This window comes from Trichosurus vulpecula, chromosome 7 (genome assembly GCF_011100635.1).
Source record: "Trichosurus vulpecula isolate mTriVul1 chromosome 7, mTriVul1.pri, whole genome shotgun sequence".
Classification (NCBI taxonomy): Eukaryota; Metazoa; Chordata; class Mammalia; order Diprotodontia; family Phalangeridae; genus Trichosurus; species Trichosurus vulpecula.
Window position 1 is genome coordinate 46,517,453 of NC_050579.1, and position 286,825 is coordinate 46,804,277.

Genomic DNA, 286,825 nt, shown 5'->3' on the forward strand with positions numbered 1-286,825 from the left:
TTCCCAAAATCTACTTTCAATAATAGATATGTGGAAAGTGTCCCTAGTTCCCATTGTGGAAGCATATAAAACCCTTTTTAGTTCAACTGAAATATTAAGAAATAATATTTTCTCCAAGCTTAAAACCTTTTCTAGAATTTTCCAGGCATAACAAAAGCTAAAGGCCTTGCTCTTAAAAACATGAAGGTTGAAGATCAGATTTATTTCTTGTCTTGTTCAGATCCTTGCCTTCTACATCCCCCCAAACAGTGGGCAAGTAAGAGAAGTGACCTCTTCTGTTATTCAGAAAGGATTGTGATAATCACGGGAGGGGGACATTTCTGTCCCTGTGGGAAGATAAAGAAGAAGGAATTCAGTTGTGGCTATTGTTCTGGAATGCTAATCACAAATTGCATTTATAATTATTATCATTTTTTTCTTGTTCACAATTCTTAGCTCAAATTTTCTTGAGGTAGAGTGATAGAGAAATATCTGAGAGCATGAGGATACTATACTAGTTTGAATTTATCTCTTTCTAGGCTAGAAATGTTTGGATTTAGAATAATGTTAAACTTAAAAAAATTGTTTCTGGCAGATGTTTCTAAAATGCAGGTTACAGTATTTACTTTTTTCCTTCAATACTATGAAGGTAATAATGAATATTAAGTGCAAGATAGTCTTTATTTTATCCCACAAGACAGAACTGGGGGAAAAATAGGATTCAAAGTATTATGTAAATAATTGATACAATTCTCCCTCTCCAGGGATCCTAGGGACTCTAGGGATCCACTGCTCTCCAAACTTTCCTGATCATGCACCCCATATATTATTGATCATGCTCCTAATATGTGTATGTTTATTTATAATTTATCTACTTACACTACTGTACCAATAATTGTGTACTTTATAAAACTTACACAAAAACACAAATTAAAAAAGGATGAGAGGTGAAATATTTGATCCTAGACTCTATAGGGAGCCACTAGAGTTTACTGAATAGGGGAGTGACATGGTTAAGACTATCACATTAAGAAAATAATTTTGGCAGTTGTGTGGAGGATGGATTGGAGAGGTAAGTGACGAGGCAGGGAGAATAATGAGGGGGCCACGGTAATAGTCTAAGCCAAAGCTGATTCAGGGCTGAACGAGGATGGCAAATGTCAGAGGAGTAGTGAGAAATGGATGGCTCCTGTGATTCTCAATTATCCCACCCAGAATGAAAATTAGAGAGGCAGGCCTCTTACTTACTGCCTTCAATTCTGGAGCCTACACTTTAGGTGGGTACCTGGGGTTTTCCTAGTGTCAGTGCTCTGGTAGTGGTTAGGTTACAACTGTCTTGGGGACCCAGCTTAGAAGAGGGGAGGTTAGAAACCTGCAAAGAAGGAGGGAGCAGAGTTGGGGTAATGCCAGGGGATACACATAGGTGAGGTGGTGCTGGAGGCAAGCCCTATGAATGGCTATTGCTGGAAGAATGGGATGCAATTTCATTCTCTGATTGGCTGATCACACATCCCTTGGGGTCAGGCTGCAGCTCTTCTTCAGGCCAGAGCCTGCACTTGAGAGACCACTGATCCAGCCCTGGAGGGTATGAACTATAAGGGATGTATCACTGACCAATATGACAGCAGGAATATGAATGGTAGCCTACTCTCTCTGAGCTAACTGTGGGCCTTGTTTCCAAAACAATTACATGAACCCTCTACCTATTACCACCCAAAACTTATCCATTTCTCCCCCTTCTACAATGCATGCTCCCAGTTTCCCCCCTCCGTTGCAAGAATACCAACTGCTCAGAGCAGTTATAACCCAATCCAGCGGCATCCTTAGCTCAGCAGGTGACATTGGAAAATTCCCCTCTCCACTCCTTTTTCATTTTAGGTGGAACAGAATGAGTCACACTGGATAAACAGGCTTGGATGAGCTGTGATCGAAAATCTTATTACTGTATCTCTCTTCCACTTTACTCCCATCATACCCTCCTGGAAATTTCCTTTTTACCACTGAGAATGCTACTGTCCTTCTGATGAGGTCAGAGAATCATATGTTTTTAGGGGTCCTGCTCAAATGAATTTGACTCGAGCCCTCTTACAGCCAAAGACCAAGTTTATCACAGATTCGCCATATTGGGTTGTCTTAAGAAATCTCACCATTAATCTGAGATAGACTGAATCTGAGCACCTTCATGGAGGCAAGATGAAATTTATATACAGAAAGATTGTGGGAGGGATCTAGGGTGGTCCTGGGGTGATGGGAGGAGGGGTTTAAAGAGGGTCTTAAAGAGAAGCTTGATGGGATTAGAGGTCAGACTCCAAGAACCAAGAGAATGGGATTAAGGGTGGGAAGTAGGTAAAGGCTACCTGGAGATAACAGACAATGGAGGGCTAGGCTAGTTTAAGGGTAACAGATTTGGGTATAGACATTTTGATAAGATCAAAGGTGGGATATAGCTGGACAATGGAGGGCTAGGCTAGGTTAAGAGTAACCTAGAGATCTGGGCCTATCAATAATGAAAGGCTCATGACCTCAGGCAAATGCCTCATCAAATGGAAAGATTCAAGGAGCTCAAGAGGTCTCCCAGAACCTGTACCCCACATTGTTACTCCCCTTCATGTATTCTATGGTCTCTAGCCCATCAGTTCTCAAAGTGTGGTTCTTGGGAGCATCTCTTGAGGTGCTTTTAGGGAATCTGAAAGGTCAAAACTTAAAAAAAAATAATACTAGGATGTTTTAATTAATAACATGGTAAGCATTGATAGAAAAGCTCTTTGTAGGATTCACAATACTTGTCGAAAGAAATGATTGTTAAATAAACAATTACTGGGGGGATCCAGGGTTTTTTCCTTTCTAGTTCCCCATTCTCTACTCAGTCAAGCCAGCATTTGAAGGACATTTATGATGATGAGATTGGATTAACTTTCTCCTCAATCTTGTTCTGACCCCAGGAAAGTGGTGAAGCCCACTGTGTTCAATTCAGGCTTGAGATGGGGATAGATCCTTTGTCTAGACTGCCTGAGGCTGGGAGTGGTCTGGGAGCCTCTGGGAGCAAGAATGATTAGAGTCCTCATTAGAATGGGTCCAGCTGTCATTATAATATTCAATCTTATTGTTTATCAATCAGTCTTGATTGCCACCTTCAGGAACACCCACTCTTTCAAGGGTATATAATCCTTGAGTGGGTTGCCTGAGGGGTCTTTAGCATTTGAGAGTGCCATTGACCCATTATTAATTATCTGCTTGCAATAATTAATAAAATCATTAATTACTCAGAAACTTTGTCTCTTGAACTTTGTATATGTCACACTTTTTAAGACTATAAAGGGGTCATGAAACCAAAAAGTTTGAGAATTGCTGGTCTAGCCAAATTGGCTTTCTCGATGTTCCTTGTAGTCCTATTAAAAACACAACAAAAATATCCAAATATGAATGGGAATTAAGTTACAATGCTGTCTATTTAGGAAAATCATGTAAAAAGGAGAAATGGATTTATAGCAATTTGTAATAACTAGGTGATGCAATGCATAGAGCTGTGGTCAGTCAATAACAATTTAATAAGCACCTACTATGTGCCAGGCACTGAACTTGAGGAGTTCACAGTCTAGTAGGGGAGACAACAAACAAAGATGTGCAAAGAAACTATATCCAAGTGTTTGAACAATTCGGCTAGCAGCTGCTGTGAGGGTGAAAGACCAACACAAGCCCAACAACAAGAATGCTGCCAGCACAGATTCTTTTGATCTGCCTTACTAAGGAAAGCAACATTAAGGGGTTAACAATCTTATTTCAATCCAACATACAAATATCATTCACTTAGTTCAGGGGAAAAAGTCAGCACCCTGAACTTCAGAGCAAATACAAACAAATTACAAACATACATTATAAACAGACCAAATATAATTTATAGTTACCAAGAAACCATCAACATCTGGGTTGAGGAGCCATGAGGCTCTTAAAGCAGCTGCCCAGAGTCCCAGCCAACACTTCTCCAGGAGTGAGAGCCTCAAGCAAAACAGCTCTGTTCCCTCTTTTTATACACTCTTTAAATGGCATCAAAAGTCATCTGAGCTACCAGAACTCAGGCTCCTACTGTTGGCTCTGGTCTTAGCAACTCCCCTTAGGACCCTGAGGTCTTCACACCCACATAGGCTTAGCACCTAGTAGATAGGGGTTTGGGCCTGGGGCTTTGCACCTAGTAAGGCTCAATCAAAGACACTTGATTAATTTAGCATTCTAAAACAGTAAAAAAAAAAGTGCCAACTTAATTAATATTACAACAAGGTAAATAAGAAATAACTCACAGAGGGAAGGCTGTAGGTTGAAGAGATATTGGAAAAGACTTTCTAGAGATGAGATTTTAGTGGTGCTTAAAGGGAACCAGAGGTCTGTAGGCTATGGGCCAGGAGTCAAGAAGGGCCAAATTAAAATTTTGCCTCACACTTATTATCTGTATGATTTTTGGGCAAGTCACTTAACTTCTGTCTGACTCAGTTTCCTCAACTGTAAAATAAAGATAGCAAAAACACCTATTTCATAGGGTTGTCCTAGGATCAAATGAGATTATATTTGTAAAGTTCCTTGATGGGGTACAGGATCTGGGAGCCCCCTTGAATTCTCCTTGAATCTTCCCACAAGATGAGGCATTTGCCTGAGGCCATAAGCCTTTCAGTATTCCTAGGTCCAAATCTCTAGGCTAGTTTTAACCTAGTGTAGCCCTCCACTGTCTGGCCAGTTTCCACCCTTGATCCCATCAAAGTGTCTATGCCTAAATCTGTTACCCTTAAACTAGCCTAGCCCTACATTGTCTGTTATCTCCAGGTAGCCTTTAGCTACTTCCCACCTTTAATCCCATTCTCTTGGTTCTTGGAGTCTGACCTCTAGTTACCCCAATCCAATCAAGCTCTTCCTTAGAGTCCTCCTCAAGACCCTCCCTAAGCCCCTCCTCCCATTACCCCAGGACCTCCCTAGATCCTTCCCATAATCTTTCTGTATATAAGTTTCATCTTGCCTCCATGAAGGTGCTCAGATTCAATCTACCTCCATCTATCTTGAAAACAAGTGTCACAAATGGTGAGATTTCTTAAGACAACCCAATATGGCGAATCTGTAATTAACTTGGTCTTTCTTTGGCTGTGAGAAGGCTTGAGTCAAATTCAATTGAGCAGGACCCAGTGTGTTGGTATTTTGGGGTCTTGAGCACCCCTAAAAACATGGCTCCCTGACCTCATCACCTATATAAATACTATATCCTAATATATATATAAATACTATATAAATACTATCATCATCACCACCATCATTACCACAATTTTCTGCTGAGGCTCTGAATTCAGACAATTCCCTTTTTCCTTGTATAGATGGTAAATAATTATACAGAGAAACAGTGTTTGCTGAAAAACTGTTTTATGTTCATTGACTTTTAGGACCTATTAGTTGACTTATATTGGGTATCCTCCAATAAAAACAGCATTTTTAAGGCAATATTCACCTGCTTAATTAGCTATCTTGATCAAATTAACTGATTAATGAATTACTAAGAAACAACTATGACTTAGAAATCTGTCTCACCCCTTAGGGACATAAATAGGTATTTTTCTTTAATAGGGTAAAGGAACTAGAAGTAAAGGTGCCTCAGAGGCCATTTGATTGTTTAACTCCCCCAGGAAATGAGGCCCAAGAAGGCTAGGGCTGTAAGTGTCTGGAGGTAGGATTTGAACCTAGGTCCTCTGACTCCAGACTTAGTGTATTCAATGATTATTCTCAAGAACAAAAAGTTTCCTTGTACCTTTAATAAAATAGAAACCCCAAACATAATTTATTCATCTTTATTTCTTCTTTCATTTCTATTTTTGATAATTCTATTTTAAACAAGTCTAAATATTCTATTTTAATAATCTTTTAAATAATGCACATATTAGTACAATAGCACACATATATAATTTATGACTAAACACACAGATGTAAGGTGTGCAGCCTCAACATGTTTTTTTTTTTTTCTTGTGGGAGTACCTAATTAAAATACATTTGGAAACCACTGCTCTAGACTGATAGCACCACCCTGTGGTTTAGATTCACCTCAGAGAAGAGGAAAAAAACATTAAACTCACTCCCAACATTCCATTCAGTCCTATAGTCACCTTTGGGACCTAAAAAGGCCTCTAATCTTATGGTACCACAGAGAGGCCTTGGATTCCCTATGGAAGGAAGTGAGTTTAGGGCTGTTGGGAGAGACACACCCTGCCCTTCTGCCTGTACACTGCACCCCCCACCCCCCACCCCACCAGCATTATTTACAATTCAGAGTGACAGTAGGCCTCTTGTTCTCAGTACCATGGAATTGGAACCTAGATGGCTTTTCTAACTTCAGGGCTACCTGCACAATCCTCCTTTCCCCAGGAAGCAATACAATTGAGTGGAAAGATCTTCTGGAGTCACATGATCTGAGTTCAAATGTCATTTCTGAAGTGACTATGGGCAAACCACTTAAAATCTCTGGACCTTGGTTCTTTCATCTGTAAAATAAGGGGCGTTGGACTAGACGGCTTCGAAGGTCTTACAACTTTAGATGTATGATAATCCTAAACTTAAGAACTCTTCCCTGATCCCTGAGCTTTCCAGGAATCATACAGTACCTGGGCAGAATTCCCAAACTCTGAGTTTGTGCTACTCCCTCATTTTTTCATGGCTGAATCCAGGAATTCTTGTCATTCCACCACTACTGTTGCTACCATTTCTTGGGTCCTTTCTACCCAGCCTCTGCTGAGCAGCCGGCATCTTAGTGAGTGGGTTAGTCAACGTAGGGTGGGAAAGGGAAGGTGTGGGGGTGTTCACATCAATGTCAAGGCATCCCCTCTGAAGGACCAGCAATTGGAATATCTAACATCTTCAGAAAAGAGACAGCAACAGGCAGGTCGGCTCCCTTTTAGAGGCCAAGCACAGAGCCTGGCCACAAATTTTGGCATAAAGAATTCTCCACTTTTATCTATTTCCCCATCTAAGCTTTGGACTACATAGGACTTTATTTCATCTAATCCCTTCATTTTACAGGTAAGAAAGTAGAAATTGAGAAAGGTAGTAAATAATAGAACCAGTACTCAAACTCAGCTTGGATAATTTCAAATCCAGTAATCTATTATACCATGGTGGGTCCTTGAGGGTTCTTTCTGCTTTTTTTTCTGCCACTACAAAATAAAGAAAAACCAAAGAAGAAAACCTCAGGGTCTTTGTCATATAGGCTTTGACTTAATCTTTTCATGATGTACTAATTACCATGGTGGTGTGCAAAGGGGTATACCCCAATGTGTCTACAGCCCTCTTGATGTGGTAGGATTGGGTTGCTCAGGAACTATATTGTTCCAGGGCAGGTGGCCTTACTTTGGGGACCCTATATCCCTTTATATCCTTTTGCTGCTTCATCTAAGCTCTAATGTTAGGAGGAAGAAGACAGCCCTAGTGACAAGGCTGATCTGCAGGCTTCGGCCCCTCTACTTCCATTTTTGTAGACTCTATCAAGGACACTGCCCTACTTGCTACACTGACATTCCTACTTGACAGAACCCAGTTCCTGTTGGCATTAGGTTAATTGTCTGCACTCCTCCTTCCTGCCCTCAGAGAGTTTTCTGCTCTTGCCTGGAGACTGCCTTTTGCTACAGCGTGTTCAGAGAAAAATCAACCAGTTGTTTGATTCACCTGACCACTCTGTTTTCTGTGCTGTAGCCCATAGTAGGACACCCTGGGGGTCCTGACTGACCTCAGAAAAGAAAGAATGAAAAAAATTAATATTTCAAAGTTTAAAGGATTCACCTGTGATCACTATCTTTGAGCTTCCATGTTGGCCCTTCATAGAAAAGTGCTGGGATTAAGAGAACATCCTTGGGGAGATTTCTTTTTGAGTCTGTAAAATAAAGAAAAGGATGTTTTGTATTCTAGGGTAATGCCAAAAGCTTGATTATAAGGAGTCAGTCCTTTGTAAAGTTGGAATTTGAAAAACAAATATTCTCCATTTTATCTACTGCCTCCATCTAAGCTTTGGATTTAGATGAGACTTTTAAACATTCTCTCCTAATCCGTTCATTTTATAGGTGAGAAAGTGGAGATCCAGAAAGGTAATAGATAATAATAGAACCAGTATTCAAACCCAGCTTTAATACTTTCAAATTTAGTTGTTAATTCTTAGCTAATTAAGAAAAACTTCATTGTTTTAATTTCTTTAATTTGATGATTAAAATAATGCTGTTCATGATTAGGATTGCAGTAAATGTTCACTTTAAATGTGTTGAGTCTGCCTAAATTAGTTATTCAAATCCCGGTGTACTGGGGCATTGAAGCTTAAAAAAAAAAAAGAGACATTTCAAGGACAAGTGAGTACGATAATTTGTGGATACTTTCAGGAGCATAAGCCATTTGCCTATGAAAGAAATGAGCTAAGCTTTCTCTGGCTGGCTCAGTAAAAGGGAGGCTCAGTTCTTTTTCATCCTCCAGAGATAGTAAAGGGAAACAAATGTAGATTAAACTGAAGGTAAGAATAAAAATATTCTGGTTGGCCTTCTTATCTCCCCCCACTCCCCAACCCTTGGTTGGGAAGTATCAAGGGTTCTGCTGACACCATGCAAAGTCCATGGTCATACTAGTGAAACTTGGAAGATGGAAGTATTTCTGAGATCAAAGGAAGGTTAAAGAACGATTCTAAGCTCCTTATTTTACAGAGCAGTAGATAGGTTAAGCGAAATAAATTGATTAGGCAGAGGTCATTCAGCTAGTTAGCAGCAGAACATTTGTCTTTTGAATAATCGCCAGGCCAGTGTATTTTCTACTAAACTAAGCTATCTCCTATCTTGTGGGACAAGGAGGAAAACTGATTTTTTTTGTTGTTTAAACTTTAAACACTTTAAACCTTAAAGCATGACATTCCCAGTCACAAACACCAGAGACTCTCTGGTTGAGAGGCTCTCTGCATCTCACTGAGGGCAGGTTCTTGGGCTCAGGAGGCTCCCTTTTCTCATTTCTTCTCTATTTCCAGAGTTCTCTAGAGTCCCTTTAGATGCCTAGCCAGGGAGCCCCAAGTTTTGTCCCAGCAACAAGGAACTTAACTGCAGAGGCACATCCACACAGTCATTGGTCCCCAAGCTTGTCGTCTAGTGCTGGAGGGAGGGGTAGCGCGTCCCATTCAGTTCCACTTGGAGACTTTTAAGCAATTCTAAGCTCAGCTTCCCCGAACGCCAAAGCCTGAGAGACAACTCTTTTCTCACTACCTTTCTCTCTTTTTGTGCCTCAGAAAACGAAGCTGTGGTGGAATAAAACAGTCAAACGAAAAAGAGAGAAACTTTGAGGAAAATAAAAAACAGCGTCTTCTCAGAACCCTTTCCCATCTGCGCCTGATATTTCTCTTAAGGGTTAGAACCGGGGATTGAATGATCTCTATCGTATCACCACAGCGTCCGAAGGACCCTGTGTCTCCATGAAACACGGTGGAGAAAGGCTGCTGGAAGCTAATTGCTTTCTATTTATTATAGGAAGGGTAAAAAGCAGATTAAACACAATGAGGAAATTAGATTGTTTTCGGAAAGGGAAAGCGTTCAAGAGGAGACTTCTTTCCCGCCAGTTCCCAGAATGCGTCGGGTATCTCAGGGATAGGATAGGGAATGGTCCTGTGATTTCAGTGGCATAGAGAAGTCCCTCTACCAATTAGGAGGGCATCTTCCAATGCAGGTCGGCACCCTCACTGCAACTAATCCTAGAGAATAGCCTAGAGCAATAAGGATAAATGACATGGCCAGGATCAAATAGCTAGGTAATTGCAAGAGGCAGGTCTTAAAACCGGCTCGTCCAGCTTCCTCAGACAGTTCTGAATCCCTTTCGCCACGCAGTCTCGCGAGGATAGTTAGGCAGGCAGGGACAGAGCACAGACCTTTATTAAAAATAAGTCCATTAGGGAAGCGGGAGGCAATGTGGCGTAGAGCCAGTCAGAGGCAAAAAGACCCGACTTCAAATCACTTCACTCCCTTGGGCAAATCCCTTAATGATAGTACTGGGGGAAACTGAGAACGGTACTTGTGGATGTACTCGCCTGGGTTGGAATTTCAGCAACTAGAAATCACCTATGCTAACAAAACTAATCTGTTCTCTCTCCCAGTCTATAATGGGAGCAGAACGCCGATTATTTACCAACTTCATTTTGTCTATCGCATAGGCGGTCAATATGGATTGACAGAAGAGCTTCTGTACCGGTTTCCTAAAATGGATTTCAAAGCCAAATTTCCTACCCTTAGGTTAACGGCAGAAAATAACAGAAAAGCTGTTTACATTTTGTCTTAAACTCGAGTGAATAGCATCTTTTTTGATCGAGTGGGTGGCTCTGAAAAGAGCCTTTGTTTCATGGGAAGTCGGTGACTCCTGGAACAGCCGCTTACTTGGAGCTGGTATATTTGGTGACAGCCTTGGTGCCCTCCGACACGGCGTGCTTGGCCAGCTCCCCGGGCAGCAGCAGGCGCACGGCCGTCTGGATCTCCCGGGAGGTGATAGTCGAGCGCTTGTTATAGTGCGCCAAGCGGGAAGCCTCGCTGGCGATGCGCTCGAAGATGTCGTTGACGAAGGAGTTCATGATGCCCATGGCCTTGGAGGAGATGCCGGTGTCAGGGTGGACCTGCTTCAGCACCTTGTAGACGTAGACGGAGTAGCTCTCCTTGCGGCTGCGCTTGCGCTTCTTGCCGTCTTTCTTCTGGGCCTTAGTTACGGCTTTCTTGGAGCCTTTTTTAGGAGCAGGAGCTGATTTTCCTGGTTCAGGCATGGTTATCGAAAGCACAAAGCCACTAGAATCGCGACTGAAGTACAAAGACACAGAATGGCGACAGGCCCTTTACTTATAGATCCGGCATGCAAATAAAGGCTCTGGGATACCCACTAATGATTGGTAGATGATTTTTCGTCATTTCCTGGTAGCCTACGATGCAAATGATGAGATGAAAATTCTATTTTCCTATTGGTTGTTCTAATCAAACGGCCTTCCTAACCAATAAAACGACTCCTTTTCTGCCTGCCGGTAGGTCTTATAAATTACTTCAAATTGATGCTAAAAGCTTTTCTGTCTTTCTTTCTCTAAGAGAGGGGCTCGTTCTTTTTATCGCCATGTCTGGCCGCGGAAAGCAGGGAGGCAAGGCTCGCGCCAAGGCTAAATCCCGTTCGTCCCGGGCCGGGCTGCAGTTCCCAGTGGGCCGTGTGCACCGTTTGCTCCGCAAGGGTAACTACGCCGAGCGGGTCGGCGCCGGAGCCCCGGTTTACATGGCGGCGGTCCTGGAGTATTTAACTGCTGAAATTTTGGAGCTGGCGGGAAACGCAGCTCGGGACAACAAGAAAACCCGTATCATCCCCCGCCATTTGCAACTAGCTGTGCGCAACGACGAGGAGCTCAACAAACTCCTCGGGGGAGTCACCATTGCTCAAGGCGGTGTCCTGCCAAACATCCAGGCCGTCTTGCTGCCCAAGAAAACCGAGAGCCATAAGCCTGGCAAAAGCAAATAAACGTTAAGGGGGACCAGACTTGTCCCTCCACCCCCCCCAAAACGGCTCTTTTAAGAGCCACCCTCATCTATCAGATTAAGGGGCTATTATCACTGAAAAACAAAAAACCCGGGGTTATTGTACTAACGGAGCCTTTTATCAGCAAAAAAAAAAAATTGTCAATGTCAAATAGTATCTCAGCTCTTCCTTGATGAAATGGATGGCTCTAAAAAGAGCCTTTTTTGTCTTTGGCAAGAGTTTTTATTCATTGCTGGAGCAAATTATTTGCCCTTGGGTTTGTGGCTTTCAGTTTTCTTAGGTAGCAGGACTGCCTGTATGTTGGGTAGAACGCCACCCTGGGCAATAGTCACTCTGCCCAGAAGCTTGTTGAGTTCTTCGTCGTTGCGGATGGCGAGCTGCAAATGGCGGGGAATGATGCGCGTTTTTTTATTGTCTCTAGCGGCATTGCCTGCCAGCTCCAAGATTTCTGCTGTGAGGTACTCGAGCACAGCTGCCAGATAGACTGGCGCTCCGGCGCCAACCCGTTCGGCATAATTGCCCTTGCGGAGCAGGCGATGGACACGGCCCACTGGGAACTGCAGTCCAGCCCGAGAAGACCGAGTCTTAGCCTTAGCACGAGCTTTACCTCCTTGTTTGCCTCGGCCAGACATGATGGAAAGCAAATTAGGAAAACAGAAAAAGAAACCTAAGCTTGGAGAAAATAACTCCGCGAGATAAATAAGGTATCTTTTGTAGATTTCTGTAGGGGCGGGGTTAGAAAAAATCAACTTTCATTGGCTTGGAATGGGCTCCGGAAGAAACCAATAGAAAAAGTAGCTGTAACGCAATTACATTACATTGACCAATAGGAATAAAGAGCACGTTGAACCCTAATTTGCATGCTACCGTTATAAAAGAATGCAGGTTCGCCCTTTGCTTTACTCTTTTCCTTTCGTTAGGCATCTGTACTCGTCTCACTTAGACCGGGAAAGCTTTTTTTCATCATGCCAGAGCCAGCTAAGTCTACTCCTGCCCCTAAGAAGGGCTCTAAGAAAGCCGTGACCAAGGCCCAGAAGAAAGACGGCAAGAAGCGCAAGCGCAGCCGCAAGGAGAGCTACTCCATCTACGTCTACAAGGTGCTGAAGCAGGTCCACCCTGACACCGGCATCTCCTCCAAGGCCATGGGCATCATGAACTCCTTCGTCAACGACATCTTCGAGCGCATTGCCGGCGAGGCTTCCCGCCTGGCGCACTACAACAAGCGCTCCACCATCACCTCCCGGGAGATCCAGACGGCCGTGCGCCTGCTGCTGCCCGGGGAGCTGGCCAAGCACGCCGTGTCCGAAGGCACCAAGGCTGTTACCAAATACACCAGCTCCAAGTGAGCATGTATTTAGAAAGGGGCAGACTTCCCCTCACCCAAAAGGCTCTTTTCAGAGCCACCCACCTAATTCTGAAAAGAGCTGTAACTTGTCGGAAGGCCGTGCTAGCACCCTTCTCTTAGTTTCTGGGAGATGTCATTTAATAGAGCAACGTTCTAGCACGCGAGCAGTGCTGGCTGGTTAAGACTTAGCAGCTTTGTAGCTGCAGTCCTTGCAAGTTAGGAGTATTTTGTTAACCTACTAATTTCTAATGTCAAGTTAAATCTTAATTTGCATAGCCACTTTTGTCAGCATTTGGTTGCTGTTTAATAAATACATGGTCCTTGCTAGGTACTTGCCTTTAGGTTGAGCTCTGGAGCATTGATATCGGAAGTCTATAAGTATTTCAAGAATAGGAACGGCATGTAAGGTCTAAAAAAAATTAAGACCTACACCGGCTAGGAGTCAACTGTGGCCCTAGGTCTTTTTTGGGGGGGGTGTGGGGGAGACAAGGTCTTATGACTTTTCTGCTTTACAGGCCTTTTGCAGCAAAACCTCCCGCCTACTTCACTGGACTCCTTTGCAATTGGGTAGCATTAAAATTCGAAAGTCCCTCGCTGTTTTCACATTGGCTAACGGGTGCTGTTATTCTCCCTTCACTGGAGGACTTCCGAGCCTCATCAGCTGCTCTTTCATGCCACTACAATACTCTATTTTCTAAGGGCTGTGCCCTTGTATTTAATTACGATGTGTAACAAGCTATTTCTTCCCCTACTCCATTTCCATCTTTCCGTCAACGTTATGGGTTGATGAAGATTTTTTTAAACTTAATTTCTAAATACCTAACATTATGTTATGAACAGGTACATTTTATTTAGCATTCAACTGTACCAGAGCTTCCTTGTAAAATAACCAATTAATATCGGTCTTCTATGCTAATAAGCGTCTACTATGTGCCACACACTGTGCTAAATAAAATAAACATGGATCAGAGGCCTATTGAAGGTATTTTACTCTTCCCCTCCCCCACCAAAGGATAAACCAATTTCCCCTTTCAAACGAACTTCAGTCAAGTTCTAAAGAATGGCCAGGGGAAGACAATCCTTCCCTGGAGCCCTTTTCCTCTACTTCCATCTCTCCCACTTTCTCCAACTGGGCTGAGCTAAGAAAAATAAATCCTTAGAGAATATTAGTCAACCACAACAGGCACATAAACCATTTTTGCCAACATTAGTCTGAAGGCAAAGTTAAGTTTAATGTGGCACTAGAAGAGAGCTAAAATAAAGGTGAAAAGACTAGCTGGTCTGGGCGAACCCAGGTCCAGGACTGTATAATAAACAGAAGCAACTAAAATATCAATCAGACTGTATATGCCTGGAAGAAGTTGCCTATTCCAAGAACTCAATAAAAGAAAATAATTACTGACAGGGATGGGATGTCAGAGTTGTAGACAAAAGGAGGTTAAGTAATTTGCCCAAATTGGCATAGGCCTACTGAAAAAGGCAGGATTTGAATATAGGACCTGTGACTGCCAAGCCTATGCTTTCCCTGATGTTAACGTGCTACTTGTTCATAGGTAGGCAGAGAGTAGGAAATCTCTAGAGTTCTAGTGACAGAACTGTGGTTCCTGTGGGAGAACTAATCTAAAATTCAGTAAACCCTTCCCACTCCACCCCACCATCTTGATGAGTTGGATACCTGCCTTATTTTTTTTTTTTAGGGCTATTCTAATTAACATTTAGGGTTAGAAATATCCTGAGCCTCAGTGGTGTTTTCTTTTATCTAGGTTATCTTCCATAAAAGATAAGAACAATTAGATTTGTTTGGGATCACTTCACTGGGCCTATTTCTGGTAGACTTTCCCTGAAATAGCCCTGTGTAGTGAATCCTACATTCCAGGGCTCTGGGTGCTGTAGTTACTATGTTTCTCTCTTCTTAGAAGTCTCTTTAATTCTTAGAAAGGACCACCAGAAACCTCAGTGGTCTTGGCACCTGAGAAACTCATCTAAGCCAACCCTTTTATTTTATAAATGAGGAACTAGAATTTCAGGTGAAATGATTTAAAGAAGGGCTTGTTGTCTTCCAAATGATCATCCTCTAGACTCATCATCTTCACACTTTTTGGATTCCATATCACTATGAGAAAAATGTTTTTAAGTATGGCCCCACTGTGGGTACATTTGTTTGTAAATCATATGATGTACTACTGTACTAATAATTACAAGCATTATAAACTGATATAAAAAATAGACATTAGAAAGGTATGAGGTAAAGATGAAATGATATTTGATCCTAAAATCATTAGAGAGTGCTGGAGTCTATTGAGTAGAAAAGTGATACGTTTCTATTGTATCATTAAGAAAATCATTTTGGGACCTGTGGGGAAAATGGATTGGAGAGGGACAAGACTTAAGACAGGGGGTACAATTAGTGGCAGTTGCAATATTGTTTGGTTGTTTAGTCTTTTCTTCAGTCGTGTTAGACTCTTTGTGACCAAATGGTGTTTTCTTGGCAAAGATACTGGAGTGCTTTGCTGTTTCTTTCTCCAACTTATTTGAAAGATGAGGAAACTGAGGCAAACAGGGTTAAATGACTTACCCAGGGTTACACAGCTAATAAATGTCTGAGGCCAGATTTGAACTCAGGAAATAGAGTCTTCCTGACTCTAGGTCCATCACTCTATGTGTTGTGCCACCTAATTGCCCTAGGGGTGATCAGTGCCTGAAATGTTCTAGTGACTGAGTAGGAGAGGGTGGTTGAATGCAGGAGTTATTGTGGAAGGAGAAATAGCATGATTTGGCAATTGGATGGATAGTAGGGTGAGGGGGAACAAGGAGTCAAAGATGACATCTAGATTGTGAATATGGGTAACCAAGAGAATGGTGGTGTCCTTGACAGTAATAGAAAAGGTTAGAAGAGAGGGTCAGGGGGAAGAGAATGTAATGAGATCTATAATCAAACTCCTAACCAACTATGCCTGTTCATCCTGGGCCACTCAGTCTTGCTTAAAACCAAAAGAGGGGAGGTGGGCCTCTTAGTCACTGCTCTGAAGGGCAAAACCCACCTTCTGTGGGGAGCTTGCTATAATCATAGATCATCTGGAGAAAAGGGGATTGGTATGAGGAGAGGTAGAGAGAGAGAGAGAGAGACAGAGAGAGAGAGACAGACAGAGAGAGACAGAGACAGAGAGAGAGATTTTCCTAATGGGGGTGGCTGCTGCTGTGGCTACCCTGGCAGTGGTTAGGTTATAATTGCCCTGGGGGGTTGAATTTGGGCTTATAACAGGGTAGTAAGAAGTGTTGGGGGATAAGGGTTGGTATGTTTGTGTTGGAGAGACAAGCCTAGTAGTACTTGGGTAGGGAGGTTATAACCTTGCCCTACTCAGGGAACCAAAGCAGCTTACCCCCTGCCTGCTATAAGCACAATATGAGATGAGTAAGCGTCAATGGAAAAGTAACTAGCACAAGCTGAGCAGGCATGTGTAGGTTGGGATTGCATTACCTTTTATCCAAATCCTGCCCCTTTTGTGAACTTCTACTGAGGGCATTGCCATCTCTTCAGTCACCTGGTATTTTCTTTGACTCATCACTCTCTCTTACCACATTCATCCAATTAATTGCCAAGTCTTGTAATTTCCATCCCCCCAAATCTCTTGCATCCATACCCTGCTTCCTAGTCAGACGCCACTAATCTAGTCCAGGCCTTCACTAATTCTCTCTTAGAGTATTTCAGTACTTTACTAATTAGTCTCCTTGCCTCTAGCCTCTCTCCAATCATCTTCCACAGACCTACCAAAATAATTTCCTCAAATCACAGGTCTAATCACACTTAAGCAGTAAACTCTAGTCGCTCCTAGTGACTGTAGGATAAAATATTATTTGATCTTTGTCTCATACTTTTTATATTTTTGTGTAAGCTTCATAAGATACTTAATTATTAGACCATGCATGTAATTTGTAAATAAGTAAACAAATAATGAAAGTGTGACCAAAAGTTTTTTCCCTTAGAGACATGCAATCAAAAAAAGTTTGGAGACCACTGCCCTAGACAAATTCTATCCGTTTTCCTTAGGAAATGACTTAGGTGTTAAAATGATCTATGTAAAGGAGTCTGCTTGGCAAGTGAAGTGAAAGTGAAAAATTAAAATAAATAGGAAGTAAGTTAAATTACATCCAGGATATAGGATTCTTAAAAAGAAAATTTGGTTCTGGAGGCCTCTGGATTTTAGGATCAATCTGAAAAATAGATCCCTTAAGATGGTAGGAGGTAAGGGAATTGTTACCTATGGAGTATTGCTCTTTGGAATTACTTCATCATATGTACAGAAAAAGGATAGTGCTATGAGGAGGTGAAAGCCTGCCCAGCAGTAGTCTCTCTCTATTCTCAGAGAATAACAGGTCAAGGAATTCCCTTTAAGGGACTCTAGTAATTGGGTTAATCACTCACTAGGAAATCAGCTCAAATCCTGGAATAATGGAAGCTGAGCAGGCAGGCTGTCAACAGCTTGATTAAGAAGAGCCTTTGATAAGATGGAAAATAAAGTGGATGTTTTCTTTTGAATTTGAGTTGAACAATGGGCTAGTTATAAGAAATCTGGGGGAGTTGTTTAAGGGTTCATAACTTTACCAAGATTGGACCATCAATTTTGGTTTTTATAATATGGAAACAAGATGTTAACAGAAAAGGAAAATGGTAATAGGATAAATGAATGGGAAAAAAAAAGCTTAAGGTTTATTATTGTGTCAAGCCTCAAGCTAAGTAAAGTGTGAAATTAAAAGGGAAGAGTTTGAGTTGACACTTGGGAGTTAAGTACACAGTCATTTACTAAGGACATTTACTAAGTGTCAAGTGCTGTGCTAAGGGTAAAGGTTGAGGGAGGTGTTTGAATGAATTCCTGGAAGTTTAGTCAACAAAGATTTATTAAGCACCCACTACGTGCTAGGTATCATGCTAAGCACTGGGGATACTAGGAAAAGCAAAAAATAGTCCCTCTTCTCAAAGACCTCGAAGTCTAAAGGGAAAGGCAACATGCAAAAAATTATGTTCAAATAAAATAAAGTGAAGGTAATCAACAATGCGAAAGTACTAGCATTAGGGATAATTAAGAAAGGCTTATTGAAAAAGATGGGATTTTATATATATAGCAGCTCTTTTGGGGGTGGCTAAGAATTAAGAATGCCCATCAACTGGGGAATGGCTGAACAAGTTGTGGTATATGATTGTGATGGAATACTATTGTGCTATAAGAAATGACAAGCCAGTAGATTTCAGAAAAACCTGGAAGGATTTAACATGAACTGATGCAAAGTGAAGTGAGCCAGGATAATGCTGTACATGGTAACAGCAATATTGTGTGATGAAAAATTGTGAATGACTTGGCTACTCTCAGCAATACAATGATCCAAGATAATTCTAAAGGACCAACGATGGAGCATGCTGTTTGCCTCCAGAGAAAGAACTGATACTGTCTGAATACAGACTGAAGCATACTATTTTTTCACTTTCATTCTTTTTTTTTTTTTGCTTGAGTCTTCCTGTACAAAATGACTAATACGAAAATGTTTTACATAGTTGCACATGTATAACCTGTAATCAGATTGGGGAGGGGGGAGGTAGAAAAAGACGGAAGGATAGAATTTGAAACACAAAACCTAAAAAAAAGAACAAATGTTAAATATTGTTTTAGCACATAATTGGGGGAAAATAAAATATTTTAAATTTTTTTAAAGATAGGATTTTTAATTTGAAGGAAGCCAGGAAAGCCAGTAGGCAAAGGGAGTGAATTCCAGCCATGGGATCACAGCCAGTGAAAAGGCATAGAGTACAGAGATGGAGTTTAATGTGAGAGGAGGAGCAGCAAGGAGGCTTGTATACATGGAAAAGAGTGAAGTATAAAAAGACACCTGGTTATGAAAGGCTTTAAAAGCTAGAAGATGTTATATTTGATTTTGGAGGTATGGCATAGTAAGGGTCTAGGGGCTGGAGTCAAGAGGACCTGAATTCAAATATAGTCTCAGACACTTGCTAGGTGGGTGATTCTGGACAAGTCACTTCACCTCTGTCTGTGTATAATAACATGAGTATAATAACAGCTCCTACCTTCCAAGGGTTGTTGTGAGGATCAAGTGAGATATTTATAAAAAATGCTTGGCATAGTTCCTGCCATTATATAAATGCTTCCTCTCTTCCCATTGCAATAGGGAGGGGCCAAGGTCAGAACTTTGATTTAGGAAGATCACTTTGACAGCTGGGTGGAAGATGACACGGTGGCCATCCATGTCAGAGAAGAGAAGGAGGCATATGGGGAAATACTGGATATAGGGGTAAGAGAGAGTGAGGCGACAAGGGTGACAAGGGCCTTGTAAGTCTAGGTGACTGAGGAGATGGTACTGAGGTGATGGTGAGGCCTACAGAGAAGTTAGGAAGAGAAGAGTACTTTGGGAGAGGAAGATGATGTGTTCAGATTTAGACATGTTTAAGTGAAGATATCTAAGGGATGTCTGGTTAGACACATGGAATAGGCAGTGGGAGATAATCCTGGATTATGTGAGACAGGACATGGAGAGGTGTTGGGACTGGATAAGGAGATACAAAAATCAGCAGCTTGGACACATTGATTCAATGGAAGAGCAGAAAATGTATATTGGACTATTCAGGAGATAGCAAGGATTGACCTTTAGGATGTATATTTGAAAATCAGGTAGGAGTGTCATAAGGTGATAGGTTCTGCAAAGAATAATTACCTCGGTCAAAAGGGAATATAACATTCTACATAGGAGATAGAATATCTGATTGAGAAGAAAAGTGGATCATTGCTACCACTCAAGTCTGTATGGAGTGTACTGGTGTGTGTGTGTGTGTGTGTGTGTGTGTGTGTGTGTGTGTGTGTGTGTGTTTAGGTCATGACAGAGAGGGGAAAGGTGACGTTGAATTAGACCTCTAAAATTTCTTAAATTTTTTGACCTTAAATTCTTTGACCTTTTTGATCATCTCAGATCAAATGGTTTAAAAACAAAACAGCTTGTACCCCGGTTTAAAAACAAAATAATTTACAACACTCCATCACCTACAGAATGAAGTCTAACTACATATTTTCAAGGTCAGCCTCCATGTGGTGGAACTAACTAGTCTAGTTTTGTCTCCTGTTCCATAGCCCTTCTGCCCAATTGGTTTCCTCATTAACTCTGGAATATTAGTTATACTTTCCGGCCTCCATGGTTTTGTTTTGTTTTGTTTCAATCACCAAACATTTATGAATTACTAACAATGAGCTAGACACTGTACTAAACAGTGAGGATGTGAAGACAAAATGAAATAGTACTGGACTTCAAGATTACATCGCTCTAGCCTGAAATGCCTTGACACCAGTTTTACTGAATCCAAATCCTATTTTTCCGTTAAGGCCTATTACAAATGCTAGTTTATTTATTCAATAAACATTTTTTGAGTTCTTAATATGAAGTGATATTATGTAGTGGAGGCTATAAAGGTATATGGCTGGGCATGTTAAAGGTCAATGTTCAAAACAATGTGATAGTTGTTAAGGGAGATATAGTGACACATAAGACAGTCCCTGTCCTCAGTGCCTTTACATTGAAGGAGGTAACAGTCAATGTGTTTATTGATAATTGCAGTGTTCCACAGGTGAGTGGTACAATCAATCAATCAATGAATATTTAGTAAGAGCCTATTATGGGGGCAGCTAGGTGGCACAGTGACTGGAGCACCGGCCCTGGAGTCAGGAGGTCCTGAGTTCAAATCCGGCCTCAGACACTTAACACACCAGTTGTGTGACCTTGGGCAAGTCTCTTAACTCCAATTGCCCTGCCTTCCCCCCTCCAAAAAAAAAAAAAAGAGCCCATTATGTTCCAGGCACTGTGCCAAGTACTGAGGATACAAAAAGGCAAAAGCCAGGGCCTGCCATTAAGGAGCTTACAGTCTAATGGAGAAGATAACATGCAAATATATATACACACAGGGTAACTAGGAGATAATTAGCTGAGGGAAGGCATTGGAATTAGAAGGAACTGGGGAAGGCTGCCTGTAGAAGGTAGGATTTTAATTGGGATAAAGGAAGCCAGTTAGAGTGAAGGAGGGAGAGCATTCCATGCAAGGGGGCCAAGGAAAATTGCTGGAGGCGAGAGATGGAATATCTTATTCATGGAACAATTGGGAGGCCAGTATCGCTGGATCGAAGAGTACAAAGTGTCATAGGATTTCAAGAGTAGGATACTACTTCCTTGAAACTATGGAGGAGACATTGTGGTGCTCTGGAAAGAAAGCTGCATCCATAAGGGACCAGACTTCCAATACTCACACAGTCACTGTGTGACTGTGGATAAGTCAAATTACTTCCTCTGTACATCATTTTCCTCATTTGTTAAATGAAAGAACTGGATCAGATGACTTCTAAGGTCCTATTCCACTCCAAATCAGGTCATGCCTCTAAATTTAGGACATGATGATCTTACAAGGTGACATGTGCCTTGAGCCTTGAAGAATGGGTACAATCTCAATGACAGCGTTATAGGAAAGGAAGCTTCCAGGCATAATGAACAACTTGAACAAAAGCTCATCTCAGAGGAAGAGAGAGTAGGATTTGAGGAAAAGCACGTATGGAGAGGAGTAGTGGAGAGAAAGGCTAGAAAGGGAGATTGCAGCAAGATTGTAGAAGGCCTCGAATACTATTCTGAGGAGTTTGCATTGTCAAGGAATTGCTTTAGCTTTAGGGCAGAGGCAGCTGAAGAGAGAAAGAGAGAAAGTAGTTTGCCCTGTGACACACCTTCCATGATCATCAAATCCCATAATGGTTGTTCTCCCACCTAAATTGAGAAGTTGTTACTAATAAATCCAATAATTTAGCATTTATTTGCTATCTGATATTGACAAATAGTAGAACGGGTGCTAGACTAAGAGTCAGCAAAGTTGTCAATCTTATCTCCCAACGCTTACTGTGTGGCTGTGGGCAAATCACCTAACTTCTCCAAATCTCTATTTCCTCATCTGTAAAATGGACATCAAAAGTGTTGCAATATGTTACTTCACAGGGCTACTGTGAAGATGTAATGGTAGATAACCCATGTAAAGCTCTTTGAAAACTTTGAAGTCCTATATAAATGTGTGCAACATGGCAGGTGGGTGGCAAAGCAGATAGACCCCTAGGCTGAAATCAGGAAGACTCCTCTTCCTGAATTCAAATCTGGACTCAGGCACTTAGTAGCTGTATGACCCTGGGCAAGTCACTTAACTCTGTTTGCCTCAGTTTCCTTATTTGTAAAATGAGCTGGATCAGGAAATGGCAAACCACTCCAATATTTTTGCCAAGAAAACCCCACAAGAGGTCACAGAGTCAGACATGACAGAAACAACTCAACAACAACAATCAATGTGTGCTAGTATGCTCATTTTGATTTGTGCATACAGTATATTTTTATTTAGATAGTAAGCTGTTGGAGTGCACCTCTTTGTAGCTTTCAAAGTGACTCTCACAGTGGTTAGGGAGGCAATATGCTATAGAGTAGAAAGAACTTTGGAATTTAAATCATAGTATCATTTAAATCATAGCCAGCATGTAAGTCATTTAGTCTCTAGATGCCTCAACCCCAAATTACTGAATCACAGAATTTAAGAAGTAGGTCCAGTTATTATGTAAACAAGAATAATTTCTATCCTTTGCTTGAAGACATAGCGCTGGTATGTTGGGTAGCGGTATGGGGAGGGGACATTCATTACTTTCTGAGGCAGTCGTTCAACTTTCGGGCAATTCTAAGCTTTAGGAGATTTAGAGAAACCTCCTAAACAATCTAGGTGCTGTAGTAGATAATATCTTGGACCTGAATCACCTAGCTGCCCCCATGGATTCTTGACATCTACATAAAAGGTCACTTCATTTTTAAAAAATAAAAGAGAAAATGTGGAGGTACGTTGCATCATCATGGCTGGGAGTGGAGAAGTCCTTGACAAGACAAGGTAGAGAGAAGATTGTAAAAGACAAAATAGAAGATTTGAATTACATAAAAATTAAAAGGCTAGCATCCAAACAAAATCAAGTCAGCTAGGACAAGAAGGAAAACGGTTAAATGGGGGGAAAAATCTGCTCCATATATCCTGAACAAGAGTCTGATATCCAGGATACAAAGGGAATTGGCACAAATCTATAAGATCAGAAGTAGATAAGTAATCAGTGGAAATGAAGAAAAAGAATAGGAAATATAGCTCTAGGTCCCAAATAAAAGAGACATGAGAGGTTAGGCAACTCTATCACTTTGAGTTACATGAGAAGTCTCAAAGAGGATGAAGACAGTCACCGTCAGAGGAGAGATGGACAGTTACATATGTTGGTGGACTGATGCATTGGCCAACTTGGGAGAACATATGGGCCAAAATATGCATAGTTGCATTTTGTGGCAGGAAATAAAAGGGGAAATAAATTGGGTGTGCAGCTATAAATGCAATGGAATATAATTTTTTAATGCAAGAAATGATGGCTATGGGAAATTGTGAGCAGCCCTGGGGGACTTGAAGGAACTATTGCAGAAGGGGTATAATAAACAAGATGACAGTTTATGTACATAATAAAAGCAATAGTGCCAAACCCAGAACAAGACTAAAAGGTCAAAAAGCTGAGGAATTGTATTAATGATCTTTCTGGTCTGAAGAAAGGATAACAAGCCTTCATTCCTACCCCAGTCCAGTCAGTGGAGACAAGGCAACTACAGATGTAGAATGTGGCATATGTTGTCTATCTTTTTAGTATCCATTTGTATTGCTTAATCTTCGTATTTGTTCTAAGGGAAGGTTCAGCAGCAGGTTGGAGGGGAGGGGAGGGGAGGGGAGTGTCCAAGGGGAAAAGACTGGTGTCAAATCAATAAAATATTAATTACTGCTACCCAAAGATGTAATGGGCTTCTCTCTGAAATGTTTTTTCTTCCTCTTTCCTACAACTTTACCCCAGGAATCCATCTGGGAACACCAGAATTTGTTTCAGTTCCTAGTTGTTTTTTTTTTCCACTAGAAAAAAAAAACGAAAGGAAAGAGAGTCCCCATTACCATGCAAACAAACGGGGAATGGGGGAAGAAGGATTTATTTAGTACCTACCGAGTGCCAGGGCACTTTATACAAACAATCCTCACCAAAAAACCTTAAGGGGGGTGTTATAATGACCTTATTTTACAGTGACCTTTATGTGACATGCCCAGGGTCACAAAGCCAGGGAGTATCTGAGGCTTGATGTGAACTCACAGGGCTGGGCCGAAGCTCTAGCCACTGTACCACCTAGCTGCCTGTGAATGGTCTAAGCAAACACTGACTATAGAAGAGACTTTGTTGAAACTGAGTCCCTCTCCCTGTCCCCCAACCCCCAACTCTTATCTCTCAGAAGGCAAAGGAAGTGTAATCAGATCCATTTGTCATCAGTCAGGGCAATGAGTCTTTCTTTTCCAGTGGGCCGTGGCCTTTGCCAGGGCTTGTGCAGCCAGTCTTCCCTGCAAGGGGGAAAGCACTGGGCTCCCTAGAGAGGTGACCAGCCTGAACTCCCAGGGCAAACATCTCCATGTGGCTCACAGCCTTGCTGCTGCTGCTGTTGCTGCTGCAGATCCTCCTCCAGCTTCCAGGTGGTCCTCTTCACCTCAGCTGCAGGTTCCCCAGAAGGCTGTGGGAATTCACAGGCCTCTTTCCAGGCCACCAAGTCCTGGGCCTGTGTGGAGAGAGGCCTTGTGTTGTGGGGGCAGTCTCTCTCCTCTAGTTCTGCAGGCTATGGAGCTGGTGTCTTCTCAAGAGTAGAGATGAAAAGTGAATCTTTTGCCATCAGTTCACTGACAAGAAGGGGCAAGGATAGATTTAGAGCTGGAGGAGACCTGAGAGGTCATGAAGTGCAAGCTCTTCATTTTAGAGGGGAGAAAAAGAGGTCAAGAGACTTGACCAAGGTCACATAGCAAGTAAGTGGCTGCAGTGGGAGGGCTTCCCAGAACCTGGTGGTTCCCAGGCCAGCCCTGGAACCAGTACACTGGGATCCCTCTTGGTAACCTGGTCAGGGAGAGACAAAGGAGTCATTAGTGGGGCAATGGGGATTCAGGACTAGGTGATCCCATACCTTACTAAGGTTTTACCCAGAGAGAAAGGGTGGTGGGGGGGGAATCTTCCTGGGGGAACGAGGGGGCTGGGCAGGCCCGTCCCCCTTTCCCACTCCACCATGGATCCTGAAGTCTTTGCATGTAGGCAATACGCTTTCCCTTTCTGTCTGACGTGCGATCGCGCACGCGCGCGCGCGCACGCGCACACGCACACACACGCACACACACACGCGCGCGCGCGCGCGCACACACACACACACACACACACACACACACACACATAATCAATCATCAGAATGATTGTTTCATAAAGACACAAGATTCAAAGCTCTAAAAGGATTTAGCTTGCCCTGGTTTAGGAAACACCGGTTACTATAAGGTCACAGAAGTTTGCAGTATGTTCCTGGAAAAGCCAATGTGAGGTTGGATGTGACATTGCTTATTCCTGTCCCTGCCTGGCTGCTGACACTCTGCAACCTCTGGATGGTACCTGTGAAAAGGAGTTTGGTGCCACACTTGTTACAAAGAGAAGCTTGGAAGAGTGTCATTGCAACAGTTGCCAGTTTGTGGCTCCAGTCTTTAGAAGCCCTCCAACGGGTCCCAGCCCTCTTTAATACACAAGGCCCCAGGAGATGAAGTTCTTTCGACCTCCAGTCTGGCCTTTCTAACCTTTGCCTGTGGGGGGTCAGCAGTCTAGCGGCTGTATCTGGGGGGAAGGGGGAGGAGCTGGAGTGTAGCAAGGTGGAAAGTGAGAAAACCTGGAAGATAATTCAGCCAGTTTGCCCAATCATTTCTCAAATCTATTTTGAGGAATACAACAGTGAGTGAGGTTACTTCTCCACAAAGTGTTGTGACGGGAAGGATGAAGAGTAAGCCGCAGCAGGCAGGATTCAGGGTGCTGGAGTCGTGGTGGAAGGTCTGGGAGACCGGGCTGATACAACTGTTGCTCTTATGGAGAAAGAAGGGTCTCTAGGACAAGTCCTGCTTTCCACGTTCCCAACCTCTATTTTTGACCCTCCCTGGAGTCCCCAAGTTTCTCTCAGCACCTAGTACTACTTAGAGGAAATAGGAGGCCTGGAGGAGGGAGGGACTGGGGTGGCTTGGGAAAGAGAAGAAATCCCTTCTCCTGAAGAGGTTTAAGTAAAAATGATGATTGTTAGGGGAACCAGACACTTCCAGGGGTGCTTGAGACCCCCAAAATACCTCCAGGCTGGGTCCTGCCGAAAGAATTCGACTCAAGCCTTCTCAGCCAAGGGAAAAGACAAAGTTTATTAGGGATTCACCATAATGGGTTGTCTTAAGAAATCCCACCCTTTGTGACGCCTGTTTTCACAAGCGGGCCAGACTCAGTCTAAGCTGAGCCAGATTGAACCTGAGCACCTTCATGGAGGCAAGATGGAGATTATATACACAAAGATTGTAGGAGGAATTGAGGGGTGGTCTGGGGTGACTAGAGGAGGGGTTTAGGGAGGGTCTTGAGGAGGAGTCTAAGGAGGGTGAGATGAGGTCAGAGTCCAAGAACCAAGAGAATGGAATTAAGGATGGGAAGTGGCTGAAGGCATGGATACTGATGGTATCAAGGGTGGGAAGTAGTTGGACAATAAAGGGCAAGGCTAAGTAGAGATTTGGGCCTAACGATAAAGTAAGGCTTATGGCCTTAGGGAAAGGCCAGATCTAGTTGGAAGATTCAAGGACAGTTCAAGGGGGCTCCCAGAGACTGTATTCCAGATTCAAGGGGGTTCCCAGACGCTGTGCCCTCATCACTTCCAGCAGGTCTCTCTGTCTCTCTCTTTCTCTCTCTCCCTCACACAAACGCACACAATGGGCTCATCCATTCCTGTCCTCACCCTTATTTTTTTCCAGCTTTCGAATTTTTAATGCATGAAAACAAAGGTGCGCGTTTTTTGGCCTCTGTTAAAAAAATCACTCAGACTAGAGGTATTTGTTTTAGTGAAGGAAGCAGGCATAGGTTGCAGCTGTTGCTGGTATCCAGGAATAGGAGCTTGAGGGACATCTATTGTGGTTCTTTCCATTCAGCCATGAGTTAGGTTGGGGGACAAAAGGGGGCTCTACCATTTCCTCTGTCACGAAGCTTTGAAAATAAAAGGGTTGTCTGGAACCTACTCTGTGTGGTGCTTGTGAATGGAGATCCAGGGCTGTAGACCAATGGGGCTCTTCAGAACTGCTTAAAACAAGCACGTCAGGGTGAACATTTAATATTCTTCCCGACTTTTCGGTTGCTGATAGGAGGCTTCACACCTCCCGCTTTCATTTATCCAAGTGCTTTCAAGTAATGTTACTGGCACTAGGCAACTCGAAACAAGAAGCTAAATAGTCCGAGCAATCCAATCTTTCCTGGCCGCCCCCTCCCCCCGCGGTAATGTGTCTGGTGCCCCTCTTTACTCTATGAGCCCGACGACCAACATGAACAGATGAAAATGGAGAGTCAATGACTCACGTTTTCACAGTCCCCGCAAATGGTGCACGTAAGTTGTGACCCTGGCAACCAGATCCCCGCCCATGTGACGCACCCTTGAAATTCCCTCGGAACTGGGGCTCCAATTCCATGGGGAGGGGAGGGTCACAGGGGAAGGACTTGAAAGCACTCTTCACTGTTCCAGGCACCTCTGTTTAAGGATGCCCTCATCTGAAGAATGGAGGTCTCCTTCCGTTTCTCTGGGCAGCTCTGAGTACCCCTAACTGCTCTCCCAAACCCTGGCGCCTTTTGGTGGAAGGGTGTGGGAGACCAGACTTTGTGGTCCTGCTCAAGTCTTAGGCGCCCTCCCCCTTCCCCATGAAATGGTTACCAAAAGGGAAGGAGGAAGGAGGAAGGAGGAAGAGTGGCTGGGCCACTTTAGAAGTTACAGCTTTGGCGGGAGCGACCACGAAGGCGCCCCCCCGCCCCCCCCCCCCCCCCCCCACCGCTCGCCGCCTTGCTTCCCCTTGCACCGCCATAGTGCTGTCCAGACCGATGCCCTCCAAGAAGGCTCGTCTCCTCCCATCTTCCGCAAAGCCTGACAAGAGTCAACCCTAAAAGCTTAAAGTTGGGAGGAAATTCGCAGGTCATCTAATTCATACTTAAGGGGCCACTTTTTTTCACCGCCTCTGTAAACGAGAGGTCCTCCTCCCCCGACGTGTGCTGAAATCCTTGGGCTGATGGGGACTTTACTGTTCCTACTCAGCAGTTTCTATGTAAGTCGAGCTTAGTAACAACTGCGCCGCCCCGCCCCGCCCCCCCCCCCCCCCCGCACCCCTCCGCCCCGGGAGCGCCAGAGAGCATTCTGCTCCGAGGCCGGAGGAAGCCTAGGCTACTTTCACGAAAATCGGTCGTGGCGTGGCAGCTGCGTTCAGTTATTAATGAATTAAAAAAATTTCCACAGTCACCGAAACGCGGACGCTGCGAGTCCAGAAAAGGAGTTTCCAAATCCTTCCTGGCTGCCATAAATTGACAAGGAGCTTGTCTTGGCTTGGTTGGTGTGGTTGAGTTCAGAGGAAGGGACCGACCGTCTCCTTCGACAAGCAAGCAAGCAAGCAACAAAAAAAAGGCCCTCAGTTTGTGGGCAGAGTCTTGTCCGTGTCGGGCTGGAATCCCTGGGGGTGGTTGTCTGGGTCGCGTTTCCCTCTGCAGGCTTCTCTCTCCCTGGCACCCCTCCTCTCCGTCTCCCCTCCCCCCGGGTGGCCCCGCCCTTCGCGATTCTCCATTTTCTGCTTTTTGCACGCCTACCCAAGCAGAGGCCGAGAAGAGAGCGGAGCCATTTTGGTTCCTTACGGGCGAGGAGGGCTGGGGCGGCGCACCAATCACAGGGCAGCCCTTACCTATATATAAGTGGGTCAGCTCGGAGCTCGCTTATTCGCGAGTCCGCGGCGTCCTCTAGTGACTTCTCTCTGTCGCTGCTGTACCGTTCCTTCGCTGCCATGTCCGAGACGGCACCCGCCGCTCCCGCCGCTCCAGCCCCTGCGGAGAAGACCCCGGCCAAGAAGAAGGGCAAGAGGGCTTCGGCCGCCGGCGGTGCGCGGCGCAAGGCCGCGGGTCCGCCCGTGTCGGAGCTGATCACGAAAGCCGTGAGCGCCTCCAAGGAGCGAAATGGCGTGTCCCTGGCAGCCCTGAAGAAGGCGCTGGCGGCCGCGGGCTACGACGTGGACAAGAACAACAGCCGCATCAAGCTGGGGCTCAAGAGCCTGGTGAGCAAGGGCACCCTGGTGCAGACTAAGGGCACTGGCGCCTCGGGCTCCTTCAAGCTGAACAAGAAGGCCCCGACGGCCGACACGAAGGCTAAGGCCAAGAAGCCGGCCTCGGCCAAGACCAAGAAGGCCGCCGGCGCTTCCAAGAAGCCCAAGAAGGCGACGGGGGCCGCGGGCGCCAAGAAGAGCGTGAAGAAGAGCCCGAAGAAAGCCAAGAAGCCGGCGGCCGCCAAGAAAGCGGCCAAGAGCCCGAAGAAGGCCAAGGCGGCCAAGCCCAAGAAGGTGGCCAAGAGCCCGGCTAAGCCTAAGGCAGCCAAGGCCAAGAAGGTGACCAAGCCCAAAACGGCTAAGCCCAAAGCCGCCAAAAGCAAGAAGGCGGCAGCCAAGAAGTAGAGTTCGAAGCCCTCGAAACTTGACACACCCAAAGGCTCTTTTCAGAGCCACCCACTCACCTCAGAAAAAGAGCTGAGCCTACCACCGCAAGCCCTTATAGAAATTAGTTAGCCACCGAAGTTGTGTTTCGTAAAGGTTGAGACCAATAGTAAATAAAAACTGAAATAAATAAGTTTGCCCCCCAAAAATCCGTTTCCCCGCCAAATGAAAGTCCGAGCCCGTTTCTTCTCCTTCCACCCCGCCCCCCGAGCTGGTCGAGTGGCAAAAAGGGAAGGGGGGGGTGTTCTTGGACTTTTTGGTTACTCCCCAATGGGTATGGGGGAAGGTGGGTGGGTTCCTGGGAAACAAACGTTTATTTGCTTCCAAGTAACTCATCAGATTTGCGCGCGTGCAAGTATGTATATAAGTAAGTTTTTTAAATAAAAGTTACTTTGCTAGCCAAACCAATACTTCTTAAACACGGAGAAGAGTAAGTTGCGGGGGAGGTAAAAGGACAATGAGATCGGCCCAGACTGTGACCTTAGTGGCAAACACATATGGGTAAGGGCATTGTAAACACAGGGGCACGGGAAAATTGCAAGGAAAGGGGCAGAAATCGATGTGATCACAGCTACTCTCGTGAGAACATGGGTGGCTCTGAAAAGAGCCTTTGGGGTGTGGACCTTCCACGAGGGGAAAGCAGCGCCTTACGCCCTCTCACCGCGGATGCGGCGGGCCAGCTGAATGTCCTTGGGCATGATGGTTACTCTCTTGGCGTGAATGGCGCACAGGTTCGTGTCTTCGAACAGCCCCACCAAGTACGCCTCGCTAGCCTCCTGCAGGGCCATGACGGCCGAGCTCTGGAAGCGCAGGTCCGTCTTGAAGTCCTGAGCGATTTCCCGCACCAGGCGCTGGAACGGCAGCTTGCGGATCAGCAGCTCCGTCGACTTCTGGTAGCGCCGGATCTCCCGAAGAGCCACGGTGCCAGGCCGGTAGCGGTGAGGCTTCTTCACGCCGCCAGTGGCTGGGGCACTCTTGCGGGCAGCCTTGGTGGCCAGCTGCTTACGGGGAGCCTTGCCACCGGTGGACTTACGGGCGGTCTGCTTGGTACGGGCCATTGTGGACGAGCGAGGAAGAAACGAGCTTCTCCTGTGCCGGAATACGACTGAGAACTGGACGCCGGCGGGTAGCCTTTATAGACGCAGAAGCACCCTGATTGGGCTGAACCAGTTTGAAAGTCCCGCGCTCGGCCTCCATTGGCTGGGGGCGCAAACCAACAAGAGTGCCTTTCCATTGGACGTTCCAGGCGCTTTCCGGTTTGCCACCTCTCCGCCGCCCCGCCCCTCACCCTTCTCCCCACCTCCCTTCCCCTTCCCCCCAATCTCCCTCCCCCTTCTCACGCCCCTCCCCCCCACTCTTCTCCTTCGCGTCCCTCTACCCTCACCCCCACCCCGACCCCCACCTTACCACACCTCACCCCTCTCCACCCCACCCGCTAGGGAAACCCATCGCTCGTTGGGTAGGACTTGGTCCCTCATCGATCTCCCAGTTCTGGATTCTGTTCATTACCCTGTTTAAAAAGTTGTGCCGTCCCCTTCTCTTTCTCTCCCTCTCCCTTTCTTCGCCCCCTCCCTCTCTGTTCTGCGGGGAAAGAACCCCTAAAACGTTCGGTGCTGTGACGTGATTTCGCTGCCCAATCGACCGCTCCCCCCCCCCCCCCCCCCCCCCCGAACGTTCCGCGGGTTCCCTGGAATTTTGTGTTGCGGGCCACTGACTTTGCCCCCGCAGCGCCAAGGCCCTCCCGCGATTCTCCCGGGCAGCGGCTCTTGGAGCTTCTCAGAGCGCCCACCCCGCCGCCCGCTCAAAAACACTGGACTGGACTGGACTCGGATGAGGGCAGGAACGAGGCGCTTTTTTTATTTCAACCTTCTCCCTCCTTTAAGAACCGTGTTAAAGTTGTGCGGTACTACTTCCGGGAGCCAGCCCTCCCTCGCAATCCCCCCCTCCGCCCCCGCCCCGCAGGCTTCCATTGTGTGTAGGGCTCCGGGCAGCGCATGAAAAGCCCGCCTAAGCGGTGGATTGGCCAGGAGCCTGGCTCCCAAGTTATCTGCGGGAAAGCTTAAGCTAGCGGCACTTAGCGATTTCCAAGGCTTTTGTGTCCCCACCCCGCGGACACGAGTCAGCTGCTGACCGACGTTTCCGCCAGGGGTGTTTTGGTGCTAGGGAAACTTTGCCACCTTTTGACCAGAGTAAAGTGGCACTGGGCGCTATCCACGGCCTTCGGGACACGGGAGGCGAGGTTAGGGTGAGGCTAGAGCGAGATGCAGGTCTCGACCCGAGCTCGCTAATTTAGCAGCGACTTTTCCATCTTACTCGGTTTGGTGGGTGGTTGGTTTCGGTTCGTGCTAGGAGCGGGGAGACGTGTGCAACAAGTCACGCCGCCTTCGGATTCCCATAGGGAGCGGGACAGGGACAGGGACCGGGACCGGGACCGGGATTCGGCAACAGCCCTTTTTGCTGACAGGGTGGGTGGCTCTGAAAAGAGCCGTTGGTTTCGGGAATGAGCCTTTCGGCCCCAGGAGCTCCGAGTCCGCTTACTTGCCCTTGGCTTTGTGGTGACTCTCGGTTTTCTTGGGCAACAGAACGGCCTGAATGTTGGGCAGCACGCCGCCCTGGGCGATGGTCACCTTGCCCAACAGCTTGTTGAGCTCCTCGTCGTTGCGGATGGCCAGTTGGAGGTGGCGGGGGATGATACGCGTCTTCTTGTTGTCCCTGGCTGCGTTGCCCGCCAGCTCCAAGATTTCGGCCGTCAGGTACTCCAGGACTGCCGCCATGTACACGGGGGCGCCGGCACCGACCCGCTCGGCGTAGTTGCCTTTGCGCAGCAGACGGTGCACACGACCCACGGGAAACTGCAGTCCAGCACGGGACGAGCGGGACTTTGCCTTGGCGCGAGCCTTGCCTCCCTGCTTTCCGCGGCCAGACATGACGGATACGAGTTACAACACAGCTGCGTCAATCGCCAACTGAGAAACTACACTGGTGCCCGGACCACTCGCACCGGGGCCTTTTATAGCTTGCACGGGGAGTGTGGAGCTGAGCCGTCTGATTGGCCGACGGACTGTCTTTGTCCGGACGGCCAGTAGGGAAGCTCGCCTCGGATTCCGTTATTTACATGGCCGTCCTCTCCGCCTATGACGACACCCTGAGAAGCCACCAATGGGAACCTAGCGTTGCCGGAGCCTTCATTTGCATATGAGCACTATAAGTAGCGGGGGCCGGCTCAGCAGTCTTCGTTGTTCGTTTCTCCGAAGTCGTTCCTTCTCTTCTTTTTCACGCCTGTTTGCGCTCTCGAAATGCCCGAGCCGGCCAAGTCTGCTCCTGCCCCTAAGAAGGGCTCCAAGAAAGCCGTGACCAAGGCCCAGAAGAAAGACGGCAAGAAGCGCAAGCGCAGCCGCAAGGAGAGCTACTCCATCTACGTCTACAAGGTGCTGAAGCAGGTCCACCCCTGACACCGGCATCTCCTCCAAGGCCATGGGCATCATGAACTCTTTCGTCAACGACATCTTCGAGCGCATTGCCGGCGAGGCTTCCCGCCTGGCGCACTACAACAAGCGCTCCACCATCACCTCCCGGGAGATCCAGACGGCCGTGCGCCTGCTGCTGCCCGGGGAGCTGGCCAAGCACGCCGTGTCCGAGGGCACCAAGGCCGTCACCAAGTATACCAGCTCGAAGTAAGCCGGTCTGCCCCAGGAGTCGCTCGTGCCCTTAAGCCCCGAAACAAAGGCTCTTTTCAGAGCCACCCACCCTTTCTCAGAAAGGAGCTGTCTCGCTCGCGCCCAGAGCGCTTTCGCAATAGTCCTAGGTGCCCGTGCCTGCTTAGTTGCTTGCTTGCTTGCTTGCCTGCCAGCCCGCCCGCCCGCCCGCCCGCCTGCCTGCCTGACAGCCACCTAAAGTCCTCGGCTTCTAGGCTTCCTTCCGCATCGCCACTCCCCCCAACCCCACAAATTGTCCTGCTCTGCTGAGGAGGGGCCGCCCGACCCAGGGCCACACGCTCGGGACTTGCATCTCTAACCAGGCTCGCTCCAGGACTTTTCCCGTCAACTTTTACTTTCCCCTTAATCCCTATGCTCCTCCCTCGCTCCCCTCCCCTCCCCCCTCGCCGCCCCAGCGCGCAAGCTCCGTATTCCTTTCTGATTATGAAACCGCTCCCCTGGGCAAATTTCAACTCTCCTTTCCACTCGTGGAAAAAAACTATTGCACAATATCCTGGCCCTGTCGCCTTCCCGATTTTTCATACTGGTTCTTGTAGTTTTGTTCCTAAGCCTTTAATGAACTTACTATTTTATCAGACAGCTGAATACAGACTTGTAGAAGTATCAAATCAGTTCAATTCTCACAACTACGTTAGGCCTAATAGAAGTCTTATTACATAGATGATTAGCGAAAAACAGCATAGGAAGATGATACAAGTAAGGAGAGAGGGGGGCGGCAAGTGATGAAAACAGGAAATGGGGAGCAAGGGTGCACTTGCTTTTCTGTGGTTCTGATTCTAGAATTAAACTATTTACTAAATCGTACGCCAATCCAACTACCAGTTTTAATTGGTATTGACAAGGATGCAAGCCTGCACATGAACACAACAATAATTAAGTAAATAATGATCTGACCTCGAAAAAGAAGTTAAACAATCCACAAGTGAACTCCCAAGGAGGAAGTGATTGATTCACAAGTTAATTGTATTTTGTAAAAATTTGAGAACAATCAATTCCAATATTTTATCAAGATAAGGAGACAAGATTCAACCAGTTCTTCTGGGATACCAACATGGTCTTCGTATCTAAACTTGAGGACTGGAAAGACCCAAAGAAAAGTATGGATTGATATTTCTAATGAATATTGGGGGGAAATTTTAAAAAAGTAAAATAGCAGTGACTACATCAACGTATTGATGATATTAAATAGTATGGCCAGGTTGAACCTGTATTAGGTATGCAGGTCTGGTTTAGTATTAGGAAAACTACGTATAATAGATCATATTAATAAAAGAGCAACCTAAATCATTTTACAGCCATAGCCGCAGAAAAAGCTTTTAATGAAATAGAGCATTCATTTATGTTCAATAAACAATAAGTAAACAGTAGAATAAAGTGACCTTTCCTTAATATCAGTATTGCAATGTATTTTCTACTATATAGTGTAATATGGCATTATATTAATATGTAATACATAGTTTATATAGCATCTTATATGATATAAATAGCATTTATCTAAAACCAAGAGCCTACATTGTAGGGGATAATGTAATGGGGATAAAATAGATTCAGTAAGAACGGGGGTTAAGCAAGGATGTTCATAATCAGTATTATCTTCATTGCCATTATAATTAATGCAATACAAACTATTACTTATGGAAATAAAGATAGTCCTAAATAGTGAAATATTAATTGTTATAGGTAGACTGAGATAATATAATAAAAATGACAATATGCAAATTAATTTACTTTTTCAATGTCATCAATCAGATTTATCCAACAATTACTTCATAGAGACAGAAAAAAAAAGAATGAAGCTTATTAGGAGAAACAAAGATCAAGAGTTTCAAAGGAATTAATTGGGGGGGGGGGTGGAGAGAAGTGGAAAGGAAAGGAGCTTAACAATACTGGATCTCAACCTGCAATACTCAGCTAATCATCACGATTTGGTAGTGGTTTAAAAATAGAAAAGATGATCTATGTGAAAGATCGGGTATACAATAAACAGATAAAAATGAACATTAAGTTTTGTGTAGAATAATTCCAAAGACTCCAACTACTGAAGTAAAGGCTCAATATTCAATAAAAACTGCAGGCAATACTGGAAAACAGTCTGCCAGAAACTAGATATATACTAATATCTCACACTACCAACATCTTGCACCATATGCCAACATAAACTCCAACAGGATACATTACTTCAACATAAAGATTATATTTTAAACACATTAAAGGAACAAATAATTTACCTTTCAGATCTATGCATAGAAGAGTCCATGACCAAACTAAGGGTAGAGGATCACACAAGATAACATGGATGATTTGCATTAGACAAAATTAAAATTTTTGCAATACCAAACCAATACAACTGATAGAAAAAAAATAGTTAACTAGGAAAATAAATCTTTTCATCAGTTTTTCAGATGAAGATCTCATTTCAAAGTTATGTAAAAAAAACTGAATCAATTTTAATAAAATAAATGCATTCTCCAAGTAATACATGGTCAAAGGATATGAACAGGTATTTTTTTATTAAATTTTTTAACAAGTATTTTTTAAAATAGTCTGTCCTCACTATTCTTGTTTTGACCACCCACTGTCCATATTCCATATCCAAATTTTTTTAAAGAAAAAAAAACTTTCAATACACACCTATAGAGGGAAACACAACAAATTCTCATATCAGATGTGTTTAAAAATGCATTATCTCCTTCTGCATTTCAAATTCCATCTTCCTAGCTAGAGATGTGTGGCATGTTCCATCTTCACTCTTTTGGAATCATGATTGTGTTCCTGGGTTCTAAAATTTTTTAAAGATGTTTTTCTTTATAATGTTTAAAATGACATAAATTTTTCTTTTGGTTCTGCTTACTTCCGTCCATGACAATTCATAAAAATTTTTTCAAGTTTCCTCTGAAATTGTCCGTTTTGTTATTTTTTTTTTTAGTGGACTGACAATATTCTATTTACATTCACAGACCACAATTTGCTTAGTCCTTTCCTAATATGTGGACAGTGCCTGTGTTTCCAATTTTCAGGCACTAAAAAAAAAAAAGCTGCTATGAATATTTATGCACATGTGGATCCTTTTCCTCTTTGATTTTTTTTTTGGTGGTATAGCTTTAGAAGTGGCATTGTTTATCCATTTTTGAAAAGGACCAATGACCTCATGGGGTGATGTCTTGACATGCTTGTGAATTGGATTTCAGTGAGGCAGAGTTACACAAAGTCATCAGCCTCACTCTCTCTTCCAGAGTCGTCAAAGTCTACAGCAGGACAAAAGTCAGGACTGGCAATGGTTCAGGATGAAGTGGATGACCTTCCTTGGCATCTTTGATGCTTGACCAAGCTCAAAGCATCTGCTTCAGCCATCTGCATGGCCATTGAAACAAATCATTCTCATCCACTCATTCAACCCATGGAAGTCTTCACATACTTGGGATAGACATCCCCCAACTCACCAACAGGTTTGAGACCTGTCTCAACCTGGTTTTAGTCAATCTGCTGAGATGGTTTTACCATGGTGTGGCCATTGAACATGCTACAGCTTCTTGGAGCCACAGGTGAGAACTCAGTGACCAGTTGAACACCAAAGGTGGATAAACAGCCCTGAAAAGGGCTTGATAAGCCCTCCCAGAAGAGGTGCTAGCCCTCCTTGAACACCTTATATGCTCCTAGTAAGTGGTATAGCTGGGTCAAAGTGTATGGACAGCTTAAAGGTAATTTTCTAGGCCTAATTCCAAATTCATTTCCAGAATGCCTGGACCAATTCAACAGTTCCTCCAACAATGTGCAAGTGCACCTCTTTTCCCACAACTCCTCTAATACTTAGCATTTTTCACATTTGTCATCTTTGCTAGTCTGATCAGTGTGAAGTACACTCTCAAATTTGCGTTAATTTCTCTATTAGCAATTTAGAACATTTTTAATATGCTTGCCAATAGATTGGATTCCTTCTTTTGAAATCTGCTTTTTAATGTCCTTTGACTGTTTATCTATAGTGGGGAATGTCTCTTAATAATACAATGTAACAGTTTCTTAATAATATAATGTATCAGTAACAATATATCAGTTTCTTATATAGTTTGGAAGTGAGACCTTTGACAGAGAAACTTATTGCAAAGATATTTTCCCACTTATTCATTCCTTTCTAATTTTTATGACATTATATTTGTTTATGTAAAAACATTTAAAATCTTATATAATCAAAATTGTTTGTTTTATCTTGTATGATTCTCTCTATTGCTTATTTAGTCATGAACTCTTCCTCTATACATAGATCCAAAAGGTGATTTCTTCCATGTTCCTCTACTTTGTTTAAAATGTGACAGGTCAAGATACATTTACATATTTTTTAGTTGGGAATTAATTTATGGCTTGTTCCATTTCTCTTTCGATATTAAGTTTCATACTCTACTCTTTCATTGATATGGGTATTTTATATTTTTCATTATTCATCTTTTCCTTTAAGTTATCAATTTTTTTACTTTTCATTTTTTGAATAAAAATACATTTGTTAAGTGTTATACTATGTGCAAAGACCTGAAGATACTACTGTCCCTGCTCTCAAGGAGTGCACATTTTAATGGAGGAGACAACATGTATAGGATGTTTCAGCCGAAAGTCAAAAGGGTACGGTACCATAGCCCTTAGGGTGCAGCAGCAAAGCAGATGGTAATGATACAGTACTTCAATACTATTTTTCTCTGGTAAAATTGTATTTGTCTCTCTCTTTTTATTGATGTGTTTTGTTTTTACATTTCAAAGATGTGCAGATTACCACTATTCCATGAGAGGCCCCTTGCAACAAAGTAAAACAATTAAACAAAATTAATGATGCAATGACCTCATCTGAAAGTGCATGCAACATTCCACATTTGCAGCATTCCTCTCCGCCCCCAACCTCTCCTAATTAATAAATTTATAATTTAATAAACTACTAATTAATAAAAATAATATAATTAATTAATTTAATCAATAAAAATTAACAGAAATCGTTTTTCTCTCCTTCTCACCCCATTGGGGAAAAAAGGAAAAGAAGAATAAACTATAACAGAGATGCTTAGTCAAGCAAAACAAATTTCCTCAACAATTATATACAAGAAAATGATGTCTCATTCTGCATTCTGTGTTCATCATCTCTCTATCATGATAGCATGTTTCATCATCAGGTCTCTGGATTCATGAATAGTCATTGTACTGATTACAATTCTTACAGCTTTCTAAGTGGCTTATTTTCAATAATAATAATAATAATAAATAATAATAGCTAACATTTATATAGTGCTTGTTATGTGCCAGGCACTGGACTAAGCTCTTCACAAATATTTTCTCATTTGATCCTCACAACAACCCTGGGAGGTAGGTGCTATTATTATCCTCATTTTACAGATGAGGAAACTGAGGCAGGTGGCATTTATGTGACTTGTCCAAAGTCTGAGTGTCTGAGGCTGGATTTGAACTTAGTTCTTCTTGACACCAGATCTAGCACTCTAACTACTGCACAAACTAGTTGAAGAAATAAACAGCAGCCAGCCCGGGAACTTCATGGGTAACCTCAAATTTTAGAGGAAGTGAGCAAGGCCCCTCCACCACACTAGGTGAGCCTTTGGGGGTGGAGCTCTAGGGGGACATGGGCAGATTTTTTGTCAGATGGCCAGGTCCTCTGATTCCACATTCAACATCCTTTCTGTTATGTGACACTGCCTCATGCTTGAGCTTCCTTTTACTTTGTATGATTTTCCTTGTTCTGCTTACTTTGCCCTGCTCAGTTCATTTTCCTGTGTTTCTCTAACTTGTTCCAAGGCCGTTTCCTACTGTAGAATGATATTTTATTATATTCTTGTATTTCAGTTTGTTCAGTCATTTCACCAGATTCTCTTCTTGAAGGGAGAAATCACAACACACAGTTATGAAGCTTGGGAATAGTTTATTAGCCTTTGGCCTCTTTCATTTCTTAATCCTGAACCATTGTATTTAGTCATTTTCTGTCATCGTCCCCCTCTGCACTCACCTTTCCGTAGAAATCCCTGAATACAAGGATGTTGGCCTTCCTAGTGGTTTGCCTGTTTCTCCTTCTCCTCCTCCTCTACAGTGCTAAGTGGAGTAACCACACAGTCCAGGAAATGATGGGTTTGGGTTTTTTGGGCATTGGGTGACCCACAGATCCAACTACTCCATTTCCTTTGTGTACATACAGCCTGTTGAGCTATCTTTCCATTTAGCTATACCCTCTTTGTGTGTCTGGCTTTGTTTAAAATGAGAGTGTCAAGAGCAAGGGGACTCATAGAACTCACTGGTCAACTCAGTAGAGATTCTATACTGGGAATGCTGAATGCATGTTTGTAGATGGCCTAGAACTGATTCATAGGTTTTTAGCTTTAGAGCTAGAAGGGTCCTTAGAGGTCAGCTGGTCCAACCCCACCTTTTAAAGATGAGAAAATAGAGGCCCCTCCAAGAGGTTATGTGACTTGCTCAAGGTTACACAGTAAGTGCCAGAAGAAGGATCTGAATGCCAGACCTCTGACTTCAAAGCCAGCATTCTTTCCATTGTCCTGTGCTATTCTTATACTCCTTCTCCTATTGTGGAAATAGAAGAAAGTCATACAGGGTCATTAAAATCCATCACTGATGGCTAACCTGCTGGTAATTGGAATCGCTCCATACCTTATGGCTTGGTTGGTCCTTAGGCAGTGGATGTAGTTGTGAATAGGGCTTATATTCATTTAAATCCAGTAGGGTGTAGTGGCTAGAGAGCTAGCATCAAAACTATGAAGATCTGGATCCAGATCCCACCTCTGACATACTGGCAGTGTGATTGAGCAAGTCATTTAATCCACATGCTCCCAGCATGACACTTTAGTTGAACTGCATTGGTAGGAGTTTTCTCATCTGAAAGTTCCAGGGGTATATTGGTAAATGTTTAACAAACTTTCCAGAAAAAAAAATTTATGCATGATACCTTTTTAAGATTACTCTGCATTGTTAATATTTGTGCATCACTTTAAGTCAGTCAAGAAAAATAAAGCAAACCCTGATCTGTAGTTTTTGCTGATTTTTGAGGTACAAATGCTCATACTGAACATTTAATAATTGACTCTCCAGCTGCCTGCAGCACACCCCTGGAGAGTTCCCTATCTCCATGAAATCATAGATCCAGGCCCTAGCCCTGTACTCCTAACCTTTCAGGTTCACTAGAACCTGCTTGGATTTGAGCTCTCCTGCCCCTGACAACGTTGTTGTTATTGTAGAAATTATTCTCCTGGTTCTACTCATCTTGTTCATCAGTTTTTAAAAGTCTTCAAAATTGTTCACTTTTATAATATTTATGTTATAATATAAATTGTTCTGTTTACTTCACTCTGCAACAGTTCATTTAAGTCTTAAGTTGTCTTTTTGAAATAATTTATTTCCTCATTTCTCGTTGCACAATAGCATTCCATCACATTTGTATATCACAACTTATGCAGCTATTCAATTGATGGTCATGCCCTTAGTTCTCAGTTTTTTCACCACTACAAAAAGAAACACAAACACACACACACACACACACACACACACACACACACACACACACACACATATTTGGTGCATGAAGAACCATTTTTTTTCCTTTCCTTGATTTCTTTATGCTATAGGCCTAGAAGTGATATTATCTTAGTCAAAGAGCATACCCTGTTTAATGAAGTTAATGTATATAATTCCAAATTGCTTTCCAGAATGGAATATGGTGGTACCCTTTTGTGGGTTACGGATATATCATTGTGCCTGTTTTCCCACAACAACTCCAACATTAATCACTTTCCTTTTTAACTTTGCAACGATGATGGGAGTGATGCAGAATCTTGAAACTGCTTTAATTTGCATTTCTCTAGTGATTTGGAGCATATTTTCATATGGCTATTAGATAGTCTGGGTTTCTTCTCTTGAGAACTTCCTGGTCAAATCCTTCAACCATTTATCAACTGAAGAATGGCTCTTATTCTTGTGAGTTTTAATCATTTCTTCATATATCTTGGAAATGAGACTTTAATCAGAGAAATTTGCTGCAAAGATTTATTTCCTATTCAACTGTTTCCCCTCTTAGCATTTTTGAATTTGTACAAAAACTTTTAAATTTGTGCACTCAAAATTGCCCATTTTATTTTCTGTGATTTACTTTATCCCTTGCTTGGTCAGGAACATTTCTTCTATCCATTGATCTGACAGGTAATTGTTTCCATGTTTCTGTAATTTGTTTATCATCTGACCTTTCATAGCTAAGTCATATATCCATTTGAAGCTTATCTAAGTATGAAGTGTCAGGTTTTAATCTCATTTCCACCATACTCCTTTCCAACTTTCCCAGTTGTTTTGGTCAAATAATGAGTCTTTATTCCAGTAGCTGGAATCTTTGTATTAACCAAATACTAAAGAACTTTATGTGTTTGTTTCTGTACATTGTGAACCTAATATATTCTACCAGTTGATCCTCTAATTTCTAACCAGTACTATATTGTTTCAATAATCACTGCTATGTATGTATATTGTTAGAGAACTGGCACTTCTAATCCCCTTTCATTCTCATTTCTTTTCATTATTTCTTGAGATTCTAGACTTCTTTTTTCCTCCATATAAATTTTCTTAGTATTTTTTCTAGTGCTATAAAGTAATCCTTTGGTAGATTAATTGGATTGGCTTTGAACAAGTAAATTAACTTAAGTAGTATTTTTTTAATTTGTATTTTATTGTCATTTTTATTCTATTGGCTTGTCCTGCTCATGGATGATGAATAATAGACAACATTTAAAATATTATTTTTATTCTATTGGCTTGTCCTATTCATGAGCAATAAATATTTTTCAGTTATTTGAATCTGTCTTTATTTCAGCAAACATTTGTTTGTATTTGTAGTTATGTAGTTCTTGTATGTATCTTGGAAGGTAGACTTGCAAGTATTTTATACATTCTGTAGTAATCTTATATGAAAATTTCTCTTTCTGTCTCTTCCTGCAGTTTCATTGGTAATATGTAGAAATGCTTATGATTTGTGTGGGCACTGTTTTATATCCTTCCAGTTTACTAAACTTATTGTTTAAATTAATTTTTATTGACTCCTTATGGTTTTTTAAGTACACCATCACATCATCTGTAAAGTAATGATTTTGTTTCTCTGTTAACTATGGTTATTCTTTCAATTTCCTTTTCAAAATCCTTAGCCAGCATTTCTAGTACTATGTTAAATAGAAGGGGTGGCAATGGACAGGCACCGTTGTATCATCCCTGAATTTACTGAAAAAGATGCTGGTTTTTCTCTTATATATAACAGTAGTTCTTGGTTTTATCACTTTTTTAGCATGTAATTCAGAAAACAAGTTTCTGATGACTGCTTTTATTTTCTCTTCAATTATTTTATTTGAATTTTCATTTTTTTTTAATTTGGTCTTTTTATTTTAAATAAAAATCAAAGGTTTATTTTATTAGCCTTACTCCCCCAAAACAACTCCTAGTTTTATTGATCAATTTAATGACCTTTTTGGTTTCACTTTTATTAATCTTTTTTAGATTTTGAAAATTTCTATTTTACTTGGAGGTTTTGGCTTGTCATTCAACTTTTCTTAATTATATGCCTAATTCCTTGGTTTGTTCTCCCCTCTTCCTCCTCCCCTCATTTTAATGAAAGCATTTAGAAATATGTATTTTCCCCTCAGAACTGTTCTAGCCATATCCTAGAAGACTTTGCATCTTATCTCATTACGGTAATTTCTTTGATGTAATTTCTATTGCTTCTACAGTTTGGATTTTGACTCGCCATATCTTTGGAATTATGCTAGTCATCTCCAATTACATTTTCATTCTTTAAGAGTCTTTACTGAATATAATTTTTATTGCATTATGATCAGGAAATGATTTGTATGAACATGCAGTTTTCAAAGGGAGAAACCCGAGTTATATATAGCTAATTTTTAAAAAATGCCCTAATTAACAAATGCAAATCAAAGCAACTCTGAGGCTCCCCCTCATGCCCATCAATTTTGTAAAGTTGACAGATGGAAAAAATGACAAATGTTAGAAGAGCTGTGAGAAAAACAGCACATTAATGTGCTATCTGTTAGTGGCTCTGTGAATTGGTCCAGGTGTTGCAGAAAGCTACTTGAAAACTCCAACTTGAAAGACTGTGACCCGGCAATACCAATACAAGGCCTATTTCCCAAAGAGATGAAAGAACGAGGAAAAGGAACTATGTTTACGAAGATCTTTATAGCAGCAACTTCTATATTTATAAAGATTTGGAAACGAAGTACACATCAACTGAAGAATTGCTGAACAAATGATATGATAGAAGAATGTGATGCAATACTATTATGCCATATGTAGGAAATGAAACCTCGGAAGACTTATGGTATAAAGTGATGCAGAGGGAACTGAACAAAAACAGAAGCGTTTATATAACAACGCTTGAAAGACAAACAGCTTTGAAAAACTTACAAACTATACTCAAACCCAAGCATGCTTCCAGAGGATGGATGATGAGGCATGCTCTCCCCACCTCCTGACAGAGAGTTGATGGACTCAAAATGCAAAATGATATACAAATTTTTGGACATAGCCAATTCCCCAATGCGGGAATTAATTTTGCTTGACCATGAATATCTGAAATTAAGGGTACTGTTCTTTTTTCAAAAAAATTGACTATGGATGTGACAGGAACAGAAAATAAATGCTGGTTAATTTTAAAAATAGATAAATTTTAAAAAGAAATGTAATTTTAAAGTTTTTGATTTAAAGATGGTTTTCAGGAATTCTGAAAAATCTTAAATTCTCTCTCCTTTACTCATATTTCAGGTCAGTTCCTTTTTTTTCTGAGTTTAAAAAGTAGATTTTGTATAAAATTGTGTATCTCCATTCCATACCACTTACTTGTGTCCATCACCTGTCATATTCTCTGAAATCAGTCATTTCTTACATCAAAATAACATTCCATTAAATTAATCCAGCACAACTGATTCAGCCAATCCCAAATTTTCTAAGAAGTCTAAGGTACCCCATTAGATTTTAGTTCTTTAGTGATCTTTTGACCTCTTGCTTTAATCTCTCCACCAGGATCAGGAAGACTGCTATACTTATGACTATTCCTTCCCCAATATTTCTGCATATTATCCACCTTCAGCCTTCCCTAGCTCTCCTTATTTCTATGTTGACTTTGATATATTTCCACACCAAATTCATGTGCGTGTTCAATCATCCTTTGCCCATTTCAGGTAGAAGCTCCTAACCCCCACCATATCCTCCATCTTTGATATTCTTCTTATACATACCACAAGTATGAGAAATTGCAATTTCTACACTAGCACAGGAAGTAGTGTACACTAGTATATGCTTCCTTTTACTCTTCTCTCTTCAGACCTTCAGAGCAGAGCTAATCCAATCCTAGGGCCTCTGTTTTTCTTAACTCCCTCAGTTCCTTTTGAAGATATTAAAGTTTTGAAGGGACACTCCCAACCTCCCCACCCCATTCAAATGTTTAGCACTACATAACCATATGCACTCTTCAAGAGTTGTTCATTGAAATTCACCTTTCCCGGTTTTCCTTTACTCTTGTGTTTATATTTCAGAGTTCCTACTTAGCTTTGACCTCTTCATCATAGTTACTTGACAATTCTCTTTTCCATTCAAGATTCGTTTCCACCCCCACCCCACCCCCCCCAGTATATGATACTCAGGTTTGCTGAGTAAGTTAGTTTTTGTTGTAAGACTATCTCTTTTGTCTTGTGGAATATTATATTCCAAGATCTCTCATTGTATTAGAAGTTGGCAAGTCTATATGATGCTAACTGTAATTCCTGAGTACTTGAACTGCTTATTTCTAGATGATGGCAGTATTTTTTTTTCTTTGAAGTTAGTGCTTCAGATTTTGGATTTGATATTCCTGGGACTTTAGGGGAGTGGGGTTCCTTTCATGAGATAATTGGCTGATTCATCTTTATAATTTTTTGCAATATAGTATACAGGCTAGATTTTAAAAATATATATTATTTTCAGGGAGTCCAATGACTTGAATTGCTTCCCCTTGAACTCTTTTTCAGATCAGTTCTTTTTGATATCAGAGATCTTACATTCTCTTTTACTTTTTTGGTCTTTTTATTTTGGAGTGCTTTGTTGTCATCTTAAAATATTTTACAGTTAAATACAAAAATGAGAAAAGAAACAAAAGCATTGTCATGTGCACAGCAGACCACAAGAAAGGATCTTTATAAAACAATAAATTTCCATTTCAAAAAACCTATATAATATATACTACACTTTGCTTACAAAGCTTCCCAGCTTTTCTTTGCTTCCTTGTTGGTTTTCTTTTGTTCTTTGCTATGAACTTTTTATTTTATTTTTTCCCATCCCTTTCCCCACCCCCAAAGAAGGCTACAATTAAGTATGGAGAAAAAAATACACTCACACACATATACATAGATATCTATACATAGACATATATACACATATACACTTGTATACATTTATGTAAGACCATACTATGCTTATTTCCTCCTAGCATCTGTTTCTCTGAAGGTGGATAGCATCTGTCTTCTTAAATCCAAGTCTTTCCATATTTTTCTAAATAAACCAGGTCATCATGTCCTATACCACAGGAATATTCCTTTCTGGATTCAAACAGCATCTTCTTTCATAGGATTTTTAAGGATAGTTTGGGTATTTATAACAGTCAAAATGACTTGGTTGCTCAAAGTTGCTCTTAAAACAATACTGCTGTTACTGTATGCAATTTCTCTTGGTTGTGCTAATTTTGCTCTTCATTATTTTGTGGAGGGCTTTCCATGCTTTTCTAAAATCATTCAGCTCATAATTTCTTATAGCAGAGTAATATTCCATCATAAATATATACTACAATTTGTTTAGCTATTCCCCAATTGACAGGCATCACCACAATTTCCAGTTCTTTGACACCACAGAGCTTCTACAAATATTTAAGAATGTGTAGGTTCTTTTAATACCTTGTACTCTTACCTAACTTCAATTTTCCCTAATCCTCTTGGGAAATAGACCTGATAGAAGTATGGGTGAGTCAAAGGGTATAGGCAGTTTAATAACTCTTTGAGTATAATTCCATGTCTCTCTCCAAAATGGTTGGATCATCTCACAGATCCACCAACAATGAATTAATTTTTCCACATCCCCTCCAACGTTTGTCACTTTCCCCTTCTATCATTTTAGCCAATCCGATATATTTAATATGATATCTCAAGGATATTTTAAATTTGCATTTCTCTAATCAATGATGATTTGGAGCATTTTTATATGACTATAAATTGTGTTCATATCTTCATTGGAAAATTGCCCGTTCATATCCTTTGACCATTTCTCAATTGGGGAATGACTTGCATTCGTATAGACTCGACACAACTCTTTATATATTTGAGATATGAGACTTTTATCTGAAGAAGTATCTAAAAATTTTTCTCACCAGTTTCCTGATTTCTTTCTGATCTTGGCTGTATTTATTTTATTTGTACAAAAACTTTTGAATCAAAATTATCCATTTTACATCTTACAACACACTCTATCTCCTGTTTGTTCATAAATTGTTCACCTATCTAAAATTCTGATGGGTAATATATTTCATGTTCTTCAGATTTTCTTATATCTCCTTTTATATCTAAGTCATGTATCCATTTTTACCTTACCTTGATAAATGGTGTAAGATATTTGGCTATGCCCAATTTCTGCCTGACTGCTTTCCAGCTTTCCCAACATTTTTGACCAAATAATGAATTCTTATCCCAAAAACATGTCTTTACACTTGTCAAACACTGGGAAACTATATTTTGGTTGCTGCTGTAGACTGAATATCTACTCTGTTCCACCGATCTACCTTTCTGTTTCTTAGTTCCAACTAGTTTTGATAGTTAATGCCTTATGATATAGTTTAAGATGTGATAGTGCTATGCCTTCTTCATTTACATTTTCCCATTAGTTCCTCTGATATTCTTTTTATTTTGTTCTATTCTTTCTTGCTGTTTCATACAATACATTGATTTCTACGTTTTAGGTAGTATTTAAGGAATTGTAGGTAGTTCTGCTTTACCATATTCTCTTCTAAGCTATTTATTCTCCTTCCAATTCCATCATCTCTGCTCCTGCCTTATTTTCTTTAGTCTTTCTTTATATTATAGTGAGTAGTAGTTCAAGCTACCACTGAATCTCACTCTCATCATTGCACAGAGAATACCTTGTATTCTTACCTAATCTCAATTCTGCTTACCGCCCTCCACCACCCCAATCTGCTCCCAACACTCCTCACCGGCTTCGAAACACTGAGGAAGTCATGAAAAAAGTGCCAAATGGATTCACTACAAATTGAGGCAGTATAACCACTACTGGACAAAAATGGTTCAGGTAATATTTTTATTCTTCCTGGCTGGCCTTCTATTACAAGCTATGCAGAAGTTATTCCAGACATTCTCCTGGCTTCAAACTTCCTCTTCTCCCTTTCAGCATAGATCATCTAATTTAAGAAAAAACAAACAGGTGGGTGGTGAATGGCATTTCATCCAGCCCTCCCTCCCCCTTTTCCTCACTACACTACAGGGAATCCAAACACGCTTAGACATCATTACCTACACTTAACTCCTTTCTTTATTCATCTGTGCTTAGATACGAGAACCGCACAAACTGAGTAAGGATCTTACCTCCAAGGGATAATATATACTTTGTCACATCTAAAAATTTGGCTTAAAACTAGCATGCTTAAAGTTGGAACATAGGAACTTAAAAACACATCTTAAAAGTAAACTTTAAAGGACATTCTTGGAAAATATGAAAATATTAGATCAAAAGTTGTCAACTAGTTAGAAATGCCAGGACAGATTTTTTTTTAAACTTATGATTGTTCGAAAAGAGGGAGAAAAGTGGGCCAGGATATTGTGCAATAGTTTTTTTCCACGAGTGGAAAGGAGAGTTGAAATTTGCCCAGGGGAGCGGTTTCATAATCAGAAAGGAATACGGAGCTTGCGCGCTGGGGCGGCGAGGGGGGAGGGGAGGGGAGCGAGGGAGGAGCATAGGGATTAAGGGGAAAGTAAAAGTTGACGGGAAAAGTCCTGGAGCGAGCCTGGTTAGAGATGCAAGTCCCGAGCGTGTGGCCCTGGGTCGGGCGGCCCCTCCTCAGCAGAGCAGGACAATTTGTGGGGTTGGGGGGAGTGGCGATGCGGAAGGAAGCCTAGAAGCCGAGGACTTTAGGTGGCTGTCAGGCAGGCAGGCGGGCGGGCGGGCGGGCTGGCAGGCAAGCAAGCAAGCAACTAAGCAGGCACGGGCACCTAGGACTATTGCGAAAGCGCTCTGGGCGCGAGCGAGACAGCTCCTTTCTGAGAAAGGGTGGGTGGCTCTGAAAAGAGCCTTTGTTTCGGGGCTTAAGGGCACGAGCGACTCCTGGGGCAGACCGGCTTACTTCGAGCTGGTATACTTGGTGACGGCCTTGGTGCCCTCGGACACGGCGTGCTTGGCCAGCTCCCCGGGCAGCAGCAGGCGCACGGCCGTCTGGATCTCCCGGGAGGTGATGGTGGAGCGCTTGTTGTAGTGCGCCAGGCGGGAAGCCTCGCCGGCAATGCGCTCGAAGATGTCGTTGACGAAGGAGTTCATGATGCCCATGGCCTTGGAGGAGATGCCGGTGTCAGGGTGGACCTGCTTCAGCACCTTGTAGACGTAGATGGAGTAGCTCTCCTTGCGGCTGCGCTTGCGCTTCTTGCCGTCTTTCTTCTGGGCCTTGGTCACGGCTTTCTTGGAGCCCTTCTTAGGGGCAGGAGCAGACTTGGCCGGCTCGGGCATTTCGAGAGCGCAAACAGGCGTGAAAAAGAAGAGAAGGAACGACTTCGAGAAACGAACAACGAAGACTGCTGAGCCGGCCCCCGCTACTTATAGTGCTCATATGCAAATGAAGGCTCCGGCAACGCTAGGTTCCCATTGGTGGCTTCTCAGGGTGTCGTCATAGGCGGAGAGGACGGCCATGTAAATAACGGAATCCGAGGCGAGCTTCCCTACTGGCCGTCCGGACAAAGACAGTCCGTCGGCCAATCAGACGGCTCAGCTCCACACTCCCCGTGCAAGCTATAAAAGGCCCCGGTGCGAGTGGTCCGGGCACCAGTGTAGTTTCTCAGTTGGCGATTGACGCAGCTGTGTTGTAACTCGTATCCGTCATGTCTGGCCGCGGAAAGCAGGGAGGCAAGGCTCGCGCCAAGGCAAAGTCCCGCTCGTCCCGTGCTGGACTGCAGTTTCCCGTGGGTCGTGTGCACCGTCTGCTGCGCAAAGGCAACTACGCCGAGCGGGTCGGTGCCGGCGCCCCCGTGTACATGGCGGCAGTCCTGGAGTACCTGACGGCCGAAATCTTGGAGCTGGCGGGCAACGCAGCCAGGGACAACAAGAAGACGCGTATCATCCCCCGCCACCTCCAACTGGCCATCCGCAACGACGAGGAGCTCAACAAGCTGTTGGGCAAGGTGACCATCGCCCAGGGCGGCGTGCTGCCCAACATTCAGGCCGTTCTGTTGCCCAAGAAAACCGAGAGTCACCACAAAGCCAAGGGCAAGTAAGCGGACTCGGAGCTCCTGGGGCCGAAAGGCTCATTCCCGAAACCAACGGCTCTTTTCAGAGCCACCCACCCTGTCAGCAAAAAGGGCTGTTGCCGAATCCCGGTCCCGGTCCCGGTCCCTGTCCCTGTCCCGCTCCCTATGGGAATCCGAAGGCGGCGTGACTTGTTGCACACGTCTCCCCGCTCCTAGCACGAACCGAAACCAACCACCCACCAAACCGAGTAAGATGGAAAAGTCGCTGCTAAATTAGCGAGCTCGGGTCGAGACCTGCATCTCGCTCTAGCCTCACCCTAACCTCGCCTCCCGTGTCCCGAAGGCCGTGGATAGCGCCCAGTGCCACTTTACTCTGGTCAAAAGGTGGCAAAGTTTCCCTAGCACCAAAACACCCCTGGCGGAAACGTCGGTCAGCAGCTGACTCGTGTCCGCGGGGTGGGGACACAAAAGCCTTGGAAATCGCTAAGTGCCGCTAGCTTAAGCTTTCCCGCAGATAACTTGGGAGCCAGGCTCCTGGCCAATCCACCGCTTAGGCGGGCTTTTCATGCGCTGCCCGGAGCCCTACACACAATGGAAGCCTGCGGGGCGGGGGCGGAGGGGGGGATTGCGAGGGAGGGCTGGCTCCCGGAAGTAGTACCGCACAACTTTAACACGGTTCTTAAAGGAGGGAGAAGGTTGAAATAAAAAAAGCGCCTCGTTCCTGCCCTCATCCGAGTCCAGTCCAGTCCAGTGTTTTTGAGCGGGCGGCGGGGTGGGCGCTCTGAGAAGCTCCAAGAGCCGCTGCCCGGGAGAATCGCGGGAGGGCCTTGGCGCTGCGGGGGCAAAGTCAGTGGCCCGCAACACAAAATTCCAGGGAACCCGCGGAACGTTCGGGGGGGGGGGGCGGGGGGGAGCGGTCGATTGGGCAGCGAAATCACGTCACAGCACCGAACGTTTTAGGGGTTCTTTCCCCGCAGAACAGAGAGGGAGGGGGCGAAGAAAGGGAGAGGGAGAGAAAGAGAAGGGGACGGCACAACTTTTTAAACAGGGTAATGAACAGAATCCAGAACTGGGAGATCGATGAGGGACCAAGTCCTACCCAACGAGCGATGGGTTTCCCTAGCGGGTGGGGTGGAGAGGGGTGAGGTGTGGTAAGGTGGGGGTCGGGGTGGGGGTGAGGGTAGAGGGACGCGAAGGAGAAGAGTGGGGGGGAGGGGCGTGAGAAGGGGGAGGGAGATTGGGGGGAAGGGGAAGGGAGGTGGGGAGAAGGGTGAGGGGCGGGGCGGCGGAGAGGTGGCAAACCGGAAAGCGCCTGGAACGTCCAATGGAAAGGCACTCTTGTTGGTTTGCGCCCCCAGCCAATGGAGGCCGAGCGCGGGACTTTCAAACTGGTTCAGCCCAATCAGGGTGCTTCTGCGTCTATAAAGGCTACCCGCCGGCGTCCAGTTCTCAGTCGTATTCCGGCACAGGAGAAACTCGTTTCTTCCTCGCTCGTTCACAATGGCCCGTACCAAGCAGACCGCCCGTAAGTCCACCGGTGGCAAGGCTCCCCGCAAGCAGCTGGCCACCAAGGCTGCCCGCAAGAGTGCCCCAGCCACTGGCGGCGTGAAGAAGCCTCACCGCTACCGGCCTGGCACCGTGGCTCTTCGGGAGATCCGGCGCTACCAGAAGTCGACGGAGCTGCTGATCCGCAAGCTGCCGTTCCAGCGCCTGGTGCGGGAAATCGCTCAGGACTTCAAGACGGACCTGCGCTTCCAGAGCTCGGCCGTCATGGCCCTGCAGGAGGCTAGCGAGGCGTACTTGGTGGGGCTGTTCGAAGACACGAACCTGTGCGCCATTCACGCCAAGAGAGTGACCATCATGCCCAAGGACATTCAGCTGGCCCGCCGCATCCGCGGTGAGAGGGCGTAAGGCGCTGCTTTCCCCTCGTGGAAGGTCCACACCCCAAAGGCTCTTTTCAGAGCCACCCATGTTCTCACGAGAGTAGCTGTGATCACATCGATTTCTGCCCCTTTCCTTGCAATTTTCCCGTGCCCCTGTGTTTACAATGCCCTTACCCATATGTGTTTGCCACTAAGGTCACAGTCTGGGCCGATCTCATTGTCCTTTTACCTCCCCCGCAACTTACTCTTCTCCGTGTTTAAGAAGTATGGTTTGGCTAGCAAAGTAACTTTTATTTAAAAAACTTACACTTGCACGCGCGCAAATCTGATGAGTTACTTGGAAGCAAATAAACGTTTGTTTCCCAGGAACCCACCCACCTTCCCCCATACCCATTGGGGAGTAACCAAAAAGTCCAAGAACACCCCCCCCTTCCCTTTTTGCCACTCGACCAGCTCGGGGGGCGGGGTGGAAGGAGAAGAAACGGGCTCGGACTTTCATTTGGCGGGGAAACGGATTTTTGGGGGGCAAACTTATTTATTTCAGTTTTTATTTACTATTGGTCTCAACCTTTACGAAACACAACTTCGGTGGCTAACTAATTTCTATAAGGGCTTGCGGTGGTAGGCTCAGCTCTTTTTCTGAGGTGAGTGGGTGGCTCTGAAAAGAGCCTTTGGGTGTGTCAAGTTTCGAGGGCTTCGAACTCTACTTCTTGGCTGCCGCCTTCTTGCTTTTGGCGGCTTTGGGCTTAGCCGTTTTGGGCTTGGTCACCTTCTTGGCCTTGGCTGCCTTGGGCTTAGCCGGGCTCTTGGCCACCTTCTTGGGCTTGGCCGCCTTGGCCTTCTTCGGGCTCTTGGCCGCTTTCTTGGCGGCCGCCGGCTTCTTGGCTTTCTTCGGGCTCTTCTTCACGCTCTTCTTGGCGCCCGCGGCCCCCGTCGCCTTCTTGGGCTTCTTGGAAGCGCCGGCGGCCTTCTTGGTCTTGGCCGAGGCCGGCTTCTTGGCCTTAGCCTTCGTGTCGGCCGTCGGGGCCTTCTTGTTCAGCTTGAAGGAGCCCGAGGCGCCAGTGCCCTTAGTCTGCACCAGGGTGCCCTTGCTCACCAGGCTCTTGAGCCCCAGCTTGATGCGGCTGTTGTTCTTGTCCACGTCGTAGCCCGCGGCCGCCAGCGCCTTCTTCAGGGCTGCCAGGGACACGCCATTTCGCTCCTTGGAGGCGCTCACGGCTTTCGTGATCAGCTCCGACACGGGCGGACCCGCGGCCTTGCGCCGCGCACCGCCGGCGGCCGAAGCCCTCTTGCCCTTCTTCTTGGCCGGGGTCTTCTCCGCAGGGGCTGGAGCGGCGGGAGCGGCGGGTGCCGTCTCGGACATGGCAGCGAAGGAACGGTACAGCAGCGACAGAGAGAAGTCACTAGAGGACGCCGCGGACTCGCGAATAAGCGAGCTCCGAGCTGACCCACTTATATATAGGTAAGGGCTGCCCTGTGATTGGTGCGCCGCCCCAGCCCTCCTCGCCCGTAAGGAACCAAAATGGCTCCGCTCTCTTCTCGGCCTCTGCTTGGGTAGGCGTGCAAAAAGCAGAAAATGGAGAATCGCGAAGGGCGGGGCCACCCGGGGGGAGGGGAGACGGAGAGGAGGGGTGCCAGGGAGAGAGAAGCCTGCAGAGGGAAACGCGACCCAGACAACCACCCCCAGGGATTCCAGCCCGACACGGATAAGACTCTGCCCACAAACTGAGGGCCTTTTTTTTGTTGCTTGCTTGCTTGCTTGTCGAAGGAGACGGTCGGTCCCTTCCTCTGAACTCAACCACACCAACCAAGCCAAGACAAGCTCCTTGTCAATTTATGGCAGCCAGGAAGGATTTGGAAACTCCTTTTCTGGACTCGCAGCGTCCGCGTTTCGGTGACTGTGGAAATTTTTTTAATTCATTAATAACTGAACGCAGCTGCCACGCCACGACCGATTTTCGTGAAAGTAGCCTAGGCTTCCTCCGGCCTCGGAGCAGAATGCTCTCTGGCGCTCCCGGGGCGGAGGGGTGCGGGGGGGGGGGGGGCGGGGCGGGGCGGCGCAGTTGTTACTAAGCTCGACTTACATAGAAACTGCTGAGTAGGAACAGTAAAGTCCCCATCAGCCCAAGGATTTCAGCACACGTCGGGGGAGGAGGAGGACCTCTCGTTTACAGAGGCGGTGAAAAAAAGTGGCCCCTTAAGTATGAATTAGATGACCTGCGAATTTCCTCCCAACTTTAAGCTTTTAGGGTTGACTCTTGTCAGGCTTTGCGGAAGATGGGAGGAGACGAGCCTTCTTGGAGGGCATCGGTCTGGACAGCACTATGGCGGTGCAAGGGGAAGCAAGGCGGCGAGCGGTGGGGGGGGGGGGGGGGGGGGGCCGGGGGGCGCCTTCGTGGTCGCTCCCGCCAAAGCTGTAACTTCTAAAGTGGCCCAGCCACTCTTCCTCCTTCCTCCTTCCTCCTTCCCTTTTGGTAACCATTTCATGGGGAAGGGGGAGGGCGCCTAAGACTTGAGCAGGACCACAAAGTCTGGTCTCCCACACCCTTCCACCAAAAGGCGCCAGGGTTTGGGAGAGCAGTTAGGGGTACTCAGAGCTGCCCAGAGAAACGGAAGGAGACCTCCATTCTTCAGATGAGGGCATCCTTAAACAGAGGTGCCTGGAACAGTGAAGAGTGCTTTCAAGTCCTTCCCCTGTGACCCTCCCCTCCCCATGGAATTGGAGCCCCAGTTCCGAGGGAATTTCAAGGGTGCGTCACATGGGCGGGGATCTGGTTGCCAGGGTCACAACTTACGTGCACCATTTGCGGGGACTGTGAAAACGTGAGTCATTGACTCTCCATTTTCATCCGTTCATGTTGGTCGTCGGGCTCATAGAGTAAAGAGGGGCACCAGACACATTACCGCGGGGGGAGGGGGCGGCCAGGAAAGATTGGATTGCTCGGACTATTTAGCTTCTTGTTTCGAGTTGCCTAGTGCCAGTAACATTACTTGAAAGCACTTGGATAAATGAAAGCGGGAGGTGTGAAGCCTCCTATCAGCAACCGAAAAGTCGGGAAGAATATTAAATGTTCACCCTGACGTGCTTGTTTTAAGCAGTTCTGAAGAGCCCCATTGGTCTACAGCCCTGGATCTCCATTCACAAGCACCACACAGAGTAGGTTCCAGACAACCCTTTTATTTTCAAAGCTTCGTGACAGAGGAAATGGTAGAGCCCCCTTTTGTCCCCCAACCTAACTCATGGCTGAATGGAAAGAACCACAATAGATGTCCCTCAAGCTCCTATTCCTGGATACCAGCAACAGCTGCAACCTATGCCTGCTTCCTTCACTAAAACAAATACCTCTAGTCTGAGTGATTTTTTTAACAGAGGCCAAAAAACGCGCACCTTTGTTTTCATGCATTAAAAATTCGAAAGCTGGAAAAAAATAAGGGTGAGGACAGGAATGGATGAGCCCATTGTGTGCGTTTGTGTGAGGGAGAGAGAGAAAGAGAGAGACAGAGAGACCTGCTGGAAGTGATGAGGGCACAGCGTCTGGGAACCCCCTTGAATCTGGAATACAGTCTCTGGGAGCCCCCTTGAACTGTCCTTGAATCTTCCAACTAGATCTGGCCTTTCCCTAAGGCCATAAGCCTTACTTTATCGTTAGGCCCAAATCTCTACTTAGCCTTGCCCTTTATTGTCCAACTACTTCCCACCCTTGATACCATCAGTATCCATGCCTTCAGCCACTTCCCATCCTTAATTCCATTCTCTTGGTTCTTGGACTCTGACCTCATCTCACCCTCCTTAGACTCCTCCTCAAGACCCTCCCTAAACCCCTCCTCTAGTCACCCCAGACCACCCCTCAATTCCTCCTACAATCTTTGTGTATATAATCTCCATCTTGCCTCCATGAAGGTGCTCAGGTTCAATCTGGCTCAGCTTAGACTGAGTCTGGCCCGCTTGTGAAAACAGGCGTCACAAAGGGTGGGATTTCTTAAGACAACCCATTATGGTGAATCCCTAATAAACTTTGTCTTTTCCCTTGGCTGAGAAGGCTTGAGTCGAATTCTTTCGGCAGGACCCAGCCTGGAGGTATTTTGGGATCTCAAGCACCCCTGGAAGTGTCTGGTTCCCCTAACAATCATCATTTTTACTTAAACCTCTTCAGGAGAAGGGATTTCTTCTCTTTCCCAAGCCACCCCAGTCCCTCCCTCCTCCAGGCCTCCTATTTCCTCTAAGTAGTACTAGGTGCTGAGAGAAACTTGGGGACTCCAGGGAGGGTCAAAAATAGAGGTTGGGAACGTGGAAAGCAGGACTTGTCCTAGAGACCCTTCTTTCTCCATAAGAGCAACAGTTGTATCAGCCCGGTCTCCCAGACCTTCCACCACGACTCCAGCACCCTGAATCCTGCCTGCTGCGGCTTACTCTTCATCCTTCCCGTCACAACACTTTGTGGAGAAGTAACCTCACTCACTGTTGTATTCCTCAAAATAGATTTGAGAAATGATTGGGCAAACTGGCTGAATTATCTTCCAGGTTTTCTCACTTTCCACCTTGCTACACTCCAGCTCCTCCCCCTTCCCCCCAGATACAGCCGCTAGACTGCTGACCCCCCACAGGCAAAGGTTAGAAAGGCCAGACTGGAGGTCGAAAGAACTTCATCTCCTGGGGCCTTGTGTATTAAAGAGGGCTGGGACCCGTTGGAGGGCTTCTAAAGACTGGAGCCACAAACTGGCAACTGTTGCAATGACACTCTTCCAAGCTTCTCTTTGTAACAAGTGTGGCACCAAACTCCTTTTCACAGGTACCATCCAGAGGTTGCAGAGTGTCAGCAGCCAGGCAGGGACAGGAATAAGCAATGTCACATCCAACCTCACATTGGCTTTTCCAGGAACATACTGCAAACTTCTGTGACCTTATAGTAACCGGTGTTTCCTAAACCAGGGCAAGCTAAATCCTTTTAGAGCTTTGAATCTTGTGTCTTTATGAAACAATCATTCTGATGATTGATTATGTGTGTGTGTGTGTGTGTGTGTGTGTGTGTGTGCGCGCGCGCGCGCGCGTGTGTGTGCGTGTGTGTGCGTGTGCGCGTGCGCGCGCGCGCGTGCGCGATCGCACGTCAGACAGAAAGGGAAAGCGTATTGCCTACATGCAAAGACTTCAGGATCCATGGTGGAGTGGGAAAGGGGGACGGGCCTGCCCAGCCCCCTCGTTCCCCCAGGAAGGTTCCCCCCCCACCACCCTTTCTCTCTGGGTAAAACCTTAGTAAGGTATGGGATCACCTAGTCCTGAATCCCCATTGCCCCACTAATGACTCCTTTGTCTCTCCCTGACCAGGTTACCAAGAGGGATCCCAGTGTACTGGTTCCAGGGCTGGCCTGGGAACCACCAGGTTCTGGGAAGCCCTCCCACTGCAGCCACTTACTTGCTATGTGACCTTGGTCAAGTCTCTTGACCTCTTTTTCTCCCCTCTAAAATGAAGAGCTTGCACTTCATGACCTCTCAGGTCTCCTCCAGCTCTAAATCTATCCTTGCCCCTTCTTGTCAGTGAACTGATGGCAAAAGATTCACTTTTCATCTCTACTCTTGAGAAGACACCAGCTCCATAGCCTGCAGAACTAGAGGAGAGAGACTGCCCCCACAACACAAGGCCTCTCTCCACACAGGCCCAGGACTTGGTGGCCTGGAAAGAGGCCTGTGAATTCCCACAGCCTTCTGGGGAACCTGCAGCTGAGGTGAAGAGGACCACCTGGAAGCTGGAGGAGGATCTGCAGCAGCAACAGCAGCAGCAGCAAGGCTGTGAGCCACATGGAGATGTTTGCCCTGGGAGTTCAGGCTGGTCACCTCTCTAGGGAGCCCAGTGCTTTCCCCCTTGCAGGGAAGACTGGCTGCACAAGCCCTGGCAAAGGCCACGGCCCACTGGAAAAGAAAGACTCATTGCCCTGACTGATGACAAATGGATCTGATTACACTTCCTTTGCCTTCTGAGAGATAAGAGTTGGGGGTTGGGGGACAGGGAGAGGGACTCAGTTTCAACAAAGTCTCTTCTATAGTCAGTGTTTGTTTAGACCACTCACAGGCAGCTAGGTGGTACAGTGGCTAGAGCATTGGGACAGCAACACCTGATGTCAAATCTAACCTCAGAGACTCCCTGCCTCTGTAACCCTGGGCAGGTCACATAAAGAGCACTATAAAATAAGATCATTATAGTACCACTTCTTAAAGTTTTTTTTTTTTGTTTTTTTTTTGGTGAGGATTGGGTGTGTAAAGCACTTGGCAGAGTGACAGGCACTTAGTAGGTCCTAAATAAATCCTTCTTCCCTCATTCCTCAGGCTTGAGGCCTTTACCATTTGCTTGTATGTTAATGGGGACTCTCTATCCTTTCTTTCTTTTTTTTTTTTCCTCCTGGTGGAAAACACACACACACACACACACACACACTAGTGTAATGGCAGCAAATTGGGACTTTTTGCTGTTTTTTTCTTTTGGAGTGCTTCTCAGCACTAAGGCAATCAAGTGCCTTTGACTGAGGCTTTGATTGAATCAAGAGTCTTTTATGACTTAAGTCACAAGAAAGCCCAAGTAATGTGAGTTTGAGTCACATGTTTGTGATGTCCTCTGACCCTGAAGAAGTGTATATATACTTGGAGGTTAGCATTTTGCTTTGGGGCTCACTCATTTGGAAGAGCATTCATGTGATTTCACCAGAGGAGACTCTGGGTAGCTGTTAAGGAGCCCCCAGCTTTGAAAACCCAGATGTTGGTGCTTCCCTCTGGGGTAATTATGTATGTATTGCTATGGACAAACAGAAGCCCTGTCTCCTGATTTGTGTTATTTACTCTGTTTATGTAATTTCTGCTTGTAATTTCTGTTTCTGTTTTTTCTGGAGTTCAGGGTGCTTGACTTTTCCACCTGAACTAAGTGAATGATATATGTATGTTTAATTAAACTGAGATTGTTAACCCCCTAGAGTTGCTTTCCTTAGAAAAGCAGATCAAAGAACCTGTTCCAGTAGCCCTCCTGTGTGCTGGTATTATTGGCCTTTCACCTCCACAGCAGCTGTTAGTAACATTGGTGTTACAACTAGAAACTGGAACAAATTCTGGTGTTCACAAATGAATTCCTGAGGCAAAGTTATGGGAGAAAACAAAGAAAGATTTCAGAGAGAAGTTCATTCCATCTTTGGATAGAAATAGTTATTTAATATTTTATTGATTTGACACCAGAGTCTTTTCCCCTTGGACACTCCACCGCCCCCCCCCAACCTGCAGCTGAACCATCCCTTAGAACAAAATAAAGATTTAAGCAAAACCAACAGATACTTTAAAGATAGACAACATATGCTACAGTCTGTATCTGTAGTTGCCTTGTCTCCACTGACTGGACTGTGGCAGGAATGAAGGTTCATTATCATTTCTCCTGACCAGAAAGCTCATTAATACATCAGTTTTGTGACACTATCTTATTCATTAAGTATGTAAGTTGCCATCTTGCTTTTTAGGCTTCCTTCTACATTAATTCCTACAACTCTTGAGGGCTGCTCACAATTTCTCATAGACATCATTTCTTGCATTATATATGTACAAACACATATATGTACATATATATGTGTGTGTGTAATATATATACATAAATGTATAATTCCATTTACAGCTGCATACCCAATTTATTTCCCCCCCCTTTTTTTGTTACCACAAAGTACAACTCTGCATATTTGTGCATATATTCTAAAGGTACAATGTGCACTCTTTCAACCTTTTTCCTCCTTGGTATATATGCCCAGGAATGGGATAATCAGGCCAAAAGGCATGAAAGATTTAGATCTTTTTCTTATATCATTCCAAAATGTTCTCCCAAGTTGGCCAATGCATTGATCCAACATGGAATAACTGTACCAGTCTGTCCATCTCTCCTCTGACTGTGTCTCTTTTCATCCTCTTTGAGACTTCTCATAAAGCTCAAGGTGACAGTTGTTTAACCCTTTCATGTCTCTTTTATTTGTGACTTAGAGCCATCTTTCCTATCTTGTTTTATTTTTGATAGCTTGTCATTCTTCTTTACAAAAATGTTTCTTCGTTTCCTCTGATCACTTATCTACTCAGGCATGGCTTCTGATCTTAAAAGATGTTTATCAATTCCCTGTGTATCCTGGATATCAGACTCTTGTTCAGGATACATGCAGCGGGGATTTTTTTTTCCATTTAACCATTTCCCTTCTTGTCCTAGATGATTTGATTTTGTTTGGACACTAGTCTTTTAATTTTATGTAATTCAAATAATTTATTTTGTCTTTTACAATCTCTACCTTGTCTTGTCTTGTCAAGGATTTGCCCATTCTCGCCCATGATGGTGTACCTCCATGCTTTTTCCCTCATTAAAAAAAAAAAATGAAGTGATCTTTTATTAGAAGTCAAGGTTCCATATGGGCTGTATTATGGTATATGGTATTATTTGCTGGTTCCAACTCAATTTTTGCTGAACAGTTTGCCCTCGGTTCTTGTCTAATAGGGGGGCCCTTCTTTTTGTTGTTGTTTGTTATTGTTTGTATTTCTGTAGTTTATCAACCTCTAGAGTGCTGGGCTGGATTACTTTTGGTCTTTGCTTATCTTGTCTTTTCCTCTGATTTACCTTTCCATATTTTTAAACAAAGCCAAATAATTGAGATTACTGATGTTTTGAAACAGAGTTTGAGATCTAGTTTTAGGTTCATTCCTCCTTTTTTTTTTTTTAAACTAATGATTCCTCTCAAGGATCCAGACTTTTTATACCCCCAATATATTCCTTAACTATTTTAATCTAGTTTTCTCAAGTACCTTTTGTGGGCATTTTTGCTGGTATAACACAAAATCTGTAAATTAATTTAGGTGGTAGTCATTTTCATTAGATTAGCATGGGCTTAACTATAAATCTTTTCAGTTTTTCTTTATATCTGATTTTGATACTTGTATTTACATATGTCCTGAGTTAGTAAATTATTTTGAATGGAACTTCTCTTTTCAGCAATCTTTCTTTATTTTTTTTTTGTTAGTTCTGTGTCAGAATGCTAATGATTTTTGCATATTTTGAAGCTTGTAACTTTAATGACAATATTAACCATCTATCTTATTTTTTCATTGATTCTCTGGATTTTTTTTTATGTTAACCATCATTTGGTCTGCAAATTGGAAAATGTTCATACTGTACATTCCCTTTCCTGACTAATTACTCTAGCTAGCATTTTTGGAACTATATCAAATACCAGTGGAGATCGGAGGTTCATAAGCCTAACAGGTAAGAGGATTTTCCTGATACCAATCCTATGTTTCCTCTTTGCAATTTCTTTCTATACACTGTTACTAGTTTTTTTTTTCCTTCTAGGGCAACGCTGAACCTCTTCTCTGTGATAACCTTTCAACCATTTAAACATTATTATGCTTTTCCCAACCCATCTCAGTCTTTTCTTCTCCAGGCTGATTACCCCCTATTTCTTCAACTGATGTTCATAAGGTATGATTCACCAGGCTGATTGCCTTCCTCTGGAAAACTATCAGTGCCTATCTTTAGCACTTGACACCTAGAACTGAATATAATACTAGAAGCTACCTACTCCAAACCCCTCATTTTACAGATGAGGACACTGAGGCCCAGGCAGTATGGATTGGGGGAGTGAGGGTGGGCGGGAGGGGGGGGGATTTGAACTCAAGTCCTCTGACTCCACAGCCCCTTTTCTTTCCATTGTACGTTGGCTTTCCATCCCATTGAGTAGAAGTCATACAGTGGAGAACCTGCTTTATAGTTAGGGAAAGTAGACATTTTTTAAAAGAAGCTTCGAGAAGGCCCACTGTTTCACCAACTCTCACCTAAATTTTTTTTTTTATCCACTCCCTGACATGTCTCACAAGAGACAAATTCTTTCATGATATGAGGAGGAGGATTATACTGCAAATCATCGAGAAGGAATACATTATTAATCTTAAGATCATGGAATTTCAAACCAGAAGGGACCTTAGTGACAATTTAGCCCATTTTGGGCGTCAGGTGCAGTTCCAAGGTAAGTGACTTCTCCAAAATCATAGGGCAGACTTAGGGCTCAGATCTGCATCTGCCAGCTTTTGATCTATGTTTACCTCACTGCTGCCTTGTGGACATTTTACTCCACCATAAAGTGTTCTTTTCCTGTTACTTAGACCTGGTTTCTGATTTTAAAAAGAAGCCTGGAAATGATTTGTGGACACCTAGACAGTTTGTGCTATCTAATTTCAGATTGGAGGTATATAGGTGAGTCTTTCACTCAACTCTTTGGCTTACTGCTTCTCTTGATTTGGATGAAATAATCTTTAAGGATTTCTCCAACTTTAAATCCTGTCATCATGACCAACTATAACATACACATGACACAGAGGGATACATTTCTTTATGAGCATCCAATCTGAGTTTTCAGTTATGACCCAGGAAAGGGATTTATGGTTCCCAACATTCCCTTTCTGGGCTTCCTTCCAGAATAGCTCATGTTTCATGACTTTTTACAGCTTACAGTTAAGTGCTATCCTTCATTACAACTGTGTTAAGTAGGCAGTCCATAAGGATAGGAAGCTGAGACGTAAGAGGTGTGGAAGACTACCCATTGGTTATGTCAAGAAGGGATTCTTTTTCAGGGATATGTTATACTAGATGTCCTCTGCTGATGCTTACAAGTCTGAGATTCTATGACTCTGGAAGCCATCTGCTGAACTTTGTCCAGAGTTCACTCCCCTATGCCACCCTGCTGATACTATGTCACATGACCTCAGGCCCCAGAAGCTTCCTGCTCCACCAGCCTATAGGAAAGACTTTCCTGCCTGACTGTGAATTCCAGCCAAAGTTTTCTGGCTCCCAGGACAATAACATTCCTATTAGCTAACTGAAAAGCTTTGTTTCTGTTAGAGGATTTCTATTCCCCAGGAGGAGGTGAAAAGGTTCTTTGGCGCATTTCCCCAGCCATGTAATCTCTATACAGAGGTAGCAACCCCTGCTGAGTAATGCCATACCTGTCTGGGAATCTTTGTAGACTATTGCCTGGGAACATTGGCCTAATGTGCTATGCTTGCCAATTAGCCAAAAATGTTACACATCATTGTAAAAGGGTATTGAACACAATGTGAAAAACATTACCTTCTCTTTATATAAATCCATACCACTAGCCTGCTCTACCATATTCCCCTGCCCTATGGCATTCCAGAAAAGAGCAACTGAAATCATCTAGGTCATAGCAGAATTGTTTCATGAGAAAAGACACTGGAACAAGTGCTCTCCCACTCTCCCACCCCCCCCTCCCCCATGTTGAGGAAAGGAGTGATTATATGTGGAAGGAATGGAAGAAAGAAAAAGCGTTTAGATTTCTAGTCTATGGACCTGGGGGGGCAAATCCTAGCTTTGCTACTCGACTTCTATCTGATCTTGTCCAAGTCACTTAACTGTTCTGAGCCTGTTTCCTCATCTATAAAATTAGGGGCTTAGACTAGAGAGGCTTTAAGGTCCCTCTAAATCTATGATATTATTATTATGATCTCATGGCTAGACATTAGGATTCCAAAGGCTGAGAGAAGATGGGAACAAAGTTAAAGTAATGGAAATAGGCTCCTTGAGACCAAGTATTTTGCTAGCTTTTAATTTTTATATCCTCAGTGTCTGAGTAAATTTTAAATGTTTTAAAAAACATTTGTAGAGTTCTGGTTATGTGCCAAGCACAGCTAAAAAGGGTTTGATTGAACAGAAAAATCATAGACAGGCTGGACAGTTTGGTCACTGGCTTGTTCACCTAATCACAGCACACTAAAGTAGAAAGGGTGGTGTCATTTCTAGAAGTCTTAAAGGGAGAACTTTAGGATAAGAAATACTCTACCCAGCAAATTGGAAGAGATGGCACAGGATGAAAACCAAAACTAGATGAAACCATAGTATAAAGGACTCTATTTTCAGCCATATTCTTTATTGCATTTTAAGTCCTCATTGGTTGGTACCTCATCTCATTCAGCTGCTATTCAATCCAACCCAACTGTGATCTACTTCCTGCTATAAATCTATGTATGATCTATGACTTGTTGAATGAAGATTTATTAAGTGTCCCTTGTGGGCAAGGTACTGGCTACAGACAAGATGAAAAACTGTCCCTGTCCTTAAGGAATTTATATCCTACTGGGGGAGGATGCAATATGTAAACACTCAAGTCTCTAGGAGGGGAGATTTTCAGGTGTGGTCCTTCAAAAAGCAGAGTCACAGAATCGAAGTGTTCCTACTATCTCTTCACTTTAGACCCTACTTGTTTGTAGCTGATAATACCCGCCCATTCACCTCCCGGATTTTGTCCTCCAATTTTCTTCTAGGCCAATAGCAAACTTTAATGGATGGATTCAATATTCACTCCAATCAGTACTATGAGTAAGGGTATCTGCAAAAAGCTCTTCACTGGATTTCTTCAGTAATGATCAATTCTTACAAATACTAACTTCCCTTTTCATTGTTACTAATTCAGCCATATATCTAGATGTCAGATATATGTGTCTGTTTGTTATCAGGAAGCAAACTTTAATTTATCAATAAGCATTGTTCTACCCATGGGCTTTGTTGTTCTTCTTGAGACTTATCCAACTCTTAGTGACCTCATTTGGGGTTTCCTTGGTAAAGGTACTTCTCCAGCTCATTTTGCAGGTGAGGAAACAGAGGCAAACAGGATTAAGTGACTTGCCCAGGGTCACATAGTTAGTAGGTGTCTGAGGCCAGATTTGAAGTCAGGAAGAGAAGTCTAGGTCTGGCATTCTACTACATCACCTGGCTGTCCCAGATACGGGCTACAAAGTGCTTAATGTCCTGTTTTTATGTAACTTAGGAGAGATGAATGAAGACAGGCACTTAAGGTCAGTTCAACCTTTATACAATATTCAAGGTACTATTCTTTGAGTTGAAGACACAAACATGAAAATGTCACCAGTCCAGTCCTTGAGGAGCTTACCATAGGAGGAATAAGGCATGCAAACTAAGAAATAAGATGCAAAGTAGCATTTTATAGATGCAATTCCAGCTCTATGTAATATAATCCTTATGAACAATAATTTCAAATGTTTGATAGAATTCACTTGTAAAACTGTCTAGTCCTGGTGTTGGAAAGCTCATTTATGATCTATTCAACTTTGTTTTCTAAAATTAGGTCTATTTAGATAGTGAGGTATAAAATGTATAATTCTGATTACATTAAATTAAAAAGACTTTGTACAAATAAAACCAATGTAGCCAAGATCAGAAGGAAAGCAGAAAATTTGGAAAAAAAATTTTATAGACTGTTTCTTAGATAAAAGTCTCGTATCTCAAATATATAAAGAACTTTGTTGAATCTATAAGAATTTGAATCATTCGCCAATTGATAAACAGTCAAAGAATATGAACAGGCAAGGTTTTTTATGAATAAATCAAAACAATTTATAATCCTATGAAAAAATGCTCTAACTCATTATAGATTAGAGAAATGTAAATTAAAATTACCTTTAGATATCATTTTATACCTATCAGATTGGCTAAAATGATAGAAGGGGAAAGTGACAATTGTTAGAGGGGATGTGGAAAAATGGAGACACTAAATTCACTGGTGGTAGAACTGTGAACTAATTCAAGCATTTTGGAGAGCAATCTGGAATTGTGCCCAAAGAGTTATTAAACTGCCTATACCCTTTGATCCAGCCATGCCGCTACTAGGTCTGGTTCCCAAGAAGCTTAGGGAAAAAGGAAAAGAACCTATATGTTCTAAAATATTTATAGCAGATCTTTTTGTGGTAGCAAGAACTGGAAATTGCAGGGATGTGCATCAATTGGGGAGTGGCTGAACAAGTTATGGTATATGCTTGTAATGGAATACTTTGTGCTATAAGCAATGATGAGCTTGGTGACCTTAGAAAAACCATTGGTAGACTTGCATGAAGTAAAGAAGAGAGAAATGAGCAGAACCAAGAGAACTTTGTATGTAGTAACAGCAGTATTATTTTAAGAACAACTTTGAGCAACTATGTCATTTTGGCTATTTATAAATGCCCAAATTAACTACAAAACATATATGAAGGAAGATGCCATCTGCTTCTAGAGAAAGAAGTAATAAATATAAGAATGCATAGAATGGGTTTGCATATGTGTGTATGTACATATATACACATATATATTTCTAATAGTAACCATCTCTAGGATGGAGGTGGAGGGAGGGAAGAAAAAAATTGCATGATAACTTTATTATCTATTTAAAAGAAACAGCAAATTATACATAATAGATTTGTGGTTTTACATGAAATTATCTACTATTCTACTATGTTATGTTTTATTTCTTAAGTTCAGAATTAAAAAGAAAAAGACAAAACCAAACCAAAGATTTCAAGGGCCCACTGTTCAAGGCACAGTGTAAAAATACCAAGTGAAATTTTGTTCCTGCCCTAAATTTACATTTTACTCAGGGAGGATATGACATGTATATTTATAAGAGTCTGGTTGGGAAAATATTCAGAAATAATCCTTCAAGAAGCATAGTTACAGAATCTCTAGTGTTAATCTCTCTGCCCTTCAGTCTGGCCTCCAAACATCTGCTCAAGTGTTTTTTCTTAAGCACAGTATTAATCATGTCTTACTCCACTCTAGTGGAGTGGTTCCTATTATCTCCAAGATAGAATTCCTCTTTTCGATGTATTAGTGATAGCTATCATTTATATAGTGTTTTAAGATTTACAAAGTGCTTTGCAAATAATGTCTCATTTAACCGTCACAATCACCTGGGACACAGATGATTTGGGGCATTTTAAATTCTTTACTACATGGCCCCTTCCTAGCTTTCCAGTCTTCTTTAACACTAGTCTCCTCCTGCCACAATGGTCTACTGGATGTTTTTTACACATAATATTCCATCTCCCATTTCCCATTTTCACACCTTTGCACTGGCTGTTCCCCATACCTGGAATACTTTCCCTCTTTAACTGCTTTCCCTCTTTAACTGCTTGATAAATGCATGGTGATTGGTAAAAAAAAAAAAAAAAAAAAAAAAAAAAAAAGTGACCTTAAGGATGATCTAAATCTCATTATCACTTAAATCATAAACTGCCTTATTTAACCTACTTGAAAGTCTTACTCTGTTGAACAGTGATTTCTTTTTGGAGGGGGAGGGCAGGGCAATTGGGGTTAAGTGACTTGCCCAAGGTCACACAGCTAGTGTGTCAAGTGTCTGAGGTGGGATTTGAACTCAGGTCCTCTCCTGACTCCAGGGCTGGTACTCTACTCAATGCACCACCTAGCTGCCCCAAACACAATATTTCTTTACGGAGCCCTATGTAGGGCAAAGAAACATTGCAGTCTAGTGGACAGAGCATCAAATTTGCTATCAGGAAGGAAGATTTGGGTTCTAAATCTTGCTCCCGACTTGTAATTTGCTGTGTGACCATACATAAGTCACTAAACTGTTCTGAGGTTCATCTTCCTGAGTTCCAATCCAGCTTCAGAGACTTACCAGCTGTATGACCCTGGGCATGTAACTTAACACTGTTTGCCTCAGTTTCCTCATCTGTAAAACAAGCTGGAGGAGGAAATCGCAAACCATTCCAGTATCTTGTCCAAGAAAATCCCAAATGGGGTCATGAAGAGTTGGACATGACTGAAAAATGACTGAACTACAACAGAAGTTAGAGATTGGTTGTGATCTGACTGTGAAGGATGTTCCCACATTAACAAAACACAGGCTTGACGAATCAAGGGTAAAGGTAGAATTAACTTTAGGCTAAGAGTTTTGTTTGTTTTTGTTTTTGTTTTTTTCTGGCCAGTTGGCTCAAAGAGTTTTCAGTGATGTTAGGGATTCATCCCTAGGAGCATGAGTTGCCCTGGCTTTGCTTGTTCTCTATACATGTCTTGTCTCCCACCAGTAGTGTGGGAATATAAGACGGGGATGTACTCCTCTATGAAGAGGGTTGAGGAGGTCAGGATTCTTCTTGTCATTTATTTTAATTTGCTATTTAATTCAATCTTTCATTTTGAAGTAACATGTCCTCAAGGTGGCCTATTAATTTATCACAGTCTCAGCTGGTGAGGGAATCAAGACAAAACATGATGATTAAATGGACATTGGGAGTGGTTTACTAGGATGCAAGGAGGCTTGTTGTTGTGTGACATTGATGATCATCATTGCGTTGCTTTGGTCTTTTGTTTCATGGTGTTTATTTTTGCTGAGTTTTCTTAGTCACCTTGGTGACATGTAAATCTCTCTTCTCAAAATTAGTCCATTGTGAGCCCTCTAAATAGTTTGATCTGTAACCTGACTTACATAATTCTGATTATGAATATATGAAAACCTTACAGATTTGGCATGTGGATAGGTAATCCATGGCAGGAAAGGGCTGGCTCCTCCCTTATGAATTAAAAGGAGGATTTGAGGGAATTGAAACAGCATATAGTAGTAGGATTTGAGTAAACCACACTTACTCCATCTTGTGATTCAATTCTGGAGCTAGCTAGCTCAGTTCCCTTTCTATTCTATTATGAATCTAGTCTAATTTCTGTCTTGTCGGAAAACTTTATTCAATTGTGGGAATTGTGAGAAAACTTTATTATGTTGTTTGAACCTAGACCTGCATGACTAGGAAGCTCGACCACCTCTTCCTGTTGCTTAACTAAGAACCTAAGTTATGCTGACCAGAAGCCTGGTGAGACCCAAAGACTGATGCAAGGAAATTCTCACAATTATACATCTCAAGCAATCTATATGTCTTATCTGAAAACTAGCCCTGTACTGATCAGTCAAATATCATTCCCATGGTCCTTTGGTTGAATATAGCCACTTGGAGGGAGTGGGACACCTCTTTTTCTGCTTTCAGAGAATTGTACCTGTTCACTCTCCCCCTCCCAACTTTCCTCCATTTAGAAATCAGAGTACTTAATTTTGTATCCTGGTTAATTGTTTTCTTTTAATTAATTGGTCTTGTTTTACTGTTTTTAATGTACAAAAATCTGTCTCCCCCTGTATTTGGGGTCCAGTGCCAAAGCTGAGGAGACCTGGTCCCAATTTGTTATGTAATGGACATGCACTGCTTAATAAACAGCTATGCTCAGAAGCTTGAACCTTTGTTTCCTTAGTCATTTCCTCTTTCACCTCCACATTGAGCCCTCATTGTGGCAAGACAATTATTTTTACTCCCCTAATTGACAAAATACCTCACTCACCATAATAGAGTTCCCCAATTTTTTCATCCCTTCTCAAACTTCCCACACTCCCTCTGCACCCACCCTCTCAGCTGAGAACTTTGCTTCGTATTTCACTGAAATCATTGAGGCCATTTGGTAAAATGTCGCTCTTCTCCCTTCCTCCTCCTTCTCCTCCTCATCTCACATCACTCAGATATCTTCCCCAACTATCTTTTCCTTCAGCCCTGTCTCACATGAAGTAGCTCTTCAACTTGCTAAGGCAAACCTGTTTACCTGCACACATGATCCCATTCTATCTCACATTCTCCAATACATTGTACCATTTATCATCCCTACTCTCTGACCTTCAACCTACTCTGTCTACTGATTGTGTTCATATTGCCTACAAACATGTCTGTGTCTCCTTCATCCTCACTACATCTTCCTGGATAAACTCCTTGAAAAGACTGTCTGCAATAGGTGCCTCCACTTCCTTTCCTCTTACTCCTCCAGACTTGCATTTCTTATTGCCCAATGGACTTCTTGAACTGGAGGTCCTGTAGATGTCTTAAATTCAACATGTCCAAAACTGAACTCAGTTTTCCCTACAAATCCTCCCCCGCTTCCTAATTTTGATGTTATTGTTGAAGGCACCACCATTCTCCTAGTCACCCAAGCTCACTCCTCATTCCCACTCATTTCACATATCTAATCTGTTGCCAGATCCTGTTGAAGTTTCACTTGTAACATCTCTACTATGGGTCCACTGCCACCACTCTGGCACAGGCCTTTGTCACCTCATCATTGTTGTCGTTCAGAAATGTCCAACCCTTTTGACCCCATTTGGGGTTTTCTTGACAAATATATTAGAGTGGTTGGCCATTTCCTTTACCAGCTCATTTTACAGATGAGGAAACTGAGGGACATAGTTAATAGACTTGACCAAGGTCACATAGCTAGCAAGTATCTGTCTGAGGCCAGATTCAAACTGAGGTTTTCCTGTCTAGGCCCAGCAGTCCGTCTACTATGCCACCATTTCTGCCCCATGCCTACTGCCATAGCCTTTGGGTTGGTCTCCCAAACTCAAGTTTTTCATCAGTCCAATTTATCCTTCCCTCAGCTATGAATTAATCTTTCTAAAGGACAGGTCTAGCCTTGTCAATCCCTTCCCTACTTCCTCCCTGCCCCACCCCCATCCCAATCTACTTCAGTGGCTCTCTATCAGGATCAAATATAAAACCCCCTGTTTGGTGTTCAAAGCCCATCATAACATAGCCTCCTCCTACATTTCCAATCTTATATATTATTCGCTTCCCCCACGTATTCATATTGTCTCCCCCATACGACTCTGAGCTCCTTGAGGGCAGGACTGTCTTTTTACTTTCTTTATATCTCCAGCACTTAGCATAGCACCTGGCACATAGGATGCACTCAAAAAATGCTTGTTGACTCAATATTAATTGTCCCAACCCAGGCTTTAGGCCTGCTATGAGCTGCTATGGCGATTAAGCGGTAGGACAGCTACCAGCTGATGCAAAGAAAGACCCTGGGTATCTGTACCCTAATAGCCAAGCCAGAAGACCCTAAGGAAATGGAGCTGACTTCCCCATCTTTCTCCCTTCTCCACATAGTCCTGTAGGCTACTACCTTATTTTAGTTGTTCTTTTAAGGCTCCTTGTTGTAGCTAGGTGACACAGTGGACACAATGCTGGGCCTAGAGTCAGGAAGACCTGAGTTCAAATCCTGCTGCAGATTCTTACTAAGTGTGTGGTCCTGGTCAAGTCACTTAACCTTTGTCTGCCTCAGTTTCTTCATCTGTAAAGTGGAGATAGTAATAGCACCTACCTCTTAGGATTGTCATGAGGATCAAATAAGATAGCAAACTTTAAAGAGCTATATAAATGCTAACTATTATTACTTATGTGGCCCCCAGGATTAAAGAAAGGAGAGGAATATCCTGTATATCACCATCTTGATGGAATTAAGAGTTTTATTAGTAACTCTACAGATGTACATAAAAATAAGGTTTGGGAATATTTTTTGTTGGATGTATGGTTGGTTCTCCACTCCATGACAGATTACTGGGATTGCCTGAACACATAAACAGAGACCAGATCCCAGTAGGACTTTATTTAGGAAAAAAAAAAAAAAACCAGATGTGTCAGAAGTGGGATTTGAACCCACGCCTCCATACGGAGACCAGAACACCCTGTCAGGGAAGGAAAGTACCTTGAGTCTGGCGCCTTAGACCACTCGGCCATCCTGACACTCAATACCCTGCCTTCGCTAAACTCCCAAGTACTCAAACTCTACTACTACGAGGGACTAACCACATTATTAGAATGCGAATTGTACGCTTACCTCCAAGACTATTTTATGGAGAACTCGCACAGGGCAAAGGCGCACATGGCGGTCAGAAGAAGCGATATAAAGACACTCTAGGTTTCTCTTAAGAACTTTGGAATTGATTGTACGACATGGGAGACACTAGCACAGGACCGCCCAGCATGGTGTGCCCACATCAGAGAAAGTGCTATGAGCAAAGCAGAATTGAAGTAGCTCGAAAGAAACTCGAGATGCGCCAATTTAGAGAATCCACCCCAAAGGTTCCCATGGACTATTCGTGCCCGACCTGTGGGAGAGCATTCTGCCCTTGTACTGGTCTTATCAGCCACAGTGGGACACACTGTAACTTGACTCCAACATAGTGATGTCATTTTGGTCCAGAACGAAGGATGACAGCTAACGAATCAATCAATCTATGCTACAGGGCCTTCCTGGGGGCTTAAAGATCCTATTACCTGGGAAAAGATACAAAAGTATGATTGCTTCCATAGCTGAACCGGAACAAATTAGGAGTGAATGGGAAAACCCATTGATTCAGTGATAAGGAAGATACAGAATATTTCTTATTCCTTCTCCTCTCCAATCTTTCCCCCACACAGCCACCAAACTGACATGCCTAAAATATATCTGACCCATGTAACTCTTCTTTCCAAAAACCTTCATTGCCTTCGTATTGCTTCTAGAATAAAAAAGAAAATTATCAGCCTGGCATTTAAGGCCCCCTCTAATCTGACTGCCCCGTACCCTTCCAATGTTGTATCATGTTACTCCCCTTCATCTCTATTCTAGCTAACGAGACTGCTACCTGTTGCTCGTCCACAAAATTCTACTGCATTCCATATTCCACCTCCTCTACTTTGCCCAAGCAGTCCACCCTATCTCCAATACCCTCCCTCCTCCCCTCTGCCTCTTAAGAAGCTGTTTTTCAGAGCCCCGCTTAAGGGCAACTTCCTACCAGAGGGCCTAGTTAGTGATCTCCGGTTTCCTTCCAGAAATGACTGCGTTTGTTTATTACTTATGCGCAGTCTGCCTTTCATAAGCAGTGAAAGTTATCAAATATTTGGTGCGGCTAGCACTCTCCTGGTCCGCAGGCGCCTGCGTTAACAGCCAATAGTAAGGAAGGAGTACCATCTCCTTATTTGCATAACTCTTACGGTAACCCTAACACTATCGAATCCGAATGTCTAATTGACAGCTCCCTCAATTTGAAGAGAAATGGGGGTGGGGGTACAGTAAGAACACGCAATACACACCTACTCTGAAAAACCTTAAAGTGACAGCATAACTAAAACACACCGCAGTCATTGACGTTAAGAGTATCACAGTATAGCGTTCCGGGTTAGACCAAGAGGCCCTTCACGGCAGATTTGTTGTACAACGACGTGACTGGAGAATTGATAATGAACCCACCTAGTAATTACGTAGCTACCTATTGTTAAACTTAAGCGTTCAGCTTTTTAAAAAGATAACATGGTTGGCCCTGAAAAGGGCCTTTGGTTTTCCTTGGCGGGCTTGCAAATGGCTGCTGACTTAACCTCCGAAGCCGTAGAGGGTTCGGCCCTGGCGCTTGAGGGCGTAGACCACGTCCATGGCAGTGACAGTCTTCCTCTTGGCGTGCTCGGTGTAGGTGACGGCGTCCCGGATCACGTTCTCCAGGAACACCTTCAGCACGCCGCGGGTCTCCTCGTAGATGAGTCCCGAGATACGCTTGACGCCGCCGCGCCGAGCCAGACGGCGGATGGCAGGCTTGGTGATGCCTTGGATGTTATCACGGAGCACCTTCCTGTGCCGCTTGGCACCCCCTTTGCCCAGCCCCTTACCGCCTTTGCCACGTCCAGACATCTCAAATTGCTACCCTAAGCTGCTCAAATGAAATGGTGACTTGCCGGGAAAATTTTGCCTTTATATACTGTATTGTCGGACCGGATTGAAAACAGACAGTCTTCGCGCTAAAGACCTGATTGGCTCCTCCTCCTCCAACCCCTGGAAGAAAGAGGCATTATACTGAACATTTTTTTTGTCTTCTTTCTTCCCTTCCCTTACGTTTCTCTCTCCCTTCCCTTCCTTTTTCCTTTCCTTTTCTCTCCCTTCTTTCTTTAGATAGAGGGTGTGTAAAGACTGAGATCTCAGCTCTTAAATTTTTGGATGTTTCTGATATGAATCATTTCTTTTGTGATTTTTATACAGTCATTTTTTACTCGTTTCGAATTAACTAAGAATTCGTTTTGGTAAAGGGAACACGCAATTCCCGAACAAATTCCCATTACACATTCAAAAACCTGTACTTTCTCTACTCTCATCAGGTGTAGTATGACCTTGAGCAAATCAGTCAGTTCTTCGGTCGCGATTTAGTCAATAAACTGCTGCTATCGGCCAGGAACTGCTAAGCGTTGGGTATGAAAAGAAAGGCAAGAAGACTGGCCCCGCCCTTCACAATCTAACAGGGGAGACTACCGGCAAACCACTAGTACGGGAAAATAGGAAATAATCACTACAGGGAAGGCTTTAGAACTAAGAGGGATCATAGAAGGTAGAATTTTAGCTGGAGTTGGAAGGAAGCCTCTGGTGGAGTGGAGAAGGGTGAGCATTCCAGGCATGGGGGACAGCCGGAAGAGATGGAGTGTCTTGTTCATGGAACAGCAAGGAAGCCAGTGTCGTTGAATTAAAGAGTACATGGGGGAGGGCAGTGACTAGAAAGGTAGGTTATTAAAGGCTTTAGATGACAGACAGAATTTTATAGCGAATCCTAGTGGTCCAATGACAAAAGTTGACTGAGCAGAGGAGTGACAAAGTCGAACCTGAACTTTAGGAAAATCACTTTGGGGCCTGAATGGAGGGTGACCTGGAGGGGCAGGCAGACCAAATCAGCAGGCTATTATAACAGTCCAGGTGTGGAGATGAGGGTCTGCACCAGGGTGGTGGCCAACAGGATATCTGGTTCAAGATGTCTAATGCAGTTCTCCATACCACAACATGGGGGTTAGGGACCAGGTGCCCTGGCTGTGAGCTGGAAAATCTTGAGTAATTTTTTGGTCCTTTCTTTATACCAGAGAAGAAGTATGAATTTATTTTTCTTTTGTGGGGTGTTTATAGCACCTTATTGTAAAATTTGGGTTAGGGGCAGCTAGGTGGCGCAGTCAGTAGAGCACCGGCCCTGGAGTTAGGAGGACCTGAGTTCAAATGTGGCCTCAGACACTTGACACATGTACTAGCTGTGTGACCTTGGGCAAGTCACTTAACCCCAACTGCCCTGCCAAAAAGCAAAAAAAAAAAATTTGGGTTAAATATTTGGTCATAGGCTCTGTGTCGTTGGCTGGCTTTCTTGGGTTGTCTGCAGCTTCCAAAAACTCCCCCAAAGCTCCCATTTAATTTCTTATTCAGAACCAAGATATTTTGAAACCAAGATGGGGAAAGTCACTATGTGGAAGGGATAACTGCAGTCAATTGGAGATGTGAAACTGAAGGTCAGGGATGGATAAGCAGGTTTCACAGTCATCAGTACAGGCATACCTCAGAGATATTACAGATTCAGTTCCAGACCATGCCAATAAAGAGGATATTGTAATAAAGTGAGTTGCACTAATTTTTTGGGTTCCCAGTGTATATAAAACTTATGTTCATACTATGCTGTAATCTAATAAGTGTGCAATATGCACGTGCATATTATGTCTAAAAACAATGTACATACCTGTAGAGGGCCAGCTCTGAGAAAGTCCATTCTGGGATAAGATACAGGCCAGAGGCCTGTTCTTGCCCTTGGACTGAGAACTCGGCATGGTGGACTCTCCATCCCTCCCTCAGCATGCACCTGCTGCTCAGGTTGAAGGCTCTTCAAGCCTCCCCAATACAGGGGCTCTCTCAAAACCCCCCATGGCACACACCACCAGTGGGCTATTAACACAATATTGTTTATAGCAAAAGCGGAACAAAAGCAGGAGGAAGTCATGCATTATGCAAATGGATTTGTTGATTCTGCTTGCCTAAAAGGTATATAAGCCCTGTCCCTCAGTTAAATAAAGGGAGCGGTTCTTTACTCTTCCTCCTGGCCATGTTTTTCTTTTCACTCTCCGTTGGCATTCGGCCATCTCCGGCCATTTCAGCACCACAGCTGCTGGCGGAACATACCTTAATCAAAAAATACTTTATTGCTAAAAAATGCTAACCACCATCTGAGCCTTCAGCAAGTTACAATCTTTGCTAGTGGAGGTTCTTGCCTCCATACTGATGGCTGCTGACTGATCATGGTAGTGATTGCTTAAGGGAGGCTGTGGCAGTTTCTTAAAATGACAACAATGAAATTTGAAAATGGATTGAAACTTCCTTTCATTTGAATGCTTAGAGGTCATTGGAGGGTTATTAATTGCCCTAGTTTCAATATTGTTGTGTCTTAGGGAATTAGAGATGCCCAAGGAGAGGGAGAGGGACAGGATCACTGGTTGGTGGACCAGTCAGAACATGCACATTTACCAATCAAGTTTGCATCTTTTATGGGGAGGTTGGTGGTATCTCAAAATAAGCACAATAGTAACACAAAAGATCACTGATCACAGATCACCATGACAGACAAAATAATAATGAAAAGGTTTGAAATATTTTGAGAGTTACCAAAATGTGAGACAGACATGATATGGGCACGTGCTGTTGGAAAAATGGAACCAATAGACCCGCTTGAAGCAAGGTTGCCACAAACCCTCAATATGTTGTTGTTTTGTAAGTAATATCTTGGAAGTACAATAAAGTGAAGTGCAATACAACAACATATGTCTATGTAGAGATAATAATTGACTCCATGAAATGGAAACACATGAGATTGCTGAGTGAAATAATATAGAAAGAGAAAAAAAGAGGGCTCAGGACAAAACCCTGTGGAACACCAAACATTAGATTAACCATTGTTTCCTGGATGAAGATCCAGCGAAGGAGACTGAAGAGTAGTCAGATAAGTAGAAGGAGAACCAGGAGAGAATTGTATCCTGAAAACCCAGAGAGAAGAGAGTAACAAGGAGAAGAGAGTGCTTGTCAAAGAATATAGAGAGTTCAAGAAGGATTAGGGTCTCAGTTTCCTTACCTGTAAAATGAAGGGGTCTTTGGGGCTAGTGATTCCAGTTCTATGATACTGTAATCCCATTACTTGAAATGGTTAGTTTCTCTGGTGCTAACCATGGTGCGCATAGGGGCTAATCAGGCCTCCTTTTATATGTGAAAGCAATGTCTAACCTTGCCAGCCATCGCAAATAGGACTTAACCCATCTCTTAGCTGAAAGCAAAGCTCTACTTCAAGAACAAGTCTGAGAAAGAAAGGAAAGAGAATGTATGCTTGGGAACCTTATTAGAAGGACCACTTGCTGCCTGTTTTCTTCCTTTCTCTGGCATTTGAGGACCAATAGCAAAAGATCCCCTAATTCCTTTTATTACTTTAGTTTTATTAATAGAAAAATAGGTATAATAATGTATATTCTGCATGCTTCATAGTAATGCTGTGAAGGTCAAATAAGATGGTGTATAGCTTGGTATATGGGAGTAAGGCAAATGCCCTTACAACAGGCCCAGAGATTTGTAACTAGAAGGGCCCTTAGAAGGTACCTCCAGCAACCATCCCCTTCCTCATACAGATGAAGGGAATGAGGCCCAAGAACTTAATTGACTTGCCCAAGGATGCTCTGTAGTTAGAGACAGGATGGCATAGTGGAAACCACAGAGCTTAGACACAGACAGCCTAGGATAGGGCTTGGGGTCAGGAAATTTGGTTTGGAATCCTTGCTGGACATAGTCCTAGTTGGGCCACTAAACTGGAATCTCAATTTCCTCCTCCTATAAAATAGGAATAATGATAGACACATGGAGGAAATTTTTTTTTTTAAGGACCATGGATGTGAGCTTTTTTTATTATTACTCACAAGTGGAACTTCATTGTTTCTAGAGTAAGCATTGGCTGATTGACTGGATCTTTATGAAGTCTTCCCACTTCCGACTCATGCTGGCACTTAAAAGAGGTTTTGGCTGAGCAAACAATATGTGGCCTCAAGGGCCTCAGGTTGCCATGGTTACTCCTCTGGGTAATACTGCAGCTGTTCCCTGCTGCAGAGTATGGCCCTTTATTTCTTTTCCTAGAGTGTTTTCCTGTCTTTTCATTGAATCCTAGAATGTCAGAGCTGGAAGCGACCTTATAACTTATTGTAGTCCAACTCGTGCATTTTATAGATGAGGAAACTGTCCCAGAGAGGACACACGGCTAACAAGTAGCAGTAACGCTGGCATCCTGTACAGTGTACACTATACTATATAATAGATTTTATCTAGAACAGCAACACTATACTTTTCTCCAAAAGAGAGAGATCTTTTGGCTTCTGAAGCTTTGGATAATTAAAGAAATAATGAACAACTTAACTATGCTACGGAAATCACCTGCCATTGCCTGTGCTCTGGCGGGAATTAATGGCAAGGAGGATGAAAAATGATGATAGTGATGATAGAAAATAATTTAGTAGGACATTCTCCACAAAACAAGCCTATAAGATATTGGCCAAGCAACACTGGAAGTGATCTGAGAAAACAGATAGGAAAAAAGTTTGAGGGACTTGTCTAGGATAAGAATGCCTCTCCCTAGCTGTCAGGATCCCCATGCCAAGACAACCCTTCTCTTTTTTACCCCTATTAGGAGACCCCCTGTTTTCCAGAGCTAAGGCCCAGCAAGCAAGCTGTGCCCTGGACTTAGCATAACAACACTCCTTTGCACTCACCCTCTGGATGAAGTCAGCCACAGCAAAATCCCAGAATTGTTTCACACCAGCACCGGGTGGTTCCCGAGAACCTGTAGGCCACCTGAGATCCTGCTATGAATCAAACTTGTCTCACTGCTGTTACCCCTCTTTGTCAGGGATACAGTTCACTCTCTAGACACTAGTATATATATTGAGATTTGTCCACACTAAAGTGGTTCTCCTCAGTATCAGAGGAAGCCCCAGCACATGAATCTTGTTTCCCTCCTCCAATGGAATAAAGAAAGCTTTTTGCTTATGACTATTGTTAGCTTTTTGGTTTTATTTTTTTTTTTTTCAGAATTAACTGTGTTTGTGATAACCCGTGTAAACTCATTGGCATTTTCAGAGTTAACAGTGGTAGGCATAACCTCTGTGACTCTTTGGTCATTTGTTTTCAGAGCTGACATAGCTCTACCACCAAGTAATGAGTTGTGTGACCTTGGGTAAGTCTCTTAATGTCTCTTGACCTCCTTCCCTCACATTTAAAATGGAGTGTTTGGGTAGCTCTAAGGCCCTTATGATAGACATGTATTTCCATGTCATAAAATATATGTATTTTTATCCCACTGTGAAATAAAACAGCTTTTGTTTAGTGCTTTTGGTCATGCTTATGTATTGGGAGCAGTGGGGAGGTGGCAGCAAGGGAATATTTTCAGACTGATCACCTTCAAAACCTCAAATTTACTTATTGATACTGGAATCCAGAAAAAAAAAAACCGTCAACTTTGTCTATGACTGGATAATTGCATTTAAAAAACTTTTCTGTTTCAAGATAGTGGAACAGATGCTCCTTATTCCTAGGAAATCATAGTTGGCTGACTGTGATTCTTTGTTCCTTTTACATGTATCATGCTGGAAGTAGGGAAGAAGGAGGCACATGAATCCTGTTATTAGAAAGTAGTAGTGTGTCCCAAGAAAAGTAAAAAGTGTGAATTTATCTAGGAGGCTTCCTACTGTACAGATTTGAACATCCTCCCAATTGAATAATTCAATAATTCAACATTAGGCTGTGAAGGCAATTTTAAAATAATCTTGAGAGCTTGAAAGAACACAAGAAGAAAAAAAAAATCTTTTTTTTTTTTTTTTTTGGTATTAGGAATGAGCAAGGTGGTGCAGTGGAAAAGCAACAACATCTAAATTTGGAGTCAGAGGACCTGGGTTCCAATCATGGCTTTTATGTTACTTGGGAAAAGTCACATCATCTTTCTGGGCCTTAGTTTCCTCATCTGTAAAATAAAGGAATTGTACCAGATGATTATAATAGCCAGGATTTATATAGTAGCTTTATAAAAAGTGCTCTACAGATATTACAAATCATTTTATCCTGGCAACAACCCTACTAGGTAGATGCTGTTAGTCTATTGATTTAAGGAAACTGAGGCTGAGAGAAGTTAAGTGACTTGCCCAGGGTCCTATAAATAGTAATTATCTGAGGCCAAATTTGAACTCAGATCTTCTCAACTTCAGGTGTTTCATCCACCTATCTGCCACTAGGTAAATGCTAAGGTCTCTTGCATTTCAGAATCTACAGTATCTGTGTATGTCAAATTCAAACAAACAAAAAAGGGAAACAGGTTCTCAGGCCATGGGAGAATAGAGGGAACTCTGAAAATACCCCTTAAGTTGTCTTATTAGCTTTTGGCTTTTAGGAGCATTAGGATTACTTGTTGAACAACAGGTTGCTAAGGCAACAGTCTTTGACAGCTATTTACTGTTAGTAAAATCCTCTGTTGTGCTTGAGTGGAACTTTATTATGAAATCTAATTGTAGTTTCCTAAATCTGTAAACTTAAATTCCATTCCTATAAAGATTTGGTCTTAGTCACCATTTTTGGCTAATACTATTCCCGATATTCTATGGCATGTTTTTGCCTTTTTCCTCTCTTCTATAAACCTGTAACCAAAAGCCTGGGCAACTTTAATAAGATTAAAGGACATGGGACTATGACTGTGTTTCCTTGATGGGTATGAATCATAGATTGAGTGCTATCAGGGATGATTTGCTTGGGTCAGGTTTTGGTAGATCTGAGCTTTATCCCAGGACTCAGGCCTACACAAGCAGACAGCTGGATCTGTGAGAGGTTCAACAATACCCAGACAGAACTGAACAAAGACTAGAGATTAAGACCAGAGACCTCTGCATCTAATTCCTGTAAGTGTAGCATGTACAGCCCCCCAGTAGAATCACACTTACCTTGAGCCTCAGAGACAGCAGCTATTTAGAAGCAGTAAAAGAGGCTCTAAACCTAAAAGATGACAGTAGCTGGTAGCAATGGTGGGATGGTAAGAGTTCTTGTACCCTGACTTTCTGGAATGGCCATGAAGAGACTGTGTCAAAATCCGTCTGCTCCAGAGATGGCAGCTAAAGAAAGGAAAAATGAGTGGCTCTGGAGAGGAGGAAAGCAATGGTGGCAGTAGCTGAGCAGGGGTAGAGTGGTGAGATGTATTAAAATGGGCTCAGGGCTGCTCATCCACCTTTGGTGTCCACTTGTTACTCAAATCTCACCTGTGACTCTAAGGAACAGTAGCATGCCCAGTACCCACACCTTCATAAAACTGCCTCAGCAGATAGGCTAAACCAGGTTGAGAGTAACCAACAGGCCTCAAACCCATCAGTGAGTTAGGGGGATGTCTACCCCAAGCATGCAAAGACTTTTCCTGGCTGAATGGGTAGATGAAAACAGTTTTTTCCAACAGCCATGAAGGCAACTAGAACAGGTACTATGGAGGGCTTAGAGCTTGGTCAGGCATCAAAGATGCCAAGGTCATTCACTGCATCCCAAGTCATCACTAGTCATCCTGAATTTTGTCCTGCCATTGTACTTTGATGACAGTGGAAGAGAGAGTGAGGCCTATGACTGTGCAACTCTGCCTCACTTAAATCTAATTCATGGGCAAGTCCAGAGATCACTTGTCCTTTTGAGTAATTGTGGAGTTTGTTGAGAAGGTCTTATAATGTCTTAGGCCTCAATTCAATCAGTATGTCATCTTCAACAGAAATATTGCAGTGGCCTGAAGGATAGGGCTAGTATGGACCACAGTGGCCTATGAGATTTGATTTTGACCAACTATCTTTTGTGAACCAATCTTGCATTCCTGGTGTAAACGCAACCAGGCCATAGTATGTAATCTTTCTAATATGTTGTCTTAACCTACTTGCTAATATTTTATTTAAAATATTCATGTCAACATTCATTAGGGTTCTTGGTCTATAGTTTTCTTTCTCTAGTTTATCTATTCCTGGTTTAGATAGTAAGACTATATTTGTGTCATAAAAAGTGTTTGGAAGGGTATCTTCTTTTCTTATTGCAATCAATTTATCTAATATGGGAAAATATTTTTTGTGATAGAATTCATTTGTGAATCTGTATGGTCCTGGAGTTTTTTCTTTGGAAGCCCATTTGTGACTTGTTTAATTTATTTTCTGATACTGGATTATTTAAATAGTCTATTTCTTCAGCTGTTTATCTGGCATTTTATATTTTTGTAAGTATTCATCCATTTCCTTTCATTTCTCAGTTTTATTTGCATAAAACTGGGCAAAATGGTTTCTGATAATTTCTTTTACTTCCTCCTCAATTTTAGTGAGTACTTTTTCATTTTTATATGAAATTTTGTTTTCCTCTCAATTAAAAAAAATCAGATAGGCCAAGAATTTCCCTATTACGTTAGTTTTAAAAACTTCCTACTTTTATTTATCAGTTCAATGATCTTTTGTCTTCATTTTTTCTTAATCTCACCTTTAATTTTCAGATATATGGAACATAATTTGAGCATTTTACAATACTGATCATCTGCTCCTCCTGGATATGCTTTTCTTATTGAGGTTTCATACCACCCAGATACAGTTTCTGTGAGGCAGAAGAAGTAGGCCAGGAAGAACAACTGTGTTTATCAATTTATGGTCTGGTAAACATTCTCTTTGCTGCCATGGCCGGCAGGTGGCAATATTGACCTACACAAATATGGACTGAATTGGAAAAGTATGAATTGCTCATTTGCAGACAGAGCCAACATAAGTATGCTATGAGAAATGATGAAGGGGATAGTTTCAGAGGAATCTCAGAAGATGTGTAGGAACTTATACAAAGTGAAGTGAGCAGAACCAGGAGATCGTTGTTTTATTAGACTGTGGATTTTTTTTATGACAATCATATGCACCTTTTTAAGCCCCATATTGCTTCACAGTGCAATCTTATTCTCCTCCCTACTCACATGGAAGACAGACTTGGAAGAGAAGGTTCACTTACACAATTGGCTTATCTCACAACCTCTTCTCACCAAAGAGGCTAGGTAGTATAATGGATAGAATGCTGGGCCTGGAGTTCAAATCTTCACCTAGACAGACACTTACCAGCTATATGACCCTTGGTAAGTCACCTTCTTTTTATCTGTCTCAATTTCCTCAACTGTAACATGGGAATAAAATAATAATATCTACCTCATAGCGCTGTTGTGAAGATCAGAGAAGAAAATATTTGTAAAGCAGTTATGACAGTGCCCAGCATGCAGTAGGTGCTTAATAAATACTTGTTTACTTCTCCTTCCTGTTTTGAACTGTCTTGGATTTAAGGCTTAAACTTTCCTGGAGTGGTCAAACAGCCATGGGCAATCCTCCTTCCCTAGACAGGTTTACAAGCCATTGAAGATAATGGACAGGTTGAGGATGACCAACAGGCCTCAAACCTGGCAGTGAGTTAGGGGGATGGCTACCCCAACAGTGAAAACTTTCCCTGGCCAAATGGGTGAATGAGAACAAATTCTTCCAATGGCTATGAAGGCAGCTGAAGCAAGAACTGAGTAGCATTTAGAGCTTGGTCAGGCATCAAAGACTGTATCCCAGACTATCATCAACCATCTTGACTTTTGTCTTACCACTGGACTTTGATGACTCTGGAAGAGAGAGTGAGGCTGATGACTTTGAGCAGCTCTGCCTCACTGAAATCCAATTCACATGCAAGTCAAGAACACTACCCCATGATTGCCAAATGAAGGACAAAAAGACAGAAGGACAAAGAATGAAGGACAAACAACAGCTACAAGCCATGGAGAAGGGCAAAAGCAACTACCGGGGAGGTAGTCTAGAAGATAATATAGTAGTGGTCGGACTACATACTGGCATGATTGTGCATGATGATAAACTGAGAAAGGCATAGAGTCTATAGTATGGTCAATACCCCTAGAATGAATTGACAAAAAAGTTAATCCATTTATATAGGATAGGGTATGGTATCCACCCATTCCCTCTTCCCTATTGAAAATTCTCCCTGGACTATAGGGAAATAGAAGAATGAATGATAGGCTAGGTAAACAAGAATTCACAAAAATGAAACAGTCTTTTTTAAAGGGTTTTTTATAAAGAGTTGATGGACATTTATATTTGGTGGGATGAAATAAACATGAGTTAAATTAAAACTAATTTAAATTATACAATGCAACAGCTAACTCACCATTCAGATTTTATGAGTAGGCATTAGATACCCACTAAGAAATCATTTGCATGGTTTCATTTACATGTAAATTTACATTTGATGGAATTATCTCACTCTAATATGTAGCATTCTAGAAACACTGCCACTATTTCGGAATAGAAATAGAAACAACTACATAGCATTTATATATCATTGTTCCTATGACAGCCAATGCACAAAAGGAACCATTCATAATTGACAGGTATTTTATGTAAAACCACAAATACTATTACCCACCTTCTACCTATTAGGAAATAAAAGTTCAAAGAATTGGTGTGACATGCTTAGAGTCACACAGCTAGTCGATATTATCACCAAGATTCAAACATGAATTTTCTTGCTCTAATACCCATTTTCTTATAAATATTTCACACATTCCTCAAGAATTAGAAAAAGTGCAGTGAGTAGAGCATCGGCTCTGGAGTCAGGAGGACCTGAGTTCAAATGTGATCTCAGACGCTTGACACACTAGCTGTGTGACCTTGGGCAAGTCACTTAACCTCAATTGCCCTGCCTTCCCCCCTGCAAAAAAAAAAAAAGAATTAGAAAAAGTCCTATATCAGTACTAAGTAGATCCACTACAAATTTACATACTCTAATTTCAACAGAGCCCTCACCGGAGCAAAGCAATCCTTTAATCTTCCCTAATATGTGCGTCCTCAGATTGGTTCCTCTATAATTCCCCTTCCCCCACTAATCTTTAATCTTTCCCTTTAAACAGATCCTTTCCCTGGTACCTACAAAACCTTGCCAAGTCCTGTACAGCAAAAGACAGAAACAAACAAACAAAAATTCTCATTGAAATGTAATTCTACTAAGTATGGTCTTGTGTCTCTCCACCCTTTCTCATACAAATTCCTTTAAAAAGATGTCTACGGTCATTGTGTCAATTTTATCTCTCCTTGTTCTTTTCTTAACTCTCTGAATTCTGGCTTCTGACCTAGTCATTTAATTGGAACTCTACCTCCAAAGTTATCAGCAATGGCCTAATTGCCATATTAACTGGGCTTTTCTGAGTCTTCATCTTCCTGGACTTCTCTACTGAGAATGACAATGTTGACTACCCTCTCATCCTGGGTACTGCCTTCTCTCTGGGTTTTTGGGACACAAAGGTTGGATTCAGTCTAAGGGCCACATTGAGGACCTAGAAGGCTACATGTGACCTTGAGGCTGCAAGTTCCCCACCTCTGTCCTGACCAGTCTGACCTCTCTTGTGCAGCCTTCATTCATTCATCACTCATGTCATGCCCACTGACTCCATGTGTTCCTCAAGACTCTGTCCTAGGCCTTCATCTCTTTTCATTTTAAAACCTTTTTTCTTGGGACCTTATTGACTACCATGTGTTCAATGATCATCTTTATGCAAGTGATTCTCAGATCCTTACATTCATATGTCCAAAAAATAATTCATTTTCTTCTTTCCTTAGCCAGGGACGTGTTGGTAAATTTTAAACAACAAACTCTCAAAAAAAAAAAAAAAAGAAAAGAAAGAAAGAAAGAAAGAAAAGAAGTATAGGAATATGTGGGATATTTGACCCTGACCAAATAATACTAATAAGGAGCCATCTCAAGGTGAGAACAGAAATAGAATTTTATTCAATTCTCATGAGAATAGGGCATCCTCTGCCAGAACAGAACCAGCAAGGGGAGGCCCAGAGACAAGGAACAAAGCACCAATATTATACCTCTTGCAAGAGAACCCCCCTACCCACCTCTGACCCTTCTCACCATTGGCTGGGAGGTGGGCTTACAATCTGAGCTTGAAAAGCTAGACAAAGAACCAGGAAATCAAGGCACAGAGACTCCAATTCCCATTCCCTTACAAGTGAGGTGACATCTATAAATTTGAAGGAGAATAGGATAAGGGGAGGGGGAGGCCCTCTCCATTCTTTACAGTAAAGGAAAGTGGTCACAGTGACCCTATTCTTACTGAGCAAAATCTTTAAACCAGAACCAGAAGAAAGAACCAAAAGATTCAGGTAAAAAAAAAAAGAAACTTTCCCAGAGGCTGCTGAGTAATCAGACTCTCACAGCCTCAGAATTTTCCACTTCCCTATTTGCCTATTTCTTGATTTTTAAGCATTTCTAAGTATAGATATGAATAGACATAGATATATATTTATACATATATATTCCCTGTGAAGTCTTCACATTTTATTTATCTCACACAGGAAGAAAGAAAAAAAGAATAAAAGGAAGAAAAGTACCTGATACACTTATAAGTTTAATCTATATTATTACTGCTTTTTCCATGACTTAGGTTTAGACAGTAAACAAAACAATACATTGAGACTTGATATGAATAATTTACTGATTTCTGAGATTTTAATGCTCATACTAAAAATTTAAGAATTGACTCACAAGCCAATATGAGCAGGTTCCATCACATCCCTGCCCCTAGCCCTGAAGCCCATCTTTTTTTTTTTTAGTCTCACTCTTCAAGGAAAGCTGGTTCAATCTTAAGCTCAGCATTTCAAAAAAAAATATTTTAGACTCAAGGGCCAGAACACAAATACAGAACAGAGAAAAGGAACAAAACATATAAACAAATACAAAGTAAGAAAGGGGGAAAAAAGCATGTCATGTACATAGCAGAAAGTAAGATAGGATTCAAAATATTCAAGAAAGCCTATATGATAAATAATACATATTGTGTTGAGAATTGTCCATATTTTCTTTGCTTCCTTGTGAATTTTCTTTTGTTCTCTGCTGTGCACTTTTTTACTTTGTTCTTTTTATTTTTCCTCCCCCCACCGCACCCCTGAAGGCTATGATAAAGTTTGGATATGTTTCTCTATAGCTATAGATATATAGATACACATATACATATATACACACATAAATAGACATATACTTTCCCAAACATACTCTACATCTGATCTTTGTTTTTATATTTGTGCATATCTCTTGTTTCCTATCCCTCCTGACTCCTCTACTTTATTTCTACCAACTACCTTGCCCTCCTATTACTTGCTGTAACCAGAATGGCCTTTGTTTTCTTTGAATGACTCAGCTTACCTCATTGAGCCTCTGGACACTGTGGCTTGCTCTTCTGGGGCAGGAAGCCCAAAGAGCATTCCAGAAAGCAGACAACTTCCTGTGTGATGAGTCATGGGGCTGGCTGAGGGGAGGTGTTAGCTCCAGAACCTGGTCTACACTAGGGGGAGGGGCCAAGTCAAGAACCAATCGGCCCTGGTCATTCAGGTGGCGCTTGATGATGTCAAAAACTCTATAAGAGGGGAGAGGACAGCTTGAAGATCCCTCTTTCCTTTTCCAATTGGTGTGGGAAGCAGTGGCAAGCAAGCGTGACTCTGGGCCAGCCCTTGCTCTCAGGCCGAGCCCAGATGTTGGTAACTGTGAATTGTATTGGGTCTGTCTGTTGATATTTGTAACTTGTTTATACTTTGGTTTTGAGGTTCGGGGTGCTGGTTTGTTTTCCCCTGAACTAAATGAATGTTTTGAACCTCAGGGTGCTGGCTTTTTTCCCCTGAAGTAAGTCAATGAATCTGTATTTGGTATATCTCTTGATGCTTGTCTGTATGCTCCTCTGAACTAACTGAATGTTAACTGAATGCTAGTGTTTTCCCCTGAACTAAATGAATGTTGTCTGTATGCTAACTGGATGCTGGATTAAAGTAAGCTGGTCAACCCCTTCACTGTGCTTTCCTTGTTTAAGCAGATAAAAAGAACCTGTGCTTTCCCGGCGTCCTGGCAGCCTCCTGGGTCCCGGCTGTGGGGGAGGGATCTTAAGCCCCCACCAAAGCTGCTAGCTGGGTTGTTAAAACACTTGCCTACCCCCCTCTAAGGATCGCTGCCCTATCTTCCCATTCCCATAAATCTAAACACCGTTCTATACCCCCTTTTACCTATTCCCTCATCCTTCCCTCTAAAACCCCCTCCCTTGTCCTCTCCCCCCTCTCTATACCCCTACCGTTTCATCTCTTCTAAATTTAGAAGACTTTTATACTCTTCTAAATATATATGTATTGTTCCCTCTTATAACCATTCCCAATTAAAGTAGGTTATCAGAACTACCAGTCCTCCTCCATCTAATTGCTCTGTATCTTTTCTTCCTCTTGCACCTCTTTTGTATAAAATAGTTACTCTTTTTAGCTGTTTCTAAATAGTTTTACTTTTAAAATTCATATTATAGTCAGGTTTACCCCCCTCTTTCTTATGAGCTCACCAATTAGTAATAAGACTTAGACATACATTTTACATTTTATGTTATATAAAAGGTAAACAGTCTGTCCTTATGAATCCCTTATAGTCAGTCTTTGGTATGTACCTTATGTTTCTCTTGGTTCTTGTATGTCAAATCTTCTTTTAAGTCCTGGATTTTTTTTTAACAAGGTCTTGAAAGTCTGACAAATTATCAAATGTCCATTTTTTTTTTCATTCAAGAAAATATTTAAATTTGCAGGGTATGATATTTTTGGCCAGAGCCATAGGTCTTTTGCTCTTTGATATATGTGTGTGTGTGTGTGTGTGTGTTCCAAAACCTGTGGTCCTTTAATGTCTCTGCTGCTAGGTGTTGTGCAAGCTCAGCATTTTAGAGGTGTCCTTAAGGGACTGAGGATATATTCCTCTAATTCTACTGGATCAAGCCCGAATTCTGGGTTCCCTCCACTGTTAGCTGCTTGCGATTAGCCTTAGTTCCATTTAACCAATTAACATCAATTAACTTTGACAAAGGTATATTCACTTTGATGGCTTAGCAAGAACAGAAGTAAAAACACTCCCCTCCCAAAACCTGGAGGGCACAGTTTTTACCTGGACTACCTCAGTCCCTGAGGAGAATGGGCTGAAACTTAATGCAGTTTTGGACTAGCATATTTTTTACCAAGTTAGCATCCAAATGTAGTGGTTCAAAGGAGGCATCACTGCTGGATGAGCCTTTGTCTCTACTACCAGTGGGCTGGGCCCAAAAAGTTGGTCCTTATCACTCAGGCTTCAAATCCTGCTTGGCTAAAATGCTAACTCCACTTCATAACCTTGAGTAGTGACTCACTCTTCTGATCTTTCAAAACTCACATCATCATAGTGATGAGGTCAGAGTTGGGAGAGCTTGGTTCAAACGTGAAAGAATTCACTTAGACCATCTCTGTAGCCACTGGGAGCTTTATTGATGCAAAAGCAGCAGGCCTGAGATTTAGCAAGGAGCTAAACAAAGGCCCTGATATGGAAAAACAAACAGACGTATATAGACAGAAAGCTATACAGCCTGTAGGATGATGATATAATTTTTAGGGTTTCTTATGAAGGTTTTAGGGACAGGAAAAGTACAAACAAGGTGAAGAAAGTGGTTGCTTGAAAAATAAGGAAAAATTGTCATGACACAGGTTAAGGAAGATGAATGACAGGATAGGGAACACGGGATGAGGGGGACAAAAGCAATTCTTTTGGTACAAGTTCCACGGTTTTTTCAAGATAAGGGGGAAAGGGCATTAAGATACTCTCAAGTTACAGATGGACTACAGAATGGGCCTCAAACCCCTTCAGAGAGCCTGGGAAAGTGACCCTTTCTAATCCTTAGGGCACCGTTCATATCCACATCATTACTCTACAATCTCTACCCAAAATGAAAGAATGAGGCAAAGTACTGAGGCCCATATTCATGGGTTACATGTCAGCCACAGATAAGGAGGTCCCAAAGCTTCTCTCCTCAAAGCATTGTCTCTTATCAGAATGAAAGAAGTCAAACCCAGAGAAAAAGGATACATTTGACTAATACCTTTTGAAATGCACCCCTAGTTCTTGCTACTCAGCATATCTAAGAAATTCTTATTCACCATGTAATTATCAGGCTGAAACCAGTTACAGAATATCTATGCAAGATCCAAAATCCGTATGGTAAATGCATCAGCTGAGAACTCTTCACATGTTTGTATACATTGGGCTTCTTGACCAGTGCCCCATTGCACTCGTCATGCACTCTCAGGTTCAGACTGGCTCACAGTGAAAGGGGGGGTGAGGCATCTATTACATATTTTACAACTGTCAAACACATCACCATCCTTCCAAGCTGTTTGGTGTTATCTTCAGCTCCTCAGTTTAATCACACATATCCAGCCTGAGTTGGACAGTGAAGACCTCTCATAAAATCTAAACCTCAGCCTTTCTGTCAATTGAGTGGGATAAATAAAAGTGAAGACTTTTCAGCATGGCTCAGGGCTTCTGATTGACAGCTAGGCCTAAGTTTCAAGTTATTAAAAAATCACCTGACCTGTAGGACCTGTAGGAATCTGAAACTTAGAGCAGCCTGACCTCCCTCAGCATGAGCCTCGCCAAATAAGGATAAAAGTGTTCTTAATAGTTGGTATTGGCTAAATTAGCGTTTCCTTGTTCCTTGTACCTGGGATAGTAGATTTCCGCTTAGACTGTGAGCCTGAATCAACGAGAGTAAAAAGGTCAGTGGTGGGTGGGGGTTGTTTGCATTAGGGTATATAGGTGGGTTCTGTTCTCTGGGCATTGCCTCTCCCTACCACTTGTTTATCAGTTTGGAGACCACCCTTTCCCACTGGATTGTAATAAAATTCATTTTTACTTTCTACTTGAGAAGACTCTGAGTTTAGTTTTGGGTGAAGTTGCTGTCCCACACAAACCCATTGTCAGATCTTGTCATTTTGATCTCAACAACATCTCTTGATGTCTTCTCATCTCCATTCACATAATCACCATCACCTCTTTTTTTTTTAACCTGGTTTACTGCAATAGCCTTCTATTTGCTCTCCAAGACTCAAGCATCCTTCTGGACTAGTCCATCCTCCATATAGTTGCCAAAATGATTTTCCTAAAGGTAAGGTCTGATTGCGTTACCTTTGCTATTCAACAGACCCCAGTATCTCTATATTGCCTTGATGATTGTGGAAAATATTATACTATTTTATATCATTTTCTAATTTCAACCAGACCCAGAGCCAGAATTAATGAGTAACTGGATGAAGATCCAGGACCTGGGCTTCTTTGTTCTCTCTAAAAGTTTGCTCAGGCAATACCCTTACCTCTGTCAACAAGGCCAGATCATTAAGGACATTACCCTAACCCCAAGAGAGATTACCTTGCTTAATATTCTACAGGTATATACTGTGTTATGGAATGTAATGAGACACAGAGATGCTGGGCTGTAGTTTCAACTGACTTTTGTCCATTAAGGAAAATCCTCTTCTTGTATCATGGTTAAACATACATGGGGGTCATAAAAAATGAGGTAATACAGGCTTGCTAGCTCTGCTAAAATAACGTATATAAGTTTTCTCATTGCTTTGTTCAGGCAGCCAGAGTTTATACTCTGACTCCTTGTACGTACAAGTAAGCTAGCTCCGCTATGCTTTAAGGGAAAATAATAAACAACATGGATTTTTCTATCGCCTAGCTCTGTTGTTTCCTTCAACCAAATTTTCAGGTTTAACAGTTATGGTGCCATGACTCGGATGGAAATGGTGGAAACGGGACAATGCAGCCCAACCTTGCCAACGCTTTTGGGCACCATAGGATTAATTTTTCCTGAAATTTTGGCCTTGACAAGGTGGGGTAAGTTGTCTCTCTTCCCAGCTTCCAAAAGGAACTCCCACAAAATTGGTTGAAGTCTGAAATTCCCTTTAAGCTAGCTCTGGGGGCAGGGATCAGATCTGCAGGCAAACGCACATAGATCCCCTGGAAACACTGATCTAGAAAATTAACTATGGATCAGTCAAAAACTAGAATTAGAAGTCCAACCGTTCCTCCACTCCCTTCCTTCCTTCCCTCGGAGGCCCTGATCCTGGGGAGAAAAACTGCACTTTGCTTTTTCCCTCCCCTTCTGCCTCCCAGGAAAGGCTCTTATCCAGAGGGAGGTAACTCTGTTCTGTTTCCTCCATCTTCCCTTTCCCCCTTCCTAAGGGATAGGATATGGAGAGTCAGAAAAATCAGGAACGCCAAGGCTTCCCCAAAGACTACAGGGGTGCTAATAGCTAACTCATGAAAGCTTCTAATTCTCTGTTGTTTAAACTCTGAGCTCAGTCTGTATTTGTTCTGTATTTGTTTTGTTAATTGTCTGTTAACTGTCTGTGTGAGAGCATGTGCTGTGAAATGTCTATACTGGGTAAAATCTGAAATGCGGGTAGCCAGAGAATTCTAAGGCTGCAGTTAGGGAAACAGAGACTCTATTTCCTTTTTCAATGTCTGGCCTGGCCAATCAGACTTGAAGAAAAAAATAGAGCTGAAACATTTTAGCATATTCTGGGATTTAATCATTAAAGGTTTGGAAACTGGTTAGTTGGAATTTTGGGAGAGAACTCCTGAGACTATAAAATTCCTCCAGGAGCTCACTCTTGCTAAAACACCCTCCCAATGCTGATCACTTAGGTGAAGTTTACCTGAGTTACAATCATTGAAATCTTTCACCATTGTCTTATCTCTGACTGAGCCAGAGCTACAGTAAAAGTCAAAGCAGCTAAAACAAACTCCTTTCCTCCCAGATCAGATTAGGAGAAGATAATGCAGGAGAACTGTAGGGAAAACTTAAATCATCCTTCCCCACCTGGCAAAAGGAGGAGAAGGACAGAATTTCACAGACTGACAGTATTCTGACAGTCCTGTACCCCTGGGTACCTTTGTAGCCCATCCTTTTTGGCAAAGTTTGGAATTGTCACCCAGGTCCTATGCATTCTGCCCACTCTGTCCCTAGCAGCTGCAAACTGCCCTAGGCTCAGTAACTTCTGCAGTTGTGGGGGAAGGGTGAGGTAGATGGATTTGGACTTTCTGACTCCCAGAATTGTCACCACTGGGATACTAGCTTCTGCTCTAGGTAACTTCTCTAGGTAACTTTACACTTCTTGTTCCAATTGCAAAACTGTATTTTAATCTCTGTTTGACCTGTTTCCTGATTTGTAAAGGGAAAATAATAATGATGGTTGTTATGGGATCAAAATGGTAATGATTGTAAAATGCGTAACATAAAGTCTGGTATATGATAGATACAACATTATTATTATCTCTCTCTGATTTAATGTAACTGTTAACTTTTGAAGTGGTTTTTAAATACCAAAAGTAATAAGCTGAATAATTTCTATATGTGGTAATCTGGAAATGCAATAGATGTCATCTGAAAATTATTGTTTCTGTATTTCTAAACTTGCATTGTGTTCCCAAAATTCTCTTAGATTGTGGAATTTGAGAAGACCATTGTTTGGTAAGAAATTATATTATAGCAATTTTAATCTGATTTTGATATATGTGAATTGGGTTTCCAAAGGGATGTGATAAAATTTGGAACTGTTATATGTGGTTATAACAAGTAAATAATTAATAATACTGATATTTAACCATGAGAACAGACTTTCTGTGTGAAAAAGTTTTCTGTTATGAGAATATATCTGGTGATTTAAGGTTATAGTTTCAAATAATGATATGAAATATTCTCTGTGCAAGGAGATTTAGAAATGTCTTCACCTAAATTGATAAAAGGGTTGTTTCAAGTTTTAAAATGCATAATTATGTTTAGGGCACTGTTACATTTCTAAAGTGTGTAATTTGACAAACAGATGTATCAGCAATATTGAAAATGTGGTAATCTTTTACAATGCAGAGAGTATTGGGCCTTAGAAATTAAAATGTTACCACTAGTGGTTAGGAATCAGATTTGATTTGCTTATCCAACTCAGTTATGATCACTAGATTGGTAATTAATTGGAATCTGTTTCAAGTTTTAAGTACATGATAATTGCTTGTGGTGTACTTATTTCTAAATTTGTTATAATATACAAATTGGTTAACATCGCATTACCTGTGCTGTTAGAGAATAATTTGTCTTATAATCTGGATGTTGTTAGATTAAGAATTGTAGTTAATTAAGAAATTGAGGGTTTTAACTGAAACAAGAACTTTTGAAGCCATCTAGTCATGAATTCTTATCAATCTTGTGTGGTTTTCTGTGTAGAGGAATTCTTATGGAAAAAGCTTTTTTAAAGTCCTGGTAAACCTTATTATTGTGATAAGGCTAATTAATTGGGTATGTAATTTATAGAAACTAAATGTGCTCCCTTAATAACACTTTTTGATTAAGGAACTTTGTAATATCTAGGAATTCTGGGCAATATTTGAGAATGAGGACATTTGGCACCAACTTAGTTAATGAATTTCAGCATTTAAGGGTTAATTTGCTTTAAGGAAAAAGAAGGAGATGTCTTTCATTTTAAAAATATATATTTATATATGTTAATCTGGAGGTTTATGGACTAATTGGTGATGGCACTTTGGGAATATGAATGAATCCCAATGTTTAAAGGTTATTTTGCTTTAAGAAGGAAGAGGGAGGGGCAACAATTACTGGGATTTGAGTTTTTACTGAAAAGAAAGAACAGTAGGGGTCAGAAGCCTAAAAAAAAACAAAACCTGGCTTTTTAAAGTCAGCAAAAGTGATGCGTTTTTAGGATAAGATTGGGTTTCGAGGAGGATGTAGGTCTTAAGGATACAGTTCTTATTAGTGAAGCTTGCCTTCTGATGGAAAAGAACCCACCCTCAGGGGGAGATGAGATGGCAGATCTCTCTAATAAGTGTTCCTTTCTTTTAGAATGAGTTATCACGAAAAACAAATCCCCTTTTTTGTGTGTGTGTCTTTGTGTGTTTAAGAAGCTGGAATGGGATTCCAGTATACATAGTTATGACAATGAAAGTACTAACTTATGAGTTGTTTTGTCTTATGGCTGAAATGAAGGCTGAGTAATGGGTTTGAAAGATTTGGAAAGGTAAATTAAGGTTGAGGGAAAATAGGAAAGGCAGATAAGAAAGTTTAGGGACAAATGGAAGTTAGCTAAGCTTCTCCTGTCCCAAGGGAATACTAGTTTCAAATGGTTTAAGTTAAGTCGAGAGTCTGAGAAAGTATTTTAGAAGACAGAAAAGTTATGTAGCTTGATTTGATAATTATTAGCTCAATGAAATTTGGGACAGTCGTATCTGAAGGATATTTATTTGCTATTTAAGATTTCATGGGACTACAATTTAATATTGTTTTAAGCTCTGATTACAGGTATAGGTCACGTGAAGCCAGTATGGCAGGTGTTACAGACTGAGAATTCTGAAAGGTGGATATCTATGCCTGGGAGAAAGTCTTGAAGACGACCTTGGACACAACCTAGGTAGGATCTTCCTGACTCTATTTCCCAATTCTGCTATTTCCTTTCTGAAAAGGAAAACCTCCACCTGGTTACTCCTAAACCCTGCTTTCAGCACCTGGTGACTATAAGATTGGCTATCAGTTATGACTCATGCCTGGAATCAAACAGAGCTAAGGAAGTTCTTTCCTTCTGTTAAGATATATGAAATTGTCCCTCTTTCCTTTCATAGCAAATTTATGTTATCAAGAAGTTTTGTAAGCACAATGCTAAATCTATTAGGTGATAGATGAATATTGGAATATCTCTGAGTTATTATAACAGGGTACAGGAATGAATAGCTTACAATTTTAACCTATGTTCATGACCAAACAAAGATTAGAAGGATATAGAGATAACATCCTCCAAAAGGAGGAAATGATTAGACACAGTAATAAGGCAAAGATGTAATGTGATAAATGTCTAATTAAATAGGATAGCAAATTTTGAGAAAAAGCAATAGGATCAAATTGATTCCTCTAAGAATTATATACAGATGTATATGATTGGCTCCAAAATTTATCAGTCATGGAAATTCAAGCTAATAAGTGTGTTTTGGTAATAAGATCTTAAATTTGGATTTTTGCACAAGGAAATTGTATAAGATACTGTTACTTTGTGAAATTATATCTCCTTTATTAAAGTATCTCTCTGATAATTTTAAAAGGAAGTTGAATTCAATTTATGGTTAGACCTTTATATTTTAAAGGATTCTCATACCAGGTACAAAATTTAGGTAAGGACAGAAACAGTAGATGATATATGAACTGAAATACTCTGAAGTTAAAAGAAGGAGAGTCAAATTTAAGTGATTGTACTAAGTTATATTAAGTTAGAATTGTCTGAGAATTTCTAGATCTGAACCAGAGAAGCAGAATTCTCTTTTACTATCTAGGGACCAGATAACTACAATCAGGCATCTGGGATTCAAGAAAAAAGTGCCACTTTAAATGGATATTGGAAAAATGTAACGGGGATACTGAACCATTTATTGTATTTGTTTGAACTTAGCCTTGCGTGGCTGGGACCTATGTTGTGCTGTTTTTCTCTCAATTATCAAATCATATGTGTTCTGGGAGCTCCTGTCGGATCTAATTACTTCTATAGCTGCCAACATGTGGATATGGACTCCTTGATCCTTCTATCACATCTGATGATTGCCCGTGCTCCTAAGTGGACATCTGAGCCCATAGGACACCTTGCCCTCCGGTTTCAAAGAGACTGAAGGGGACAGCATCAGACGCCGGCAACCTTCCCAAGAGCCCGGACCAGAAACTGAACGAAGAACTGCTCTTTCCCTTTCTGAGTCTGTTGCGTTCCCAAGACTGTTTACTTGTACCTTTGGTGTCTTTAGCTTATTTTACTTAGGTGCTCCAGTTTCCCCATTATGCTCCCTACTGATCCCCCTTGCAACTTGCTCCCCCTGCTTGTTTACAAGTAGTTTATAATTACTGTGCATCTCTGGGGATGTCCAAACACATAAAGAGGAAAAAAAAACCTGAATCCACCTAGATAAGGATTTTTACAACTTTACCCCTGGGGAAGATAGAGGTTTTTCCATACCTTAATTGGTCTTCAGGTGAAGCTTTCAGCTTACCTTTGACCAAAAGGAGGAAATGTGGAAAATATTATACTATTTTATATCATTTTCTAATTTCAACCAGACCCAGAGCCAGAATTAATGAGTAACTGGATGAAGATCCAGGACCTGGGCTTCTTTATTCTCTCTAAAAGTTTGCTCAGGCAATACCCTTACCTCTGTCAACAAGGCCAGATCATTAAGGACATTACCCTAACCCCAAGAGAGATTACCTTGCTTAATATTCTACAGGTATATACTGTGTTATGGAATGTAATGAGACACAGAGACGCTGGGCTGTAGTTTCACCTGACTTTTGTCAACATCCTTTACAACTCTATTCCATTAAGGAAAATCCTCTTCTTGTATCATGGTTAAACATACATGGGGGTCATAAAAAATGAGGTAATACAGGCTTGCTAGCTCTGCTAAAATAACGTATATAAGTTTTCTCATTGCTTTGTTCAGGCAGCCAGAGTTATACTCTGACTCCTTGTACGTACAAGTAAGCTAGCTCCTCTATGCTTTAAGGGAAAATAATAAACAACATGGATTTTTCTATCACCTAGCTCTGTTGTTTCCTTCAATCAAATTTTCAGGTTTAACATGATGAAATAGTAACATCTCTTTTTGAACTTTAATTCAATCCTTCCCTACCTTTCCAATCTTCTTATACTTTATTCCCCTCCTTAAACTTTGTGATTAAGCTACACTGCCCTCTTTGTTCTCCCCTGCACAGGCACTGTCTCCAGTCTACATCTCCAGGGGTCCACCATCCCTGGTTTTCTTCAAGTTGATCCATTTCAAATATCACCTTCTTCATGAAGCCTTTCCTGGTCCTAACAGCTGTTGCTATACCCTCTCCCCAAACTCCCATGGGCTGCTCAAAAAATCCCTGCCAAGACCCCTTCCTTATGACATAGAGTAACATACATAGAGTCCATCAGTCAGTAAACATATATTAAGTGATTACTTATGTACAAGGCATTGGGTTAAGCTCTGGGGATGTAAAAAAGGCCTTTCCCCTCCCTCCAACATCCCCTTCTCAGACTGTATGTATGTTCTATATACTGAGTTATTTAATGTTGTTAAACATGTTGTTTCTCCTAAATTCCTTCAGGGTAGAAAGTCTTTTGGCTCTTCCTTCCTTCCTCCCTCCCTCCCTACCTCCCCCCGTCTCTCTGTCTCTCTCCTTTCTCTCTGTCTCTGTCTCTCTCGGTCTCTGTCTGTCTGTCTCTCTCTCTCTCTCTCATCTTTCCCAGGGCTTAGCCCAGTACCTGGCGTCTAGTGCTCAATGAACGCTAGTTGACTGACTGGCCGGCTGACACAGGGGCCAGAAGTGGCCTCTACACATCTTAACCTTTGTCACAGGGAATATAAGAAGGTTCCTTTCCTTTCTCTTACAGGAGCGAGGTATTACGTTTGTTCGGAACATTGCATACAATGACAGACTTTTTCAATATGTTGATTAGTTTTGAGAATCTTTTTGTTATTTATTTTTTATTAGGAATGAGAAATTAGAAAATGTAGGTGATATAACTTAAGATACATAAATAACGAGTATTTTTTTTTAAGATGGCATAAGGCAGAAGAGCGACAGTGAATTCAATTCAACTCACCAAGCATCTATTAAGAGTACGTATTGGCCAGATACTGGGAGGTGCTGGGAGTACGAGGAAGGACAAAGCCCCAGCCTTCAAAGAGCTTATGTTTTATTGACTCAGTATAAGAATTTTGTTCGAGAAAACCTCGAGCTGATTCCTCCGGTGAAACGCGCTAGCCAAGGACGAATTTTCCGAGGAATTGTAGTTTCCAGCCGGGTCTTTGCAGCTGGCCTACACTGAGTGCGGGAGCTGGAGGGGCAGCGGGCGCGTCTAGTTTCTATCTCCGGAGCTACAGTCCCCAGACGTTCCAAACAGCCTGGGCTGGAATTCCATCCTCTCTGCTTGGATCTTTCTGTCTTCACTGCAGCCAAGTGTGCGCCTAAGGGTCCGATGCCAATCGTTTCTTCCCTTTTGTTTCACATTTGTCCAGGCATAGTCTTCTATGAGAGAAGGTCGTAAATGTTAAAAAAGGTCATCCTCGGGGTTGGAGTGTCTGGTCCTCACCCTTTCGTAGGGTTGATTCATTTTTTTCCCCCAGCAATCTTTGTCGCTGTGATGCAATAGCGAATTTCACAACAAAGCTAAATAACGTCGGCAGAGAAACATCATTTTGCAATCTGTATATGACGATATATGAAAACTGGGTAACCGCTCTTAAAGAGTAGTCGTGGCCGAGTGGTTAAGGCGATGGACTAGAAATCCATTGGGGTCTCCCCGCGCAGGTTCGAATCCTGCCGACTACGAATGGTTGTTGTTTTTCTCACCGAGTTCGAATTCTGACAAATTTCCGTTTATTATCTTTGAGAGGATCGAACTTGAAGGATCCTTTTTCTCTTTCATGAGCATCACTTGTTCTTGGTATATTAAATTATTGGAACAAACAGCACTGTGAAAAACAGGATGGGCCGTGGCAAGAATACCGGCTTAGGTGTCAGGCGCGTGGATTCCAAACTCTTAGACACTGTGGCAGTATAGATAGGACACTTACCTTTCCTGAAGATAAAACCCCAAGTATACATCTTGTTTTTCTATCAAATGGGGGAAATGATATATCATTTGCAAGATTGACCCTAGTATCAAGAATACATCCCCATACCTCCACCTCTTATAATCTCTAGCTCCCATCAAAGCTCAAAGACCACTTCCTACATGAGACCTTTCCTCATGCCCTTTCTGCTAGAGCCTACCCTTGAATTACTTTGAATTTACTAAGTACATATTTGTATCTACTTAAGGTCTACATGTTTGTTTCTTTTCCTTTGATAGAATGTAAACTTCTGGAAGGCAAGCGTTTCATTTTTTCCCCTTTGTATCCCCAGAGTTTGTAACAAAGTAGGCGCTTTAATAAACCATTGTGAATTGGTGGAAGGTCTCCGAACACTCCGTAAATGAGTTTGATCTTCATTTTATAGTCAATAGTCACAGAAGATGTTTGAGCAGAGACGTGACAGGATCAGATCTAAGCAGAAAAGAGATGTTAGGAATGGTAGATTGGAAGAGGAACTAGAGGGAGGAAGGCTTGTTAGGACTAAGGAAATAATACAGGCAATTAACTGCTAATGAGGGCCTGCATCCTGACAGTGTCAGTACACATATAAAAAAAAAAGAGAATTTATGTGAGAAGTGTTTCCCAGGTGGAATCCACCAGACTTGGTCAATGGGTGAATATAGGAAATAAAGAATAATCAAGAGGCATATATGTCTTCTCCTCCTCCTCCTTCTCCTCTTTTTTTTTTTTAAACAAAGGAAGGCTGTGGGAATGATGCTACCATAAATAAAAAGAGACATCAGGAGAAGAAGCAGGGAAAGATTCTGGATTTGTTGAATGTGTTAAATCTGATTTCTTTGTGGGATTTCAAAATGCTGATGTTCTGTTGGCAGTTGGAAATGCAGATCTGGAGCCTAGAGAGAGAAGGGGTGAGTCATGAATTATCTGAATAGATTTAGATTGAAGCCATCTTAGTGACTGAGAGATTGTAAAGGAGACCAAGAATATACCTAACTCCCATATTTCTTCAATTCCACAACCTTTTCTAGGCCATGAGACCTTCTTCAATACTGGCTGTCTTTCAAGATAAAAAGGTTTTTTTTTTCTTCCTACCTTTTCAGTCTTCTTACATATCACTCCCCACTAAGAACTCTATGACCCAACCAAAGTGACCTCCTTGCCATTCCTCATGGAGGATATTCCATCTCCCAATGATGAGGGCCCAGTCTCTGGGAACCCCCTTGAACCTGGAATGCAGTCTCTGGGAGCCCCCTTGAACTGTCCTTGAATCTTCCAACTGGATCTGGCCTTCCCCTAAGGCCGCAAGCCTCACATTATGATTAGGCCCAAATCTCTACCTAGCCTTGCCCTTCGTTGTTCAGCTACTTCCCACCCTTAATCCCATTACCTCACCTTGCCCTCCTTGGACTTCCCCTCAAGACCCTCCCTAAAGCCCTCCTCTAGTCACCGAAGACCACCCCTCAATCCCTCCTACAATCTTTGTGTATATAATCTCCATCTTGCCTCCATGAAGGCGCTCAGATTCAATCTAATTCAGTAGGTTGAATCTGGTCCGCTTGTGGAAACAGGCATCACAAAGTGGGGGGGATTTCTTAAGACAGCCCGTTGTGGTGAATCCCTAATAAACTTTGTCTTTTCCCTTGGCTGAGAAGGCTTGAGTCGAATTCTTTCAGCAGGACCCGGATCGTCAATATTTTGGGGTGTCCACCACCCCTCAACCTTTTACCTCTTCACCTACACCATGCATTTGCAGTGCCCTTGAATCTGGAGTGCAGTCTCTGGGAACCCTCTTGAACTCTCCTAGAATCTTCCCACTAGATCTGGCCTATCCCGAGGCCATAAACCTTTCCTTATCACTAGGCCCAAATCTCTGCCTGGCCTAGCCCAGCTGCTTCCCACCCCTAATCCTATCAAAATCCCATTCTCTTGTTTCCTGGAGTCTTGACCTCTAGTCACCCCAGTCCCATCAAGATCCTCCTTAGACTCCTCCTCAAGACTCTCCCTAAACCCCTCCTCTAGTCACCCCAGACTACTCGACCACACCTCAATCCCTCCCACAATCTTTCTGCATATAAGTTTCATCTTGCCTCCATGAAAGCGCTCAGACTCGACCTGCTTGTGAAAACAGGTGTCACAAAGGATGGGATTTCTAAAGAAAACCCATTATGGTGAATCCTTAATAAACTTTTTTTTTTCCTTGGCTGAGAAGGTTTGAGTTGAATTCATTTGGCAGTACCCAGCGTGTTGGTATTTTGGGGTTTAGAGCACACCTAGAAACCTATGGTTCCCAACATCATCATTTTTCTTTAACCTCATCACCCCATCTCCTTTTCTTAGATTGCTTTCCATTTACATTGTATGTATGTATGTGTGTATATATATATATATATATATATATATATATATATATATATATACACACACACACATATATATGTATGTGTGTGTGTGTGTGTGTTATATCAGAAGCGAGTGAGACACGCCACAGAGTATAAGTTTTGAATGGAGAAGTTTATTAGCCGGTGGCCATTGGGGTCTTCCCAAATCAATGGCAATGTTTAAAGGGAGAGGGTAGTTTATATAGACAATACAGGATTCAGTGCTTAATTATCTCTTAAAGTTTACATATGTTACTTTGCAGACTCAGCAAGCCTGTGTTATTTCACTTTTTATGACCATGATACATTAGTGGAACCTCCTGAATAGATTGTAAATACAACATATCAGATAGTTGACAAAGTGTCAATTGGAATTACAACCCAGGATCTCTGTGTCCAGTTTGCCATATATCCCACAACATGACTCATGAGATAAGAGCTAGGAACAGTCACATAATTCAAAAGAATATCTGGGGCTGAGGCTTTCATCCTTCAAGGCCGTAGGCAGACTGAGGGATGCTCCAGCTGGCTTTGTTGAGACGAGAGATAGAGTTGTCTCTCAGCCCACTCAGTTAGTTAAAGGAAGATCGTTAGGCTTTCCTGGTAATTAGCTTACATTCCTTGGAAATATCTTAGGGGCCCAAGACACTTCCCAAACGGCAGGACTGGGGTTTGCAGTTAGTGGCTGGGGGCAGGGTTTTTCTAGCAATAGCTGGCTACTAGGGTATCACATGTGTGTATTATATATATATAACAGATTTGAATGTAAGTTCCTTGAATTCAGAAGCAATGTTCTTGCCTTTCTTTGTAACCCCAGAATTTAGCACAATGCTTGGCATGCAATAAGCACTTAATAAATGCTTGTGAACTGACTGAAAATTTGAATGGTGCTACGTACACTTTTTTCTAAATGTTGATGTCCAGTAAAGGATCTCGGATGACTCAACATTTTTTTTTGTTCAGAAATAAAAAACTGAGCTAGTTTTCCTTATACTTGACAATTAAAATTCCTTGCCTTTTTTATTTTCCAGATGGTCAGACTTATGGCATTTCTCCAGCCACACAAGCCAAGGAATACTCTGCACAGAGCTTCCTCAGGGTCCTTGGGCATCTCAACCAGTTTGTTATTGGGCCTAAAAACCAGTCATTCCTAGAATGGCTCTTGCCTTATTTCTAGTTTCTGGGAAATCCCAAAAGCACTCTCACCAATACTGGAAGGATTCAAGATGGCTCAGTTCACTGGGTATTTGTAGGGTCAGAAGCAAAAGACTGGGCAGCAGCTGCTATCCTAAGGTTTTTCTCAATGAGCCACTGAGCCTGGAAGAGGGAGATTCCAGATCTAGGCCAGGCTCTCTTCATATGTAAGCATGCCTCCAGAAATACATCCCAGACAGCCCCAATGCACACATTTTTAGATTCTCCAAGGTCTAATTCAACACTTTGGTTAGCTTCTAGAATCTCAACAGGGGTCAATCCTGTTCCAAGAAGTAAATTTTAAAATCTCTTCAGTGTACCCAGGTATATTGGCCCACTCTTCCACCTTTTCCCACGCGCATTTGAACTCGCTCAATCCATTCTGCAAATACTTATTCTGAGCCTATTATGTGCAAGGCTATTGTGAGCCCTGTGAGAATACAATGCTGTCGCTAACAACCTACTGGGATGGATGTCATATGTACAAAACATTGGAGCTAAGTGCCCCATGAAGAAGAAATTATCACGGAAAGAAATGTGAAACTGTGATCACTTAACTTTTTACTCCTGACTGAAATGGACGGGATGGGGGTGGGGAAAGGTGGTGGTAATGAGCATTCCAAACTGGGCGAACAGGTTGGAAGTATTTCTCTCCCTCATCCCAAACAGCCCTGAGAAAAACTCATTTAAATTTCAGAGGGGAGGAGCCTCTGAAAGCTAACATCTTGAAATAATTCCTGAAGGGAGCTTTGCATCAGAAAGCGTTGGTGGTATAGTGGTGAGCATAGCTGCCTTCCAAGCAGTTGACCCGGGTTCGATTCCCGGCCAACGCATGTGTTTTGTGTTTTGCCTATTTTTCGGTCTGGCATTCAAAAGAGATAAGACCATTTCTGCGATTTCTTCCCCTCTGACAATTCCCCGTAATGTTGCCTGAGACTAGGGCGGGCACCACTCACCCTCTGTCGTTTTCCAGGCTGAAGGCCTTGAGAGACGTTTTTGGGAAGTCGGGAGCCTGGCCATTAATTCTGATCACACTGTACCGTAGAATCGAGGGGAGTAGTCAATATGGGGGACGTAGGAGATTTAGGAGGGAGAAGAGGAAAATCCAGTATCATTCCTACTCAAGAAGTTTTTCTCTGAGTCGTCTATGAGGCCTGGCTTTCATCACTGGTGGGTTTTGGTTTTTTTTTTTCCCCCAGGGGATGCAGCTATTAGAGTCTAGAATTAGGCTGGAATTTGAATCTCCACGGATCTCCACATCGGGAGATTCGCTCTTCCTTCTGGGTAGTCAGTCTTTCCAACTTTGCTAGCACTCAAGACAAAGGCTCTTTAACCCCCACGTACGGGAACATGCAGTACCCTCCGTAAATGTTCTGAGATTATAAAGGGGGGCGCGGAGGGGTCTCCGGCTTAGAAAATGAAATATCGTTGTCTTTTAAACAGAATTGTAAACAAAAGGTAGGAGACAGTGAGGCCGGTTTACGTTGAAAACTACCCAGGGAGAGTACTTTCCCATACTCAAGTCTTCCTGTCCGTGCTTGCACTCATTTCTTCCAGACTCAAGGCCAAAGGAGCCAGGATTCCTCACTTGGGAAAATTAGGGAGAAGCAGAATGACCAGGCCTCTGAGAACCAGAGAAGGGGTGGACTTCACCCGGAGTCAGGGACTCACCCATCCCCTTGGTCTAGTATTCCAAATGTCCCCTAGGATTCTATTAGCGTCTCTATACATATCTACTTATCCAGACCCAACCTTTCTCTTGACCTCCAGTCTTGGGTCTCCACTTTCCTACTGGTTATTTTAAGCTGGATGTCCAATCTTAACTCAACATGTCCAAACTGAGCTCCTTATTTTTTATCCCTTATCCTCTCCTCTTTCTTATTTTCCTGTTACTCTCATGGGTATCACAATCCCTCCAGTCCCTCTATTTGTCAACCTCAACTACCCACACTCTCTTGCCTCTTGCATTCAATCATTTGTGAAGTCCTGTCAGTTCTGCTTTTGCAACATCTCTCATATATGCCCCTTTTTCTCTTTTACCAATGTCTTCACCATGATGCCTGGACGATCAGTCTCCCTGCCTCAAGTCTCACCCCATTCTAGTCTGTTCTCCACTTTGAGACCAAAGCAATCTTCCTGAAGCACGGGTCTGAGCATATTACCCTTCCCCAGTCACTCTCTTCCTGCTGGGACTTTGGATTATATCCATAAATTCAGCAAACTCCAGTGGTTCCCTATCATCCCCAAAATCAATATAAATCTGCTGTCATTCAAAGTCTTTTATAATCTGTCCTCCCCTACCTTTCCAAACTTCTTATATCTTATACTTCTCCACATCCTCTGGGATCCAGTGAAATTGTCATCATAACAACTAACATACAACACATACAATATGCCAAGCACTATGCTAACTAAGTGCTTTACAACTGATATTTCATTTGACCCTCACAATAAACTCAGAAGGTAAGTAGTATTATTATCTTCATTTTATAGATGAGGAAATTAAGGCAAACAGAGTTTAAGTGATTGTCCAAGGTCACACAGCTAGTAAATGTCTGAGGCAGCATTTGAGCTCAGTTATTCCTGACTTTGTACCTGCTGGGCTCTCCTTGATGTTCCTTAGAGAATCCATTCCATTCCCATCTCTGGGCTTTTTCATTTGCTGTCCATTATGTCTGGGGTTCTTTCTTTTCTCCTCCTAGCCTCCTAGCTTCTCTGTCTTCCTTCAAGGTCCAGCTAAAATCCCACCTTATACAAAAAAATTTTCCCCAATTCCCCTTAATTCCTTGTGAATTGTCTCCAATTCATTCATAATAAATCTTGTTTGCATATAGTTATTTGCATGTTGTCTCCCCCAATAGATTGTGAGCTCCTTTTAAGTAAGGAACATTTTTTGCCTGTCTTTGTTTTGTGCATAGAACGATACCAGACACATAATAGTCACTTAAATGCTTGCTGTCTCTTTGTTGATTTTGTCTCTTTCCTTTCATCATTTTCTTGGGATATCTCATGGGCCCCTTTACTCATGTCGTCTGATGAGAGATACCGCTGTAAGGCCTTGGGGCCTTCTCTCTGTCAAAATCATGTGGTTCCAAGAAATTGGACTTGGTCCTTGCCCTCTGCATTTTTCCTTTATGTTCTAAGAGAAGGGAGTGGACTTTCTGATCTCATGAGTTTCAAAAGATCAGGGAGGCACACCATTGTCCTGTCATTTCAGAGTTTTGGAGCCAGGACAACACTGATGCCTGAAGATGAAAGGATTGACCTTCATCAGTGACCTTTTGGACCCTGGCCAGCAAAATCTGAGATGAGGACTCATTCAGCAGTCAGGCTACATTTGGAAATGAACTTGGTGGGAACAATGTTTTGTAGATTCTGAACTTCAAGAGTGTCCTTGTCTGAATTAGTGGGGGAGAATCTGTGCATTTGTATTCACTATATCTTTAATGTAAATATCTATGTTATATCTTTTAAAATATTTGATTTTTTCCAATTACATGTAAAAGCAATTTTAACATTTGTTTTTAAAAATTTTGAATTCCAAATTCACTCCATCTCTCCCCTCCCCTCTCATTGAGAAGGTGATTTGATATAGGTTATACATGTGCAATCATGCAAAACATATTTCCATATTGGTTGTGTCGTGAAAGAAAACACAAAGGAAAAAACCAAGAAGAAGAAAGTTTTTCATAAGCATGTTGTGATCTGCCTTCAGACTCCGTCAGATCTTTCTCTGGAGATGGATAGCATTTTTCATACGTCCTTCAGAGTTGCCTTAGATCGTTGTATTGCTGAGACTAGCCAAGTCACTTACAGCTGATCATCATATAACATTGCTGTTAGTGTGTGCAATGTTCTGGTTCTACTCATTTTACTTTGCATCAGTTCATGTAAGACTTTCTAGATTTTTCTGAAATCATCTTGCTCATCAATTCTTATAGCATGATAGTATTCCATCAAAATCATGTATCAAAACTTATTCAGCCATTCCCCAATTCATGGGCATCCCCTCAATTTCTAAATCTTTAACACCACAAAAAGAGCTGGTATAGGTATTTTTGTATATATAGATCTTTTTCCTTTTTTTTTTTTTGTCTTTTTTTTTCTGATCTCCTTGGGATACAGACCTAGTAGAGGTATTGCTGGGTCAAAGGGTAAATACAGTTTTATAGCCCTTTGGGCATAGTTCCAAAGTGTTCTTCAGAATCATTGGATCAGTTCACAACTCCACCAATAGTATATTAGTGTCCCAATTTTCCCCGTCCTCTCCAACATGTGTCATTTCCCCTTTCTGTCATATTAGCCAATCTGATAGGTATGAGGTGGTACCTCAGAATTGTTTTAATTTGCATTTCTCTAATCTATTGTTATTTAGAGCACTTTTTCAAGTGACTGTAGATATCTTTGATTTCTTCTGAAAACTTCCCAGTTCATATCCTTTCACCATTTGTTGTTTGTCCTTTGTTTTCAAAGAGGATTAATGACATCTTGGGGTGATGTCTTCACTTGAAAATGAATTAGATTTAAGTGAGGTAGAGTTGCACAAAGTTGTCAGCCTTACTCCTTCTTCCAGAGTCACTGAAGTCCAGGGGTAGGACAAAAGTCAGGACCACTGGTGGTGATTCAGGATGTAGACGATCACCTTGGCATCCTTGATGTCTGACTAAGCTGTTAGCATTCCACAGGGCCAATTTCAGGTGCTTTCAGGGCCATTGGAACAAATTGTTCTCATCCAACCATTCCTCTGGGGGTGGGGGATGCCTTCACATGCCTGGGGTAGACATTCCCTTAACTCACCAATGGGTTTGAGACTTGTTGATTACCTTCAGCCTGGTTTAGCCAGTCAGCCAAGACAGTTTTACTAGGGTGTGTCTTCTGTGCATGCTACAGCTTCTTGGAGGCTCTTTTTCCTGATCATAGCTTTCAGGTAGTCCAAGAATTCTTAAATTATCTCCTCTGAATCTTGGAGCCAAGTTTTGTGAGTTGGGTGACCAATTGGACAACAAAGGTGAATGAGCAGCCCTGAAAAGGGCTCACTAAGCCCTCATACCAGAGGTCTAGTACTCTCTTAACACCTCCATATAACCCTTTGACTAGGCGCTATTATTTGACCATTTATCAATTGAGGAAGGACCCATCCTGCTCCCCATTCCCATTTATCCTTCTCTGTCTCTGTCTCTCTCTGACTCTCTGTCTCTCTCTGTATGTCTCTCTCTCTCTCTGTCTCTCTGTGTCTCTGTGTCTCCTTTTACCCTGTCCCTTCTGAAAAGTGTTTTGCTTCTGACAACTACCTCCCCCAATCCACCTTCCTTTCTATCAGCATCTCTGCGCCCCTCCCCCTTCTCTTATTCCCTTCCCTTCCTACTTCTCTGTAGGGTAAGATAGATTTCTATACCCAACTGAGTGTGTATGTTATTCCCTCTTCAGGCCAATTCTGAAGAGAGTAGCGTTCAAGTATTGCTCACTACTCCCCTATCTTTCCCTCCCCTGTTTTACTAACTATCCTAATAATGATAAAATTCTTAGGAGTTACAAGTATCACTTTCCCATGTAGGAATGTAAACAGTTTAACCTTATTGAATCCCTTATGATTTCTCCTTCACATTGGTAACAGGATTTTACTGAGCCAGTCTCTAACCCGAGATGGACAAAACAGCAGGCCAGATACAAAGTGCCAGTAATCAAGTAGCTTTTTAATTAATTAGCTTCATAGTGAGGAACAGATTTGCAAATTGGGAATTCTCCTGATCAGAATTCCACCTTGCTGAAGTGAAGACAGAGATTATATACATAAATTACAAGTGGGAAGGAGGGGGGAGAGTGGATTACAAACAATCTCTCCCAGGCCCAGAGTGGTTTCCCACGATAAACCCACAAGTGGAAGACAACACAACAATTCTGGAGTCCTGTGGGAGAAATACTGCTCAAGTCCTTGGGCAATCATTACTTAATGGGTCACAGGACCAGAGTTTTGTGACAGGAGCAGGTCCTACAATCCTTGACTTGCTTCACTTCAGGTACACAGGCAGAAGGATGCCAGTGATTGTGAGCCTTGTCAAGGTTTGATTGATCAGTTCAAGCTGCATTGTGAAGCTGACTTACAAGCTGAAAAAGGCAATTCCATAAAATCTAATCTATTAGTATATTCATTACATATATCATGTTGATTATTATAAAAATCAGAATTCCCTCCACACCTGTATATAGGTTGCTTTCCCTCCACAGTGTTTACCTTTTCATGCTTCTTTTGAGTCTTGTATTTGAAAGTGAGATTTTCTATTCAGCTCTGATCTTTCCATCAGGAATGCTTGAAAGTCTTCTATTTCATTGAAAATCCATTTTTTTCTCGTGAAGGATTATACTAATTTTGCTGAGTAGGTGATTCTTGGTTGTAATCCTAGCTTCTTTGTCCTCTGGAATATCATATTCCAAGCCTTCTGATACTTTAATGTAGAAACTGCTAAATCTTGTGTGATCCTGACTGTGGTTCTATGATATTTGAACTGTTTCTTTTTGGCTGCTGGCAAGATTTTCTCCTTGACCTTGGGGCTCTGGAATTTGACTATAATGTTTCTGGGAGTTTTCATTTTGGGATCTCTTTAGGGAGGTGATCAGTGGATTCTTTAAATTTCTACTTTCTCCTCATGTTCTAAGATATCAGGGCAATTTTCCTTAATGATATCTCAAAACATAATGTCTAGGCTCTTTTTTTTTTCTGATCATGACTTTCAGGTAGTCCAATAATTCTTCAATTATCTCTCCTGAATCTATTTTCCAGGTCATTTGTTTTTCTGATGAAGTAGTTCATATTTCTTTCTTTCTTTTCATTCTTTTGATTTTGTTTTATTGTTTCTTGATGTCTCACAGAGTCTTTAGCTTCCATTTGCCCAATTCTAATTTTAAGAAATTATTTTCTTCAGTGAGCCTTTGTACCTCTTTTTCCTTTTCGCCAATTCTGCCTTTTAAGGAATTTTATTCTTCAGTGTTCATTCTTTGTTGTTCATTTGGCCTATTCTGGCTTTTTAAGGTTATTTTCTTCAGTGGGTTTTTTTAGGGGTGCCTCTTTTACCAAGCTGTTGACTCTTTTTTCATAATTTTCTTACATTACTCTCATTTCTTTCCCCAACTTTTCATCTATCTTTCTTATCTAATTTTTAAAAATCTTTTTTGAGCTCTTCCATGAATTCTTTTTGGGCCTGAGACCAATTTATATTCTTACCAGCATTGGATGTGGCTGTTTTGATATTGTTATCTTCTTTTAAGTTTGTGTTTTGATATTCCCTGACACCATAATAACTCTATATGGTCAGGTTCTTTTTTTGTTATTTGTTTATTTTGTAAGCCTATTTCTTGACTTTTAGGTTTATGTTCAAGTTTGGCTCTGCTCCTGGGGGAGGGGACACTGTTGAATGACTCAGGTTTTTCATGCAGCTGTTTTCAGAGCTAGTTCTGGGGATCTGTAAATTTTCAGTTCTTCCAAAGTGCTATGATCTGAGGAAGCATGTGGTGACTGATCTCCTGAGCTATGCCCTGGTCTGTGAGGGACCACAAGCCCTCTTTTCCACCTGGAACAGTGACCAGAGTCCTACTACTGCTAATACTACTCTTTGCCCTAAGATTGTTACCTGGAGCCACCTACAGGCATAGCATCAGAGTCCGGTGCCCAGTGCCGGCAAAGAGTCCCATGTAATCTCCTTCTGACCAGTTGTCTTTCTCCCTTACTCTGTGGGCTGAGAGCTCCGGTAGTCACCACTGCCAATTTAGTCATCCCCAACGTCTGCTGCTGGCTTGTAGGGGTGCATTCTACTCTCAGCCCAGTGAGACAGCTCTTTTGTGATGATCTTCCTAGTAGTCTTGGGCTAGAAAATTGTTTCACTCTGTTGGTTCTGCTGCTCCAGAATTCATTTTGAGGTGTTATTTTAATATTGTTTGAAAGGAAATTTGGGGAACTCAGGTGAGTTCCTGCCTTTATTCTACCATCTTGCCCCATCTACCAAATGTTGTTAAATTTTCAAAAGGAATCAAAGAATTGTAGAGAGAACACCACCAGGGGTGGCTTGAGCCAATGGCATTAAAGACATCCTCAACTCCACAGGGTACACTATAACGCTGAGGGCCCAGAAAATACTTAGTGCGTTATTATAGTACCTTTTACAAATTGGCCTTCATAAATATTTACTTAATTGAAATAAGAACTTTTACTGCTCTTAGGCCTGGGAACAGAGAATAATAATAAAAAATAACAACTCTCCTAAGGAACAATCAGCTGACTTACTAGACAAATTTAAACCATCAAACTAAAGACATCCAAGGGAAAATGTCACTACAAGTATTCAAGGCAAAATATCCTCTTCAGAATATATGAAAAATGTGTGCTTTTACAATTGCTAAACCAAGGATTCAAAAGCCTTTGAGTCCCCTTGCCTCTTGACACTCTATTTCCTCCACTATCCACCCATCTTCTCTTGTAATCATCTTCTTCAGGCCATTTCCACCAAGGAAAGGAAGCTGTATATGTCTTCTCTCCATAACCTCTACTCTTTTCAACCTCTTTACTGACTCAAGTGTAATAGGAGCTGGCTCATATACATACCTAATCAGCTCGCTTGGCTGATACAACTTCTCTGTGTGGAAAGGTTAGGGAGCTTGCTTCCTGTACCATTGTGATTATATGAGTGAAGTATCTTGGAGAGACTGGGAGTGTTCATAGACCTTCTGTAATTGATTCTGATCTCCTAACCATGTAATGACAAAGAGGCACTTTGATTGACCATGGAGTCATTCAAAAAGGCCTGGCCAATTGAAAAACAAATTCCTTTTGTCTCATATGCTCCTGAGGGATCTCAATGACTGGTGGTATCTTTTGAGAAATCATGATGTAAGAGGAAAGGCCAAGAAGCTTTCTCCCTGCCCCTGCCACCCTTCCCTCTACCACATGGCCTGATATAAGGGCCTCTATTCTCAGTCCCTTCTTTGTGGTTTCTCTTCTTTTCTAGGTTAAGAGAACAGAGCTTCTGTGACCTTGTGAGTCTGAAATGTGCAGAGCATACTTTGACATTCCAGTGTTCTGGAGTCTGAGCATTTGCACCAGAGCAGCATGAATTTCCCAAAAAGCAAAGAGTAATCTTCATGAGTGACCTTCTGGACCCAGACCAGTGGAAAAATTGAAACAAAGGATCACCTGGAAGTCATGCCTCATCTAGAGACGAGCTTGGTGGGAACAGGGCTATTTAAGAACTTAGTTCAGACAAGTGCCTGCCTTTATTCCCCCATCTAGTCCCATGAGGGATTTTTCATTATCTTTTCTTTCTTCCATGCTCTAGGGACAGAGGTGGGGAACCTGCAGTCTCAAGGTCACATGTGGCCCTCCAGGTCCTCAAGTGGGGCCCTTTGACTGAATCCAAGCTCCACAGAACGAATCCCCTTAATAAAAGGATTTGTTTTGTAAAACTTGGACTCAGTCAAAGGGCTGCACTTGAGGACCTGGAGGGTCACATGAGGCCTCGAGGCAGCAGGTTCCCCACCCCTCTCTAGCCCTGGAATTGAAAAGTAGGCCAGGGTAACCCATACACAGCTACTCCCTGTTATAAAGACCCATTCACTAGTCCATCGCTGGGTCTGTGCTTAGGAACAGAGCCTGGAAGCTGAAGTCCCACCAATTCGAAACCGAAAGCCTCCAGAGATTGGCATGACTTAAGGGACATGTGCTCAGGTGTCAGAGTGATAACTTAGGACAGGAGAAGTGAAGAAATTGAAACCCTTATCTTGTCTTTCCCCAATCTCCATCTTACTGACCACATCATAAGAACCCAGAGATCACTATTGCCTTATAATTTCTCTAGGTGCCTAGGGGACTTTCTCTCGGTTACTACGTCTTTGAGGGGAAGGAAGATTTCTCAAAACGCAAAAACTCGGATTTCTCAAACTTCATCTCTGGTCCCAGAGTCTGTTTTTCTCCGTTTGTACTGTGCACCGAAGCCAGGGCCTTAATTGGAGCATTTTCGCCGAGCTTTTGGTTTCTTTCCGACTTGGGGCCAAAAGGAGACTGAAAAGATTCAGGAGACAGTCTCTCTTGGGACTGGAGTCCTGCTGCTGCAGCCTGCACTGGGCAAAAAGGTTGGGGGTTGGGGGGCAGGGCGGAGGCGGGTTCTGCCTTTTGCTCCAGACTGAGAGGTGCAGTGGACTCTAGACTCTTAATTCACTCCAACAAAATGTTTATTAAGCGCCTACTGTCCCCCGCGGGAACTCTTCTCTGCCTATTCCGCCTCCTTCTTCACCAAAAAAAAAAAAAAAAAAAATGAGACAGACCAAGAGGACGAATCACATTCTCGAGAAAGATCCTTACAGATGTTCTGAGAGATCCAGGAGGAATTTCTCCTTGATTTTTCTAGCAGAGACCTGGAGACTAAGTCTATGAGGACAGATTGGGAAAGGAAGAGAAAAGACCATAGCATCACAGATTTAGAGCCAGTAGGGATCTTAGTGATAACTAGAGATGTTCATTTCAATTGTCTCTGGGTTTCTGCCTAACTCGGGGGGTTAAAAAATTCTCCAATAACTTGAAGAAAAGGGACAAAAGATATGGATATTAAAATATTAGCGAACAAGAAAAGAGTTATCTATAAAGTATGAGAGGAAAACAAGAAAATAATTAGCCACTGGGGTGGTTCCATGGTGTAATGGTTAGCACTCTGGACTCTGAATCCAGCGATCCGAGTTCAAATCTCGGTGGGACCTTCTCTTTGCTGTTTCTACACTGGCTCATAAAAGTGTTTTTAATGACAAGGTGTGTGAGCAACATCGTTGTGCTATTGAAGGCAGCAGGTTTTGTAGATTTATTGATTTCCTAATCTCTCTGCCCCGAGCCCTCCTTCTGCTTCACAGAATTTCTGAGGCACTGGAAGAAAGAGGAAAATAGATGTGGGTTTGTCAACCCAAGTGGAGGACCTAGGTTGTACTCTTTTAAAATACCTTCCACTTTTCTATTCTCATTTCAATGTAAGCTTGAAGTACTGTGGTGGAATAAGCAGTAATTCTAGAATCTGAAGTTCTAGGCTGGAACCTTATAAACTTTTGAAGATAAGATTATGACTTAAGCTGTCTGCCTCAGTGTGTTGGTAACCAAAAATGGGCTCCTTAGCACTTAGTCAACAAGTGCCCTTGACTAGTTTGGCTTTTTCCCCTGAACTGAATGCTGTTTGTATGTTGGACTGGAGTAAGCTTGTCGGCCCCTTCACCTTCCTTCCCTTGCTTAAGCTGATCGAAAGAACCTGTGCTTTCCCGGTCAACCCTTTCACCTTGCTTAAGCAGATTGAAAGAACCTGTGCTTTCCCTGGCGTACCTTACACCCCCGCAGAAGCCGGATGGTTAAAAACAGCTTCCGTTGGTGCCAGAGGCTGCTACAGCCACAGCCGAAGCTGAAGCAGGAGCTGCAGGTAGCAGAGCTGACCTACCGGAGGAAGCTGAACAAGGACTTGAGGCCAGTGGGTAATCTTTTTACCATAGAGGGGAAGCATGTATATGATTTTGCTTTACACCATCATGCTTCTCTGTGGCCTCCTGGTTACTCTTGTGAGGCGTACTTATTGGGCCTGGAAGCTTTTGATCAATATATCAAAATGGGGATGCTGGTTCATGGGTTGGTTACTGTGGAGCCTAAATATATGCTTTGATTCTTCTGCTTCCTACTTTGAGAGTTTCTTATATCCAGCGGTTCCGAACCTTTCAGACATATATATGATCCTCTTTGAGATTATAAACTCTGCCCTCCTAATACACTCAGTTACCTCATATATTTTTTAAAAATGGTGTTTGGAGTAGGTGCCCTGTTCTAGCTCTAGATTGATGATGATGTTTCTGAGTCAGCCTACTGTGTGCCAGGCACTGGACTAAGTAAGAAATAAGACAAGTAAGAAATACAGTACAGTTCTGTACAGTACAGAAATACAATAAGAAAAAGAAATACAGTCTCTGCCTTCAAGGAGCTTACAGTCTAATGGGGGAAAAATACAGAAAAGGAAGCTGGGGGGGGGGGTAGGGGCAGAAGGTATGATGTACCTGGAATGGAAGCCTTCCGGCCCTCCAATTAAGAGAGGAGGGACAGCTGAGGATATAGCACAGGTGTTGAGTACCAAAGTTTTCCATGATGATATTTTTGGCGATGAGTTTATCCTGGGGGAAGCATATTGTTCTCAGAATCCAAACCAAGCAGAGCAGTTGGTGGGAAATGGTCAATTCATTCAGAGTCAATTAATCTAATCTCTCTGGGTCTGTTTCCTCATCTGTAAGATGGGTGTATTATTTGTAGTACTGCCCTCACAAGGAAATTCAAACACTTTAAAGCTGCATGCAAACACTTAATATCATGTCTTAGAAAACACAAGTCAGTCCCTTTCTCCTTCATCCTAGCCCCTTTAGACACAAGTTAAATATACAGGTCTTGCGCCTTAAAAGAACTCTGCTCCAAGGATTTTTTATTGCATTTTTTTGGCCTTCTATCATAGAAATGGAGGTGTTCCACAGATTCTATCTTTCTTTTCCTCTTCAAAGAAATCATCTGGATCTTTAACTTTAACCTTTAATCTTAGTTGTCTAAAGCTTTAAAGTCAAGAGACTAGCCCCTGGTCACACAGTTACTATGTGTACCAGGCAGAACTTGAACCCGGATCTTCCTGGCTTGGAAGCTGCTCTCTATTCACTATACCAGGTTGCATAATTTGAGCACCTGGATCCTCTGATTCTCTCTTTCTTTCATCTTGAATGCTGTCAGGACTGTTTGAGCTGCTTCTTGAAACCCAGTTGTGGGGAAATAGGGCTTGGCTTGCCTCCTTTCTGGCTTCCATATGACTATGAGCACAGGCTATCTAAATGACATGTCCTTCCTTAGCAAGCTTGAGAATGGGCTTTGTCTGCCCGTTTGCATTTGCTCTTTCCTGATTTTAGGTAAAAGAATACCTATCTGGATGTGGATTTGCCTAGTCTTAGGCATGACCTCATATAAGAGTTCAAGAAATTTTTGTTTCCATTCAGTTTCATCAGAAGAAAGTTAGAGGATCTTGGAGAAATCATCCGTTAGCAAGAAGATTGACTGAAGCCTTCGAGTTTTTTGGACAGTGTAGAGCCAAGGTGAAATGGTAAATGACTAATTAGCTTCACTGAAAACTGCTTTATGTTCTCATGAGCTTTAAGTATGACCTTTCCAGCAGATTGCAAAATATTTAGAAACTAAATCCAGTTGAATTTTTTTATGTTTAGCATTCCTTTCATGTGTATTAATAAATTACTGTCCCATATATAATTCACATTATACACTGAATATTTTTTTCCTTTTAGGGGGAAACCCAGGAGTTAGCCGTAACCTAAGTTGTAAGTAAAATTCTGGTGGGAGCACTTAAGAAACCAAAAAGTGTGAGAACAGGGAGCCAAAGCCCTTCTTATTAGAGGTCACCACCTCCCCTCCCTCACCGCATGCTGGTTCAAACTACAGGACTAGGTGATAGAACATAGCACCATAGTCCCTGAGGGACCAGAAGGGGCTTCCTTGAGGTTAAAGGCATGATTCAGTTCTTCCAAAAATATTTCCACATATATAAACATACATACTGAGAGACAGAGAGGGAGAGACAAAGACAAAGTGAAATAGACAGAGAAAGTGAGAGAGAGAAAGGCAGAGAGGGAGAGATCGCGAATATGTTTATGAGTAAAAGTAGCAATGTTTTTATGGTGTTGTGGTGTGAGTAAACCTTCTGGTGTTTCTGTGCATAAATATGGAAATATAGGTTTGTTTGACGGTAGTGTTCAGCCAATAGGATTAGGCTCTCCCAGCACTTGCCCAAAGCTCCTGGAGGCTTAGTCTTTTGGATTCCCTAACATTCTCCCACTGAGGTCAAGTGAATTGGGAATCGGCGCTCACCAGCCAGGGGAAAAAAAGAATGATGAAGTCTCTGTAAAAAGTAGACACGAATCGAACGGGAGTAACTTTCCTACCTTTTGGAGAAAATTCTCCCTTGTGCGTCCTTCCCTCTCCCTATAACATTTCTTTCTCAAGATCCGAGCCCTCCTCTCCTACATTTTGTGTATGTTTCGAACAAACTGATGCCTTTTGTGCAGCCCCATCTAGCTGTTAGGTGAGGGACAAGAGTGATTTCTCCCATTCTTCCTTTTCAGTGAAGAAAGTGAAAGGAAATGGCTCTGGGGAAGAGAAGAGAAAAGAAGAAATTTTAGCTCTTTTAATGAACCTAAAGCTAACAAAAAGAAGTTTCGGCTAAAAGATACATCGCTTCTGTCAGATAAAAATTCCCAGGAAGTAACTATCCATCTGGTTCCATGGTGTAATGGTTAGCACTCTGGACTCTGAATCCAGCGATCCGAGTTCAAGTCTCGGTGGAACCTTGACGCATTTTTTTCCCTCTCCACTCTAAGCAACGTTTTTAGAAAGCCTAGTTCATACAGCCTCCAAATACACAGTGCCGTTACCCTTCCCAAGGTGCTCTTTGGACTCTATTACCTTGTGGGTAAAATACAAGCTCCTCTGCTATTAAGAGCCTTTCATAGTCTGCACTCAGTTTACCTTTCTAAGATTGAGTCATTACTTCTCATAAATTTAGCCTTTAGCCGAAGTGACTTTCTCTTCTCCTGTGCAAGTCATTCCATTTTCCGTCTGTCACTCCTCCAAGCTTAGAAATCCAACTTCTCTTCAAAGCATGCCTCAAAGAATTTATCCTTCATGAGGCCTTTCCCAATCTTCCTGTTTCCAATCTCTCTTAACTCCCCTCCCCCATCATTTTGTATATATTTTGAATTTACTTATATGGGTTCCCATGTCCATGCTATCAATCTTCTCAAGCCTCCCATACCTCCCACTCCTCTGTCCTGCTAAGGACCTAGCATCTAGGTCCCAGGCTCTTACTTTAGTTTAAAAAAAGAGCCCATTCCTATTGAGATCCCTCTCCTTCCCCAGTCTTCACCTCAAAATCCTTTGATATCATTCCCTACACTTTCCTCCTTTCCCAGATACACAGAAAGAAGTTACCATAAAGAAGTTACCCTTTTCCTCTCCAAAGTCAACCCTTCCACATATTCCCTTGATCCCATCACTTACTTTCTCTAGTAAATTGCAACCTCAATTATTTTCTACTCCTCCCTTTCTAATCTTCAACCTCTCCCATATATGCTACTCCCTTTCTCATTGACTTCAAATTGAGTGTACCATCCCCATCCTTTAAAAACAAAACACAACAAACAAAAAGGACCTTAACAAGTCTTCAAGCTGTCCTGTGTGTCTCTTCCCTTTCTCAGACAAATTACCAGGAAAAAAAACCATTATTTCCCTCACTCATTTAAACCTTTGCAGTCTGACTTGCTACTCCACCATTCAACTAAAATTGCTCTCTGCAATACTACCAATAATCCCTTAAGTGCCAAATGTAATGGTCTTTTTCCCCTTAGTCCTCATCCTTCTTGATCTACCTGTTATATTTCATATTAACCATCCTCTTCTGGATCCTTTCAACTTGGATTATCTCCTCTCTGGATGCTGGAGTTACTTTTTTCTCTTGGTTCTCCTTTAGTCAGTCTATTTCTTTTCAATCTCCCTTTTGGGCTCATCATCCATATGATGCCCCCTTATTGTGAATATTCTCCCAAGCTCTGTTTTAATTTCTCCCAACTACTAGTGCCCTCCTTCCCAAGCAATTTTATTTTGGTTTATATTTATTTTCAATATTATTTATATGCTTATATATGCACTTATTGTCTCTCTGATTGGAATGGAAGTTCCTTAAGAGTAGGGATTATTTCGTTCTTTGTATTTGTATCGTGTGTACCTAGCACAGGGTTTGGAACATAGTAAGAGCTTAAATAAATGCTTGGTGATTTATTGATTGACATACTGACTGATTTCAAACTTGGAGAAGAGAATAAATAGAGGAAAATTATAACTACCTTAAACATCTGAAGGATTATCATTTTGAAGAAGAATTCAGTAGACTTTTCCTCTTTGGCCTCTGTCATGTAAGTAGTAGAAGTAAGTAAGAAGTAGCCAGAAAGAAGAATGGTGGTGAATATTTGAGTGAAGATCAGGGGAGGGAAGAACAGGAGTGACATTACGATGTTGAGTATACTACAATTCAGGACTAGCCATTGAGTCCAGTCCTTACAAACATATATAGAGTGCCATTGATGTGACTTTCCACATGTGTCTCTGTGACTTTCCATATGTGCCATTGATGTGATTTTCCACATGGAAGAGTCTTGGGAGTCTGCTTCCTGCAGACTAGTAGTGACATATAATGGAAGTACTTTGGAAAAGACTTCAGCACATTTGTAGATCTTCTGTTACTGGTTCAGGCATGCTAACCACATGGTAGACAGCAGTCAGGTTGAGAGGTTACAGCTGTAGAATCAAAACTGATGGCAACTATTTCTCTCTTGGTTGGGACTCTGCTATTGGTCTGATTCCTTTGTTGATGGCTTCTGGTGAAAGATAATGCTTTAAGAGGATAGGTCTTGGTCCTTGCCCTGACTAAATCTTTGCTTTTTCATTTTGGGTAAAAGAATCTGAAAGCTCTGATCTTGAGAGCTTCAAATGGGCAGGGGAGAGATGCTCCAGGAGTCTAGGCATCCAGGAGAAAAGTTCATGTCAAGTTTTACAGGTAGCTCAGCATCACATAGGTACCTTCAGGATCTAGCCCAGCAGTAGCTAAATTTGAACAGGGAATTTGGTAGGAGTAATGCTTTATAGAAACTTATATTTCCACCACCAGCCCACCACCCACCTTCTCAGACTGAACTGGTGGTATAAGGGAGTGTGCACCCCACCCCCAGGTATTTGGAGAGAGGGATAATATTTGCATCCCTTCTTGCTATATCTTTAAGGGAGTGTGCACCCCACCCCCAGGTATTTGGAGAGAGGGATAATATTTGCATCCCTTCTTGCTATATCTTTGGATAGTCTTTTGTAAAGCAAGTTGAGGTTAGCTAGTTAAACAGAATGGGAGTCCTAGTCACTGATGGCTCAAAGAGAGGAGACAACATACAGAGAATGGGGAATTGAGCCAATGGTATCAGAGAAGAGACACCTCAAACCCTTAGGGTTACTCCCAGAGCCCTGAGGGGTAGATGCAACAGCCTGGTTCTGGAATATTAAGCCTAGGGCATGTTTGCTACAGTTGTAATGAACTACCTGGATCAATTAAGGATACAGGCATGGAGTTCAAGAAAAAGCTCATAGGGCTGGCCATGGGGTTCCATTGATGAAAGAGATTTCATTTATACTGATTCCTGCTGGAACTGTTTCTCTACTAAAAGCAGAATATATAATACTCTTGTCATGCTAATAATGATTTAAACATTATTCAAATATGTGAAAATATATACTGTGGACATGATTTTGAACAACTAAGAATTGGTATTCACTTGAAATTCAAATTACTTTATGTAAGAGAGAGGGATGCAAGTTTCCCTTTCCCTTTTCAGCTGGCAAAACCAAAGATAAAAACACGCCCTTGTGTCTATAAGTTGTAAACACCACTTTATTCCTTTATGAAGCATGGGTGCCTTTCTCTGATAGAATCAAAAAGAGCCAGGACACTGAATGAGCAAAAATTGGCAAGGTTCCTAGGAGACTTTTAATAGTTAAGCCCTGGAAACAGAGGGACAGTTAGTTTGAGTCAGTCCAGACCTGGACACCTGGAGTGTTTTGGATTGTGACCCCTGAAGGGGATGAGAAGGGAATTTCTCCTTCACTTTCTTCCACTTTGGTTTGAGAAAATTCTAGGAACATATGAAGAAACAAATACACACTGCAAACAGACATGGATATAGAGAGGCAGCTGATAGACACCAAAAGCTGCTTCAGGGAATGTTGATCCCTAGCAGCAGAGAAGAGAGCTTCTAATACATTGAAGGAGGCATTAGCCCTGGCAATCCAGAGTTCGGCTGTGAGAGAAACACCCTGGAAGGCCAGATGAATGACCAAGATGGTGTGCTCAGGAAGAATCTTCATGATGGCTCCCCTAAGAAAGGACGAAGACCCTGGAGTACCAGAGTTTAAGTTGCCTTATAAGGCACACATGCATGCATGCTTACATACATGCCTACACACACACACACACACGCCTTACTTCCATCATGCTCTAAGCTTGTATTGACAGATGCTGTGTGTGTTTATGGCAGAGCATTTTATCAGGGGAAAGTTTTCTAACTATGCTTCTTAACATGATTTCTTAGTAAATGCCATTGCTTTGAGTTCATGGAGAAGTTTTAAAGGGTGCCAAAATGGTAATTAATAAAGAATTTAATCAGAGGGTAAATAAGAAGGGCCACAGCAAGTGTGTTAGGGGCCCAGTTAGAGCCAAGCCCTGTCCTCCTCAGACCTCCAGGCCCAGGGGCCTGCTGAGATAAACTCAGGGCTTTGGGATGTGGGTGGAGCCAGGAGGAGGGGTCTCGCCTTCGTTGCCTCCCTGGCAATTCCAGGTCTTTGCCCGAGCTGGGACCTGCCACACCACGTGGAGTTTCCGGTCTTTGCCTGGACTGCCTGCCCGCAGGGAGCTTCGGGTAGCGAGGGAAGAGAAGGGGAGGAGAGTAGGCGGAGTCAGGGCGGTCCTTAGGATCCAGGTGTATAGAGTTTTACCTGTCCTTCACCCATGTAACCAAAGAATGTACCTACGTCACTAAAGGTATAAATGTGCTGCTTGCTGAAATAATAAACGGAGTCCTTCACCATCTTCTCAGCTCCTGCCCCGTTCATTGTCCGAGAGATCAGGTCCTTTGCTTAGGCAAAGGCCTGGGGCTTGGGGGGGAACCCCGAGCATAGTTACGAGGCTTCGGAAGCTCGTGACACAAGTGTTTCACTGACACTAATGACTTTATGTCTCTAGGCCTAAGGAAACTAAATGCCAGATGAGTAAAAGAAATGGCAGATGTGATAGGGAAATTACTGTAAGTGATCTTTGAAAGATCATAGGGCACAGGACAGGTACCTTGGAAATGGAGAAGGGTAAGTCTGTACCAATTTTTTTTTTAAATAGAAGAAAGCAAAGCCTCAAAAACATAGGATAGTAAGTTTAATTTCAATTTCAAGCAAAATATTGAAACATACTGTCAAAGGGATGGTTTATAAACACCTAAAAAAGGAAGCTGTAATCACTAAGATGTGGTATGTCTTCTTCAAAATCAGGTCATTCCAATTTAATTTCCTTTAAAAAAAAAAGTTTACCAGACTGGTGGATTAAGGGAAAGATGCAGATACACTTTATCTAGACTGCTCTAGAATTTGATAAAATTGTTCATTCTATTCTTGTAGACAATGGAGAAATGAAGACTAGGTGATAGTTGTTGGGTGCATTTGGAACTGGTCCAATGACCAGACTTCCAAGAGATGTTACTGAATGGTCTGATGCCAAATTAGCAAGAGGTCTGTAGTGGAAAGATCCAGGGATATGTCCTTGGCCATATGTTTTGTTTCATTTTTGTCAGTCATCTTGATGAAGGTGTATGTATATATAATTATATTATAATATATGTAAATATATTATATGTAATTAATATACATATATTTAATTTTCATATGATCCAAGGCCAAACAAGGATAACTAATATGATGATATAATGTGTGGTAAAGTCAGTGTCCAAAAAGGTATAATATGGTAGAGTAATGGGATAAATCTAATAATACAAAATTCAATAAAATGCAAAATCTTTACTTAGTTTTTAAAAATTGACTTGATATGCATGAGATTTGATTCATTAGAAAAAGATCTGTGGATCTAAATAGACTGCAAGCTCAATAGCAATGTCAGTGGCAGAAAAAACATTAATGAGTATTTAGAGAGCCCTGGACTCCAGAACATACTCCTCAGCCCACAATTGTGTCTCATTACATTTTAGTTTTCAGAAGGACATTGACAAGCTAAAGAACACCCAGAGTATGTGGGTAGGAAGACAACTGATTGCCCCTGGATTCTCTCTAAAGAGTATTTCTCTCTTAAGTGAAGCAGAAGCATCCATCTCTTCCCCATCATCTCTGCAGAATAGTTCCTAGTAAGTTCCTACAAGTAGGAAAAGAAAGCAAAAATCACTTTTAATGATTATGTCCTCACCAACCTGTCCTCTTTAGCTTGGAAAGCTCCCCTTACATAAAGCACTGGACTCTCCACTCACTCTGCACTGACATACAGCCTTGGGCTCTATTTCTGGACTGCATCACTGTTGTTTCAAGTTGCCTGACACCAGTGTGACCTCGGTTTCCTTCTATTACTGCCCTGGAGAACTATCTTTATTGTAAAATAGTGTAGTGGATAGACTAGGGGTGGAGGTAATAGGGCGGGGGAGGGGGAGAGACAGACCAACAGACAGACAGACACAGACAGACTTTGTGGGTCTGACTGGAGGACAAACCACTTAATATTTTCGGAATTGATAAATAGCATCCCTTTATTTCTCCTTGGGATCATAATTATGGGACTCTATTGGATTTCATTAAACTACAATATTAGTAATCTCTATGTCATATATATGTACATAGTCCAAACCTAAATCTACTATTCACAAAATATGTGTATGTGAATGAAAAAAGACAATAAACAATAACAGTGAAATAGATTCCTCCAACCCCTTATGAAATAGATTCCTCCAAGTTGCTGCTGACATCTGGCCCCATGGTGTAATGGTTAGCACTCTGGACTTTGAATCCAGCGATCTGAGTTCGAATCTCGGTGGGACCTGTAATTTTTGACGGACCTAATTCGTTAGATTTACGTTATACTTACTCCAAATGTATCTCCAACCCCACTCACTTCCATTCGTGCTGAATTAGAGGCTCAAGTACAGGGCTGCTTTCTTCATCCTCTCTCCCAAAGTATAGCACTAGTTGAAGTCCAGAAAAGGTAGTTAGAAGTCTTCCTAGTTCAAAGGAAATCTTGTTCTGCTTCCAGGATATGAAACTCCAGGCTCTAGGAGAATGATAAAAAGAATTTAAATGTAATAATTGTAACAACAACAATAAAGAAAAAATTCAACTGGGTTAAACAGTCCTGGAAACTTACTTGCTAAGACTCAGATCTTTCCATCTCCTTCCTCTTTCCCCTCCCTTTTTTCCTTCAAGAACCGTCAAAGAACAGACTGTTGCCATTGTAAATTTCTTCAGGCTTTGTTCATGCTTCATTTGCCCTGCCAAAGGCCTTGTCTCTTTCATCCACTTCATCCACTGAATTTCTACAATTTTTTTGTTTGACTGACTCATTTGACTCTTCAATTATATGCTAACATTAATTGTTTCATATGTACTGTATTGGGTCATTTTTCACCTTATTCACTGTCTTACTATTGCTCATTTCCAGATGTTTCCTGTAATAGACTCTTAATAAATGCTTGTTAAATGAACAGATGAATGCTTATACATCTTTTCTTCCCAAATAGAATATGACCCGTTTAAAGGTAAGGTGTTTAGTACAATCCTTGGCACATACTAAATGCTTAATAAATGCTTGTTAATTTGATTCAGTCTTTTAAAGGGTCTCCATGCTCAAGGCCTCTTTGCCTTCTACTGCCCTGTAGTGTCTTCTACTTCCCTCCCTTACCTTGACCCCATCTAAGCGACCTGCCTAGAGTTGGGAAGACCTGTGCTCAAAGCATGAAGCACCCTGATGCTTGTTTTACTCTTGTCTTAGTTTTCCCATATGTAAAATGGAAATAATATAGTACCTGCCTCTGTCACAGTTGTTGCACGCATAAATGAGATAATATTTGAAAAAGTACTTTGTAAGCCTTAGAGAATTATGTAAATGCTAGTTACCATTATTACCTCCCTCTTAAAGCCAGGAGACTCCTTTCCAAAATTGAAGATTTGATCATTTCACCCTTTCCATTCTCTTATCCCTCGCAATGCCAGAGACAGGTACAAAATCCTACAGGACAGGATTCATTGTTTTAAACTACTTGTTTCCAGAAGAAGAAAGAAACAGACACTTGCGCACAGTTTTAAGTTAGAGTTAATGAGGTGCTCAAAACTGTTATGGCTACTAAAAATAAATTTCTAGTGATGAAATGCTTAACGTGTTGCATTGCTATTTCTTTGTGCATTGTTTAGAAGCCACTTCTCACTTGCAAAGAAATGCCTATAGTTAGCTGTCTCTTTCCCCTGACCAGGAACTTCCAATGACTCTCAGTCTCTGACTGACAAACCTCTGACTTTCAAATCTTTAACCTGGAATTTCTCTACACTCTACCTCTCAGCAACAGTAATTTATTAGTTTCTGGATCTGATAAAGTTTAGATAAGACTTGATCCTTTGGGTCTTTGACCTTAATCTTGTATGGAGTACCTCTCCTGAGGCTTCTGCCGTAACCTCACTCTTCTCAGTCCCCTGAAGTCTCTGAGATGGGTTGACCTCCTCCAAAACCTTTGCTCATTATAGTTTAATAACTTGGATTTAAATACACACACATACAGTGCACCTATTCCCTGTTCATGATCTAATCCAAGCCCAACCTGGTTCATTCCATCTTTTCTCTATGTTCCATTCCCCAATATTTCTCTTCCCCAAATTCCCATGGCACTATACATGTCAGTTATGGCAGATTTTAGAGCTAGAAGGGGTTGGAGGGGGTACTGAGTACAACCCCTTTCAGTTTACAAGTAAACTGCATTCCCGGAAGCAGACTGATTTGTGGAAGTCAATGTTGGACTCATTTGTTTCTCTCTGCTCATCAAAAGTTAAAATAGAAAAGAAATACTTGAACTACCTGTTTCAGTCATTCCAAGAATCACAGCAATAATAAACAAGCAGGTAGTCGTGGCCGAGTGGTTAAGGCGATGGACTAGAAATCCATTGGGGTCTCCCCGCGCAGGTTCGAATCCTGCCGACTACGACAAAAAGTAGTTAAAGCTTAATTTTCAACGTTTGGGTAACTGCATGCTCATCTCTTGCAAGCAGCAAAACTTTGCATGTGTTTCTTCTTCAGGTGTTCCTCTGGTTCAGGTGTCTCACAGGAGTTCACTCTGTTTGCCTCAGTTACCTCAATTGTAAAATGAGGGTACTAATAGAACCCATCTCCCACTTGGGCACGGAAAAGAGACAGCTTACCGTGGGCATTTCTTTGCTCAAACGAGAAGTATCTTCTAAAGAATACGCAGAGAAATAGCAATACATTAAGCCTTTAATCGCTAGATTATTTTTAATAGCCATAGTGGTTTTGAGCACCTCATTAACTATAACTTAAAATTGTGTGCAAATCTCTGTGTTTCTTTTTCTTCTGAAAACCTCCCAGGGTTGTGAGGATCAAATGCAAAATTCCTGGAGTAGTAAGTGCCATATAGATCACCATCATCATCATCGTCATCATCACCAGAAGGAACCTAAAAGAATGTATTGCCAAAGATAATGAAAGTCTTGAGCAAGGAATTGAAGGCTATGGAGACAAAGGTTGTTTTTTCCTCCCTATTGCCTATGGAAGGCAAGGGAAAAAGAGGAAAAAATATTTGGGAAGTGAACTTATTTTGGGAAATAAAGTCTTAGAATGGGTTTTAGATGTTTGGAACAGAGCTCAAAATATTGTTTCCATGGTTTGTTGTCTGGCCACTCATTCTTTAGGATTAAAGTATTTAGTTTCCAACTAATTTTTAGTCTTTCTTTCCATGGCCCTCTATCACACATAATTTGTATTGCTTCATGATCTGAAGGGGTTGCATTTAATATTTCTGCCTTTCTGCATTGGATTGTTAGGTTTTTATGCCCTAATACATGGTCAATTTTTGTGTACCATTGAGAAAAAGGTATATTCCTCTCTATTCCCATTCTGTTTTCTCCAGAGGTCTATCATATCAAACTTTTCTAAGATTCCATTCACCTCCTTAACTTTATTTCTTGTTTATTTTATGGTTACATTTATCTAGTTATGAGAGGGGAGGCTGAGGTTCCCTACTGGCATAGTTTTGTTAACATAGCTTAAAATATAAGGACGTCATATTCCTCATTAGAAATTTAGTATATTGAACAAATGCTGGCAAGAGTGTATTTTGGGGGGATGCTTTCAAATCTAGTCAGAAAGAGAAGAGTACCTGTGGCTATCCACCATGATAAATACCATAGAGAATGACTACAATAAATGAACAATAACAGTTGAGACACTCAGATGCTCAGGGTAGACAAACACACACAAAAAAAGCAATAAAACTCCTTGGTCTCAAATGTGTATCCACAATTGGCACAAAAATTTAGGCAACAAGCAAGAGGAACTAATAACATAAGGAGATAAATTCAACCGTGAGGATATCTTCAATGTAATGGAGCTTTGCAAATGCCCAGATCAATTAATAAGTAGACACCAACATGGAAGATGCCAAGAACCTGCTTTGGGAGAGGACATTCTGCACTCCCACACATGAATGGGAGCAGCTTCTTTCCAATGGCAATATAACTGGAATGGCCTCTGATGAGTGTCAGGTTGTGATGCCTTGGGATGTATCAAAGATTTTCAAAGAATCAGGCCTACCCCAAGCCACTTAGAGAGAATTATGGTGGTTTTGAGGTTTCACGATCTGGTGAGAGGCTATGTCCCTTAGAGGAACTAGCAATTTCAATAAGGTAAGACAGACAGTTTTATAGAGTATATGATTCTGATTACACAATCAAAATTTACATAGAATACGAGAATATGATTAATATTAAAAAGACAGGAGTTTGTTAAGGGATTAGGTAATAGTTCCTTCTGTGGTTTGGTGGTTAAAGCATCCTGGTCATGCTCTGCTTTCTGATTGTGGTCCTGTTCGGTTAAAATGCATAGTTCAGTATTTTGGCCAAATGGATGATGTGATTGTGGTTGAGTACAAGAACACACCTGTTCAAATAAGTGAACTGGATCTGGGGGCAGTGACTAGCTAGGGACAGTGGGCATGCTGTTCAGTGTGGCCCATAAAGAAGTTAAGATATTGGGGCTGGGAGCAGCTTTATTAGGATTTCATCAGTCTCCAGCTAGCCTTGATCCTGTCTGTGTTCATCCTTATTGAAGGAATTTGGCAACATGGCTGAAAACATGAGCCCACACCCTTGTTTCATTCCATTAGTAATTGGGAAAATGGAAGAGGACCACCTAAAACCCATGACAGACATGCTACCATTAAATTGATATACAATGCTGATAAGCTTCCTTAGATAACCACATTCTGACATAGTTTTCTATAAACCCTCATGACTGATAGTATCCAAGACCTAAGGCCTTGGTCTAAGTTAAACAGAATTTAATACTACTCTCCTCTAAGACTACTGGAACTTAAGGGAATAGATTATATCTGCCCTACAAGTTTAAGCAAATAACATTCACATGACTGTTCTTGGAGCACACACTAATACAGCTGCAGGAGCAGGGGTAACCATTCCCTCCACTCCTGCTAGAGTTACGGTTAGTTTACAATCTTTGTTTTTTACATAGTTTTCCTAGGTTATACAGTATATATAGGTAGGATAATAAGGATACAGAAGCAAAAGTGAAGGTAATTAGATTTTCCTTGTCTTAGTTTAGGATTAAACTACATTCCTTTACTTCCCCTACTTTCCCTCTTTAACATATGCAAATTATGCAAATAAGTAGGCCTGGATTCTTGACCAAGACCAGACCCTAGATAAGCTTGAACTGGTTCAAGTGGTTTGGCCTCTCTAATTCCCCTGACTGCCATCTCAAAAAGCATGCCCATGTGTACAAGCCTCTGACCTCTCACCTGACCGACCTTGAGGCCTGGTCTCTGCTAAAGCTGGGGTGGGGGAGGGGAGGGAAGTACACCTTTAGTTCTGTGGAAACAAAACTCCTCCTCCCATTTCTTACACCAATCATTCCAGTATCTCAAACCAATCCAGTGCCTTTGCCAAGAAAACCCCAAAATGGAATCACAAAGAGTGGGACTTGACTGAACAAGATAAGGAAGATAAAAGGTAGGAGATAGAGAGCACCTAGGTGTCCTGGAAGAATTCAGGTCACTTAACTCAGGTGGATCATCTCCTCAGATGTTGAAAGAACTGCAAGAGGTGGTTGTTAAGCCACTGCGAGCAATATTTAAAAGATCATGGAAAATGGAAGTCATACCACAAAACTGAAGAATGACAAGTATCCTAATTTTTAAAAAGTGTGTGTGTGTGTGTGTGTGTGTGTGTGTGTAGAACAGCGTGTGGGTTGGATAATTGTGAAGACTTCACAGGGTATGTCTAATGGAGAGGTTTTGGGATTTGGCCTTGTAATTTTGGGAAGGCATGCCCTTCCCCCTCTCTCTAGATAATGAACTTCCTGTGAGCTATTTGTTCTCTGCTCTGGGAAGGGTCTCTCCTTCCCCCATCCCGTTTCTCCTCCTAGGCTTTCAGACGCCACCCTGGCAGTTGAGTTCTGATAGGGAAAAACCTGAACGAACCGGATCAATCTTGGTCCTCTGTGTAATTTTTTCGCCTAGACTGTAAGCCCCACCCCCACCCCCCACCCCCCCCCCGCCCAGCCAATGGTGAGAAGGGATAGAGGTGGGTGGGAAGCTTTTTCATTAAGACTATAAATTTAGGCAGGTTCCCTTTTACCTTGCCTCCTCCCTTATGGAGGTGTGCCCAAATCTTGCAAGGTTTGTAGAATAAATTTACTTTGTTTCTTTTAAAGATGTCTCTCCTATTATTTAAAAATTCTGTCCCATACAACAGGGTTTGAAAACTATAGGCCTGTGAGCTCACTTTAATTACTAGGAAAATTACACAATGGATTATTAAGGAGAGGATTAGTATCCAGGAAATTCACCACTTCTAGAAAGAGAAGTAGTAATTACAGAGAGCCAGCACTGCTGCATCAAGAACAAGTCTTACCAGACTAACCTCATTTCAATTTTCAAGTGGTTTCATGTTGAAGAGGGGCAGGTGTGTACTAGGAATTGTTTAATAAATGGCTACACAACACCCTTTTGAGTGGAATCTTCATTACTAGCATTTTCTTCATCACTTTCTCAAGTCTAAACAATAATCAGAATAATAAATAAAGTCCTGATGTTGTAGTATTTGCAGATTTCTGAGGTGTAAATGCTCACACTGAAAACTGAACAATCTGGTCTAACAAGCTGGATCTGGCCTCAGTGCACCCCTAAGGAGGAAGTGGATTTGTTCTATTTGATGTCAGAAGACAGATCAAGGAACAATAGGTAGAAGCAGGACAGAGGCAAATTTATATTTGATTTGAGAGAAAGCTTCACAATAATTAGGCTACCCCAAATTAGAATGGGCTCCCTGTAGAGATGATGGGATCTCCCTTCTTTAAAGTCTTAAGCCAGAGATTAAATGACCACTTGGTCAATATGTTAAAGTGCTACATTCCCCTCCTGGTTCTGTTCCTGGCCTTCTGGACTTCAAAGTCATGCCTATACTGCTGTCTCATCCTGGAATTTCCCTCAGCACCTGAGGCTTCCTCACTTTGGATGGCCCTTCCAGCTGGGAGACCTCTTTGCTATAGAATGTCTCTCCATAAGGCCTTTTCCCATTCTCCCACCAGGGAGTTCTCCTGGAACCTCAATTTTGTGGAAAGCCTCAGGCCTTCATTCTCCTCCTGGGCTTGTTCCTGACCTTTTAGATTTCCAAATAAAGCCCCTGTGCCACACACCCCTCCCTTTTTAGTATGCTGTCTTCCCCATTAGAATGTAAGCCACTTGAGGGCAGGGCCTAACTCTTTGCTTGTATTTATATCCCCAGCACCTAACACAGTGCCTGGCACAAAGCAGGTGCTTAAAAAAATGCTTGTTTCCTTCCTCCCTTACCTTGCATATTCCTTTTGGGTATGGGTTGGAAGACATGGCTGCCTAGATCACTTCTAACTCTCAAATGCTGTCATTCTGTGATTCATACTTAAAGGTCCTCATGCCGATACATTTGTAATGTACCATGTAAAAGGCATTACTCATGTAGATTATGTATAGCCATATAGGTTCTTTAAACATAGCACAAGGGAGGCATCTCTCCCTCCTCTCTCTCTCTCTCTCTCTCTCTCTCTCTCTCTCTCTCAATATAGATATAGATATCGATATCAACATAGATAGCAATACATAGATTTCCATCTCTGTCCAAAGACTATGATTACTGGCTTGTGGGAAGCAAGAAGAGAAGTTACAAGGTTGGTTGCTGTTTTCTTCTCTGAGAGGTGTAGTAGACTAGAAGTATATATACACATAGACTTCTAATACATACATGTATACATATATACATGTTTGTGTATGTATTATGTATATATATATATGTGTATTTTTAATATTTTCAGATTTCTGAGGAATAAATGCTTTTACCGAAAGTTTAACAATACTGTTAGAAACATACTCACATTGTCTAGGAATAAACAAGACTCATTGGGAAGCCAGGAACATTTTAATTATAATTTACATTTATTCCCCCGGAATAAATGGGTACCTCTCCTGAACAGAGTACAGGAGAAAGTACAACGGATTCAGATGGACACCAGTCTTTCAATAGACCCTTACCTCAAATCTCCCGCCAGGCTCTTCATTGGCCAGATACAACCCCCTGACTGCCTACATCACGCCTTCCTCAAATGGCTCATTTAAGCATGTGTACAAGCCTCTGACCTTTCACCTGACCGACCTGAGGCCTCGTTTCTGCTAAAGCTGGGGTGGGGGAGAGGGGAAAGTACACCTTCAATTCCGTGGAAACAAAACTCTTTCCCCTGTTTCTTACAATATAGTCACTTAGCCAGTTGGAGCTGGCTATAGTAGAAGTGAGAAGTGTTGGGGGAGGGATGGGGTATGTGTATACACACATATGTATATATTTATACATACACACATGCACATGTATGTGTGTGTGTGTGTGTATTCATATGTGTATCTGCCTCCCATAAATATTCCTGGTCTCAGGCCAACAATTTTATTTTCAAATGCTACTAGCTTCCTTTAAAAAGGTAGAATACTGGAGCCAAGATGGTAGACTAGAGGCAACCCAGCTGTATGCTCTCAACATTCCCTTCCAAAAAACTTCAAAATAATGCCTCAAATCAAAATTTGGAGTGGTGGAGCCAACAAAAGGTCAGAGTGAAACATTTTTCTGGCCTAAGAAAACTTGGGAGGTCAGCAGGAGAAGTTTTGAGACTGAGATGGAAACCTGTCTGGAGCCTACACAATCTGACTCAGGGTGGAGAGAAACACTGGAGGTTGGTCACAAGGGAGCAGGGGCCCTAGTCACAGTTCCAAGGCACAAAGAGTACTGGTGCTTGTGGCTGCAGGAGATTAGAGTCCCTTCCTGGATAAAGACCAGAGTGCAAACCAGGAAAGCAGTGACTATACCTCTCCCAGGATCACATTATCTTGGAAGCACCAAAAACTTGCTCCTGAACTAGCTTTGAAAACAGCAGCATAAAAAACTCCTGAAGTCTGGGATAGTCCCTCTCCACTGATAATCATTTAATATCAATTTAGTAACTTCAATAAGGGCCAGAGCCTGAACTGATTAACTAGAAGAAGAGCCTAGACCTAAGCTTCTTTGTTCTCTGAGTTTACTCAGAGAATACCTCTTCCTATGTCAACAAGGCCAGATAGGGCTGACTTAAGAGCGTTCTTTCCTCTGTCTATGGCCATTAAGGATGAGACTCTTAACCCAAGAAACTATCTTGAATAATGTAACTTTTTCTTATCTTAATATTTTATGGGCATATACTATGTTATGGCATGTTAATGGTAAATTAAACACAGAGATCCTGGGTCGTAATTTCAATTGATACTTTGTCAACTCTCCTGTCTTACTGTATTTACAACCTATTCAATTAAGGAAAATCCTTTTCTTGTATCATGGTTAAACATACATGGAGATCATAAAATTGAGTAACACAAACATGCTGAGTTGAGACTAAAAATGTATTTAAACCTTCTCATTTTTTTGTTCAGATAGTCAGAACTTATGTTCTGGCTCCTTGTACGTACAAGTAAGCTAGCTCTGAGGGAATAAACATCATGAATTTACATATCACCTAGCTTGTTTGCCTCCTTTAACCAGACTTTCAGGTTGACACTGCACCTTATTGAGCAGAGCTCACAATTTTAACTTAATGTTCAAAATCAAGAAATAGATCGGAAAAATGAGCAAAAACCAAACAAACAAAAATAATTTAAATATGAAAAGCTACCACAGGGGCAGGAAAGACCAAGATATAAACTCTGAAGAAAATAGCTACAAAAAAAGCCTAAGAGAAAAATGCTAATTGGACCCAAGCCCAACAAAAATTCCTGGAAGTGTTAAAGAAAGAGATAAAAGTGGTAGAGGACAAATTGGGAAAAGAAATGAGAGTGATACAAGAAAATTATGAAAAGAGAGACAGCTCTGGAGACAGTGGTTAGAAGCAATATAGACTTTCACAGAGGGACAAGATGAGAAGAGAGAGAGAGGAAGAAGAAACAGAAGAAAATAGGATGAAGGGAAATACACAGTAATTATAACAGAATGTGAATAAGATGAGCTCACCCATAGAACAAAAGTGGATAGCAGAATGGATTAGAAACCAGAATCCAGTCTCTCTCGTCTCTCCCCCTTCTCCTGTTGCCACTACCGTCATGGACACTGGCCGCGTGCAGCCAATCAAGCTGGCTTGGGTCACCAAGGTACTGGGCAGGACTGGTTCTCAGGGAAGGATGATAGGAGCAGGTCCATCATCTGCAACATGAAGGGCCCCGTGCGTGAGGGGGATGTGCTCACCCTGCTGGAGTCGGAACGTGAAGCCAGAAGGCTGCGGTGAGATCTATGGGGGGGAGGCCCCTAGGCTGCTGGTCGTGGAAGGACTGCTAAGGGATGTGCAAAATAAAGAGTTTTGTCTAAAAGAAAAACAAAAAGAAACCAGAATCCAGTAGTATGTAGTTTACAAGAAACACACTTGAAACAGAAAGACACATACAAGGGCGGAAGCAGAATCTAACATGCTTCAACTGAACTAAGAAAAGGCATGCGAAGCAATCATGATTTCAGACAAAGCAAAAGTAGACCTAATTAAAAGGGATAATTAGAGAAACTACATTTTGCTAAAAGGTACCATAGACAACGAAATAATATTAAGAAAAAAATTTACAGCAAGTTTCTCTGGAAAAGGCCTCGTTTATTAATTATATACTGAGTATAGAACTGAGTCAAATTTGCACAAAAGAGCCATTCCCCAAATGATAAAATGGCCAATCAAAACTACCTATAGTCACATGAAAAAAATATTCTAAATCACTATTGATTAGAGGAAGACAAACTAAAACAACTCTGAGTTACCACCTCACATCTATGAGAAATGACAAATGCTGTAGGGGATGAGGGAAAAATAGGTACAGTAACTGTTGCTGGAGTACTGAACTGGTCCAACCATTCCGAAGAACAGTTTGGAACCAGGCTCAAAGGGTTATAAAACTGCATACTGGTTCACCCAGCATTACCACTACTAGGTCTGTACCCCAAAGAGAGCAAAGAACAAAGAATTGGAAATCAAGGGCATGCTCTGCAAGTAGGGAATGGATGAACAAGTTGTAGCATATGATTGTGATGGAGTACTATTATGCTGTGAGAAATGATGAGGAGAGTGGTTTCAGAAAAACATGGCAAGACCTATATGAACTGAGGCAAAGTGGAGTGAGAAGAACTGGGAGATCATTGTACACAGTAACAGCAATGTTGTAGTGATGATCGACTGTGAAAGACTTGGCTACTCTGATCAATACGATGATCTAAGACAATTAATTCCAAAGGACTTATGATGAAAAAAAATGCTATCCACCTCCACAGAGAGCGAACTGATGCAGTCTGAGAGCAAAATGATGTATAATTTTCCCACTCTATTTTTCTTGCTTTTTTTTTTTGGAGATATGGCTAATACATAAATATGTTTTGGTGATTTCATATGTATAATTGATATCTTATTGTTTACCTTCTCTTGTCTCTCTTAGTAAAGGAAGAGGTAGGAAGGATGGAGAGAGTTTGGATCTCCACATTTCGAAAGCAAAGAATGTTAAAATAAATAAATAATAAATTGGTTAAACAAAAAAATTAGTGGATAGAGTACCTCAAGCTTATACCCATGAGCTTGGATTCTTTCCACCAATTCTAGTTGAACAAAAGGCCAACATAAATAGAATAAACCTATTTAATCAAGCAAACAGAAATCTGAGAAGTTATATAGATTATAATATACCAGGAAATATGCAAAAGAGAATAAACTCTTCAAATAGGACCAGGCTGAGACCTTAGCTCAATCAATGGAGAGGATCCAATCTCAACCAAGGGGATATACTCTGTATCTCCAGGGAGGCAAGTTGAAAATCAGGGACTTGTTGAAGAACCCCTATGGAACTTCCATAACTTGTCTGTCTCTTTCCATGGGTAACCAAAAGAATTTGGAACTACGAGTGACCTCTCTTAAAAGAGGAATGAAGACTATTCCTCCACTCCAAAGCTCCTGTACCAACTCCATCTGATGGTAAATTATTTAACTTGAAAAGGCTACAAGCCAAGAGCAAAATGGAGGGAGAGTTGGCACATGATTTTTTTTTTTTGTTCGAAGATGATTGTGCACTCAATGCAGCCTCTGAAGCTGAGATGCAACAAAGTATGGATTCATTATCTGCTACTTGTGCTAATTTCGGCCTAACAATTAATACCAAGAAAACACAGGTGCTCCATCAGCCAGCACCACACCATCCATGCACAGAAACATTGGTTAATGGAAATGGAGAGGTTTTGAATACTGTGGAAAAGGTTATACCTTGGCAGTATGCTTTCCAGGGATTACACATTGTCAGAACTAGCTTAAGGTTTGGGAGGCTTTGAAGGAAAGTGTGGTAGAAAAGAGGTATTAAGCTGACTACCAAACCGAAGGTCTACAGAGCCATCCCGCAGCCCTCGTTGTTGTAAGCCTGTGAAACCTGAACAGTAATACCAGCACCATGCCAGGAAACTGAATTTCTTCCGTTTGAATTGTCTTAGGAAGATTCTGATCACCCGGCGGGATACGGTACTGGAAACCAGGGTACTTTCTCAAGTTAAACTGCCGAGCATTCAAACTTTACTGCAGAGACTGAAACTCCCTTGGGCTGGCCACGTGGTTCAAATGACAAACTTACATTTACCAGTAGGGATTCGTTTAGGAAAAAAAAAATTTGACGTGTCTGAAACGGGATTCGAACCCACACTACCGAGCAAGGAATAATCCTGGGTCTGGCGCCTAGACCACTCGGCCAACCTGACACCGCAGGCTCCGTTCGAACTAAACTGCTAAGCATTCAAACTCATCTGCAGACCGTTAACTAATGAGCGGCCGCGTAGTTCGAATGCCAAGCTTTCGCTTGCCTAAAAGACTATTTTGTGGAGAACTCGCACCACGCAAGCACTCACGTGGTGATCAGATTAAAGCAATATAAGGACACTCTTAAGGTCTCTTTAAAGAACTTTGGAATTGATTGCATGACATGGGAGATCCTGGCACAGGACAGCCCAGCATAGTGTGCCCTCATCACAGAAGGTGCTGTGTTCATTTGGATTATATGCATCATTATTTACCATTTTAGAAATTAAAATATCCTAGTATTATTGTGACAATAATTTTGTCACAGTCCCCCTAAAAGGATCTTAGAGATGTTCAGGGGTCTCCAGATCATATTTTGAGAACAACCACTTTAAAAGAACTCCATGTGTAGGTATTTAAATTAAGGCCACCTATTATAGTAATTGGAACAACAGGTTGAGCTCAGGAAATTTAAAAATGAGGAAAACCTGATCAGTCTCTCTGATTTGTTTCAGTTCTTTTTGGGAGCAAACGAATGTCTCTCCAAATAAATGATTTGGGAAGGGGAAAAGAAATCCACTCATAAGACTTACGTGTTCAAAGGTGATTTGTTAAGAGATATTCTTTACATGACTGGCTAGAGGCAGGAGTGGGAAGCTCTTAGCCTTCCAGAGCTCCCCATTAGGCCCCTGGCATAGCAGTTACCCAAATCAGAGTTAGCAGCAGCTGTAGCTGCTGATGGACCTGAGGGATCCTTAGTTTTCCTTCTTTGTGTAGGAAAAGTTTCTTCTCTGGTGTGTCATTTGTGCTAGTTCCAGTATGACAATTGGTAGACTCCAAAGTATTATCTGCTCCTCCTCTTCCAGAACTACGCTTTGGGACCTTTGATATTAATTGTGTTATATTATATTGATTAGTTGAGGGGGAATGAAAACAGAGGACTGGAATGTTTCCTGAAGACCTTATCTAAGATACCAGGTGATATAGGTCCATTTGGCCCAAATGCAAACCTAGCTATGAAGCTATTATTGAGAAAAACATCTCAGATGTTTTCAGGGAAGATAAGAAGAAGAAAGGGACAATTTATATCTGCAGGATACCAGCCTGTTGATATAGGCAGAACTCCCAGGGAGTTCAGTAATAGTGCCAGGATAATGACCTTGGACTATTCTCTCAGGGCTTTTTGAACTGCTCATGCCTGCACCCCATCTTTTTTTATGTGTGAAACAGAATTCTAGCATACAAAGAGCCTAGCAAGGGCATAAAGGCTTTACTTACTCATATAGCCATGTGCAGATGTGTGTATGCATGTCTCTGTTCTGTTGTTTTACGTTGTGCAGAGTGAAGAGGGATAGCACAAAATTCTAAGTGCCAAAACCATAAGGGAAAAAACAATGATATCCTTAGACACGTAATAAGAAATAGCCACAGAACTACAGAGAGACCAGATGGCAGAAAAAGCAGGGCAGTGATTGAAGTGTCATTGGCTTTGCCTCAATGCTTTTATTTTTCCCCCTTTTACAGATAAAGAAACAGGTTCAGAGAGGCTGTGACTTGCCTATGGTGACACAGCTTTGGAATGTTGCAATGGTATCTAAATCCAAGTTTCTGAGATTCATGTTTTAACTATCTATTTACTATACCACACACCTCTAGATTATGGCAATCATTATTTTAGAACAATAGCTAAAGCAGTGGGAGCTGATGCAATTACTAAGGAGCTTAGAGAGAGAGAAAAGGCCCAAGGAGAGAACCTTGGGGAATAATGATACTTCCTTAAGGGGTCAGAAAAGGACCAGCTAAAGAGATTGAGGAAGAGCAAGTAGTTAAGGGGAGAACCAGGAGACAGTTCTGGAAGCTAAGGTAGAAGAAAATACTAAGAAGGATGGGTATGGGTGATAGTATAGAATCCTTCACATAGGTAATGTTAAACCTCAAAGTTTGGTTGAAGGAAACAACAGGCTAGGTGATAGAAAAAATTCATATTACTTATACATTTATTTATTCATTCCCTTTAAATTTAGCGGATACATGCATGCATGGGGGCCAGACTAAGTCTGACTCCCTGAACAAAGAAATGAGTAAGCTTAAACACATTTTTTAGTCCCAATACAGCAGCCTGCATTACCCCCATGTATGTTAATTATGATACAAGACAAGGATTTTCCTTAATGAAATAGATTGTAAATACAACAAATTGGATAGTTGCCAAGGTGTCAATTGAAATTACAACCCAGGATCTCTGTGTTTAATTTGCCATTAACATTCCATAACATAGTATATGCCCATAAAATATTAAGATAAGGAAAAGTCACATAATTCAAGGTAGTGTCTGGGGTCAAGATTTTCACCCTTAATGGCCATGGACAGAGAAAGGAATGCTCTGAGTGTGTTGACATAAGAAGAGGCATCTCTGAGCTTACTCAGAGAACAGAGACTGTTAGGTTCAGGCTTTTCTTCTGGTTAATCAGTTCAGACTCTGAGTCTTATTGAAATTACAAAAATGATATAAAATGGTATAAAATGTTCCACATTTCTGCCTTTTGGTGAAAGCCAAAGTGAAAGTTTTGCCTGAAGATCAATTAAGGTATGGAAAAAACCTCTATCTTCCTCAGGGGTGAAGTTCTAAAAATCCTTACCTAGATGGTTTCAGGTTTTTTTTTTTCCTTCCTGTGGTTGGACATCCCCAGAGATGGGCAGTAATTGTAAACTACTTGTAAACAAGCAGAGGGAGCAAGTTCCAAGGCGGAATCAGGGTAGGAAGTATAATGGCTAAAGATACCAAAGACATAGGCAAACAGTCTTGGGAACGCAAGGGACTCAGAGAAAGAGCAGTTGTTTGTTCAGGTTCTGATCCGGACTCTTGGGAAAAAGCTGTCTGCGTCTGATGCTGTCCCCTTCAGGCTCTTTGAAACCGGAGGGCAAGGTCTCTCATGGGCTCAGATGTCCACTTGAAGGCAGGGGCAGTCCTCAGATGTGATAGAAGGATCAAGGAGTCCATATCCACAAGTTGGCAGCTATAGGAATAGTCAGACCTGACAGGAGCTCCCAGAACACATATGATTTGACAATTGAGAGGAAAACAGCACAACATAGGTCCCAGCCAGCCATGCAGGGCTAAGTTCAAACAGTGCAATAAATGGTTCGGTATCCCAGCCACACAGGGCTAAGTTTAAACAAATACAGTAAAGTTCTCCTCATAATTCACAAAACTACACAATTACATTGAGTCAGGTACAGACCAAATCACTTAGATGGCTCACAATAGATTGGTATTGAGAGGGGGAAATTTGCATGTCACATGTTTTACGTTTACCTGAAGAGGTGAAAGGTGGAGAGGTGCTCGACACCCCAAAATATTGACGCACCGGGTCCTGCCGAAAGAATTTGACTCAAGCCTTCTTAGCCAAAGAAAAAGACAAAGTTTATTAGGGACCAGCTACACTGGCCAGATCCTACAGCAGCCCCGCCATAGGCTAGACTCCTAAAGAATCTGAGCGCCTTGTGAAGGCAGGATGGGATTTAAATATATAAAAGATTGTGGGAAAGATTGAGGGGTTGTCTGGGGTGACTGGTGGGGGGCTTTTGGGATGGTCCTGAGGGGAAGTCTAAGGAAGATAAGGTGGAGCCAGAGTCCAGGATCCAAGAGAATGGGATCAAGGGCAGGAAGTTCCTGAAGGAATATCAAGATTGAGAAGTAATTGAAGGCATGCATGTCTAAAGTTACAATAGAAGGAGAGATTTGGGCCTAATAAGAATGCGAGGCTATAGCCTCAGGCTAAAACCGAATCAAGCAGGGAAGAGTCAAGGAGAATTCCTAAAGAAAAATGGGCTTTTTTTGGGGTTAGGAAGAAAAGGTCTCTGGGCCTGTACCCCATCATACCCATTAGATAACCAAGAAAACTGTAAGTTCATCAAAGAAAAGCCAAAATGGCTGAACAAAATGTGAAATATGAGTGGAATGGAACATTTTTTTTTTCCACAAAAGAGCATCTTTCAGAGAATCCTGGGTAATGATAGCTACCAATATGGCATTTTAAGGTTTGCAAAGCCCTTGTCATATGTTATTTCCTTTGATCCTTACAACAACCCTAGGAAGCAGGCATTATTATTATTCCTATTATTTAGATGAGAAAACTGAGGCAAAGAGAGGTTGGTTAATTATCAGAGTCACACATCTTATGTCTGAGGTAGCATTTGAACTCAGGACTTCCTGAATCCCCACCTAATACAAGTCTACTATATGCACTGCAGGACTTAGTGGCTGAATTTACACAGAATAAAGTAAGTAGAAACAAGAAAACAATTTGTACAAGGACAAAAAACTTTGTAAAGAAAAAGAGCCTTAAAAGAAATTAAGAATTCTTATCAGGGCAAAGACCACCAGTGTCTCCAGAGTAGCAATGTCTCAAGGTTCAAAAATAAAAATACATTTCGGGAAATCGCTAATGTGTGGATTTCTTTTGCTTAACTATTCTTATTTGCTATAAGAGGGAATTAGCAATAGTGATGCCAAAATTAAAAAAAAAAAAAGGAACATTGAAAATTTGTTTTAAACGCCCAGAAGGGAACAACAGGAAGTTTAGGAGGAAGCACAAATAAGGACCATTTTTGAAGAAACGTGGAATTACATATTTTTTTAAAAAGCAAGCTCTATGAAATAGGGGTTTAATTTCCTACAAGATCCTATTTTCCTGTTTTGCTTCATATATATGGAAATGCTATGTTTTTGTGTTTAATTTCAGGATAAAAAAATACAAATTTGGAAAAAGAAAAAATAGAATGTAAGCTCCATAAAAGCTATTTTCTCTGCTTTTGCATTTGTAGCCACTTAGCTCATAGTAAGAGTCTAACAAATATTTTCTTCCATTAAATCATTTTATTTATATGCATAACACCGTTGGCACTAAGGAAATAAATGTATAACGTGGTCCCCCATTCCGCCTTCCAATCTTACTATCTTATGTGAAAGACTGGCTTGTAAAGGCTCTTCATAACCTGTCCCCTTCCTATCTCAGGCTTGTAACACATTGATACCCTCCAGGAACTCCACGGTGCAACCATACTGGCCTCCATGCTATTCTTCGTACAAGACTGCATCTCCTTATCTTTGCAATTGCTGTCCCTGATACCTGGAATGCTCCCCTTGTTAAACTCTACTTCTGAAAATTTCCCGGGTTCCTTTTTTGTGCTCAATCCAAACACATCCTCTTCCCGAAAGTCTTTCCTGGCGTCTCCCGGCCTCTTCCCAACACCCAAGCTGCGAGAGCTTTTCCCACCAAGGCTGCTTTCCATCTATTTTATATTTATCTTGTATTTACTAACACGGGTAAGTGTTGCCTAGTCTATTAAGAATGTAAGCTCCTAAAGCGGGGGGATTGATTTTGCTTTTTCTCTGTATCCCACCAAGCGCAGAGAACAATGCTGGAGAGCATAGAAAGTGATTCATTGTTTGTAAATTAATTGAAAAACCTGCTTTCCATCGTTTTTCGGTTTGGGAGAGTCAATTCGCGGCACTTAAATCTTAAAATCTCGAAATATTCCATAATCCTTAAAACCGCACATATTGATACAGAATGGACCGTATCTCTTTCTACAGTGGGGGAAATTAAGGCATGTACTAAAGTCACCAAAATATAGTAGTTAGACCTTCCTGTCCTCATCAATACCCACTGTCCCCAGTGAAAGGATCTACAGCTAGTTCTCCCGGGGTTAGTTTTGTTTGTTTGTTTGTTTTTTAAAGGTCACACACTCCACTACCCTGGCTGCCTTCCAGTACTTCTTGGAAATGGGCTAAAGCTTTAGGATTGCTCTAAAAATCTCCAACCGGGCCGGATTAGAAACTCCTCTTCTGATTGGACAAATTTCCTCTTGTGACCGGGGGCAGACTCCGATTGGCTTACGCTTCCCCACACCACCCCCCACCCCCATTCTCGCGACATTTCGGGCATTCCCTCTGCCTAGGGTGCCTTCCGCAATAGAGAAACACGCAACGGGACTCCATTTTGCGAGCCTGCGAACGGGAAAGGAACTCGAACATACTTTCGTGCTGCCAAGCACAGTAGGACAGGCGGCGGAGTTATTTTACGAAAGAACCCAACCACTCACTTAAATTATGTGCAATCTTAAAAAGACCTTACTTTTTAATAACAGCACTAACCAAAGATAATCTAAATGACAAGTTCCATCATAGGACAAAGTCCAACGGATAAAAAACCAGGTTTACAGCTCCTTCTTTAGAAAATGGAGGGGGCCCTGAAAAGGGCCTTTGGTTTTCTTTGGCGGGCTTGCAAAGGGCTGCTGACTTAACCGCCGAAGCCGTAGAGGGTTCGGCCCTGGCGCTTGAGGGCGTAGACCACGTCCATGGCAGTGACCGTCTTTCTCTTGGCGTGCTCGGTGTAGGTGACGGCGTCCCGGATCACGTTCTCCAGGAACACCTTCAGCACGCCGCGGGTCTCCTCGTAGATGAGCCCCGAGATACGCTTGACGCCGCCGCGCCGAGCCAGGCGGCGGATGGCAGGCTTAGTGATGCCTTGGATGTTATCGCGGAGCACTTTTCTGTGCCGCTTGGCACCCCCTTTGCCCAGCCCCTTGCCTCCCTTGCCACGACCAGACATGGTAACTGTCTTAACACTAGCAAACGCTATTGCTCTCAGAGGGCTGCGCTCCCTTATATATCCACTGAGCCGACCTGTTTGGGAACTGAAAGAGCGCGGGCGGGGCCAGGGCTTTGGAGTTGTTTCCCGCCCACCATATTCAAGAATACGTCATTGAAAAAGACTTAAATAATAGATTCTCCTCTAATTGGGAAAAAAACACAAAGAAACCTTTTCTGATATTTGATTTCTGTTCAGAAAAGGGGGCTTTAGATCTTTCCAAGTAAAATTCGCTGGAAGATCCTGTAAATAAAGCAAGGTACAAGCAAGAGCTAAGTTTTCCGTACATACCCTGAGGAGTTCAAGGCAAAATCGAGAGATGCTAAAGGCTAGATTATTTGATTTAAACTTCGCACGCTAAATCGTAGAGTTAGATCTGGAAGGGATCCTACAGACCATTTAGGTTAGGTGTTCGTAACCTTTCTTGTGTCAGTGGTCCCTTTCCTTTTACGGGCTGGTGAAGAACTATGGATCCCTCCTCAGAACGTTTTTTTTCTTGCATTTTTATTTTATTTTAACATTTAACATTCATTTTATTTTAACATTTTATTTATTAACTTTTTTTAACATTTAACATCTCATATAACACAAGAATTGAGTTCCAAATTTTATCCCTCCTTCTCCTCCCCCCCCAACGATAAACAGATATAGATTATACATGTACAATCATGTAAAACATTTCTATATTGGTCATTTTGTACAGGAAGACTCGAATAAAAGAAAAAAGAAAGAAAGAAAGTGAAAATAGCATGTTTTGCTCTGTATTCAAACAATATCAGTTCTTTCTCTGGAGGCTTATAGTATTTATTCACCATTCGTCTTTTGGGATTGTCTGGGATCACTGTATTGTTGAGAATAGCCAAGTCAATCACAGTTCTTCATTGAACAATATTGCTGTAACTTTGTACAACGTTCTCTTGATTCTGTTCACTTCACTGTGCATCAGTTCATGTAAACCAGAACATTTTTAAATGCTTAAAATAAAATACATAGGATTCCAAAGGAAACTAATTATATTGAAATAGTTGCCAACATATTTTTTAAAGTTTATGGTTACGAGCTCCTGATCTGGTTAGACCCTCCCTCACCTTATTTTACAGATGAAAAAAATAAGAGCCAGGGAGGACTCAGATAAATGTCCTAAACTAGATTTGAACCTGTTTTTTGCCTTCCCTTTTACCAACCTGCTACCCTAACACTGATCCCATAGCCTCTAAGGTTTATTTAAGCGTGTCCTGTCAACCTCAACCTACTCGCACAAAATCATCATATTGTAGTGGGGGTGGGCTAAAAGAAAAAAAAATTTCCAATGCCTGCTAGCCTTTATTGAATTGTGAAATTTTAGGGCTGAAGAGAACAAGAAAAGCAAACTAACCCAACCATCTCATTTTAAGGCCAAAGGAACTGAGGCCCTTGGATTTGCTCCAGGCCATACCGCTGGTGAGTGGCATCAGGAACTAGAACCCAGGCTCTCAAAACCATCACTAAATTACCTCCTTATTACAAAATCCCTCCATAAAGTCATCCTCTATCAAGCATAAACAATAAAGACTCTTAACTTGCCCAGGGTTGGGGTGGTGAGCATGAAAAGCCTACCTCTGTTGCCTGATAACCAACATAAATGTGGAGAGATTCTATAATTTATGGAGTCCATAATATTTATAGGATGCTTTTTTAAAGGTTTGAAAGACATTTTCACAAATATAGTCTCATGTTATCCTCATAGTAGCCACGGGAGGTAGGTGCTATTATTCTCCCCCTTTTCCAGGTGAGAGAATTGAGGCACGCAGGTTGAAGGACTCATAAATATCTCAGGTCAGATTTAATTCAAGTTTCCCTGACTCTTGATCTACAGTTCTGTCCACTGCACCACCCTGATTAGAGAAGGTACAGCTCAAGGAAGATAAAACTTGGAGCAGTGAGAGAGGTGATACAGGTTATAACAGCAAGCTAGTTTCACCTCCTGTTTTATAGTTATTGTTATATTGACCTATTAGAGGAGGGTCAATGTTAATAGCTAGTACTTCTTTTGGTAGTAATTTAAGGTTTGCAGAATGCTTTAAATGTTATTTCTTTTGATTAAACTTGTGATTAAAGCATCGTTATCACCCCCATTTTACAGATGAGGAAACTGAAGCTCAGAGAGCTTACTTGCCAATGGTCACACAGCTAATAATTTCAGAATTGAGAATCAAGTCAGATTCTCCAAATCACTAAGTGACTCCATTATATATCACCCTCTATGAGCAAAGCCAAGGAAGTACAACACATCTGTCTTTGGAAATATAACTCATAAATTGGCTGGAGTATATACTAGTTGGTAGGAAGTAATATAAGATGCCCAAAAGGGTATAATATCATGGACCTAGATGGGACTTGGGAAGCCATCTTTTCCAATTACAGCATTTTATAGATGAGGAAACTGAGATCCCACAAGCAGTAACCATCAGAGGCAAGATTTAAACCTGGGTCTATCTGATTCCAAAGTTGGAGGTGGGAAATGGGATGAGAGAAAACCTTCCCACTATTACTATGCAACAGATTGCAAAAGGCTTGAAAACTCTATGTTATTGGCTTGTTAAGGCAAGGCTATTGTCAATGGACACTAGCGGGAAGTTGAATATTTTTGAGAAAAGATGTGACATGACTAGATTCATGTGTAAGAAGTATCCTGTCCACCCGGGGGGTGGAGCCAAGATGGCGGCTGGAAAGCAGGGATGAGCGTGAGCTCCCCACCAAGTCCCTCCAAAAACCTATAAAAAATGGCTCTGAACCAATTCTAGAATTGCAGAACCCACAAAATAGCAGAGGGAAGCAGGGCTCCAGCCCAGGACAGCCTGGATAGTTGCTGGGTGAGCCCAGCGTGGGTGGCGAGAACCAACCAGACCAGGAGCCGGGTGGAGCATGCCCTAGCGCCCTGAATCTGTGAGCTGTGGCAGTTGCTAGACTTCTCAACCCACAAACACCAAAGACAACAGAGAAGGTCAGTGGGAAAAGCTGCTGGGGACAGAGTGAAAGAAGGAGTTTGTGGTTCAGACACCGCCCCGGGGGCCATGAAGGTGGGGCAGCTACAGAACTACAACTGCAGTTGCTTCTGTCCCCAGGCCCACCTGGTGGGAGGAATTAAGTGGCGGATCAGAGCAGGAGTGAAGAGTCTGCTGAAGATCTAAGTCCAGTCCGGGTTGGGGGTTCTTCGGGAAAGAGGAGTGCTGGTGAGGCAGAGCTGGCGCTTCCCCCCAAACGTGGAACATAGTACTCTTTACTCTACAAGCAGTCATACCCCGACGAAAAACTCAAGGATCAAGTAAGTTGTCTGGGAACATGGCCAGGCAGCAAAAATGCACCCAGATTCAGTCTCAGACTTTGGAATCGTTCTTTGGTGACAAAGAAGACCAAAACATCCAGCCAGAAGAAGTCAACAATGTCAAAGAGCCTACACCAAAAGCCTCCAAGAAAAACATGAACTGGTCTCAGGCCATGGAAGAGCTCAAAAAGGATTTGGAAAAGCAAGTTAGAGAAGTAGAGGAAAAATTGGGAAGAGAAATGAGAAGGATGTGAGAAAACCATGAAAAACAAGTCAACGACTTGCTAAAGGAGACCCCAAAAATACTGAAAAATATACTGAAGAAAACAACACCTTAAAAAACAGACTAACTCAAATGGCAAAAGAGCTCCAAAAAGCCAATGAGGAGAAGAATGCCTTGAAAGGCAGAATTAGCCAAATGGAAAAGGAGGTCCAAAAGACCACTGAAGAAAATACTACCTTAAAAATTAGATTGGAGCAAGTGGAAGCTAGTGACTTGAAAAGAAATCAAGATACTATAAAACAGAACCAAAGGAATGAAAAAATGGAAGACAATGTCAAATATCTCATTGGAAAAACCACTGACCTGGAAAATAGATCCAGGAGAGATAATTTAGAAATTATTGGACTACCTGAAAGCCATGATCAAAAAAAGAGTCTAGATATCATCTTTCAAGAAATTATCAAGGAGAACTGCCCTGATATTCTAGAGCCACAGAGCAAAATAGAAATTGAAAGAATCCACAGATGGCCTCCTCAAATAGATCCCAAAAAGAAATCTCCTAGGAATATTGTCGCCAAATTCCAGAGCTCCCAGATCAAGGAGAAAATATTGCAAGCAGCCAGAAAGAAACAATTTGAGTATTGTGGAAACATAATCAGAATAATCCAAGATCTAGCAGCTTCTACATTAAGAGATCGAAGGGCTTGGAATATGATATTCCAGAGATCAATGGAGCTAGGATTAAAACCAAGAATCACCTACCCAGCAAAACTGAGTATCATGCTCCCAAGGCAAAATATGGATTTTCAGTAAAATAGAGGACTTTCAAGCTTTCTCAGTGAAAAGAGCAGAGCTGAATAGAAAATTTGACTTTCAAACACAAGAATCAAGAGAAGCATGAAAAGGTAAACAAGAGAAATCATAAGGGACTTACTGAAGTTGAACTGTTTTGTTTACATTCCTACGTGGAAAGATGATGTGTATGATTCATGAGACCTCAGTACTAGGGTAGCTGAAGGGAATATGCATGTATGTATATATATGTGTATATACATATATATGTGTGCGTGTGTATATACATATATATATGTTTATGTATATATATGTATATGTGAGTGTATATGTATGTATGTATATATGTATGTGTGTATATATATATATATATAAATAGAGAGAGAGAGAGAGAGAGAGAGAGCGGGCACAGGGTGAGTTGAAGATGAAGGGAAGATATCTAAAAGAAATAAAATCAAATTAAGGGATGAGAGAGGAATATATTGAGAGAGGGAGATAGGGAGAGATAGAATGGGGTAAATTATCTCACATAAAAGTGGCAAGAATAAGTAGTTCTGTAGGAAGAGAAGAGAAGGCAGGTGAGGTGGAATGAGTGAATCTTGCTCTCATCAGATTTGACCTGAGGAGGGAATACTCAATTGGGTATCTTACCCCACAGGAAAGAAGGAGGAAGAAGATAAAAAAGGGGCGGATGATAGAAGGGAGGGCACATAGGGGGAGGAGGTAGTCAAAAACAAACACTTTCGAAAAGGAACAGGGTCAAGGGAGAAAATTCAATAAAGGGGGATAGGTTAGGAAGGAGCAAAATATAGTGAGTCTTTCACAACATGAGTATTGTGGAAGGGTTATACATAATGATACACATGCGGCCTATGTTGAATTGCTTGACTTCTTAGGGAAGGTGGGTGAGAAGGGAGGAGGGGGGAGAGTTTGGAACTCAAAGTTTTAAAAACAGATATTCAAAAACAACAACAAAAAAAAGTTTTCACATGCAACTATAAAATAAGATACACAGGCAATGGGGCATAGAAATTTATCTTGCCCTACAAGAAAGGAAGGGAAAAGGGGATGAGAGGGGAGTGGGGTGACAGAATGGAGGGCTGACTGGGGAACAGGGCAACCAGAATATACGCCATCTTGGAGTGGGGGGGAAGGTAGAAATGGGGAGAAAATTTGTAATTCAAACTCTTGTGAAAATCAATGCTGAAAACTAAATATATTAAATTAAAAAAAAAAAAAGAAATATCCTGTCAGTGGTATGACAGATGATTTGCAGAGGGCAGGTAACATAGAGAATGACAGTAGGAAGACTTGTTGGTAGGTTTAATACAGCAGAAGGAATACCACCTGAGCGGTGTCCTGCCTGTCCTGGTAGTTTGCCACCTTGGGCAGGGCTAAGATGCCATCTGGCAGACCTGGCGCTTTGGGTAGCCCTTTCCCCCAAACTTCCTGCCAATTATCCCTTCTCTTTCCCTCTCTTGGCCGTATGCTGACCAATCATATCCCAACTTGACCTCTGCAGGAAGTGACATTCCATTGCATTCTTCAGATCAGCTCCCTAAATTTTGCACAGTCCCTCCAATTCTCCCTTACATGGACATGGATGAGCAGGGAGTTATCACATATAACCTCCCTGGTAAGATGGTAGGCCACCAAGCCTTACTATCTTACCTGCCACTATGCTGTCTAATTCCCCATGCATTGCCATGAGACTTGCCAATATACCCTAAGGACCCCCAGACCTCCAACTGAAGCCTCCTATATTTGTTGAATATGAGCTCTTTGAGAGGAGTGTGCTAGTGCAATATTCTGTTTATATCGCCTGGACTTAGCATAGTACTGAGGCATAGTGAACACTTAGTATATGTTTTCCGTTTATCTAAAGCAATTAGGTCATCTACACTAATCTCTTCCCTTTGTAGAGACAGAGATGGCTTCTACAAACGGCTTGTTCAAAGGGCAACCCTTTAAATAGTTCAGCTGGGGTGCCAGTGAAGTCCTGTCCTGAGGACTCCCACTGGGCTTATAGGATCAGCAATTTAGACCTGGAGGTCACATGGTTCAACCGCTTCATTTTTACAGTTGGAGAACCTGTGGCCCAAAGAAGGGTAGCCCAACCAAGAGCACACAGTGGCAGTGGTGGGATTTGGACATGGCTACTCCTCCACCAAATCCACCTTGCTTTTCACTTCACTGTGGCTGAAGCAAAGCTATTAGATAGCATAAGATTTGCAGGTGTGTTATGGCTAGAACTTAGTAACTGATTCGATGATACCAGAGAGAAGGAGGTTGTGAAAATGGAAGACCTGGTGAATGGTGAAACAAGAGATATTTATAATGAAGCCAGAAGGAGGAAAAGTTTAGGGAGAGCTATTGAAATATCCTCTTAATTGCTCTCTTTACTATCAATCTCTCTCCTCTCTAACCAATTTTCCACTGAGCAACCCAGATAGTGTCCCAAAGTACAGACAAGCCTGCTTATATCCTTGAGCTCTTTGGTGCTTTTCTGCTGTCTTTTGAGGGAAATAGCATCTCCTCATCTGGACAGCTGAAAGTTTTCCACAGTGTGATTCCAATCTACCTTTCTAGACATTAAACAACATTTCCCTTCACATTCTCTGTATTTCCAACAATCTGGCCTACTTGCTGAACTCCACATTCTCTCTAGAACCTCATGACTCTTGACCAGTTTGTGCTGAGTTCAGAATCTTTAGCTTCCTTCAGGGTCCACCACCTCCTGTGCCTCTCCTCATTCCCTTACTGTTGTCTCCCTCCTCAAATTATCTTGCATTTGTTTTGCTGTGTAAATGTTACATCCCCAAGTAGAATGTAAGCGCCTAAAGGACAATCACTATCGTTCATTTTGTTGGTCTACTTAGCACATTGTCTTGTACACAAAAAATGTTTCATAAAAGAATGAGCAAAGAAAGAGGTAAAGATAAAGTCACTTTAGGACACACTGAAAGCCATGGAGAGCAGTTCACAGTGATGACATTTAGAGATACTGGAATTTTGTTGATAATCACTACCAAGACTATGGAAAATTGTGATATTATTATTATTATTAATAGGCAGGGACTATATAATTCTTTTTTTAATCTTCCATACTGCCTAGCACCCTCTGTAGGCCTCAGAAACACATTTTCACTTAACAATAAACAGGATATATAGCACTTTAAGGTTTACAAAGTGCTTTTGTCACAAAAACTATTTAAGGTAGTAGTTCAAGTCTTATTTTCCTCTTTTTACAACTAAAAAGAAACTGAGACTTAGGATGGCTCAGTAAATCATTCAGGGAAACAGCTAGTTGATAGCAAAGGTGGAATGTAAATGCCAACTTTCCATTATACTATGCTGCCTATGAATAAATATATAAACAAACAAACAAACAAATAAATAAATAAACGAGTAAATAAATGAATAAGTGAATGAATGAATGAAAGAATGAATGAATGAATGAATAAGCAGACGAACAAGTAAATAAATGTTGTGTTTGTCCTTTGTTTTCGAAGAGGACCATGACATCAGGGAAATGGTGACATGACTTGTAGGTGACTTGGATTTGAGTGAGGGAGGGCTGTGCAAGGTCACCAGCCTCACTTTCTCCTCCAGGGCCATCAGGGTCCAGTGACCTGATATTCAACAGGATGACTGGAGATGACCCAGGATGCAATGGGAGACCCTTGCCCTTTTAGGCTCAGGCCTTTTCATGTACTCACTTAGAGTGAGGTAAGGCCCATTCAGTGGTAAGGCCTCTTCAAGAAGTGAGCCAAGGGATGGCCCCTTTAATTAGAAAAAAAAAGGGAAAAAGTCAAAGTGGGAGGGGAAGACCCTCAGGGTTGCTGTTCCAAAGACAAACAGTTGCCATTGACATTCCCTCTATAGCTAAATAAACAAAGGTCTGATTTCATGTCAAGGAGACCTGTTCTGTTTAAGTCTTCCTTTGGGAAATCCAGGTGACTAGCTGACCAGCTGAGACTAACCTAAATTCAAGTTGGCTTCTCTTTAATAAAACAATATTGCAAAAGCATTATTTTACATTCTTTTTAAGTTTTTAAGACAGAGTTTTCCCACTATAGGGCATGTGACTCTGTTAAGGAAGGATGTAAAGTAACAGTAAAAATTATTGGATATTTTCAAACATAACATAAATATATGTATTTCAACATATTTTCAAATATATTTTTTTTTTTACAATGAACACAAAGTCAAATTCCAAGTCAACAGAAGTGAAATTAACACAGTGAATCTGCTCCAAGTGATAGTGAATGTAGGGTGGCATTTAACATGGTCTACTTAAATGAGGTCAAATTTGAGGACTGCACTCTGTATGTTGGGGACAGAATTTGGGAGATGGTTGGATGAAAATAATGGCCACTGATTTAAGGGTCCTGTATGTGTACACATCTTTCTCGATGGCTGGCAAGGCTTCTGAGAAGGGGAAGGATTAAAATCATAGGTGAAGGTAGTCAACCACAGAGATAGACAAGTAACTTTGTTTAGAGGTTTGCAGGGGCAGGAAAGGTGATTATATTAGCCTGCTCACTATCCCCATCATTTAGCAGGACTGTTTTCTAAATCAGATGGTTTTAGTGTGGGGGTATAGGGAGGTGGGTATGGGTGGTGATAAATCATCAGCCACATCAGAGAAATAAAAGAGTCCATGCACAGAATTTATGCTTCTAGAGGCAAATTTATTGAAGGCTGTCTGGGGTCACAAACAATAGGGCCATGGATGGTAAGACCAATGTTGTTGTTGGTTCAATGTCACTCTCAAAACTTCACTCCAACTCACCTCACAATCTGTTGTCAAGTCTTCTGATTTCTACCTTTACAATCTCTCGTCACAGGACATGCCCCCATCACTTCTCTTCTGGCTTATTGTATCAGCCTGGTAGCTGATTGCTGTGCCTAATCTCTCCTCATTCCGGTCCATTCTCCACACAGCTGCCAATGATCTTAAAAGGAATCTCTGACCATGTCACCTTCTTAATCTGTAAAGTGCAGTGACTTCCTTTTACCTTTGGGATCACATAGAAAATTCTCTGGTTTCTAAAGAACTGCACTCTAGCCGCTACCTATCTTTCCAGTCTTCTTACAGTTTATTACCTTCCATGGACTCTTGAAGCAATGACACTGGCTTGGCTTCCTTGCCATTTCTCCTAGAGGACACTCCATCTCCTGACTCATTTTTTCACTGGTTGTACTCCATACCTGGGATGGTCTCCTCTCTCATTTCTGCCTCTGGGACTTCATGGATTTCTTAAACACTCAGCTCAAATCCTGCCTCCTGCCTTTCCCATCCTCCCTGAAGAACAGGAGTTCCTCGAGAGCAGAGAGTTTTTTGTTCACTTTTTTTGCATATAGTAGGAACTCAATAAGTGCTTGTTGACTGAATGGCTTAGTGTTGATAATCGTTTAATATCAATTTAGTAACTTCAATAAAGGCCAGAGCCTGAACTAATCAACCAGAGGAAAAGTTTGGGCCTAACAACTTCTTTGTTCTCTGAGTAAACTCAAAGAATACCTCTCAAAGAATACAAGGCCAGATGGGGCTGACTTAAGAGCATTCTTTCCTCTGTCTATGGCCACTAAGGATGAGACCCTTAACCTGAAACACTATCTTGAATAATTGGACTTTTCCTTATCTTAGTATTTTATGGACATATACTCTGTTACGGTATGTTAATGGTAAAGAAAACACAGATGTCCTGGATTGTAATTTCAATTGACACTTTGTCAACTCTCTTATCTTATTGTATTTACAACCTATTCGATTAAGAAAAGTTATTTTCTTGTATAATGGTTAAACATACATGGAGATCATAAATTTGTGTAACACAGACATGCTGAGTTGTGACTGTTATGTTGAGAAGGTATTTAAACATTCTCATTCTTTTGTTCAGTCAGATTTCGACTGGCTCCCTACATGTATGTGTGCTACTAGCTTTAAGGGAATAAACAGTACGAATTTACATATCACCTAGCTTGTTTGCCTCCTTTAACCAAACTTTCTGGTTGTCGGTGTTTACTTAAATGTATTCTTATCTGACCTTTAGAGTTCCCAGGGCCTAGGCCAGCTGGTGACCCCAGCCCCATGAAGGATAACATGTGCATTCAGTTCATTGGATGACATCACAGTGGCTTCTAAGTTGTCCATGTATCTGTAGAAAGAATCCTAGTTTCCAAGTACTGATGACTTTTCCTTGCTTCAGAGGGATTCTAGGACAGTGTCTGGTGGGGTATTATCTGTTATCTCCATCCCCAAAACTACTTTTTAGGATCTTTGAGCATTATAATTGGTTGAGGAGAGAAAGAAGAGAAAATGTAAAGGGAGAGAGTGTGACTCACTCCACGACTGACATTGAAACATTATTATGCACTTCAGAGAGATAGGAAACATTTAGACATTTCTTATCCTTAAAGATCCAGAGCTGAAGGTAATAAATAGCAACAACGAAAGGCGCACAGATGTCCTCAAGTTTGTTCGCTGTTTGAAACTCTTTCCTCTTTCAAGCCAGCCTCTAAACGTTAAAACATATTCTCCATATGGGTGCAAGTAACAGATTAAGCTTCACTCATGGCTTTCATTTAACTTCACATATTAGGGCATGTTGAATCAGCAAGGCAGATCATAAGGCAAGTACAGAAGGATCAAAAAGACTATCAGAACAGGTAGCAAACCATGGGGCATGACTAGTGGGAGAGACCCTGACCGCAGGAGTAGCGGCAGAATCCTGACAATCTTGACAGATCATCAGTCCGCCTTGAGAGGTCTCCACAGATTACTTAAGGCAGATGGCACTAAACATTGTTTTGCCTTTTTTTTTTTTAAGTACTGGGCTATAAGTTCAGAGGGGGAACTATGCCTGGCCTCCCAATGTACTGAGAGGTTAAATTAAGCAGGGATTAAATTAGCTATAAGGTTTCATCCCATTTATGTAATGGAGACTTCAGGCTCCAGGGATAACTATATTCCTCAAGACCCCGTTCTATTAATCCGAGGACCTCTTGATAACATTCACAACCACAAAAATTTAGAAATGGAAGTGATTCAACATTATCTAGTCCAATTACTACTGAGACACAGCCTGTCTATCTATAAAGAAAACCTACAAAGAACTACACATTTGGAGTTGGGGAAATTCAGGTTAGTGCAAGTAGGCTTTCCCTCCTCGGGTAAACAGCAGCTTGCAAAAATTAAGTTTACCTCTTCCTGGATGTCGCCTGCACCGGTCTGATGTTAAAAAGCCTACGGGACAGGAATTGTTTATAATACATACTACTCGGACCCCGCATAGAATTTAGTCGAAATTGATTGGCTCACCAATTTTCCCGCCAGGGAACTTATCCGGGTACTTTTGTTTCCAGTCTACCCCCGTCCAACTGCCCTTTGGTGAGACCGCTGGAATATTTCAGTAAGAACAGACAAGCTTTTCTTTCCTTCGTATGGAAGTTAAGTATTTGCAAAGACAACGGATGGGAAAGCAGTCTTGAAATACGAAATTTTAAAATAAAGTCTTGACCTTATGTGTAGCTCATTTAAGCTAAACCCTAGGAAGCGTTAATCCTTGTTAACAAGGCTAGTTACTGCCCTCTTAAATGAAAAGTTTGAGGGGCCCTGAAAAGGGCCTTTATTTTTTGGGGGTTAGTGAGAGAGCTGTTCTTAGCCACCGAAACCGTAGAGGGTTCGGCCCTGGCGCTTGAGGGCGTAGACCACGTCCATGGCAGTGACCGTCTTTCTCTTGGCGTGCTCGGTGTAGGTGACGGCGTCCCGGATCACGTTCTCCAGGAACACCTTCAGCACGCCGCGGGTCTCCTCGTAGATGAGCCCCGAGATACGCTTGACCCCGCCGCGCCGAGCAAGGCGGCGGATGGCAGGCTTGGTGATGCCTTGGATGTTATCACGGAGCACCTTCCTGTGCCGCTTGGCACCCCCTTTGCCCAGCCCCTTGCCTCCCTTGCCACGACCAGACATGATCACAGATTACCACCAGCAAACGCTGTTGCTCTCAGAGGGCTGCACTCCCTTATATATCCACTGAGCCGACCTGTTTGGGAACTGAAAGAGCGCGGGCGGGAACAAGAATTTTTGAGTTCTTTTTCCGGGTCCTTTCTGACTCTCATACAGAGGTTGTGCAAAAGCTGTTTCAGAACGCGAAAACGCTTCTTAATTTGTCTCAACTAGGTCGCCCATGCCATCATTGAGAACTTCTCGTTCCCTTTTTTTCTTTTGGATTTAGGCAAAGAATTTTTCAGAGCTTGTTTTCAGGAAAAGTTCTGTGCTCTTCCCTATTTTGCTTGTGGAGTTTAGGGCAAGAAGCCCCAAAGCCCGATGGCTTTTTCTTAAGGTTGCAGCTGACAAATAGACCCTAGAAATGAAATTAAAATGCTTCCAGTGTTTACATCGCCCAGCGCTCAACGTATGCACGGGGAGGAAAGGAGCGTTATCAGGTGCTGTATATTTAAATTATTATTAATCTTTCCATTAACTGGAGAAGTGTGGGAACGCTCACTGGTAGAATTCACACAGGCTTACACACACGCAACACTATTTCACTTTTAGCATTTGTACAGAAATAGTAAGATTGTTGGACTCAGTCACAATTTAGAACGAGCAAGCTAGTTCTTTGGTTGTCTTCTCGCAAGTGCGGTAGGATGATTCGGGATTGGGGGATAGAGCGGAAAGATTTCCTCTGCGTTTGAGAAGAAAAGTCTCCGAAAAAAAAGACGAATAAAGGAGGAATGACCGCCATATGTACGGCAATAAGACAGCCAATTGGAGCAATAAAAAAAAAAAGGTTTTTCGTTGTCAGCAGAGTGGCGCAGCGGAAGCGTGCTGGGCCCATAACCCAGAGGTCGATGGATCGAAACCATCCTCTGCTAGGCGAGGAAAACTTTAGTCGTCTTTGAGTCGAAAGCTATTCAACTTTACATTTTTTAAAAAACACAAATATTATTTAGCTTCATAGTGGAAAGAAAAAAGCGAAAAGGTAAGCGATTCAAAGGAAGCGTAATAGATTAACCAAGGGAAAAAGGGTGGACTCTCTGACATCGTAGCACTTCCTCCAGAGATGTATCATCAAAAAACCATGCTACCCACTTCCAGACAGAGACGTGGTGGATTCAGAGTGCAAACTGAGGCTTTCGTTTGTTCCCTTGATGTATTTTTTTTTCCAGTGCCAGAATTTGTTTTGTGTGACTGTACATCTTTTTTACAGGTTTTGCTTTTCTTGCTTTCTCAGTGGGTTGAGGTTGGGGGATGGGAAGGGAAGTGGAAGAGAATTCGGACCTTGAAGTAAAATAAAACCGAATTTAAAAAAGAAATATATCATAAACCTTTATCACTTAAATGTTGCACTTTAAAACTTTAATTATCATCACTGTTAACTAATGTGTCCACTAAGGATGACCATAATTCTTATTTTGTCGTTCAGGTGAATAAGTCTGTGATGATCAATGAAATAGAAAAAAGATGAGGTGAAGAAAAGTTGAGAGTTTAAAGTTCCAGAAAAAATGGGGTGACCCTAGAGAAAGCAAGAAATCTTCTTAGGCTAGATTAAAGATTAATATACCTTTATCTTGCTCCAGTGGTAATAGGCCACTAATGGGCCTCTTAGCTTAAACTGGGAGTAACTGTATGTAACAAAGAGTAGAGGGCTTTGGGAACTTAATTCTATTTCTGTATTTTTTTTTAGCTAATTTATTTTTGGTTTACAACATTCAGTTCCACAAGCTTTTGAGTTTAAAATTCCCCCCCCCTTTCCTCCTCCCCAAGAGAGTGTGCAATCTGATATAGGCTGTACATATACATTCATATTAAACATTTTCACATTAGTGGTGTTGTAAAGAAGAATTATAACCAATGGAATGAACTATGAAAAAGAAGAAACAAAACACGACACAACAAAAAAGAGAGGGAGCAAAGGATGTGCTTTGATTTGCATTCAGACTCCATAATTCTTTCTCTGGATGTGGATAGCATTTTCATCTTAATTAATTAATTAATTCCATCTTAATTAATTGATTGATTGATTTTCAGTTTTCAACATTCATTTCCATGTTTTAAATTTTCTCCCCCTCCCTCCCTTTCCTCCCTAAGACAGCTTGCAATTCAATATGGGCTCTATACATACATTCCTATTAAACAAATTTTCATATTAGTCATATTGCATAAAAGAATTATAATCAATGGGAGAACCCAAGAGAAACAAAACAAAACAAAAGAGGGAAGAGTCTGCTTCACTCTGCATTCCAATTCCACAGTTCTTTCTCTGGATGTGGATGGCATTTTCCATCATGAGTCCTTTGGAAAAGTTTTAAGTCCTTGAATTGCTGAAAATTGTCTTCAAACAGTGTGGCTGTTACTGTGTTCAATGTTCTCCTGGTTCTGCTCACTTCAGTCAGCATCAGTTCATATAAGTCTTTCCAGGTTCTCCTGAAGTCCACCTGCTCATCATTTCTTATAGCACAATAGTATTCCATTACATTCATATATCACAGCTCATTCAGCCATTCCTCAATTGATGGGCATCCCCCCAGTTTCCAGTTCTTGGCCACCACAAAAAGAGCTGCTATAAATATTTTTGTACATGTGGGACCTTTTCCCATTTTTATGATTTCTTTGGGATACAGCCCTATTACAGTACTATTAAAGCCTAATACAGTACTATTGCTGGGTATGATCATTTTTACAGCCCTTTGGGCATAGTTACAAATTGCTCTCTAGAATGGTTGGATCAGCTCACAGCTCCGCCAACAATGAATTAGTATTCCAACTTTCCCACATCTTCTCCAGCATTTATCACTTTCCTGTTTTGTCATGTTAGCCAATCTGGTAGGTGTGATGTGGTACTTCAAAGTTGTTTCTAAATGATAGTGATTTTGAGCATTTTTTCATGTGACTATAGATATTTTTAATTTCTTCCTCTAAAAACTGCCTGTTCATATCCTTTGACCATTTATCAATTGGGAAATGACTCGTATTCTTATAAATTTAACTCAGTTCTCTATAGATGTTAGAGATGAGGCCTTTATTAGAGACACTGGTTGTAAAAATTCTTTCCCAGTTTTCTGCTTCCCTCATAATCTTGGTTGCATTGACTTTGTACAAAAACTTTTCAATATAATGTAATCAAAATTATCCATTTTGCATTTCATAATGTTCTCTATCTCTTGTTTGGTCAGAAATTCTTCATTCTCCATAAATCTGACAGGTAAACTATTCCTTGATCTCCCTGTTTGCTTATAGTGTTAGCCTTCATATATAAATCATTTACCCATTTTGACTTTATTTTGGTATATGATGTCAGATGTTGATCTATGACCAGTTTCTGCCATACTGTTTTCCAGTTTTCCCAGCAATTTTTGTCACATAGTGAGTTCTTATCCCAGAAGCTGAAGTCTTTGGGTTTATCAAACAGATTATTATAGTCATTGACTACTGTGTCTTGTGTACCTAACCTATTCCACTGATCCATCATTCTATTTCTTAGCCAGTACCAAGTAGTTCTGATGATTGCTGCTTTATAATATAATTTAAGATCTGGTATGGCTAGGCTTGTTTCTGTATTTTTGTAGAAATCACAAAATTTCTCAAGATAATGTTGAGATGGGGAGAGTGGAGGAGGGAGGTAGATACCTTAAACAGCAGGTCCTATTTTCATGTATACATACATTCATTCATTCATCAGCTTGTTTACTCATAAATTAGTATATACATAATATAGACATACATACACACACTTATATTAGGAACCAAAGAAGATGCAAAAAGGAAGTAAGAGCCATCTGGACCCTCATGAAACTTTCAATCTAGTGGGCCTTGAGTTCTGGGTATTTAGAATCCATCCACTTTTCGATTCTGGGCTGAGAAAGGACCCAAGACCTCAGGGACAGGGGGAGGAGGGGAGGAGGAGTTTCAATGGAAAGATATGTAAAGGTACAAATAGTTTTATTCCAAAGTACTTTGTAAAGTCAGGTCTGCTTGACTGAGGAAGACCATCCTCTTTCATTGAACTGGTAAAAAAAAAAAAAAAAAAACCTTTAAGAAACCAGTTGTTAGGTTATAGTTTGTCATCATCCTACTATACAAGACCCAAAAATCACATGTATTTTTTTAAAAAAGGTACTAACTGTTCACACACATATATGTAGATACACACACGTACATACACTCTCAGAAGAGGCCCTTCGTAGTTGGCCGAATTTAAATACTTCATGCCTTTCGAATTCATACACATCTCTAATACAGTTCTTATTAAAACTTTATTCTAATCTAATGCAGCTTTCAGCTACTCATTCATTCGTGGTTTTAGTTAAATAAATATGTTTTAGGTGTCTATTATATGTCAAATACCACATTTATCAAAATTCGACTATGAAGAAAATACTGGACTGTTAACCCGAAAGGAAATGAAGAAATGAAACATTCATGAGATAAGCGCAAGCACACAGTAGTCGTGGCCGAGTGGTTAAGGCGATGGACTTGAAATCCATTGGGGTTTCCCCGCGCAGGTTCGAATCCTGCCGACTACGAGGTGTTCTTTTGGGCAACATTTGGTTTCATTTGTGTTAACTCCTATCCTTGTGAGGATTCTCTACTGATCTGAGGCATATAGTTTCCGTATTTCTGAATAGAGCTAGGTGCGAATGGCCGATTCGTCTTTGGGCGTTCCTGTGATTTAATTTATATATTTCTGAAACGAATAATCTATTTCTAAATTTCCTCCTAGCTCCAAAGTTCCTTCAAGTATGACATTTGCTGTAAGATGTCAGGAAAGAAGGATGGGGGTGCAGAAGAGGAGGATTAGAGCAATAGATCTTGAACATAGAAGGGATACCTTTTTATAGATAAAGGTACGTGCCGGCAGCACCAAACCACACAAATGTTTGGCGTCAGAAAACCCCACAGCTAATTCTGGGAACGTAAACTTTACTGGAGAAGAGGAAGTAGTCAGTATTGGTTCCCTGAAAGACGGGATTCAAGCTTTGCTAACTGCGACTTGATATCTCCTCCAGCTCCTAACACAGTAAGTGCTTAATACAGTTTGTAACTTGTTTCACCGATTGTCCTAGGCAAAAGAATTTGTCACTGAGAGGGCATTGGGGAATATCGTCATCATTGAGGTTTGTTGTACAAAAAGGCCAAGATTGTGGTGAATTTTACTTCTTAGAAAACCACTCGAGCGCCTTTTTCTGGGGTGAACCTGAAATAGGAAGTGGTTCGTGTCTTTTTCGACCCCCCCGCATAGATAAAGGGATAAAAGCCATGTCTTCAGCGAGCAAGAGAATCCGACGAGGATGGGATTCGAACCCACGCGTGCAGAGCACAATGGATTAGCAGTCCATCGCCTTAACCACTCGGCCACCTCGTCTGTTTGCTCGGGCTTTTGGATTCGTTTCTGTAGTAGTTAAGGGTATTTCCCTAAAGGAGAAATATGAATCAGGGAGTTTCTTTACGTTATTTTTTTTTTCATCGGGAGAGTGCTACAGAATACGTCACATGAACGACCTAAACCTGTAAAACCAAGAGAAAAATACTTCAGGTCCCACCGAGATTCGAACTCAGATCGCTGGATTCAAAGTCCAGAGTGCTAACCATTACACCATGGGGCCTCTCAACGAAAGCTCTTTCGAGAAACTGATCCTTATTTGACGTCGCCAATTTTTCTTTTCCCCCATGATCATATTTCCTTCTGTTTATGGTTTCATGAATAGCTGTGCTTCAGCCTTCAACTGGAGGCGGGGGAGGGGGGCTGGGAACACCCAGGCTTATAACCCTTATCAACATGACCCCGAGAAGAGAACGAAGCAGGCCCGAAACAGGACTCAGCCTGGCCTCCCACCCGACTCACAAAGTGCCCCTGAAAAATTCTCTCCCTCGAGCTCCTCCAAAACCGTATTCGCCCACCCGCGGAGCACCCAGGGTACAGCAAGGGCTCTGCCAGAACTCGGAGGCTCTGATTCCCAGAACGCACAGCACCAGATGCGAGGGTGGAGGGGAGAGACTCTGGATACTGCGCCTGCGTCTCTGCGGGGTTGTGATTGGTTCGCGGAGAACTCCTCGCGGCCTTCTACGGAAAGGGGGGTAAATGCGCTCTTTCCTCAGGGAAGGGATCTAGAAACTACGAACTCTGCGCGCCCATGGTGTGAGTGCGGTGTGGCCAGCTTTATCTAGTGGGGTGAGACCACGATATCCCCTAACCCCCGGGAAGGTGGCGGGCGACCGAACGCTGTGGCGCCCGAGTATGAATCCAGCCCCTCCTGCTCTGGGCGGCGGAAGCTCACAGCCCTTCCCTGTCACCCACCGCCTGTGACTGTCGTAGTTTGCGCCCGTCCATCCACATCTAGATAGTTCTATATGTGTGTACACGCATATTTACATATACTAGTGTCTATAGATGTTGTAACACTTCAATAACGAAGGCAGACAGAGGCACAGAATTCCAAGCACGATCGATTTATTGGGGAAGCCCGAATTTACCAATGAATCCACTTATGGGATTAACAACTCTTTTTATGGTTTGGAGCAGTACAGAAAAAAGGAAGGCTCGCATCACAAAGGGAGGAAAATATGGTTGAAAATTGGGGAAGAGGGCTAGCAACAACCCCCGCTTTCCCTCCTGTGGCTGAGAAATGGTCATTGTTTGGGTCCTGCCGTGTCTGCAAGGACAGAGGTAGCAAACCAGATTTGTTTGGATGACAGACCAGACATCCTTGAAGGATATCTTGGTGGTGTAAAGATACTAGACCATGCTCGCTGCTGTCCACCTGCGTCCTTCGAGGGTAGCAGATTTCCTTGACACAAGAATAGAACAGAGATTAATAGAATTACTAAACTTATTACAGGCCAGCTAAATTTCTGAATTAAGTTCAGAGATGAAGAATCATTACTTAGGCAGCTACGGAACAAAATTAGTTAATTGTAAATAGGATCACTAAAAAAGACAATCTGTTATTTCAATGTATATAAATATATTTCTATAACGTATCTAGGGATAGGTATATATTTATATATGCAGAGGCCAGGAGACAAATACATACAGATAATCTATAGATGTCTATTGATATTTATATTTTGTGTGTATAAATATATTTCTATATGTGCTAATAGATAGGTGCACGTATTAATATGTACAGATGTCTATTGATATATATTATGTATTTAAATATATTTATACATAGGTATCAATAGTACATATATATCAGCATATATGTAAATATAAACAAGTATCTACATATATTTGTGCATATATAAATATATATTGACATGTATAAATTTCTTAAAATTTTGTTATGCATATAATACATAGAGACAGCTAGATGGTACAATGGATAGAGAGAGCACTGGGCCTGTAGTCAGGAAGACCTGAGTTCAGACTCGGGCTCAAACACTTACTAGCTGTGTGGCCCTGGGCAAGTCACTTAACCTCCATTTGCCTCAGTTCCTCATCTGTAAAATGGAGATACATTGGAGAAGAAAATGGCAAACCACTCCAGTATTATGACCAAGGAGTCAGGAAGAGTTGGACTCAACTGAACAAACAACATAATATATAGATATTTTGCTTGATGTTTAAATATACATATGTTTACATGTACTTATGTGTAAATAGCACCTATGTGATTATATATAACTATATATCTAGCATATGTGGAACATATATGAAATATGATGTGTATGAATATAATATAATATATAAATATATTTGTGCTTTCTATATGGAGCAAATAAGGACAACTAAGGGAGGGGAAAGTAAGTTTATCAATAGACCATGAAGTACAGAAGCCAGCAAGGAGATAAATCTTCCAGCTTCAGCTTTAGGGATCCTGATCTTGAGTGTTCCTCTGTAGGCTTCTGGATCTGTTATCCTGAGGATTTATTCTTACTCCTGCCCCCGTAGATATTGCTGCAAGGAATGTAAGGATTATACTGATGATAGACCTTTCAAGTCAACCTATGTGTCTTATAAGGAAACTGTCTATGTGTCCAACAAGCCTTGTTTCTTTGTTCCTTTATTTGAATTTTATGTAATGTGAAATTTACAGAGCCAGGGCAGCAGGGGGCAGAGGTAGCCACCATTTTTCCTGGCTCTCCTCTCTGCAGAAAGACCTAATAAATTCTTTGCTTGAAACTTTTCATAGCTTGTCAGAAATATATGTGTGTGTGTGTCTGTGTGTGTGTATATATATATGTATATATCTACACATATAATATGTATGTGTACCTTTGTATGTATGTCTGTTTGTGTGTGTTTATATGTATATGCATACATATGAAATTTGTGTTATGCATTGTACTTGTGTGTACATGCATATATGTGGATAACTATGCCTACACATATGAGGTATTAATATGTATATACATGGGTGCTCCATGCAACTATGAAATGTGAGATGTGGCTGTTTATAGCATATGTGTGGTATTTGCACATGTGTGTTTATGCATATACATGTATATATTAGACACATCTGAAGTATTTCTGCATGCTGTGGACTCACTAAACGTTTAGTTGGGGCTAAAGTGATGAGAATAATAAGCCATTCAAGGGACTAGTTCTAGCCTTGAAGCTAGCCCCTCTTGCTCTGCTAGTTTTAAAGCACAGAAGGAGGAGAAATATAAAGATGAAAGAGAATGACTTAGCATATGACTGAGTTATAAACACATGGACATATCCGAGCCCAATATCATAAGTACAGGAGAGGAAAGATTGATGCTTGGTGCTATTCTGCATAGGTTCCTTGCTTCCCCTCCCTTCTATGCATTCCCACTGAAACTGTGACTGGACTCTGATTAGGAAGCACACAGGAAAGGTTGTCAGGCAGGGTCTTAAGGTAGTCACTGACTCCCATCCCTTCTAGTGCGTTCCAACTTCAGAAAAGCAGTGTGGGATTCTTCTCTTGAGTGCAGCTGGCATGGTAAGATACAGATAAGGTGCCCTCCCAAAAACCTCCAAACATTAGTGCAGTCTAAAGCGTTAATACTTTAAAACTGTCCCAAGACTTTTGAGACACTGTATTTCAATACTTTATGACTGGGATGGAGGATTGGAGGAGGGAGTTGGGAGGATGAATGAAAGCCCTCCTCTGCCAAGGGTTCTGAGGAACACCACTTTTCAAAAGTAATGTTTTGAACTGAAGTAGAAACTAGGTCCCTAGCTACTTAGGAATTTCTTTTGAACTGTGTCCTTTGAATTCTAATTTCGTGCAGTAAATGTACATTAAGCAATAAGTTGGGAAGGAGGAAAGAATTATAAAGGGAAATATGGCACAAACCATATTGAGATTTTATCAGACTTGTCTGAGTTAAGGTAAAAGAGAAAATTTGATTAACTTTATGAAAGATTTTATGTAAAATGATTTCATGTTTTACATGCATTATTTTTACAGAATTCACATTTTACGTATCAGTATTCTTCTTGACTCCTCCAAGGGAACTTGGACCACAGCACTAAGAGCTGGTGAAGACAGCATCAACACCCACACCTGGCCTCCCTTCTGTGCCCATATGGGAGTTAATTGTTTCTGCATCAGTAAACTTTCTGTGTTACCTACAACGACAGCATCTTACCATCTTAGAGACCATTTTCTGGGCCCGAGGATGGATGTTGCAGTAGGTCATCCATTATTCCTGAAAAAAGCAAAACAAATGTCTTTTCTTTAGTATTATGCTGTAATATTGAGAAAGCCTCAATGTTATAGCTAAGGTAAAAGTTAAGAATCTCAACACCACAAACAGGATTCAGTTTCATTGCCTATGCATGAGCAGGAAAGTAGGAATACTAAAAAGGAAGAGTCAAATGTTAATTTTTTCTGACAATATAACGAAAATAAAACTGTTCAAGAGCACCAGTTCTCAAACTTTTTGATCTCCAGATCCCTTTCCACTCTTAAAAGTTATTGAGGATCCCCACCCCCTAAGCTTTTGTTTAAATGGGTTGTATCTCTCAATATTTATCATATTAGACATTAAAACATCTTAGTGCTATGAAAATAGTTTTGACCTTTAGGACCTGCCCCTTGAAAGTGGTTCTGTTATCCCTGAGAGTCCTTGAACCACACTTGGAGAACCACTCTTCTAGAGACCTGCAGTTGTTTATGTCTCTTCCTTGAGTCCCCAGAACTATACCTTGTGTCCTGCTGTAACATGACAAAACAATCTGATTTATCATCCTTTAGATCAAAATTGTGGTCTTTAACAATAATAACTAATAACTTTACAGTGTAGATGCCTAACCAAAAATAAAGTTGTTCTTAAAAACTTAGAACATTATCTTTGTTACTTAAAATTTTTCAAATACCTGTTGTTGTTGGGGAGATGAAGGGCCTGGTCTGAGACTTTACTTTGCTATTGCATGAAATAAATATGTGATGCTAACAGCTCTGAAGTTTTTCACACAGTGTAGAGATTCCCTTCTTGACATTGCCACATTTCTTCCCCTTGCCACTCCTTCCATCATCCTTCCCAGTCTGCCTGTCGTCTCTCTAGCTTTCTGCTTCCTCATCCAAAATTTCTCATTTTTTCTTACATGCAGAAGAAAACACTGTACTTACTCAGCTTTAACACACCCAATTGACTTGACAATATGATCAGTTCTTCCCATCTCTGAAGTCTGTAAGTAGAGAAAATGCTTTCTTCCTTTCAGAATGGGAATAAAGCAGTGCACACATTTACAAGTCTTTGCTTTACTTTAATTCAGCAACACATCAAGTGTATTGGAGATGGTGGGGCTGAGTTGTACATCCTGACCCCTTCTCATTTCTCATTTCATTTTCCCCCTTTATCTTGACCTCTATCTTCCCTTACCTCTCTTCTCCAGATTCCTTCTTGTCCTCTCCTTTAATTCCGGGAATGAGGAAATCAAGTTTCCTGACTTCCTACATTTGTTAACTTCCAGGCAGTTCCCACTGTCTCCCTACTCCAGTTCCCTTTTGCTACCAGAATATTTGGAACTGGGAAGTAAGGAAATTGAGAGAATTAAGGAGATTAGGATAACAAGTGGTTAATTGTGGGAATTGAGTGAATCCCGTTGACTCCATCTTGTGACTCAGTTCTGGAACTAGCTCAGTTCCCTTTCTGTTCAATTATGGGCCTAGTCCAATTTCTGTCTTGTGAGGAAATTTTTTTCAGTTGTGGGAATTGGAAGAAAACCTTATTGTGTTGTTTGGATCTAGTCCCACATGGTTGGAAACCTGGACTACTTTCTCCTGCTGCTTAGAGACCCTTAGCCAAGGACCTGGATTATTCTGATCAGAAACCCAGTCTGACCCAAAGATTGATGCAAGGAATTTTCTCACAGTTGTACATCTCACCAACCTACTTATCTGAAAATTGCCTACATATTGATCAATCAGTTATTGTTTCCATATTCCTTTGATTGTTTACAGACACCTGAGGGGTTTACAGACACCTCTTTTTCTGAATTCAAGGAGTTACACCTATTTCTTTTTTGTTTCTTGGAAAGACCCTAATCTTTCTTCCAATTAGAAATCAGATAGCCTAATGTTGTATTGTTTCCTTTTAATTAACCAGCCTTATTTGATTAATTATTTTTTAATGTATAAAAGCCTGCCTCCCCCTGTATTCGGGGTCCAGGCCTAAGCTGAGGAGGTCTGGTCCCAGTTTGTTGGGCAATTGCCATGCGTTGTGTAATAAATTGATATACTCTGGAGATCAAACCTTTGTTTCCTCAGTCATTTCATGTTTCACCTGACCCAGGAGACATTATCGTATTACACTGCAGAAGAAAGCCCTGTACTTACTCAGCTTTAACCCACTCAATTGACTTAGGAGGATGATCAGTTCCTCCCATCTTTTAAGTCTGTAAGTAGAGAAAATGCTTTCTTCCTTTCAGAATGGGAATAAAGCAGTGCACACATTTACGAGTCTTTGCTTTACTTTAATTCAGCAACACATCAAGTGTATTGGGGATGGTGGGGCTGAGTTGTACCCCTTCCAATGGGCCACATGCTTTGACCCCTCGATAAAGGTTGGCCTTCCTGTATCCTTTTGAGTGGGGTTACCTCATACGCAAATGATCAGAACCCACAGCTGACTTGAAAATCATTTATTTGGATTATTGTTTGTTCCTGTTACATTAGGCCATATGTCTAAGGCTGGCAGAGGTTTCCCATCATCCCAGTTCCTGGGTAAGAGGATATGTTTAATCACCTGAGGATTTGGGCATGGGAATAGGTTTGGGGAGGGCAAGGAAAGAAAAATGATAAGTGAACATTGAGAACACAGTACAATTTGGAGGCTCTGCCTCCTCCATTTGAAGGAAGCTGCAAAGTACAGATTCAGACAGACTGACCTTTTCATTGCGACTTTTCCTATTACATTAGCTGAGAAGTCACCCAAATGTATCAAGGCCACTTCTACAACATTTTTCAAATAGCTAAGTCCCACAAATTCAAGGACCAGACTCATGGTCCGCACCTTACAGTTATTTTTGGTATTTTTGAAAATGCTTTGGTAACCTGACTCAGGGTTCACTCCAAGGAATTATTCCTTTTTGGTGGTAGGGTGTGGAGAATGGGAGGACAATTGGGTTGGAAATACTAGATAAAGGCAAAGGAATATTGAAAAATGAACCTTGTGCTAGCTGTTAAGAGGCTCTGAGGTAGAAATTCTGTGTGGTAGCACAACCACGTGGACATTGGAACAGGACTATGAGTGACTGTACTGGGCACTCATCTGCTGATCAGAATATGCAATTTGAAGACACCCTGACTTTCCCTGGCCTGAAAAAAATACATGAGACAAAAGTGGCTGGTTTCTGGTGACAGTGTCTTGGACATGTTGGAAGAGAAGCTAACCAACCTCTTCAAGGAGGGAGACACTGTCAGCAGCCACATAGAACAAGTGATTCAGAGTATGAGCAGAAGCCAAGTGGCTCAAGCTTTCATGTGGTCTTGCAACCTTTGACTGATATTTTGGCATGGTTACAGGATGTGGAAAAACATCAGAATATATACCTAGAATTTGTCAAACCTGTAGTCTCTGTTAGACAAAATTCACAAAACCTTGCTGAATGGAACCCTACAAATTTGTTTTATCTTTGCAAAAACACACTCTGTTTACACCTTCCTAATTGATTCGCTATCCCTATGCCACAATGACTGTTACAAAGCTTTTCATGCCTTCTCAGACCCTCCATTAAATCCTGTCTCTACTCTCCGTACTGAGGACCTTGCCTCGTACTTCACCAAAAAACCCCAGGTTATTCACCAAGAGCTTATTTTTCTTCCCTTCTAATTTTACTCAAATATTTTCTTTACTATCTCCTTCACACTTGTCTCTGATGAAGAGGTGGGCCTTCTTGTGGCCTAGGCCAAGGTCTGTCCTTGTACCCTTGATACCATCCCTTCCCATCACCCCCACAATCTCTAATCTTCTATCTTCCTCTGTATGATGAACACACATACCTATAGGCCCTCTCCTTTCTTCCCTCTATATCATCTCACTCAGTGAGCCTGTCAGCTTCTATGGGTTCAATTGCTGTCTCTATGCACATGCTTTGTCTTTGTTTCTCTGCTAAACTACTCCTACATCACCATTAACCTTTTGGGTGTCTCTAAATGGATGTCCTGTAGGCATCTTACATTCAACATGTTCCAAACAAAACATTTTTCCCAGCGAAATCTCAATTTTCCCTTTACCATGGAGAACATCATTATTCTTCCAATCACTCAAGCTCAAAACTTCAGTGTCACCATCTACTCCTTACTCTCAATTACCCTATATATTCCTTCCATTGCCAAACACTATCTTTTCTAACATCTCTTCTATGATTCCTCTCCATCCACACTGTCCCTACCCTAACTCAGACACTCATCACTTCTCTAGACTATTGCAATCACTTCTTAAATGGTCTCCCCATCTCTTATCTCCCTCCACTCTAATACATTCATTTATCCACCAAAGTGATTTTTCTTCACTTTCTCAACACATTTCAGTGATATCCTGTTACTTCAAGGATCAAATATAAAGTCCTTTGGCTAGCATTTAAAGCCCTTCACTATCTGTCCTTTTCTAGTCCTTACATGTTATTCCCTTTCATATACTCTGTCTTCTAAGGTCCATCTGCAGTGGCGCACTTTTTGTTTCTTGGACACAACTCCTTTTCTCAACTCCATATCCATTCACTGGTTCTCCCCTCTGCCTGGAATGTTTGCCCCCTCACCTCTGTCAGTTAAGTTCCCTGGCACAAGCCAAGTCCCACCTTCAGTAAAAAGTGACTGAAGACCGTGCTCCCTTCCCATCCCCTACCCCATCCCTTCTTCAGAGATTACCTTCCATCTATCCTGTTTATATCTCACATGTACAGGGTAATTTACTCATGTTTCCCGTTTGAATGTGAGCTCTTTGAGTGCAGGTGGAGTTTTCCTGCTTCTTTGTATCACTAGAGCAGCCCAGAACCTAGCATGTCGTAAAGACCCTACTTGTTGACTTGCAACAAGCCCAGAATCCAATTTCAAAGAATAAGTAAGACCTAGTAGAGGATGTCCCACTAAATGTATCTTTCTTCCTAGAAATACAAAGGAACAATGTTTCTGTCCAGAGACCAAAAGAACCACAGCTAAATTGCAATTTAATTTCTCCTTACGCTTCATTAAAATTTTTTTCCAATTATATGTGAAAACAACTTTAATATCTGTTTTCTAAAATTTTTATTTCCAAATTCCCTCCCCCCCCTCCCATGGAGAAGGCAAACAATTTGATATAAGTTATACATGTGCAGTCATGCAAAACTTATTTCCATTAGTCATGTTGTGGAAAAAAAAAACACAGGAAAAATAAGGAAAGTTTAAAAAAGTATCCTTCAGTCTGCATTCAGACTCCATCAGTTCTTTCTCTAGAGGTGGATAGCATTTTTCATCACAAGTCCTTCAGAATTGTCTTGGATCATTGTATTGCTGAGAATAGCTAAGTCATTTACTATTGGTCATTGCAAAGTATTGCTGTTTACTGTGTAGAATGTTCTCTCAGTTCTGCTCACTTCACTCTGCATCAGTTTGTGTAAGTCTTTCCAGGTTTTCCTTAAAGCATACTATTCATCATTTCTTATAGGATAATAGTATTCCATCACAATCATATACCGCAACTTGTTAGGCCATTCCCCAATTCACGGGCATCCTCTCAAATTCCAATTCTTTGCTGCCACAAAAAAAGCTGCATATAGGTCCTTTAAAAAAAAATCTCTTTGGGATATAGACCTGGTAGTTGTATTGTTGGGTCAAAGGGTGTGCACAGTTTTATAGCCCTTTGGGCATAGTTCCAAATTACTCTGGAGAATGGTTGGATCAACTCACAATTCCACCAACAATGCACTAGTGTCCCAATTATCCCACACTCCCTCCAACATTTGTCATTTTCCTTTTCTGTCATATTAGCCAATCTAATAGGTATGAGGTGGCATTTCAGAGTTATTTTAACTTACATTTCTCTAATCAATAGTGATTTAGAGCATTTTTGCATGGCTATAGATAGTTTTGATTTCTTCATCTGAAAACTGTTTGTTCATATCCTTTGACCATTTATCAATTGGGGAATGACTTGTATTCTTATATATTTGGCTCAGTTCTCTATACATTTGAGAAATGAGTCCTTTATCAGAAAAACCTGCTGTAGAAATTCTCCTGAGTTTTCTGCTTTCCTTCTAATCTTGGGTGCATTAATATTGTTTGTACAAAACCTTTTTAATTTAATGTAATCAAAATTATCCATTTTACATCCCATAATGCTCTCTACCTTTTTTGGTCATAAATTCTTCCTTATCTGACAGGTGAACTATTCAATGCTCCCCTAATTAGTTTAAGGTATCACCCTTTATATCTAAATTATGTACCCATTTTGACCTCATCTTGGTATATGGTGTGAGATGTTGTTGTATACCTAATTTCTGCCAAACTGCTTTCCAGTTTTCCCAGCAGTTTTTGTCAAATAGTGAGTTCTTATTCCAGGAGCTTGGATCTTTGTGTTTGTTAAGCACTATATTACTATGATTATTTACTACCATATATTGTGTAGCATCTCCTTATACTTTAAAACAAATGTAGACATAATGCTCTGGAGTTTAGGTAAAAAATTTCTAGAACACAACCATCTTGCAGAACATTTAGGGCCCACAGACTGTCATAGTGTCTACATGTATACAGGCTTGGCCTGGGCCTTAACTTGAGCCCACAAAGGAAGCCTGGTGGTAACAGAGAAAGTAACCAGGGCAATGATTAATTACTCTACAGCTGGGTGGGGAACTTCAGAGAAGGCAGACAGAGAGGCACTCACCCAAAGCATTTATCTCAGACTCTGTGCCTTACTTTTTGTGCACATGGCATGGAGTTGAGCCCCTGAAGAATGCCTTTACTTTTACTAGCAATATAAGTAAAGATGATAAACAAGTTTGGGCACCTAAAATAAACTATGTCTAAATCTAAATCCTAATTTTTCATGGGGCATGCGGACAGAAATAAAACCAAAAAAACCCTCAATACTAGTGAAGTTGTATAGAAAATAAGTATGCTCACACATTACTGTTGGAATTGAGAGCTGGAATAGTCTGTGGTATAAATTGTCCACATGCTATGAGTTATAGTTATATTGATATTCTTTGACATAATAATCCCTATTATGAGAAACATGTCCTAAAAACATTACCAAAAAGATGTTCCAACAGTTGGAGAACTGTGTTACGCTGATGTAATCCAATCCTATAATGCAATTTAAAACTGGATATGTGCAGAATATAAGGTAGTATTGAAAGATTGCTGCAAAATAATGACAAGTGAAAAGAGATGAAACAGAAGTTCTCTCTGTTTAGTTAGATAGAGATAGCACCTGTCAATTTGTGGGTTTTTAAAAAATATTTTGATAACTATTTCAATATAATTGTTTTCCTTTGAACTCCTGTATATTTTATTTTGTGCATTTAAAACCTTATTCCAAGAAAGGTCCACAGACTTCTCCAGATTATCAATTTTTCCCATAGCATTGAGAATTTACATGACTTGTCTAGGGTCAAAGACCTAGTATATGGTAGATGCGGTATTTGAACTGTAGTCTTTCTGCCTCTGAGACTCAATATTCACTTCTCCCTACACACTGATCATGAGTATATGAGAATAAGATAAACACAAATCAAGGGGTAAATGGACAAAGACAATTGGAGAAGACAGGAGTCTGTAACTTGTAAGTTACAGAAATAAAAATCAATTTGATAGTTTCAATAGTTGATGTTTAATTGATTTTGTTACATTTAATGTTATCTTTACTGAGCTGTTTTCAGATTTTGCCACAAGGGGGTGGCAGTGTAAAGTAAATGATTTCTAAATTGTTTATTTAATGCTTATCATAGTCACTGGAGCTAGGTGGAATCTCAGGGGTCACGTACTTCAATCCCAAAATTTTACAAAGGAAGAAAGTAGTCTAAGGAGCAAAAGGCTCTTGATCAAGGTCCACACATTGGATCAATGGCAGAATTGAGATCCCCAGTCCCTGGTCTCCTGATTTCTGGGTTAGAGCTCTTTCCTCTGTTTTCCCCTTTGGGATCTAAATGCTTACCAATGTGGCTTTTGATATAGTTCTCTGATAGTTTTTACCCTAATGAAAACACACTGATTACACGAATGATCAGTGCTTTTCTACTCTTTCTTAGCATCTCCTTTTCATCTAAAACTGGGATGACAGTATTCTTTGAAGGTAAAGGCTGATGTGTGAAGCTGCTTCAGTGAGGGACCTGGATCCTGGCTCTTGCTTATTTTGGGGAAATTAGTAAATTGTTTTAATAACTAAGAGCCACAAACAAACAAAAACTCAACTGGCCTCAAAGGAAAACCTGATTGGGGGTGGGGGTGGAGGGTGGTGAGAGAATGGCAAGCCAACCACTGGGTAATACTGAAAGCCTTTTCCTCCCATCAATGCACACTAAACTTGGTTTAATACAAACTATTGTCAACACAATCAATCAGATTAATGCAAACTTTATCTAAAAATACATTTCCTCTCAAAGGAGTTATCAACCATGATATATATAACCAATAACAACCATATGAAAAAAGTGTTCCTGATCACAATTGATACAAATCAAAACAACCTTGAGGTTTCACCGCACACCAAGCAAATTAATGACAGTGACTAAAGATGGGAAATAGTCAGTGTAGGAGGAGCGGTGGGAAGATGGGCATGCTCGTATATTATTGATGCAGCTTAGAATGGTACAACTATTTGAGAAAACTGGAATTATGCAAATAAAATGACAAAATGTGCCTACCCTTTGAGCCAGAGATTCTACTACTAGGCATATATACCCCAAGGAAGTCATTGATAAGAAAGTAAAGTCCTTATGTATACTGAAATATTTATGCCAGAACTTTTTGTGGTAACAAAGAACTGGAAACAAAGTAGATGCTATCGACTTGGGACTGGCTATACAAATTGTGGTACTTGAATGTAGTAGAATATTACTGTAAGAAACGAGAATGTGATGACCGCTGAGAAACATGAAAAGATTTCTTTGATGAACTGATGCTGAGGGAAGGAAACAGAGACGAGAAAATAATATACACAATGAATTCAACAATGAAGAAATAACAACTATAAAACAATTTTAAAATTTACAAAATTGGGGCAGCTAGGTGATGCAGTGAGTAGCGCAGCGGCCCTGGAGTCAGGGGGACCTGAGTTCAAATCCAGCCTCAGACACTTAAGTCACTTAACCCCAATATCCTTGCCCCCAGCCTCAGACACTTGACACATGTACTATTTGTGTGATCTTGGGCAAGTCACTTAACCCCAATTGCCTTGCCCCACCCCACACAAAAAAAGTTACAAAATTACAAAGAACAAGTATGTCTCCAAAGAAGAGCTATGTGAACACCGTTTCCCCAACTCCTTTGTAGAAGGAGGAGGTCCTCAAGTATGTGGAGCATTACATATGTTTTCAATTAATCAGTTTTGCTGATTGGCTTTTCCTCCTTTTCTTTCATTTCTTTAAAGAACATTCTTTTCTATGGGGATGTAGCTCTGGGGCAGGAAAGATGGAGGGATGCAGGGGGAAATTTAAGTGATATAAAAACAAAAACAAAAAATTCCAAAAAAGCCTTTATTTAAAAAAATAGGCATCAAAAAATCAGTAAGGTAAAAATCAAAGAGGGGTTATTTTGGGGTCCTTGAATAAGGGGAATGATGAAAGACAAGCATTTTGAAGAGCAAGTGAATTAAGGCAAAGGAAATGAATGGGAAAAACTTTCAAGTTAGCAAAAACTTTGGGGATGACAAAGTAGAAGATTAACATGAAATTATTCATGACTTTGAAAATATTGTTCTCAAAGTCTATGTAGCACCCCCCATGTCCCCCACACACCTTTGGGATATCTCCTCAAAAAGGAACTACTACACTATAGCTTCAGGATGCACCTAGTGGGACTATGCTTTTAAAACTGTATCTCATGACCCTTCTACCCATGTGCTCACCTTCTAGTCAGCCAAATACCTCTTAACAAAGTCATTTACTAAGATGGCATAGGTCTAAAAAAAAGTTGCTACAAAACATTCCTCTCCACAAACCTAGGGTGCACTCTCCCACAGATACTAATTGGACACTTACATGCTGAAGAATGATGGTAGGAAAATATTAAAAGTCTTTATTTTCCATAATTAAATTATTATGTTTCTGTAAGCAGAAAACTATATATGTGTGTGTGTGTATATATATATATATATTTATATGAATTGCAATGTTTATACATATATATATGTATAAACATTGCAATTCATAACATACAATAGTCTCGAATCTGAGCTGGGGTGTTTCTGGCACCAGTCCTTGGTATTCTGTGGTGTGATGGCACATGAAGCACAAAGTTCACATGTCGTGTGTTCAGAACCAAGGCTGAAGTGAGGTTGCTCAATAAGACACAGGCAAGTGCTGCCAGAAACACCTCGGATTCACTACCTGTTTGATTTTGAATTAATTTTTGGTTGTTGCATGTTCAGAAACCTCTTACTATTACCACATTTTTCGTGACCCCTGCATTCAGTTTTGCGACCCCATGGGGTCTCAACCCACAATTTAAGAAGCCTTGGGATAGGGGACTATGTCTCAGAAAATGACTGATATAAAAGTAAAAGACATTAAGATGACATTTAAAAATATAAAATACTTAAAGGTAAATAATAAAGACAATAGACTCCAGTTGCAGCTATGGGTCCATTTTCTCCTTACTTGCCTCTCTTGACCAGAAGAGAGCAAGGGACAGAATTCTCAGCAGCCATGCCTACTAGGTTCAACCTTCTTAGTTCCTCCTCCTCTTCTTCCTTCTCTTATTTTCCTCCTTTCTCCCTCCAAACTCACCATCTTCTGCACCTTTGGGGAAGCAACAAAAGGGTGAGCTCTAGGCTCCTGTTTCTTCAAGTGATCTATGTGGAGATCACAGTGACTAAAGAACAAAAGTCTAGCCAGACAGAGAATCCCAGGGTTTTTAAAATTCTATCCTTAGGACTTTTAGTGATGATACATATAAATGGTTTCTGAGCATAACCACTCCTCTCCCCCTCCCCCGAGTTAGAGAGAAAGACAGAGACAGACAGAGACAGAGAGAGACACAAGGAGAGAGAATGTATAATGTGCTTGGGAATAGCTTTGGAACATACATACACAATGTGTAACTGTTAGGCATGTGGTTAGAACAAGACCTTTACAATTAGCTGCACAGCCAAAATTGAGAGCACCTTAAAAAGGCCTCTGTTGACATGGCTATTTTCATTTTTCTTTGATTCTTGATATTCATGAATTTCTTTGAATCCTTCCTGCAGTGGGAGACAGTGTTGCAAGAGGGAGAGGCCTTAGCCTTTCCCCTTTGAGCCCAACATATGGACCTATGAAATAGGCCTTGGTCTTGTGCCTCTGTATTTTCTTTTTTTGTTTTTGAGGGAAAAGACTGAAGACTACAACCCTGTGAGTATCGAGAGGTCAAGAGAATAAGCCACTGGGAGCCCATCAGCTACTTGAGGCCAGGATGTTCCAGTGTTCCAGCATCCCAGAGTCCTGGCATCTCAGATTCCCAGATCCCAGAAGGCAGTAGCAATTGGAGAGGGAGGCAAGAAAGGGTTCCTGCCGAAGGCAATGTTTGGGCTTAGTCTTGAAAAAAGTCAGGGGTTAGATTAGAAGGAAGATCATTCTAAACCCTAGATGGGGAACCTGAGGCCTTGCTGCCAAGATTTAGTCACAGGGCTGCCCTTGAAGACCTAGAGGGCTACATTTGGCCTCGAAGCCACAGATTCCCCACCTCTGTAAGCAAAGGGGGATGGGCAGTACAAAGACACAAAGATGGAAGATGGGACCTTTTGTGTGGAAAATATCAGTAGGCCAGTATGGGCGAAGCAAAGATTTCATGGAAGGGAGTAATATGAAGGAAGAATGGAGAGACAGTATGGAGCCAGGCTGAGAAGAATTCATACATCAACAGAGGAGTTTATATTTCATCCTCAAGGTAATAGGGAACTCCTGGAGTTACTGAGTAGCGGGGAGGGATGGCAGGGTCAGACCTAGGCTTTAGGGAAATCACTAATTGTGATCTGGGGTAAGTGTGAGGAGTGGAGGATGACATTAAGGTTGTGAACCTGGATGTTTAGGAGGATGGTGGTACTTTCCACAATAATTGGGGAGTTCAGGACAGGAGTTGGTTTCAAGGAGGAAAGACAATGAGTTATCTTTGGGGCATATCGAGTTTGAGATGTTTAACTAACATCCAGTTTGAAACAGGCAGTTCATGATGAACTACTGCATCTCACTGGACACCGATCCAGATGTCTCTGGAGGAGAAAGTGAGGCTGGTGATTTTCACAGCCCTCCCTCATTTAAATCCAATTCATTTGCAAGCCATGATATCTTTCTGATGTCATGGTCCTCTTCAAGAACAGCAACTGAATCTTACTAGAGACTAGGGATAGATATATAAATCTGAGAATCATATGCATAGTCAGTCAAAAGACATTTTTCAAACATTTACTGTGAGACTGGCTCTGGGGATACAAAGAAAGGAAAAACAAAACAAAACTGTTCTCTACTATCAAGGAGGATTCATTATAATGGTAGAGACAAAATGTACAGAACTAGGTAAATATATGACAGATACAGAAGAGATGGAAAATTATCCAAAAGAGGAAGACATCAGCAGCTGGTGGGACAAGGAAAGGCTGCCTACAGGAGGTAGACTTTAAGTGGAGAGTCAAAGGAAGCCAGGAAAAAAGTGGAAGGCATGGGGACAGAGCACTACAGGCATAAGGAATGAGCAATGCAAGGGTTCAGAAATGGGAGAGGGAGTGTGCTATTTCAGGAAGTGCAAGTACAACACTGTGGCTGGCTGGATCCTAGAGCGATGGAAGGGAATCGGGAAAGGCAAGAAGGGGCCAGCTTATGGAATTACAGATTTTAAATGCAAAATAGAGGATGTTATATTGCATTCTAGAGGTAATAGATACTCACTGCAGCTTGTGGAGGGAAAGCAAGTTATATATTGATGCAGAGGGAATTCTGATTTTTATACTAATCAACATGATATGTGTAATGAATATATGAATAGATTAGATTTTTCACAATTGCTTTTTTCCAGCTTCTGAGTCAGACTCACAATGCAGTTTGAACTGATCAGTCAAACATTGACAAAGCTCACAATCACTGGCATCCTTCTGCCTGCGTACCTGAAGTGAAGCAAATCAAAGATTGTAGAATCTGTTCCTATCACAGAACTCTGGTCCTGTGACTCATTAAGTAATGGCCCTGAAGGACTTCAGAAGTATTGCTCCAAAAGGACCCAGAACTGCTGTATTGTCTTCCATTTGTGGATTTGTCATGGGAAACCACTCTGGCCTTGGGAAGGATTGTTTGTAATCCACCTTCCCCCCTCCCTTCCCACTGGTGATTTATGTATATAATCTCTGTCTTCACTTCAGCCAAGGTGGAATTCTGATCAGGAGAATTCCTGATCTGCAAACCTGTTCCTTATGATGAAACTAATTAATTGAAAGGCTTCCTGATAACTGGCACTTTGTATCTGGCCTGCTGTTTTGTCATTCTCAGGTTAGAGACTGGCTGAGTAAAATCCTGTTAACATAAAAGAAGCTTCAAAAGGAGGCATGTAAATTTGATAGGACTATGGGAGTATGGGTGGGCCCAAGTGGACTGATAGTACTTCCCAAGAACTTATTCCTCCCTATGATGGAACACCTTCATTCATTCAGCCACTGGGGACCTGACAAACTAGTGGAGCTAGCTGGAAAATATTGGTGGGGGAGTTTTCACAGAGCCACTGTCACTGCCTAAGAGATGTGTCCCACCTGCCCCAAGCACAATGCATCCAAGCCTCTGAAGCCTGCTTGTGGCCAGTTTCCTCTCCCAGATACACCCTTTGAATCCTGGCAGGTCGACTTCAATCAATTGCCCCTTGCCCTCGGTCACAGTTATGTTTGGGTTATGATCTATGTATTTTCCCAGTGGGTGGAAGGGTTCCCCTCTCATACTGCCACAGCCTCTGGGATAATAGAAATGCTTTTAGAAAAAAAAACAAACATTCCATTATGTTGTGGGGGTGGTCCTAAAAAAAATGCATAGTGACAGAGGTACCTATTTCACAGGAGCTTCATTAGCTAAGCTACTTTCATCTTGACCAATTATACAGCACCTCCAATTTGCCCTTCACCCCCAGTCATCTGAAATGGTTGAAAGTGTTCATGGGATACTTAAAACCTCCCTTGCTAAATTCTCTAAGGGGCTAGGTATCCTCTGTCCCAAAGCCCTTCCTTTAACCCTGTTAAGCCTTAGGTACACACCATTTGGTTCCCATAAGCTCAGTCCCTATGTAACAGGATGCCCAATGCCACTGATCCTGTGGGTGGGAAACATAGCAGCCAAAGGCTCCCTCCTACACTACTGCATTGGGTTGGCTCAGAAACTATCAGAGACTTACCGACTTAGCAGCTCTTGTCTCCAGAGGTCTTATGTATCTCCTCCACCTCTCTGGGAGTCTTAAGGAGTAGGATTTCTGAGAGGGGGAGATGGTGAAACTTTTCCAGGGGTCCCCTTCTCAGGTCAAACTGGAAGGTCAGCTCAGAGAGCACTAGAGAGCTAACATTAAGGATTTCCAGGAGGGAAAGGTTGAGCATGGAGTGAGACACTGAGCCGAGGCTAAGAGAAACCTCCAGACCATAGGATCATAGATTTAGAGCTGGAAATGACCTTGGAGATCACGGAGTCCAACTGTTTCATTTTATAGATGGAGAAACTAAGGCTGAGACAGAGACATTCAGGAACATTTCCATAGTGCACAGCCAATGGCTGTCAAAAGTGAAGATTTATGTAATGTTTTCGTGAAACTGCGCCAGCTCGATACATTTAGAAATTCCGTTCTGAAAAGGGTGCTAGCAGAGGATGGTTTCGATCCATCGACCTCTGGGTTATGGGCCCAGCACGCTTCCGCTGCGCCACTCTGCTTTCCCGGGGGAATAACCTGAAGAGTTGGTTTCAAGGGCTACTTTCTTAAAAATTGCCTTCGAATGGAAGGCTAAAGAAGTTTGGGGGTGGAACTTGGCGAAAAGCCAGGAAAGGTATCCTGCAGAAGATGGTGCTTGAGTTGAGTCTGAAAGGAACTCAGGGGTTTTAAGAGGTAACGATTAGGAGGAGTGTTCCAAGCATTTTATGCTCAAGTAAGCTCAAGTAAGACAGTTTGTAGAGGGGATCAAGGTATAAAAAGAATGGAAAAGTTCGAAGGGGCGTGTTTATGAGGAGCTTTAAATGCTAAACAGAGGACTTCATATTGTATTTCAATGTTATAAAGAGCCGCTGGAGTTCGCTGAGCCGCAATCAGATTTATACTTTAGAAAACATTAGCTTGGCAGCCGAGTGGAGGATGGATTGGAGTAGGCAGAGACTTACGGCAGGTACAGCAATTGGAAGGCCCAACCCAATGCAGTAGTCCAAGTCAGAAGTGAGGAGGATCTTAACTAAAGCTGTAGTTGTATGAGTGTACAGAAGGAGATGTTTGGGAGAGATGTTGTGAAAGAAGAGAAGACAAGATTTCACCAGACTACGAGCTCCCTGAGAGTAGAGATTGGGTTTTGCTTTTCTTTGCATCTACAGTACTTAGCACAGTGAGGATTCATAATAATATTCAGCTGAGGATGACATGGGCCTGCACTGTAATTATAACAATCGCTAGCATTTCCATAGTGCTTTTCGGTTTGCAAAGTGCTGTACAGATGTTATCTTACTCAATTGTCACGATACCTCTGTAAGTTAGGTACGATTGTTATCCCTATTTTACAGATGAGGAAATTCAGGCTCAAACAGGGTAAGAGATTTGTCCAGGGTTCCACACATAGTAAGGATCTAATTTGGACTTGTTGTCTCCTTGACTCTGGGTCCCTGGCTCCATCCACTACGCCACCAAGCTGTTTCTAGTAGAAAAGTTGAGTTAGTTTTGGGGGGAAAGATAATGAATGCTGTTTTGAACATGATGAATTAAGATGCCTTTGGGACATCCAGTTCAAGATATTCAAGGTGCACTTGGAGATGCATGGCATCAGTTCAGCAGAAACTAGGACTGAATATGTAGATGTGGGAATTATCTTCATAGAAGAGGCAATTGAACCTATAGGAGCTGATGGCTCAATGATCAAATGAGAGTTTATAGAGAAAAGAACTGAACACTGTATCCACAAGTGTTCTGACCCATACACACAATTATTGGGACTCTCCTAGATGAAGATCCATCGCAGGAGATCAAGAAGGAGCAATCAGAGAAAAGAGGCAAGAGAACTCAGGGTCATTGTTGGGGTGCAGACCACCAGAATGCTGGGGTGCCACCAAAATGTTGAGGTGCAAGGGTGTGTGTATCACTATGTCATCTCGAAAGAATTCACTCAGGCTGTCTCCAAATCAAGTGAAGGCTTTTATTTGGGGTCACAGGTCCAGTAGGCTTTCTCCTTAATGGAGGCAGCAGCCCCCTAAGGGAGGCAGCTCCTTAAGGGAGATGGCCAGCTAGCCAGGAGAAGTAAGGAATTCTGGTAGAGGAAATGTGCCCTGTGGGCACAGGTAATCAGTGACATTCGGGTAAGGGGCAGTCCCTCAGAGTTTTTAATTTCATAGTCCAGCTCATTTGGCCAGGGCAGAGGACCATTGTTAATCTCACCACTTCCAGAAAGGTTCAGCTAATCTCATCATCTCACTCTTCTAGAAGGAGGTACCCAAATTCATTGGGGAAAAATCGTGAAGGTCATGCATTCCTCATCATCACAAAAAACCCACAGGAGAAAAAAATGCATATCTGAGAGGAGAGGCTAGTCAACAGTAATAAAGGCTGCAGAAAAAAATAAACAGGCAGGATGGGGATTAAGAGGAAGGCATTGGATTCTTGAATTCAGAAGTCCTGGTTAATTTTGAAGAGAATGTTTTCAGTTGAATGATGAAACGGGAAGTCACATTGTTGAGGATTTGTAAGAGTGAGTAGACATAATGTGAAAAATTTGAATTAGTTTCAAAGGAATCTTTAGTAATCGTGGAAAAAAAATATCCTTTGTTTACCATCAGCCAAACTGTAATCTGGTACCAGATAATCTTTTTTTCTTTGGTGATCATCGAACGTTGATACTGCAATATGAGTAAGGAGAAACTCGCAACACCCTGGAATAGACTTAAATTGCTTTACAATTTCTCCTTGGGTGTTAGTGACCATCCAGCTCGGACTGAAAGAAAGATCGAAACGACTCTACTGAATTTTTTAAAGGGGGTTCGGATCAGGGGCATTAGTAAACTAGTAAAAGAAAAAAACTTTGTACATTTCATTAATTTTACAATAAATCAAGGGCATCACCCGCCTCGCGCCGCGCACCCCCCACCCCCCCCCCCCCGCCCCCAGCCCAAAGATCTAGCAATTATGAAGCAATCTCAGCTAAAGGCAGTCCCCGAAGGCCATAGGTTCTTACACTTCTTTAAGAGAGGTAAAAAGCCCCGGAAAAGGTCTTCAAGTTGTTTCTGAAATTCTGAAATAAAACTGGAGACTGGTTACGCACATATATTATACATACGTCCAGTAACCAAAGCAGCAGAGCAGACCGCCTAGGGGGCTTGAGCACAAACACCATGTCCATGGCATTCCTCAAGGCTTGCTTGAGGAAGGTGAAGGCGTTCCAGATCACGTTCTGCAGCAACACCTTCAGCTAGCCGAGAGTCTCCCGGTAGATGAGAGAAGTCGCCACTCAGGATCCTCTCTCCAAACTCTCCCTGGCTCCCCGACCGTCCGGAGCTTTTAGTGGTAACAAAGAACTGGAAGCAAAGTAGACGCTATCGACTTGGGACTGGCTATACAAATTGTAGTACTTGAATGTAATGGAACATTACTGTCAGAAATGAGAATGTGATGACTGCTGAGAAACGTGGAAAGATTTCTTTGATGAGCTGAGGCCGAGGGAAGGAAACAGAGACAAGAAAACAATATAGGCAACGAGTGCAACAGTGAAGAAAGGACAACCACAAAACAGTACAAACAGTTACAAAATTACAAAGAACAAATACGTCTCCGAAGAAGAGCTATGCGAAGGCCCCTTCCCCAACTCCTTTGCAGAGGGAGGAGGTCCTCACGTATGGAGCATTACATGCTTTCAATTGATCAGTTTTGCTAATTGGTTTTTACCCCTTTTCTTTATCTCTTTTAAGAACATTCTTTTTTATGGGGATGTAGCTCTGGGGCAGGAAAGATGGAGGGATGCAGGGGGACATTTAAGTGATATAAAAACAAACAAACAAAAAAAAAAACCCAAGTCCCAAAAAAGCCTTTATTTAAAAAAAAAATAGGCATCAAAGAATCGGTAAGGTAAAAATCAGAGAGGTTATTTTGGGTTCCTTGAATAAAGGGAATGATGAAAGACAAGCATTTTGAAGAGTAAGTGAATTAAGGTAAAGAAATGGATGGGGAAAAATTGTTCTAAGTTAGCAAAAACTTTTGGGATGACAAAGTAGAAGATTAACATGAAATTATTCATGACTTTGAAAATATGTAGCACTCCCCACCCCCCACCACACACACACAACTTTGGGATATCTCCTCAAAAACGAACTACTACCCTATAGCTCCAGGATGCACCTAGTGGGACTACGCTTTTAAAACTACAGTGTGTTCTTAAAGTCTGGACACATAGGCAAAATTGCATATTTTCGAGAAATGAAATGAATAAAATTTTCGACAACATTTTACTTAATTGGAATATTAACAAATAACTTCTTCAATGTGATTTCATCATTTGTGATGTAAAGGTTGATGCGCATTGCAAGATTCACATGAACTCGATGCAATAGCTCCCCATTGCTGTCAATTTTAGCACATTCACTCCTTTATGCGTTTAATCAAGTATGTTGCATCTGTGATTTTCATTGAGTATACTGTCTCCATTAGCATACCCCAGAAAAAGAAGTCAAGGGGGCTAAGGTCTGTTAATATTCCAAGTATTTCAAATATGCATTTTTTCTTATGTGTCCAGGCTTTAGGGACACCCTGCATATCTCATGACCCTTCTACCCATGTGCTCACCTTCTAGTCAGCCAGTAGACACAAATACCTTTTAGCAAAGTCACCTACCAAGATGGCATAGGTTTAAAAAAAAACAGTTGCTACAAAACATTGCTCTCCACAAACCTAGGGTGCACTCTCCCACGGGTACTCAGTGCCACTGTGAAAAGAGGGCCCAAATTTAGAGAACAATGTTTCTGAGGTACACATATAGGGACCATGTGTCCAAGGCCACTACTAATTTCTCCATTACTTCCAGATTCCTCATAGTTCTTCATAGATCGCCGAAAAAATATACACCTTCCCCCCAGTCCACTAGGGAGAACCACTTCATATTCTGACATTTCTCAACTATCATTTCAAACCTGCCAGTACAAATCTACTTTTCTCAATTTCCACTTGGCTTCCATAATCTTAAAGAGACAGTAATAGCTTCCATAGCCTTTTTAAAAAATTTTAATTATTTTTTTTATTTTTAGTTTACAACACTCGGTTCTACATAATTTTGAGTTCCAGATTTTCTTCCCTCCCTCCGCACCTCCTCCCCAAGACGGCATGGAATCTGATATATCTTCCACGTATAACTTCGCCTTGAATTAATTTACACACTAGTCGTGGAGAATTATGAGCAACGGAATGAATCATGAGAAAGAAGAAACAGAACCAAACCAAAAAAAAAAACCCCAAAAACAAGAACAAAAGAGAGAAAAAAAGGCAGGGGCAAGGCAAGCATAAAGTGCGCCTCAATCTGCATTCGTACTTCATAGTTCTTTCTCTGGATGTAGATAGTATTCTCCATGTGAGTCCTTTGGAGTTGTCTTTGCACCTTGTGTTGCTGAGAAGAGCAATGTCTGTCAGGGTTAGTTCTCACAGAATCCACATATCTGTGGTTGTGTATAATGTTCTCCTGGCTCTGCTCCGCTCACTCAGCATTATGTTGTGTAGGTTTTTCTAGGTTGTTATGAAGTTATAGCACAATAGTATTCCATTACCTTCATATACCACAGCTTTTTCAGCCATTCCCCAGTTGATGGGGATTTGATTTCCAATTCTTAGCTACCACAGAAAGAGCCGCTATATATATATATATATATATATATATATATATATATATATATATATATATATATATATATATATATATATATTTTTTTTTTTTTTTTAAATATGGGTCCTTTTCCCACTTGTGTGATCTGTTTGTGATACAACCCTAGAAGTGGTATTGCTGGGTCAAAGGGTATGAACATTTTTATGGCCCTTTGGGCATAGTTCCATATTGCTCTCCAGAATGGCTGGATCAGTTCACAACTCCACCAGCAATGTAACAATGTTCCAATTTTACCTAAATTAATCTATCTATTCAGTGCCATACCAATTGAGCTACCAACAAATTATTTTACAGAGGTGGATAAAATAATAACAAAATTCATCTGGAAGAACAAGAGGTCTAGAATATCTAGGACATTAATGAAAAGAAATGCTAGAGAAGGTGGCTGAGCCATACCAGATATTAAACTGTACTACAGAGCAGCAGTCATCAAAACTACCTGGTACTGGCTAAGAAACAGAGTTGTGGATCAGTGGAATAGGATAGGCACACAAGATGGAGAAGTCAACAACTATAGCAATCTACTCTTTGATAAACCCAAAGAGGCCAGCTTCTGGGCTAAGAATTCGCTATTTCACAAAAACTGCTGGGAAAATTGGAAAATGGTAGGGCAGAAACTGGGCATAGACCAATATCTTACACCATGTACCAAAATAAAGTCAAAATGGGTTCATGATTTAGGAATAAAGGCTGATACTGTAAGCAATTTGGGAGAGCAAGGAATAGTTTACCTATCAGATTTATGGAAAAGAAAAGAATTCATGACCCAACAAGAGATAGAGAGCATTACAAAATGCAAAATGGATCATTTTGATTATGTTAAATTGAAATGTTTTTGTACAAAAAAAAGCCAATGCAACAAAGATTAAGAGGGAAGAAGAAAATTGGGAGAAAATCTTTACAACTAGTGTCTCTGATAAAGACCTCATTTCTAAAATATACAGGGAACTGAGCCAAATATATAGGAATACAAGTCATTCCCCAATTGAGAAATGGTCAAAGGATATGAACAGGCAGTTTTCAGAGGAAGAAATTAAAGGTATTTATAGGCATATGAAAAAATGTTCGAAATCACTACTGATTAGAGAAATGCAAATCAAAACAACTCTTGGGTACCACATCTCTCCTGTCAGATTGGCTAAAACGACAAAACAGGAAAATGATAAATGCTGGAGAGGATGTGGGAAAATTGGAACATAGCCTTTTAAAAATAGATATCTGAAATAGGATTTCTATATAGGTAATCTATACTTGGCCTGTGATTTCACAGGAATAAAAATTCCCTAAGTAAGTTATTTCTCTCTACCAATACAAGTGTGAACCTTTTTCTACTATGTATAATCTTAGAGAGTTGCTTGGGGGACTGAGAGATTAAGTAGTTTTCCCAGGATCTCATGACTAGGATTTGTTAAATGGGACATCAGTTCAGGTTTTCCTGGCTTCAAGATTGGATCTGTATTTCCCTGAGTGTAGTTGTATGGAAGAAGTAGATGTTTGTGGGACACAGCCAGCTTGTAATCCACCAGCTGCTTCCTAAGCTCCCTAAGGGCCCTTCCAGTCATGGGGATTTATGGCATGGAAGGTTGCCTGTAGGAGAAAGATGAGACTGATTATTGTGAGGACAAGCCAAAAATAAAGCAAAATGAGAGTAGCAAGAATCACTCCATCTATACTGGACATCTCCCCCTGCTCTCCATATTCATTAGGAAGATCATGGTGTGAGAGCATTGAAGTATAAGCAAATGATAGAAACCTTATCTAAAGGACTCCAGAAAAAAGTCAGTGGATGGTTGTCATTGGCAAATTGGTGGTGGATTCTTCCCCTGTGTATATATGAAATCCAGTTTGGTTTCTGGGTTTCAATTTCAATACAATTCTATTTTAGGCTGTTGTATTCCAACTGCAAGAAAATCATAAAGAACATTGTTATGTGTTCCTATTGCCAAGATTCACCATCTTTCAAGACCAAGCTGGTCTTGGAATAAGGATTTTTTTTCCCTTATCTGTTCTTCTGTTAATGAAAGCTTCCTTTCCATTTTTTTTTTCAAGGAAAGGTACTATTTCTCAAAACCTGAAAAAAAATCTTCTGACACTTCCCTTAAGCCTGGCAATAAGCTGCTGGAATTGGTCATGACTAAATTCATGAAATTCTTTTGGAAAAAAAAATCATTCAGTAAAGTAATTTTATGAATTTATCCCCATACTTTTTCCCACGAACTATTTCTGACATTTTAATAGCAGCAGGTAACCTGCGATCTCCTATAGCACAGGGATTTTTACTTTTTGCAACTAAATAAGAAGTTTCATAAGATACAAGTAAATACTTTTTGTTGACAGCAACGAATTTCTCAAAACATTGTTTTTCTTTATTTGAAGATTTTAAAGGTCATTCAAAAGCATTCCTTTAATATATTTCAGTACACTGCATGCTTGGTATTAAGATGTCATTTTAGTTTGGCTGGTTTCCTGCTCTCCTCAGCCAAAACTTCATTACAAATTAAGCAAGGAAGTTTTTCCACACCACCGAAAGGGAGGCTGGTGACTTTCACAGCCCTCCCTCATTTAAATCCAACTCATTTGCAAGCCATGATATCATCTCCCTGATGCCATGGTCCTCCTTCAAGAACCAAGGACAAATAACAGCAACTGCATCTCACTAGAGACTAGGGCTAGATATATAAATCTGAGAATCATATGCATAGGCAGTCAAAAGACATTTTTTAAACATTTACTATGAGACTGGCTCTGGGGATAGAAAGAAAGGAAAAACAAAACAAAACTGTTCTCTACTATCAAGGAGCATTCATTATAATAGAAGAGACAATATGTACATAACTAGGTAAACATATGACAGATACAGAACAGATGGAAAATTATCTAAAACAAGAAGACATCAGCAGCTGGTAGGACGAGGAAAGGCTGCCTACAGGAGGTAGGCTTTAAGTGGAGAGTCAAAGGAAGCCAGGAAAAAAGTGGAGGGCATGGGGACAGAGCATTTCAGGCATAAGGGATGAGCAATGCAAGGGTTCAGAAATGGGAGAGGGACTGTGCTATTTCAGGAAGCGCAAGTACATCACTGTGGCTGGCTGGATCCTAGAGCGATGGAAGGGAATGGGGAAAGGCAAGAAGGGGCCAGCTTATGGAATTATGGATTTTAAATGCAAAATAGAGGATGTTATATTGCATTCTAGAGGTAATAGATATTCACTGCAGCTTGTGGAGGGAAAGCAAGTTATATATTGATGCAGAGGGAATTCTGATTTTTATAACAATCAACATGATATGAGTAATGAATACACGAATAGATTAGATTTTGCAGAATTGCCTTTTTCCAGCTTGTGAGTCAGACTCACAGTGCTGCTTGAACTGATCAGTCAAACCTTGACAAAGCTCACAATCACTGGCATCCTTCTGCCTGTGTACCTGAAGTGAAGCAAATCAAAGACTGTAGAACCTGTTCCTATCACAGAACTCTGGTCCTGTGACCCTCTAAGTAATGGCCCTCAAGGACTTGAGCGGTATTGCTCCAAAAGGACTCCAGAACTGTTGTATTGTCTTCCATTTGTGGATTTGTCATGGGAAACCACTCTGGCCTTGGGAAGGATTGTTTGTAATCCGCCTTCCCCCCTCCCTTCCCACTGGTGATTTATGTATATAATCTCTGTCTTCACTTCAGCCAAGGTGGAATTCTGATCAGGAGAATTCCTGATCTGCAAACCTGTTCCTTATGATGAAACTAATTAATTGAAAGGCTTCCTGATAACTGGCACTTTGCATCTGGCCTGCTGTTTTGTCATTCTCAGGTTAGAGACTGGCTGAGTAAAATCCTGTTAACATAAAAGAAGCTTCAAAAGGAGACATGTAAATTTGATAGGACTATGGGAGTATGGGTGGGCCCAAGTGGACTGATAGTACTCCCTAAGAACTTATTCCTCTCTATGATGGAACACCTTCATTCACTCAGCCACTGGGGACCTGACAAACTAGTGGAGCTAGCTGGAAAATATTGGTGGGGGAGTTTTCACAGAGCCACTGTCACTGCCTAAGAGATGTGTCCCACCTGCCCCAAGCACAATGCATCCAAGCCTCTGAAGCCTGCTTGTGGCCAGTTTCCTCTCCCAGATACACCCTTTGAATCCTGGCAGGTCGACTTCAATCAATTGCCCCTTGCCCTCGGTCACAGTTATGTTTGGGTTATGATCTATGTATTTTCCCAGTGGGTGGAAGGGTTCCCCTCTCATACTGCCACAGCCTCTGGGATAATAGAAATGCTTTTAGAAAAAAAAAAAAAAACAAACATTCCATTAGAGTGTGGGGGCGGTCCTAAAAGATACATAGTGACAGAGGTACCTATTTCACAGGAGCTTCATTAGCTAAGCTACCTTCATCTTGACCAATTATTCAGCACCTCCATTGTGCCTATCACCCCCAGTCATCAGAAATGGTTGAAAGCGTTCATGGAATACTTAAAACCTCCCTTGCTAAATTCTCCAAGGGGCTAGGTATCCTCTGTCCCAAAGCCCTTCCTTTAGCCCTGTTAAGCCTTAGGTGCAGACCATTTGGTTCCCATAAGCTCAGTCCCTATGTAACAGGACGCCCAATGCCACTGATCCTGTGGGTGGGAAGCATAGCAGCCAAAGGCTCCCTCCTACGCTACTGCATTGGGTTGGCTCAGAAACTATCAGAGACTTACCGACTTAGCAGCTCTTATCTCCAGAGGTCTTATATATCTCCTCCACCTCTCTAGGAGTCTTAAGGAGTAGGATTTCTGAGAGGGGGAGATGGTGAAACTTTTCCAGGAGTCCCCTTCTCAGGTCAAACTGGAAGGTCAGCTCAGAGAGCACTAGAGAGCTAACATTAAGGATTTCCAGGAGGGAAAGGTTGAGCATGGAGTGGGACACTGAGCCGAGGCTTAGAGAAACCTCCAGACCATAGGATCATAGATTTAGAGCTGGAGATGACCTTGGAGATCACGGAGTCGAACTCTTTCATTTTATAGATGGAGAAACTAAGGCTGAGACAGAGAGATTCAGGAACATTTCCAAGCTGCAGAGCCAGTAGGTGTCAAAAGTAAAGATTTACGTAATATTCTCGTGAAACTGCGCCAGCTCGATACATTTAGAAATCCGTTCTGAAAAATGCGCTAGCAGAGGATGGTTTCGATCCATCGACCTCTGGGTTATGGGCCCAGCACGCTTCCGCTGAGCCACTCTGCTTCCCCACGGCTCTACTTTTAACGGTTGACCTCAAGTAGGTTCCATTCTACCCATTTCCTACTATTTTGGGATCTCTCTTCTCTTTTGATTCATGGTTAGGTTTAGGCTCAGATCTAACACAACTCAGAACGCACCCTATCACACCCTAGTCTTGGAAACCACGACCCTCAAGTCAAACTTCACTCGCAAATGTGGCTTATGGCACTCCTCTCATGCCCCCTCTGCCAATTCCAGTACAACTGAGGTACCTTCTGGAGAAACCCGAAAACTTTCCAGATAAAAGTCTTTCTGCTCTCTTCTTCACATGCCCCACTCAATCTCTTACAGCCCCACGGGCACTTTCCCCTCAAAGGTATCAGGAAGACCAGATAACTCCTAAGAAGGGGCGATGCATCAAAAGAATGCACTTTCTCACTGCTTCTTTAGAGATAAAGGGTTCCGATGCGGAACATTGGATATCAATTCAAAATTGTTTTTCAACTTCTCCATCGAACTTAAAGAACTCTCCCCCTTCTTCCTTTTCTTTACTTCTTGTCTTCCTTTTTTTTGTTCTTTACCTCGACATTTTTCTCCTCTTTCTTTTTTTGAAAACAAGTCCTCTGTTATAAAGGATAGCTCTCTGCAAGGGGAAGTGAGAAAAGTACAGGAGAAAACCTAGGTGATGTAAGGTCAAAAGATAACCATAAAAGAAGGAGGAGAGAAGAAGAGGCACCACAGTATTGATGGGGTGCTAAGACCCCAGCCCTAGGCCCGTCTCTCTCCCCAGCCCAAAGGCCCTATCTCTTGCAATAACTCATGAGTGGGCTCCATTGAGGCAAACTATCTCTCCCTGTTACAAGAACAAGCTGACCTCTCTAGAATTTCCCTTGTATGAACAGGACTTACCAGCAGAACTATCATGTACTGATTCCCATAGTTGCCGTACACAATCCAGACGTCAACACATAGACATCAACTCCCTGAGCTAACTTGTAGCAGACCTTGTTGCAGACCCTTAGAACCCACCCTCCCCCCCCCACACCCATGCCAGTAGTGAATGACACCTGTGCCCAAGGTACAGAAAATGTACGTTCACCATCTAATTAGCATACTTGGCACACCATTCCCTGTACTTTTTCTATCTAAGAGTTCCCCAAAGGAGCTCTGCTCACCTTTATTAGCGTTATAATCAACTTTTTGCCACTTGACTGGAATACTGCCTGAGTCCTTGTATTCTTCCCGGACAACTCCGCCCTGGACCTCGATATTTTGGGGTCCCTGCAACCCCAAACCGCATCAGTGTCATCTATGCTCAGAATGTCGCTACTTTTGGTCAAATTGTTTTCGTTAGATGTGCTTTTTATATACTTTCCTAGGACCCCTGCTTGGGCAGAACTTTCTCTTTCCTCATCTGTACAAAATGACGACCTCCAAGATCCATTTCAGCTATGACATTCTCGGAATATTTATTCGGCTTGAAACAGAATCTAATGAATTCTTGAACTTAAAAACCACGTTTTGAGGAAAATATTTCAATTTAATTAGTTTCCTTGATAATAATATTTATTTTTATTTATTCATTTTAAAATATTACTCCGAAAAAGTGTTTCTACGCTTCGCCAGACTGCGTAGAAGTCAATGGCACAACAAAGACACACACACACACACACACACACACACACTCACACACACACGCTGGCTAAGCATACAGTGCAAAGTTTCTTCGTGATGAGATTGGGAGAAAGTTTGTTCTCACCCAGGAAACAAAGAGCGTTTTGTTTTGTTTCTTTTCTCCGGCCACTGTCTCTAAGCGTTTCATCGGGCAAAACTTCCCCATTCTCCCTTCATCTTCTTGTCCCCTTTCAACACTCTCCCCTCCCTCCCCCCAGACACCGCATTTCCTTTGGACTAATAATTTCACCACAAGAAACAGAAGAGCTCCAATAAATCCAATTCAAAGGTATACAGAAGAGAAATGTTTAAGTCATTACTATGTCAACACATTTAATCGCTCAAACTTTCCTTGAGCTCCTACTCTTAATGGAAGGCGCTGTGTTCGGAGGTGGGGGAATCTGAGGATGAGGAAGGAACGGTCCCTGCCTGCAAGTTAGCGGCGTTCTTCCTGGCGGGGAGGAGAGAGGCTGGGAGCCAAAGGCCCCTGAGCTTGGCATCGGAGAAAGATGGAGATCCGGGAAAGGCGAAATGAGGAAAGTCCACTTAAGGCTTGCTGGATGCCCGGAGGCGGGAGATAGCACTGCCGAGCTCCAGAACTGGGGTGAGTTTGGCGGGTGGGTAGAGTGTCATAGAGAAGGGGAAATGCTGCTGGAAAGGTGAGCTCCAGACGTCAGGCGGAGGAATTTTCACCTTACCCTGGGGGCGGGCGTCTTCCTCGGGTTAAGCTAGCCACAGGGCGGAGGTGTAGCAAAGGAGACTTAGCTCTAAAGGGTGTGCGACGTCCCCGCCTCCTGACTTCAGCTTATTGCTTGTTTCCTCCTCTTCGCCTAGCTCAGGGCCTGGCACAGAGTGGGCAGACGTTTGACAAACTTTTGTTGAAGGGAATGGAATGAATAAAGAGTGCCGTAGATAAACAGATGGCAAGGTGAATGTCTGTTCTCCCGCAGGCTGTAAGCTCCTAGAAGACACGGGCCGGGACCCTTTGGTCCCGACATCCTCGGCGTCCAACTCGAAGCCTGGCTCAGAATAGGCTCTTACTAAGCGCTTCGTGATGGAGCGAATAAAGAGATAGATGGACAAAATGAACAGGCTGAAGAAATGCATTTTTGCTGTCGAAATCCTTAAGAGGGAGAGAAGGACCCCGTCCTTCAGGACCTCGTGGCGCAACGGTAGCGCGTCTGACTCCAGATCAGAAGGTTGCGTGTTCAAATCACGTCGGGGTCAAGTCACTTTTCTTTTCTCCAAACAATACAGTCCCTACCAATGAGAGAAAAGGAAGAAACAGAGGGGAGACACACACAAGTCAACGCAGGGAGGGGGGGTGGGGGGGAGTAGGAGACAACTTCTGGGCGTTCACGCTTCCCATCCTCAACTAGGCCTCCTACATCGACAGCTTCTCAAGCCACACATTGAACCGGCCGAGGGACATAGCCTGTCTACCCTGCTACTCTGAACACACCGTGGATGGCTGCGATCCGCACCTCACTCCGGATTCTCCATGGTGAGGAAGGCACAAAGAGGATGCCAGATACTTACTACTAGTAGCACAAAGGGGTGAGAGAGCAACCCTAGAGCTTGCCTCATAAGAGGTGCGCGGCTCTATTTTTCTCACGCTGTTTTCAAAGTTTTTCTCTCCGCACTTTGGCCGCTCCGCGCAGCAAGCCAGAGCAATTCTCTGCGGGACACCTAGGTGAGCAAGAAGTATTGCCTTGCTTTGAGGGGTCAGGCTCAGGGGTCAGGCTTAGAGGAGAGGGAAGGGCACCGGAAAGTTGGGAATGCCCGGGGAGCGACTTCCCGACTCGGGGGAAAAAACGGAGGCCTGGGACCCGTCTAGAACCTGGAGCTGAAAGGACGGAAGTTTTCATTCCGGAGAGATGGAGAGGTTCCAGGCACGGGCTTCCTTCTCTCGTGCCCTGAATCGCCTCGTTCTCCTTCTCACTGCGGTGTGCAATAGACCTGAAACCCTAAAACGCGGAGGCAAAGAGAATTAACCATGAAGTAAGGCCCAGAAACGCAACCTCTTGGCGTCTGCCAGAGAAGCGTCGGACCTGAAATCTTGAGACTTGCAGTCGGGCACGTGTTCTGCTACATTCGGCCTGAACCTGTGAACCTCACAGAACGTAGGGCTTGTTGGAGGAGGTGCCTCATCCAACGACACACCCACCGACCGCCCTCCTCCAGGGTCTGGAAAGGTGCTTTGCAGGGCTTTCCTTTCTTCCTATTTGTCTGTCTGTCTGTCTGTCTATTTTCCCAATGCCTGTAATTCTCCTCGGCACATTGGGGACATTTATCAATTCATTCTTTCATTGGTACGACAATCGTTTTATTAAGCAGTTACTGTTTCCAGGAAGACCCAAGGCTCCGGGGACGATGGAAGGAGATCGAAAAGGTGACACTACTGGAGGCTTCCAGGAGCTTAGTGGGGGAATCTCCCATTCTAGCCTTTGGATTGTTGTTGGAATGCACCCTCTTCGCAGGTCCACTCAAAGGTCAAAATGGAATAGGAGAAAAAGCCTCCGAGTCCCTAGGCTTGCTTTCGAAGCTCCTAATCCAAGGATCGAGTCCAGTCAGTCACAGGGCAACAGGGTAAGCAACCACCATCAACTCACCTGACTGATACAACTTCGATGGGGCTGGAGTTGGCAGCTGTCTGGAAAAGACAACGCAACCTCGTAGTCGGTAGGATTCGAACCTACGCGGGGAAACCCCAATGGATTTCTAGTCCATCGCCTTAACCACTCGGCCACGACTACTTCCCTCCACTGTCTCATCTTCACCTACACTAGAGAGTCCCTAAGCACCTTGCCATCCCGGAGCCAGTCCGCTCAGCCTCTCGCCTCACTCAAGACTGACCCAGAGGCTACCTCTCCCGAAATGCGACAACGCCCACTCGCACACCCGGCCCCTACAGTAGCCGACCTATCCCCCCATGCTGGCACTTCGAGCGGAGTCAATGGCACAACAACCGAGGCTCTCCAGGAACCGTAGTTTCAACTCTGGGATTCGCTGACACCCAAAGCCCAGCCTTTCATCCACTTACCATTTCGTGCGTAAGCATTTGGTGAGGTTCCACTACCAGCCCATCCCTGCCTGCGTTGGGCTACCTGAGACCTCCTGAGACCAAATGGGAAGAAGCCAACACGAACCACAGCAGCAACTCCCTTCGCCTCTCTGGGTCTCAGCTTACTTACTCAGGGACGTGATCTAAAAGACAGGATCCCAGAGGTGCCGTCAGGCTCTTCTAACCTGCTAGCATTTCACACACGGGCGGCTAAGGGGCTCTGGGAGTTGAGCCAAGAGGAGAGAGCGATGGTGGCTGAAACACCGAGGGAAGGGGGAGGGGGTGGGTGGGAGGAGGGTGCTGCTGGTGGTGGTGGTGCCGAGGGCTTGGGCTAATCTCGAACGGGAGAATAGATAGATGTTGAACCAGGGAGAGGCGAGGCCAGGACATTTCCGGGTGGACCAAACAGAACAGGCCGAGGCTTGAAGTCAAGGGGACCGCCACGGCGGGTTGCGGAAACGGTGAAGAGAATGATCTGGCTGGACCGCAGGGAGTGTCAGTTGGGGAGGCAGTCCACGTGGGCAGGGAACGCACTTTACTCGAAGCGCCTAACACCTCGGCGGCTGCCTGTTTGTCGTTGGTGTTTGTGCCCACGATTTGCGTGGCACAAAGCGGAGTGCGGGGAGTTGGGGGGCGGTGGGAGTGGAAAGTACTGGGTGGTAGGGAAAGGGGGACGCCTCTGGGTCTCTGGGCTCTTCCGGCGTCCAGAATCATCCTGGGGATGCTCTGACACTGTCAACCTCTCTGGCTGGAGATTTTGCGCTCAGAACGGCAGGGGGCGGGGCAGATCGTGGAGGGATGCGAGTCTGAAATTTTGCAGCATAACCCGCAGCAGGAAAAAAAACAAAACACAGTCCACTCAAGGTGGAGCACCACCTATGAACACCGGGGGACGCCCCCCAGGTTTAGTTAACAAACGCACCAAAGGATGATAGCTCAAGAGGCTCCTTTCTCCGGGGTTGGAGGTTCCAGAGGTTTCCCAGATCGGAAGAGGGAATTTAAAAGCCACAACGCTCATAAGAAAGAGGAGTCGACGAGGATGGGATTCGAACCCACGCGTGCAGAGCACAATGGATTAGCAGTCCATCGCCTTAACCACTCGGCCACCTCGTCCCGCTCTGCCAGCGTCACCACACTGATACACAGGTGATAGCCGCAACCCCGCACAATCACGATGTAGTGGCTCACAGGTCCTTTCAAATGCCTGTATTTCCAGTGCTTCACAGCTGGTGTGTCTGAAGACACAGCCCCGCTCTCCGCTCTCCCTTACAGCCCTTCCCATTCTCTGGCACTGCAAAGGAAAAAAGTCCTAAGGCACAGGATGATCAAAACGCCGATTCCGGGTTATTAGGCCGATGGTTGCTTGATGTGGGGGTACCAGGAGGGGCTGGGGTCCACACGTCGGGGGAGAGGAGGGGGGCAGGGAACAAGGGACCAAAGGCAATCCAAGGGGAACGGTGTAGAAGAGGAATGCTTTGGAGCGGGGTAGAGGCAGGGGCTTGGGGGCCCTGCACGGATAGGGAGCAAAACCGAAAGGGAGAAGACTTCAGCAGGGAGACCTGTTAGGAGACGCCTGGAACACAAGACAAGGAAGGCAGGCAGGCAGGCAGGCAGGCAGGCAGGCAGGCAGGGAGGGAGGGAGGGAGGGAGTCAGTCGGGAGGGAGGAAGGAGGCAAGGGAGGAACGGAGGGAGGAACGGAGGGAGGAAGGAGGGAAGAGAGGGAGGGAGGGAAGAAAAAAGGAAGAGAGGGAGGAAAAAGGGGAGGGAGGGAGGAGGGAAGGGAGAGAAGGAAGGAAGGAAGGGTCGGAGGAAGGAAGGGAGGGAGGGAAGGAAGGAACGAACGAATGAAAGGAAAGGAAAGGAAAAGGAGGGAGGGAGGAAAGAAGGGAGAGAGGGAGGGAGGAAAAAGGACGGGAGTGAGGAAGGGAGAGAGGGAAGGAAGGATCGGAGGAAGGAAGGAAGGGTCGGAGGAAGGAAGGGAGGGAGGGAAGGAGGAAGGAAGTGAGGAACCAACGAAAGGAAAGAAAAGAAAAGGAGGGAGGGAGGAAAGAAAGAGAATGAGGGAGGAAGAAGGAAGGGAGGGAGAGAGGAAAAAAGGAAGCGAGTGAGGAAGGAAGGAAGGAAGGAACGAAGGGAGGGAGGGAGGAGGAGAGATAGAGAGGAAGAGAGGAATGGAGGGAGGGAGGGAAGGAGGAAGGAGGAAAGGTGGGAGGCAGGAAAAAAGGAAGGGAGGGAGGAGGGAAGGAACGAAAGGAAAGGAAAAGAAAAGGAGGGAGGGAGGAAAGAAGGAAGAGAGGGAGAGAGGGAGGGAAAAAGAAAGAGAACGAGGGAGGAAAAAAGGGAGGGAGGGAGAGAGGGAGGGAGGAAAAAAGGAAAAGAATGAGGAAGGAAAGAAGGAACGAACGAACGAAAGGAAAGGAAAGAAAAAGGAGGGAGGAAAGAAGGAAGAGAATGAGGGAGGAGAAAAGGAAGGGGGGAGAGAGGAAAAAAGAAAGGGAATGGGGAAGGAAGAAAGGAAAGGAAAGGAAAGGAAAGGAAAGGAAAGGAAAGGAAAGGAAAGGAAAGGAAAGGAAAGGAAAGGAAAGGAAAGGAAAGGAAAGGAAAGGAAAGGAAGGAAAAGGGAAGGAAGGAAGGAAGGAAGGAAGGGAAGAAGGAAGGAAGGAAGGAAGGAAGGAAGGAAGGAAGGAAGGAAGGAAGGAAGGAAGGAAGGAAAGAAGGAAGGAAGGAAGGAAGGAAGGAAGGAAGGAAGGAAGGAAGGAAGGAAGGAAGGAAGGAAGAAGGAAGAAGGAAGAAGATTCCGTCTGCTTCACCTTTCTTGTATTCTCAAATACCAGGCACTAAGTATCACTCCCAGAAGCCAAAAGACTTCACTTGTTGGAACAAGGACAATTGGTCCAATTTGCTCTGAGCGCTGCTCCAATTCTATATGGCACAGCTTTACATTTCTATAATTTTATAGGGAAAAGGGTCAAGCAACAGGGGAAACGCTAAGGATGTCATCCATCACATTTTGGGGTTTCTCTATTTCTTTGTCAAACTGTCATGTCTCTGCTTTACATTCTAAAACCATTTGCCTCATCACAAGCTTCCTTGTGATTTCACGAGGACGTCTTTGTCGGGTCAGTCCTAATGGCTAGGGTTGCTCCAAGAAAGAGTCAGTCTTGTTCTTTCTCTTCATTATCTGTACTTTCTCCATTTCTGCATAGACCTTTGAGGTCATGGTTTTTGTGGATGAATCCTTGCTTGGAGTTTATCTCCTGTTAACTACAGGACGTGCCAACTACTATTCTACCTAAGTTCCAGCTGCTGTTCTCCTTGGCATCCAGGTGATATACAAGAAGTAGAATTTTCTGCTCTCTCTACTTTTAACAACTTCATTTCAAATCTGGTTATCAAGACCCGGGCAAATAGATCTATAGCTATAGTACACCTACACTAAGTCTTCTCTTCTCCAGGTTAAGCCTTCTGCCATCCCTTCAACTGACCCAACCGTAGCCGGTCCCCTCGCCAGCCTGATTGCCCTCCTCTGCCCATCCTCTGGTCCCTTCTAAAAAAAATATGGCACCGAGATGAGACACAGTGCTCCAGATGTGAACTAACCACGACAGAGCACAGCAGCAGGATCTCCTCTCTGGCCCACAACACTCACTAGACTCCAGTTAATGCAGGCAGAGGTGACAGGGTGGTGTGTTGAAATGAACACAGGACACGGACCATTTAAATCAGACCTCTGACGTTTTGTAATTCTGTGAACTCATTAGAGTCACTACAGGATGTCCCGAAAAAAAACTGCTTTTGGGGGGGAAAAAAGTATTGAGAAGAGGGAGTTGGGGTTGGGGAAGGAAGGGAGGGAGGGAGGAAGGCAGGCAGGCAGGAAAGGTCTAGCTACCGTCAGGTACACACAAAGAGAAAGACATGCTGACTGAGCCTGCGGATCGGTTCAACATGTTCAGGGCCACCAGCAAAAGTCGCTTGCACGTGAAGGTTCCACCGAGATTTGAACTCGGATCGCTGGATTCAGAGTCCAGAGTGCTAACCATTACACCATGGAACCGGCACGAGTAGCCCTCCCTTCCGAGTTTTATCCGACGCTACTAGCATCCAACTTTTCCATTGGCTATTCACTCATCTGCAGCCCTTCCTTCTCCCCAACAGGTTTCCAAGTCCAAAGTCAGGCACGGCCTGCGCGCCTAAACAATTCGCCTCTCCTCTCTCGATCCGTCACCTTCCTAGAGCCCTCCTGGCACCTTTTCGCTCTCAAAGAAACCCACAGAGAAGAAAATCGTCCACCTGGTCCTCTTCTGACAGATGGATCCCTGCACGAACCGAGCCCGCCCCCGCCCACCCCACCCCCAACACACCTTCTTGAATCCCCCTTTCCTCCCCCTCTCCTCCTGCACCCCCTTCCTTTCCTTCCCCTCCTTCCTCCCCCTCCCCCCCCCCCCCAACTCACCTCCTTCGGCTGAAGAAAAACCCAGGTTTTCTTGGAGAGAAATGAAAAGCAGCAGAAGGGGAAAGATCTTTCGAGGAAGAGCCCACACTCCCTACCCGCTCCGACCCCTCAGCACAAATGCCACTCTGTGTTAATTGATTGTTGTCGCCAGAAAGGACGGACGGACGGACGGACAGACAAAAGCACATAGCGCCTGAAGATCTGCAAAGCACTTTACCTTCACGTCATCTCATTTGATCCTCTTTCCAACCTTATACTCCCCTCTAGCAGATGGGAGAGTCATGGAATCATCTGAGACCGGCTCCGTGGGGACAGAGACTAGGTCGCTTGTTCTCCTTCACTTTAAGCCCACACCACTCCTCAATGAATTTTGCGAGACAGGACCCAAAAGGGAAGGTCCTACCGAGATTTGAACTCAGATCGCTGGATTCAAAGTCCAGAGTGCTAACCATTACACCATAGGACCTTTGCTGTACGTCACTGCAATAATGACACTCTTTGTTTGACACATTAGCTCTTCCAGAGCCGAGTTTCACCTGTCTCTCAAGAGCTCTGAACTGCGGACTTGTCAAGGCCAATGACATTCCCAACACTGTCACTGAAGGAAAGCTGATCTACACCATCGCGCTGGCACATCGCCTTCAACAGAGTAGGGAGCAAAGAGCCATTTTGTATAAAAACTAAGATACAATACCTGGATTTAACTGATAAAAATGGATCTTGTTGAACTGTCCTGCAAAGCACAGCCGTATAAGCTACCTTATTAAGAATTGGCCTTTTGCCTCCCCAGGAAACATGCAGTCTGTCTAGGAGCTTTGCTACTTTCCAGAAGGCGATCCAGTCTGGTTTGCTCAGAGTATCAGCGGCGATTTTACTTCTAGAGGACACAGGGTTTCCCGCATTCTTCAATTCATTTTCTTCTGAAATCAACCATTCATTGAAAGTTTCTGTTCCAATTCTTCACTTAGGAAGCTTCCTACCTTTCTGGTGTAACACCCTCCACAGAACTTTCATCCTCAATGAACTAGAATTCAGGTATCATAAATGAAATAAACCAAGCTAGTTGGAGATAAGGGAGTGGGAGGAATGACGCGTTCGTATTGGAGTTGGGGTGTTCAACTATTAGGAAGAGTGAAGGAGAATTGATTTTATTTTATTTTTCTCTTTTATATGATTTCCTTCTGGTGGCTTACTGCATATCCGTTAGACATCTTAAGCCCAGGATATCCAAAACAGAACTTACTATATTTCCCTTTTGAAATTTCCTCTTACTGTTTAGGGTACCGTCACCCACTCAGTCTCTAAGGCTCTCAACCGAGATACCAGGTTCGACTCCTCATCCTGTCTTCACATCCATATTCAATCTGTTCCCAAAGTCTGTCGATTTTATCTTCTTTACATCTCTCGCATACCCTTCCCCTTCTCTGCTCTAACTACCAACCACCCTCCTGCATATCCTCTTTGCTTCACACTTGGATAATTTTAACCTGTTGATTGGTCTTCAAGCCACGAGTCTGAGCGTCCTTCAGTCCATCTTCCACTTAGCAGGCAAATTATTCTTCCTAATGGATAGATCTGACCATGAAACCACCGTCTTCCATTACATCCACTCCGGGGTCCTAATCACCTTCAGTATCAAATGTAGAGCCCTACATTCTCCACCACCCGGACACTTGAGCTCTTTGAGAGCAGGGACTGTCTTTCTCCCGTCTTTGTTTCCTCAGCGTTTAGTAAAGCGCCTAGGCACATAGTAGGTACATGTTGATTAATTGGTTAATAAGCTATTCTCCCGATCCTTCCGAACTACAGTGAAAGACTTGTGCCAGCGCGATGGTGTAGATCAGCTTTCCTTCAGTGACAGTGTTGGGAATGTCATTGGCCTTGACAAGTCCGCAGTTCAGAGCTCTTGAGAGACAGGTGAAACTCGGCTCTGGAAGAGCTAATGTGTCAAACAAAGAGTGTCATTATTGCAGTGACGTACAGCAAAGGTCCTATGGTGTAATGGTTAGCACTCTGGACTTTGAATCCAGCGATCTGAGTTCAAATCTCGGTAGGACCTTCCCTTTTGGGTCCTGTCTCGCAAAATTCATTGAGGAGTGGTGTGGGCTTAAAGTGAAGGAGAACAAGCGACCTAGTCTCTGTCCCCACGGAGCCGGTCTCAGATGATTCCATGACTCTCCCATCTGCTAGAGGGGAGTATAAGGTTGGAAAGAGGATCAAATGAGATGACGTGAAGGTAAAGTGCTTTGCAGATCTTCAGGCGCTATGTGCTTTTGTCTGTCCGTCCGTCCGTCCGTCCTTTCTGGCGACAACAATCAATTAACACAGAGTGGCATTTGTGCTGAGGGGTCGGAGCGGGTAGGGAGTGTGGGCTCTTCCTCGAAAGATCTTTCCCCTTCTGCTGCTTTTCATTTCTCTCCAAGAAAACCTGGGTTTTTCTTCAGCCGAAGGAGGTGAGTTGGGGGGGGGGGGGAGGGGGAGGAAGGAGGGGAAGGAAAGGAAGGGGGTGCAGGAGGAGAGGGGGAGGAAAGGGGGATTCAAGAAGGTGTGTTGGGGGTGGGGTGGGCGGGGGCGGGCTCGGTTCGTGCAGGGATCCATCTGTCAGAAGAGGACCAGGTGGACGATTTTCTTCTCTGTGGGTTTCTTTGAGAGCGAAAAGGTGCCAGGAGGGCTCTAGGAAGGTGACGGATCGAGAGAGGAGAGGCGAATTGTTTAGGCGCGCAGGCCGTGCCTGACTTTGGACTTGGAAACCTGTTGGGGAGAAGGAAGGGCTGCAGATGAGTGAATAGCCAATGGAAAAGTTGGATGCTAGTAGCGTCGGATAAAACTCGGAAGGGAGGGCTACTCGTGCCGGTTCCATGGTGTAATGGTTAGCACTCTGGACTCTGAATCCAGCGATCCGAGTTCAAATCTCGGTGGAACCTTCACGTGCAAGCGACTTTTGCTGGTGGCCCTGAACATGTTGAACCGATCCGCAGGCTCAGTCAGCATGTCTTTCTCTTTGTGTGTACCTGACGGTAGCTAGACCTTTCCTGCCTGCCTGCCTTCCTCCCTCCCTCCCTTCCTTCCCCAACCCCAACTCCCTCTTCTCAATACTTTTTTCCCCCCCAAAAGCAGTTTTTTTTCGGGACATCCTGTAGTGACTCTAATGAGTTCACAGAATTACAAAACGTCAGAGGTCTGATTTAAATGGTCCGTGTCCTGTGTTCATTTCAACACACCACCCTGTCACCTCTGCCTGCATTAACTGGAGTCTAGTGAGTGTTGTGGGCCAGAGAGGAGATCCTGCTGCTGTGCTCTGTCGTGGTTAGTTCACATCTGGAGCACTGTGTCTCATCTCGGTGCCATATTTTTTTTAGAAGGGACCAGAGGATGGGCAGAGGAGGGCAATCAGGCTGGCGAGGGGACCGGCTACGGTTGGGTCAGTTGAAGGGATGGCAGAAGGCTTAACCTGGAGAAGAGAAGACTTAGTGTAGGTGTACTATAGCTATAGATCTATTTGCCCGGGTCTTGATAACCAGATTTGAAATGAAGTTGTTAAAAGTAGAGAGAGCAGAAAATTCTACTTCTTGTATATCACCTGGATGCCAAGGAGAACAGCAGCTGGAACTTAGGTAGAATAGTAGTTGGCACGTCCTGTAGTTAACAGGAGATAAACTCCAAGCAAGGATTCATCCACAAAAACCATGACCTCAAAGGTCTATGCAGAAATGGAGAAAGTACAGATAATGAAGAGAAAGAACAAGACTGACTCTTTCTTGGAGCAACCCTAGCCATTAGGACTGACCCGACAAAGACGTCCTCGTGAAATCACAAGGAAGCTTGTGATGAGGCAAATGGTTTTAGAATGTAAAGCAGAGACATGACAGTTTGACAAAGAAATAGAGAAACCCCAAAATGTGATGGATGACATCCTTAGCGTTTCCCCTGTTGCTTGACCCTTTTCCCTATAAAATTATAGAAATGTAAAGCTGTGCCATATAGAATTGGAGCAGCGCTCAGAGCAAATTGGACCAATTGTCCTTGTTCCAACAAGTGAAGTCTTTTGGCTTCTGGGAGTGATACTTAGTGCCTGGTATTTGAGAATACAAGAAAGGTGAAGCAGACGGAATCTTCTTCCTTCTTCCTTCTTCCTTCCTTCCTTCCTTCCTTCCTTCCTTCCTTCCTTCCTTCCTTCCTTCCTTCCTTCCTTCCTTCCTTCCTTCCTTCCTTCCTTTCCTTCCTTCCTTCCTTCCTTCCTTCCTTCCTTCCTTCCTTCCTTCCTTCTTCCTTCCTTCCTTCCTTCCTTCCTTCCCTTTTTCCTTCCTTTCCTTTCCTTTCCTTTCCTTTCCTTTCCTTTCCTTTCCTTTCCTTTCCTTTCCTTTCCTTTCCTTTCCTTTCCTTTCCTTTCCTTTCCTTTCCTTTCTTCCTTCCCCATTCCCTTTCTTTTTTCCTCTCTCCCCCCTTCCTTTTCTCCTCCCTCATTCTCTTCCTTCTTTCCTCCCTCCTTTTTCTTTCCTTTCCTTTCGTTCGTTCGTTCCTTCTTTCCTTCCTCATTCTTTTCCTTTTTTCCTCCCTCCCTCTCTCCCTCCCTCCCTTTTTTCCTCCCTCGTTCTCTTTCTTTTTCCCTCCCTCTCTCCCTCTCTTCCTTCTTTCCTCCCTCCCTCCTTTTCTTTTCCTTTCCTTTCGTTCCTTCCCTCCTCCCTCCCTTCCTTTTTTCCTGCCTCCCACCTTTCCTCCTTCCTCCTTCCCTCCCTCCCTCCATTCCTCTCTTCCTCTCTATCTCTCCTCCTCCCTCCCTCCCTTCGTTCCTTCCTTCCTTCCTTCCTCACTCGCTTCCTTTTTTCCTCTCTCCCTCCCTTCCTTCTTCCTCCCTCATTCTCTTTCTTTCCTCCCTCCCTCCTTTTCTTTTCTTTCCTTTCGTTGGTTCCTCACTTCCTTCCTCCTTCCCTCCCTCCCTTCCTTCCTCCGACCCTTCCTTCCTTCCTCCGATCCTTCCTTCCCTCTCTCCCTTCCTCACTCCCGTCCTTTTTCCTCCCTCCCTCTCTCCCTTCTTTCCTCCCTCCCTCCTTTTCCTTTCCTTTCCTTTCATTCGTTCGTTCCTTCCTTCCCTCCCTCCCTTCCTTCCTCCGACCCTTCCTTCCTTCCTTCTCTCCCTTCCCTCCTCCCTCCCTCCCCTTTTTCCTCCCTCTCTTCCTTTTTTCTTCCCTCCCTCCCTCTCTTCCCTCCTTCCTCCCTCCGTTCCTCCCTCCGTTCCTCCCTTGCCTCCTTCCTCCCTCCCGACTGACTCCCTCCCTCCCTCCCTCCCTGCCTGCCTGCCTGCCTGCCTGCCTGCCTGCCTTCCTTGTCTTGTGTTCCAGGCGTCTCCTAACAGGTCTCCCTGCTGAAGTCTTCTCCCTTTCGGTTTTGCTCCCTATCCGTGCAGGGCCCCCCAAGCCCCTGCCTCTACCCCGCTCCAAAGCATTCCTCTTCTACACCGTTCCCCTTGGATTGCCTTTGGTCCCTTGTTCCCTGCCCCCCTCCTCTCCCCCGACGTGTGGACCCCAGCCCCTCCTGGTACCCCCACATCAAGCAACCATCGGCCTAATAACCCGGAATCGGCGTTTTGATCATCCTGTGCCTTAGGACTTTTTTCCTTTGCAGTGCCAGAGAATGGGAAGGGCTGTAAGGGAGAGCGGAGAGCGGGGCTGTGTCTTCAGACACACCAGCTGTGAAGCACTGGAAATACAGGCATTTGAAAGGACCTGTGAGCCACTACATCGTGATTGTGCGGGGTTGCGGCTATCACCTGTGTATCAGTGTGGTGACGCTGGCAGAGCGGGACGAGGTGGCCGAGTGGTTAAGGCGATGGACTGCTAATCCATTGTGCTCTGCACGCGTGGGTTCGAATCCCATCCTCGTCGACTCCTCTTTCTTATGAGCGTTGTGGCTTTTAAATTCCCTCTTCCGATCTGGGAAACCTCTGGAACCTCCAACCCCGGAGAAAGGAGCCTCTTGAGCTATCATCCTTTGGTGCGTTTGTTAACTAAACCTGGGGGGCGTCCCCCGGTGTTCATAGGTGGTGCTCCACCTTGAGTGGACTGTGTTTTGTTTTTTTTCCTGCTGCGGGTTATGCTGCAAAATTTCAGACTCGCATCCCTCCACGATCTGCCCCGCCCCCTGCCGTTCTGAGCGCAAAATCTCCAGCCAGAGAGGTTGACAGTGTCAGAGCATCCCCAGGATGATTCTGGACGCCGGAAGAGCCCAGAGACCCAGAGGCGTCCCCCTTTCCCTACCACCCAGTACTTTCCACTCCCACCGCCCCCCAACTCCCCGCACTCCGCTTTGTGCCACGCAAATCGTGGGCACAAACACCAACGACAAACAGGCAGCCGCCGAGGTGTTAGGCGCTTCGAGTAAAGTGCGTTCCCTGCCCACGTGGACTGCCTCCCCAACTGACACTCCCTGCGGTCCAGCCAGATCATTCTCTTCACCGTTTCCGCAACCCGCCGTGGCGGTCCCCTTGACTTCAAGCCTCGGCCTGTTCTGTTTGGTCCACCCGGAAATGTCCTGGCCTCGCCTCTCCCTGGTTCAACATCTATCTATTCTCCCGTTCGAGATTAGCCCAAGCCCTCGGCACCACCACCACCAGCAGCACCCTCCTCCCACCCACCCCCTCCCCCTTCCCTCGGTGTTTCAGCCACCATCGCTCTCTCCTCTTGGCTCAACTCCCAGAGCCCCTTAGCCGCCCGTGTGTGAAATGCTAGCAGGTTAGAAGAGCCTGACGGCACCTCTGGGATCCTGTCTTTTAGATCACGTCCCTGAGTAAGTAAGCTGAGACCCAGAGAGGCGAAGGGAGTTGCTGCTGTGGTTCGTGTTGGCTTCTTCCCATTTGGTCTCAGGAGGTCTCAGGTAGCCCAACGCAGGCAGGGATGGGCTGGTAGTGGAACCTCACCAAATGCTTACGCACGAAATGGTAAGTGGATGAAAGGCTGGGCTTTGGGTGTCAGCGAATCCCAGAGTTGAAACTACGGTTCCTGGAGAGCCTCGGTTGTTGTGCCATTGACTCCGCTCGAAGTGCCAGCATGGGGGGATAGGTCGGCTACTGTAGGGGCCGGGTGTGCGAGTGGGCGTTGTCGCATTTCGGGAGAGGTAGCCTCTGGGTCAGTCTTGAGTGAGGCGAGAGGCTGAGCGGACTGGCTCCGGGATGGCAAGGTGCTTAGGGACTCTCTAGTGTAGGTGAAGATGAGACAGTGGAGGGAAGTAGTCGTGGCCGAGTGGTTAAGGCGATGGACTAGAAATCCATTGGGGTTTCCCCGCGTAGGTTCGAATCCTACCGACTACGAGGTTGCGTTGTCTTTTCCAGACAGCTGCCAACTCCAGCCCCATCGAAGTTGTATCAGTCAGGTGAGTTGATGGTGGTTGCTTACCCTGTTGCCCTGTGACTGACTGGACTCGATCCTTGGATTAGGAGCTTCGAAAGCAAGCCTAGGGACTCGGAGGCTTTTTCTCCTATTCCATTTTGACCTTTGAGTGGACCTGCGAAGAGGGTGCATTCCAACAACAATCCAAAGGCTAGAATGGGAGATTCCCCCACTAAGCTCCTGGAAGCCTCCAGTAGTGTCACCTTTTCGATCTCCTTCCATCGTCCCCGGAGCCTTGGGTCTTCCTGGAAACAGTAACTGCTTAATAAAACGATTGTCGTACCAATGAAAGAATGAATTGATAAATGTCCCCAATGTGCCGAGGAGAATTACAGGCATTGGGAAAATAGACAGACAGACAGACAGACAAATAGGAAGAAAGGAAAGCCCTGCAAAGCACCTTTCCAGACCCTGGAGGAGGGCGGTCGGTGGGTGTGTCGTTGGATGAGGCACCTCCTCCAACAAGCCCTACGTTCTGTGAGGTTCACAGGTTCAGGCCGAATGTAGCAGAACACGTGCCCGACTGCAAGTCTCAAGATTTCAGGTCCGACGCTTCTCTGGCAGACGCCAAGAGGTTGCGTTTCTGGGCCTTACTTCATGGTTAATTCTCTTTGCCTCCGCGTTTTAGGGTTTCAGGTCTATTGCACACCGCAGTGAGAAGGAGAACGAGGCGATTCAGGGCACGAGAGAAGGAAGCCCGTGCCTGGAACCTCTCCATCTCTCCGGAATGAAAACTTCCGTCCTTTCAGCTCCAGGTTCTAGACGGGTCCCAGGCCTCCGTTTTTTCCCCCGAGTCGGGAAGTCGCTCCCCGGGCATTCCCAACTTTCCGGTGCCCTTCCCTCTCCTCTAAGCCTGACCCCTGAGCCTGACCCCTCAAAGCAAGGCAATACTTCTTGCTCACCTAGGTGTCCCGCAGAGAATTGCTCTGGCTTGCTGCGCGGAGCGGCCAAAGTGCGGAGAGAAAAACTTTGAAAACAGCGTGAGAAAAATAGAGCCGCGCACCTCTTATGAGGCAAGCTCTAGGGTTGCTCTCTCACCCCTTTGTGCTACTAGTAGTAAGTATCTGGCATCCTCTTTGTGCCTTCCTCACCATGGAGAATCCGGAGTGAGGTGCGGATCGCAGCCATCCACGGTGTGTTCAGAGTAGCAGGGTAGACAGGCTATGTCCCTCGGCCGGTTCAATGTGTGGCTTGAGAAGTTGTCGATGTAGGAGGCCTACTTGAGGATGGGAAGCGTGAACGCCCAGAAGTTGTCTCCTACTCCCCCCCACCCCTCCTCCCTGCGTTGACTTGTGTGTGTCTCCCCTCTGTTTCTTCCTTTTCTCTCATTGGTAGGGACTGTATTGTTTGGAGAAAAGAAAAGTGACTTGACCCCGACGTGATTTGAACACGCAACCTTCTGATCTGGAGTCAGACGCGCTACCGTTGCGCCACGAGGTCCTGAAGGACGGGGTCCTTCTCTCCCTCTTAAGGATTTCGACGGCATAAATGCATTTCTTCAGCCTGTTCATTTTGTCCATCTATCTCTTTATTCGCTCCATCACGAAGCGCTTAGTAAGAGCCTATTCTGAGCCAGGCTTCGAGTTGGACGCCGAGGATGTCGGGACCAAAGGGTCCCGGCCCGTGTCTTCTAGGAGCTTACAGCCTGCGGGAGAACAGACATTCACCTTGCCATCTGTTTATCTACGGCACTCTTTATTCATTCCATTCCCTTCAACAAAAGTTTGTCAAACGTCTGCCCACTCTGTGCCAGGCCCTGAGCTAGGCGAAGAGGAGGAAACAAGCAATAAGCTGAAGTCAGGAGGCGGGGACGTCGCACACCCTTTAGAGCTAAGTCTCCTTTGCTACACCTCCGCCCTGTGGCTAGCTTAACCCGAGGAAGACGCCCGCCCCCAGGGTAAGGTGAAAATTCCTCCGCCTGACGTCTGGAGCTCACCTTTCCAGCAGCATTTCCCCTTCTCTATGACACTCTACCCACCCGCCAAACTCACCCCAGTTCTGGAGCTCGGCAGTGCTATCTCCCGCCTCCGGGCATCCAGCAAGCCTTAAGTGGACTTTCCTCATTTCGCCTTTCCCGGATCTCCATCTTTCTCCGATGCCAAGCTCAGGGGCCTTTGGCTCCCAGCCTCTCTCCTCCCCGCCAGGAAGAACGCCGCTAACTTGCAGGCAGGGACCGTTCCTTCCTCATCCTCAGATTCCCCCACCTCCGAACACAGCGCCTTCCATTAAGAGTAGGAGCTCAAGGAAAGTTTGAGCGATTAAATGTGTTGACATAGTAATGACTTAAACATTTCTCTTCTGTATACCTTTGAATTGGATTTATTGGAGCTCTTCTGTTTCTTGTGGTGAGATTATTAGTCCAAAGGAAATGCGGTGTCTGGGGGGAGGGAGGGGAGAGTGTTGAAAGGGGACAAGAAGATGAAGGGAGAATGGGGAAGTTTTGCCCGATGAAACGCTTAGAGACAGTGGCCGGAGAAAAGAAACAAAACAAAACGCTCTTTGTTTCCTGGGTGAGAACAAACTTTCTCCCAATCTCATCACGAAGAAACTTTGCACTGTATGCTTAGCCAGCGTGTGTGTGTGTGAGTGTGTGTGTGTGTGTGTGTGTGTGTGTGTGTGTGTGTGTGTCTTTGTTGTGCCATTGACTTCTACGCAGTCTGGCGAAGCGTAGAAACACTTTTTCGGAGTAATATTTTAAAATGAATAAAATAAAAATAAATATTATTATCAAGGAAACTAATTAAATTGAAATATTTTCCTCAAAACGTGGTTTTTAAGTTCAAGAATTCATTAGATTCTGTTTCAAGCCGAATAAATATTCCGAGAATGTCATAGCTGAAATGGATCTTGGAGGTCGTCATTTTGTACAGATGAGGAAAGAGAAAGTTCTGCCCAAGCAGGGGTCCTAGGAAAGTATATAAAAAGCACATCTAACGAAAACAATTTGACCAAAAGTAGCGACATTCTGAGCATAGATGACACTGATGCGGTTTGGGGTTGCAGGGACCCCAAAATATCGAGGTCCAGGGCGGAGTTGTCCGGGAAGAATACAAGGACTCAGGCAGTATTCCAGTCAAGTGGCAAAAAGTTGATTATAACGCTAATAAAGGTGAGCAGAGCTCCTTTGGGGAACTCTTAGATAGAAAAAGTACAGGGAATGGTGTGCCAAGTATGCTAATTAGATGGTGAACGTACATTTTCTGTACCTTGGGCACAGGTGTCATTCACTACTGGCATGGGTGTGGGGGGGGAGGGTGGGTTCTAAGGGTCTGCAACAAGGTCTGCTACAAGTTAGCTCAGGGAGTTGATGTCTATGTGTTGACGTCTGGATTGTGTACGGCAACTATGGGAATCAGTACATGATAGTTCTGCTGGTAAGTCCTGTTCATACAAGGGAAATTCTAGAGAGGTCAGCTTGTTCTTGTAACAGGGAGAGATAGTTTGCCTCAATGGAGCCCACTCATGAGTTATTGCAAGAGATAGGGCCTTTGGGCTGGGGAGAGAGACGGGCCTAGGGCTGGGGTCTTAGCACCCCATCAATACTGTGGTGCCTCTTCTTCTCTCCTCCTTCTTTATGGTTATCTTTTGACCTTACATCACCTAGGTTTTCTCCTGTACTTTTCTCACTTCCCCTTGCAGAGAGCTATCCTTTATAACAGAGGACTTGTTTTCAAAAAAAGAAAGAGGAGAAAAATGTCGAGGTAAAGAACAAAAAAAAGGAAGACAAGAAGTAAAGAAAAGGAAGAAGGGGGAGAGTTCTTTAAGTTCGATGGAGAAGTTGAAAAACAATTTTGAATTGATATCCAATGTTCCACATCGGAACCCTTTATCTCTAAAGAAGCAGTGAGAAAGTGCATTCTTTTGATGCATCGCCCCTTCTTAGGAGTTATCTGGTCTTCCTGATACCTTTGAGGGGAAAGTGCCCGTGGGGCTGTAAGAGATTGAGTGGGGCATGTGAAGAAGAGAGCAGAAAGACTTTTATCTGGAAAGTTTTCGGGTTTCTCCAGAAGGTACCTCAGTTGTACTGGAATTGGCAGAGGGGGCATGAGAGGAGTACCATAAGCCACATTTGCGAGTGAAGTTTGACTTGAGGGTCGTGGTTTCCAAGACTAGGGTGTGATAGGGTGCGTTCTGAGTTGTGTTAGATCTGAGCCTAAACCTAACCATGAATCAAAAGAGAAGAGAGATCCCAAAATAGTAGGAAATGGGTAGAATGGAACCTACTTGAGGTCAACCGTTAAAAGTAGAGCCGTGGGGAAGCAGAGTGGCGCAGCGGAAGCGTGCTGGGCCCATAACCCAGAGGTCGATGGATCGAAACCATCCTCTGCTAGCGCATTTTTCAGAACATTTCTAAATGTATCGAGCTGGCGCAGTTTCACGAGAATATTACGTAAATCTTTACTTTTGACACCTACTGGCTCTGCACCATGGAAATGTTCCTGAATCTCTCTGTCTCAGCCTTAGTTTCTCCATCTATAAAATGAAACAGTTGGACTCCGTGATCTCCAAGGTCATTTCCAGCTCTAAATCTATGATCCTATGGTCTGGAGGTTTCTCTAAGCCTCGGCTCAGTGTCCCACTCCATGCTCAACCTTTCCCTCCTGGAAATCCTTAATGTTAGCTCTCTAGTGCTCTCTGAGCTGACCTTCCAGTTTGACCTGAGAAGGGGACTCCTGGAAAAGTTTCACCATCTCCCCCTCTCAGAAATCCTACTCCTTAAGACTCCCAGAGAGGTGGAGGAGATATATAAGGCCTCTGGAGATAAGAGCTGCTAAGTCGGTAAGTCTCTGATAGTTTCTGAGCCAACCCAATGCAGTAGCGTAGGAGGGAGCCTTTGGCTGCTATGCTTCCCACCCACAGGATCAGTGGCATTGGGCATCCTGTTACATAGGGACTGAGCTTATGGGAACCAAATGGTCTGCACCTAAGGCTTAACAGGGCTAAAGGAAGGGCTTTGGGACAGAGGATACCTAGCCCCTTAGAGAATTTAGCAAGGGAGGTTTTAAGTATCCCATGAACGCTTTCAACCATTTCTGATGACTGGGGGTGATAGGCACAATGGAGGTGCTGAATAATTGGTCAAGATGAAGGTAGCTTAGCTAATGAAGCTCCTGTGAAATAGGTACCTCTGTCACTATGTATCTTTTAGGACCGCCCCCACACTATAATGGAATGTTTGTTTTTTTTTTTTTTCTAAAAGCATTTCTATTATCCCAGAGGCTGTGGCAGTATGAGAGGGGAACCCTTCCACCCACTGGGAAAATACATAGATCATAACCCAAACATAACTGTGACCGAGGGCAAGGGGCAATTGATTGAAGTCGACCTGCCAGGATTCAAAGGGTGTATCTGGGAGAGGAAACTGGCCACAAGCAGGCTTCAGAGGCTTGGATGCATTGTGCTTGGGGCAGGTGGGACACATCTCTTAGGCAGTGACAGTGGCTCTGTGAAAACTCCCCCACCAATATTTTCCAGCTAGCTCCACTAGTTTGTCAGGTCCCCAGCGGCTGAGTGAATGAAGGTGTTCCATCATAGAGAGGAATAAGTTCTTAGGGAGTACTATCAGTCCACTTGGGCCCACCCATACTCCCATAGTCCTATCAAATTTACATGCCTCCTTTTGAAGCTTCTTTTATGTTAACAGGATTTTACTCAGCCAGTCTCTAACCTGAGAATGACAAAACAGCAGGCCAGATGCAAAGTGCCAGTTATCAGGAAGCCTTTTAATTAATTAGTTTCATCATAAGGAACAGGTTTGCAGATCAGGAATTCTCCTGATCAGAATTCCACCTTGGCTGAAGTGAAGACAGAGATTATATACATAAATCACCAGTGGGAAGGGAGGGGGGAAGGTGGATTACAAACAATCCTTCCCAAGGCCAGAGTGGTTTCCCATGACAAATCCACAAATGGAAGACAATACAACAGTTCTGGAGTCCTTTTGGAGCAATACCGCTCAAGTCCTTGAGGGCCATTACTTAGAGGGTCACAGGACCAGAGTTCTGTGATAGGAACAGGTTCTACAGTCTTTGATTTGCTTCACTTCAGGTACACAGGCAGAAGGATGCCAGTGATTGTGAGCTTTGTCAAGGTTTGACTGATCAGTTCAAGCAGCACTGTGAGTCTGACTCACAAGCTGGAAAAAGGCAATTCTGCAAAATCTAATCTATTCGTGTATTCATTACTCATATCATGTTGATTGTTATAAAAATCAGAATTCCCTCTGCATCAATATATAACTTGCTTTCCCTCCACAAGCTGCAGTGAATATCTATTACCTCTAGAATGCAATATAACATCCTCTATTTTGCATTTAAAATCCATAATTCCATAAGCTGGCCCCTTCTTGCCTTTCCCGATTCCCTTCCATCGCTCTAGGGTCCAGCCAGCCACAGTGATGTACTTGCGCTTCCTGAAATAGCACAGTCCCTCTCCCATTTCTGAACCCTTGCATTGCTCATCCCTTATGCCTGAAATGCTCTGTCCCCATGCCCTCCACTTTTTTCCTGGCTTCCTTTGACTCTCCACTTAAAGCCTACCTCCTGTAGGCAGCCTTTCCTCGTCCTACCAGCTGCTGATGTCTTCTTGTTTTAGATAATTTTCCATCTGTTCTGTATCTGTCATATGTTTACCTAGTTATGTACATATTGTCTCTTCTATTATAATGAATGCTCCTTGATAGTAGAGAACAGTTTTGTTTTGTTTTTCCTTTCTTTCTATCCCCAGAGCCAGTCTCATAGTAAATGTTAAAAAATGTCTTTTGACTGCCTATGCATATGATTCTCAGATTTATATATCTAGCCCTAGTCTCTAGTGAGATGCAGTTGCTGTTATTTGTCCTTGGTTCTTGAAGGAGGACCATGGCATCAGGGAGATGATATCATGGCTTGCAAATGAGTTGGATTTAAATGAGGGAGGGCTGTGAAAGTCACCAGCCTCCCTTTCAGTGGTGTGGAAAAACTTCCTTGCTTAATTTGTAATGAAGTTTTGGCTGAGGAGAGCAGGAAACCAGCCAAACTAAAATGACATCTTAATACCAAGCATGCAGTGTACTGAAATATATTAAAGGAATGCTTTTGAATGACCTTTAAAATCTTCAAATAAAGAAAAACAATGTTTTGAGAAATTCGTTGCTGTCAACAAAAAGTATTTACTTGTATCTTATGAAACTTCTTATTTAGTTGCAAAAAGTAAAAATCCCTATGCTATAGGAGATCGCAGGTTACCTGCTGCTATTAAAATGTCAGAAATAGTTCGTGGGAAAAAGTATGGGGATGAAATTCATAAAATTACTTTACTGAATGATTTTTTTTTCCAAAAGAATTTCAGAATTTAGTCATGACCAATTCCAGCAGCTTATTGCCAGGCTTAAGGGAAGTGTCAGAAGATTTTTTTTCAGGTTTTGAGAAATAGTACCTTTCCTTGAAAAAAAAAATGGAAAGGAAGCTTTCATTAACAGAAGAACAGATAAGGGAAAAAAAATCCTTATTCCAAGACCAGCTTGGTCTTGAAAGATGGTGAATCTTGGCAATAGGAACACATAACAATGTTCTTTATGATTTTCTTGCAGTTGGAATACAACAGCCTAAAATAGAATTGTATTGAAATTGAAACCCAGAAACCAAACTGGATTTCATATATACACAGGGGAAGAATCCACCACCAATTTGCCAATGACAACCATCCACTGACTTTTTTCTGGAGTCCTTTAGATAAGGTTTCTATCATTTGCTTATACTTCAATGCTCTCACACCATGATCTTCCTAATGAATATGGAGAGCAGGGGGAGATGTCCAGTATAGATGGAGTGATTCTTGCTACTCTCATTTTGCTTTATTTTTGGCTTGTCCTCACAATAATCAGTCTCATCTTTCTCCTACAGGCAACCTTCCATGCCATAAATCCCCATGACTGGAAGGGCCCTTAGGGAGCTTAGGAAGCAGCTGGTGGATTACAAGCTGGCTGTGTCCCACAAACATCTACTTCTTCCATACAACTACACTCAGGGAAATACAGATCCAATCTTGAAGCCAGGAAAACCTGAACTGATGTCCCATTTAACAAATCCTAGTCATGAGATCCTGGGAAAACTACTTAATCTCTCAGTCCCCCAAGCAACTCTCTAAGATTATACATAGTAGAAAAAGGTTCACACTTGTATTGGTAGAGAGAAATAACTTACTTAGGGAATTTTTATTCCTGTGAAATCACAGGCCAAGTATAGATTACCTATATAGAAATCCTATTTCAGATATCTATTTTTAAAAGGCTATGTTACAATTTTCCCACATCCTCTCCAGCATTTATCATTTTCCTGTTTTGTCATTTTAGCCAATCTGACAGGAGAGATGTGGTACCCAAGAGTTGTTTTGATTTGCATTTCTCTAATCAGTAGTGATTTCGAACATTTTTTCATATGCCTATAAATACCTTTAATTTCTTCCTCTGAAAACTGCCTGTTCATATCCTTTGACCATTTCTCAATTGGGGAATGACTTGTATTCCTATATATTTGGCTCAGTTCCCTGTATATTTTAGAAATGAGGTCTTTATCAGAGACACTAGTTGTAAAGATTTTCTCCCAATTTTCTTCTTCCCTCTTAATCTTTGTTGCATTGGCTTTTTTTTGTACAAAAACATTTCAATTTAACATAATCAAAATGATCCATTTTGCATTTTGTAATGCTCTCTATCTCTTGTTGGGTCATGAATTCTTTTCTTTTCCATAAATCTGATAGGTAAACTATTCCTTGCTCTCCCAAATTGCTTATAGTATCAGCCTTTATTCCTAAATCATGAACCCATTTTGACTTTATTTTGGTACATGGTGCAAGATATTGGTCTATGCCCAGTTTCTGCCTTACCATTTTCCAATTTTCCCAGCAGTTTTTGTGAAATAGCGAATTCTTAGCCCAGAAGCTGGCCTCTTTGGGTTTATCAAAGAGTAGATTGCTATAGTTGTTGACTTCTCCATCTTGTGTGCCTATCCTATTCCACTGATCCACAACTCTGTTTCTTAGCCAGTACCAGGTAGTTTTGATGACTGCTGCTCTGTAGTACAGTTTAATATCTGGTATGGCTCAGCCACCTTCTCTAGCATTTCTTTTCATTAATGTCCTAGATATTCTAGACCTCTTGTTCTTCCAGATGAATTTTGTTATTATTTTATCCACCTCTGTAAAATAATTTGTTGGTAGCTCAATTGGTATGGCACTGAATAGATAGATTAATTTAGGTAAAATTGGAACATTGTTACATTGCTGGTGGAGTTGTGAACTGATCCAGCCATTCTGGAGAGCAATATGGAACTATGCCCAAAGGGCCATAAAAATGTTCATACCCTTTGACCCAGCAATACCACTTCTAGGGTTGTATCACAAACAGATCACACAAGTGGGAAAAGGACCCATATGTACAAAAAAAAATATATATATATATATATATATATATATATATATATAGCGGCTCTTTCTGTGGTAGCTAAGAATTGGAAATCAAATCCCCATCAACTGGGGAATGGCTGAACAAGCTGTGGTATATGAAGGTAATGGAATACTATCGTGCTATAAGAAATGGGGATGATATGGACTTCATAACAACCTAGAAAAACCTACACAACATAATGCTGAGTGAGCGGAGCAGAGCCAGGAGAACATTATACACAACCACAGATATATGGATTCTGTGAGAACTAACCCTGACAGACATTGCTCTTCTCAGCAACACAAGGTGCAAAGACAACTCCAAAGGACTCACATGGAGAATACTATCTACATCCAGAGAAAGAACTATGAAGTACGAATGCAGATTGAGGCGCACTTTATGCTTGCCTTGCCCCTGCCTTTTTTTCTCTCTTTTGTTCTTGTTTTTGGGGTTTTTTTTGTTTTGGTTCTGTTTCTTCTTTCTCATGATTCATTCCGTTGCTCATAATTCTCCACGACTAGTGTGTAAATTAATTCAAGGCGAAGTTATACGTGGAAGATATATCAGATTCCATGCCGTCTTGGGGAGGAGGTGCGGAGGGAGGGAAGAAAATCTGGAACTCAAAATTATGTAGAACCGAGTGTTGTAAACTAAAAATAAAAAAAATAATTAAAATTTTTTAAAAAGGCTATGGAAGCTATTACTGTCTCTTTAAGATTATGGAAGCCAAGTGGAAATTGAGAAAAGTAGATTTGTACTGGCAGGTTTGAAATGATAGTTGAGAAATGTCAGAATATGAAGTGGTTCTCCCTGTGGACTGGGGGGAAGGTGTATATTTTTTCGGCGATCTATGAAGAACTATGAGGAATCTGGAAGTAATGGAGAAATTAGTAGTGGCCTTGGACACATGGTCCCTATATGTGTACCTCAGAAACATTGTTCTCTAAATTTGGGCCCTCTTTTCACAGTGGCACTGAGTACCCGTGGGAGAGTGCACCCTAGGTTTGTGGAGAGCAATGTTTTGTAGCAACTGTTTTTTTTTAAACCTATGCCATCTTGGTAGGTGACTTTGCTAAAAGGTATTTGTGTCTACTGGCTGACTAGAAGGTGAGCACATGGGTAGAAGGGTCATGAGATATGCAGGGTGTCCCTAAAGCCTGGACACATAAGAAAAAATGCATATTTTGAAATACTTGGAATATTAACAGACCTTAGCCCCCTTGACTTCTTTTTCTGGGGTATGCTAATGGAGACAGTATACTCAATGAAAATCACAGATGCAACATACTTGATTAAACGCATAAGGAGTGAATGTGCTAAAATTGACAGCAATGGGGAGCTATTGCATCGAGTTCATGTGAATCTTGCAATGCGCATCAACCTTTACATCACAAATGATGAAATCACATTGAAGAAGTTATTTGTTAATATTCCAATTAAGTAAAATGTTGTCGAAAATTTTATTCATTTCATTTCTCGAAAATATGCAATTTTGCCTATGTGTCCAGACTTTAAGAACACACTGTAGTTTTAAAAGCGTAGTCCCACTAGGTGCATCCTGGAGCTATAGGGTAGTAGTTCGTTTTTGAGGAGATATCCCAAAGTTGTGTGTGTGTGGTGGGGGGTGGGGAGTGCTACATATTTTCAAAGTCATGAATAATTTCATGTTAATCTTCTACTTTGTCATCCCAAAAGTTTTTGCTAACTTAGAACAATTTTTCCCCATCCATTTCTTTACCTTAATTCACTTACTCTTCAAAATGCTTGTCTTTCATCATTCCCTTTATTCAAGGAACCCAAAATAACCTCTCTGATTTTTACCTTACCGATTCTTTGATGCCTATTTTTTTTTAAATAAAGGCTTTTTTGGGACTTGGGTTTTTTTTTTGTTTGTTTGTTTTAATATCACTTAAATGTCCCCCTGCATCCCTCCATCTTTCCTGCCCCAGAGCTACATCCCCATAAAAAAGAATGTTCTTAAAAGAGATAAAGAAAAGGGGTAAAAACCAATTAGCAAAACTGATCAATTGAAAGCATGTAATGCTCCATACGTGAGGACCTCCTCCCTCTGCAAAGGAGTTGGGGAAGGGGCCTTCGCATAGCTCTTCTTCGGAGACGTATTTGTTCTTTGTAATTTTGTAACTGTTTGTACTGTTTTGTGGTTGTCCTTTCTTCACTGTTGCACTCGTTGCCTATATTGTTTTCTTGTCTCTGTTTCCTTCCCTCGGCATCAGCTCATCAAAGAAATCTTTCCACGTTTCTCAGTAGTCATCACATTCTCATTTCTGACAGTAATGTTCCATTACATTCAAGTACTACAATTTGTATAGCCAATCCCAAGTCGATAGCGTCTACTTTGCTTCCAGTTCTTTGTTACCACTAAAAGCTCCGGACGGTCGGGGAGCCAGGGAGAGTTTGGAGAGAGGATCCTGAGTGGCGACTTCTCTCATCTACCGGGAGACTCTCGGCGAGCTGAAGGTGTTGCTGCAGAATGTGATCTGGAACGCCTTCACCTTCCTCAAGCAAGCCTTGAGGAATGCCATGGACATGGTGTTTGTGCTCAAGCCCCCTAGGCGGTCTGCTCTGCTGCTTTGGTTACTGGACGTATATATAATGTATGTGCGTAACCAGTCTCCAGTTTTATTTCAGAATTTCAGAAACAACTTGAAGACCTTTTCCGGGGCTTTTTACCTCTCTTAAAGAAGTGTAAGAACCTATGGCCTTCGGGGACTGCCTTTAGCTGAGATTGCTTCATAATTGCTAGATCTTTGGGCTGGGGGCGGGGGGGGGGGGAGTGGGGGGTGCGCGGCGCGAGGCGGGGGATGCCCTTGGTTTATTGTAAAATTAATGAAATGTACAAAGTTTTTTTCTTTTACTAGTTTACTAATGCCCCTGATCCGAACCCCCTTTAAAAAATTCAGTAGAGTCGTTTCGATCTTTCTTGCAGTCCGAGCTGGATGGTCACTAACACCCAAGGAGAAATTGTAAAGCAATTTAAGTCTATTCCAGGGTGTTGCAAGTTTCTCCTTACTCATATTGCAGTATGAACGTTCGATGATCACCAAAGAAAAAAAGATTATCTGGTACCAGATTACAGTTTGGCTGATGGTAAACAAAGGATATTTTTTTTTCCACGATTACTAAAGATTCCTTTGAAACTAATTCAAATTTTTCACATTATGTCTACTCACTCTTACAAATCCTCAACAATGTGACTTCCCGTTTCATCATTCAACTGAAAACATTCTCTTCAAAATTAACCAGGACTTCTGAATTCAAGAATCTAATGCTTTCCTCTTAATCCCCATCCTGCCTGTTTATTTTTTTCTGCAGCCTTTATTACTGTTGACTAGCCTCTCCTCTCAGATATGCATTTTTTTCTCCTGTGGATTTTTTGTGATGATGAGGAATGCATGACCTTCACGATTTTTCCCCAATGAATTTGGGTATCTCCTTCTAGAAGAGTGAGGTGATGAGATTAGCTGAACCTTTCTGGAGGTGGTGAGATTAACAATGGTCCTCTGCCCTGGCCAAATGAGCTGGACTATGAAATTAAAAACTCTGAGGGACTGCCCCTTGCCAGAATGTCACCGATTACCTGTGCCCACAGAGCACATTTCCTCTACCAGAATTCCTTACTTCTCCTGGCTAGCTGGCCATCTCCCTTAAGGAGCTGCCTCCCTTAGGGGGCTGCTGCCTCCATTAAGGAGAAAGCCTACTGGACCTGTGACCCCAAATAAAAGCCTTCACTTGATTTGGAGACAGCCTGAGTGAATTCTTTCGAGATGACATAGTGATACACACACCCTTGCACCTCAACATTTTGGTGGCACCCCAGCATTCTGGTGGTCTGCACCCCAACAATGACCCTGAGTTCTCTTGCCTCTTTTCTCTGACTGCTCCTTCTTGATCTCCTGCGATGGATCTTCATCTAGGAGAGTCCCAATAATTGTGTGTATGGGTCAGAACACTTGTGGATACAGTGTTCAGTTCTTTTCTCTATAAACTCTCATTTGATCATTGAGCCATCAGCTCCTATAGGTTCAATTGCCTCTTCTATGAAGATAATTCCCACATCTACATATTCAGTCCTAGTTTCTGCTGAACTGATGCCATGCATCTCCAAGTGCACCTTGAATATCTTGAACTGGATGTCCCAAAGGCATCTTAATTCATCATGTTCAAAACAGCATTCATTATCTTTCCCCCCAAAACTAACTCAACTTTTCTACCAGAAACAGCTTGGTGGCGTAGTGGATGGAGCCAGGGACCCAGAGTCAAGGAGACAACAAGTTCAAATTAGATCCTTACTATGTGTGGAACCCTGGACAAATCTCTTACCCTGTTTGAGCCTGAATTTCCTCATCTGTAAAATAGGGATAACAATCGTACCTAACTTACAGAGGTATCGTGACAATTGAGTAAGATAACATCTGTACAGCACTTTGCAAACCGAAAAGCACTATGGAAATGCTAGCTATTGTTATAATTACAGTGCAGGCCCATGTCATCCTCAGCTGAATATTATTATGAATCCTCACTGTGCTAAGTACTGTAGATGCAAAGAAAAGCAAAACCCAATCTCTACTCTCAGGGAGCTCGTAGTCTGGTGAAATCTTGTCTTCTCTTCTTTCACAACATCTCTCCCAAATATCTCCTTCTGTACACTCATACAACTACAGCTTTAGTTAAGATCCTCCTCACTTCTGACTTGGACTACTGCATTGCGTTGGGTCTTCCAATTGCTGTCCCTGCCGTAAGTCTCTGCCTACTCCAATCCATCCTCCACTCAGCTGCCAAGCTAATGTTTTCTAAAGTATAAATCTGATTGCGGCTCAGCGAACTCCAGCGGCTCTTTATAACATTGAAATAAAATATGAAGTCCTCTGTTTAGCATTTAAAGCTCCTCATAAACACGCCCCTTCGAACTTTTCCATTCTTTTTATACCTTGATCCCCTCTACAAACTTACTTGAGCTTACTTGAGCATAAAATGCTTGGAACACTCCTCCTAATCGTTACCTCTTAAAACCCCTGAGTTCCTTTCAGACTCAACTCAAGCACCATCTTCTGCAGGATACCTTTCCTGGCTTTTCGCCAAGTTCCACCCCCAAACTTCTTTAGCCTTCCATTCGAAGGCAATTTTTAAGAAAGTAGCCCTTGAAACCAACTCTTCAGGTTATTCCCCCGGGAAAGCAGAGTGGCGCAGCGGAAGCGTGCTGGGCCCATAACCCAGAGGTCGATGGATCGAAACCATCCTCTGCTAGCACCCTTTTCAGAACGGAATTTCTAAATGTATCGAGCTGGCGCAGTTTCACGAAAACATTACATAAATCTTCACTTTTGACAGCCATTGGCTGTGCACTATGGAAATGTTCCTGAATGTCTCTGTCTCAGCCTTAGTTTCTCCATCTATAAAATGAAACAGTTGGACTCCGTGATCTCCAAGGTCATTTCCAGCTCTAAATCTATGATCCTATGGTCTGGAGGTTTCTCTTAGCCTCGGCTCAGTGTCTCACTCCATGCTCAACCTTTCCCTCCTGGAAATCCTTAATGTTAGCTCTCTAGTGCTCTCTGAGCTGACCTTCCAGTTTGACCTGAGAAGGGGACCCCTGGAAAAGTTTCACCATCTCCCCCTCTCAGAAATCCTACTCCTTAAGACTCCCAGAGAGGTGGAGGAGGTACATAAGACCTCTGGAGACAAGAGCTGCTAAGTCGGTAAGTCTCTGATAGTTTCTGAGCCAACCCAATGCAGTAGTGTAGGAGGGAGCCTTTGGCTGCTATGTTTCCCACCCACAGGATCAGTGGCATTGGGCGTTACATAGGGACTGAGCTTATGGGAACCAAATGGTGTGTACCTAAGGCTTAACAGGGTTAAAGGAAGGGCTTTGGGACAGAGGATACCTAGCCCCTTATAGAATTTAGCAAGGGAGGTTTTAAGTATCCCATGAACACTTTCAACCATTTCAGATGACTGGGGGTGATGGGCAAATTGGAGGTGCTGTATAATTGGTCAAGATGAAAGTAGCTTAGCTAATGAAGCTCCTGTGAAATAGGTACCTCTGTCACTATGCATTTTTTTTTAGGACCACCCCCACAACATAATGGAATGTGTGTTTGTTTGTTTTCTAAAAGCATTTCTATTATCCCAGAGGCTGTGGCAGTATGAGAGGGGAACCCTTCCACCCACTGGGAAAACATACAGATCATAACCCAAACATAACTGTAACCAAGGGCAAGGGGCAATTGATTGAAGTCGATCTGCCAGGATTCAAAGGGTGTATCTGGGAGAGGAAACTGGCCACAGGCAGGCTTCAGAGGCTTGGATGCATTGTGCTTGGGGCAGGTGGGACTCATCTCTTAGGCAGTGACAGTGGCTCTGTGAAATCTCTCCCACCAATATTTTCAAGCTATCTCCACTAGTTTGTCAGGTCCCAGTGGCTGAATGAATGAAGGTGTTCCATCATAGGGAGGAATAAGTTCTTGGGAAGTACTATCAGTCCACTTGGGCCCACCCATACTCCCATAGTCCTATCAAATTTACATGTCTCCTTTTGAAGCTTCTTTTATGTTAACAGGATTTTACTCAGCCAGTCTCTAACCTGAGAATGACAAAACAGCAGGCCAGATGCAAAGTGCCAGTTATCAGGAAGCCTTTCAATTAATTAGTTTCATCATAAGGAACAGGTTTGCAGATCAGGAATTCTCCTGATCAGAATTCCACCTTGGCTGAAGTGAAGACAGAGATTATATACATAAATCACCAGTGGGAAGGGAGGGGGGAAGGTGGATTACAAACAATCCTTCCCAAGGCCAGAGTGGCTTCCCATGACAAATCCACAAATGGAAGACAATACAACAGTTCTGGAGTCCTTTTGGAGCAATACCGCTCAAGTCCTTGAGGGCCATTACTTAATGAGTCACAGGACAAGAGTTCTTTGATAGGAACAGGTTCTACAATCTTTGATTTGCTTCACTTCAGGTACACAGGCAGAAGGATGCCAGTGATTGTGAGCTTTGTCAAGGTTTGTCTGATCAGTTCAAGCTGCATTGTGAGTCTGACTCAGAAGCTGGAAAAAGGCAATTGTGAAAAATCTAATCTATTCGTATATTCATTACACATATCATGTTGATTAGTATAAAAATCAGAATTCCCTCTGCATCAATATATAACTTGCTTTCCCTCCACAAGCTGCAGTGAGTATCTATTACCTCTAGAATGCAATATAACATCCTCTATTTTGCATTTAAAATCCATAATTCCATAAGCTGGCCCCTTCTTGCCTTTCCCGATTCCCTTCCATCGCTCTAGAATCCAGCCAGCCACAGTTGTGTACTTGCACTTCCTGAAATAGCACACTCCCTCTCCCATTTCTGAACCCTTGCATTGCTCATCCCTTATGCCTGTATTTTGTATCCACAGAGCCACTCATGGTAAATGTTTAAAAAATGTCTTTTGATTATGTATTGATTCTCAGATTTATTTATCTATCCCTAGTCCCTAGTAAGATTCAGTTGCTGTTTTTGAAGAGGACCTCGACATCAGAAAGATATCATGGTTTGCAAAGAACTGGATTTAAATGAGGAAGGGCTATGAAAGTCACCAGAGGCAAGTGAGGTGAAAATGGACCCATAGCTGCAACCATTGTCTTTATTATTTACTTTTAAGTATTTTATATTTTTAAATGTCATCTTAATGTCATTTACTTTTGTATCAGTCATTGTCTGAGACATAGTCCCTATCTGAGGGCTTCTTAAATTGTGGATTGTGACTCCATGGCATCGCAAATCTGAATGCAGTCATCCTGAAAAATGTGGTAATAGTAAGAGGTTTCTGAACATGCAACAAACAAAAATTAATTCAAAATCAAATAGGTAGTGAACCCGAGGTGTTTCTGGCAGCACTTGCCCGTGTCTTATTGAGCAACCTCACTGCGGCCTTGGTTCTGAGCACATGACATGTGAACTTTGTGCTTCATGTGCCATCACACCACAGAATACCAAGGATTGCTGTAGATGCAAAGAAAAGCAAAACCCAATCTCTACACTCAGGGAGCTCATAGTCTTGTCAGATCTTGTCTTTTCTTCTTTCACAACATCTCTCCCAAATATGTCCTCTTAAAACCCCTGAGTTCCTTTCAGACTCAACTCAAGCACCGTCTTCTGCAGGAGACCTTTCCTGCCTCTTCTCCAAGCCCTATCCCCTGCTCCTACTGCCTTCCAATCTAAGGCAATTTTTAAAACAAATGTTTTATTTTTTTTCCCAATTTCATGTTAAAACAATTTTAAACTTTTCTTTTAAAAGTTTTGAATTCCAAATTCTGTCTTTTCCTCCTTCCCTGCCCTCCCCCCTTCCTGAGACAATAAGTAATCTGAAATAAGTTATACATGTGCAATCATGTGAAACATTTCCATATTCATCATTTTTTACAAGAAGGCAAAGAAAGAAAGAAAGGAAAGAAGAAATGAAGGAAAGAAGAAAAGAAGGAAGGAAGGAGGAAGGAAGGATAGAGGGAAGGAAGGAAACAGCATTCTTCAGTCTGTGTTCAGACAATATCATTTCTTTCTTTTGAGGTGGATAGCATGTTCATCATTGCTCCTTTGGGATTGTCTTGGATCATTGCTGAGAATAGCTAAATTATTCACAATTCTTCATGAAACAATATTGCTGTTACTGTATACAGTGTTCTCCTGGTTCTGCTCACTTCACCTTATCAGTTCATGTAATTTCAGGTTTTTCTAAAATCATCCTACTTGTTGTTTCTTATAGCACAATAACATTCCATCACAATCATATACCACTGTTTAGCCATTCCCCAATTGATAGACATCCCTTTGATTTCCAGTTCTTAGCTACCACAAAAAGAGCTGCTATAAATAATTCTGTACAGATAGGTCCCTTTCCTTTTTTTAATGTCTTTGGGTTATAGACCTAGCTGTAGTATTGCTGGATCAACAGGTGTGCACAGTTTTATAGCCTTTTGGGCTATAAAAATCCAATTTTGCTCTTCGGAATGGTTGGACCAATTCACAACTCCACCAACAATGCATTAGTGACTCAGTTTTCTCTAAGGCTATTTTGTATTACACACACGCACAAACAAACACACACACACACCATTATTCCACTTTATGTGAACACCTAATCAGCTTCAATTCTACTTCATCTCAGTTCTTCCAGACTCATAAGATCACCTCCTAAGTTGCATGGACTACAGTAATGTGGCACCATAACTAGACATTTTCTTCTTTATAAGGAGGGGGTGAGAAACAAAGAGAGAGAAATGTATAAGAGAATACAATGGAGGTAAATATAGAATTAATTATCATAACTATAAATATAAGTGACATGAATTTACCCATTAAGTGGACAAGGTAACACAATAGATTTGAAAGCAAAATCCCACAATATATGGTTACGAGAAATTCAGTTGTTTCATTAGGAGTCATACAGTATCATAAAACAAGCACTTTTGCTGGATCAAAACCTATTATATTTCAGCTAAAGTAAAAAGGGAGCAGAGGCAGCAATCATATTCTCAGACAAAGCAACAGCAAAAATAGATGCTTAAGGGAAATTACGTTGTTCTGAAAGGTACTATGGATAATGATTTAATATCGATACTAAACAAATGTTCAGCAAATGGAATAATATCTAAATTCTTAAAGGAAAAGCTAAAGAATTAAAAGGAGAAAAAGACAACAAAGACACAATAGCAAGGGAACCTCAATGTACACCTTTCATAGCTAAACAAATCAAACCAAAAAATTGTCATTGTCATACGAATTTGGTGTGGGGTTTAGGTGAATGGCATCGTGGGCAGTTAGGATGAGTAGGGTGAGTTATTTATTGATACCCATAGCCAAATGCAGAATAGGAGGGTATGGGCTGTTGACCTGAAAGTTTGGTTAAAGGAGACAAACAGGTTAGGTGATATATAAATTCGTATTGTTTATTTCCTTAAAGCTAGCAGACACATGATCATGGAGTCAGAGGAAACTTCTGACTGACTGACAAAAGAATGAGAAGGTTTAAATGCACTTTAGAACAATCCCAACTCTAATTTATGGTCTCCATATCATGAGAAAGGAAGTTTTTTAATTGAATAAATCATAAATACAGTAAGACAAGGCAATTAACAAAGTAGTGTCAGTTAGAAATTATGATCCCAGGATGTCTGTTCCTCCTGTATATGCATATGTCCCTAAGATACCAAGATAAGAAAAGTGCCACTATTCTGGTTGTAGCTACCCCATCACCAACAAGAAAGATACTCCTTGTCAACCTTATCTGGTCTTCTAAGTTGCTGAGACAGGAAAGGGCATTTTTAGAGTAAAGCAAAGCAGTTTGTTTGATTAGTCCAAGCTTTGGCCCTTATTGAGGTTCAACTAATCTGAAAGGATTATCAGGGTAGATGCAGTCAGAGATAGATTCCCACATGGCATGCTGTGGATAATAACCTTAACAAGTAGTGAGATAGGGGGGTGCCCAAAATGGTGCCCCTGGGAGGTGGGAGCAGGTGACCCCCAGCGGTGGCAGCAGCAGGATAGAAGCAGCTTTGCTTGGCCCTTGGGTGGCAGGGTCCTGGGAGCGTCTCTGCGGTGCCCCGCTTCCCTGGCCAGCCCACAGCCCACTCCCCAGGCCTGAGCCATGGCCGGAGACAACAGCAAGCAGTTTTGGAAGAGGAGTGCCAAGCTGCCAGGGAGTATCCAGCCTGTATATGGAGCCCAGCATCCTCCACTGGATCCTCATCTCACTAAAAAAGAGCCAGCCCTTGTGTGAAAGAATAAATGAGGGAAAAAAGCAGTTCTGCAAATCGCCCAGACCATCAACCAAGTGTAACAATATACACATTTTCTACACCTGTAGTCTTCAAAGAAGGAAGATGTGTTTTCTCATCTCTGCCTCAGAGTCAAAGATGGTTATTATAACATTGATATGCCTAAATGACAGTCTGGATCATTTCATTTTCTTGCTCAAGATGCTTTTGTGAGTCCTTGCTTCTAGAATAAAATACAGAATCTCTTTTCAGCAACAACAACAAAAAAAGATGAAGTTGTGGGATGTGCTCTTTGGTCACTTGGTGCCTGAGTTTATATAAAGTTTGTAGACAAAGAGTCTGCAGCGGTAGCTGTCACATTGCTGGTGAATCAATAGGGTTAGAATGTATAGACCCATAGCAAAATTGAGGCCTTCTAAAAATTAATCAGGATAGCCTCCTCAGGATGAGGACAGTAGAATTATAATGATACACCATCAGTAAGCTTGATGAAGGATTTCAGTAGGCAGTTCTAATTAGAACTGTATGCAGTTTAAATCTTACATATACCAGAGTTGCATAATAGGAACTAGTCCTAGGAGAATGGGACCATAGTCTCCTTTACCTACAAAAAAAACTAAACAAAAAGTTAAAAGACCTGAATAGGACTTTGGGAAGGTTTGGTATGATCAACATCTGGTGACTATTGTATGGGAAAATAAAGGAGTGCACACTCAGTTTGTACATAGCACCTCTACAAAAAAATGACCATATGTTAAGGTACAAAAACCTCACAAAGGTAGAAAAGATAGCAATATTAAACATCTTTTATGAGTCATAATGCAATAAAATTATATTCAATTAAAGGCCACTGAAATTAGTTGAAGACTAAATAATTTAATCCAAAAGAATGAGCGAGGTAAAGAGTAAATTATAATAGACGGTAATATTAATTGGACCTCTGACCTTCTCATCAGGAAAAATTATATTTTCATATCACATTAGAGTTATTGCAAATATTTCAAAATATCACTTATAATTAGTGCTATTTTGAAATAACTATTGTAATTAGACCCATAATTAGGCCACATATGGTTACAGTTTTCCTGTCTACAGACCTTTGTGTGATGTAGATGGTCAATTACCAGGCAACTGTGCCTAGTAGTCACAAAGCACATACTTGTTACAACTTGTTACAACTTGTATACTTGTTACAGTGGTTTTGCGTTTCCTTTTTTCAAATGGGATGAGTGGAAAGGACATGGGGTTAGGGTGGCTAAAAGACCTAAAAGAAAAAAATTAACAAGAGATATTGAAATTAAAAATGCATACAAGGGAACAGAAGCAATTACATACAAGGAGGGCAGCTTTGAAAGTTATCTATTGAAATTATCACAGACTAGAAAAAGGAAAGAAGCTGCTCGTAATAAAGGGTTGCTGTTTCATTTACAACCTTCTTTGTTCTACTAAGTATGTGGAAATGTTCATTTTATTTGGTATTTTTTAAGTTCAGAGTTTTCAAAAATTAAAAAAAAAAGAAATAATGAAAGAAATGGATTCCATGGACCCTGAGAAGACTTGTGTTAACTGTTGCAGAGTAAAATGAATAGAACCAGGAGAATAATTTATGCAGTTCCTAGAACATTGTAGAAATAAACAAACTGATAGATTTAAGACCTCTAACAGTTGTGACTCTAGAGGTCTTATGATGAGGCCTGATAGCCATTTCTATTGGAGGTGATAGACTTGAATTGCGTAATGAAATATACACATAATTATGATTATGGCTCAATGTGATTGGGTTAGCTGAAAACTGGCCACATCCATTAAGACCATTAAAGAGTTGAATTGCTAGCTCTTCTCTGAGTGTAGGTTTTCTGGCCAGAAACTCTGAGAGTCTTCCCTTCCTAGATTGATTCTTTTATGAAGACAAACTAGGCTATCTTTTGCCTCAGCTCTTACCTAGCTTTTAATTACTGAATGGGAATTGCCTCAAACTGACACCTGGGAAAGATGTTAGCTTGAAAAAAGCTAAAGTCTCCCACTACGTCTGGGGCCATTGCCAGTCATCTTGACCTGTGTGTTGCCACTGGAGTCTGATGACTCTAGAGGAGAGAACTAGGGAGTTAACCATGAAATAAGCCCCAATTTATTGGTTTAAGAGAGTTTGAGGCAAAATTGGATACCCAGAGTTCATTGGTTCAATTTGAGGCTCAACTGAGTAAGACCCATACTTCAGATAGATATGGATATAGAAAAGCAGTCACTTGAATGAAGAAGCAGCTTGAAGAAATAGAACCCCTGACAACAGAGAAGAGTGCCATCTGTGGACTCAACAGAGGGCTGGCAATTGAAAGTGAAGCTAGTATTCACTGAGGGAAGTATTCCTTAGCATGCTAATTGTTGGAGTCCCTAAGACCCCGGACCCCCAAGGCCTTTGTCCAGCAAAGGATTGGTCTCACGAGTAATGAATGAGGCAGGAGGCAAGATGGTGAGCAACTCCGTTTATTCAAGCCAGCAGCAAAGCCTTTATAGCCTTAGTTACGTAGGTGCTAGGGTCCCTTGATTCCTCCCACTCTCCTCCCCTTTCCTCCCTGTGTTCTCCCCATGATTCCCTTGTAACCAGGCAAGTCCGGACAAATACCTGGAACTGCCACATTGTCAACAAGAGCGAGACGCTTCCTCCTGTCGCCATCTTGTTCCACCCTTGCCTCAGAGCCCCGAGTTTACCTCAGCAGACCCTGCGTGCGGTGGTCCAACGAGGACAGGGGTCGGCTCTAACTCGCCCGGTTACAGCTAATAAATTTCTTTGCTTTTAATTTGGCCCAAACTAAAACTATTTTGACCCAACGCCATCAGACACTCCTTCATCATCACCACAATCAACATAAAGGGTATGCTTCTTCCAAGCATACCTATTTCTTTCAGTTGAAAGAATTCCCTAACAAGAGTTGTCAATTGTCTTCAAGTATCTGAAAAGCTAACCCATGATAAAATAAAACAAGCAAATAAAAACAGGCCCCAGTATGACATACCCAACAGGCATCATCCAGTCTCCACTTGGGTACCTCCAATAAGGAGAAATCTGTCATTGCAATAGGCAGTCCATTTCACTTTTGTACATTTCTAATTATTAGGAATTCCTTCTTTACATAAGATGGATGTCAAATACTCCTAAACTCCAATTAATAGAGTTAACATGATGCTTTATACCCTGATACTTTTACTAGTTGAGAAATACCTCTTTGAATTATGGAATCTATTAATCAATCACAGGTGTAAACCAGTAGGAACCAATTTAGGTTTATTCCCCAGTCCAATTTGAGAGAAGCAAAGTACTTAGGTCTTTGAATGAAAGTAGATACCAAACAGGAAATGTCTTGTGATTAGTTGAAGAGAATCAGTGAATTGTGTGCTTGTATAAAGTGGAATCCAGTTTAGAATCTTGTATTAGAACAGCATGCCATCTTAATAATGGAGCAGCTACTACTTCTGGAGTCAGCCAAGTCCCTGATTAAAAAAATAGAAAGTGAAGGGTGGGTAGAAGGGACAGAACGAATATTTGTATTGTTAACAGGATTTTTACTGAGACAGTTTCTAAACTGAGAATGACAAAACAGCAGGCCAGATACAAAGTGCCAGTAATCTCATTATGACAAGCATTTTTGTAAATTGGGAATTCTTCTAATCAGAATCCCACCTTGCTGAAGTGAAGGCAGAAATTATATACATAAATCACAATGGGAAGGGAAGGAGGAAGGTAGATTACAGACAATCATTCCCAAGGCCAGAGTGGTTTCCCATGATCAGCCCACAAATCCCACAATACTAAGGTACAGTTGTCCTGAAGTTCTTTGGGAACTCAAGTCTTTGGGAGTCATTACTTGGTGGGTCACAGGACCAGAGTTCTGTGAAAGAAACAGGTTCTACAATCTGTGATTCACTTCACTTCAGTTATACAGGCAGTGATTGTGAGCCTTATCAAAGTTTGATTGGTCATTTCAAGCTGCATCGTGAGCACTAACTCACAAACTGGAAAAGGCAATTCTTGAGAATTCTAAATTATTAGTATATTCATTACACATATCATATATATTGGTATAAAAATCATAGTTCCCTTCACAGTAAACACTGGCCTTGACCAGAATAACCTTGTGAACTTTGGGGAGTAAGAAAATTTTGATTTCCCACTGGCCTGCTTGGTAGCAGTATCCCCAGATCAACTGCAGCTGCTGATTTAGTGTTTATATCAGGAGTTCTCCAAGAAGGTTGAGAAAGTACTCTTAACTTAACCTCCTGATTGGCTGCCCCAACATAAACAGGGGACATATGTTAACTGGTTTTCATTAGCTGGTAAGGATAAAGTTGTCAAACACAGGAAAAAGATATCATTGCTGAATTCTTCCTGGGGCCTCCATTTTCCTGAGGTACCCAGGTCATCCAATATACATTCTCTCCCCAGCTCTGGACTATGACATCATGACTCCATACTGGTACTTTCCTCCCACCCCCCAGCTATCCAGTTGTCTTTCCTTTTTAGTATGCTTATTTTTAAACTTTCCTTGTAAATATTTTGTAGATTTGTACTTGTAGTGAAATGGGTCACAGCTTCCTTTCCCTACTATGAAGCAGGTTGCCTGAGGGAGGAAAATATACATAAGTATTGATTGAAATGACTTTTCAGTGACAATAATAATAATTGAGCATCTCTCATGAGAGAAATAAATGTTCTGTACAATTAAAAAAAATTTTTAAGCCTGACTCTACCCAGTCTTTCCAGTTTGAGTTCTCTTTTCTGCCCTTCAGGCACTCTAGGTTTCGGCCAACCTGGGTTATTATGTCAGAAAGTCTGTCATCAACCTCCTCCAAATGTCCTAATGACTGGTGTCTACATTGTCCTTGTGTCTTCTCTCACTCTCATGGATCCCATTGATTGGTTTTCTTTCCATATTTCTACCCATACCTGAGTCTGCTTGCAGATTGTTAGTTTCTTGAAGTAGAAAATATGTAATTTGGAAAATCTTTGTATCTTTTCTCTTTTTAAGTTTTATTTTTTATTATGAAGTTAACAAACACCAAGCAAGATGAGCACTTCCACATACAAAGCTGACTTCTTCCTCCAATTGTATACTATAAAGTTAACATAATTTTCAAAACTATCCTGCTTATCGGTTTTCTTTCTGACCTTCCTTCTTTTCTCTTCTGTGCATTTAAAAAAAAATGCTTCATTGCCCTTCTGTTTTCTTTTCTTCCCTTCCTTTCTTCCTTCCTTCATCTGTTCTTTCCTTCCTTCCTTCCTTCCTTCCTTCCTTCCTTTCTTTCTTTACTTTTTTCCTTCTTTCTTTCATTCCTTCTTTCTTTCCTTCCTTCTTTCTTTCTTCCTTCCTTCCTCCCTCTCTCCCTCCCTTCCTTTCTTCCCCTCTCCCTCCCTTTCCCTCTCTCCCTCCCTGTCTCTTTCTCCTTTCTCTCTCCTTCTTCCTTTCTTCCTTCCTTCCTTCCTTCCTTCCTTCCTTCCTTCCTTCCTTCCTTCCTTCCTCTCTCTCTCTCTCTCCCTCTCCCTATCACTAGTTCCACTCTCCTCCCCCAACTTCTCCCCTCACCACCACTGTCCCATCCCCCATCAAAAGAAAAAAACAAAAACAAAAACCCTGAAAGAAAAACAGAAGCCTTTATCAAATATGCTGTGATGAAGTACAACAAATTCTCACATTGGCTGTGACAGAAATGTATGCCTAATTATATACTTTTTATGCTCCTCCTTACTCTCTGGAGATTTTAACATGTTTCATTACTGGGCTTCTAGACCTGTTTTTCCGGACAGGTTAATCATCAATTAACAAGCACTGATTAACCTTCTGCTAGTGAGCCCTTAATAAAGGCTTGTTGCCTTGTTTATTGCCTACCATGGGCCAGTGCTAGACACTGGGAGTAGAAAGATGAAAAAGAAACAATTACTACTCTCAGGATTCTATCAATTCCTTCAACACAGAGTTTTTTAAACGTCAAAAAAAATTTACTACAAAAAGAGGAATTTTTTACTTTTTCTTCAGTTTCTCTTTAGAATTTTCTAAAAGCCGGAGGGTGACACGAGTGAGAGCGAAATAACGTTTTGAAAGACTAGGTTTTTGTGAAATTAAAACTGACAAGCTTGTTTCCGCCCGGTTTCGAACCGGGGACCTTTCGCGTGTTAGGCGAACGTGATAACCACTACACTACGGAAACTTAGGCGATGCAGCGTTCTTCATTTGCGACTCATAAAAAGGATTTGACAATTAACGTGTTTCCTTCAGTGAATTATTCTTGCATTGGACAAGGGTTTTCGTTTTGTTTTGTTTTTAAATTAACGATAGATTTCATGGTTTCCGGACCCAGAACAAGATGAAATGCAGAAAATTTTTAGATGTTCTGTAATCCGTGAAAAATACTGCTTTCACAATAGATAAAATGGAATAATAATGTAAACTAATGATGTTTGTAGCAGTTGTCGCATAGGATGGTTGGGAGGATCAAATAATGTCAAGTGACTTGTGAACCCTAAAGTACTATATAAATATCATCTTATTCAATTCAACAAATATTGAGCACCTACTAGGTGAAGGCTACTGTACTTTGCAGTGAGTATTCTTCAGTGTTTTATAGATCTGTGATCTCATTAATAAAGGGATTACTTCCATTGGTGCAGATGGCAACTCAATTGGAACGATTGTGTAATTCTATTCCGTATTCTTCAATAGATGAGGGATGAGGGGGAGATACAAAAAGAATACAGTGAAGATACTGGAGGGAGGCCTTTCTCTTGGTCTTCTTTTTTTAGTTTTAAAATTTTTGACCTTAAAAAAAAGCAGAAAGGAGGAAGAAAAAAAAAAGAAAGTAGGAAGGAAGAAAAAAGAAAGAAGGAAGGAAAGAGGGAGGGATGGTGGAAGGAAAAGAGGAAAAGAGAGAGAGAAAGAAAGAAAGATACCCTGGCAACAAGTGTAGTAAACCAAAGAATTTGAATTATCTCCCAAAAAAATATTTAGAGAAAGCCCCTCTTCTTGCTCCTCCCCCCGATCATCATTGGATTCTTTTTTTCAGAATCTATGGAAGAAAATGGAAAAGAATCACACCTACAACTATAATTCCTCAGAGATTTGATGCTCCAAGATTCACAATCATACACTATTGGTAGGAGAAAATTTTTATTGAAAAGATAAGTCTTTGCATCAGGGAGTAGTTTGATATTATCATAAACACTGCCTTAACTTAAACAATTTTGCTTAACAATTGTGTAGTTTAGCTGTGCAATAATCGTGTGACTGTATAATTTAACAAATTCGGCCCAGCTCCCTCTGTCTCCTGTTCATCTCTGGCCCTGTCCAGGGTCAGTGCCTGTCCCAAACGTGTGTGCTGATGTCGTAACTCAATGAAATGGTCCTCCAAACTCAAAGCACAAAGAAGTAGTTTTTCAATGCTGTATGGATTTTTGGGTAGATCTTTTGTAAATAGTCATAAATCTCAAAACGTTTTGGTCCTTATCCTGAATTAGCTTGAAATCTCTGGATAAGAATCTTTCTTTATTCAGAAGAATAAACGTGAATTGAAGAGAAAAGAGAATTGGAAAGCCTAATAAACAGGCTTTGTCTTCTGAAATTAGTTTGATTTTTAAAATATTTTTTAAAAAGAGATTTGTTTTTAGGATGCTAAATGAACGCTTCACCTCAAATTATTTCAAAGTTCTAGGAGTTTCCCGGAACATTGAGTAGTCGTGGCCGAGTGGTTAAGGCGATGGACTTGAAATCCATTGGGGTTTCCCCGCGCAGGTTCGAATCCTGCCGACTACGAGGTTCGATTTTAAAAATGTCAAAAGGAAACGAAGTAGCATATCGTAGATAATGTAATGTCTCTCCTTGTCTGACCCGTCGAGACTTTACCTGATCCTTGCTGAGTGATCCATACTCTTTCCATTTCACTAGGAATTTCGGTTGTCTCTCTCCCAGAGCACCAGTCCTGTACGTGCTTGCCTGCCTTTCTTGACCCCTCACCTCTTATAGATCACTGTTCCCCACCCCACACCCCATACAATTAATCACTATGTCCACCTTTCCTCTCTTTTTTGCACATCTAGACCATCTCTCTAGGCCTGTCTTCTGGTTCTGATGAGGGTTTGGGGTGAGAGGTGCTCAACACCCCAAAGTACCGACACGCTGGGTCCTGCCGAAAGAATTCAACTCAAGCCTTCTCAGCCAAGGGAAGGGATAAAGTTTATTAAGAGTTAGCCAAATAAGCCTGCCCCGAGAGATCCCACCCCTTGCGACGCCTGTAAGGAAAAAGGGCCAGACCCATCTGAGCTAGATTGGTTCTGACCCACCTCATGGAGGCAAGATGGAGATTATATACACAAAGGTTGTGGGAGGGATTGAGGGGTGGTCTGGGGTGACCAGAAGAGGGGTCTAGGGAGGGACTTAAGGATGAGGTCAGACTCCAGGGTGGGGGAAAATAGCTGAAGGCTATATGGAAATGACAGACCATAAAGGGCTAGGGTAACAGAGCTAGGGTATAGATATTTTGATCAGGATTAAGGATGGGAAACAGGATTAAGGGTGGGAAACAGCTGGACAATAGAGGACTGGGCAAGGTAGGCATTTGGGCTTAATGGTTATAGCCTCAGGCCAAGGCCAGGTCGAGTGGCAAGATTCAAGGAGAGTTCAAGGGTTCAAGGGGTTCCTAGAGACTGTGCCCTCATCAGTTCGGCTTTCTTCCTTTTCCATTCTCATTCAGGAAGCCAGTCAGTCCACAAGAATTCATTGTGTTTACTGTATGTCAGACACATTGCTAAACCCTGGGGATAGAAAGAAAAGCAAAAACACTGTCCCTGACGCGAACGAGGTCATATTCTAGTGGGAGAGAGAAAATGTGAGTAGTTACTATTGAGAGAGTGTGCTGGGTGGGGAACCTGTGGCCTCAAGACCACATGCCTGAAAGAAGGCAATTTGAGTCAAGGCACTAACAGGGAGTTTAAGCGAGAAGGGCGGAAGACCCGAAAAGGTCTCTTACAGAAGGTGGGATTTGAGATGAGTCTCGAAGGGAAGGCCGAGGTAAGGAGGGAGAGCTTTCTAGCTATGGAGCACAGCATAGCAAAAGCTTGGAGACGAAATTGCTGTGCGAAGAATAGCAAATAGGCCAGTGTAGTGGGACAGGAAGTAAAGTGTAAGAAGATTGTAAAGGCAGGAAAGAGCCAGATTATGAAGAGTTTTAAATGCTAAGAAGCATTTATCTTTGACCTGGAAGTAATAGGGAGCCACTGGAACTTCTTGGGGTTGGGGTTACATGGTCAGACCTGTCCCTTAGGAAAATCGCTCTGGCAGCTAAGTAAAGGGTGGACTGGAGTGGGGAAAGACTTGAGTCGGGGAGACCAAATTAATAGGCTATTACCTCCTCTACAGAGATTGAGGTGGAGAAGCGAGGGGAATTATTAGAGCGGTACATTACTATGCTGTCAGTTTTTTTTTCAATATCCTTAAGCTAATTTTTCTCTAAAAAATTCTTTGTTTAAAAAGGAGACTCTTTGGGAAGCAAAAGAGAGAAATCCAGGAAAATTTTAGGTTAAGTAAAACAAAAATTATTTTTAAAATAATTTATTTTTAAAAGAGGCTATTAGTTACTTTTTAAAAAGTTTTGAAATAATTTGCACCTTTATCAAACTATATCACTGCTAGCCCTATATCCAAAATATATCGAAAAGGAAAAGATCTTTTATGTACAAAAATATTTATAACAGTTCTTTTTGTGATGGCAGAGAGAGAGAGAGAGAGAGAGAGAACTAAGGGGACACTCCTCCGTTGGTTGAACAAATTGTATTATGTAAATGTGATAGAATACTATTTTACTGTAAGAAATGAGGAAACAGATAATTTTTAAAAGACAGGGAGAGACTTTTATGAATCGATGCAGAGAGTGAAATGAGCACAAGCAGAGGATTGACTTATACTTTAACATCAATATTATAAAAATGAATAATTTTGAGGACTTTCATAAACTCATGAAGAATGAAATTAACAGAACCAAGAGAATGGTTTATACAGTAACAATAGCATTGTAAAAGCAAACAACTTTGGAAACTAAAAGAATTATGATCAGTACAATGACCACTCTTAATTCCAAAGCACTAATGTAGAAACATGCTGTGTTTACAGAGAGGTAATAGATTTAGGGCACAGAATAGGACTTATATATTATACACAACAACTGAAGGAATTTGTTTGATTATGCATATTTGTTACAAGAAATTTGTTTTTCCTTTTCCATTTTTCAGTGGAGTGAAAGAAACAAAAAATATATTTGTTAATTTTTTTTAATAGAGAGGTAGGGATATGCCACAGATGTGAACGGTCTTGTGCACTTTCTGATGAGATCCCTGGTTATTGTTAGTTCTTAACTGTTCTACTTTGTTATAAGAGATGTCTCATGAAGTGGGAGTAATGTGTACATATTGGTAATATAAAAGCAAAATACGTGAAACTTTTTTTTTAAAAAGAGGTTATTGGATAGTCCAGGTATGATACCTACCATTCTGTGTGAGTGAAGAGAAAGGGAAATATAGAAGAGATGTTGTGAATGTAGAAATGACAAAGCTTGACCACAGATTGGATAGATGGGGTGAGTGAGAATGAGGAGCCAAGGATGACACTGAGGTTGCAGGATGGGTTGACTAGGAGGGTAGTGATGCTTTCTACAGTAATAAGGAAAGTTTGGAAGAGAAGGCTGGGGACAGGGGGGATAATGAGTTATGTTTCAGACATCTTGAGTTTGAGATACCTAGGGGACAACCAATTGGATATGTTCAAAGGCAGCTGGTGATATGGTACTGAAGTTCAGCAGAAAAGTTTGGGTTGAATATATAGGTCTCAAAATAATTTTTATGTAAATGATAATTGAATCCATGGGAGCTAGTAAGAACACCAACTGAGATAATATAAGCAGAAGAGAAAAGAGAACTTAGGAGAGAGCCTTGGGGGACACCCACCCTTGGTGCATGTGACCTCTATGAAGATCTAGCAAAGACTGAGAAGGAATGATCAGACAGGAAGAGAACCAGGGGAATGCTGTGTCATGAAAACCTGGAGAGAAGGGAATGTCTAGAAGAAGGTGACTGACAGCATCTTGACAGAGGTAAGAGTGAAAAGTAAAAAAGGCCATTAGACTTTGTAATTAGAAAATCATTGGTAACTTTGGAGAGACTAGTTTCATGACGAGGTTGATGAGGTTGGAAGCCAGATCATTATATTTATGATATTGCTTTGAGCCACAGGAGAAATAGATAGGGAGATAGATAGATAGATAGATAGATAGATAGATAGATAAACAAATAATCCAGTCTAGTAAAACTTATGGAACTCCTCTTCAGAATGATGTTTTTAAATACACAAAATAAAATATATAAGATTGCAAAGTAAACTGATTATATTGAAATAGTTATCCAAATGATTTTAAAAACAAACTCACAGACTCTAGGTTAAGAGGCCTCTAAAATAAGGTAAGAAAAATGAGAGAAATTACTATTAAGTCCTTCCTACCCCCAAACCACCAAGGGAAAGGCCCTCATTGCTGCTAGAGTTAAACCACTTTCCTCTCTGATAAACCCATCTCTATAAGGAAGGATACAGTCCTCTAAACTTAGAATATTTTCTTGGGCTGATACCTCTCAAAGAACTCCAGATGAATAGAGTGGAGTTCTGCTCTTTGAGACTTGCACAGTCCACACAACTCACAGTATCTATGAAAGGTAAAGTCTTTGTTTGTTCCTCCAAATTCTACTTCAGACTCTTACTACTCCATAGTTCTCAGTCCCTCTTGATCCAAGAATATTTCAGCTGGTTCTATGAGTTCCTATCCTTTATGTAGGTACTCCCTTTGCTTGATCCAGGAGTCTCTCCCTCCCTGTGCCACTACTGCCCCACTCCTGCTGCCTCTGAATCCTGTAGTTTTGGGCTTGACCAGCTAACCCCTTACTTCTCTTTGGACCTAGGCATTTTGGCCCCATTTACACCAATAAAGCTCCCAAAAGGGGGATTAATAAGAAATAAGGCTGGCAAGGTAAGTAGGTTCTAGATCAGGGAGGGTCTTACAGGACAAGCTCAGGCATCTATATTTGATCCTTTGATCTAGGGGTTCTTAACCTTTTAATGTATCATGGATCCCTGGTGCTTATAGAAGTAGCACTTATGAGAATAATTTGCTTAAACTCCTAATCAAGGAATATGTTCAATTTCTGTTAGAAGTTAGTAAAAATAAAATTATAATTTTTCCCATCTAAATTCACAGACCCCACCTAAAATCTACCAATGGAGCCCTTCTGTGAATCCCAGGTTAAGAACACTGCTCTAGGCAATGGGGAACCAAAGAAGGATTTTGTACAGCAGAGTGATATAGTGGGACCTGTGTCATAGGCAGATTATTTTGAGACATGGAAAGAACTACACAAATATATAAAGATACATACAGACAATATATAAAGACACAGATCTATAAGACCAACAGCCGTACACCAATGAATAAGTAGGAAAAGTATATTAACAAACCATTCTCAAAAGAACTGTTAACAACTATAGGAAAGATAGTTCCAAATTGTTAATAATAAGGAAAAAAAAGATAAAACAACGAAGGTATCAGGTCAGACCCAATCAATTGGCAATGCTGGATAAAAAATAGGAATAGTCAATGTTGGAAGGGTTATAGAAAGCCAGGCACACTAATATACTGTTAACGGAGCTATGTGGTAGTCCAACTATTCTGGACAGAAATTTGGAATTACATTAAGAAAGTGACTAAAATATTCATATATTTTGATCATAGATATCATTGCTAGCATATATCCTAAAGGAGGTCAAAATTAGAAAGAAAGAAAAACCAAAATATTCATAGCAATGCTATTTGTCAGAGCAAAAAATTGGAAGGATGTCCATCCTTTGAGAATTATTTAACAAATTGTAGTACATGAATATAATGGAATATTGCTGTGTTACAAGAAAGGATACAAAGAAACTGAGAAAGACTTATCAGAATTGCTACAATGTGAAATAAGAAGAATTAGGAAAACAACATACTCATTGACTACAATAATGTAAGTAGAACAACGACAAAAACCCTTCAACACATCAGACTTTTGATATGTTGGTTAGTTTTCCTGAATATCTTTTTTTCTCTCTTTTTAAAAGTCTCTGTTTCAGGACATTATTCTTTGTTTAGGCAGAAGGGGGAAGGTTACATATGGAAAAAAAGTGACATAAAAGCGAAAGATATAAATAAAAAGAAAATATAGGAAAGTCATTTTGGCAGCTGTGTGGAGGACAAATTGAAAAAGGCAGAGGGTAGAAGCAGGGAGACCAATTAAGAGACTTCATTTAGTCCAGGTGAGAGACAACAGTGCTTGAGTGAGTGGAGAAGGGGATGATGCAGAAAGACTGTGGAGATAAAGTCAGCAAGGCTGATAGGATGGGAGCGGCAAGGGGAGGGGGAGAAGAGATGGCAGTGGAAGAGCCAAGAGAAAGAGGAAAGAGCCAAATACAACTTTGAGGTTTTGAAGCTGGGTGGTTGGAAGCATTGGAAGTGTATAGGAAGAGCTGGTTTACCAGAACAGATCATGAATTCTGTTTTGGATGTGTTGATTTTGAGATGACATATTTAACAGGCAGCTGTGAAGACATGTGTTTATGATTCAGAAGGGATATTAGGGATACCAATTTGGGGACCTCTACACAAAAATGATTATTAAAATCTCCACAAGAGGTACATGTAGCAAGAAAAGGAAAAAATAGGGGTGAGCCCTGGAAAATGGCCTGAACCATTGGTAAAGTAACGGTTAAGATAATCTTGGGAATGAGAAATTATTTCAGCTAAATATATTTATTTTAGTTTCAGCTACAAATCACAATATTCACATGACAAGCTGGTAAAAGGAACAAAACTGTGTTTCAAACAGTCAAGCAGAAAGCATTTATTAAGGGCTTACTGTGTGCCCAGGAAGAGTGAGAAAACAGTACTTTCCCAGGAGTTCACATTTAGGGTAGATTCTAAGTAACCTTTTTCATTAATCAGGCCTCTTTTCACACTTTTTAATAGCATGCCTTTTTTTTTTCAGCTCTTACACAGAAATATTTACTTTGGAAATTATAATTACAAGTATACAGATTCATGCTCCTCAATGCATGGGGAAATATTCCTGCTCCTTGAATTATATGCTTTTAAAACTTCTTATCATTACTCTGTCACTATTAAAATCATTTGATATAGTTTAAAAGACCTTAGCAGAGGATGGTTTCGATCCATCGACCTCTGGGTTATGGGCCCAGCACGCTTCCGCTGCGCCACTCTGCTACACCTTTAGAAGTTTTTGATCGGCTCCTAATAGGATTATTAGAAGCTGGCGCTTCCATTTTAAAATTGGGAATGATTTGTGCCTGTTTCTTTAATTTTATTTGTACAAAACAAACTTTTCCCAAACACCGTTCCTGGAGCCTGCATTCACTCTGCAATTAACTCTACAGCTGGCCAATCTTTCAGGTTCGACAAAAACTCGAAACGTGAGTTTAAAATGTAGAGTGCGGTGCAGGCTATCTCAGCTTTACGTGAGTGAGTGTGTGTGCGTGCACAGCGTGAGTCTGGGAGGGAGGAGGAGGGAGAGACGAGTCTGGGAGGCTTGAGTGTTTTGAGTGACATGCTCATATACCTAGGCCAAGATTAATGCTGAATGAATATTGTATAACTGAGATCTTTTCTTACAATCTACAAATGCTTCGAAGTTTCTTGGGAAGGAGAAGTGAAGAACGAATGGAAAAGAAGCAAAATATTAGGGGTTTGAAGTATCTTCAACTCAATTCCTCAAGAACTCATTAATAGCCTACTACTACCAAGATGGTGATTGCAGTAAGGATACAGAGATAAAATAAACAGTCCCTGTCCTCAAGTAATGTATTATATTGTGACCGGAGGAACAAATGCACATCTAAGTAAATACAAAACGTATAAAAAGTGAATACAAAGCCATTTCAAGAAGACCGAGAAAACAAGAAAGGGTATAGTATGCTAACATAGACAAATCATTTCCTCAATGCTATTTTGGGGACAGGTTGGGGTTTTTAAAATGAAAACTGGAGATTTTTAAGTGAATGTACTATAACTACGAGGAACCTGGGAGGCATCTACCATTAAACTAGCAAGATGACTTTAGCAACCCTCACAGCACATCTCCCCACTCACCTCTCTGAAGGAGTAGGATTCCAGGATCAGGATTAGAACTGGGAGGAACCATGACTACCATCTATCACTCAATAAATGAATCAATAAACATTTATTAAGTTCCTGCTATTATATTCCAGGCATTGTGCCAAGCGCTGGGGATACAAAAAAGAGGCAAATGTCAGCCTTTGTCCTCAAGATGCTTGCAATCTAATGATCTAGTCCAATCTCGTTTTACAGATGAGGAAGCTGAGATCCTAAAAGTTTAAGTGAATCACTCAAGCTCCTACCCGGAGTAAAGTGCACAAGCGTGATTTGAATCCAAGCCCTTTCTATCCAGATTCAGAGCTTTCCCAACTGCATTTCGCATTAATTAACAACTCATAAAGGTAAAGCTACTGAATTGGGTAGGATTCAGATCCGGGATCCTGTACTGCCTACTCACCAGCTGACCAAGTCATTCTGCGTTCTCTAGGCCTCAGTTTCCCTCATTTTGTGTTTGGATTAAATGATCACTGGCGTACTCTCAGCCCTAAAATTCTATAATTCAGCACATTTTAGCCATTTCTATAATTTTGGCACTGCCCCAGGTACAAGTTGATGTGGAGTGAAGCGAATGCAAGAAGCCCTGAGGGAAACTACGTACAGTGAGACGTAGGAGTGTAATGATGAAAAAAATCAACCCTCAGTGGTCTTGTGCCGTCCTAAATTCTACAGGCAGAAAAAGAGCGAGATTGCGCTTAAACATGTTTTGGCCATTGTTTTATTTTCGAACTCTCTCTGCAGAATTTCCCAAGAAATGTGTGTGAAAGTTCTTTTCTAGTGACGAAAAGAGAAAAATCTGAGGGAAAAAAGTCACCGGGGGCCGAGGAACAACTTGAGATATTTTTTTTTTTAGCTGCTAAAAATAAAACAAAAAAAGGTGGGGAAAACAGAAGATTTTGTTTCCGCCCCATCTATCCAGTCTTTAAACAGGTCGGTCCTTTGGTCATGTAAGTGACTGCTTCTCAGAGGCAGTCTTTCTGCGTTTAGACTTTTCAGTTTTGTTAGAACCATCATCATGTCTGGGAGAGGAAAAGGAAGCAAAGGGCTGGGCAAAGGGGGTGCCAAGCGGCACGGGAAGGTGCTCCGCGATAACATCCAAGGCATCACCAAGCCTGCCATCCGCCGCCTGGCTCGGCGCGGCGGCGTCAAGCGTATCTCGGGACTCATCTACGAGGAGACCCGCGGCGTGCTGAAGGTGTTCCTGGAGAACGTGATCCGGGACGCCGTCACCTACACCGAGCACGCCAAGAGGAAGACTGTCACTGCCATGGACGTGGTCTACGCTCTCAAGCGCCAGGGCCGAACCCTCTACGGCTTCGGCGGCTAAACTTCCAGTCTACATTCAGACTTTCACCAAAAATTAAAAGGCCCTTCTCAGGGCCCCTCATTTTCTCCTTTAAAGAGAGTTATAATTGGATTGTGTTAAACGACTGACTTGAAGCTAAAACTTTAGGTAAGTTTTAATAATCAGTGGGAAGTCTTTAATCTAGTAACATGAAATAGCCATGCCTTAGCTTGGACATGCCTGCTTGTTCCGTATCGGTAAATAATTGCTCTTGCTGACTTCCAGACGAGACGGGGATAAAATGCAATTGTGCAGTGTGGCACCACCAAATCTTAGGAAGCCTATATCCGATTTCTAGTACGCAAGTAAAAAGCGCGCCATGTGGAACTGTGCAGTCAACAGGCAATAGAAACGCATGAGCCAATTCCGGCTCTAGCATGAGAATCTGTTTGCCCAATCAGGAAGGAACTGCATGATTCTGAACAGATTTTAAGCTATGGAGAGTACTCTAAATCTTCCTGCTCTTTCCTAACTGGAGGTTTTATTTTTCTAATATAAAGATTATACAAAAAAGGGAGGGCTTGCTTTTTTTTTTTGGAAACCTACTTGGTGGGGTGGGGAGCGAGTTGGAGGCATTTTTCTTTTTCAGTAAACATCCTGGAATACTATCTTGAAATATTCATTGTCTAGACTTTATGAAAACGGGTAGAGACGGTGGCATTGGTTGTGAAACTATTGTACGATAGTAACTGCCTAAATTCCTTCAGCTAGTGGTTAAGGTCTCGTGTATTTTTGAGCTTTTAAGACTGGAGAGGAAAGAGGTATCAAGATATTAGCACTTTTAGTTTGCAAATCCTTTTAAAACGTCTTGTTTTATCCTCATAATAACCCAGTGAGGTAGGTATTTTGAAGATGAAGAAATTTAAGATTGCAAGGCGTGGGCGTAGGGCTGGTAAATTTCACTCAGGATCTGAACTCGGGTCTTCCTGACTCTAAGTTCCACCCTCTCTCAGAGTAGCAAGTTGTAGTAGCCAGAGTTCAAGGGTCAATGTGTCACAGCTCGAAAGAAAAGATTGCTTAACTATAAAAGTGAAAAGCACTTTCCTTAAGGCAAAAAGAAACCTCTCAGGGAAATAATGGTTTCTGCCTTACCTCCCTAACTGGAGGATTATAAAATGGAGGATACCTTCGGAGTAACTGGTGGGCTGTGGCAACAGTTATGGTTACACCCAATCCCAGGAGGCCCTGACCCTTGATTCATCTGCACCAGGTTCTTTGCACTGCTCCTGATCTGAATTGTGAAAATACAGTTTTAGCTAGGCTGCTGACCTGCTATATCTTAAGTTCTAATCAAAGTTGCTTCAGGCACAATCCAGTTTACTAGCCACTGCCAGAGAAAGTACTATGAGATAATCCAGGCAAAACCAATAGTGAGACCTAATGAGAGTCTGTGAAAAGGAAGTGTTACCCCATCCCCCTGTCCTCAGTCCCAGGAATGTGCTTTTTTTCTTATTAGATCTTTTGGTTTTCCTACCCTACCTTCCATAGTCCATATGATTGATCTCCTTCCCCTAAATACCTAAGCTTTATAGCTCAAACTATATTGAGATAGCTTAATATACTTTTTTCAGGTTTTCCAAAGTGCCTACTATGTGCCAAGCACTGTTCTAAGCACTGGGGATACAAAGAAAAGTAAATCTCTTCTCTCAAAATTCTCACAGTCTAATGGGGGGTGGGAGTGAGGAGGGAGAGTAACATACAAATGGCTATGTGTGAACAAACTATATGCAGAATAAATTGGAAACAATCAACCAAAGGAAGACACCAGAATTAAGAGGAATCCGGAAAGGCTTTTTGCAGAGGATAGGATTTTAACCTGCACTTGTTTGTCCTTCGTTCTTGAGAAGGACCAATGACATCAGGAAGGTTGAAGTCCTGACTTGCAAGTGAATTGGATTTAAGTGAGCCAGGGCTCTGCAAAGTCACCTGCCTCACTCTCTCCTCTGGAGCTATCTGGGTGCAGTGGCAAGATATAGACCAGGATGACTGGAGATGGTCCCCAGATGCAGTGGGAGATCTCAGCCTTTCAGAGGGCTTGTAGTGTTGTACCAGAAGCGAGCGAGACACACCACAGAGTATAAGTTTTAAGTGGAGAATTTATTAGCCGGTGGCCATCGGGGTACGGCACCACAAATCAATGGCAAATGTGTTGGGGTGATGGCTTGGCTTATATAGGATATGGGGGTACAGAGTAGGGGGAAAGAGGAACAAAGGTCCTGGCTGATCAAAAGATTCAGTCAGGTTATCGTACTAGTGGGATAATCTCATTTACATTCCTTGGTGGAGTCACAGAGTCCCAGGGATATCTCCCAGGAAGGGTCTATCAGGTTATCTCTCAGTGGGATGGTCCTATCTATTGACATTCCAGGAAGGAACCAAGGAGTCTCAGGGATATCTGCTAGACAGGATCTGCCAGGTTATCTCTCAGTGGGATGGTCCTATCTATTGACATTTCAGGAAGGAGCCATGGAGTCCCAGGGATTTGCTGAATACCAAAGATATCTGAATCCATTCTTTCTGGGGGGGCTTGTCAGTAGCTAGGGGTTACTCAGGGGTTCCTAATTTTCCTTGTATTACATTCCCCACTTTTTTTCATGGGGATTTCAAATCCTTGAAAAAAGGAACGACCTGATGGGGCATAGCAATAAAATTAGGAGGCCAACCAAAAACGCAAAGCAGGGGTGACAATAAAAGGAACGCTACGTCGTTGGCCCCAGGGGAAGGCCAGACCTAGTTGGAAGACTCAAGGAGAGTCCAAGGAGCCTCCCCAGGTACTGCACTCCAGAAATTTAAAAAAATGGTATAAAACATCCCACATTTCCCCCTTTTTGGTCAAAGGCAAACTGAAAGTTTCACCTAAAGACCAATTAAAGGTATGGAAAAGACTCCATTTTCCACAGGGTGAAGTTTTAAAATCCCTATCTAGGTGGAGTCAGGTTTTCCCTTTTCTGTATTTGGACATCCCCAGGGATGGGCAGAAATTGTAAACTAATTGTAAGTAAGCAGAGGGAACATAATAAAAGTTCAGGAAAAAACAGTCTTGGGAACACAAGGACGCAGAAGGGAAAAAAGCAGGTCTTTGCTCAGGTTCTGGTTCCGGATCCCGTGAGAAAGCCGTCCGCGTCCGGTGCTGTCCCTCTCAGGCTCTTGGAACCGCAGGGAGAGGTCTTCTATAGGCCCAGATGTCCACTCCTCACAATGTTCATTTAAAGCAGTATTTTAAAATCCCAGATGCCTGATTGTAGTTATCTGGTCCCTTGATAGTAAAAGAGAGTTCTGCTTCTCTGGTTCAGATCTAGAAATTCTCAGACAATTTTAACTTACTATAACTTACAGATACTTTACAAAGGGGATATATTTTCACTTGTACCATTATCTTATACAATTTTCTTGTATTAGCATCCAAATTTAAGATCTTATTACCAAAACGCACTTATCAGCTTGAATTTCCAGAATTGATAAATTTTTAGAGCCAATCATACACATCTGTACATAATTCTTAGGGGAATCAATCAATTGCCTTTTTTCAAAATTCGCTATCCCTTCCTTTTATTAGACATTTATCACATTACATCTTTGCCTTATTTGCTTTGCCTAATCATTTTCCCCTTTCGGAGGATGTTATCCCTATATTATTTCAATGTCTTATTGGTCATGAACCTAAGTTAAAATTGTAAGCTATTCATACCTGTATCCTATTATAATAACTCAGAGATATTTCAGTATTCATCTATCTATTACCTAACAGATTTAGCATAGTGCTTACAAAACTTCTTGTTAATATAAATTTGCTATGAAAGAAACGAGGGACTGTGTCATATAACTTCACAGAAGGAAAGAACTTACTTCCTTAGCTCTGATTCCAGGCACATCTGATAGCCAATCTTATAGTCACCAGGTGCTGAAAGCAGGGCTTAGGTGTAACCAGGTGGGGACTTTCCTTTTCAGAAAGGAAATAGCAGAGTTGGGAAATAAAGTCAGGAAGATCCTACCTAGGCTGTGTCCAAGGTCGTCTTCACGACTGCTCCCAGGCAGACCCACCTAAAAAATTCTCAGCTTGTAACGCCTGCCATGCCATTACTGGCTTCATGTGACCTAGTCCTGTAATCAGAGCTTAAGACAATATTAAATTGTAGTCCCCAAAATCTTAAATAGCAAATAAATATCCTTCAGATAAGATTGCCCAAATTTTATTGAGCTAACAATTATCAAATCAAGCTACATAACTTTTCCATCTTCTAAATACTTCCTCACACTCATCTCCAACTTACTTTGACCATCTGAAACTATCATTCTCGGGACAAGAGAGGCTTAGCTAACTCCCATTTGTCCCCAAACTTTCTTATTTGCCTTTCCTATTTTCCCTCAACCTTAATTCACCTTTCCAAATCTTTCAAACCTAGTACTAAGTCTTCTTTACATTTCAACCATAAGACAAAACAACTCATAAGTAAGTACTTTCATTGTCATAACTGTGTATACTGGAATACCATTCCAGCTTCTTAAACCACAAAGATACAAAAAGGGGATTTGTTTTTCATGATAACTCATTCTAAAAAAAGGGAACACTTATTAAAAAGATCTGCCATCTCATCTCCCCCTAAGGGTGGGTTCTTCTCCATCAGTTGGCAGACTTCACTAATTAAACTACCAGGCCAAACCCATCTCAAGTCTTAGTCTAATCTTATCAGTTTTTTTTTAAAAGAAGCCAGGTTGGAGGCTTCTTGACCCCTACTATCCTCTTATTGCTGCCCCTCTCCTTTCCTTCCCTTCTGACAGGTGGGCTAAGGTGAAATTCTTTTCTCCTTATCTAAACTAAGGGCAGGGAGGAGTAAGGAATTCAGACTGTCGTTTGGAACCTCCTTACTCAAAAAAAACTTGAATAATACATCAAATGGGCCTTCAACCTCCCTCTCAAGGCTTCTATAGATAAGCATTAATTCTAATAATTCTAATAAGGTTCTCACCCAGAAACTCTGAGAACTCACAATAGGTTTGAACTGCAACCAATTGGCTTACAGGTGGAAATTCAGCAGGCCTTCTAAAATTATACAAAAAGATTTTTCAGAACATTTTTTTTCAAAAGTATTTTCCCTTCTTAAAGCAAAATAACCTTTAAATGCTGGAATTCATTAACTAAGTTGGTGCCAAATGTCCTCATTCTCAATATTGCACAGAATTCCTAGACATTACAAAGTTCCTTAATCAAAAAGTGTTATAATGGGAGGACACTTAATTTCTATAAATTACATACTCAATTAATTAGCCTTATCACAATAATAAGGTTTACCAGGACTTAAAAAAGCTTTTTCCATAAGAATTCCTCTACACAGAAAACTCACACAAGATTGATAAGAATTCATGACTAGATGGTTTCAAAAGTTCTTGTTTCAGTTAACAACCTCAATTTCTTAATTAATTAACTACGATTCTTAATCTAACAACATCCAGATTATAAGAGAAATTATTCTTTAACAGCACAGGTAATGCGATGTTAACCAATTTGTATATAATAACTAACTTAGAAATAAGTATACCACAAGCAATTATCATATATCTAAAACTTGAAACAGATTCCAATTAATTACCAATCTAGTGATCATAACTGAGTTGGATAAGCAAATCAAATCTGATTCATAACCACTAGTGGTAACATTTTAATTTCTAAGGCCCAATATTCTCTGCATTGTAAAAGATTACCACATTTTTCAATATTGCTGATACATCTGTTTGTCAAATTACACAATTTAGAAATGTACCAGTGCCCTAAACATAACTATGCATTTTAAAACTTGAAACAACCCTTTTATCAATTTAGGTGAACACATTTCTAAATCTCCTTGCTCAGAGAATCTTTCATATCATTATTTGAAACTATAACTTTAAATCACCAGATATATTCTCATAATAGAAAACTTTTTTTTCACACAGAAAGTCTGTTCTCATGGTTAAATATTAGTATTATTAATTACTTGTTATAACCACATATAACAGTTCCAAATTTTATCACATCCCTTTAAAAACCCAATTCACATGTATCAAAATCAGATTAAAATTGCTATAATATCATTTCTTACCACACAATGGTCTTCTCAAATTTCACAATCTAAGAGAATTTTGGGAACACAATGCAAGTTTAGAAATACAGAAACAATAATTTTCAGATGACATCTATTGCATTTCCAGATACAATATAGGAACTGTTGGTCTTATTACTTTTGGTATTATATATTAATGTATTAATATATAAATACATGTATCACATATATTAATACATTAACATCCCAAATACACTTTATTTAGCTGTATATTCTTCAGCACCACTACCTCTGGCCCAGGTATAGGAACTTTTGCCTGGCCATGAATGAACTTATGAAAGAAAGAGAAACTTAATTTTGCACCCACTTTTCCAAGCTTCATCTTATACAAAAATGCCTAAAAGGATTTTTTTCGGACTCCCAAGGAAGATAAGAGCAGGAAAAAATCCCTTTTAGTTTTCTAAGGAGCTCCTCCCGAGGTGGGGCCTGGCAGCCCCTTGAGGCAAGGAGCCTACCCTTCCAAGCACTAACTAACCAGCCCTATTTCTTTACTAGTTTCCTTTTAGCTTCAGCTTTGATAACCTTTCAATGTGGAGGGTGGGGGAAGGGTGAGACCAGGAGCAGCACATGGTAGCCAAGAGGAGCACATGGACTCCTGACTAGACAGGTAATCTCAAGCTGCTACTCTACCACCCCCTAAGTTCCTTATACAGGTTTTCTATCTCTCTCTTTCACAAATTCACCTTTTAAACTTTACCACAAGGACGGGCTACAAAAGTACTCAGGGGCACAGGACTGACTGTCAGTCTGTGAATTTCTATCCCTCTCCTCATTGCCCGGTGGGGAGGGCGATTTAAGTTTTTCCCTACAGTTCTCCTGCATTCTCTTCTAATCTGATCTGGGAGGAGAGGAGTTTGATTTAACTGCTCTAACTTTTATGGCAGCCCTAGTGAAAAGATCTCAATGATTGTAATTCAAGTAAAACTTCACCCCTTGCTCACTCCCAAAAACCTCTTTTGTACTTGAATCTAAGGGAATCGGGGACTGGGACAAATGCGAGAGTCCCACTGAAGACTTTAACTGAGGTTTTAGCCACAAGGCATTCATTGGGAGGAGATGTTTTCAGCAAGAGTGAGCTCCTGGAATGGATTTACAATTTCAGGAGTTCTTTCTTCCCAAATTCAACTAACCAATTTCCAAACTTTTAACAATTTAAAAACCAGAATTTGCCAGATTTTAACCTATTCCCCGTAGTTCCACGCTGGCCAAACGGGAGCCACAAGGAAGGGAGTCTGTTTCCCTATTGACAGCCTGATATCTCTGGCTGCCTATGTTTCAGATTTTTTTCTTTTTTTTTTCAACAAAACATAGACATTTCACAATTAACACAGACACGCGAACAGAGACGAACTCAAAACACAACAAAGTTCACGGTGTGGATCGAATTGAAGGCTAAGCAGGTCCCCTCAGAGGAAAGATTTCCTCCTCAAAGATACAACCCCCAATCTTTCTCACACCTCAACACAAAACAGAGAACCACACAGTGTGGGTGAAATCGAAGGCTAAACAAGTCCACTCAGAGGAAAGATTTCCTCCTCAAGGATACGACCCCCAATCTCTCTCACACTCCAACACAAAACAGAGAACCACACAGTGTGGGTGAAATCGAAGGCTAAACAAGTCCTCTCAGAGGAAAGATTTCCTCCTCAAGGATACGACCCCCAATCTCTCTCACACTCCAACACAAAACAGAGAACCACACAGTGTGGGTGAAATCGAAGGCTAAACAAGTCCTCTCAGAGGAAAGATTTCCTCCTCAAGGATACAACCCCCAATCTCCCCACACCCAAAACACAAAACAGAAAACCAAATGGCATGAGCTGATTGAAGGCTAAACAAGTCCTCTCAGGGGAAAGATTTCCTCCTCAAGGATACGACCCCCAATCTTCCCACACCCCAGTAGGAAGGGTGGCGTCCCAGCTTCCTAGCTCTGTACCACAGCCTCGTCAGGGTTTAGCATGGTATCAGAGATCCAAATGGCTAGCCCCAAACCAGAAAAACCTTACCTCTAGAGCTCTACAAACCAGAATTCTCCGTAGGCCGAAAAGGGACAGGTCAGCAAAGAGCCCATTCTCCGAGACCATCACTCCACATCAGAGTCCTAGGAAAAGAAATCCCCAGGAGCCGGCCCTTTGAAGTGAGAGAAGGTGGATCGGGGGCAGAGACTCTCTGTTGAGGTCCAGAATTCTGTGTGTGTCTCCAGGGCGGTAACACGAAATACCGCCTCATCTCGATGGGGCCTCCAAAATGTTGTACCAGAAGCGAGCGAGACACACCACAGAGTATAAGTTTTAAGTGGAGAATTTATTAGCCGGCGGCCATCGGGGTACGGCACCACAAATCAATGGCAAATGTGTTGGGGTGATGGCTTGGCTTATATAGGATATGGGGGTACAGAGTAGGGGGGAAGAGGAACAAAGGTCCTGGCTGATCAAAAGATTCAGTCAGGTTATCGTACTAGTGGGATAATCTCATTTACATTCCTTGGTGGAGTCACAGAGTCCCAGGGATATCTCCCAGGAAGGGTCTATCAAGTTATCTCTCAGCGGGATGGTCCTATCTATTGACATTCCAGGAAGGAACCAAGGAGTCTCAGGGATATCTGCTAGACAGGATCTGCTAGGTTATCTCTCAGTGGGATGGTCCTATCTATTGACATTCCAGGAAGGAGTCACCGGATCCTAGGGGGCTCGTCAGTAGCTAGGGGTTACTCAGGGGTTCCTAATTTTCCTTGTATTACAGTAGGAAGCCAGGAGATGGAAACACATTCCAGGCTTGGGGGACAGCCAGTGAAAATGCCTGGAGTCAGGAGATGGAGTATCTTGCTTGAGGAACAGCAAAGAGCAGTGTCACTGAATTGCAAAATAAGCTGGGGAGTGTGTGGTGTAAGGTGTAAGAAGACTGGAAAAGGGATTGTGAAAGACACTGAACACTGGAGGATTTTTATATTTTGTCCTGAAGATGATAGAGAGCCACTGGAGTTTATTGAGTTAGGGGGGAATTTACATGATCCCATTCCAGTCCAATTTGTCTTAGAGGATAGCTCATCTTGGCAGTAATAAAGATTTAGCACTTTCTGGACAATTTCCTTGCTGCTGGAATACACTAAAACCTTACAATTACAATCTGGGTCTCAATATGGGAAAGCTTGAGGGCCACTTTCCTTCCCTCCTCTTCCCCCTTAGGCCATGAGTCCCTGAGACCTAGGTTTGAAGTTTGGGGCTTTCCTCTAGACCTTTTCTATTTGAGGTGCTAGGGAGTAGGTGGAGTCTTCAACCAGGGACCTAGAGTGAACTGTTGTGATCTGAGAATCCAAGAATCCAAACCCAGTATTTCCTCTAGGCCAGCAGCCTAAAGCCCTGAGGAACAAAGCTTGGGACTTGAACTTGGTGGAACTAATGCTACATTGGAACTCAGCAAAACTACTACAGAGCAGTGAACTGGAATATGCATTGTATAAAACCAACTTCCCCTCCCTCCTGACCCTTTCCTGGCATCACAATCTTCTTGCCTCACTCTTTTCTCTTTCCCCAGGATGGCATTGTGTCTGCTCTTAGAAGTTTGCCTGGGATCCAGTGGTGTTATTCTTCTCAGGACTCCCATTGGTGCAGAAACCACTGTGTCAGCAAGCTGAAGTATACAAAAGCACTCTGATCCCTAAGATTAGCAACTGGGCCTACTTGATATCATTCATTAAACTGGTGGAAGAGACATTAGAGATCTACTCTTGCCTCCCTCAGAGCCACATGGGAACAGCCTCCTTACATGCTTCTGGGAGATCATACATGAAAATTATTTGTAAATAGTAAAATATGCATTGTATAATGGCAAACTATCTATTGTGGAAGTCAACCCATGGTCCCACAGCAACCTTTAATGGAGTCTAAGGCTCTTATCTCTCCGCAATTCTTTGGCAATATAAAATTCACTTCAAAACAGCTTTAACTATCCAAATCACTCACAAAAGAAAACCTCTTTAGTTCTGATCCCTATCTCCACACACTGAAAAGGGTATCTCTACCTGGATCCCCTCTCCCTCACCTCAAATGTCATGTCCAAATCTAAATGTTCTCATATAGCTCCCTCCCTCCACAAAGAAAAAAAAAACCTGTTCCTCAGACTGTCCTAAAATGAGTGCTGTATTTGGAGTCAGAGGACAAGAGTTCAGTCTTCAAAACATGAAATACTTACTAAGAAAACACTACGCTAGGAGTTAAAGATACCAACACAAAAATCAAAGAGTGACTCCCCGGCAAGGCAACTTGGATCTGAAGACTGTGATCTTTTACAGCTTACTTGATCTAGCTGGACCTTGGTTAATCAGAAAGATAATGTGGTTAGACAAGATGAATTCTGAAGTCTTATCCTACTCAGTCTATGATCCTGTGAGCCCTTTCTACTGAAGAGGGTTTGGGGTGAGAGGTGCTCGACACCCCAAAGTACCGACACAGCGGGTCCTGCTGAAAGAATTCAACTCAAGCTTTCTCAGCCAAGGGAAAGGATAAAGTTTATTAAGAGTTAGCCAAAAAGGCCTGCCCCAAGAGATCCCACCCCTTGTGATGCCTGTAAGGAAAGCGGGCCAGATCAATCTGAGCTAGATTTGATCTGACCACCTTCATGGAGGCAAGATGGAGATTATATACACAAAGGTTGTGGGAGGGATTGAGGGGTGGTCTGGGGTGACCAGAGGAGGGGTCTAGGGCAACAGAGCTAGGGTATAGATATTTTGATCAGGATTAAGGGTGGGAAACAGCTGGACAATAGAGGACTGGGCAAGGTAGGCATTTGGGCCTAATGGTTATAGCCTCAGGCCAAGGCCAGATCAAGTGGGAAGATTCAAGGAGAGTTCAAGGTTTCAAGGGGTTCCCAGAGACTGTGCCCTCATCACTACAGGTTATCATACTGAATGTGAGTACTAGGAAAAATGGATTGTGGATAAAATGTTTCAGATTTGACTGTTTCTGTCTACAGCATTATCATTCACTCAGGCTCTCATATTCACAACCAGAAAGCTATATATTTTGGCTCTTTACCACCTCCCCTGGTGCCTAGGTGGTGAAGTGGATAGAGCCACCCCGAACCCCACCCCACCCTACCCTTCTCCACCCAGTCCCTCCCCCTCAGGCAGGAAGACCTGAGTTCAAATTTGAACTCAGGCTCTTACTAGCTGTGTGACCAAGTCACTTCACCCTCATCTGCAAAATGCCAGAGAAGGAAATGGCAAACCACTCCAGTATCCTTGCCAAGAAAATTCCAAATGGAGTTACCAAGAGTCTTACACGACTAGAAACCAGATACTTCCACATTTAGAAGGCAGCTGGGTTGTACAGTGAACAGAGCACAGAGAATCAGGAAGACCTGAGTTCAAACGAGGCTCACTCATTTAGGCCTCGTGGTACATATTAGCTGGGCAACTCATTTCAACACTTTCAGGGTCAGTTTCTTCTTCTGGAAAAAAAAAAGACAACAATAGAACTTGCCTTCCAGGGTTCTGAAGATAAGGTGATATAACATTTGTAGAGTTCTATGTAAATAGCTATTATTATCTACCCCCTTACGGCTACTCCCATGTCCACCCCAGGACAGGTCATAATATTTCTTCTCATTTCTACTCTGTATTCCCTACAATCAAGATTTTAAAATTCCAAAATATTATTTCTTACACATTAATCCACTCCTGTCACTCTCCTACTCAAAAGTTTTCAAAAACTCCCTGGTTGTTCTATTGAGGAAAGTTCCAGCTCCTCTCTCCGGCAAATCATCCTCAGCCCTCTACTCGTTTATTATCTGCTCGTATTATTCTTTAGGCCTTGAACGTCAGTCATTCCCCTGATCTGTTTGGTAAGAATAACAAAAAAGAAAATGAGGCTAGGCTGTGCTCATAAGCCCCCTCCTTTCCCTTCCCCCCCAACCCCCACTAACCTGAATTTTCATCTTCAGGCCGAAAATCTCCACCCCCAGCTCACTAGCAACCAGCTATGAAAAGACTTATTTTCTTGGGGATTAGAACGCAAGACTTCTTTTTCTAAGGGCAGGATCTTGGAAAAAAAGCCAATGGCTGGGGGCGGGGGTGGGGTAGTGCCCGGCTGGGAGCGGAGAACAGGGGTGGTCGCGTGCATATTAAATATTGAACTAATACATATCATTGTGCCAGAGCGAAATACAAATGACATGTAAAATGTGATCTCCCTTTCTCTAGGGCTGTGACATCAGCTGGTGAAATCCTTCAATGGCATTATTCTCTCCACGGAGATTCAATGTATAAATTTAGCGATTCGTAGCACCTTACCATCTACTTCATAGGGCCGAAGGTAGTGACTTACCTGTTTTCAAAAACAAATTGAAGCCTATTGATAGGAATTTGTGGTTTTCCTTCGCTGGGATAATTTGCCGTTTGATAATGATTTTCAGGAATCCAGAGCAGAGCACTAATTTAGATAGCGGCCTGTAAGCCTTTGCTCAGATCCCAGCTGATTGGGTAAAGGCCGTATTGTTCTTCCCTGATCTGCAGCCGATTGGCTCGCGTGGTATCCTTGTGGTCCGCTAGCACATTTGGCTTTCCTGCATTATTGAAATTACTGCATTCCTGCTTCGTAAACCGCACCGCACCGTAAGCTTGTAGTCACAGAAATCTGAACGATACTGAGTAACAAACCTGTTTTACGTTTCTTGACTCTAGTCAGTTAAATATTATAGCTAGGCTTTAAGCCACTGCATGTTAGGGCCCCAGTAGGCTTTTTCAATAGTTGGTAAGCATACATGTTAACCTCCCTATTCTTTTAGTTAAAAAAAAACTGCACCCACAGTAAGTCACGGCGGTAAAACGAACCTCGAGACAAGAGCTACAGTCTTTTGAAAGAAGAGTGTGTGGCCCTGAAAAGGGCCTTTATTTTGTGAGGAATGTAGGAATTTAGCCGCCAAAGCCGTAGAGGGTTCGGCCCTGGCGCTTGAGGGCGTAGACCACGTCCATGGCAGTGACAGTCTTCCTCTTGGCGTGCTCGGTGTAGGTGACGGCGTCCCGGATCACGTTCTCCAGGAACACCTTCAGCACGCCGCGGGTCTCCTCGTAGATGAGTCCCGAGATACGCTTGACGCCGCCGCGCCGAGCCAGGCGGCGGATGGCAGGCTTGGTGATGCCTTGGATGTTATCACGGAGCACCTTCCTGTGCCGCTTGGCACCCCCCTTTCCAAGTCCCTTCCCGCCTTTGCCTCGGCCAGACATTTCGAAGATAGACTACTGATGGAATTGTGAAGCAGGCACTCTCTTGGGCTGCTTTATATAGCCAAGGATCCGACCTGTTTGAAAACCACTTAAGATGGGCGGGAACAATTTTTCCCCACCCCTTTTGACTCTAACAGCCAATCCTAGCCCAAAGATGCATAATTAAATATCCCTCCCCCCAAAGAGAATTTTTTTCTAAATATATACTGTCTTTCTCTTTCATCTCCAAAACCGTATTTTCAGATCTTAATTTTCAGTAAAGTTTTTCTCGAGAAATCTGAAAATAGAGACACTAACAAATAAACAGGGATCGCACCCGTCTTTTACACCTAATAAGCTTAGGATGAGGTATGATTCCTACAATCGCGGGAGGCTCATGGTCACATTACATGCCATCTTCTGTAGTGGCTTCTAGCATTTACCTCAGCCTACAGATTATGTGCACCAAAACTGCTTCGGAAAAGAGCCTAAAGTCAGGAGCTGCTAGTTTATTGAATTTCAAGTGGTCTAGTACAGCCCTCTCCTTTTTCAGATGAAGGGTTAGCTGATTAGTGAGTGGCACAATAGGAATGAGAAGCAAGGTGTCTTGGTAGTGACCTTATTTACATTCCACACTGCTGTAAAATGCTGTATACATATATTATTTGTCCTTTCGTTTATTCGAATGACGTGAAAGAAAAGGGAAAACCCAGTTCACAAAGAAATTAGTCTGGCAAGAGATCCCTTCTCCCTGTTACCGGTTCAATGGTAGAATTCTCATCTGTTAGTACAAAAGGTGATTCCCAGAAAATGTAGTTATTTCCAAATCTCCAACTCAACAAAGGGTGGTTTATGGCTCTGATTCATCCATTTCTGGATCGTGGGCCCAGCAAAATTCTGACATTATTGAAAAGGATGTGTTCGTCATCTTCCCTATGGCTCTCCTCCCCTTTCTTTGTCTTCCTTGACCAGAAGTCCTATAAGTGTGCTCTAAAACTCTTTGAGAGCAAGCAGAGACTGTTTTACTTTCCTTTTTGTATTTCCAACATTTAACTCAGTGCTTATCACAAAATAAATTCTTAACGAGTGTTTTTCCATTCATCGTTTATTCATTCTTTCTCTTTCATTTTTCTTTCACCCTATCCCCTTCTCTACATATACCACCATTCTTCTCTACTTTTTTTCTTCATCTGCTCCAATCTTCCTCTTCCTGATCTCCCCCTTTCTTCCTTTGTCTTCAGTTAGTCAACAAGCATTTATTAAAAGCTTACTATGTGCCCAGCACTGTACTAAGTGTTGGGGATAGAAAGAAAGGCAAATGCACATTTCAGTCCCTGCCATCAAAGACCTCACATTCTAATGGGGAGACAATATGCAAATAATTATATGCATACATGATACATACAAAGGAGATGAAAGGGAAAGGGCATGGGGCAGGGGAGGGTGCAAAAGGCATCCAGCAGTGATGAGGGTTTGGGGTGAGAGGTGCTCGACACCCCAAAGTACCGACACGCCGGGTCCTGCCGAAAGAATTCGACTCAAGCCTTCTCAGCCAAGGGAAGGGATAAAGTTTATTAAGAGTTAGCCAAATAAGCCTGCCCCGAGAGATCCCACCCCTTGCGACGCCTGTAAGGAAAAAAGGGCCAGACCCATCTGAGCTAGATTGGTTCTGACCCACCTCATGGAGGCAAGATGGAGATTATATACACAAAGGTTGTGGGAGGGATTGAGGGGTGGTCTGGGGTGGCCAGAAGAGGGGTCTAGGGAGGGACTTAAGGATGAAGTCAGACTCCCAGGTGGGGGAAATAGCTGAAGGCTATATGGGAATGACAACCCATCAAGGGCTGGGGTAGCTGAGCTAGGGTATAGATATTTTGATCAGAATTAAGGATGGGAAACAGGATTAAGGGTGGGAAACAGCTGGACAATAGAGGACTGGGCAAGGTAGGCATTTGGGCTTAATGGTTATAGCCTCAGGCCAAGGCCAGGTCAAGTGGCAAGATTCAAGGAGAGTTCAAGGGTTCAAGGGGTTCCCAGAGACTGTGCCCTCATCATTCCCCCCTCAAACAAATGGGACCCAAATTCTTTTGGGGTCAGGGACGAAGGTCTCAGCTTCTGGAATTGCTTCCTGCTGACAAGGGGCGTAGAGCTGGCTTGATGGGTCCAGTTCAAGGGGTGCACAGTTATCTGGAAGTTGATGGCTTGGAGACTGGAGGAGACAAACCTGGCAAGGAAGTTAAGCAAACAACAAAACAGACAGTACAGGAGTACAGAGAAAGGACAATATCCCTGGTGGGAATTAAAGATGACTATTTCATACCTAGCTCCCCTAACCACTTGTTCTGCTTCGGGGTTCAGGAGTGTGTAGCACATCCAAATTAGGTCGGGGATATCTAAGAGCAAGGTTTGATGTTTGGTGAGCCTGTGGTTAGCCAGGCACTGGTGGCCCTCTGCTTCCAGGGTGCTCTGGCAAGGCAGAGCTTCTAGGGGCTGGTCTGCTAGAGGCTTAGAAGCTTCCTCAATTGGAATGGCTGTAGCAGCCAGAGAATCTAATTGTTTTGGAAAACAGGGGTCAGATCCTAAGGACTGGATTAGAATTTCCAAAGCCTGTCCTCTCCTTTCATCAACATAGAGAGTGAAAGGTTTTTCTAGATTAGGTAAAGCTAATGCTGGAGTGGTGGTCAGTTTAGTTTTCAAAGTCCCAAAAGCTTGTGCTGGGTAGGGGCCCCTAGGGAGTGAGTCAGGGCCTTGAGTGCCAATTAATGGTTGCCGTCCCTCCCAAGCCTTGGGCTTAATTGGATATTGAAGGCTATGGAGGGGAACTATGGCTGGGGTGGCAGAAGTAGCTTGCCCAGGAATTCCCTGATCCCAAACAATTGGCTCAACCCTCTCCCACGCCTCTGGGGGAACATGGGGAGGTCTGGGAAACAGGGGGAAAAGGGAGTTATGAGGTTTAACTATAGAAAATTGGCTTCCCAACTTCACCATCAGGTCCCTTCCCCAAAAGGGGGCAGGGCCAGAGAAGGAGTGTTCAGACAACAGATCCTTGATGCCCATGACCTGATAGGTCGAGGGGCATGTGGGGCCAAAGCCACTAGTTAAAGCAAGAGAACATAGCCATGATAAAGTGGGTAACCTTACCTTCTGCCTCGATTTTGCCCAAGGCTCCGCGAGAGAGGTGGAGAAAGTGGGAGCACAGCCAAGCCCCAGGCTTTCCCCTCCTCCCGAGTACTGGAGGACAGGGTGCTGGGAGGAGGCTCTACCACTTTTCCAGCCTCGGGGACATGCTGGGCATGGTCCTGGAGGCGTGGATCCTAGAGGCTTCTTCCAGGGGGGCGCCCTAGAGGGGCACTCCTTAGACCAGTGACCCTCCTTGTGACATCGAAAGCAGGTTTCCCCTTTGCCAAAGTTGCCAGAAGCACCCTCCGGCAATCTCCTGGCCATGGCAGCCGCCAAGAATTGGGCATGTTCTCTGTCTCTGGCTTTTTCCTCTGCCTGGACTAAGTCTCTATTATTGAACACTCCGAATGCTGTCTCCAGTAATTGGGCCTGAGGTGTTTGGGGTCCCATTGCCAATTTCTGCAGTTTCCTCCTAATATCTGGGGCAGACTGATTAATGAAATACATATTAACTGTTGCCGCCCCTTCAATAGAATCAGGATCCAAATTTGTATACTTCTTAATAGCTTCTACTAGCCGGGCTTGGAAAAGGGCAAGGTTTTCTTTTTCTCCCTGAGTAATCTCCCTAATTTTTTGAAAATTTATTTGCTTTTGAAATGCAGTTCTTAGGCCTTCTAACAGGCAAATTACCATATGGTCTCTCTTTTCTCTATCCTCACTCCTTTGATAATTCCATCCTGGGTCACTAGTTGGAACAGCAGCTGTTCCTGGGGGATATTTTATGGGGTTATTGCTAGCCAAACTGTCCCCAAATCTTTGAGCGTGTTCCCATATTCTCCTCTTCTCCTCAGTGGTACAACAGGTAGAGAAAAGGAGATGCAAATCACACCAAGAAAGTTCAAATTGCAGGGACAGATCCCTAAAACCCTCAGTAAACTTAGTGGGATCTTCTGAGTATCTCCCCAGTTTTTCTTTAATTTGGATGAGATCTGAAATGGAGAATGGAACATGCAATCTCCTTGTCCCAGCAGGGGAGGCAGGCATTTCCCTCAGGGGAAAAAGCCTTGAAGGCGCTATGGGACCTGGAGCTTGGGGCTGAGGTAGATTAGACTGCAAGGCCAGGGCATCTGCCTGGCAAGGGAGATCAGCTAGTACCTGAGGAGGGGTAGAGGTCAGAGGGGAAGATACCCCAGAGACCCAAGTGGGTGCTACCTCAGAGAGAGGGGCTAGGGGAGGAGATATTGCCATGGGGGCAGGGCCCATGGTGATAGATGTTGCAGGGCCTGCAGTAGAGGCAGGGCGTGGGGTCCCTTCGGCTGGAAATTCCTTCCTCCTTAGTAAAGGAGAAGTTAGGAGTAATTGTCGGGAGACAAACAAAATAAAACAAGAAAACAAAATATACAGAAGGTACCTGAAACTTTCCCAAATTCCCAGCGCCGAAACAATTGAAAGGATCTGGCACATGCTTCCGGATGGGGCATCCGTCCATGTCCTTCGACATGACCACTGGACCGAGAACCACCTGATAGCGTCAGGTTGAGTTGACCACGACAGCCTGGCTGTCTGACTCACTGAGACCACTGGACCGAGCTGTCCGAGTAGACCGAGAACCACCTGATAGCGTCAGGTTGACCAGGACAGCGTGACTGTCCGACTCACTGAGACCACTGGACCAAGCTGTCCGACCCACCGAGAACCACCAGAGAGCGTCAGGTTGACCAGGACAGTGTGACTGTCCGACTCACTGAGACCACTGGACCAAACTGTCCAACCCACTGGGACCTGCTGAGGTCAGGCCCGAGAAGCACATCCAAAATGTTTGGAGAGTGAGGAGGGGGATTGGGAGAGGGGGAGGCTCACATACCTTCAGTCTTGGCTGGAGAAGAACTTGAGATTAGCAGTGCTTCCCGGTCAGGGAACCATAAATGATGAGGGTTTGGGGTGAGAGGTGCTCGACACCCCAAAGTACCGACACGCCGGGTCCTGCCGAAAGAATTCGACTCAAGCCTTCTCAGCCAAGGGAAGGGATAAAGTTTATTAAGAGTTAGCCAAATAAGCCTGCCCCGAGAGATCCCACCCCTTGCGACGCCTGTAAGGAAAAAAGGGCCAGACCCATCTGAGCTAGATTGGTTCTGACCCACCTCATGGAGGCAAGATGGAGATTATATACACAAAGGTTGTGGGAGGGATTGAGGGGTGGTCTGGGGTGGCCAGAAGAGGGGTCTAGGGAGGGACTTAAGGATGAAGTCAGACTCCCAGGTGGGGGAAATAGCTGAAGGCTATATGGGAATGACAACCCATCAAGGGCTGGGGTAGCTGAGCTAGGGTATAGATATTTTGATCAGAATTAAGGATGGGAAACAGGATTAAGGGTGGGAAACAGCTGGACAATAGAGGACTGGGCAAGGTAGGCATTTGGGCTTAATGGTTATAGCCTCAGGCCAAGGCCAGGTCAAGTGGCAAGATTCAAGGAGAGTTCAAGGGTTCAAGGGGTTCCCAGAGACTGTGCCCTCATCAGCAGAAGGTGGAATTTAGCTGAGTCTTAAAGGAAGCCAGTGAATCTAGAAGGTGGAGGTGAGGAGGTAGAGCATATCAGGCAAGGCATGGGTGCAGTCAGTGAGAAGGAGTCTGTGAAAATGCATGGAGTAGAAATGAGTGTCCTGTTTGGAAGAAGCCAGTGAAGGTAAATTGTAGATGCTGAGTAAGTGAAAGAAGAGTAGATTCTAGGGCCATAGGGAGCCACAGGAGTTGATCAAGGAGAGAAGTAGGATCTATACTTTAAGTAAATCACTTAATTTAAGTAAATACTTGAAACAGACAGACCCACCAGCAGGTTACTGCAATAGTTCAGCATGAAATGATAAGGCCCTGCACTGAAGTGACAATGTCAAAAGAGAGAAGGGGTGGAAAGATTTCGCAAAGGTGAAATCAAAAGACCTGGGCAACATGCTGGATATGGAGTGGTGAAAAATAACAATAAGGCCAGGATGACTCCTTAGGTTGTGAACATTCTGGACTAGGAGGATCACATTGCCCTCCACAGTGGGGGGGTAGGGGTGGGGGGAGGACATTGAGAGAAAGATAAGGGGAGCTTGGTTTTGGACATGAGTTTAAGATGTCTACGGGACAGTGGGAAATGTCTGAAAGGCAGTTGGAGTTTGTAGGTTGGAGATCAGTAGAGAAGTTAAGGCAGTATTAAAGTTGAGAATATCAGCATAAAGATGGCAATTAAATCCATGGAAGATGATGAGATCACCAAGTGAAGAAAGAGGGTGAAAAGAAGAGGGCCCAGGACAGAACCTGGTGGGCCTCCTGTGGTCAGAGGCTGTGATCTAGAGGAGAATACCCCAAAGGACATTCATAAGGATCAGCCATCAGATGGAGAGGAGGACAACCAGGAGAAAGAGGTGTCCTGAAAACCTAGACAGAAGAGAGTATCCAGAAGAGTATCAATGTCAAGGGCCACTGAGGTTGAGGAGAATGAGGACTGAGAAAAAACCAATGGTTTTAGCAATTAAGAAATATATTTATATCTGAAAAAAAAAAGTTCATGGACTCCAGGTTGGGAGTCCCTTTAGAGCTTTGGAAAAACACTCCCTCCCCCCCCCCCCATTTGATCTTTTTCCTTGTGAACTAGTGGTAGCTTTTGTAAATTATGATTCGTTTACATAAAGTTTCATTTCCTCTGTTTTGCTGAGCATGACTAAGTGCAGGGGGGATGGGCAGGGGAGGGTTAAAGATGACTTTTGAGAAAGTTTTATGTTTTACAGAACCTACAAGACAGGATCTTACTCCTGATTTAGTGGCCAAGGAGACCATTTGGAGACATGTCTATGAGTCTTTTTATCCTACACCTTTCATTGGTAGCTTACCAAGGACAGAATTTGAATTGCATCTGAAGTCTGCCGGAGACTGGGAGTCTGCCTTTCGTTTCTATCGGGTGTATTCATTCGGTGTGACTCTCGGCCAGGTAGTCAGGCCAGTCCCAGAGACTGCGCAGTTCCTCTCTCCCCAGATTTTAGAAAGAAGGGCAAGGAAGACTGAGGAAGGAGGGGGACTAGGAAAGGAGGTACCGCCCCAGCAGGACCTGGTGGCACTCGGAGTTTTCTGACCTGCCCCTCCTTTCTGGTTGGGAGGGGTGAGATGGAAGAAGACACATATACCAAGTGCTACGCTACATTTCATAGCTACAAAGATACAAAAAAAGTATTTTTTTTTACAAGATTCTTACTGGGAAAAATAAACATATCTCTTTGTCTTCCTGGTGTCCTGACCCTCAGACCAGATTGAGTTATTGTTAGCGCGAATGGAGGAAGTCACCAATCTCAGTGAACATACATACCATACAAAGTTCATGCATACAATTCAGCCTTTAAGGAGAAAAAATCCCCTTTCTCTAAATCCCTCCTTCCCCCTGGTTTTGGGGAGTTGTGTTCTGGATGTAAACTTTATCTACTCAGTTCTGTTATAGGCTCGAAAGCCACACAAATTAAGAGAACAGGAAGTTTCACGATACTTAATTTCTAGTTGAGGGGTGGGGAACGAAAGACAGTGAGTTGAAAGAACTCTTAGAAGAAGGAAGAGACTTAAAACTCCAGTCAGCAGTGCTGGGCTGGAGCCTTGAAAACCGTCTCTCCCAGGACAGAAATGCTTGTGGAATGAAATTGATCAAAAACGTGTTCAATACATAATAAGTACAGGCTTTGTCAGCCGCTGGAGAACATACCTTTTTACCCTTCATTTGGCCTTTTTCCAAGTCTACTCCTTTGCAAAGCAGTCCACGAAGCAGTATCTTCCTGTTTTCCCCCCGTAGGTTGAGATACACTTTTTTGAAACAAGTAATTAAAGTGGAATTAAAGCTGATTAAAAGACCACAACTCGTAGTCGGCAGGATTCGAACCTGCGCGGGGAGACCCCAATGGATTTCTAGTCCATCGCCTTAACCACTCGGCCACGACTACTTCTTAAGTTTCTCTTTAAAAAGTTATAATGTAAATAATAAATCTTGGAAATACTGTTGAAGGGTTGGAGTATGTTTATTCATTGTTCACTAAGATTCTGTTACAAGAATCTGTCCCTTCTGATAAAAGAAAACAGAAAAAAGTTGCTATAAGCATATCACTTCACCTCTAAAAACTGAAAAGGTTCATGTTTACACGTCGTATAAACCCCTCCATGTACCCCTCTATTGAATTTCTTACGATACACAGTATTCCAAAACACTTTAGTCATATAATATAGGGTGATTAAGACAAGTAATACATGCAAATCTTCCACTTTAGTAGTTTTTCCTTTTCTTTAAAGAAAGGGCTAGTATGGTTTCTTGATCCCGTTGCCAGTGCGCCTCCTCCTTTGTATAATTTGCTTATGTGTAAGCAAGTTTAAAGCCTCCTTTTTAGTTGAACTGAAAACATCAAAAATAGATTTTTTTTTTAATCTAAATTTCTTTCTGGATTTTTCCCTTAAGGAAATTTATATAAAAGGTCAAAAAGAAAAGCTAAGGGCAGAGGGGCGGATTAAATTATGTGGGAATTAGTTGTAGTACAATAACCTACCTAATTAAGATCACTGCCCACCCCTATCTCCCTAAAGAATTAGAGTTGGCCCAATCCACTGGGCAGGGATTGAGGCGAGTATGGAATCATGGAGCTACCTGAGACTCATCCTACTGAGGCATAACAGGAAGGCTTCTTTTCACTTTAATGCCAAAAACCCCCTCTGATCCCATTCCATGTGGTTTAATCTCTAAAGCCAAAACAAAGGTTCCATTGCTGGATTCTAAGTTCAGATGCTAACTATGACAAGAGATCTTTTACAAAGAAGAGCTTATCTAAAAAAAATACTTGTTCCCACATTTACTATGAGGTGGGAGTAAGGAGGGGCATAGGAATTTCAATCATTTCACTACATCTTGATGGACTAATTATGTAGAAATTCCCCAGCCACCTGGTGTGAAGTTCCCCGACTCTAACCTGGTAAAATGGATGGTCTCATCCACGATTCTAACAGCTACTTGATGTCCCTGAAAAAGAGACCTTGAAATTTTATCTGAAAAGAACTGCTTTTACAATTGTAAAAGTTTTTGGTTTCTTCTTTTATCTCCTGTCCTTGAACAGGGAATGTGTTCTCATAAACCAGCCTTTTCACTGTCCTTGGTTTGATTACTCCCCACTGATTCCCCACCCCCTTCTTTAACCTTCCCTCTCCAGTGAAATGCTTTACTTGTTTATCCTATGTGCTGCTAATGATCAGCTGTGTACTCTAAAAAGGCAGAATCGTTATAAAAACCAAATTTGTCTCAGAGATATCTGAATTTGCTCTTAGGGAGATCAGATTCCTTAGCATTTTAATTTCAATCTGGCCTCTTTGATCCAGAGATATCAGACCGTCACTGATGGATATGCTTCTCTCCAGATGACTAGAGAATTCCCCAACACTATTCATTAAACCATTATAATTTATATTCTTATTCATCATTGTTTCTGGGTGGTAGGCTGGGCTCAAAACTGAGAACCTATCTATGGAAATGAGATTCCCAAAACTAGGTGAGTGAAAGCAGGTCATGGGTTTGACACACCTTTGAAGTGCTCTGGAAGCATTAGAATACCAGAGCCAGGAGTGCAGGAGAAAGAAAAATAAAAACCAACTACTACTCTTCCCTTCCTTCAATAACCTTAGGACTCCGTCTTTTACTCCTAACTTGAAAACAAGTTCTGTGTGTGCTTCACTTACAACACCTAGATTTTCAACTAATGAGAATGAAATTTGTGGAGAATGTTTCCATACCCAGAAAGCCAGCAACATTCCTGAGTGGATTCTAGACAGAAAAATCCTCTGTAAATGGATGATTGAAAAAGATTGTACTAACAAAAGTCCTGTGTAGCCCAGCAGGAAGATCTCAGCCAAGATCTTCGTGGGATGAATTTTGCTTTCTGAGAATTGCAGAGCTCCTCTAACTAAGCCAAGCAAATAGACATCTTTTTAATACTGTAACATTCTCACAGTATTGCTATATGGCAGAGACATATCCCTCTCCAAAGAATATAAAATGAGTAAAAAAAAAAGAGTATAAAATGAGTATGACACAAATGTCAAGGAAAAAGAACTCGGAAGGAACTAATAGGGTCTCAATTTACATATTAACGCTTTAAAGGCTTAGCTAAATTTTAGTAGATTTACTAAGTGTTACTTTAGGAATTGATAGCCTTCATGCAAATTCTAGGGTGTTCCTATAGTCTGGACACATGGGCAGAAATGCACATTTTCAAGAAATGAAATGAATGAAATTTTCAACAACATTTTATTTAATTGGAATATTAACAAATAACATCTTCAATCTGATTTCCATCATCTGTGATGAGGTTGATGCATTTTGCAAGATTCACATGAACTCGATGCAATAACCACATTGCTGTCACTTTTAGCACATTCACTCTTTATGCGTTCAATCAAGTGTGTTGCATCTGTGATTTTCATTGAGTTCACCTTCTCCATAGCATACCCCAGGAAAAAAAAGTCCTTAGGGGCTAAGATCTTTAATAATATTCCCAAAATTTCAAAATATACATTTTTGCTTATATACAGACTTTAGGGACACCCTGTATAAAAGGAATCAAAAGACACTAAATATTCTGCATATGAGACAGCTTTTGTGTGAATCTTAGAAAGTTGCAATAGCTTATCCAATCCTGAAAGTTCTTGAAGCTGTATTACCTTATGACACACTCACAAAGTGTAACTTTGATGTTACCTTTCAGATAAACACACTGTTCCTAAATTGTAACTTAAAGGTAAAACTTTCAGAATGAGATCATTACTAGGACTTCTCATAAAGATTTGCCCAAGAATACAAGATAACAGACTCCTTGCGTGGGACACATGATAAGAGAAGGTTCTACAAACAGCTACCACCTGGAAATTAGAATGTTAGTATTAAGATGATAATTACTTCCTTCTGGAAATTAGAATGTTAGTATTAAGATGATAATTACTTCCTTCTAGCCTAATCTGGAAATTCTATTCCTCCCCTTCATTCTGACTTCTTATTACTTTGAGATTCTAGACCTTGTTTTAAATGAATCTTGTTTTTGTGTCTTGTCTGTAAATTAATCTAGGTAGCATCATGATTTTTAAAAAATTGAACTGGCACCACCCAATAATCACTAGATATTAGATATCCCTCCAAAGTAAGTTTTTCTTTATTTCTTTGAGGAATGTTTTGTTCTATATGTCTCGAATGTCTTGGTAACTTGACTCTCAAAAATTTTATATACTTTGCAGTTAATTTGAACAAGATTTCCTTCCTTTTTTGAGGTATTTATTCTTCATTTTGTTTTTTTTCCCCCTATGGAAGTGTAGATGATTTTTTTTTTTTAGTTTATGGAAGCTTCCAGAAGACATGAATCATTTTCAATATTTTTGTCTTTGTATATAGCCACTGCGCACAAAGCAGATGCTTAAAGACAACTTGTTGATTCCTTGATCTTGGTGTTCTTGCTGAAGTTATTGAGGGACTTATACACCAAAATGTTTTTTATATATATATATATATATATATATATATATATATCTCAACACTCTCTGTAGTAGTGAAGAACTTGAAACAAGGCAGGTGTTCAGCAACTGGGGAAGGGCTAACACATTGTGTTATATGAACGTAATACAGGTAATGAATATGAAGAATTCAGGGAAGTATTAGAAGATAAGTGAAGTGATTTGGAAGGAAAGGAGAACCGAGAACAATATACAACAATTTAAATGGAACAATAAAATGAAACTTAATACTGTGCAATTAATGACCTAGACTGTCCATAGGGAAAGGATAAGAAAATTTACTTCTCTCTCCTTTGCAGAGGGGGGAACTATTGCTAAGATTTTATGACATGTTTAGTTTTGCTGAACTATGGAGCTATTTTTTTTCCTTTTTAAAAATTCTCTATTAAAAGAAATGGCTTTCAGGATATGTTCAGAAATGAAAATGAAGGGTGGAGCCAAGATGGCGGCTGGAAAGCAGGGACTTGCGTGAGCTTCCCACCACATCCCTCCAAAAACCTATAAAAAATGGCTCTGAACAAATTCTAGAACTGCAGAACCCACAAATTTAGCAGAGGGAAGCAGGGATCCAGCCCTGGACAGCCTGGATGGTCGCTGGATGAGGTCTATGACGCGTGAAGTGGAGGGGAGGAAAGCTCAGAGTGGGAGGCAGCAGGACAAGCCAGACCAGGAGCCAGGCAGAACAGGCCCTAGCACCCTGAATCAGTGAGCTGTGGGAGTTACCAGACTTCTCAACAGAGACAACAGAGGGGGTTAAGTGGGAAAAGCTGCGGGGGAGGGGGGGGAGTTCGAGGTTCGGCCACCGCCCCAGGGCAGCGGGGGAGGTGCAGTTACCTCTGGCCCCACGCCCCTTATTAAGTGGTGGATCAGAGCAGGAGTGCAGAGCCTGCTGAAGATTTGCATCAGGTCCCGGTTGGTGGTTCTTGAGGAAGGAGGAGTGCTGGGGTGGAAGAGCTGGCTATATAGAAATTAGCTCTGAAATCAACGGCACATCCCCTCAAGCTTGGAACAATAACTCTACAGGCAGTACCCCGATGAAAAACTCAAGGGTCAAGTAAGTTGGCTGGGAACATGGCCAGGCAGCAAAAACGCACCCAGATTCAGTCTCAGACTTTGGAATATTTCTTTGGTGATAAAGAAGACCAAAACGTACGGCCTGAAGAAGTCAACAAAGTGCAAGAGCCTACACCAAAAGCCTCCAAGAAAAACATGAACTGGTCTCAGGCCATGGAAGAGCTCAAAAAGGAGTTGGAAAAGCAAGTTAGAGAAGTAGAGGAAAAATTGGGACAAGAAATCCTCAGGATGACGCAAGAAAACCATGAAAAGAAATGAAAATAACAGAGAAAACAAAATACATCAATGAAATGAAAGCTGCATACCAAAATTTGAAGGACTGTCAAGTGGAAGAGGTTTGAGATTGGTTCTCTTTTACCCACAGTGTAAGGCAATAATAAGAGATAGCTTGGTTTAGCGTCCTTGGAGCCATGAAAACTTGTGGTCCCTTTATCTGCTTGACACACAAAAGCTACACGACTCTAGGTAATCTGGAATCTACCCTTCATGACTCCCCTTCCTCCATTGGGGTTTTCTTGGCAAAGATGCTGGAGTGGTTTGCCATTTTCCCTCTCCATCTCATTTTACAGAAGAGGTAACTGACCCAAACAAGGTTAAATGACTTGCCCAGGGTCACAGGTCACAACAGCTAGTACGTGTCTGAGGCCCATTTTGAATTCAGGAAAATGAGTCTTCCTGGCTCCAGGGCTGGCACTCTATCCTGCACCCTGTCTCTCCTAACAATTAGAACTATTCAAACATGGAATGGGAATACCTGCAGAGTTCCATCTCCCTGGAGGTCTTCAAGCAAAGGCATGAATATTTTAAGACAGTCTCTTTCTGGAGGCGGGGCAGGGTATGAGTTTGACTAGATGCCCCTGAGGTTTTGTCTCTGAAATGCCATGACCTTTGTTATTTTTACTCCCATCAAGCTTAATACAGACCTTCATTACTAATTACCAAGGTATATATATCATCAGTTTCCTAACAGGTTTTTGCCCTTTTACTCTCGACCTCCTTCACACTTCTATCAAAATGTTTCTTAACCAGAAATCTGGTCATGCAATCGCTCAAAAACCTGCAAACTATTGTTTACAAAGTAAACTTTTCACTCCTTTGTCTGATATTCTCCACAACTTGGTGCTAGCCTGCATATCCAGGCACATCTCAAAAACTTTCCAGCAGTCCAGAAAAATTGCTTAGATTTTTGGGACACCCTGTATAATTTCATCGTTATTGATCTTACCTCAAACACAGCCTATGCTTTCTGATTTATGCCTCTGCTGTTCCCCATACCTAGAATAAGTGAGAGGCCTCTAAGTTCTGAATTCAGACAACCTGGGTGCAAATTTATGTGATGCTGGGCAAGTAACCTTGCATCATAGGGCCTTAGTTTCCCCATCTATATAGAAGGGATTGGACTTAGACACTATCTAAGATTCTTTCCAGTTTTAAAACCATAAGGAATTATATAGGGCCTCTGCCGTGTCCCATCTGCCAATATAACGTCAAAATCCTAGTCTACCACTGTAATTTCTCAATCTTACCTTCTCTCCAAGTTAAACATACCCAAGCTGGCCTGTGATAGAAGTATTAAAGAGCAATTAAAGGGTTATTTTTTTAAAGGGTTTTTTTTTTTAACCTACTGGGTCGACAACAGCGAGTTAACGGGGAGTCCGAGAATACAATCTAAGAAATTACTACCATCACCCCTTAAAATCTAATTGGGGTTTATTAGAAGCCACGACCTAATCTTCTAAGACTTTTTCACCGTTGTTTTGGGAGTATCAGAGGTAGCACAGTTCTTTAAATCCAAATACTCCTGATGCCTTAATTCTCAGCACCATAAAACTTTGCGCTAAAGGGGGCCTGATCTAATGAGTCAGCCCTTTCATAGCTGAAACAAAATCTATAGGGTTGTAACATTACCAATAGGCTAGCAGGTAGGCTAAAGGCTGTCAAATGTGAAATTATCCTGTTGCCAAATGTTAACCCTTTCATAGTTAGGCGTAGAGACTACATAGACTGGATCCTAGGTTACCCATAAATTACAAAATGGAAGAAAGCACTGCTCTCCTACCCCCACCCCCTTTCTCCTACGTCTAGGCAGCAAAAAGCAGTTTCTAGGCCTTTGTTCTCTACAACTCACCACCTAAGAATTTTAAGGACTATAGTCACACTGAGCCCAGGAAAACCTTTTAATTCCGCAGTTCGATCTCAGCTCTTTTGATGAAAAAATGAGGGGCCCTGAAAAGGGCCTTTTAAGTTTTGTTTTGTGAGTGTAAGAAATCAAGTTAGCCGCCGAAGCCGTAGAGGGTTCGGCCCTGGCGCTTGAGGGCGTAGACCACGTCCATGGCAGTGACAGTCTTCCTCTTGGCGTGCTCGGTGTAGGTGACGGCGTCCCGGATCACGTTCTCCAGGAACACCTTCAGCACGCCGCGGGTCTCCTCGTAGATGAGTCCCGAGATACGCTTGACGCCGCCGCGCCGAGCCAAGCGGCGGATGGCAGGCTTGGTGATGCCTTGGATGTTATCGCGGAGCACCTTCCTGTGCCGCTTGGCACCCCCTTTGCCCAAACCTTTGCCTCCTTTGCCACGACCAGACATGATGACAAGCAATGTAGAAAGGACTGAAGCGTCTGAGCTTTCCGTTGGTGGCGGGGGCGTTTATATAGCCGCTGGTCCGACCTGTTTGAAAACTGAAAGCGCGCGGGCGGGAAACTTGATTATTACGTCATCTTCTGCCCTCCCACCGTCCCCCCTCCCCAGGCAATGTCACTTGGTGCTAACAGCTACTGGACCAAGAATTCAAAACCTCAAGCTCCGCCCCCTCTTTACTGTGCATCCTCTTCTTATTGGAAGAAATCTTTTTCCTGTTTCTTCTTCTTTGTCTCCGATGTGTTTTTTGAAATTTATTTTCTCCGAAAATTCCGCGAGAAAATTCTGTAAATAAGGGCATAGAGGTGCAATGATTTGCTCACGGTTAAAGAGCTAGCCAACGGCATAATACGAATTTAACTGGATTGAGAATTTCCCTTTTGTCCTACACCACCACACTGTTAGCTTCCTACCCAATGCAAAGGGCTGGGGCTGGCGGAGTCATCTCAGTTCACAAAGAAATCGAAGAGAAATGACTTAGACGGCCCTTTTTGCTACTTGGTGGTGGTTCAGTGACAGGATTCTTATCTGCTTAAGAAAGAGCTTGTGCTCAGCTCCAAGCTAATAGCATTTGGAGAGACAGACAGCAAGACAGAGAGACAGATATATACATATATAAAATGCTTAATAGGTATATATTGCTTTCTTTTCAAAATCTTCGATTCTGAATGTAAAACTCAAACATTTTGACATACTGTATGGAAAAGGAGACAGTTCTTTGTCTTTTTTTCTATTTTAATTTCTCCTTTTGGAAGCCTTTACCACAGCATGGCGTCAAAGAACATTCCCTCTCACTTATTTTCCGTCCCACATATGGTATTTTTTCCGCACCGTTGACGCTGGTGTTCTTTCAGATGGTCAGGAAAAAGAGACCCAGGGTCGATCGTCTGTTGGAGAAGAGAACAAAAGAGGGAGGAACCAGTGAAAACGTAAATGTCATCTTAGAGTGGAGTGAAGACTTAAGGTGCCTCAGAGCAGAGTGGCGCAGCGGAAGCGTGCTGGGCCCATAACCCAGAGGTCGATGGATCGAAACCATCCTCTGCTAGGTGGAATTTTCCACACTTTAAAAAATCTGAAATTATTTTTAAAAAAGCTCACCTCAGGTAAAAAGTCTACAATTATTACATTTCGCCATATTTTTAAAACAAAAGAATGAAACGAAAGAATTATCTGGTAAATATTAGAATATAGAGACAGCTAGGATACCTAGAGGTCCTACACCCTTATTTTAGAAAAGAGGAAACAAATCCAGAGAAGCCGAATAAAGAGTTCGCAATGGATAACGTGTGGGACCTGGAGTCAGGAAGACTCAGCTTCCTGAGTTCAAATTTGGCCTCAGACACTTACCAGCTATGTGACCCTGGGCAAGTCACTTCACCCTGTTTGCCTCAGTTTCCTTACCGGTCAAATGAACTGGAGAAGGAAATGACAAATTACTGCACTATCTTTGCCAAGAAAACCCTAAATGGGGCCGACGAGACTGAAACAACTGAACAAAAAACAGCTACAGGTGTCCAAATCCACTACTCTTTTTACTGTACCAAGCTGCTTCATGCAGGTATGGTCTTGTAGCATTGTATATTTCGTTATATCTTAGACATTACAGTTTTACACTTAAAAGATTGTGTTCCTTTTTATTAGCTGATAGATTATCTCATTACCCATGGTAACTGTAACTATTTTTTCATCAGTGGTTTGATCAGTCTGTGATTAAGACAAGGCAGAGACAAGAGGTGGAGTGATGGTGTGGAAAACAAAGAATTTGGGGGGGCATAGATAAAGGAGAATGACCTGCAATTTAGTTGTGGTCTAATAGGTTCGCCTGGAACAGTAGCTGGGGACTAGAACCATAATTACAAAATTTTGTGCCTGTAGTAAACATCCTGAAGCCTACCCTTAACACTTAAAGTGTGGGAGAAATGATTATTAATAATCAATGATTTGGGGAGATCCAGAGTTTGCCCCCCTCCAATCCTTTTTCTAAAATCCTCATTTTAAAAGTTCAGTCTCTTGAAAAACTTTGCTGTTAATAAGATTGGACTAATTTTTTGATTCAGACCCCCACCCAGGTAGGGTAGCTATTGTGTTCTGCTCAGGCTTGGGTGAGGCATAAAAATCTTTGGATAGATTGCCCAAGGATGAGGGGAATATAAAAACTAAATGTCATAATCAAAGTTTAGGTCCAGCTCCTCATTGTAATATTCATTCTCTCATTAATTGTTAACCAATCAGAGTTGATTGTGGTCCTTTTGAACACTCCTCTTCAAAAAGAACATATAAGCCTTGAGCCCACCACCATGATTGTCTTTGTTCTAAGAGAGAGAAGGTCAAAAGACCAAGCTTTTATTACAATGCTGGCATTATTAATAAAATGATTCATTTACTCAGAAATTATGTCTCGAACTTTTTTAATCACCACAGGTGGAAGAGGAAGGTAAAGTCCCTTGGACACTGTAGTAAGGCCAATGTTGAGAAGGCCATTGCCAGGGGAAAAGGCAGTAATGAGGGCAGAGGTAGAAACTTTTGTTCCCCTGGGATTGAGGATGGGGAGGAAGCTGGTAACAACTTCCTATTTTAACTCATTATAGTCTTAGTAAATATAAAACTCACTTATTTACGTGATGTTGAAGGGTTTAAAATGCTGTCAGTACCCCCTTTAAATTTTGTTACCCTGAAACAAAGTCATAGTTTCACTACTTTACGCATGACCCAATTGGTAAATCCAAATTTGGGTTCAGCAGCTGGTAAGTAGGAAAAAGGAAATTTTTGAAACCAGATTATATTTCTCCTTGTGGGGCATTGCAAATTTATCTAAATAATTTGGTGGAGAACTTTGGCAGCAAAACCTGCGATTTCATTTCTGGACCTAGGCTACACAGTTTCAAAAAATGGTTTAAACAAACCCCAGATCTTAACAAAAACTACTCTTTTTTTTTCCTTCAAAATATCTCAGACTTTAGACTACCTCTCAAAGACTTTGTCTCCCTTTCCTGCTGTATTTCCCAATCTCTCCTTACACTACTTCTCACTCAACTTCTGTTTTCTTCTCTTTTTTCACCTATTTCCTTCTCTCTTCCTTCATTCCTTTTCTCAACTTCCTTCACTTCTTCCTTCTTCCTCTTTTTCCTCATCTATCCATTTCTTTCTTTGTTTCACTTACCTGACCATGAAATAAAATTGAAGTTTATTTTCATTATTTTAATACATTTGCAGGGTTTAAGGTGCAGTACCTCACAAGTAGCCAATGTGAGTGTTGGGTATAATCCTTGGTGGAAAACCACACTAGACCCCCATCCAGCCTGCTACTTTACTCACTACCTTATTGTATCAGTAAGGCGAGATTCATGACCTCAAGGATGACCATGAACATGTCTGTATGGTTAGGAATCACAAAGTATGAAAAACTCCCTAAGTAAAAGACAAAGGAAGTGCGATATTTATTTAGACACCAGAGTATCAAATCCCAAGACCAATTACTCTAATTCAATAAAGCAGTAATTATATTCCAAAACCAGTAAGCCCACCTCAATGTAGCAACAAGGAAATTTTATCACAGTATTATAGCAAGGAACCAAGTCATCCTGTAACCTTCCCCCCTGCTAGGGCCTTCTCATAAACAATCACTCACGAATCCTAACTGTCTGCTTGCCTGTGTCCTTTCCTGAAGTTCTGAAAGCCCTTGCAGTTCTCAGAGTCCTTGCAGTCCCCTGGATTCTTTGGATTCTCAGTTCTGCTGCCTCAATGTTTTTTGTTTTTTTGGTTTTTTTTGATGTTTGCTTCTCAATTCTGCTTCTCTTACACTCTGGGCTCTCCTTACTACCCCTTACTCTAGCCTTACTAGAACCTAGTAAGTAAAGGGTATAAGTAAAGGCCCTATTGAATGGGTGGGGAAGATCTTTAATCACATTAATACCACACTTATTCATTCTTATTCTTGCTTCTAGGAAAACCAAGGTGTATGATTTGATATTTCCTCATTAATTACTGAAATTTCCATATCTCTCTCATTAATTAATCAATCAGCTCTGAGCCCCTATCCAGTTTATATTTGTTAAATAAACTTTACAAAACTCTCTTCCCATAAGTTTTTGCTAACCTCTCTCTTTTATAAAATCTCCTTACCTCCTGGGTTTAAATAAAAACCAACATTATACTAGTGATGTAATTTTGTAAGAATGTAACAAGCAGTAAAACAAAGAATAACTAATTAGCCACAATAGATCATCTATAAGATGGGTCAGAGATAGTGACCTCTAACCATCACTGCAATGGCTAATTCTTCCTCACTCGTGGAATCACAGTCCCATTCAGTCCTCTCAGGATACCAATGAAAGTCTCTTCCAAAGAATTCTCTTGTTTCTTTGCAATATAAACATTAAAACAGTTCTCTCAACAACAAAAAAGTTCTCTTGGTTCTTAGTCTCTGTCCTTACAGTTTCTCTTTGACCACCACAGTTAAAACACACTCATCTTAGGATCCTGCTGTTGTTCAGATATGTCTGACTCTTTGTGACCCCATTTGGGATTTTATTGGCAAAGAAACTGGAGTGGTTTGCCATTTTCAGTGGGAGCTCATTTTGCAGATAAGGAAACTGAGACAGAGCTAAATGACTTGTTCAGGGTCACACAGCTAATAAGTGACTAAGGACAGATTTGAATTCAGAAAGATGAGTCTTCCTTGACTGCAGGCCTCAAACTCTATCCACTGGTTCACCTAGTTGCCCTTTCAAGATTCTATTCCCTCCTAAAGATACAGGAACAGTATCCATCATCTCGATGGAAGAATGGCTATTGAATCTTGTGTTACACAAACATATCTTTTTTCTTTTCACTGATTTCACTTCTGGTGACAAACATGCTGAATCCTTTCCTAACCTAACAAAAATGCTTGCCTATATCCCAATTACCCCTTTACAATGGACATAAGACTTTCTGAAGAGCAGTCTTTATTCCATACTTCTACTTACCTACATATCCTGCAGCCCTGCAGCCCTTTGCAATCTAGATTCTTCCTTCATCACTATACAGAAACTGCTCATTAATCAGTAAATCCAGTGATATTTCCTCTGTACCTTCCTTCCTTGAGCTCTCTAACATTTGATGCAGTTAACCATAATTATTTTTATTCTTCTTTTGGCTTTCAGTACACAGAACTCTTCCTGTTTCTCCTATTTCACTGTGTAATCCTTCTTTTCTTCTCCATGTGATTCCTTTTCTTTTCCCTAGCATGTAATGTAAATATTACCTAGTTCTGTTCTCAGCTTTCTTCATTTATTCTTTTTTTTTTCTTTTGAGGTATCTTTCTTCATTTCTACACTATCTATCAATATCTTCCTTAGTAATGTCAACTATTCCCATAGTTCCATCTTTGTTAATGAATTACACATCTTAATCAGGACCTCTCTCCCAAGTTTCAAACTCAAGTTTTAGCAGTCTACTGGTTATTTCTATCTAGTGGTTCCACTGATAACTTAAATTCAATATATACTAAAGTGATCTTACTATCTTCCCCCGCAATATTTCTAAATGATACCACTTTTCTTCTAGCTACCCACACCTCAAATCTGGTGTTACCTTTGATTATACCTTCTCCAGTGAGATCTCGTAGAATCTCTAAATGGGTGCTTCTGAAGGAGATAAGAGATAGTAAAAGAATTTGGAGCCTAGATGGCAGAAGTTGGGAAATGATGTAGAGATATGTTACTAAATTAAAGTGGAGAAAATCACAAAACCACGTTGACTAGGCCCACTACAAATTTATGTAGCCAACTTACCTGGGTCTTCCTTATAGCAAGGCAATACTTCTATATTCCCCTAGTCAAGTCACTGTCTCACCACAGCAGTTTTTCCAAGTCTTTTCGTATCACCTCAAAATTCCCATGACCTCCCTTCCCCTACCCTCTCTGATGAGAACTTTTCCCAATATTTCACTGAAAAAAAAAGACTATTTACTATTTCCCCCTTCTCATTCTCCAACAGATTTCACCCCCCACCATCCAACTCATCTTCAATCCCCCTCCCTACTGGCTACTTCCCTGTCATCTGCAAATACAACTACCACCCTCCATCCTCAAAAAATCTTCACTTGATCCATCTATACCATTATAGAGTTAGCTATAATCCTATAACTCTCCTCCCTTTCGTTGCTAGACTCCTCGAGAAAGGGATCAGTTGGTGCCTATTCTTCCTTTCTTATTCTTCTGTTCTTAATTCTTCTCATTCTGGCTTCAGATTTCATTATTCAACCAAAACAGCTCTCTTCAAACTGATCCCTCAATTGTCGGTTCTTTCCCGGACTATTACCCCTATACTGTCTACACTCTCTTCCCTTCCCCCTCTTGATCCCTTAATAAACTAATTTAACTATACACTGTCTTCCTCCTTTGAATCCTTTGCCCATTTATCCTATCAAAGATCTGACCCTCCCAAGGCTCACCTTTGGATTACCCTGACTATCTGGTGCCTTTACTCTTCTATGCTACTAAATGACATGGGAAAAAAATCATGAAATTGTTATTAATGGGTCCACTACAATTTTATATTATGTAGTCTTAACTGGGCCCTCACCAAAGCAAGGCAATACCTTTATACCTCCTTAATTAACTCACTATCCTGCTCCTTCCAAGGGCTTTTCCAAACATTTTCATCTTTCCTCAACCTTCCATGACTCCTCAACCTCCACCCTCTCAGCTGAGCACTTCGCTCCATATTTCATTGAAAATATTAAGAGTGTTTACTGAGAACTCCCTCTTCTCCCCTCTTCCTTAGCCCATGTCACTCATGCATTCTGCTGTTATCTTATCCTTCACCCACATCTCACATAAAGGGATGGTCTTCACCTTACCAAGACAAGCACCTCTACATGACCAAGTTATGCCCTTCCATCCCATTTTCTCCAACATCTTGTCCTCTTTATCATCCCCATTCTCATTCCCTACTTACTTATCTTTAATCTTTCTCTACCTACTGGTTGCTTCTCCCCCATTCTCAAAAACAAACAGACAAAAACCAACCCAAACCCTAACTTGACTATCCCTCCTAGCTATTATCCAACTCCTGGAGAAGGTTATCTACACTGATTGTCTCCACTTTCTTTCCTCTCTCTCTTTTCTTAATTCTTTGTAGTATAGCTTTCAACCCCTTCATTCAACCAAAACTGCTATCTCCAAAGATCCTAAGAATCTTTTAGTTAGCAAATCTAATGACCTTTATTCAACCATCATTCTTTTTGATGTCTCTGCAGTCAAGATATTGTCAATCATCTGGTTGATATCCTCTTCTCTCTTGGTTTGTTGATTTTTTGGTTTGGTGTGGGGTTTTTTGTTTGTTTGTTTGTTTTTTTGCTTTTGTTTACTTATTTTTGCCACTATTCATTTTCTTCCTACCTGGTTGAGAGCTCCTTCTCAGACTCTTTTTGCTGGATCTTCATCCAGGTCAGACCTGTCAATCATGGGTATCTCCCAAGGCTCTGTCTTTAACCTCTTCTTTAAAATAGGAATAATATAGCACCTGCCTCACAGAATTGGCATCTGAATTAAATGAGATAGTAAAGTAAAATGTGCTTGGCACATAGTAGTTGCTATATAAATGCACATTCTCTTCCCTTCTGCACCCTGAAACCACTGCCCAACTTGTCATGCCCATTATTCAACACTCACCTTCTCTTAACTCCTTCTACACAGGCTCTTGAGTGCAGGTGAAATGTTTAGGGTTTTATTCATGAGAAGTGTTTTTCTATAAATTTAAAAGAATATTTAAGATGCACACATTTTCTGGCTATGAAGCTCTTCTTTTTATGACGGAAATAAATAGCTGTAGGTGGGTTAAGCAGACCACGGTTGCAGTTTGGTGAGTTAAATGGATAATAGTTGCAATTATGGGCAAGAAACTCATAAATATTCTATAGGTCAAGAATGATGTGTGGCAGACTAGCAGCCAAATCTGTCTTTGGTTGAATGTATTCACGCATCCTGCTACTTTGGCCACATCCTAAAGACTTCAGCAAACTTCCCCCTTAAGCAACTTTAGTAAATTTAAATATATGTGCATGTGTATATATTACATATGTCTGGTATGTCATGTATTGAGATAGAGAGACTTGGGCAGCCAGGTGGCGCAGTGAGTAGAGCACTGGCCCTGGAGTCAGGAGGACCTGAGTTTAAATTCAGCCTCAGATACTTGACACATTTACTAGCTGTGTGATCTTGGGCAAGTCACCTAACCCCAATTGCCCTGCCTTCCCCCTTCCAAAAAGAAAAAAAAAAAGAAAAAGAAAAAACAAAGAAAAAGAGATAGAGAGACTTAAGAACAAAACCATGGCAGGACACGTCACCTACTTTTTTTGTTCATTGCAAGGTGCTTGGACTGATCATCCTGGCATCCTGGTACTGCTTTTCTCAGGATCACTGCCTCATAAGCAGATGCATTTGGGCTCCAAGACACTGTCCTATACTGTAGCTACTTTGTACACTGAGTATGGTCTCATTCTAGAAGGGTTCCTGTTAATTTCTCTTGGGAAAATTCTAGACAAAAGCAATATTTCAGCTTTGTTTTAGAGATTTCTCTCAGAATTCTTCTTCTGGATAGGAACAAAATGACTTAGGGAAAGGGAAAGAAATCTCTGTGGTCAGACGAGCCCGGAATGAATCCAAGCTCCATTAGCATATTGCCAGAAGCCCTTCATGAGAAGGGATACTCTCGGCCATGGAAAGTTTTAGTATTTTTTTTTCACTTTCTGATCTAAAAGGGTCCCTACTTTTATAAAACACAGAGCGAGAGAGAGAGAGAGAGAGAGAGAGAGAGAGAGAGAGAGAGAGAAAGAGAGAGAGAGCCTCCTTTCCCCTCACACTCACAATTTTGCAATTTTCCAATAATAAAAGGTCTTCTGTTCCTCATTTGACTTCCAAGTTCATAACGTGCTCTACTATGAAGTATCAAGCAGGGGGCCTTGCCCTCAATTTCTCCATAGCTTCTTTTCTCAAGACACGACTTTATATACTGATTTCAGTTTTTATAGGAATCTTTTTGTAGCTTTTCTCCAAAAAAAATAATACATATTATAGGACTTAGAATAAGAAGACCTAGATTTGAATTTTCAATACCTAAATGGCTATACATTCTGCAACCTTCTGATTCTTCCTGTTTCTTTTTTAAAATTTATATGCAGAGGAAATATTATTTGTGCTACCTAACCCAAAGATATTATATTAGGATAAAATGAAATACATATATAAAGTGTTTTATATTGTAACAGGTCCAGCTTCCCCCATAAAAATGCTGCATAAATGAGTTGTTATTTTATCAGATAAGATGATTTATGCAATGTCACATTCCAACTTCCCTAACATGACCAGTGACTAGGAGAGTATAAATGAAAGTACAGGTAGAAAAGAGTAGCCAGATAAGCTATGTCATCAAGAGTAAACGAGGTCTCAGTGACAGAAAAAGATGGAGAGAGCAAGAAAGGAAAAGGTTTAAGATGAAAGCTTGTTACCTGAGGAACATGCCTTCCAGAGATCACAGAGGGAGGGATAGATTACTTTACAGTGGAATGTTGGGGAAGAGAGGAAATTGAGTTGAGAAGGATGGGAATAAAGGACTGGTCGGTGAGGGACCACAAACGGAGTCACAGATAATAATAGCTGAAGGACCAGAATCACTGGGAGGGAGAGGTCATGAAAGGGTGGAAGTATGTTAATCATTGAGGAATGCATTCAGGTTGTTTATTACTATCCAAAGACATTTGGCCTAAGGATAGAATTGACTCAGAGGTCTAGGAAGCTGTGCTAGGGGCTTGGAGAGAAGGGAGTGAAAGAAAGTGAAAGGAACATTATGGAATCCTAAGTGGCTAGAGAGGATCCCTGCAACATAATTGAATTCTTGCTTGAGGCAGGTGAGGCAACTCCTGCTGCATGTGATCTCTCTTACATGAAGAAATTCTCTTGGACTGGGGAACACTAAATATTCAAGGCTCTAGCTTTTTTTTCACGAGGCAGCAAAATTCTCTCTGTAGCATATGTAAGATATGTATCCACCACAAACAGGATTCTCATCAATATAAATTTAAAAAAAAAAGCCTTGGAACCAAATTGGAGGTAATAGGTACAGAAGAGATCTTGGTTTAGAAATTATTTTTTCCCAGTTGGCTAAAAGAATCCTGAAGATAGGGATGTTATAAAAATAAGAAGTGGCATGGAGACCTAGAATGTCAGCACCCTATATGTTATGTTTTGGAGAGAGCAAGAGAAGATCTGCACTTAAGGCACAAAAAAGTTTCTTCCCCACTATCCTTTTCAGAATTTCCTTTAATAAGACATAGAGACTTTTATTCCATAATGAAATCGATGCCATGTAATATAATTGAAGTCACTGCTGAGAGAGACAATATTGTTAATTCAGTCAGATGAAAATTATTACTAGATCCCTGCCCTCCACTTCCCAGCTTTTTTTTTTTTTAGCAGATTTGTAATGGTATGACATAGTGTGATAAAGAGCATGGGTTACTTTAGGGTATTGAAGCAAATCAATGGAATTACTCTGTGTTGTAGTCAATGGTCAGATTTATTAGAAACAAGATTTTATTGGAAGATAAAGTTAGAAAATAAGAATTCAAACAGCTGTTTGGAGGACAATTGTCTGACAGAGATCCTTCACTCTCAGAGAGTGTCCCAGTTTGAGACAAGGAGTCTGTATCTCATTTATTTTTGTGGAGATCTTTATGAGAAGTCCTAGAAATTATCTTGTACTCTAAAATGTACATTGAGTTACAACTTAGGAACAGAGGGTTCATTAACAAAAAAAGAAAACAGATCAAAATTACATTTGGTAGCAGTAAATCATAACAGTCAGAATTACATGGGTTCAAGGACTTCCAAGGCAAAATAAAGGCAGATTCAAACCTGCAAGATTCAAACAATAGTAGTTTCATAGTAATAAACAAAATTCAGTCATAGGTATATAAAAGATTAGTGGCTATAGCAATCTTAAGTGTATTCTAGAATTTGCACAGAGTCTATTTTGCTTTGTTTACCAACCAGGAGCTTATAAATGTAGAGGATTAGTAAGATTTACCTAAACTTTATGCACTAAGGCATGTAGAATTAATTTATTTTTCTTTTAATACAAATTTAATTTTTATTAATGTCTTAATCATTAATAAATTACTTTATAAATTTGAAACCCTAATATTTTGTTCCATCAGGGAAGGGATAAAACCAAAGAGAGCATCTAAGACAAGTTGCTTACTTTATAATTACACCAGGACCTAACCTTGATTAGCACTACAATGAGCAACCTCTTTCAGTTATATCCCAACTTTGCTTCCTACTACTGTAGACAGGAAATAGTGCTGGATTTAATGTCAAGGATATGTACTTAAATCCTGCTTCCTTTGCTCATGAACTTGGACAAGGCTGTACAAGCCTCATTTTACTCATTTGAGGAAGGAGAAAATGAAGGGACATGGATTAACTTAGAGGTGTCAAACATGTCAGCCCGCTGCCTGCTTACAACACTCTGCATTTAAAAAGGTTTGAGAGACATAATTTTATCAACAACGCCAGAATTTTAATAAAAGGATGGTCATTTGTCTGTCTTTCTCTTAGACCAAAAACAATCATGATGGCAGGCTCATGGCTTATATGCCTACTGAAAGAGGGATGCCCCCAACGGTGGCAAGCAACTGTGATTGGTTAACAATTAATGAGAGAATGAATATTACAATGAGGTCCTGGACCTGAAGTTTGATTATGCCATTTACTCCTAAATTGCACACCACGCCACCTTGGACAACCTATTCAAAGAATTTATCCCCACCCAAACCTGAGTAGAGCACAATGGCTCCCCCCCCCCCCCCCCGCCCCGCCGGGATCTAGATAGAGGAGAAGAAATTGAAGTCTTGAAATAAGGATAAAAGAAAAAGGAGGAAATCTGAATCTCCCCAAATCATTGATTATTAATAATAATTTCCCTAAACTCCCAAGTGTAGTTCAAATCAACTTAAAATATGAATTGTGAAATATTTAACTAATTAAATAAAAATACAATAAAATACACATAACATCACATTTTAAAACTGAGGTATGTGCCCAGGAGGATCCTTATGTATGGTTCCGTGGCCCCCATTACTACTCAAATTTGATACCTCTGGGCTAGATGACCTCTAAGATCTGATCCCATTCTGGGGTCTATGGTCTATTTTTTAAAGTGCCCCTGAGTATTGATGGAGAGTAGTGAAAGAGAGAGAAAGAGACAGAAAAGGCTATATCAGTTAGATGGTCCTTCATTTGTTTATTTCATGAGACTAAGTTACTGCTACTTTGCACATGGTCCCACTTCGGCCTCACTCATTAACCAGGTCCTTTATTTCTAGAATGACTGATTCAGAGGAAAGGAATTTGTTTGTTTGTTTTAATTTCAGTGAGAGAGAATTTGTTAATGGGTTGGTATTGTCATTACTGCTAGCATCAGTAGCAAGATATATAGAAAAGAAAAGCAGATGTTGGAAATGAACTAGTAATCTGCTAAGTGTCTGAGGTTGGATTTAAACTCAGGTGTTCTCAATGCCAGATTAAGTGCCACCTAGCATCTAGTCATGCCAGGCTAACACTAGTTCCCTTTTTGACAAGGTTACTAAAGTGATAAATCAAGGGAAGTGTAGATGGAGTTTAATTACATTTTCACAAGACATTTAATAAAGTTTCTCCTTCTAATCTTGTGGAGAATGTGGAGAGAGGAGAGTTAAATGATAGTACCACTAGGTTAGGGATTCTTAACCTGCATCTGTGGATACATTTCAGGACATCTGTGAACTTGGACAGGAAGAATATGATGATAATTGCATTTTAATATAGTTTCCTTTGCAATCCTATGTATTTTATCTTATATCTTTAAAAACATTATTCTGAGAGGGACCTATAGACCACTAGATTGCCAAGGGTGTTCATAATAATGATAGGAAGAAGAAGAAGAAGAAGAAGAAGAAGAGAATTCTTGAACTAGATGGATTCAAAAATTTTTTAATAGCTGGTTCCAAAAAGTGGTCACTAACGGTTCCATTTTGACTTGAAAGGTTTCCATTGGAGTTCCTCAAGTATCTGTAGTTGGCTCTGTGCTTATTAACATTTTGATCAATGATTTAGATAAAGGAATATATGGCATACTTACCAGCTATGCAGATGACACCATATTGGGAAGGATAGATAACCCACTAGATGAGAATAAGTTTTCAAAAATATTTTGACTGATTTTTTCCCAATAAGTTTTTATTGATGTCTTTTTTTTAATATCACCATGTTTTCCCCTGGTATCCCTTCCCCAAACCCTCTGAGAGAGTCATCATATAATGAACAGCATTTTTAAAGACAAAAAAGGAAAAAATCAGTATAACTGAGCAATACATCAGCATGGAATGCCAGCATGGAAATGACACTGAAGTCCTTTCTGGAATTGAACTGCCAGGCATTCAAACTCTATTGCAGAGAGCACAACTCCAGTGAGCTGACCACTTTGTTCAAATGCCAAACCTATGTTTTCCCCAATGACTATTTTACAGAGAACTCATACAAGGCAAGTGCTTACAAGGAGGTCAGAAGAAGCAATACAAGGACACTCTCAAGGTGTCTCCAAGGAACTCTGGAATTGATTGTGAAACATGGCAGACACAGGACTACCCAGCATGGTGTGCCCACATCAAAGAAGGTGCTCTGTTCTATGAACAAAGCAGTTGCAGCAACTAAAAAGAAACATGAGAAGAGCAAATTTAGAGATGTTTCCACTCCAAATGTTCATATGGACTATTTGTGCCCCACCTGTGGTAGAGCCTTCCAAGCTCATGTTGGTCTGATTGACCACAATCAAACACACGGTACCTTGACCCCAACATAGTGATGTCATTTTGGTCCTCCTTGAGCACAAAGGACAACAATCATTAAGCCACTTTTATGTGCCAGCCACTCTGCTAAGCACCAGCGATACGAAGAAAGGTTAAAAAACAGTTCCTGTTCTCTAATTTTAGTAGTTTTCCTCCAAATTTCATGAAAAAAATAATTTTAACATTCATTTTTTGAAATCTGGAGTTCCAAATTCTCTCACTCCCTTCCTCCCTTCCCCTCCCCTCTTCTCATCACTAAGAAGATAAAGAAGTTGATATAAGTTATATGTGTGTAGTCATATAAAACAAACTACCCCTCCCCCCCAAAAAAAGAGTGGACATTTTCCTCTGCCAACAGAGCATAGTCAGTTTCCTGAGACTGAGATGATTCTGTTTTGAAGGGAGGAGAAGGATGGAGGCAGGGCATCATTGTAATGAGACTTGATGGCCTCTAAGATACCTTCTAGGTTCCTATATGAATCAACATGAGGAGCATGGCATCCAGCATTAAGTTTCCTTCAGGTTGGCATTTGCTTTGTTTCTTCAACGTCATTCCCTCCCTAGCTTATTTGCTATAGTATGACACTTCATTCATTACAGGTTCCTGGAATCCAGTCCCACCTATGATGTTGGTCAAACAAATCACTTCTACAGTCCTTCCATGTCTTCCATGCTCAAAGCATCACAGCTTGATTTTCACTTTTTTTCTACAAGGAAGAAAAGAAAATTCTCTGTCCTTGAAGAGTTTTTATGATAGAATTCCCCATGAAGGGAGTGGAGATTTAATCTGCAAACCCAAGGGAATTTGAGGGTGAAGAGAACACTAATAACTAATTCTGAAAGGCAAGGATGCAGTAGGGGAATCTGGCAGTTCCAGAAGTAAAAGGGGTAGAGGGAAGAAGCTGTGAAAGAAGATTATCTGGTGCAATTCAACAGGTCAGTATGTGTAGTGATGGGACGGTGGGGTGCTCATCAAGAGATGGAAGGGGAGCTGAACCCCTCTGGAGACTGGAGGTCTAGGGTCAGCAGGGGATCTGGGCTGGGATCCTGTCAGCTTGGAAGTTCAACTCCATGCCCCTCTGGGAATTGGTGCCCTGATAAAATCCCTAGATCCTCTCACCTTATTTACAGCTTTGCATAAACTTAACGTCCTCGTCCAGTGACCAAGGAGCTGATGCATTACTGAAGGAGCTGAATCACCTCAATCTTGACTTTGCTGATCCAAGGGAATCCATGAGACAAAAGGATCTTGCAGATGAACGAAAAGGTAGTTTAGAGAAACAAACAAAGGAGCTGGAGAAGTTGTTTTTATTTTGTGTCCAAAGACATCAAGAAACATAATCTCAAGGAAGAGTTGATACACATGTTTTCCCAAAACTTCCCTGGTGCCTGGAACACATAGCCTCTTAGATTGCCTTTTTCAGAACACTTTTGGGTTTTTGAGGGCAGGAGCCAGGTCACACTTTACCAAAACCAATCACCTTCTATGCACCTATTTACCTACTGCTGAAGACCAATAGAGCAGACTGGGTTTACTAAGCATTAACGCTGCCTCTGAGCAAGCTTGTTGA

At 42.1% G+C, this 286,825-nt stretch overlaps 12 protein-coding genes, 29 non-coding genes and 3 pseudogenes across 41 annotated transcripts; 24 read left to right on the top strand and 20 right to left on the bottom strand.

The window, feature by feature from the left end:
* Positions 1 to 9,220: 9,220 nt before the first annotated feature.
* Positions 9,221 to 10,778, bottom strand: LOC118856819 (histone H2B type 1-F/J/L-like). The gene is made up of 2 exons (XM_036767327.1): positions 10,383 to 10,778; positions 9,221 to 9,256 (listed from the first exon to the last, which is right to left on the bottom strand). The coding sequence occupies exons 1-2, from the start codon at positions 10,757 to 10,759 to the stop codon at positions 9,244 to 9,246; spliced, it is 390 nt and encodes a 129-aa protein (XP_036623222.1). The 5' UTR covers positions 10,760 to 10,778; the 3' UTR covers positions 9,221 to 9,243.
* A 319-nt stretch (positions 10,779 to 11,097) lies between these two features.
* On the top strand, positions 11,098 to 11,490 carry LOC118856517 (histone H2A type 2-B). The gene has a single exon (XM_036766833.1). It carries the CDS (start codon positions 11,098 to 11,100, stop codon positions 11,488 to 11,490), a length of 393 nt encoding a protein of 130 aa, XP_036622728.1.
* Positions 11,491 to 11,750: 260 nt separating this feature from the next.
* On the bottom strand, positions 11,751 to 12,146 carry LOC118856519 (histone H2A type 1-F-like). The gene has a single exon (XM_036766835.1). The coding sequence runs from the start codon at positions 12,138 to 12,140 to the stop codon at positions 11,751 to 11,753; it is 390 nt and encodes a 129-aa protein (XP_036622730.1). The 5' UTR covers positions 12,141 to 12,146.
* Positions 12,147 to 12,473: 327 nt separating this feature from the next.
* Positions 12,474 to 12,854, top strand: LOC118856518 (histone H2B type 2-E-like). Its single transcript, XM_036766834.1, has one exon. The coding sequence runs from the start codon at positions 12,474 to 12,476 to the stop codon at positions 12,852 to 12,854; it is 381 nt and encodes a 126-aa protein (XP_036622729.1).
* A 15,963-nt stretch (positions 12,855 to 28,817) lies between these two features.
* Positions 28,818 to 29,644, top strand: LOC118857296 (histone H1.4-like). The gene has a single exon (XM_036767979.1). The coding sequence runs from the start codon at positions 28,818 to 28,820 to the stop codon at positions 29,475 to 29,477; it is 660 nt and encodes a 219-aa protein (XP_036623874.1). The 3' UTR covers positions 29,478 to 29,644.
* A 519-nt stretch (positions 29,645 to 30,163) lies between these two features.
* Positions 30,164 to 72,978, bottom strand: LOC118856632 (histone H3-like). Its single transcript, XM_036767041.1, has 3 exons — positions 72,682 to 72,978; positions 53,590 to 53,625; positions 30,164 to 30,585 (listed from the first exon to the last, which is right to left on the bottom strand). The coding sequence occupies exons 1-3, from the start codon at positions 72,962 to 72,964 to the stop codon at positions 30,164 to 30,166; spliced, it is 741 nt and encodes a 246-aa protein (XP_036622936.1). The 5' UTR covers positions 72,965 to 72,978.
* On the bottom strand, positions 31,348 to 34,620 carry LOC118856637 (histone H2A type 2-A). Its single transcript, XM_036767044.1, has one exon. The coding sequence runs from the start codon at positions 32,441 to 32,443 to the stop codon at positions 32,051 to 32,053; it is 393 nt and encodes a 130-aa protein (XP_036622939.1). The 5' UTR covers positions 32,444 to 34,620; the 3' UTR covers positions 31,348 to 32,050.
* LOC118856636 lies at positions 32,632 to 33,203 on the top strand (annotated as a pseudogene).
* Positions 48,641 to 49,201, bottom strand: LOC118856635 (annotated as a pseudogene).
* Positions 49,238 to 50,485, top strand: LOC118856638 (histone H2A type 2-A). The gene has a single exon (XM_036767045.1). The coding sequence runs from the start codon at positions 49,390 to 49,392 to the stop codon at positions 49,780 to 49,782; it is 393 nt and encodes a 130-aa protein (XP_036622940.1). The 5' UTR covers positions 49,238 to 49,389; the 3' UTR covers positions 49,783 to 50,485.
* Positions 51,256 to 242,684, top strand: LOC118856634 (histone H3-like). Its single transcript, XM_036767043.1, has 3 exons — positions 51,256 to 51,584; positions 173,347 to 173,352; positions 242,363 to 242,684. The coding sequence occupies exons 1-3, from the start codon at positions 51,256 to 51,258 to the stop codon at positions 242,682 to 242,684; spliced, it is 657 nt and encodes a 218-aa protein (XP_036622938.1).
* Positions 52,175 to 53,001, bottom strand: LOC118856633 (histone H1.4-like). The gene has a single exon (XM_036767042.1). It carries the CDS (start codon positions 52,999 to 53,001, stop codon positions 52,342 to 52,344), a length of 660 nt encoding a protein of 219 aa, XP_036622937.1. The 3' UTR covers positions 52,175 to 52,341.
* Positions 70,936 to 71,043, bottom strand: TRNAL-CAA. Its single transcript has 2 exons — positions 71,006 to 71,043; positions 70,936 to 70,981 (listed from the first exon to the last, which is right to left on the bottom strand). It is a non-coding gene; the product is annotated as a tRNA-Leu (tRNA).
* On the top strand, positions 98,330 to 98,411 carry TRNAS-AGA. The gene has a single exon. It is a non-coding gene; the product is annotated as a tRNA-Ser (tRNA).
* TRNAG-UCC lies at positions 103,011 to 103,082 on the top strand. Its single transcript has one exon. It is a non-coding gene; the product is annotated as a tRNA-Gly (tRNA).
* On the top strand, positions 112,915 to 112,986 carry TRNAQ-CUG. Its single transcript has one exon. It is a non-coding gene; the product is annotated as a tRNA-Gln (tRNA).
* On the top strand, positions 116,569 to 116,640 carry TRNAQ-CUG. Its single transcript has one exon. It is a non-coding gene; the product is annotated as a tRNA-Gln (tRNA).
* TRNAQ-UUG lies at positions 122,901 to 122,972 on the top strand. The gene has a single exon. It is a non-coding gene; the product is annotated as a tRNA-Gln (tRNA).
* TRNAS-AGA lies at positions 125,036 to 125,117 on the top strand. Its single transcript has one exon. It is a non-coding gene; the product is annotated as a tRNA-Ser (tRNA).
* On the top strand, positions 132,808 to 132,989 carry LOC118856640 (annotated as a pseudogene).
* On the bottom strand, positions 141,755 to 154,472 carry LOC118856397. The gene is made up of 2 exons (XM_036766680.1): positions 154,150 to 154,472; positions 141,755 to 142,197 (listed from the first exon to the last, which is right to left on the bottom strand). The coding sequence occupies exons 1-2, from the start codon at positions 154,457 to 154,459 to the stop codon at positions 141,812 to 141,814; spliced, it is 696 nt and encodes a 231-aa protein (XP_036622575.1). The 5' UTR covers positions 154,460 to 154,472; the 3' UTR covers positions 141,755 to 141,811.
* TRNAM-CAU lies at positions 155,296 to 155,367 on the top strand. The gene has a single exon. It is a non-coding gene; the product is annotated as a tRNA-Met (tRNA).
* On the top strand, positions 158,937 to 159,018 carry TRNAS-UGA. Its single transcript has one exon. It is a non-coding gene; the product is annotated as a tRNA-Ser (tRNA).
* Positions 159,776 to 159,857, bottom strand: TRNAS-GCU. The gene has a single exon. It is a non-coding gene; the product is annotated as a tRNA-Ser (tRNA).
* Positions 160,027 to 160,098, bottom strand: TRNAQ-UUG. Its single transcript has one exon. It is a non-coding gene; the product is annotated as a tRNA-Gln (tRNA).
* Positions 178,902 to 178,973, bottom strand: TRNAM-CAU. Its single transcript has one exon. It is a non-coding gene; the product is annotated as a tRNA-Met (tRNA).
* On the top strand, positions 192,172 to 192,243 carry TRNAW-CCA. Its single transcript has one exon. It is a non-coding gene; the product is annotated as a tRNA-Trp (tRNA).
* Positions 193,691 to 193,772, bottom strand: TRNAS-AGA. The gene has a single exon. It is a non-coding gene; the product is annotated as a tRNA-Ser (tRNA).
* TRNAS-GCU lies at positions 195,112 to 195,193 on the bottom strand. Its single transcript has one exon. It is a non-coding gene; the product is annotated as a tRNA-Ser (tRNA).
* On the bottom strand, positions 198,064 to 198,135 carry TRNAQ-CUG. The gene has a single exon. It is a non-coding gene; the product is annotated as a tRNA-Gln (tRNA).
* On the bottom strand, positions 198,929 to 199,000 carry TRNAQ-UUG. The gene has a single exon. It is a non-coding gene; the product is annotated as a tRNA-Gln (tRNA).
* TRNAQ-UUG lies at positions 200,522 to 200,593 on the top strand. The gene has a single exon. It is a non-coding gene; the product is annotated as a tRNA-Gln (tRNA).
* TRNAQ-CUG lies at positions 201,387 to 201,458 on the top strand. The gene has a single exon. It is a non-coding gene; the product is annotated as a tRNA-Gln (tRNA).
* TRNAS-GCU lies at positions 204,335 to 204,416 on the top strand. Its single transcript has one exon. It is a non-coding gene; the product is annotated as a tRNA-Ser (tRNA).
* Positions 205,756 to 205,837, top strand: TRNAS-AGA. The gene has a single exon. It is a non-coding gene; the product is annotated as a tRNA-Ser (tRNA).
* TRNAW-CCA lies at positions 207,285 to 207,356 on the bottom strand. Its single transcript has one exon. It is a non-coding gene; the product is annotated as a tRNA-Trp (tRNA).
* Positions 210,175 to 210,246, top strand: TRNAM-CAU. The gene has a single exon. It is a non-coding gene; the product is annotated as a tRNA-Met (tRNA).
* Positions 220,534 to 220,605, top strand: TRNAM-CAU. Its single transcript has one exon. It is a non-coding gene; the product is annotated as a tRNA-Met (tRNA).
* On the bottom strand, positions 232,249 to 232,321 carry TRNAV-AAC. The gene has a single exon. It is a non-coding gene; the product is annotated as a tRNA-Val (tRNA).
* On the top strand, positions 233,838 to 233,919 carry TRNAS-UGA. The gene has a single exon. It is a non-coding gene; the product is annotated as a tRNA-Ser (tRNA).
* TRNAM-CAU lies at positions 240,380 to 240,451 on the bottom strand. Its single transcript has one exon. It is a non-coding gene; the product is annotated as a tRNA-Met (tRNA).
* A 13,025-nt stretch (positions 242,685 to 255,709) lies between the features above and the next one.
* On the bottom strand, positions 255,710 to 271,360 carry LOC118857507. Its single transcript, XM_036768176.1, has 3 exons — positions 271,027 to 271,360; positions 256,760 to 256,782; positions 255,710 to 256,034 (listed from the first exon to the last, which is right to left on the bottom strand). Exons 1-3 carry the CDS (start codon positions 271,331 to 271,333, stop codon positions 255,711 to 255,713), a joined length of 654 nt encoding a protein of 217 aa, XP_036624071.1. The 5' UTR covers positions 271,334 to 271,360; the 3' UTR covers position 255,710.
* Positions 264,001 to 264,082, bottom strand: TRNAS-AGA. The gene has a single exon. It is a non-coding gene; the product is annotated as a tRNA-Ser (tRNA).
* Positions 271,361 to 272,357: 997 nt separating the features above from the next.
* TRNAM-CAU lies at positions 272,358 to 272,429 on the top strand. The gene has a single exon. It is a non-coding gene; the product is annotated as a tRNA-Met (tRNA).
* The last annotated feature ends 14,396 nt before the right edge of the window (positions 272,430 to 286,825 follow it).

Bases quoted from the DNA above. Each gene is read 5' to 3' on its own strand.
- LOC118856518 (XM_036766834.1), top strand. From the start codon at position 12,474: ATGCCAGAGCCAGCTAAGTCTACTCCTGCCCCTAAGAAGGGCTCTAAG.
- LOC118856632 (XM_036767041.1), bottom strand. From the start codon at position 72,964: ATGTCTGGACGTGGCAAAGGCGGTAAGGGGCTGGGCAAAGGGGGTGCC. The intron at 53,626-72,681 runs GCCGAACCCTCT...TTCTGCTCCGAG, and splicing joins CTACGCCCTCAAGCGCCAGG to GCCGGAGGAAGCCTAGGCTA. The intron at 30,586-53,589 runs TCGTGGCGTGGC...CGTTTCTTCCTC, and splicing joins GCTACTTTCACGAAAATCGG to GCTCGTCCACAATGGCCCGT.
- LOC118856397 (XM_036766680.1), bottom strand. From the start codon at position 154,459: ATGTCTGGTCGTGGCAAGGGAGGCAAGGGGCTGGGCAAAGGGGGTGCC. The intron at 142,198-154,149 runs AAGAACAGCTCT...GTTCCCAAACAG, and splicing joins CCTCTACGGTTTCGGTGGCT to GTCGGCTCAGTGGATATATA.
- LOC118857507 (XM_036768176.1), bottom strand. From the start codon at position 271,333: ATGTCTGGTCGTGGCAAAGGAGGCAAAGGTTTGGGCAAAGGGGGTGCC. The intron at 256,783-271,026 runs GCTAACTTGATT...TTGTACTAACAG, and splicing joins AACCCTCTACGGCTTCGGCG to ATGAGAATTCTACCATTGAA. The intron at 256,035-256,759 runs GTAACAGGGAGA...TTCCATCAGTAG, and splicing joins AGAATTCTACCATTGAACCG to TCTATCTTCGAAATGTCTGG.
- LOC118856634 (XM_036767043.1), top strand. From the start codon at position 51,256: ATGGCCCGTACCAAGCAGACCGCCCGTAAGTCCACCGGTGGCAAGGCT.
- LOC118856819 (XM_036767327.1), bottom strand. From the start codon at position 10,759: ATGCCTGAACCAGGAAAATCAGCTCCTGCTCCTAAAAAAGGCTCCAAG.
- LOC118856519 (XM_036766835.1), bottom strand. From the start codon at position 12,140: ATGTCTGGCCGAGGCAAACAAGGAGGTAAAGCTCGTGCTAAGGCTAAG.
- LOC118856517 (XM_036766833.1), top strand. From the start codon at position 11,098: ATGTCTGGCCGCGGAAAGCAGGGAGGCAAGGCTCGCGCCAAGGCTAAA.
- LOC118857296 (XM_036767979.1), top strand. From the start codon at position 28,818: ATGTCCGAGACGGCACCCGCCGCTCCCGCCGCTCCAGCCCCTGCGGAG.
- LOC118856638 (XM_036767045.1), top strand. From the start codon at position 49,390: ATGTCTGGCCGCGGAAAGCAGGGAGGCAAGGCTCGCGCCAAGGCAAAG.
- LOC118856633 (XM_036767042.1), bottom strand. From the start codon at position 53,001: ATGTCCGAGACGGCACCCGCCGCTCCCGCCGCTCCAGCCCCTGCGGAG.
- LOC118856637 (XM_036767044.1), bottom strand. From the start codon at position 32,443: ATGTCTGGCCGCGGAAAGCAGGGAGGCAAGGCTCGCGCCAAGGCAAAG.